At 40.4% G+C, this 278330-nt stretch overlaps 9 protein-coding genes and 3 long non-coding RNA genes across 27 annotated transcripts; 5 read left to right on the plus strand and 7 right to left on the minus strand.

Annotated features, from left to right (window-relative positions):
• Window positions 1-13464: 13464 nt before the first annotated feature.
• LOC128808352 (carbohydrate sulfotransferase 9-like) lies at window positions 13465-41925 on the minus strand. 7 transcript variants are annotated; one of them, XM_053979341.1, is made up of 11 exons: window positions 41753-41925; window positions 40241-40364; window positions 36049-36244; window positions 34524-34626; window positions 31199-31400; window positions 30843-30956; window positions 25076-25120; window positions 17330-17440; window positions 15289-15412; window positions 14984-15127; window positions 13465-14526 (listed from the first exon to the last, which is right to left on the minus strand). In XM_053979341.1, the coding sequence occupies exons 10-11, from the start codon at window positions 15075-15077 to the stop codon at window positions 13676-13678; spliced, it is 945 nt and encodes a 314-aa protein (XP_053835316.1). In that variant the 5' UTR covers window positions 15078-15127; window positions 15289-15412; window positions 17330-17440; window positions 25076-25120; window positions 30843-30956; window positions 31199-31400; window positions 34524-34626; window positions 36049-36244; window positions 40241-40364; window positions 41753-41925; the 3' UTR covers window positions 13465-13675. The 7 variants fall into 7 exon arrangements, with proteins under 7 accessions (XP_053835316.1, XP_053835311.1, XP_053835312.1 ...); XM_053979336.1 differs by lacking the exon at window positions 15289-15412; XM_053979337.1 differs by lacking the exon at window positions 15289-15412 and having other exon boundaries at window positions 34490-34626.
• Window positions 41926-46363: 4438 nt separating this feature from the next.
• Window positions 46364-47381, minus strand: LOC128808358 (uncharacterized). Its single transcript, XR_008437447.1, has 2 exons — window positions 46633-47381; window positions 46364-46476 (listed from the first exon to the last, which is right to left on the minus strand). It is a non-coding gene; the product is annotated as an uncharacterized LOC128808358 (long non-coding RNA).
• A 13272-nt stretch (window positions 47382-60653) lies between these two features.
• On the minus strand, window positions 60654-89988 carry RTF1 (RTF1 homolog, Paf1/RNA polymerase II complex component). The gene is made up of 18 exons (XM_053979334.1): window positions 89833-89988; window positions 87094-87204; window positions 78536-78683; window positions 76833-77037; window positions 74639-74753; window positions 72950-73061; window positions 71979-72114; window positions 71242-71419; window positions 70272-70354; window positions 69843-69930; window positions 69651-69758; window positions 69000-69077; window positions 67643-67764; window positions 67211-67268; window positions 66556-66633; window positions 65427-65522; window positions 65033-65144; window positions 60654-63409 (listed from the first exon to the last, which is right to left on the minus strand). The coding sequence occupies exons 1-18, from the start codon at window positions 89908-89910 to the stop codon at window positions 63303-63305; spliced, it is 2013 nt and encodes a 670-aa protein (XP_053835309.1). The 5' UTR covers window positions 89911-89988; the 3' UTR covers window positions 60654-63302.
• A 120-nt stretch (window positions 89989-90108) lies between these two features.
• On the plus strand, window positions 90109-98201 carry NDUFAF1 (NADH:ubiquinone oxidoreductase complex assembly factor 1). Of its 3 annotated transcripts, none has more exons than XM_053979346.1 (5): window positions 90109-90255; window positions 91600-92215; window positions 94685-94870; window positions 96097-96142; window positions 97774-97862. In XM_053979346.1, the coding sequence occupies exons 2-5, from the start codon at window positions 91712-91714 to the stop codon at window positions 97776-97778; spliced, it is 741 nt and encodes a 246-aa protein (XP_053835321.1). In that variant the 5' UTR covers window positions 90109-90255; window positions 91600-91711; the 3' UTR covers window positions 97779-97862. The 3 variants fall into 3 exon arrangements, with proteins under 3 accessions (XP_053835321.1, XP_053835319.1, XP_053835318.1); XM_053979343.1 differs by having other exon boundaries at window positions 90115-90255; window positions 96068-96142; window positions 97774-98201; XM_053979344.1 differs by lacking the exon at window positions 96097-96142 and having other exon boundaries at window positions 90111-90255; window positions 97774-98201.
• Window positions 98202-99182: 981 nt separating this feature from the next.
• On the minus strand, window positions 99183-111999 carry NUSAP1 (nucleolar and spindle associated protein 1). The gene is made up of 12 exons (XM_053979335.1): window positions 111875-111999; window positions 110641-110706; window positions 109429-109608; window positions 108224-108398; window positions 106533-106622; window positions 105720-105820; window positions 104992-105051; window positions 104661-104848; window positions 102439-102614; window positions 101359-101469; window positions 100691-100796; window positions 99183-100221 (listed from the first exon to the last, which is right to left on the minus strand). Exons 1-12 carry the CDS (start codon window positions 111965-111967, stop codon window positions 100134-100136), a joined length of 1434 nt encoding a protein of 477 aa, XP_053835310.1. The 5' UTR covers window positions 111968-111999; the 3' UTR covers window positions 99183-100133.
• A 323-nt stretch (window positions 112000-112322) lies between these two features.
• OIP5 (Opa interacting protein 5) lies at window positions 112323-117817 on the plus strand. The gene is made up of 5 exons (XM_053979347.1): window positions 112323-112637; window positions 112773-112839; window positions 113841-113963; window positions 114471-114552; window positions 115824-117817. The coding sequence occupies exons 1-5, from the start codon at window positions 112331-112333 to the stop codon at window positions 115896-115898; spliced, it is 654 nt and encodes a 217-aa protein (XP_053835322.1). The 5' UTR covers window positions 112323-112330; the 3' UTR covers window positions 115899-117817.
• A 101-nt stretch (window positions 117818-117918) lies between these two features.
• LOC128808357 (uncharacterized) lies at window positions 117919-132936 on the minus strand. Its single transcript, XR_008437446.1, has 4 exons — window positions 132864-132936; window positions 128819-128854; window positions 128018-128245; window positions 117919-127198 (listed from the first exon to the last, which is right to left on the minus strand). It is a non-coding gene; the product is annotated as an uncharacterized LOC128808357 (long non-coding RNA).
• A 2872-nt stretch (window positions 132937-135808) lies between these two features.
• On the minus strand, window positions 135809-155942 carry CHP1 (calcineurin like EF-hand protein 1). The gene is made up of 7 exons (XM_053979348.1): window positions 155689-155942; window positions 149576-149648; window positions 142488-142568; window positions 140782-140909; window positions 139814-139875; window positions 138736-138858; window positions 135809-137431 (listed from the first exon to the last, which is right to left on the minus strand). The coding sequence occupies exons 1-7, from the start codon at window positions 155753-155755 to the stop codon at window positions 137378-137380; spliced, it is 588 nt and encodes a 195-aa protein (XP_053835323.1). The 5' UTR covers window positions 155756-155942; the 3' UTR covers window positions 135809-137377.
• A 68-nt stretch (window positions 155943-156010) lies between these two features.
• On the plus strand, window positions 156011-171138 carry EXD1 (exonuclease 3'-5' domain containing 1). The gene is given in 10 exon segments (XM_053980689.1): window positions 156011-156913; window positions 156916-156939; window positions 158944-159019; window positions 160593-160605; window positions 162500-162563; window positions 162566-162606; window positions 166100-166169; window positions 166172-166275; window positions 169135-169260; window positions 169262-171138. Coding segments are annotated over 10 exon segments (786 nt in total). The 5' UTR covers window positions 156011-156801; the 3' UTR covers window positions 169418-171138.
• Window positions 171139-172542: 1404 nt separating this feature from the next.
• On the plus strand, window positions 172543-234643 carry INO80 (INO80 complex ATPase subunit). 8 transcript variants are annotated; one of them, XM_053979327.1, is made up of 37 exons: window positions 173466-173725; window positions 175832-176034; window positions 180156-180341; window positions 181608-181774; window positions 181867-181934; window positions 184012-184173; window positions 185936-186056; window positions 187293-187507; window positions 188563-188616; window positions 190087-190290; window positions 191580-191775; window positions 191969-192036; window positions 192357-192566; window positions 193159-193239; window positions 194386-194481; window positions 197055-197114; window positions 197699-197841; window positions 198924-199008; window positions 199517-199634; window positions 200020-200105; window positions 201064-201231; window positions 201686-201819; window positions 202616-202683; window positions 203783-203876; window positions 204977-205154; window positions 207866-208006; window positions 212858-213083; window positions 218313-218440; window positions 222664-222758; window positions 225060-225132; window positions 226552-226710; window positions 227995-228097; window positions 228659-228747; window positions 229534-229689; window positions 230769-230928; window positions 231739-231948; window positions 232677-234643. In XM_053979327.1, exons 3-37 carry the CDS (start codon window positions 180199-180201, stop codon window positions 232892-232894), a joined length of 4677 nt encoding a protein of 1558 aa, XP_053835302.1. In that variant the 5' UTR covers window positions 173466-173725; window positions 175832-176034; window positions 180156-180198; the 3' UTR covers window positions 232895-234643. The 8 variants fall into 8 exon arrangements, with proteins under 8 accessions (XP_053835300.1, XP_053835307.1, XP_053835308.1 ...); XM_053979325.1 differs by lacking the exons at window positions 173466-173725; window positions 175832-176034 and adding an exon at window positions 172543-172890; XM_053979324.1 differs by lacking the exon at window positions 175832-176034 and having other exon boundaries at window positions 173466-173920.
• A 12055-nt stretch (window positions 234644-246698) lies between these two features.
• On the minus strand, window positions 246699-249182 carry CHAC1 (ChaC glutathione specific gamma-glutamylcyclotransferase 1). The gene is made up of 3 exons (XM_053980298.1): window positions 248902-249182; window positions 248782-248817; window positions 246699-248518 (listed from the first exon to the last, which is right to left on the minus strand). The coding sequence occupies exons 1-3, from the start codon at window positions 249154-249156 to the stop codon at window positions 248087-248089; spliced, it is 723 nt and encodes a 240-aa protein (XP_053836273.1). The 5' UTR covers window positions 249157-249182; the 3' UTR covers window positions 246699-248086.
• Window positions 249183-259396: 10214 nt separating this feature from the next.
• On the plus strand, window positions 259397-265879 carry LOC128809304 (uncharacterized). The gene is made up of 3 exons (XR_008437680.1): window positions 259397-259641; window positions 259735-259839; window positions 265381-265879. It is a non-coding gene; the product is annotated as an uncharacterized LOC128809304 (long non-coding RNA).
• The last annotated feature ends 12451 nt before the right edge of the window (window positions 265880-278330 follow it).

Raw genomic sequence — 278330 nt, forward strand, 5'->3', positions numbered from 1 at the left:
TTATTTAGGAAACCTTAACCTTGGCAACGGTTCTGGGACTACCAACTCAGTTCAGTTATAAAATATCATTTAAGAGATTTTACTTTCAACTAATGAAGACGGAAACAAAAACATGCAATACATTATCATTTTAATAAATATATGTATAAAAATTGTCCTTTCATAATACTGATTAGTGAGGATTGCTTGGATAAGGTTAGATGAGTTTAATTGACTTCATTTATAGCATATCTGCTCTAGAGAGCTACTGGTCTCTGAAGTTTGTGTGAGATTTAACTCAAAATGTTTCAAAGCTACTCGGAGAATCAAGAGATTCTTCAGTCAGTATCACCACATTTCTTAAGTGTACAGTTGTTTTAACAAATGGAATGGTCCTGTGTCCTGACAAAGTGCTGGTGACTTGTACTTTTCGCTTGTGAAATCCTGCATTCCTGACAGGACAGGGCTGCCCGCATCCACTGGTGATGCTTGCCAAGAGTTGGCTCTGATGAGATACAGATAAATATGTCCCTGTTGTACAGATGGGTGAACTGATAGACAGTACATGAGTTGACTACAGATATATAGTCAGTCGGGGGCAGGAACAGGGAGCTTCAAATTTGCTCTGTGCTACTGTAACTGCCAGATCACATTCCCACCTCCAGGGGTGAAGCGTTTTGCTTATCACAGTCATTCTGGCTCACATCGGTACTGCTGCACACTGCCAAGGTTTCACATTTCACACACGCCTGCTACAAAAACAGCTTTCTGCCTTTATTTATATTGGCAAAAATAAAAGTCCATTTCATTCCCATGAAATCCCTTTCTAAACATTGTTATCATTAACATATTGCTTATTTCTACTTCCTTTCACTTTGTGTTCCCATAGGGTGTCTAAGCCCTGACGATACAGGGGCAAAGATTCAACGGACATTTCTAAATAGATTAGAAAGATTTTATAAAGACAACAGTTTAAATATGATCTAGAGGGGAGCCTTGGGTTTAACTTGGCATGTGTAGTATGTACATAATTGTTCACTGCCCACATGAGATTTTTCAGAGACCTTAGAGCATGACAGCTGAGAAACACCACCTTCTTCAAATTCGGTGCTGAGCATGACCTCAGAATGCCTGAGAAGCATTTGAGCACTGTGATTCACAAGTCTCTCTTGGATGCAACAAGCACAAGCATTTATTAGTAGTTACTGTATCTCTTTCAAGATATAGCTGGGGAGAAAAGGAGTTGGATGTGTTTTTATACAGAAAGGCCCTTTTTTCCAGAACTGGAAGAAAGGCACATGGCCCAAGTGCTGGCCGTGCCTAAGGGAAAATCCCAAATTGCCCACAGCCATTCATGCCTGAGGCAGAATTTCCTCTCTGTGACTGAGATGAAGAGCACATCTCTTCCTGGGAAGCCAAGGGGGAAAGTGGTGGGTGGGTTGCCTGCCTCTCAGGAGTGGTGTCAGGAGCAGCTGTGCCAGGGGACAATGCTTCTCTGCACAGAGGAGGTGGGAGCAGAGCAGGTGATGGCGTAACCAGCCCGGTGGAGCTGGCAGAGGAGCAGCAGCAGGGACAGCAGGCAGCCTCGGTGGCTCATCACCAGCTCCAAGCTCATCACCAGCTCTAAAACACCTGGCCACGTGTTTTAGTTGTTCTGTCTTTGCTGCTCATTAGAAAAAGAGAGCAAGTTAGTGCACGTTACAGTCACATCCTCTTTTTGTCATACAAACACAACCAGGTCAAATTATGCAAGTACACAGCTGCTGCATGCAAGAAGAGAATGAGACTCCAAATACAGGTCATATGACATGAAAACAATTGCTGCACTAAGTGGGAGCTCTTTATTTTTGGGATTAATTTTTGTAGGTTATTCGCCAAATTTCTCTATGCAAGACATTTATATATTTTTTATATAAATTTTGGACACCTAATAAATGAAAGTCATATTAAAAAGAAAAAAGGGAGAATGTCTTTTTACCAAAGAAGAAGCAAAACTGTAACTGATCTCAGTGTATGGATCAGACGAACCTGCAGGAAAGAGACAATAAACTATGAAGGTCCCCTCGTGGCTGGAATTAAAATTACATGTCCAAGTCACGCCGGCACAAAGTATCCCCCGACTATTCAGCTACCTCACATACTTAAACTGGGAAGAGGGAGACAACACACCTCAGACAAGTCAGATGCCACTGCATCAAACACTTGGATGCAAGTGTTTGAGATCATGAGGTGATGGCTATGGCAGTGAGAAAGGACACAAAGGATAAGGCCCCAGGGGAGGAAGGAGTGTGCACAGCACCCCTGCTAACAAAATCTCTGCTGGTGTATAGAGCATAGGGTTACTCTATAAGAAAGGGGAGGGAAATACTCTGGAAAGAAAAAGCTACACAGGAGATTAAGATCACCACAGAGATGGAAAAACTTGGGAGAAAAAACATTTTTGTCCCACATCTGCACCATCTCATGCTGCAGGCAGTTGCTGTTCTTTGTGATGAAAGAGGAAGAGAAATGCCTTTTCTTGTCACTTCCCTCTCACTACTTTTATCCCTCACATTCTTACTGCTGGCCTGGGAGCCAATATATCCAGGGAATAAAATCAAATGGGGGAGAAGAAAGGGCCCCAGAGGTAGTATTCCATGACAGAAAACGTGTGCTGAAAGGAGCAACCAGGTAGCAGCATCACTGGTTGCAGGGTATTGGTTTGGCATGCGAATTGTGCGCTCCCTTCTTAAAGTTCCCGTAGCTCCACAGAAGAGTATCTGAGATACTCTCATGGTTTCTGCTTATGTTTTCTCTGGTTTTGCCTTAAATAAAGGATTTATCTTCCACAGCTGGCATTTTAGCAGAAAATCCACACAAAAATTTTGTAAGTAAGCATAGTTGTTATTTTTGACTAGCCATTTGTAACCCCTCAGAACACTGGGACGTATTTGTCTGTATTTATGGCGACACTTGCATCAAATTTTGTGGACCTACTCCTGGTTTATGATAGCGTAAGGAAGAGGAGGATATGTCTCATTGTGAATACAGACAGACAGTTTCAAGAAGTTTAATTTCACCTGTTCATCTTGCAATCTGTGGGTGTGCTTAAAGAACAAATTATGGTTCTTCCCTATCGTTAAAAGACATCTTCAGCAAAAATCTATTCAACTTCTGAGACATTTAAAGGAATAAACTATTGTGGTAGTTTGGCCCTGGCTGGATGCCAGGTGCCCACCCAAGCCACTCTATCACCCTCCTCCTCAACTATACAGGGAAGAGAAGATATAATGAAAAGTCATGGTCTGAGGTAAGGCCTGGGAGAGATCACTCCCTGATTACCACCACAAGTAAAACAGACTCAACTTGGAGAAATTAATTGAATTTATTATTAATCAATATTGAACTAAGATAATGAGAAGTAAACCAAAACTTAAAAATCACCTTTCCCCATCCCTTCCTTCTTCCTGGACTTTATTTTGTTCTCAGTTCTCTGCCTCCTCCCCTCAGAGATGCAGGGAGACAGGAATGGGGATTATGGTTAGTTCATCACATGGTTCCTGCTGCTGTTTCCTCCTCAGAGGAAAGACTCCTTCCCCTGCTCCAGTGTGAGGTCTCACCCACAGGAGACAGTCCTCTACAAACTTCTTCAACATGAGTCCTTCCCCCAGACCACAGTTCTTCACACACTGCTCCAGTGTGGGTCCCTTTCCATGAGTTGCACTCCTTCAAGAACAGTGTCCAACCTGGATCTGCCACAGGGTCACAGGTCCAAGCAGCAAACCTGCTCCAGAATGGGCTCCTCACTCCATGGGTCCTCAAGTTCTGCCAGGAGCCTGTCTCAGCCTGGGCTTCCAGCAGGTCACAGCCTCCTTTGGGCATCCACCTGCTCCAGTCTGGGGTCCTCTGGGGCTGCAGAAGGATTTCTGTCCCCCTGTTGACCTCCATGGGCTGCAGGGACACAGCTGCCCCACCTATGGTCTGCACCAGGGGCTGCAGGGGAAGCTCTGCTTCGGTTCCTGGAGCACCTCCTGCCCCTCCTCTGCACTGACCCTGGTGTCTGTGCAGTTGTTTCTCTCACATATTCTCACTTCTCTCTCCTGTGTCTGCAAGTACTTTTGCACAATAACATTTTTTTCCTCCTCAAATGTGTTATCCCAGAAGCACTTCTACCATCACTGCCTGGCTCAGCCTCAGCCAGCAGCAGATCTGTCTTGGAGCTGGGTGGTATTGGCTCTGTCAGACACAGGGAAAGCTTCTGGCAGCTTCTCAAAGAAGCCACCCCTGTAGCCCCCATATATGCAAACCAAATAAAATTATAAAAACCTCAGTAGACTATGGGAAAAAAAAAAAAAACCAACAAAACTGAAAGTCTGAAATAACTAGATTTTAATGAAGATTTAAGCTAAATATGATATTTTCCACAGAAACTATCACTACTAGTATTTTTTACAAAAATCTGGCATGGTAGCTTAATTGAAATAGTCTTTTTAATGGTGTTACTACCCAAATGTGGTCAAACATTTATATCTCAACAGTCACAGGTTTTTATTTCCCTTTGCAAGAGGAAAATCTCTGGAAAACTCGTAAAACTTCTTACTGAACAATTGACTACCTGCATGCTGGAGATAGGAGAGCTTAGTACACACAGTTTGTTTTGCCAGTTCATTTGACAGTGCTGCATTAAGAATCAAACACATCCTGAAAAGTCACAGACACACCCTAGTGAGATTAATGATGCCACATGAGTCTATATTTAAGAAAAAAATCTAAGCAGCAGTAACTACTAAGCAACAAGCAAACAGCTTTGTTTTAATGTAAGGGTCTGGATTGTGCTTGTGCAAAATGACTCCAAATGGTTTGTAGAGGTTTTTTTAGGATATAAATGGTTCTCTTTGGCATGACCTATCTCCAAAATAGTTCCAATATGTCTCTTACAAAGCTCACTTTTTCCTCTGTATTCCCAGCACCTGTTGGCACACACATTTGGCCAGCTTTGTGGACTGGACCACAGTATGACACAGAACTTGGCAGAGACTTTTATTCACAAGACTTGACTGTTTGTCTCTGGAATCAACTCAAATATAGAATAAAAATAGTAATGCAAGAGAGAAGAAAAAGTAAAATAATTTGAAAAAAATACCCAGGAAACTTTTTCTCTGGGGTTTTTGACATTTCTGTTTCAGAAAATCAAATATTGCATGCTTTATGTTTATTTGCCTGGGAGAAGTACTTTCTTCATTTGAAGTCATAGGAACCCATTTTGCACTAATGTAAGTATGTCCATGTTGTCACTGTCTTCAAGGAGTTTTTCACTATAGGCATTGGAAATTTTTCAGGCAGAGAGTGTTGCAAAGGAGTGTATGCCATAATGACTTCCTTCAGTCGATCATAAACGTGTCAGGGAAAAGAGTGGCCTATGAAATCCCACCAAAAGCAGAAGAAATGAAGTATAGGCAGAGAGGCAGGTGCCCGGCCTCGCCGGTAGCGCAGCGGCCGTGCCGGGCCCGTTCAGCACCGCGGACAGCTCAGGGCCCCGGGCCCCGGGCCACCGCCGCGGCCACTCCGGCACCGCCTCCGCCGGGCCTGAGCCCCGGCCCTCGGTGCGGGTTGCCGAGAGCTCGCCTCGCTACTGCCAGACGCTGTAACTGTGACATTGGTACCACAGCAGAGTTTAAAACCAGCACAAAACCTACAAACCTGAGTTTGTACTCTGTTCTGTTTGTAGTTCTGTCTTCAAAACAGAGAACCCATATTTTGTCATCGTGTTGAAATCTCCAACACTACTGTCACGAGTAATGCCTTTACAAAATGTCTGATAAGGTTTTTAAACAGTGTCCTGGTTTGGGCTGGAATAGAGCTCGTTTTCTTCCTAGTAACTAGTACAGTGCTGAGTTTTGGATTCAGTATGAGAATAATGTTGACAGCACGCTGTTGTTTTGGCTGTTGCTGAGTAGTGCTTACCCTAACCAAGGGTTTCTCAGTTTCCCAGGCTCTCCCAGTGAGGAGGAGCACAAACAGCCGGGCAGGGGGAAACAAAGCCAGGACAGCTGAGCTGAAAGGGCCAAAGGGATACTCCATCCCATAGAACATCATACCCCGTATGTAAACTGGGGGGAGCTGGCCAGGAGGTGTCTTTGTCTCTGCTGCTTCCACCATTGCTAAGAGCACACAGAGTTCTCTTCAGTAACTAAACTGGGATTGTAGATCATTAGATTGGGTTTCCATCTGTTTCTCTTTCCATGTGAGCAGATTGCTAGAAAAAAGACGCTGACAACAAGACAAATAAACCAACCATTCTTCCTTGTAAGGAGCTGCATAACCATGAGTCAGGGGTAGCCAATCTTTCACCAAATTATTCTAATTCCTCTGATAGAGTAAGTAGCACAGCAACCAAGCATTCCTCCAGCCTCCTGAACTCTAGGTGTTTTCCACTGTTTTGTCTTTTCCATGGGACTAGTAGCACAATTTGTCAACAGTGATAAACAAAGTAGCCCTGCAAAAGTACCAGGGAAAAATATTCCATGCTTTTACTGGCATAAAATATATTAACATAGCATTTAACATCAAGGAAAAAAATACAGCAAAATGAAGAAAAATTGTCAGACGTGCTTTATTCATGCATCATTGTCTCAGGTAAGTACAATTTGGCAAGGTTGCCTGATGACTAGACAGGAAGCAAAGAGAAACATACATCCTCTTTGAAAACGCAAGCAGAAGACTTCTGCTTCCCTAATGGGGTTGTTATCAAGCTGAGGAAACAATTTTTGGGTTTTGCTTTACGAAGCAGACAAGTGTGGCTATTAGTTACAATATTTACTAACTGGAAGCTAATATTTTTGTAGGGTTTTTTTTTTTCTGAATATCAGTTGGAGTAATAATGACTCCTATTTATCTTATAATGTTACCAAGGTTCTTGCCAAAGAGCTTGAGAAATTGCCTCTGAGAGCATAAGCACCTTTAGAAATGGAAAGACTGGGTTGAGATTATACAGGGGCACTGATTGCTGTTTGTTTGCTGGATTTCATTTTCATTCTAGAAATTGCATTTCTCTCATAGGCAGTTTTCTGTAACTGTCATGAAAACATTTTCACTTTGATACACATGCATATGGATTCCTGGAAAACAATATTATTTCAGCTTTCATCATGTTCAGCAGAACTTTGGCTGAAATTAATAATGGAGGTATTGAGTTGCACTTTATACAGAAAATGCCTAATGACAGGTTACATATTCACATATAACCATATGCCATACCTGTTTTTCAGGTTGTCAAATGAGGCTAAAACTCATAAAAAGATATTCAGAGAGACTGAATGGATAAATATCTTCCTGAAAAAATGACAGTGTTGAATCACAGCACGCAAAAGAAAATGCCTTTCCAAATAGTTTTATATAAAATGGAACCATAAAGTTCAGTTAGAGCTTAATTATAAATCAAATCCATAATGCCATATTTTCCTGCCCAGTTGCAAGCCAGAACATTTTTTTACAAAGGTAGGCTTTCACCATGGAAGGAGCTAAGTGCAGTACAGAAACAAGAAATTCTTTCTGGGACAGCACAGTGTAACTTCCAGTGTCAGCAGCTGGTCAGTCCTCACCACCCAGCAAGTTAGGTAGGAAAGCTTGTGGTGAACCTGTAAAAAAACTACTGGGACAAGAAAGCCACTAGTGGAAAATTGAAACTAAATTTTTGTCCAGGGAAAGAGGAAGATAATCAGAAAGAGAAGGGAAGAGAAGAAGAGGGAGAGAAAGAACAGGCGTGAGAGTCTTGAGATACACGGCTTCAGGGAAAAAAAATGTAGAATTGAAACATAACTCCCATCCAGGACCTCTGCCCGGGCGAGCCTCCCTTGCCGAGCCCTTTTCGCCACCAGATGGCCCCATGTGGACGCGGATGATAACTGAATACTTGCTCCAAAGACTTCGGGTGCTTCAGTGCCTGATTTCCAAGAATCCTAACTGTCAATAGGGAAATAAAACGAAACAGAAACAAACCCAAACGTCCAAAAGTCTGTACTTATGAGGCTAGGGATTTTGAGCAGTCCAGGTTCAAGATCTTAGATTAGAATACACATCTCAAGTCCTGGGATGTTTTTCATGGAGTATCATGGTTCAGTTTTTAAATCACAATAAGTGATTTGTTCCTACAAGAGTTGGCAAGGGTTGTACTGAACTGAGAGTACAAATGGGAACTTAATAATATGTGACATACCTTGGTTCATACTTTCAATCTATGTGGCATTTGTAAAGTCCCAGGTTTGCATCCAGCTTTGGGTGCTCCAGGAGAGCTGGAAAACACGTGGAACTGTAGAGAATTCAAAAGAGGGCAGCACAGATGAACAGAAATGAAACATTGTCAGTGTGCAAAGCCTGAAAAATTGGCTTGCTAAGCTGTTTGACAAAGAGCTTTGTTGGCCAGTTGCAGGCAGCAGCTGGCGTGGGCAGGCTCCTTAGTTAAATTTCCTAGCCAGAAGTTATCATCAGGATAATAATCTGCTTATATTAATTTGTTTGCTTTTTCCCTGTGTTTGTTTCTTACCTGTGCTGTCTTTCTGAGATAGGATGGACCTAAAATCAATTGTTTAATGTCAGGTGGATTCTCTCTTAAATTTGTCTTATTTCAAGTTAATGCTTATTTCAAATTAAAAACCTTAAGGGGCTTTTTTGCCATGCAGGCATCCCTAAGGACCAATCTTAACAGATCTCTGAGGGTAAACAAAACTTAACCCTGCAGAGAATGATGGCCCCTCATGAGAGAGGGTTTCCTGGCACTTTTGGTTTATAATTAACAGAGGCCTCTGAAACCTGATGTAAATCCCCAAAAGAGCTTTCTTCCTTAACCACTAAACCTATCTGAATAGAAGATGAGCTTATTTTTAAGAGGGTGGAATGCCTTCAAAACATCCTTCACTTTATGTTTACATCCCAGCTTGTAGTAGGTAATATCCCACTGGTGGAGCAGGTTCTTGAAGAACTTTCTCAAACAAAAACCCTTGTGAAAATAGTTGCAATACATCCAGCAACGTTCACCTGACAACAACTGTGCCTGAGTAAGTCAGCATCTGTAGCACCTGTTTGGAGACCCCCAGCTGTGGGAACTCAGCAGGAGTCCATACATGCAGCTCAGGTAAATACTGAAGAAGGGATCTGGGGAAAAAATGGAGGACAATGCAATCAAGAGAGGTAAGAGTCAGGATATTAGTCATAGATTTGTACATAAAGATCTTTCCCCCTAGTTCTGCTACAGAATTAGAAATATAAACTGGAGTATGCCTACCTACATTTGGGTACTCATGATAAGTTCTGCTCTGAGCCCCACTTGTGGCTGGATTTTTGCACCTTTGGTGGGACTCCACAAATGCTGCATAATCTTGTTAACAGGGTTATGGGGAATGGGACTTTTTGAGAAAACCTTTTCATCTTGCTAAGCTTTCGTACATCTCCAAAATAAGGCATAATAAGCGTCCTGAATATGTAAAGGAAGTATTTTTGTAGTGGTGAGCAAAGGTGAGGTGTATATGGGGAGTGCTGAAACAGTGTGGAGCCATTTCCTTTTCACAGACTTGATCCTGTTATGCATCATTAATTTTTGCTCTGCTGATTCATTTGGAATTTCAACCTCAGTATACTGACTGAGAGTTATCATCACTTGAGCTTTTTCTATAAAAATAGTTCTTACTAGAAGCAGCATTGTAATTGCCCCCCTATGTACATTTGATACCTGTTCAGAACTTGCAAGAGGAAGTTCCTGAAATTTCAGACTTTTCTATCAGGTAAATTCTCTGCCTGATTTGATTTTATTTGGTTTACATTGATTTATATATGTCACCCAATCCAATAACTTTTAGTTTTATATTAAAGTATGTCCTAAATTATAATTCTGGAAGGAAGGGAGGTAAGAACTGCTGTGACAGAGAGAAATCATATCAGGCCAAAGGCAGGATCGTGGAGTGTTGGTGCCTTTTTTTTTCCTGTTTCATTTTCTTTTTCTACTTCTATGAAAGACAAGCCAAAAAAACTGGCTATCATTGAGCTAAAAGCTTTTCACTTATTAACACTCTAAACACAGAAATGGAATCACCTTGTAGCAGTGATCAGTGAATACTGCAGTTGGTCTGACGTGCGATTACTTGCATGGGTGGTGTTTCCTCTTCTTCCCGTTAGTCAGAGACACTTCTGTGGAACAGCAAACATTTGAAGTTTCATTCTCACACCTTTTATTCTGTTCATAATTGTCCTGCTCTTTGAAGTTCTCTGAGTAAGAAACCACTAATCACAGTTCACCTGTTAAGACTCAAGTACAAAACTGTGTGAAAAATTAGGACTGCTTGCAGGCAGAATAATTGTTTTTAAAGTGGAGGAAGCATCTTCTTCAAGGAACAACTGGTGACATGGTCTCCATTGCTGACAGACAAGGATCATCAGTTAGATCTGTTATACTTCTATGAAGAAAGTGTGATGTCAGGTTTGTGGATACCTATCCTGAAAGCATGTGTGAGGACTTCCATGAGAGTGGGAAAAGTATCTTATTTTCTCACTGCTGATAGATAGATTTGTGGGAAAGAAGCAAATTTGGCTTTGCAAGATTTTTTTTCTTTCTCTTCCTTTTTTACCGCTTATTTGCATTTTTTCTCCGAACTGGAACATGCATTAGTATTTGCTAATTCTTTCAATTCTTTAAAATTTATATAAGTCAGATGTATTAATGTATCAAAGCAGAGGCAAGCAGCTTTGGATTCATTGTTGCCAAATAGCATGCAGCCTTTGTTTTGATTTGATAGAACAACTTTGAGGTAGGTTTGTTTTTCAAACAGATTGAGAAGGATGAACAAATAGATTAATGTGTTAACTCTCTACAGTTTATTAAGGAAATCAGAAATGAACATTGCAATTATTATATTGCAGGCATATAACAATAAATCAGAAGATGAATTATGCCATTCCCTCCCCATTCAAATTCTCCCCAGGGCCTAAGCCTCACCACACTGCCTCCACCCTTGCTCCCAAATGCAAGAATCCATTTTCCTCCCAGGAACACATCACCAAGGGTTAGCATCCAAAGGAAAGAAGCTCCACTGAGGGTTATTCTCTGGGCAAAAGTCAGGAGGGAGCCCAGCTCAGCTTAGAGCTTTGTTCTGGACAGTGCATTTGTAGGAAAGAGAGTACACCTGTTGTTATATGGGGCACGCATGCACACATATGTCCTCTGCAGCTTTTTTTTTTTCAGACCCACACCAGCAAAACAGCATTACAGCAGCCAGTGATCTGAGGCAATGTGTTTCTTACAGTTCCCTATAGGCAAATAGCAAAACTCAAAGTCTGCTGTGATTACAGAGATTTTTCTGCTTTAATAGATACCCTTCTGCTACTCACTAATGCTTGTGATGAATGAATTAGCCATCATTTTTCTGCAACCATTGTAGGAACAATATGTGAACCTGTGAAAGAGGAAATAAGAATAGAAAGCCACTCACATCTAACAGCAAGAAACTGGAGGGGGGTGTTAACACTGACACCAGCAAAGACGTGTATAAAACTCTTTCAGTATCATTTCTTCAGAGCTTTCCTAGGCTGGATGAGGGTGCCAGAGTACCCATGTATTTTTAGATATCCTTACAGCTTCAGACATAGCTCTGGAGGGATCTCTCATGTAGAAGTGAGTTATGAAGCAAAACTTATTCCCCTCTACTTCTGCATGATCTGTCAAAGAATGTAGGAGAAGCATGTAGCTCTGATTCAGGAGAGACTGCATCCTTCTGCATAGCCTTAACTTTGATGGGAGTAATTTCCTGCTTCCTCTGACTAAAGAAAACTAACAAGTAAAGAAAAAGAAAAACCTACATGAACTACAGAAATGCCACGGTGGCGTGAACAACCCAGTATTGGGGGATAGTAGGGTTATGGAGACACCAAATATGGTGGTGGCGAGGGAAAGATCCAGAAATACAAATCATAACCTTTTTTTTTTTTTTTTTCCCAAATTGTTTTGCTGTTCTTGCTTAGTCTTCTCACTTTGAATCTCCCCTTGTGCCAAAGCTGCCCCATTTATGAAATAGTCAGCCAGGGAAGACCTGCCAGATGTACTGAATGCTAGTCCTGGCTTGTGTACAATCTGCTGTCAAGGGGGATAGAAAGCTTTTCTTTCTGGGCCTTCTCCTGTCACTGTGGCCTGATCACTGTCTCCAACTGATGTCATATATCACTGCACCTTTCCACTGGAACAAATAATTCCTGCAAACCACTTTCTGCACTGCAAGGGCTCCACCAAACCCTCATAACTTAAACCCCATTGTGTCAATTTTTCAGAGTCTCCTTTTCCCTCTCCTTTGCCCATGCTGCTGGCAGCAAAGGCTGTACAGATTGGTGACTACTCTGTGATTAACTTATTTTGTATCTGTCCTTTTCTGTGTGATGAGAAGCTGAGAGCCAGCTTTGGGTCCAAGACTAGTCTGACAGCTATTATGCATTTGCAGATTTAGCTGAGAGGAACTAGGTGCATTTGAGAGACCGACATCCCCTAAAGGTGGTGCCAATAGTCACAATTAGTTGCTAAAACTTGTTACAATTAATATGGTCACAAATTAATATTTGAATTTGACTAGACAATAAATTTTATTTCAAAAGGAGATAAATCTCATGCTTAATATAATAGCAATTATAGACCCCTCAGCGATCTAAAACCAATGTCACCTAGGAATATAAGAGGGTAATGGTTTGAGTTGCTTCTCCCACGTGTTTCCTTGTTTCTCTCACCATAACTTCACAATGTATTTGCACTCATTCTCCTGTAATGTGAGAAAACAACAAGTAGAACAAATGTATTATCTAAGGTTACCCAGCTCCTCCCAAGTGCCATGCTCAGGGAAGTCCCAGGGGCTCATGGATTCCCCACTGCACTGACTGGCCTGTCCATTGACTGGGTGTTAAGTGCTTTTGGAGAATAAATAAGAATCACCTTTCCGCTGAGATTTTAGATCATGCACCACCCCAGTTGATCAGTTTAGAAGGTACCTCTAATTACTTCTCTAAAAAACCACAATGCATTTTTCAGACTTTCTGCTAAAATGCTTACAGAACTGGTGAAAAGAGTTTGTAAGGTCACCATGAATGCCAGATCTGCTTATCAGAAGATTTTTAAGAGCTATAATGCTGACAACTGTGCTGCTTGAGGAATGAGGCTGATGGGCTGTGAACAGAGCACTGCTAGACAGGAAGATATCCTGGCATTAAGTTCTCTGTAATGCAGCTTCAAGCATCTGAAATTATTTGCTCCTTTCCTACAGCATTTATGATCAAGGCTTTTGCAGACAGAGTGGTTTAACTCTCAAGGAGATTATTTATTGCTTCTTATGTAATTTTCTAATTAAAAATAGCCGAAAAATGGTGTTCTAAAATATTCATTGTGAAATACAACATTCTTCATCCTTCTCATGTCTCTTACCAATGGAACAAAATCTATCATTTATGAACAGTTTTCATGAAACAAACATATGCTGTTAAAGATCAATAGGAAGACAATAACTTTAATAGGTAAAGGTCTGCATGGTACAAGAGATCATGGCAGGGATTTTTTATAAGAGTCCTTAGAATGATAAACCATATCTACAAACTCCAGGATAACCTCAGCAGCAGTCACCAGCCCAGCTATCAAGCACCTGTGAGGACAAGTTCCACCTATTTTGTACAAAGGAAACTGTTCTTTGTTTAACCTACATTAGTCATTCAGGGAAAAATAATCCTCATATTTCATAGTGTAGTTGAACAAAAAAAAATCCATTTCGTACAATTTTTTAATCTTCTCAATTTGTTCTGAGGTCAGTTGCCTGAGGTACTCTAAGGTGATATCACCATCAGTTCGTTTCTCTGAGCCGTACCGCTTCAAGCTGGGGTATTGCAGGCTCTCTGGTGCACCAATGACCTTCAGAACATGCTCGGAGTCCAACCCAAGACTTTCATACTTACCCACAATATCATAGTGAATGTTGCAAGGATCGCAGAGCAGAAACATTGGTTTCCAGTGAATGTCAAGAGTATGTGGTGGTTTTGCTATAATGAAGTTGACAAACTCCTGGAAACTCACTTTTTCAGGAGAATTTTTATTTTTCCTGAACATTGCCCTAATCTCATTAGCAATAGTGGTACTGTAGAATGGTTCAGAGTGCAGGAGTTTGTCTCTGTAAGCTGAAACCAGCCGTTCCAAGGGATGTCTGGTGAACATCACTTTGGTGTAATTGCTTAGAAATTCCTTTTGTAAAGCAGGAGGGTAAGACACCAACCTTTTGATTAGTGAGGTATGGTGGATGTTGTCATGCTCAATTTCAGAAGCTTCTGCATTCAAGTCTGATTGAAGAAGAAAAATAGTTCTCTTCCAGTTGGAGCAGCCTACCTTAGGCACCTCACAGTAGATAAATTTATGCTTGTGCTCCACAAAGAGCTGGTTTGCAACATGAGAATCCAATTTGCTTCTTGGTTTATTAAGGTTATTCTTCAGGCAGACAGAAGCCAGTGTGTTTTTCCGACCGTTTTGAATTGCCAGCCAATTTTCAGTAGGATTGGGAAAAGCATCTGTAACCAAGGAAGAAATCTAAACCATTTCAGTGAAATAGGCTTGTATAAATCTGTTTATCTGTGACAATCATAGCACTCGATTTATCACCCTGCATACAAAATCTAATGAAGATACTAAAATAATATTTTTTTACTGTAACCAGACTAGACTATGGCAAACATGCAATAAACTACCCTCCCTAGTGAAACATTTATTAAAATGAAAACTTTCAATATGTTAGCAGTATTAGTCTAAGCAAGTTTGGTGTTCCAACATCATGTTTTTGTAGTGCTCTCCTCTCATATATTGCTGAGACACTACCACACACACTACCACAGTGACAAGTGACTAGGCCTTGGATATTTTCACAGTATTGTTTTTATCTTGGACTCCATAGTTACTTTCTAACACATTTTCAAAAGGTGTCTCTCTTTCTATAAAACATTAAATCTTGTTAGTAATTTCTTTACTCACCTGTTAGGTTTTTTTGTCTCCTACAGAAAAACCCAAAAAGAAATATCCCAAATACAAAATTTGGGAGAAGGAAAACTAACACCTTCTGGTTCATGTTATTCACAGAGGAAGGAAAGTGATGTGGTCTCTAAAGTGGAAATCTTTCTGTCAACAAGGAAAGATGATTCAGGTTAGATTTTGTATGACTGATATAACAAAGTTAAAATGTATATCTCCTACAGAATTTAGGACAGCAGAAAGACTTTTCAAGCCCTATAAAATAGGTTTTGCTAATAAGTAAAAATTCTCTTATGGAAAAAACTCACCACAATTATACTGTTAAACCAAACAAATAAATAATATGTCCATTTTGAAGTCTTCCAAAATTCCTCCTTTTTTTCAGAACAATGAACTGCTTATGAGCAAATACTCCTCCCTTGTCTTTTAAAGCTGTTGGGGAACAATAACTTCATTTAGGATTACAAAGTTGTATTTTTAAATAATCTTTAGGATCTCAGAACGCAAAGATCTCTATAACCTGAAACAGGTGTATCCACAAAGACCAGGACAGATTCAGGATGAATTTATTTCCATTTATTGCCCTGAAGCTTTGTACTTTGGACAAATAAATCATTGCAGGAGAAATTCTTCCCTATTCCTGCAGAGAATCCACACCACTGACTTGAATTCTCCCATTGTCCCTCTCCAAAGACCCTGTATGGTATATATGTTTGCTGCCATTGCTGCTGCAGCAGAAGAGCACCAAATTGGTTCAGTATGATAAGAAATGTAGAAAGCAGTAAACAACAGAAAAGAAGTCGTTCCATGTTCCCAGACAGAAGGAAAGAAGGCAGTCCAACAAAACACATTTTCTCTCTTGTGCTCACTCATTGTTTCCTTGCATATCATGGAGAGAGACCTATCTAAATTCTCTGCGCAATCTTACTCTGTTTCCCCTGGTAGAGAGCTCTTCATCAGCATGCTTTTATTGGAATTTGCAAAATAAAATGCAAAACAATAACTACTGGCAAACGTGGCATTCTCTTTCTGTTCCATAAAGTCCACACAATCAAAAAAGTCAAACAGCACTGTCTTCCTTTCCCACGTCTCAAGTTTTCATCCTGAACCTGCTGGCAATAAACACATCATTGCCTGGGTTCCTTTAGGACACCATTTTTTTCTTCAATTTTTCTTATTTTGTTTTGTTTTTGCAAGAAACCACTTCTGGTTTCTGGTGTGTTCTGAGACAGCAGTGGAAGCAGTACCAGTTACATTGCTGAAACTGTACTTGAGCACAAGGGTTCCTCCTTTCAGGGCTGGTATGTGATTTTGATATCACACACTTTTACTGGAATATCTGCAGAATCATAGAGTTAACAGCATTACTGACAATTTAATCTCTCTTAGCATAGGTATGATCTGGGGAATGGAGAGGGACACTGTTCACGATCTCTGTATTAAAAATTTACTTGTATTTACAATAAAATGTTACAATACTCATTCAAATTAATGCAGCCTTCTTAGATACAATGGCATTTAGCCTATACTTTTTTCATTTTCTTGGCTGTATAAAATCATTGTAAAGGCTACAGGAAAGGTTATGGGAAGATCTGCCTTTAACCTTTCCTTCAATGTACATCAATTCTCATTTCATGATGTGATCCTTAAGTCCTAATGCATCAGAGGCCATTTTCAAGGCCAGCTAAAGTCAGTCACGTTGTTCATTGATCTCATGAGGGCCAAGATTTAGTGTTCCCTCTTTATTCTTTGTCAGAAGCAGTTTGAAGACACAATTTTACACTGTGTAGTAATTAAAATCAATATGATTCTAAATAATTCTGTACAAGGACTCCGTGTTAGAGTATGCCTAGAAGAAATATGTTGGGCTTCATTCACTTTAAATGCTGTCACTTCAGAGAAGTAATGTTATCATACCTGTCTCAGGAATCAGAAAATGAACTGGATGAATTTTACCCTATTTAGATACTTGTATCATGCATATTTAATAATTACACTACCACTAGAGAATATAAGGTCTGCTATAAGACATATTTCATATGGAAACATGTCAATGAGTTCAATTTTCACAGAGAAATAGAAGAGACTTGCTTCCTTGGGGGAAAGAAGCTGTTTAGGAGCTAGTTAAACACAGGAGACAACTCCTCTTCTAAGACTTACGCATATTTGTGGAAGCAAAAGAATCTTTAATTAAATTCAGGAGAACAATCAGACCACAAGAAGGGATAGAACAAGCTCCAAGATGACAGGTGAACCCTTTCTGGACTCCTTAGAAAACTTCACAGAACAGACTGGCAGTAAGAGTTAACACTGCCCTCAATGAGTGAGGTCAGCATGACATGAAGCTACCTTAAGGTGAAGTCCAAAGCCTTCTTCAGAAGATATTTTCAGATGCGAGACCCCAGTACAGAGTTCTGTGTAATGCAATGTTTCCACTGATGAAAATCACCTAAGGGAAACCTGAGGAAGAGGAGGAAAGAAAATTCTGAGAGCAATTTTGTCAAAGAGGGACAAGTTAAAAAGAAGGGAAAATATTCAAAATTAAAAGCACCTTTGTCAGAAGGTGTCAGTGTCAGTAAATCAGATTAACCTTTCCTTATATTTATTATGGCTTTTCCATTTACTTGTAATTGTGTTTGCTATTTAAGATGTAATGAGTTAATACTTCTCTTTGCATTTTCCCTCATCCTACCTTGAATTAAGTGTGATTTTAGGTAACTACAAGGAATTCCTCAGTAAAGGAGTGGTGAGTCTATTAATACAACAAGTTCATACTGAATAGACTATTTCAGCTGTAACCAAAGGGCAGCAGTATAGGCTCTCCCAGGCAGGATGGAAAGACAGCATCATAAAACTCATGAAACAAAAAAAGCAGAAACTTTTGCTACTGAAAAGTAACAAAACAGGAAACAGGGAGACAGGGATCTAAGTATCTCTTTGGACCTTACATATTCCCAAAAAGAAGATCCTAAAAATTCAATATAAGGCATTCATCTGCACTGTTCATGTTGTACATGGTGGGGGAAGCAGAGGGGGAGGAGGAGGTGGATTTTTGGTTTTTAATTTTTAATGAAGCATAAAATCTTCCAGGTAACAGCCTATTACACTGCACTGTTGGTTTTTCCTTCAGATCACATCATTATAAATCAACTATACATAGCTATGGCTTGATATTTTAATATCTGCATGTCTTACTGGATTCTGCAAATTACATCCAAAATAATTTTCTGACTCTTTTTTGGTCATTACTAAAAATTAAGCCAGGCAGCAAGAATTATCCTCATAGAATCCTTTCTTGCAAGAGTCTTTCAGAAGGATTGCTATCAGGAGATTTTTTGAGGCCTGTCAGTTAATTAGTGTTTGATTTCTTCAGTGTGTGTCCAGCTGTTCTGATGTCTTTCAAGCTCCTAAGCCAAAACATGCTGTCATGTCAAATGCTTTATACAGTTCTAAATCCACTACATCAATGCTATTGCCTTAATCAACCAGAGCCAAGCAAAAATAGTCAGTCAGTCTGGTGACATGTGTTTCCTATAACATAGTCCAAAGTTTCTATATGAGAACAACCAGAACAATTGTTGAAGCCAAGAGTGGTAACAAATGGGGAATAGATTACTGGAGAAAGCAATGTAAATCATCTCATGTGCATGCAAAATGGCAAAAAGGCCTGAAACCATCATAAAATTAAAAATATTTACTGAATTCAAGCCTTCTTTGCACTGCTTAATTCCACCAAGGCCCTTTACAATTCCATTTTAAAGATTCTTTTCTTCCTGATAAACACACTGCAAGTAACAAAGCAATCATGTTGTTCATATTTTTGTTGCCAAATTTTCTGACCATAAAATGTTCTTCCCATCCTTCTGTTTACTTCAAGAAATTTCTGACAATTGTTTGCTTTTAATTACTTTCAAAATCTCCCTTTTCTACACGGTACACTGGGTATGGATACACTACATGATACACTGGGTATGGTGGCTGGCAACCTACTTGCAGATCCCCTGCATGGCAGATAAGACTGTTTGACCCAGAAGAACTCTCTATCTCTGTATTGTGCTTTTCCAGGGGCATCAAAAAATTGTCATATGCTGGAGTTATTGGATATTTTTTTCTGTTAAATTTCTCTTTCTTGGTTCATTTGTCTTATGCTTGCTTTACGTTTTGGGATACTAGACCCTCTGCAACCTTCTCCTATATCTATTAGTGGTCTGTACTTTAACTGAGCATTTGTAGCTACACCACAACAACTCACATTTACCCAACCACCAGCTTTGGGTTTATAATGAGTTCCTTTCCCCCTGACCAAAACAAGGTCTGATAGAAAGTCTCTAGTACTCTTTCAATTAGGAAATACTCAAAGATGTTTTAATAATAGTCACATGAGTACACGACGTAACACATCCACACTCAGACTGAAGTTCTTCCTCCTGCCATGCAGATTTATTTCCAGAACAGGCACCAAAGGAATGGATTGCATTGCCTTGCATAGGTATCACCTGTACACTGTTCTGTCCTTTAACTGCTGAAACAATGATTCATAACATAGCATTCCCTAATCCTTCTCCTGGAGCTTCTGAACCATTGCAATTGAAAAATCTTCAGTATTTAAAGAAATTTAGCAAAAAAACACTTTAAAATATTTTTATACTTTCATAAACAAGAAGAGGTACTATGGCTGGAAATGTTGAATAATGTTAAGTTTTTTTGTGCAGCACCTATTACCCAAGTACAGAAACACATGTACACACACGTATGTACATATATATACATATACACGAACAGTTCCAAAACACATTAATATCAGTTGCACTGGCATATTATTTGCTCCAAGTAAACTAACTAAGTAGGCTGATAATGATTTAAAGTCTTCTGATAATAAACTTACAAAGGCGTGTCTCAAGCTAGTTTTTCGCAGACAGACCTTGGTCAGACCTGAGCATGTGGAGTGATCCTCTGCACCCACTTGATAAGTGGAACTTTCCAGACTAAAAGAATGAAATTATAACAATATTTATTTGTGTTCCTGATAAATTTGAAGCCAGAAGTAAAACAAAGTACCAGTACAGCAGCTCAGTGGAAAGTAGGGAAAAATCTGTGAAAACAGATAACATTCTCAATTGCTGAACCCCATTCTGTACTTAAGCCCTGTTAATCCCTTCAAAAAGACACCTGCAAATACATACATACTGATATGTGCCCGAGTACATAGAAGGTGAGGAGGGGATGATGGATAGAAAGCCCCCAAGAACAGCCTGGACAAAAAAACCAAGCTCTGGGTGCAGTTCTGCATGTGCTGTTCTATCAGAGTGAATTGCAAGAGCAAGACCCTTGTTCAACCAAATCTGCAGCACCTTTGCTTCTGTAGTTTGTGATGGGTAGACAGGAGGGAGAAAGACCCCAGGAAGTGGAGCCTTAGCAGCCAGGCTGGCCTGTCCATGAAGTGGAAAATCAGTAATGGATTAGGAAACTCATGCAAGTTATAGACAGCCAAGGGCTAAAAAAAGTGTCTGATCTGGGTCATTTTGCCAATAAGAGAGAGCATTTGACATGGTCTCATTTGCAGCAAGGGTTGAATGGTGTTAGGTGAGAATGGGTAGAAGCTCAGTGGGGAGACAACATATGGGCTAGACTGGAAGCTGCTGAGGAAAAGGCTGACAAGGGTGTCCTACAGAACAACACAGCACTGAGATGGCACAAAGCAACAATTTCCATTACAGGCACAATCTAAAATTCTTGTTCTGTGGTCACCCCAGCCCTCCATTACTGCATCAGACTTCTTTCTGGTCTCAGCAACTGTAGTGATACCTTCCTTGCTGCCATCATTAATCTGCTTATTATTCTCATTACACCACTTCTTACGCCTGCCTTTTAGCTTTTCTTTCTCTACTTAATTCCATGTCATCTCCTTGTTTTACCTTCCAAAGTTTTTTGTTATCTATCATGTCTCATGCAGTATTAAAAGCTCAGTTTTACTTTCTGATACATCATATTGGTAGCCCCTGCTATCATTAGCCCTTGATAACAAAGAAACAATTCCTGCTTTCTCCTCTGCTGTCCCTGCTTATGGATTAAGTTTATGAAGCACCTACAGAGCAATTATATTTTTCACCTAAAATCACTCCTAAAAGTTTTCCCTTTCAGGGATGCCAACACCGGTTATGATGCCAGTGTGCTAAAACTGTTACCAGCCAATCCACAAAAGAGCAAGTGAAAGGAAGAGCCAATTTGGGGATGAAAAGGACCAAAGTGAAGAGAAAAAAAAAAAAGAGTTCATGGGGAAAGGCAGCAGCGAGTCTGACAGAAAAGCTCCCAGAGAGAGGCAGGAAGCAGAAACCCAAAGAAAAGTGGTAGAGCTGGGGGCCAAGGGAAATACAAAGGTTCTGTAGCACGCTCTAAGTTTTGGTAAAGGGAGGTTGAGAACTGGACTGAAAAAGACACAAAGTACAATTCAGTGAAGATGAAGAAGAACAAATTCAAAGAAATTAGTATAGAAAGCAGTATGCTAATTATCCAATAAAATACCACAGATGTTTAAAAAGGAATGAGACTATATGCACTGCAGTCACTCTTGCACTGGAACCCAGCCCTTAGTATGTGATCAAAATTGTATTTCTTTTCCTTCCTGGAACTGCAGCCAGAAAGGCCATGGAATTTTGATTTTCTATGAGGCGATAGGTTCAGTGAGAAGACCCGGCTCGTGGCTGGGCCCAGCTTGGCTGGAACCTGGGAAGCTGGATACCAGCTCTGCTGCAGCATCACGGGGGCAGGGACTGGTGGCCTCAGGAGGCTGACATGGGGTCCTGGGCTGTGGGCAGTGGGGGGTAGCCCCAGGGGACTGGGCAGTGCCCTGTTACTGCTTTTGGTGCCTGACATCTGGTAATGGGCTGTGGGGCCTTTTTAGCTAAACACTTAATTCAAAATTCCATGCACTTGTCAACTGCTATTTAAATCCTGCAAAACCAGTCACAGGAGAACAAACTTCACTGCTTTCTTTTATGGAATCTAGATAAGCCAAAAAAACTTGGAAAGAAGGAAAAAGGAAGAAAAAGAAAGCACGGAAGAAAAGTTTAGAACAATGCACCCTGGCCAGGGTGGCAATGAATGATCTCCTCCCAAACTTGTTTCATAGGAGATGGCCCTCACAAAATCCCTCTGCTTTGTCACATGTATAACTAACTCTCTGCCTTTGCATATGTCTTAGTGTGCTCATGTTTCTCTTCTCAGTTAATGTCAGTAATAGCAGCATTTTCCTTGCCATTCAGGTCTACCTGCCTTGTCTCAGACCTAGATCCTTGTTGACCCCTCCTGCTTTTCGCCTCCCTGTGCAAGCTTGATTCATTTATTCCTGCCACTGCACACCAAATAGCACAGTCAAAACTGTTTGTAGAAGTCCTAGTTACTTAGCACACCACTCCCAGGCAAACTCCTGTTTGCTGTTCACCTTGTTATACCCTTGTGTCCCCATCCCTTGTACCCCTTAAGCATAATTGATGACAGCTATGACCTCTCCCTCTTTACACTCCAGTGAATACAAAGCATTTCTGCTTAAATGGTTTCCTTTTTCCTCCTATCTCCTCCAGCTTCTCCTGTCATTCTAGTCTAGATTTTGAACCTTAATTTCAGGATCCAAAACTAATTTTGTCTGAAACCATACCTCTACTCTCATTACCCCCAACTCTTTCTTTTTTATACTCCTTCAAAGACTCCCTTACAAGAATCACGTACAAGTCCTACCACCAGTGATTTGGTGTCTGCCCTTTTACAGAAATAACCTCTTTGCCTGAAACATCCTGACACTTACTGACAAACTGTGTTTATTCTTTCTTTCCCTTCTGCTCTCTTCTGTGTTGCAGGGCAAGCTGTTCAGCAGAAATGTTATGTTTAAAGTCTGTTTCTATGAAACATGTTTTTATAGCATACTATGACACTTACAGTATCAAAAATTAAGAAGTTTGGAGACAGTAGGATTAAAGTGAAGAATTAAATCATAGAGAGCATAAAATGAAGTGTCTGCTGGCTTTTGGCAGAACAGTCTTGAAATGAAAGACTTGACATTTCAGAGCATTTGATATTACAGTACACTCAAAATAGTCTTCTGCATTCAGTTGCAGATACAAATGCATGAAAAATCTGCAATTCTGCTTTCCAGAATTGGTTCAAGTATCCAGAAAATGGAGAATAGTCAGTCAATAAGTGTCTGAAAAGGTGGGTTCCCCACACCATATGGAATTATCATAGAAGACAAAGAACATAAACTCTCCTTAAAAACTCTTGCCTGGTTCACTGCATGCCTTCCTTCATCTGGCATAGATAGTAGGGATCTTACTGGACAGCTCTTGAATGTCTCAAGAACATGTTCATCCTGTGACCCAAACATGTCAAGTTGTGTGGAGTATTTTGTTTCTTTAAAAATCGGGTGTTAAAAAGGTACTCAAAAAAGTATTCATGAAGTATCACAACAACATGCACAAAAATCATTGTCAGGGTTGAATCATCTTCCTTGACCAGTCTTATGATACTCACTCTAATGGAATAACCAACAGTGGCAGCAGATGGCTATCTTCTAAACAAAGCCGGCATCAACAGTGACAAGTCCCAAACTCACCAGCTTTACCTGCTGGCAGCAACAAAACAGTGAGACTTGGCCATGCGGGATGCCATTCCTGGCACTGAAGGAAAATGGTCCATAGCACAGCTTGTCCCTGCTGCCCATGCTCCCAGCATTAGCATGGCCTGCCCAGACTCTTCCTCTCCTGGTACCCCCACTCTTTGCGCTCCACTGTCCAGCAGCACTCCAACACTCCTGCTCAACACATATTTGCATGGGCACCAGAGCTTTTCCCTTACCCCCTATCCCAGGTGTGACTCCATCTTTCCCAGTCCCTTCTTCTACTCCTCAGGCAAAACTTTAACCCAATCTCCAGCAAATTCTCACCTCCAAAAGCCTTCCTCATATCGTCCCCAGGCAGCTCGCCCAGCAAATCCTGTTTTCCAGCTTCCCAAACACCCATCAGATCTCACCCCGATTCTGCTGTTCAGCCTTCCTCATGCACAAGTCAGCTCTTTGCTGGCTCCCTTTGCCAGGCTCCTCCCTTTGTCTCCTCAGTCAGCCTCACAGCCCCCCCTCCAACAACCACACTTCCAAGCCCAGCTCGTCAGAATTGTCTTTCCTTCTACTTCCAAGATTCCCACACAGCCTCACTGCTTCTCACTCTCAGTTCTGTTCTCAGCTAGTTCCAGGCTCAACACTTCAGCTTCTACAGTTATTTTAGTATCTCCCAAGCTAAACTGACACATTTTCCTTTTCTTTCCCTCCCACGTCAATTTTCACACTAGTCATCAAGACACATTTTCCTGCTGATTTTGTTCCTTGAATCTATTTTGCCAGCAATCCCCAACAATTTCTCCCTAGAAATCTTTCTTGTACTTGTTCTTTAAAGCAGATTGTTTACTCTCCTGTGCAGAAGAGGTTCCACTGAGAATGTACAAAAGGAAACTCTTAACCTCATTTTTGAAATGCCTATTTCAAAATCTGCAATGTACTTGAACTTCTTAGAGAAAAGGTTACTGGAATCATTTAAGAGAAGAAAAAAGAGCACAGATTTCCTGTATAAAAACCAATAAATTATTTTTTCTCAAAGGGATTGAAAAAATATCCTGAAGCAGATATCTAGCCTGAAAAAATTCTACTGAAATGCTGGTTATTTGACAAAATCCTATGTAGATGTAAACTGTATTGAAATTAGAAGAGTCAAGATACATACCACCCTTATAAAGTCAGAAAGTGAATGAAAGCCATTGTCATTTCATTTCAGGCACCAGAATCCCTGTAGCATCAACTTCTTAACTGAGGAAAGCCGCAGCAGTGAGTAATAGGCTGCCAAAAAATCCTCTGTAGATTCATCACAGTGTGATTTCAAAAGCTAAACAATGTCTCAGTTTATGCCTTAAAATATTTGATGTCAATTTCTAAATATATAAACAAATAGAAAACCCAACCAACTCTGAAAAAAAAAATCTCTCTTTGCAGAGATTTGCCTACACTTACAAAATCATGGTGACATGAAAAGCTACTAACAATCCAATTTTACTCACCAATCAGACAGCCTCAGTGGAGATTTCCCATGCCTCTGAGTGATGCTAAACAAACAACAAAGATTCAGACAAAGAAATGTCAGTCCAGAGAGACATGTCATTTTAATTTTATGCCTAGGGATGGAAAGGAAATAGGGGAAAGATTTTGTGTTCTCCTTACCTGATCTTTAAGGCTGGGCAAAGTGCTTCTGTATCCACACAGATTCTTTCACAGGAAAGCATTTGAAACACTTTCTGCACATAGTATTTGTCTCTGTTAAATGCCCCACTAAACGTTGCCCGTGTTTCCCTGAGAATGTTTAGGTGAGCATCTCCAGTTGCACATTACAAAGCACTGTGCTGTGTCTGTCTCTAGGTATAACGAGCAGCATTTGACCACTCCCCGTGCAGGGTCTACAGCAGCTGTTAGAGACTGCCAAGTGCCTCAAGAGCAGCCTGCCAAGAGGCTGTCTGCTAAGCAACCCAGAAAGGGGATGGTCAGGAATATGAGGGCAAAGGTAATTCGGTTGAGAGTAATTGTGCCATGATAATATGCATTATTTTTAGATGGAGAACAAGATGCAAGATCAACTCAAACCAAATGAACTCTATACAAGAAGACTCCAATAAACTCTGGGAACTGGAAGGTAAGTTCTCATGGGAAACATGGCTAAAGCAGAAGGAATTCAGTAGAGTTGGCACGTCCTTAAAGAAACTATGTTTAGGGTACAAACACAAGCAATCCTACACAGTGGGAGGATAGGAAGTATAGTCAGAGACGAACTTGGCTACTTGGCTAAGCAGCACAGTCTTCAGTGACCTGAAACACAAGAAGGAAATGTACAGAAAGTGGAAACCAGGTCAAACTCCTAAGGACAAGTATGAAAAAATAGTAGTAGATGCTGAAACCAAGTCATAAAGGATAAAGCACAAATTTAACTGCAAAAAGCAATGGATATAAGAGATAGCAAGAAAACAAATCTGGAAGGAAAAGAAAAACCTAATGATAGTTCACTTGCAGAAGGCTGATGTACATTTTCCATCATTCTTCATAAAAGGGTAAACTGTAATTACATGACTAATAACTAAACTCAGTAAGAAAGAATCTATCTAAAATAGGAAAAGAACAGGACCAAAAATAATTTGAATATACTGCAGTTCACATCATCCTCAAGTATACCACTAATGCATGTCTCCAGGAGAGCTCTCTAATTGTTATTGATACACTAAGTGTCCCTGCACTGATAAAGGGACCTACACCCCTGCACAGATACAGGAGGCTCCTTCATAACCTGCTAAAGAGGTGGAGTGAATGCTATACAGGCACCTGAGCCTGAGGAAGTACATGTTAAGATACCTTGGCAACTGAGAGAAGCATGGTAAGATCTGTTTGCTTTGTCTGAAAACTCTCAGAAGTTGTATAAGAAATGTGTGAAGTGGTGAATCAGTGCTCATCTTTCTAAAGTCAAGAAATGAAGAAGAGATCAATTCTGGAAAAAAATACTAGAAAAAATTAAAATATAGATTATTCATAAAAGGTTGGAGATACTCGAGCTACATTTCTTTGTATTTTTTGGCATATTGGCTATTAATTTCTGTAATATGGCAAGAAATCTTACAAATAGAGAAGCAGTAGGTCACACAATATGTTTTAATTTTAATAATGTTATTGACATTATAGCATTGACTCATAACATTTTCAAAAGTATATTAAAGTGAAACTATTTCTGGAAGAGTGAAAAACTACCTGGGTGTAGGGAACAAACAAGGAAAAAAAAAGCAAACAAAAAACCCAACAGCAAAAATACAGACTAAGATTAGTTTTTCATCATTCACTATCAAACTCAAAAAATATAATCAGTAAGATTCTAGCTGGCTGAGTAATGGTGCAGGTCATTAATGATTTGTCCTTCTACCTCACAGATAACAATAAGCCCATGTGAACAGTAAAGTCATTGCATGATATATTAAACTCAGAATGCTTTTGACAAATAAGATAAATTATCTGTAGGAGAAAACACATGACAATGAGTTGTATTTACAAGTGTCAGGTTCTAACAGGGAATAATAGTTCATAAAAATGTGGCAGCCATCCTGCCAAAAAAGGGATAAGAGGAGTACCAGTCAGTCACAAGTTATTCATGAAAAAGTAGCGTTTCATCGTATCAAGAATGCAAACTTCATATTAGGAAGAGAAACTGATTTGATTGTATATTTGGTTGACACATGAAGGAATACCTCCTATTATATTTCTGTCTAGCACAGCAACCAGTAGCACTGTGTCCTGTTCAAGCAAAACTGTTCCAAGAGAAGGCAGAGCAACTGGAAAGAGTCCAGAGAAAAGCAGAGAAAATGGTCAGTTGTCTTGGGAAAAACAAGCCACAAGAAAGAGAGATTGAAAGAATTGGGGTTACTCAGTTTAAAGAACAGAAGGACAACTAAACACATGAAAACTATCATCTACACAAGTTACCTCTAGGGAGGTAAGGAGGAATTATATTTTTTTTATCTGTAGTGGATAAAGTGACAGGTTCAAACTGTGACACTGAAGGTTATGCTAAATATTAAGGAAATCTTATTAACAGTAAAGACAATTAGATCCTTTTTAATTTCTGAGGTACTATTGATTCCCTTTTGGAGCTTCAGAATGCACAAGATGAAGTCTTAAGGTCTTTTTCAGTCTCCTTTTCTTTAAGTTTGTGGTTCATCCTGTTGTATAATTTAGATGCCCCATCTTACCTCTCTACAAAAACTACATTTATCAAAGTTTTCATACTAAATTATACAAACCCAGAGTGTTATTTCAATATAGTGACTCTGAACTAATGAAGCCACTATGGGGCTTAACACAGCCCAGACTGGCATGATGTCACTTTTTTTTCTACTGTAAATCCCATTATCTCTCCTAAGAAATGTGAAGAGTTTTGGCAAAAGGACTGCTACCTTCCAGAAAGTAGTGTATCTGGTAATTGATATTGATATTTCAACTGCCATAAATCTGTTCTTTCCTCAGGATTCTAATGGAGTCTGCTAGACAAGACTTCTTATCTGCTGAAGCCTCCACCAAATGCTAACAAGACACAGAGCTCATTTGCCTCAGGAGTCACTTATTATGATCAGAGATGAAAGACACAGAACTGAGTGAAATGAGATGTGGGCAGAAAATATGGAGACACACCTTGTTAGAGGGCTGCAGAATTAGGTTGCTTCATGCATCAATTTTTTCATGTGCTCATTCTTCGTATTAATCAAAATTCCAGATCACATAAGTTTAATAAAGTATCCTCACTTGGCAGAAAAGATTAAATTCCTTTCTCCTGTCTTCCACCAAAGATCCAATTCTGTCAAAGTACAGACATTCTTGGCCAAAGAATTCTATCATATAGATGACCAGCTGTTCTGGTTTAGGGCAAATTTGGGAGGAAACTCAAAGAAAATCTCATAGAGGGATGTTGGTTGCACTAAAGCATTACCTAAATTCCAAGGACATGAGACTCCATTGCCAACAAATACCAGTGTTGGTCATTACCTGTATCACCTCTGCAATTTGCTTATAGACACATGTTCAGGTGATTTTGTACAGAAAAAATTCTCTTTGAAGCAGTTTTAATCTTGCAGAAAAAATGCATTTCTCACATTTTATAAACTATTGGAACCAGGAAAAAATCAATTTGATACTCCTTCCTGGCCTTCTGAATTTCTATTGAACTCTGTATTTGTCTAAAACACACAAGGTAGTATGTTTCTGTGAAACATACTTTTCAAATTCAGAGTAATATCCAGCATATCATGAAATTCATGCTTACTCTATAATAACATACCAGAGGAGTCATATAACAAGTATTTTTTCCATAAATTAATTAGCCTACAATTTTTCTCTGGGTAAACCTTTCAGATTTTGCTGAAGTAAATTTTTGGTAAGGGCTAGGTGTTTCACCTCAAATAAGGCTGAGAAGAAAAGAACAAATAAACTAAACCATTAATTTATACTATCAGAGTTTAAAAGCTTTATAAATGAGGGAAAAACTTTACATCAAAAGCAATGTCTGTCCCTCTGATTAAGCAACTATGACCACATCCATCTAAACCCACAAGGCAGCATTAGTGACTGAGTCCCAAAGGATCTGCCAATAGCTGTGCTTCTGAGCCCACTTTCCATTGAAATTAAGATGTAATAAAAAGTTTAATACACTTAAGAAACAGAGTCCCCAGGGCCAAGTTCCAGTACATGAACCAATGGTTGTGCTGAGGGAAAAATCTTGTTTCCTCAAAGATAAAATATGTCAATGACATTTTTGGACATGAGATAAATTTTTTTGACAGCGTGGAATTGTTTTATAATATCAGTGTTCTTATAAGGCTTCAAAGATGAGAGATGTTAAACTATGTTAATTAGTAGCAACACTATTTAAAATTAAGCAATAGGTCAGGTAAACTTCAGTTTTCTCACAAATTCTACTCTTCCAGAAAGAAAAGTAGAACTAGCAGCATCCACATTTCAGATAAATAATGCAGCCTTGGAAAAGCAGTTCTGCATGAAACTTTGCAATGAAACTGTCTGGAAAGATCATCAATTTTAAAATTATTTACTCTTCACTGCATTTTCTTCCCCCTCAGATCCTACTTTAGCCTGAATGTAGTAATACAAATAAAGCGTGGCTTTTAATGGCCCTTTTAACAGTTATTTAAGAAACAGGCCATGGTACCATGTTGTGTAACCATAGCATGGGCTGTACAAATGTGGCTAACCATGCCTTTGTCCACCTGTGAGCCTGGGCTCAGTCATCATGGGAGAGCAGAATGAGGAATGTCAGCAGGAACGAGGAATGAAGATGGCAGAAGCCCTTTGTGCAGTTGTGACTGGTAGCACTTTTTTTGGTAGCACTTTTAGAGCTATCTCTTGCTTTGTCCACACAGGCATGACTAAATGTATAAAGCATGTCTCTGTTACACATTTACATGCTTACTCAGAAAATCTGCCAGTACTGTTCACTAGAATTTTTAACTAGTGAAGCACTCCTAGTATATGTGAAGCCCAAAGGGGAAAAAACCCACAAGGTGATGCTTCATTTCAGTTTTATTTGCTTCCAATTTAGAACTATTTGTACCTTTCAAAAGGTCAAAATTAAAAAAAAAAAAAAAAAGATTAAAAAGATTGAAGCAGAGTGTGGAATAGAAGAAATAGGAGAATCTATTAATTAATTTGTATTGTCAGTTCACAACCCCCATTCAAATGCTACAAGAGCTGAAAAAAAAGCAATTTACTGCTTCCAAAATAATGTAGTAGAACCCATCCTACAGGTAAAAGTGCTCAGAAGTTTAGGATTTTTATTGTGGAAAGATTTATTAAGCAGCTTCAGATTCTGGAATGTAAGAATCTAAAAGGAAAGAGTATTCTAGAAATAATATCAAAAATAAAATGACAGTAAAAGAAACTTGTGAGCACTTTTGTATTTTCTGTTTTCATGAATAAGAGTCCTTGCACTAGTAAAAAAGATAGGTTCATACATCACATTGATAGACAAAAAAAATCAGAAATTTGAAGGGGCAAAAAATTTCTTGCATTAAGAGGCTTTTCTAGGGTTTTGAGGCCAAGAGTTTGAGATATCAGTGAAGAAACTGAAGAAGTTAAATAAGATTGTGTTCTGGATTTGGTCAAAGTAGACAGAACAAAAATACAGAAAATATAGGGTGTAATAACCCATGAAGTTCAAATGAGTCTATAAACAATATCAACATTTCTTGTTTAAATTACTACTTTAAATCTATTATCTAAAAAAATATTTACCTTCTTATGTGATTTGTGTATCTCCTTTACATGGATAGTTACACATAATATTTCCCAGATAATAGGAATTAATCCTGGATATCTGGCTTTAATTCTGAGCTCTTTTTTTAACCCCTGCAATTAAGGCAACATAACAAAAAAACTAGCAAACCACATGGAAATCTTAACAACTGCAAAATTATTTCTGCATCTAAGGAGATCAGTTGAAAAGACAATTGCCCATGACATCAGTAAACCTAAAATCAGAACTCAGTGTCTTTTAAAACACAAACAGAAAACACAAAGGTTTTAATTTACTAATAAAACACCTAGAAGATTAAAAAAAAAAAAAAAGGAATAGATAAAAAAATAAGTACCTCTACAACATTTTCTGTCTCTGGAGCTTCCTTCTGAATACAGCTTTGTGCAGCTCTGGCTGAGTTTACTGCTTTCTGTTTACTTAATGCCTTAGCTCAGATAAAAAGAAGGTGTGTCCTCGAATACTATACATACAGCGCAGCACATTGTGGTCTTTCTTCAGCAAGCAAGTTTGAATTTTTTCATAGCAATATTTGACTTCTGAAAAAAGGGAAGAGAATATTTAGACTGAGTGACCTTTACCTTAATTTTTAAAACTTCCTCAATTTTAAACAATTTCCTTCACCCATTCCCTGTCCCTGCACTATGCAACCTTTCACTTTCTGCTTCAAAAATGTCTGACTCAAAGCTCAGAGAAATTGGACTGAGACATTTCAGTCACTGATGTCAAATACATCGATTTCTACCTCTTCTGGTATGGTAAGCAATCATTTATCTTCTAGCCTGTCTGAGTGTCAAGAGCTGTTTGGCGACATAAGGATGGACAAAAGTGCATATGTGAAGTATTCAAAGAGATGAAAGTGTATGCATTGAATTCACCCTGAGACTGACATTGATTGAAGGATTGAAGAAGATGGAAAAAGGAATTAAATACTTGAATAGAATGCAGTTGGAAATGTTTTTTAAATATCTGTCCTTAACTCTCTCACAGTTCTCTGATGATACTATGAAATAACTCTTGTCAAGGGGATGCCTGAAGCCCCCGCTATCCAAAGGGACATGACAGACTTGAAAAGTGGGCCTCTGAAAATGTCGCGGAGTTCGCAAGACCAAATGCAAGGTCCTGCTCTTGGCTTGGGGCAATCCCAACCACAAATGGACATGGAATGATTGAGAGCAGCTCTGAGGAGGACTTGGGGGTGTTGGTGGATGAGAAGTTGGGCATGAGCTGGCAATGTGTGTTTGCAGCCCAGAAAGCCAATTGTATCCTGGGCTGCCTCAAAAGCAGTGTGGCCAGAGGGGCAAGGGAGGGGATTCAGCCCCTCTGTTCTGCTCTGGTGAGACCCCACCTGCAGTGCTGTATTCAGTGCTGGAGACTCCAACATAGAAAGGACATGAACCTATTGGACTGAGTCCAGAGGAGGGCCACAAAGGTGACCAGAGGGCTGGAGCATGTCTCCTGTGAAGACAAGTTGAGAGGGTTGGTGTTATTCGGTGTGGAGAAGAGAGGGCTCTTGGGAGACCAAATTGGACCTTCCAGTACCTAAAGGGGGCTTATAAGAAAGATGAGGACAAACGTTTCAATAGGGTCGGTAGTGATAGGAGAAGGGGCAAAGTCTTTTAACTGAAAGAGGATATATTTAGACTAGATATAAGAGAGATATTTTTTTATTTTGAGCGTGGTGAGACACTAGAACAGCATGCCCAGAAAAGCTGTGGATGCCCCATCCCTGGATGTGTTCAAGACCAGGTTGGATGAAGCTTTGAGCAACCTGATCTAGTGGAAGGTGTCCCTGCCCATAGCAGGGTGGTCATAACTAGATGATCTTTAAGGTCCCTTCCAACCCAAAGCATTCTATGATTCTATGAAAACAGTTGTTCAACTCTAACAAATACATAAATAGAATATGGGCCTATCCTACACACAGCAACCCTGAATTGTGACTGCGCCTTTGTCATGGGCAGGAAGGGGATTGGAAGAGGTAAGCTGGACTTCGAGCCTAACTTATTATCTACTGAAACTAACAGCAACTTGAGCTCATGAAAGCTTTAAGTCTAATTCAAGTCACAGTAGTGACCTGTAGCTCTGTATCAGCAGCTTTGCCTAGGCTTATCTTTTAGCTCATTTCACACCCTCATTTGTACCTAAAAAGTAAGACTCTGCAGTCTGCAATAGAGTTAGGTGTTTATTTTGGAAGAAGAAAACCAGACCACATCACTAGGCCACAGTGACCGCCTAAAGACCTGTATCACTAGTACTCACCTATCCAAAGAGGAGAGCACCACTCTAACCAAGTCCACAGCATGAACCTGATTTCTTCAATTTCTTTAAAGCCTAAAAGTGGTATGGTTGCAATTAAAAAATCCAAAAGTGCAAGTGACTTTGTTGATAAATTTGCTGATTTTGTGCTTTCTGGAGGTATAACACTATGTTACCTACTGTACATTTAAACAACATGGAAGAAAACCAACAGAAGTTCACTGGAAGTTGCCTCCCAGTATGCTTCTTTGTTGTCAGTGACTTATAAATCCTCTGGTAAATGATGGACTTTATTGACTTTATTCACCAATCACAATTAATAAGATTATAAGATTTAATAATTTGTAGATAATTTTTGTACTGTACTCTAAGGCAGAACAACACCTTATCAAATAAAATCACAAGTGGATCAGTTATACATTATCTTTAGAAGCTAAACTACCAACTAAAGCACCTGTGATAGAAATATGATCTACAGGCAATAATTTTCAGTTATGACTTTTTTTAGGAGAGCAATACCTAGAGAAGAATCAGAATATAATTTTTCTACCCAGAAGACCCAAATTACAAAGGAGTACTGCTGATAGAACAAACTAATCTTGATGGAGTATGCTCATTGTTAGGGAGGCTAAGCAGAAGCTTCCAACATTTCAGCAAAAGTTACTTTGGTAGTAGAGAAATAAGGGGGGCGGTTCTTACTCTCATATTTTTATTAGAAGAATGGGGCAACATGTTTGTGTCACAGGAAAGGAATAAGCAGATCATGTTGCAGTTGTGAAGGAAATAAGCAAATGCTGATATTTTTACAGAATTACATGTTGCAGATGGAAGAGAATCTCAGTCTTTTAAAACAACTCTCTGGTGGAGTTTTTTAAAATTTACTTCTGTTTCTACTTGTGGTGGGAAAAGAAGGTATAGCAAAGGAAAAAAGTGCCTGTTCAATTGTGTTGCCTTGTGTTACACCGTCCCACAGCTTCTGCAAATTTGGAAAATCCAGCTTGTCACTGACTTAAGAGACTTTTTAGAGAGATTTAAAGCACCCCAATACAGATGTAGTATCATGAAGACCTGTGCCCAGAACAATATTTGTACCCTCCTGGTTCATATCACAGATTTATGAGGGCTTCTTAGTGGAATTACTGAAACCTTTAGTTTGGGGAAAGCTTTCGTAGATGTAATGGGCAAGGGATCTGGTTTTCTAGGCTAGTCTTGTGAAGAACTCACATCTGATTTAGTTACCACTTGATACTAGATACATATGTTTGGGCTAAAACACACTTCTCCAAGAAGCACCCAACCCTGTTTTTAATGATATTAAAATGGTTTTAATGATAAGGAATCCATCCTCTGTTCTTCTATCTTAACTCACCATCACTTGAATCTTTCCTAATAAAAATTGTCACCTTTTTCCCAGCTTGAATTTGTGAAAACTCAGTCACCAGCCCCAGAATCTTGTTAAACATTTCTCCAGCCAGACTGAACCAACTTCTGCCATCAGGCTTTGCTCTGCAAAGTAGAACACAGACAGGAATAAAAGGAAACCAAGAGCAGCTGGTAACTTTGAAATGTACTCTACATAAACACATTTCAGTTATTTTGGTTATTCTTATGACCCTTCCCAATCTTCAATATCATCCATAAAGTACAAACAGAAGTACTGGAGCTGGTGCCAGGAAAGAGCATATATCAGTATCACAGAGAAAAGTTTCAGTTTCATTAAGTCAGTATTTGAAATGCAGTATTTTCCCAGAATATAACACACTGGAGCCTAGAGGGCTGGATGTGTGCTGTCTTGTCATATGAGGGTTTGTAGCAGGCATTAATCATTATAGTCTTTTATCCTTTATCTTCTAAAACAATGACCTGCAAAACAGTACATTTGATCTTGCTTTGAAAATACCAAATAAACTTAGTTTTAATTGGAAAAAAGTAACAAGTGAAAATCAAACTAACACTTTAAATCTGAACAACAAAATTTGGGAAAGATTATAAGAATTAAATTCTTAAAACACTAAAAAGGTGTACAAGTTTAAAGTAGGAGTAGCTGTATACCCTTTACCTCCATACATGGATAAACATTAACATACTTACATGGTTGTTCAGAAGCATAATAATATCAGTTACCACTGCAAACCACAGTATTATTTGTCCCAAGTAAACTGATGAAAATGGGTGATACATATTTAAATCTCCTGGAGATAAATTTCTAAGTGCAGGTGTGTCTCAAACAAACATTTGGTGGGGAAAAATCTTGGTCACAGTCAAACGGTGATCTTCAGCACTTGATCTAAGGATAAGATTTTCCATGTAAACAATAAAATTACAATAATACCCATATATGTTACTGATATGTTTCAGTGTTGAGGCAAATAGTTGAAGTGACAGGGTTTTCTAATAAAAGACCAGCAAGACCTCTGGAAGCAGATAGTAGGAATAGTGATTGGGCTGCGTTCTATGCATAAGCTCTCTTAATCACTGGATGGTTGATACGCCAGCTGGCTTTTCCACAATTCAAAACTATTTATATTTGATTATTTAAATAACCAATGCAAAATAAGGTTTGCTCTCATTATTTATAATCAAATTCCTTCAAAAGTCCTGAAAAGAACCCGAACCGACCAAAGAAGCCAAATACATAAACACATACGCACACGTGACCCCCAAAAAAATTGTTGATGCTGTGATCTGAATTTTGAAGAGAAATATTTTCTCTCCTGATGGGAGAAAGGAAGGAAAGTAGTGTACGCTTGCTATGCATAAAAAAGCAATATTCAATAAGGAACATGAAAAGGAAAGGAGAATATGCAGAGAAACCTCCATGGTCCCTCAGTTAATATGGCTCAGAAAAATAAAACTCATAATTAGACTGTTGTCCTTCAGACACCAGTTATTCACAGTGCTCTTCTCTCTTAATAACTGCAGTCTTACCTTGCTGTAATCACTATATTCAGAAGTCTGACATATTACATCCACTGTCTACGTCTCCTTTCAATCCTTCATTTCAATCACACCACACATCAATTGCTTGTCTGGGTTCTGAAGACCGTGTATGTCTTTGTTGTGTTCATCAGATGTGCTCTCTCAGCTGCAAGACTTCCAAACAGGTACTGTATTACTGGTTCTTCTGGAGTTGAAGAAAATTATATCAATAGCATTCCTCTTAATCAGACAATAACTTTTATCAAAGGTATCAGATCAGTACAGGATTATCTACCATTGGAATAATTTATGTTCCATTTTATTTTTCTGCTTTAATTCTTTCCTTTAAAATCTTGAAAAAGAAATGTAAAGGCTGAAGTTGTTAGGCTTGAAGAAGACTGATATGAAACATAACAGTCTTCAAGTAGAAGAAACCTTTGCAAAGAAAAGGAAATAATCTCTTGTGTTTGGAAGAAATGAGAAATAACGTGTGTGTATTACAGTGAGAAACTTCAGTTAGATATTAGAAATAAACATTTTGTGGTAATTTTGTTAAACTCCAGCAAGAGGCTGTCTAAGTAGGCTGCAGTTTCTCTGCCAGCTGGGGCTTTTCTGGCTGATTTGAATGTGTCCCTTCTCTACTTCTCCGTCATTCTCATGATGTAGCTTTTTTGGTTCTCAATGCTTCCCCTCCTGAAAGACCCAGCTCTCTGCATAAGAGGGCCAACTTTGGTTTTCACTTTTGTGAGGGAGAAAGAGGGGTTTTTTGGCTATTCTCAGCCCCAGCCTATGCAGCCACACAGTACAGCAGCCACAGAGGTGCCCCTGGAGCACCATCATTATCTTCTCTCACAAAGAAGATTTGTTCTGCCCTGGTAACCTAAGACAGGGACCAAAATTCTGTTCTGTTGTGGAAAGTCTATGTACACCCCCACTGGGGTTGCTGCCTTTTCATGCTTGACGGTGAGTACCACACAATGAGCACATAAATGGTCATGGACAGACAAGAACAATTACTTTCTTTCTTGATGGAAACAACTGCTAGAAGAGTGCTTCCAAAAGCCCAACACATACACATTAGGGTCCCAGAAAAAGAAAGAAAGAAAAGTTTCATTTTTCCTGGCTTTATGAGCATTTCTCAGTCGAGTCAGGGTCATGATTTTGTCAAAGGTCACCTGTTTGCGTGCTAAGATGATTATCTTGTCACATACCTCTACAGATGCAGATATACCTCCAGGGGTGTATTATGCAACAGGTGAGAAAATGCATTTGTCCACTAGACAGAAAAATTGGGATGTGCAAGTTATGAATGCCAAGGGAAAAAAGGACAGATATTTTGTAATTGCCTTCATGCTCCACAGAAGGCTTAAATCTGAGCCCATTGCAGCGAGGTTATAATATGGAATAATGTGGTTTCTCTTGTTCTAAGAGATCAGACCAGCCTGAAATTTTCTAGCCACCAGAGCAAAGGGTGAGTCGTTATAGAAAGGTATGGATGCAGTTCAATTCTTAAAATTCAGTCATCTGTGACTCAACTGCAATAAGTAAAATAGTGCTGGCACCAATCAGTATAATAATTTTAGAAAGCTTCTGACAGTGCTCCTCTAGCTGTAACAGAAATGTAGTAATCAAGAATGGGGCTGTCAGAAGTTAGTGCAATCTTTTGTTCCTTCATTTTACTTATTGGCTACGGATATAGTATAGGTGAGCAGTCCTTGGATCCTAGCCTTCAGACCACAATTCTTTATCTACCTACAAATTGGTTCAGTCTTTTAAAAACTAGTATCCTCATTGCCTCAACTCCATCCACTTTTTTCCCCTAAACAAAGACCAAACTTTCCTGATAGCCTGTATGCTTCGTTTGGAATATCACATTCTCTGCTCAAATGCTGTCACTGTGCTGATGAGTAAAAGTAAAAGACTACTTAATTTTAAAAATGTCAGAAGAGTCCTCTGAAAGTCACCTGGTCCAACCCCCCACTCAAAGTGGGACAATCACCAATACCAAACAACACCACCCACAGACTTGTCAAGACTTGAAAAACTGAAGTATAAGAAGGTAGAAGGTCCTGTAGGAGGGTACTACTACAGCTTGCACAGCGTTGGTGGTCATTCACGAGGAATGTTTCTCTGAGATGTAGCAATGGTAAGGAGACAAAAGCCTTTGGACACGTTCTGAACACACACACTTCTATGCTGTAGTCTTTGTAATACAACATAAGGGTGTTTGAAGACATCTGAGGTAAATAATCTCCTTGTTTACCTTTTGCAATACAAAATGAATGACAGTTTCCATTACCTGTATGTTCATGATTGCTTTGACAAAATCCCAGAGCAACATGGATCATTTAACACAAATCTGTCATGAACAGCAAGATGTATTAAGTTAAGCAACACTAAAAAATAGCTGTCTTTTTCTCTGTTCCACAGTAAATTTTTCACCCAAACAATTGTTCCAAATAAAGAGCTAAGGCCTCATGAAGAGTCGCAGCTGATGTTTCACTGCTAGTAGAAGTGTTAGCTGTGAAAATAAGATAGTGGGCTTGGGAGTGAAATCAAAAATATTGCTGTCACCTAGAGCGTCTAGAAACTGCTATCAGGAAGTTTTCCCTGACATTCAGAATAAGTTGTCCCACTGAAAAGGGATCAGTGCATACTCACTAAATCCAAGCAAGTTCAGGAAGGAATTGGGCCTAATGAATTGTAAAATGGTTTGGGTTGGAAGGGATCTTTAAAAGTCATCAGGTCCAGCCCTCATGCCATGAACAAGGACATGTTCAACTAGACCAGACTGGTCAGAATCTGATCAAATGAAGTCTTTCTGATAACCCAAATACACAAGGAAAGTAGTGCTCCCATACCATCTCTGATAACAGTTGCATAGGCCTTGGCTCCTGACCACCTCCCTGAGAGGACAGGGATTTTTCTAGAGACACCTCCTCAGAAAGTCCCTGCAATCAGCATGGTCATTGTGTCTATTTCAGAAGCAGGAGAATATCAGCATATGTGACTCTCCTGGGACTCTTTCCATAATCTCTTGCTGTACAGCTGAGAACAAAGTGATGGGTTAAATAAAATTGTATTTACATTGTGCAATGCCAGCACTTACAGCCAGCTATGCTGACTGGCTTTCATAGAGTGTGTCTTGATTCCTTTCTTCTGCTTTGTAGTAAGAGTAGTAATAAGTTTTCTGATGGTATCTCAGTACAATGACATGCAATATAGCCATTGTGCAACCTATTCTCCGATTCCACTATACATTTACAGATTTTTACATTTACTCATATTTTTGATAACCTGGAAAGAAATTTGGATGAAAGTGTTTGTCTTAACTACATCCTGCCAAGAGTGATATGATTTTATAATGTTAAGCAGTGCTTAAACAGCACCGAAAATGTACATTTTCTGGGGAGAAAGTGGAAAGTGGAAGAGCTCCGGAAAGGCCAATCTTAAGGGAAAGACATACTAATATATTTTGGGCTATCATCTCAAAACTGCCCTAGAAGACAGAATATTTTAGGGATAAGGGACTGCAAGAATCCCTTCAAAGAAGTGCAGAGAATGCTTCCTCTTTTCTATAAGCAAAAGTTTCACAAAAGTAGTATTTTTTTTTCTCTGCCACACAAAAGACCCCAGCCTTTGCAGAAGACTGGAAAAGGTGTGCAAGCACTGTGTAGTCTAGTACATAAGCAACAGGTAACTGGGGAAGAATAATTTTTTTTTTTTTATGATTATGTTTAAAGGTTATCTTCCAACACCAATAATTGAGTATCTCATAATAAAACAGAATAGCCTGGGCTTTTGCCAACAACTTGCAAGAAAGCATTAGAGAGACTTGTCTTCAAGAACTGCTGGTTCTTTCTTCCTGTATCCTATTTTTGCTTACATTCTTGTAAAAGTAACAATAAAGGTAAATCAGGCTAGGCATTGCTGAGTTTAATTCCTGCCCTCTCTTTAAGATTATCTCCTTAAGACACCTAAAAATTTTCCAACCAGAAAAAATGACAGGAAGTCTGAATGAGATTTCAGACTCTCTTTGCAGGGATTTGTCTGAATATTGATTTGGGAAGGCAGATGAAAAATACAGAAACAATTAGAGGAGAAACTGCACTAAACATAGGCCTTCCACCCTCCAGGGAAAATCCTAAAGTGGTAAAACACTCTAAGTGCCTAGTGAAAAATATTAGCTGTGGAAAGTTACCTGAGATTCTTCCTGAACTCAGGAATGCAAGTTCTGTCTTCACTCACAGAACTAGGCAATCTTCATATCTAGATCTTCTGCCAGTTTTTCTTCCTCCTACATGACTCTTAACTCTGGTATCTGCCTGGAGATAAAAAGTGAGAATTTCAGGCATCTTGCTCTTCTAAATGTGATACATGTTCAGAAACTGCAGGTTTTTGGTTTCTCCTGGTCTAGCTACTCCATAAAATTCCATATTATGTGTAATAAAGAAAACAGATACATCATTTAAGTGGTTTTGTACTGTAAATAAAACATTTTAATTGGTGGACAAAGATGGATAAGAAATGACTAATGGATGGTGACTATTGTGTGTTCTTCTGATCATGCAGAGTTAGGCACTGTATTTTCAGAAGAGCGAGTCAGAAAAGCAGTTGTTACACTCCAATACAGCAATACACTTGTATTGCTGATCACTATTATCAGACAGTCACTTCACCATGGTTTTCTAGAAATCACCTGAGCTGGATCTTCTGGTATAAGATTGACAAATGATTGAGATTTTTTTGCAGACACTAAAACATTTAAAGCTTCCCTGATTAATCTAGGGGATATTGGCTACTTTTTGAGGGAGAAAACAAGAAATTTCTTGTTAACAGAAGGAATGGAAGAATTTCAGGTAAATCAATATATCTTTAGTCTTAGGAACCACCAGTAACCCATCAGTTAAAAAAGAAGTAGAAAAACAAAATCTACATCTTTTAAATACAATATATGTACTCATTTTACTGATCAAGGCTTTTTACCTAGCCTGGGCCAGAAGAGAGCTAAGGGAAGGGAGGGAGTTCCGAGACAGCCACACTACCAGCACTGGCTTGAGCTCTGCTCTGCACTGGTGCAGCTTTGGCTGCCACAATATAAGAAAGACATTAAGCTATTAGAGAGCGTCCAAAGGAGGGCCATGAGGATGATGAAGGGCCTTGAGGGGAAGCCCTTCATATAAGAAGTGGCTGAGGTCACTTGGTCTGTTCAGCCTGGAGAAGAGAAGACTGAGGGGAGACCTCACTGCAGTCTGCAATGTTCTTGTGAGGGGAAGAGGAGGGGCACACATTGATCTCTTCTCTCTGGTGACCATTGACAGGACCCAAGGGAATGGCCTGAAGCTGTGTCTGGAGAGGTTTAGACTGGATATTAGGAAAAGACTTTTCACTCAGAGGGTGGCTGGGCACTGGAACAGGCTCCCCAGGGAAGTGGTCACAGCATAAGCCTGACAGAGTTCAAGAGTATTGTTTGGACAATACACTTGGGCATATGGTGTGACTCTTGTGGATGACCCTGTTCAGGGCCAGGAGCCGGACTCAATGATCCTTGTGGATCCAACTTGGCATATTCTGTGATTCTGTGATTTTACCTTCCACAGGCAGAACTGAGAGCACGAGGGAGCTGGGGGGTTTAAGTGCCACAAAACAATAATGAGGCAAAGGTGTGACCTGGCTGGCATAGAAACAGAGTCACATTAAATGCACTACTCACCTGCTTGTATGTTGGTCACAGCACAGCTTTGCACTAGTGACTAGAGACTAAAGCCACAACCCTTCCTCAGGGCAGCAGTCCTGGAATGAAGACTGAGTGCATGGAGAAGCTCCTGCATCCAAGATGGAGAGCGGGATGGCCGCTGCTCCTGCAGCACTGGGCCCAAGGAAATCCCCAGGATGGCAGGGTCTGTCCTGCTGATAGACACAACAGCTGGGTCCCACTGACAGGACCAGGCTCATGGTCCTGGGCCAGGACTGGATAAAAAGCCAACCCACAGGGCTGGGCTCAGCTCCATGATGACCATGGGGACAGGCCATGCCAGGGCATCCGTCCAAACACAGGTGGCGGCCCAGAGCCAAGGTGCTCCACAGGCGTGGCTGAGCTGGGCACCAGCACCCGCCAGGGCAGGCAGGGGCTGAGGGCCCTGGGCTGGGCCTACAGCGAGCCCCTGGGCCTGTGGCTGTGGGCAGGCTCGGGCTGAGGCAGGCCCGGCCGGGTGGTGCCCGCGGAGCTGGCACTGCTGCTCTGGGGGCCCTAGAGGCGACATGGGAGCTTACAGCGAGCTGCGGGCCTGGGCCCCCTGACCGCCTGACAAAATAACAGTGCTGAGGTTCTCCTATTTCTGCTTTTTGTACTCCTATATTTCTTCTTTTGCAATCCTTTTTTGCATTATTTTCACTGGTTTGCTGCACTTTGTGAAAAACACTTTTCAGTCAATTTCCTTAAACTCATTCCTTTGATTGAGCTGATTGGTCCTCAGGAGGATTTAGTTCACCTGTGGGAGCTGCAGCTTCCCTAAATCTACATCTGAAAAGAATCCTTGGGCTGTTTTCTCACTAGGTTCCCACACTCGTGTTGGAGACAAACCCGTGGTCCCCTCTTAACCCATCATGAACACCAGCTCCCTGGGGCTGCAGCAGCCTCCACAAAGCTCTCCATGCCAGCTCCCCCTGTCCTTGCAGTGCTGCAGCCACGATTGCATGGATGAGGCTTACAGGGATTTGGTTTCCCATAGAATGCCCATGAGTCCTTGTTCTCTTGTGTGCATGTAGTTAATCATTTTTGAAAAGCAACCTTCCCACAAAATTTCATATCTGCTGTTGGAACTTTAATCTCATTTGCTGGAGAAAGTAAGATAAATAGTGAATGGAAGTAATCAAACTACTGTGCCATAACTGCATATTTTCTTTACATTCAGCTTCTTACAGACCCTCAGCCCTCTGAAACATTCAGTTCGCAATTCAAGTTTAAAATCTTTATTTTTTGTTCCTCATCTTGTTTGCTCAGTGCCTCACTCCCACTGTTCTGCTGAAAAATGGGCGAGTGTGAGTAATTAAGCCAGAAATAACACATGCACCAAGCTGCTACAATTAATCCACCAGTTAGACTAATGTAGTCCAATTTTAAATGCTAGTTTTCCTGATTTTTCTGCAGGAAACACTGCAGTTTTTAATCTATCACACTAAAACTTCTGCTTTGACTCAAAAAACTTATAAAAAGGGTATATTTTTAACAGAGTTAAAAGACTGTAGGGGGTAAACATGAAGCTTAAGACTGAATGAATAAGTGGCAGAAATCTGGTACATCTTGCACTTCCACAGATCAACAGCTGATCTAAGTTGATTGTGCCATTTTCAGAAAGGAACAATTATCTTTACAAGCCTCTCTTCCATAAGAAAAAAAGGCATTTTCAAATGTCATTTGATGATTTCCAAAACAGCTCCTACCATTTGCTCTCTACAGTGACTGGCTTGCTCCTGTTCCTCAAAGATGTCAAAATTTAACAGTCTGTTCAGTATTTTAACTTAAAAACTCCTACTTCTTTTCCCACCCCTTCCCCTTTTTATGCAATAATTTGTATTTTCAGTGTTGATTTTATATACCGGATATTGTTAAATAATAATTTTGCACCTACCTGATGAAAATTTAGAAATACCTCTAGTCTTTCCAACTTGTTTGCCACTGTCTTAAGTCTGCTTTATTCTAGAACATTTTCAGTTTAATTTTTTGCTTGTGCGAGTAGCAGATCACAATATTTACAATTTGAATATTGCCAAATATATTGTAAGGAAGTTCAGTTCTCAAATTTTTATTGAAAACTACCTGAATTCAAATATTTTTAGCTATGCCAATTAAGAGTTCAGGCTTAACTTGTAAGTTTTAAAATATCTGTACTTTTTCTTCCATGGGAATATTGAATGGTGGATACTCTACACTCAGTAGAAAATGGGTACAGCTGTATCATTTTGCAAAACATTTGACCTTATGGTAATCACATTGGGTATTATTTATAAGTAGTTATCACATTTAGCACAACGTCACATACGTACCAGATATTACTTATAGCTTTTTTAAAAATTACATTCAAAATTTAGTACTTGAATTCAACTGTTGCTGCAAATTGAGAAAATAATCCAAACTGAAAGAGAATTTCAAGCACATGTAAGGAAATCAAGACCATTTTTCAACTGCAGATCTGAAGTTTCTGCAGTTATCTTTGCAAATTTTTCTTGGGTATTTCTGGGTTTTTCCACTTTTCCCATTTTTTGACATATTCCTAAATCTTCATTCCTTTAAGCCTAACAGTATTCAATCGTAGCCATTTTTAGTTTGCATTAGTCCCTGGAGCTAAACCTAAACGAATTTTTACACCCTCATTTTCCATAATTACTACAGAATTAAGCAATTTAACAGGCTTCTCTTTGCTGTTCTATTTATCAAATTCATCTCCATATTTCTGCTGGAGCACTAAAGAAACATTTGTAGGTGTGCTGTAGGGTTTTGGCAATATTGCTCCATCTTGTATTACAGCAATTTCCTTCTAATACATTTTAAAACATTTCTACATTCATCATCCTGTCTCTGAATATATATCTACCTAATGTACATCCTCTCCTAACAAGACCTGGCACATTTACAAACATGGAAAAATATTTTCTTTTATAAAACAATTGAAAGCTATGCATTTCCAAGATTTTATCTTTACACCTAAATTATTTATGCCTGGGAAGTTATTTCTGTGCAATATATTCTGAGTCATGTTCAACAAGAATACATTTTTCTCATTTTTTTCTTAATGTACATTAATACCTCACTGCCTGATAAATATGTATTAAGATTTCAGCCTACAGGTATATGTTCCAGTCTCTTGACATAGCTCTTCCTTTAATGTTTTCAAAATAATTATTGTGTTGCACAAAATCCATCTACTAAGTTTCTTGGTTAACATTTCCAGTCCTTGTATTTGGGCTTTGTGAAATAGTTGTGCTATGACAGTTGTACTGTCACTTTAGAAATGCTGGGAGTGACTTTAGCCTTTGTTGCTTCCTTGTGCAGTCCTGCATGCTTCTCCCTGTCAGTGCTCCCTTGGAGCCTTATTGGTTTTATTTTGCTTCCCGGTGCATTTGATTGTTGTTTACTAAGTATAAATTGGGCAACTTTAACTATATTTTCCTCAGTTGTGGATATTGACATCTTATTGCAAGAGTGCCTTTGACCAGATAGCCTTTCCCCAACATCTTTTTACTCATTTTTATTGTAAGGACTTTATTTCTTTCTGGAAATTCTGTGTTCTTTGGTATCCAAATGACTTTTCTTACCTTGCCTTCTATTTTTAATAGATATATAGCCTCTGAATTAGCAACCTTTTTAACAGCTGCTTCCCTTCCCTTCCTCATGGTGCTCAGGGTTAAACACGACTTGCACACTCCAATGCCCCTCCAATTTGCCTGCCACACTTCTGCAGCATTTCAGGCACCCAGGGGGTTTGGTTTCCTCGTCTCATGTACACAAGCTCTTATGCAGTTTCTTGACACGCTCTTCTTCCTGCCCTGCTCCTGGCATAACTCCCTGTGTTTGGCTGCTAGTGAAGATGATGGTCCTGCTTCCAAGGAGCACTCTTCCACAGTAGCTAGAATGAAGTCAGTTGGTGACTTAGACTCCAGAGGAGACCTTAATAAAACACCATCAGCTTCCCCAGCTGGGCTCTCCTGTGTCTCTTCCTCTTTTCCCAAGGTTTCCTCTTGGCAAGACAGACAGGAGGGCCTGGCAGCAGTGCAACGGTGGCAGGGTGATGAAGTAACTGTGTGAACACAGTATATGCTCCCTGAATAGACAAAGCACTTTCCTCTGCAGGGTTTCAAGATGAGCACCTTTCACCAGCACCATGTTTGTCCAGAGTAAACAAAGGCTAAGGTATTGCAGATCAAAACATTAACAAATCAGGTTGTCATACCATTCTGAGATTTCAGCTCCTCTTGAGTGAAATTTAAATCTTTCTGTAGTATCATTTTCCTTCATTTTGCACCAAACACACCGGTTTACTTCTATTATCATGCGCCTCGACAATTGACATTTGTTTGACCATTTGAGAACTGTGTGACCTTTGAGTTTACTGAGAAATATGAATAAACATGTGAACATAGTGAGCAATTTCTCTTCTCTGAAAGCTTATTGTGTGTTCAGGTTTTTGGAAGAGACTTTTATAACATTTGTTTTTGTCAAAGATAAAGGACAATTCCTCCTAGCTACCTTTACTAAGCTCCAGTGCACACATTGTGAAGTTTTTTCTGTAGAGCATGAAAATAAACAGAAACTCCACTAAGCATAAATATTTGAGGACAGATTAGAATTTTCTGTCCCAATCATACATTCTTAAAATAAGCCTGACTTGGTTTTGTTCATGTTTTTCCAGGAGGCACAAGCAATTCTGCAGAACTGATCTAGACAGAACAGAAAGTTATGTGCATTATGATGGGGAAAGAAGAGTTACCAGCAGTCCTGTGAGGACATGACTGACACCATTACAAGCAAAGGCCCCAGGATAATGTGTATGAAGAGGAACACAAAATCAGCAAGATAGGATTCAGCAAGATCACCTTAATTGCTTACAAGCAACTGCTCTTCCATGCAGAAGCAAGGAGTGCCTACAGGGCACTGTGATGGGAAAACCCAGCAGGACACCAGTGTGCCCCTCAGCAGTGCCTGCACACGTGCATGCAGCATTGGGAATAACCATGAGGAGCTAGAGATCTGCCTGACATCACAGGCTGTGATCTTTTTGGGATCACAGAGACATGGTGGAATGGCTGTCATGGCTGGAGTGCTCCAACAGAGGGATGCAAGCTCTTAGGAAGGACAGGCTTAGAAGACGAGGAGAAGAATTTGCCCTTTGTGACAGAACAGCTTGTGTACATGGAGCTGTGCCTGGGGATGGATGATGAGGCAGCTGAGAGCCTAGGATGTACTCCACAGTCCTGGGTAGGGAATCAGGAAAAAAGCATCATGAAAAGTTTTACTGAGCACTGGAAGAGATTGTCAAAGAGAGGTTTTGGAATCTCTGTATCAAAAAATAATATATTAAAAAGCCACCTGAACGTGGTCTTGGGCAACACTGCTTGAGCATGGGGGTTGGACATTTCTCCTAGCCTCAATCATTCTATGATTTTGTGATCATACAAAGACCGAAAACAAGTGTTGTCTAGCTAATCCAAAAGGAGTCTTGGCTTTGGCTTAATAAAACAGTCAAAAATACGTAAATTACAAATTCTGCTGGTATAGTCCTTTCAAACCACTACTCTATGAAGTCTAGAGATACAATCAGCAATGAACCCAGTCTTCATTACAGGAGCAATCTCTGAGCTCTAATCATAACAACTTCATGATGACTTAACTATTTCATAATGAAAAATAGTACCTGGAGGTTGAATGGACTGCACTGTCTTCCAAGGCCACAGAATGCAACAGTTACTGCATTGGACAATGTCCTCTGCCCACACAAAGATGCCTATTCAGGGTGCTGGAAGTGGGCACAAACACCAAAGAATAAATGTTTTGAGACACAAATTTTCATTCAAGTCCTATGATTAATGCAAGGAAGTACTGGAGTTAATACTTTTAGTAAGAGCAAACAACTGATACACTGGAGTCACATAAAATACATCCACACAAGACATTTGCTTTGTTGATGCAGATGATAAATACCTCAGTAAAAATTCTTTAATGTTGAACAGAGTAAAGGGATCAAGTCATTGTGCCCTTCCTCTGATACTGATCTGACACTTTTTACAAGAGTTCCTCTGTGGGTTTGGTGCTGCTGGTAAAATGTTAGCAACACTGGAAATATTTGTTTGCTTCAACCTGGATTGTCACTAATAGACAAGAGATCAGTATCTTTGAAATTAACCTGTGTGTTCATTACCTATTGGAGTGGTATTTTAAAAATGAAGTCACCTGGTTTATCAGTTCTTCATCATAAGACCTAGAGATTATACTTCCTCATGTTCCCTTTAAAAACATCCTGAGATTTGGGGGGGGGGGGGGCAGGGAAGAACATTCTAATCAGTTCATCTCTATACTTATTTACTCCTAAGAGGAAAATAGAATGTGTGCTGCACATAATTTTGAAGTGGAAAAATGTGTGATATGGAGAGAAGACAAGATTATTTAAAAATTATCTCAGAACAAAAAAAAAAGGAAAATATTTATTTATCCCATTTTTCATCAAAAAATTAAATTTTCAAACATCCTTACAAAAATCTCACGTTTGAAGAAAGGAAGGAGAAAAATATGTGGAATGTAATACAATTACTATCTTTATGGTAGATGAGAAAATAAATATTCTGAAAACCCAGTGTATGGATATAAACTTTTCATCTGGAACACTTAAGTAGCATTAAGACTTAACAGTTTAGTTTCCTTTTCAAACACATTAAGAGAATAGTAAAACTAAAAAAATAGCACTTGTGAACTTTTGGGGAGGCCATGACCTGAATGAGGGGATCATGTGCCCTCTCAGTCACTTTGCAGGCAGTACCAAATTGTGTGGGAATGCTGATCTGCTGGAGGGTAGGAAGGCTGTGCAGAGGGATCTGGACAGGCTGGATTGGTGGGCTGAGGCCAGCTGTATGAGCTTCAACAAAGCGAACTATCAGGTCCTGCACTTGCATCACAACAACCCCATGCAGCACTACAGGCTGGGGGAAGAGTGGCTGGAAAGTTGCCCAGCAGAAAAGGACCTGGAGGTGCTGGTCAACAGCAGCTGAATATGATCCAGTGTGTGTCCAGGTGGCCAAGAAGGCCAATGGCATCCTGGCCTGTATCAGCAACATTGTGGCCAGCAGGACCAGGACAGTGATTGACCCCCTGTACTTGGCACTGGTGAGGCCACACCTTGAGTGCTGTATCCAGCTTGGGCCCCTCACTACAAGAAGGACATTGAGGTGTGGGAGTGCATCCAGAGAAGGGCAATGGAGCTGGGGAAGGGTCTAGAGAGTAGGTCCTATGAGGAGTGGCTGAGCAAGCTGGGACTGTTTAGCCTAAAGGGGGATCAGGAGTGGCCTTATCACTCTCTGCAACTTCCTGAAAGGAGGTAAAAATGATAGAACAGTGGAAATTACCTTAAGTTGTGCCAAGGGAGATCAGGCTAGTAGCAGAAGTTTCTTCAGTGAAAGGGTGGTCAGCACTGAAACAGCATACCTAGGGAAGTGGTAAAATCCCCATCCCTGGAAGCATTAAAAAAAAAAAAAAAAAGTGGATGTGGATTTAGGGACATGGTTTAGTGGTGAACACCACATGGTTTAGTGGTGAACATGTCAGTGCTAGGTTAAGAGTTGCACTCTGTCCTAGAAGTCTTTTCCAAACTAAGTGACTCAGTGATTTTCTTACCCTGCCTTCATCATTTGCACAGAATTTAGCTGCTGTAAGTTGTCAGTCATGGGTAACAGTAATTCCATATTCTCTCCTTTGAGATGTACCCCCTAAACTCCACAGAGTATGCCTAAGGCATACTCTGACATCTTGTCCCAAGGCTCTCTGATGTCGTAGTGAACGTTACAGTGATCACAGAAGGGGAACATGAGTTTCTAGCAAACAGTTGAACTCTTGAGATGGCAAAACTGCTTTCTTTCAGCTTTCAGCCCTTTACACAATAGTTGTGATGGTGGCTCCATAGGTTCCAAAGGATCACAAAATATTAATAGGTTTGAAAAAAATTCTTCTCTGCTTTACTAACCATGGTTTGTCATATAGGATTGAATTTTCTGCTCTTCCTTCCATATCTGCTCCTTAAAACAGGTCTGTGCTTTATTTGCTCTGAGCAACATTCACCTAGAAAATTCACAAAATTCACCTAGCAAAATCTCTTCTTCTGACCTTACATTAAAACAGAAAACTAAAGCAAAGGAAAGGAAAGATGCACCAGGTATTAACAAACAGAAGTGGCAGTTTAGCAGCAGTGCTTTGCCATCTGGCAGGATGAAAAACCAAATGGCAATGAGTCTGTAGCCTGGCTTCGGCCTGGAACATGATTTCCCTTTTAACCGCCTGTTGGAAAATTCTGTTAGTGACTTGCAGCCCAAAATAAGACTGCAGGAGCTGCTGCTGCACTGGTACCTGCCACTAAGTATGAGGTTAAAAATTCAGTGGGGGAAAAATGCTGCTTTCTCCTGCTGGATGGCCGTGGTGCACTGCACAGGGAAGAGCTGGGGGAGAAGGCTGAGCCTGACAGGCTGGGAAGCAAACACAAAAGAAAGGTAGTGTGGCTGGAGGTGCCAGGGTGGGGAACTGAGGCTCTGTAGAGGAAACAGAAGGATGAATCTATACCCTTGAGAGTATTTACATAAAGTGCCTCGAAACTGGACAAGCAGCATGATAAGGAAGCATGGAGGAACTTTTCTGAAAGATATTTAAATCAGCCATAGAGATCAGAGACAGGAGTCAGTGCCTCATGAACAATGAAAGAGAATTAGTAGGGTGGGGATAAATACAAGAGAGCCTTAAAAATGACGGCATATAGCCAATGTCTGATGTAACTAGAAAAGTATATCCCAGAAATGGGATATAAAGAGAAAGCGAGAGTGGATTGTCAACCGAATAAGACCTTCAGACAAGTCCCAAGCAGAGTGATCTTGTAATCAAATTAAGAAAGATGGCAAAGTCATGTGGACAGCAAGTGACAGACACTATAGCAATTTGTCCCACTCTTTTCTCAGGGCAGCACAGCTCAGACAGCTGAATCCTCCCAGCAGAGGAGATTGTGAACACACGTACCTGCCAGAAGAATGATGCTTGTTGCCCCACATCAGCAAAACTCTTGCATTGGTTCTGCTTACACGTCAGCAACGAGCACATGCCAGCAAGCCAGCCAGTTGAAAAGCATGATGGCTGAGCAGGAATTCTGCTCCTCACACTGCTCATATTGCAGTTTGTTGTCTTGATCCAATAAAAAGCAGAGGCTTCGAAAAATGTCACTGACACTTGCTCACCACAATGCTGTTTCCTCCAGTACCTCACTTCCTTTTAGCTCCTCTTCACCTATTCATTGCTTGAAATAAGAAAAAACTCAAGATCTTTACCAACAAGGCTGCTGTTAAAGATTGACTTTTAAAGTCTACAATCACACACACAGTACCCAACTCTTCTGCAAATTTTGGATCCATCAAAGACCATAACAGTTTCTCCTTGACCCAGAGATCTCTTGGCCAGTGAATTCCAGAGACTCCTCTTCATGTTTCTTAGCTTCTATTGGCTGTAAAAAATGTTGTGTTTTCTGCCACTTTAGTCTTCTTGTGCTTCCAAAAGAGATTGTGAACAAACAGAAAGAGGCTAGGTCTGCTGATGGTTACCAAGCAAGTGTAACAGTTTCTAAACCACCTCTGGCTCAGGATGCTCCTGAACTGTGGATGTTAAGAAGTTCTCAAAGAACAGTTTCTTCGTGGCCTATTTCTTATGTTCATGTTCTAATCATCCCACACTGGCTGTTGTCTGAGATAGGACAATGGCTCAAAGGGATATTTGATCAGACTCAGCCTGGCAACTCTGATGGAAGCCCTTCCCCACCTAGAAGGGGATTGCTGCTTCTCCCTCTAAAGAAGCAATGGAGGATTCCCTGGCAATACTTCTGACAGTCTATCTGCCTTCTTGTGGGAGCCCTTCCCACCCAGCACAACAGCCTGGTAAGAGAAGTAAGAAAGCTTACTATAGTTGTACATCTGTCCCACGCGGGACATGTATGTCTTTGCTTTACTAAAGACATGATGTCTTTACTTTTTTAAAGTGAGATCCTTGCAAGGGATGGTCCAGTGCAGGGCCATGAGTCAGACTCAATGGCTTTCTTGGGTCCCTTCCAACTCAGCATGGATTCTGTTTCTGCTTTCATTTTTTTTTAAATTAATCCCAAATCAATTTCAAGACCACAAAGAGACCAGCAAAGATTCTGCAAAACCCTTGTCTCTCCAGCCTGATTACCAGCTTCAGGAGTGTTTGTTTAATTCTTGGAAACTGAATGTAGTTTTCACATCTAATGCAAGTTAGCTCTGTGGCCTCATGGTCTGTTATTGTCTGGAACAAGAAATTTCACCTCAAATATTCTATCAGGACAAGCAAGTGCTTCTTCTCTTTTTTCTTTCTAATGCAAATACCACTTTTTGAGCAAGTTGCATTTTCTCTTAGCTTTTTTAATGTCTGAAGATAAAGTCTGGGATAAATGAGACAAAAAAGAGCATGTAAACATTTTGACAGGTGTAAGCTGGAGCACCATCTCAGCCTGTTTGGCCAGTGAGCCACTAGCTCCTTCTACAACCACGCAAGCAAAACAAACAATTTTATTCACATCCAAAGACTACAGTCTTAGTCCTCCCACATCGAGAGAAACCCCTCAGGAAACTCACCTTTTGCTGTGCTTGTTCAATGCTAGAGCTAAAAAGGCACCTAGAGTTGTAACAATAGCCTGGCTCCTAACCAGGGTTTGACCCTAAAAGGGTCAAATGTTGTCACTCACTTGACTTGCAAAAAGTATAATTTCTGAATGTGCTTGCCCAGTGGATTGTTACCACAACTTCCTGCCATGGCTGAACGGTGCTTTGCGTCCCTGAACTTGACAAATCAGTTCTTTTTAATACTTAATGACTTTCTAAAATACCGTGTTGGTTTTTCCATAGGATTAATTTTCAGGCTCAGTAATAAGTTAAGAATAGAAGTATGCATAAATATGTATGTTGTTTTATAAAGAAAACAAAGGCATAGTAAACTTCAGACATGTTTTTTCCAGAACCTAATCAGGTACAGCTGTGTTATTACAAGTTTGTGGCAAAAAGCCAGTGCAGGCATTTGGAGAAGGGTGCTTAGGAGATGCTGCTGAGCCGCGGCAGTTGTTCAGCATGCTTGGGAGCAACCTTACCTCCCTGCTCCTCTGAGCTCAGGGAACTGGAAAGACAAGAGACCACAAATGGAGCCAGGCCCTGCTTTAGAAGCACAGTTCTCAGGTTTGAATGGGCTTGCCTTTGAGGCACTGCCTTTCATTCTCTTTGCTGCCCAGGCACTGCAGCTCTAGCATCACATCTTTGGTGTTTGAGAAAGGCCATGCTGAGAGACCAAGAGTTAGAAATACCTTTCTGCAGCTTGGACCACTTGCTCTGTGACAGCCCACTCTGCCAGTCCCTCCTCTCAAGGCTGGGGTTCAGATCCCATTTGTTGTATTTTTGCCAAACTCCCTCTTCAATTCAGCCCTACTTTAACATCTGAAAAAACATCTGTTGTGCTGTGGCCATCTGCTTCCATCCCCAAGAAGCCAGGCCAAAAATACCCAGGGACTTTGAAGAACAGTGTTAGCTGAGACATATTTATGTCAAGACAGATCAGCAAATGGGTTATTTTAAAACTTATAGGAATTAATGGAACTTAGTTGCTACCTCCAAGGGTAAGTTAGCATCATTATTCCCTTTGAAAAGGGACTGCAGCAAATGGAACTAATATTCCATATAAATATGCAAGGTGTGATAAAATGAAGAATTTACTCAGGGTGGAAGTTCATGAGCAGGAACAGAGAAAAACAGAGGGCCAATAATCCTTCAGAATTTAAATCCTTTCTAATTTTATAGTAATAACTAATTATTACTATTTTTGCTTTTAATACTATTAACAAGGCATCAACAAACTTGTAATGAGTGATGAGTCACTTTATGGTAGATTACAGTGGATCTCTTTATGCATCACTTTTTGACAAGAGCAAGACCTGAGGAACTACCCAGGCTGTCTCTGCCCAGAAGTCAAAACTTTACTGTATGGCAGTCCACAAGGAGCTCTCCGTTCACTTTTAGTAAATAACACAAAATAATCACCACAGGAGCAGTCCTGCCCTGTGACTTTGCAATTCAAGTCACCCATGAGTGAAAATATTCCTCATGAGGACTCTATCCTGCTCCCACTGCCTCCCACAGAGTCTTCCCTTTCATTGTAACACTGGCTAAATAGACCATTATATAATATTTGAGGTTGTATGTCTTCAGGCTTCTGGGCATTCAACCCAAAAGTGTTTGAAGATACAACTTATTTTTCCCCCTCTGTATTCTTATCTGCCTCTGGAAGAGCACTAGCTGCTGTGAACAGATTGTGCTAGCTGAAACAGGCAACCAGTGACAGGAAACCCAAGAGTACACTCTGTAATATTAATGCTCTAAAATTAAAAACTCCTCATTGTTAAGCAGTAAAGGGATGTTAGCCTTAAGCAAAGGTGTTTAATGGTAAAGACCATATACCCCATGCTGTTGCAAAAGTTCATTCTCACTTCCAGACTTTGGTTGCTAAGCTAAATTGCAGAACTCTTCATACCAAATCCTTTACCAGGATTAGAGCTAGAAGAGGATTTAACAAAATGCTAAAATGGTACTCAGCTTATATTTCACCTCACGTTTGGCCATCATACTTTGCTATCTTCAACTTTCTGTCTTTGATAATTTGAGAAAATATTGCAGAAGTTTGCAATGGAAATAAAAATCAATAATCAATTTAATAATTAACTAACCCTGATTCAAAATTCAAAGTAACTGCTTTGTGTTTGGAATTCATCTAGTCTTTCTCAGATAAAAAATAGCATTTATTCAAACATTTAAGTTTACTTCAATAGTGGAAAACCAGTTTGCCTCCATAGTCCATTATAATATTTCCAGGGGGAGAGCTTTATTACAGTAAAAATAGCTACTCTCAGTTTTTGACAACTGGGAAGTCTTCAATAGCAAAGCATGAAACAAAAGTTTGTTTTTTTCCTTTTAAGTATATAAGCTGTATATGATCTGCTTATTCTAGTCACAGATCAGTTTGTTCCCCCAACCAAGACAGACTACATTAAACTGACTGTTGAGCGAGTGCTTGTGCTAACTGCAGCCAGAAAAAACATTGCAGTAGCACCACTCTTGGGAGAAGCTGTAATTTGTCATAGTAACTTTCTAAAGCACACGTGGGATATGAGCAATAATTTTGCTCTCATTTCTGTAGCATTAATCAGTGCAAAAAGTCAGCTGGGCAGCAGTGGCTTCGCTAGAACTGCCCTATCTGAAAAGAGCCACACAACAGGTGCCAAGTCACCAGTGTTCAAATTGCTTCTGCTTCCAACACACGGCCTAAAAATTATATTCAACAGTTGAGCTTTTACACAGCAATTTCACTTTGAAAAGCAATGGAAGCAAGTTACCTGTTGGCAGAAATACCACCAGGAAGAATTATAAAGGGATGAAGTAGACCCCACTCACACTGTCACACTCCAGGCAAATATTCTTGTGTGCCAGGTGGGGTATCTGACAATTGCATGTTTGTCTGTAGTCCTGAAGGAGAACCAAGAAATTATTCAAGAACGGTCTTTCAATAAACCCAAATCATCTCAAGTCTCACTTAAAATTTTATCTGTTTGATTTAAGGGCACATTTTACAACTATTGAAATATCCCCCTTCCTGCCCTAAAGGGAAGACATTTTGAATTTCTTTCCTGAAGCAGGCACATTGAAACAAGATATTATGGTCTTGTTTATGCCATTTACAAAGGCAGATCACTCCCAGCCTCTAATGTTCTACTCTACTGCTCCTTCCTTCAACCCAGTGAATCATAAATTCAATCTCCCCAAAGACTTGATGTCTTTTGGTCATCCTACATATATACTCATGCCAGAAAATAATCTGTGCTTCCATTCAAATGCTCACTTAGCATTAAGCTGTATTTATGAATCTTGTCTAACATGGTCTTTAACAACTTGACAAAGTTACTCATCTGCAGTGTTATTTATTACCCTATCCACCCTTGTATTTTCTGCAGAACAAGCTGACAGAAGTTTAATAACAAAAAAAAAAAAAAACCAAAAAAAAAACCAAAAAAACCCAAAACAAACCAAACAAAAAAAAAAAACAAAAAAAAACAAAAAAAAAAACAAAAAAAAAAAAAAAAAAAAAACAAAAAAAAAACCTGCCTCAGGAAGACTGAGGAAATATAAAACTTTTACTTGAATGTTAATGTGAGATTTAGAACATGAACCTGAGACTTCCAGCAAGTTTTTTTGACAATGGCTTTCTTCCCATTCTCCTTTTTTGTGGTCATGGGTTTCTGTACTGACCTACTTTAATTTCTCCAGAATAGTACTCAAAAACCATAGCTCTCATATAGCAAAATTATATACATTTACTAAAACCAAATAAACTTCTGCAGAATCCACAATATTTTATGCACATTCAATTAAGTCATGGATGTTGCTTTCAAGCATTTGTATGAGTAACCACTAATTACCCAACTGACCAATTTCAAAACTTCATTGTTTCTTAAAAATAATTTTAGAAAATTATTTCCTGCATGATGGTTTTCTGTAACATGGGTGAAAACAATGTGCTCCACTCAAACCTGGTTCCACATTTGGCAGAAGTGGAAGGCTAGCCATCAGAAAGACATATATTGTGTCTTTAAGTTTGCACAGTACTCCTCCTCATGGACCAGAGGTTCCTAGTGTTTTCAGGCTACGACCGCTCTTTTCCCACCCTCCTTATGGCTCAGTGTTTCTTCTGTTGCCAGGAGATTACAAATGTGTTGAAAGACAGAAGCTCAAAATGGCATCAAAAGAGTTTTAGTGGAGCAGAGAGTCTGCAGCTAGCTTCCAGGAATTAGACATCAGCTGTTGTCACAATCAAACACACAAGAAATTAAACCAAATCTTTTTCTAAAGCTTGATATGAAGAAAAGAAAAAAATCCCACAAAGAACACCTCTCCATAACTGTCACTCTTAATACACTTCCTTGCTTCATACTGCTTAAGGGCATTGAGTCTCTTAAATTATCCAGCTCACACTTTGACATTAAGTACCAGCACTTAAGAAAACAATTCTTTTTCATTTTAAATAATTACACTCATATTCCAGTACTGAAGACAGAGTACCAAGTTAATGACACAGAGTACATTCTACCCAAAATATGTTCTATGCAACTTAATCACACTCAGCTAAATTATTTGCTCTACAGAAAATACACTTAACAATCCACGGACTACTGGAATGCAGCACACACAATTTAGGAAGAGAGTTGTTAAATTCCAGGATTTTCCCAATGAGAGAGTTGCTGCCCACACCAGCAGTGGGCTGCAGTAACAGAATTGTGCTTTACATTTTGCACTCAATTAAAAGACAAAACTTAAGAAACATATGTGCACTGTATATTTAGAGAAGGCAGACCTTAAAGAAACCACTCATTGGCAAATAGCCAAGTCCTGTTTGGCAAGCTGGGTAACTCCTATTGGTTTTCTTAAAGCAGTTTCACTATGGAACAGACAAGCTGCAGCAAAGTAAACTCAGGCTTCACTTAGAATCTACTGTAAATAGAGTCATAGTATAAATTAGACTGAAAGGGACCTCGAGAGTTCCCCAAGATTAGCCTCCTACACCCAGCAGGATCAGATCCAAGGCCACATTGCTCCAGCTCTATCCAGTTGAAAACCTCCAAAGATAAGCTCTTTGAGCAGCCTGTTCACTGTCCTCATGAAGGAGTTCCACCACCTTTAATCACAACCTCGAGTTTCAAACTATACCATTGTCTCTAATCCTCCCAAAACCCACAACAGTAAAAAGCAGACCACTTTCCTGACCACCTCTCCACATTCACTAGAAGGCTGCTATTAACTCCTCCTGAAGTTGCATCTTCTGTTACACTGAAGATTGTGTTTATGGGTAAAGAGGAAACATAACATATATACAAGTAAAGCTAAGAATTTATTGTTAGCATATGGAAATCTTAACCCAAGTAGTCTATTAGTCTAGATGTAATTACTATAGGAAAAGAACAATCATGCAGGTTGTGTACTTTTACACAAGAAGTTGCAGTAATAAACTTGTAGGACACATTTCTCCATTTCCCTCCTATTTAGGGGTTATTTTCACCCTTCTACTGTTACTCTGCATCTCAAAATCAACATCTCCAGACTGCTGGAAAAGATAACTTGAAGCTATCAACATCTGAAGTCCTTTGCTGGGAGGAATACGCTGCTGCTTTCTTCCTCCTTCCTCTAGGATCTACTTGGGGTGCTTTTTATATTTGCTAACATGCTTTTACATCTTTATTTTTCCTTATTGGCCTTCAGATCCAAATATATATGAGGCCCTTCACATATGTTAGATGTGATTTCTTTTTTCTGTTACTTCCTAAACAAAATTTTGTCCAGTTCTTGTTCTGCCTTAAACAACCAAACCAAGCCAAACAAAAAACCCACCAACCAACCAACCTCAAATTCAGAAAAACCTACTAAAAAACAAACCACACCAAAAAAACCCACAGCCCAAACAAGGAACCAAATCCCGCCCACCCCATATTTGACTGCTGGTAAGTAACCACTCACCAATACAGGACTATGAGGTTTCCAGTTCCACACATGTACCCCATCATTAATCTGCACTCTTCTATTCTACATTCTTTGTTTCCAATTCAAAAGGCCTGCTATTATATATCATGCCCACATTTCTCTCCACATCATTATTTTGGTCATAAATATCTTATTGCACATAAAATACCTGCTTAATACTCTTACGTATATAAAACTATGGTTGCACCACCTAAAGGTAAACAGAAGTAAAAGAAATTAACCGCAGACACCCAGCCAGTTATAGAAATTGTTATAGCAAAGCTAAGTAAAACAAAGATACAGGCAGGCCAAAGAAAGTTCATCAGGGGAAGCATGATATTCCTCCTCAGGCCCAAGCCTTGCAGACTCAGTACTAAGCTTATGGCCTGTTACTAACAGCCATAATACACTATTGCAGTGCTTGTTATGACCTCTTGGAAGAAGCTGAACAAGCCCTAATCCATGACCATCTCAGTGGCCTTTCACTAAATTTGTTCCAGGCAGCTGAAATCTTCCTTGAACTGGGGAATCCAAAAATTAGACACAGTCTACATGCAGACTCATATAAAATACCAGGTACATCATCTGAAATACTATCAATACTCACCCTGCCTTCTGTTACTGATAGGTAATTGCAATATATTAGCTATTTCTGAGAAGTTCCTACTTTAATTTACCTTCTTTAACTGTTCATTCTCTTAGCTGAATACTACTTCTTCTCAGTAGAAAAAAGTATACTAAATAAAAAGAGTCAAGTCTCCAAATGCTGGAGTTATGTGGGTAATGCCTACCTGTTATGGCCTGACAGTTGGGCCACAGGACCCTTTAACATTTTGATAGATGTCAAGGCATAAAGACCCGCAAGTGAGTACTGAATGGTTGGCTTTCCAAAGAGCTGTAGAAGTTTAAGATATTACCACTACAACTCTCCATGTTTACTAGCCCCACAGTCCAACTAACCAAGCAGAAACCTAAGTTGGTGGTTGGGTTTTGTTTGTTTGGGGTTTTTACCCAGGTAGTTCCACACACAATAGACTTAAGAAATTGCTAATTTGAGATTCCTTCAGCTACTGAGTGTGAGAGGTGATCCAAAATCTGAAGCAATTGATGATGGTGATAAGGTAAAACCAATGAGTTCCAGATTAAAAAAAAAAAAAACCCAACCTATTTGTTTGGCTACTTAAGCATTTCCCTCTAAAAGATGAAGCTACTGTGCTGAAAGTAAGACTGCATATGTATCTGTAGCTTAAGTACCTAATTTACAACTCACAAGTACAGCAAAGGAACACTTTGCTAAGCAAATCTCAGTTACAGCTCTTGACTCAAACTTCCAGGCCAAGGCTTCCAGCCTGCTCAGTGGTTAATCTCTAAGGACAATTTTGTTTCACAGACAGCCCTTGCAGGAATCCTATAGGTGTCCACAACTAGGGAGTCTCAGAAAGGATGTTTGTTGGGAAATCCTGCCCTGCTCATCCTATGCCACCATGCCTGTGAGACAAATTCCGGATGCTGCATTACTCTGCACGTTGAAAGGGGGATGGGGAGGAGGCAGTACTTGCAGGGAAGACAGACAAAACTGGAGAAAGTATAAAATTACTTATAGGCTCATACATCAATTCAGATCAGAAAGGAGCTCAGGGTGATCCCCAATCCATGCTCCTTCTCAAAGCTGGGTAAGCTACAAGATATAACATTCTCTTAGAATGCTAATCTAGCATTCTCTTGAAAACTTCCAAAAGAGACAGAAAAATCTCTCAGGCAACCTAGTGCACTGTTTAACTGTTCTACGGGTATTTTTTTTTAATATTACATCTTGGCAGAACTTACCCTGTTTCAAATTTTGCCTGTTGTGTCTCATCCTCACACTGAGCACCCCTGAGAAACCTTGCTTCACCTTACTCAGTAGCTTCTTTAAGTTCAGCTATATGCTTTAGCAATTTTGATTACAAAAGTAGACTGGATTTCTACAAGACAAGCAAAGTCTGTGTTTTAAGTGATATGCAGTAGAGGTGCAAGTGATCTAACCTTCCAAGAGGTTCCATTTGAGTCTAGTGGTAAGGACCAACTCTAGATATTAGAGAGTGATCCAGGAGTCAACAGCTGCTCTTATAAAGAAAGAGGACTTACTTTTCATTAATTATTTCACAATATTAATATTACATATAATAGTCCAGACTGATATATGAAGTGTCAGTTTCTGAAAAAACAAGATCCAGATAGGAAATCCTTAGCACCTCAGATCAAGGGATAAACAATCAACCTTATTAAACCAACAAACCAAGTTTATTTATATAAGTCTGTACAATTGTGATGAACTATGCTAGGACACCAATGAAACAAAGTAAACAAATCTCTCCCTCTCTAACAAGTGGGAGGTGTAGTCACTCACCTTTACATGCACTTAAAGGAAAAAAGATTACAGCTTTCATACAATCATGTAACTATTCAAGAATACTTTCTTCATGTATGATTCTCAATATAAGAGGTTTGCATAATTTACTGATGGTTGCCTTCTCTGAAAAACAGAATTTTATCAAAACCCAGAGACTTTGAGAAGTGGCAGCTTCATAATTGCAGATAACTAGGACATAGTCCATCATTCAGATCAGCATCCTAAACTCACTGCATCTCCTGTGTTTCAGTTTTCTCTGCTCAAAGTTACGTGCAACACTGTATGGGTCTCATCCACATCCCGGTGTTTACAGATAGTCTTGCATTACCAAATGTAGAAGTTAACTAAAACTAATATATCCAGGCCAAGCATATTAAAAATACTGTATTTGGGTTAAGTTTACCTTTAGAGACCACTTGTCACTGCATCTCAGAGCTCTGAGGCATTTCTGTGGGAAAAAATCAGTTCCTGAACTCTTTGATTTGGCAATTATTTCTGCAAACCATTAGACAGTGATTATTTTTAAAACTGTCTATTGCAAAGTAAATTTCATATTTTTTTATCACAAATCACTTTAGCTGTTGAAAAAATCAAATCATATCAAATGCTTATCTACACAGTGAATCACAATGTTTCCTATGAAGTTATGATGGTACATCCCAAAAATCCAATCTTAAAAAGTTGTATGTATATGTGACAGCCTACTGTAACTCCAGAGAAGCTGCTAAAATAGGCCATCTAATAAAGTAGTCTATGATTTACAGAATAATCCACATGTCCTAGAACTATGGACTATTCAGTAAATAAGTACTGAAATATTTCTATTTATTTGTTTACATGGTAGGCTTCATACGTTGATTTTCTTTTTATACACAGTTCTTAGAATCAATCTGCACACATTACATGATGTTTCTTTAAAGCTACTGTTAAAAAAAGGAAGAGAAAGTTAAATAAGAATTACATTAAAGTTTCATTAAGAATCCAAGAAGAAAGTATCAAACACAGGTTTTAAGATAACCAGTGTATGATTTCAGAAAAACAGCAATGCTCTGACACAAGAAGAGCACTACATTTTCCCTCTTTAGAGTCCCTCAGAAACATTCCTATCCAGTTCAGTGCTTAAGTTGTTATTTACGTACTGGCCTGAGTAGGAACACACACGTGCTTGCACGCTTACCTGAACAAGGGCCTCTAACCTTTTAGACTTCTCTTTTAATTTAGTTCTTAGTTTCATATATTCAGTTGTATCTTGTTTGGAAAAGTTCTTTGTTAAATGTCACTTATATTTACATTTGATTTTTTTTCTTTTTTACACCTGAGTGATAATTTAGCTGTCAATTTGTGCCTAGTCAAATATTCCATAAAGCCATATAATTCTTGTGCTCCTGTTGCACTTCACTTGTACCAGTTTATATATGAAAAATGTCTTTCACCTACCTCTCATATTACCCACTGATCTTTCTATTATGTCCTTCCCCTTCCATAGAATGTGATTTTTTAAAAAAAATATTGTTTATTGATAGAAGCCCCATTTAAATGGTTCAGAAAGTAAGAAACGAAGTAAGCTGGAGTCCAGTGAAGACATGATAACTTAACAAATATGTAATATTGAAGGCTTGGAGAAGAAACTAAAGCCCAACCAAATGAGCTCCCCGGGATCACCCCATAAAAAGCTACTTCACCCAGTTACAGATGTAGAGTCTGGATGTGCTACAGATGACAAGTCCCATATTAAGAGCTGTGTACCTCTTTCTTATCGGTTAAGTGTAATTAAAAAAGAGAACATGAAGTTAAATAGCTATATCAGCCAAGCCGTTTTAGTAAGAAGAATCACATTTAATGAGTTTCTTTCTTGCAATTTCAGATGCTCAAATACAGCTGGTAGAAATTCAAACAGCCGTAAAGAACTGTGACAGACGGATACAAATAGTACTGCAGCTTAAAAATGATAAAAAACACCTGAAAAAAAGTCACACAACCCTCCCAAAAAAATTTACACTTTGAACCTAGGCCAGTTTTTGAAGATTCCCTTCTCCAAAGCTAGGATGAAGGAGGAAGAAGAAGAGGGAGAAAGTGCAGATGACCTTCCAGCCACAAAGGTCTTGCGCCAATGTTTATTCACTGTGCCTGTGGTGGTATGTAAGGGGAAATCACCAAGTGCTGATTCTGCGACTGCCAAGAGATTCCTATGGAAATCCAGACCTCAGGCTAATACTGAACACAGAGTGGACCAACGAGCTGCATCAACAAAATAAAAACAAAATTCAAACTAAAAGAAATGGGAAAACCCCAAATAGCACAGATCCACATTTGTGAGGGGAGCAGAGGAAAGGGCAAGAAGGGAGGTCTATACAGTAAATAGTTGAATGGTTTATGTTACAGATGACTGGCAGTTTTAAAGAGTCTCTTCCCAGCTCCATTGCTGCTCCAACCCAGAAGGGAAAACTGAAAAGGGAGGAAGAAAAAGTAGGACATCATCATGGAGCATGCAGGATCAGAAGCAGCAGAGTGGGCATGCTCAAATAAGCCCCCGTCTCTTTTTGTAGTCCTCCAAGTTCAATGATCGCCGAGGGGCACCATCTTTTGCTGGAGGAGCCTTGGAGGTGATGGCCAGTGCCTTAGATTCTGTTGGGGACAAGAAAAGAGTAAGGACAAAACTACAGGCAAACTATAAATTTTTACTTGTTGTTTTTGCTGACAACTTCACCACAAAATCATGTTTGGCTTCTTTAGTACACATCAGATTAGAACTTCAGTTAATATTGGGGAGCTTATATTCATAGATGCAGCACATGCAATTTTGACTCTGTATGTTAATCCAGAGACAGATAGTAAGCAGAAAAAGTCAAATGTTCTATCTATGTCTACAACTCACATTTTTATCAGTCTCCAGATTCTTCTGTTAAGCAAAGAGACTGCACAAAATAAGATGCCTAAATGGTGGTCTGTCTAAGGAAAACTGCATTCCTCGTGCTTCTCTCTTCAGTGTCCTTCAGTGCCTAATCCTCATCTGCTTGCTAACTCTCAAGTTTGTAACTCACTAGCTGTTTCACGAAGTCTCTTGTTCTTGAACTCCTGCCTCATTTCTAGTCTCACATCCAGAGTTTCCATCTTGACCTAGTTTGGAAAAACTTGTCCTGCTCTTGCTTCTTGACAAGGTTTGACTTTGTGCATTCTTACAGTACTTCCTAAATTATTGTCCTCCAAGAAACTGCAGACCTAATCCTTCAACTAATAAAAGAAATACTAAACCTTGTGTATCAAATTGCACTGGTATACTCTTCCCATGCTTTCTTCCCACTGGAAAACAACTTTATAGGACACAAGAAAATAGCTTCAAGTTGCACTAGGGAGGTTTAGACTGGATATTAGGAGAAATTTAGGATTGTCAAGTATCGGAACAGGCTGCTCAGGGAAGTGCTTAAGTCACCATCCCTGGAGGTATTTAAAAGACCTGTAGCTGTGGCACATGGGGACCTGGTTTAGTGGTGGATTTGTGAATGCTGAGTTAATGGTTGGACTCGTTAATCTTGAGGCTCTTTTTCAATCAAAATGATCCTATGATACACAACTGCTCTTGTCACACATCTCCTGCTGTCAAAGTGAAGATAACATGGAGGAAGAGCCTGCAAGTTTGTGTCTATTATCGTCACTCACTGGTCAGTGTTTTCGTTCCCCTAAAATTTGGCTTCAATACATCTGCAATGTCTAAGTTAGGGAACAGCAACTTGGTAAAGCAGCACATTCAAAATCAAGTAAAAATACCTTATCCCCACAGTATGAGCATAGAGGACAGAACAGAGCACACAGACACACAGGACAGCTTATCTGTTGTTGAAAGTTATTAGACAAATTAATAAAGTAGAGTATCAAGGTAGCTGCCAACACTTACTAAATATAACACCCATCTTTCCCCCAAAGATTATGCAAGTCATAGATAATATAGACTGGAAGAGCATATTAAAACCCACTCATTATCTCCTTCTCTCCCTAGGTTTCAAATCAACGATATGGGGATATACAGGCTTTTAGTCTAACAACAATCCGGTTGTTCTTGTTTTCTAAGTGGATGTCACTATCACACATCCCCTCCTCCTCAGTTCAAGATACATGCCAAGATGGTGAACAGAGTCCTTACTCCCATTTTCAAAAGCCCACCAAAATTTTTGAAAGAATTATTCTGGAAGAAGTAAGTTCTATCAAAATGGGCTTGACAATCACATCCCCAAACTCAGATGGAACACCTACCTGAACTGGGAACCTGAAGATCTATCTTTACATCAAAGTCATGCACTTTGAAAAGATCTTCTGAGAGGTCACTAGCTGATTTAGAGTTCACATCTTTATCTTTTCCTTGACCCTGAAATGAAAACTACAGGTAAGCCTCCAAACCTTATCTGGCCATACAAACAGAGAAAAATGTTTTTTCCCCTCTTCTGTTATAAAAATATATAGTGTAGCTTTCATACTACTAAAGCAACTTAAATTTCCTTTTCCAATAACCAAAAAACTATTGCTTTTTAATGATAAAGCTCTACAGGATACACTGTTCTAGAATTGAAGCATGCACACCTGCTATTACTCACAAGCTTCATAGAGCAAAAGGGTGAGGAACATAACAGAGACCAAAATGGAAACTTACCTTATTTATGTCCTTTGGAGCATCTGGTAACACACCAGATCCATATTTTGCATTTAGCTGGGCAAGGATGGCAGCTTGGACAGCAGGATCTCTGGACTGCAAAGGTGAAATATTAGGCAAACATAAAAAATTACTGCATTTAAATTTGTGAAAGCTTGAACTACATTTTGTTAAAACAATGTTCATATCCATTAATCTAAAATTATATCCGTTCACGCAACTTTCAGAATCTCAGAAGGCTACTGAAATCATCCTGACATTATCTGACAATAACAAACTAAAACTCATCTTCTGAAAGAAAACAAATACATTTCCTGATTATACGGTTCTGTGACAGTTATGTATTTGCTTTCAGCTTACAGTTCTGGCTGAAACACAGACAAGAAATCTATAAAAGACTATTTTCTTTACCTAATAGTTCTCTAGCATAAATAAATAAAGCTATTCAGTTACAATTCTTTTCTAATAAAGAAGTATTTCAGAAATATTTAATTCGAGCCCTGCAATAGCATTTCTCTTTTATTTCCTTGATGGCTTGTGGAGACTGATGAAAGCCAACCTGAGCAGTTATTTCTTTAGATACCTACACCAGAACCACATACTATTCCAGAACAGACCTCAACAAGGCCAGATTACTTAGAAGGAGGAGGTGATCACCTTGTTACTCATTAGTTATATATGGAGGGACTGCAGTAGAAGGTTTTGCCACAGTATCACGTGGGAGGTTTGTGTTGAACTACTTCATCCATCACAGGCCCAAAATGTTTGTTCTCCTCTCACCTTTAACTGATCTTTCAGGAAACTTTCAGCTAATTAAAAGTGAAACTCACACCTAAAGCAAACTGTCTTCCCAGAGCTAAATAATTCTGAATAATTCGACATAGATGAACTCACGACAGAAGTCTCAATCATGCTTGCTTTTGCAGTACATACCCACATCACTTATGTCCTTCACACTTTGCATTAAAAAAGAAGAGGGACCAGGATCTCACTCAGCTGTATCTCACACTGGCATTCAGGGCGTTAATAGCATATGGCACAGTTGGGAATTTTTGTTCCTACATTCTGCATTACATTGGTTTCTGTTTTTCAACAAATTGCCTCAACTGAACTTAAGTCTTACACTCACATTAGACACTATTGTGGGCTTGCACTGCCGCCTAGTAAAGGGGTCCATTTGTTGGTTTTTCATGCTGTGACTTTCAGCCTGGAAAAGAAATAGCACATGGTTTTGCAGAGTTTGCTGCTTGCACTCTTTTAAATCCTCCCACAGCCCCCCCTCCATGCAATTACTCATCCGCTATATACAATACTGAGATCAGAGAAAAACCAGCAACAACATTAGAGAGATTTTAATGCACCCATCGTCCTGTGCATCACAGGACAAAACTGTCCTTATTGCATGCAACAACAGAAAATAGGCACACAACTCTCAGGACAGTTAATGCTTAAGCATTTGTTAACAAGATTAACTCTTCCTTAATAAAAATATAACTACAAAGAACCCAATATCTCCTACACTGTTTTATTATCTGAAGTCTCCTTTATGAGAAGACTTATTTTCTTTCTCAGATAAACAGCATTAAGTCACTTTTACAGTGACTAATCTGCTGATAACTGAATTGAGCAAAAGGATAAAGCAATGTGCTTTCAAATCATGTCATTTGCCTATATGAAAGATTTTACAGATAATTTAAAAATATTAGTGACATTGCCATGCAATTATCCCTCTTTGCATCATTTCATCTCTACTTGTAGAAAAGTATTAATTCAGCACTATTTACCACAAGAGCCTTCTCAGACTCAACGATATTCCACTCTCTATTTCTCTGGTTGATGTAACTGCAGAATGGAAAAAAAGGAAAAAGAAAGTGACTGTCATTTATCAGTCCCTACACAGCAAAACAGCTGAAAGCATTCTTGCAGCTTCATTCTGACCACAAATTACTCTTATTGCAACGCAACTGCCCATGGGGTATATAGAAGAGAGTTTACATTTTTGACAGTTTTAACTGCAGGACAGACAGAAAGTGAAAGATAGACAAAGAAAGTGAAGATAGACAAGCACTAACAGAGTCATTATATTACACATTAACACACTGTACAGGAAAAAAGAAACAAAATCCTGCAGTTAATTTGTTAATGCATTAGTTTCTCTTTTTAAAATATTGTTTGATACTATTTAAGAAAGGAAATTCCCAATAGGTAGTTCTTACCTGATTGCAGAAATATTTTTTGTTCGTTGACGATCCAGAGCCTCTGCTCTCTCTTCAAGTTCATTAAGCTGATCTTGAATCTGCTTGGCCTTATCTTGGTCCCCCAAATCCTCAGCCATAGCCTTCAATCAAAAAGCAACTCATTAGGCACTACTCTCTACCCAGAATTACTCAGGGAGACAATGGATATACCCGTGAATCAGTCAGCCAACCCTACTCCAATCGTGAATGTTCTTCCCTGCATGGTAAGAGTACAACAAAGACCTATGCTTTCCTTACAGCTCAAGGCAAAACTGGATTTCTTATTCTGAAGAACTCTGAAAACCTTTACACTAAGGAGAATGTAGGAACACCAGTCCCAGAATAAGAAGGACAAGTCAGTTAGATGACTTAAGTTACAAGTTTTAATAAAACTTAACATCCCATGTAGCACATCAGGAAAGGAATTATTTCCACAACTGCCAGTTGCCATTTACTTCAGGGAGCAGAGAGTCCCCTGAGGCACGACAACAGCTTATTGTGCCACCTGGTGACAACAAAAAGCAACTGCACTACTCCCTGTGACAGAGTTTACATGTTCGTGAATAGCAAAGTAGTGACCCCAAAAATACAGTTAAACCAAGGAACCAAGAAATGTGTATCAATACAAACTCTTGGGTTTTACTGTATATGAAGCTTTAGCGTCTCGAGAAAGACAAAAAATTATGGTTCTATTTGTGCAGTCCTATCTTCAGAGATACTTAAGACTGCTTGTTTTCTTCACTTCTTGGCTTTGGCTTTTATGCACTGTTAGGTCTACTTGTTCCAGGAAGACTACAGGTAAAAACAGTTTGTAGCAAGTAAGCCTTTCAGTCACTTCTTTTTTTTTTCAATAGAAATTACCAGGCATAAAGTGACAATTCAGTTATCCCTGAGTAAAAAATATAACACAACTTCTTTTTTTCCTAGCTTCAAATAAGAAAAGGAAATCCACTTCCAAACATTATTATGAAGTACTCTAAAAACAAGAACAAACAAAACCAAAACAAAAAAAAAACAACAAAATGGACCCAAAAAAACCCAAAAAATAAAAAAATAAGAAAAAAGGAAAAGTTTCTTAGACCAGTCTAAGACCTTGTTTAACAGACACAAGAAGAGACAGGGGCAATTGCCAACAATTTAAACAAAAGGAGTGCAGTAGCTGACTGGATACTGAGTATTGTGATCCCAGCAATGAACCTTGAGAACCACCTTCCAGCTGCACAGTAGGCTCACAGTTGAGCCTACTGCTGACCTCTGCCAATCCAGATGAGCTCCAGTTCTTTGAAATCAAAGACTGCATTAAGTGATGACTTGCAGACATCATCTCATCTCTCACCTTCTCCTTTAATAGCTGAGTTTTCTTCATGGCATAATTTGGAGGTGCTTTTCTGAACCTTTCCTTCTCTTTCACAATCTGTAAGATGCAGAGGAAACAACATGAATATGCAAATACGAAATCTCTTTTTCAGTACTTGAACATTAGAAGCAACAGATGAGTATCACCTAAGAAATTTATTTATTGCCACTGAATTTGACATATGCTCTGATGGTTCTGTTTTCTAGTTTGTGCCTTTGGTAATGAGTTAAAGCTCCATTCTCCTCACTACCTACAAAAGTCTGAGGCTAATCACCTTCGGTCAGTACCAAGCAAGTACAAGACTGCAAAACCTGTGATAAATGCAACTACCATGATGCTGTCAAGTTTTTCAGAACATGGCAACTAAGTTGCCATACTCGGGAGTTCAGTGATATGCAACACAAGTTCAAGAGGAGATAACAGGGCACAAACGATGAAGAAAAGCAGGAGTGAACACAAAACAACAGTAGGATGACCAAGCTACTTTATCCAGTCATGAAACTTCCTTTTGAGCCTTTTACTTCCTTCTTGGAAAGCAAATACCATGATCATTTTGCTTTGTAACTGCTACTGCATGAATTCCTGTCACTTTTAAGCACTGACACAGCTTCACTATAATGCACCATTTACCTCTTCAATGTCCTGATCATTAAACTTGTAGTTAAGGGCTTCTTTGATGGACACTTCCTTCTTGTTTATCTCATCTAGTGTGGGTAGCTGCATCCCAGCAGAGAACATCTAAACACAAGACAGAATTATTTTTCACTTAAAGTCTGCTTGGCAGAAGGCTGCTAAGAAGAAACTAAAGTCTGGCAAACTTACTGCTTCCTTCCACTTCATAAATTCACTTTCAGTAAATTCCTGATTTGAGACAAACTCCAAGCGAAATACGCGTGAATCATTGCCATGCCTGCAACAATACAATGTAAAACATCCCCTTGTGATGGTGTAAAGTGGTGACGCTGGATCTATATGTGTAATCTGATTAAAGAAGTACAAAAATAAACAACCGCATGTCAACATAATCATAACTCCCTACATGAAATTTTTGGGGTATTTTATAATTTCCATTATGCTCAAGGAGGGAAAAAAAAACCCACAAATAAACCCAATCCAAACATTGTAGCATTAAGTAGCATGACAAGGGTAAGTCTACTTTTCAGTTCTCACCTCCAAATTCCACACAGACCATTATTTGCTAGGAAAAGGACACTGATTTATGAACTAAAGAGGATTCCTTTAGTATCTTACCGCAGCTGTAGTCCTTTGTTTGTCCGTGTGCCACCAAGCTGGTAAACCTTTGCAGTCTCTACCACACCAGTTATTTCAGCAACCTGTATCACAGAGTAAAATATATGAGAAGAAGGATGCAAAAGAGGGTTTTTTTTTTCATGTTCCTGGAATGTATCTGGAATATTCAAGCCTTTTCACTAGAAATAAAAAACCTTAATCTAGCTAACAATTCTAACCAGATCAAGGAAAGCAAGACTCTTCAGTATACATTATCAGGTACTGAATGAGTTGCTTCATACTTATTTTTTGAGTTAATAAATTATACCATCTGAATGCCTGATGCAGTTTATCTTCTCAGCTCTGCCTTCCTGACCAAATAGTGTACACTCTCCTACCTTTCCTATTTCCTTCTCAAATAATGTTGGTTTGGGTAAACATATGTTTCAAATGAAATACACTATTGCTGCTCACATACTAAACACAACCCTTCTGGGGGCCTTTTTAAGGCAATTTTAGAGACTATTATTGTATCCTATGATTACAACAATGAAACAGAAAAACAAAACTGTGTTCTCAATGACAGTCTCTTCTGGAGGCACAGGGGTGTACTAAAAACTTTGTAAAAAAAGTCAACACCACACAATAACTTGAGAACAGTCTAAGAAATAAGGAATGAATCTTACTCATCCTTCCTTGGTCTAAGCAGAGTCTGGAACTCTAGTCTGCAATACAACATGAACCAAAACTGGAAGATCAGGCTTTGTTAGTAGTCACTCTCTCTCACTGAATTTATCTCCTCCTCTAGGTGGTGATGGATTTATTTATTCTTAAACCAGTCTCCTCCACCTCATTGGCAGCAATTACATTTCTGGTTATAAGCAATCTTTTTTTATCAGTCAAACAGTCACTGGTACCTGACACCTGATAAGCTGCAAATATTTTATTACAGCACACAAAAAAGAACTAAATCCCTCCGAGCTAAACTCACCCGATAAACAGGTTTACTGTTGTGATTGCCGATGCCAATACGGACGAAGCAGCCAGTGACTGTCTTGGCAAAGAAGGGCATGTGACACCAGCGTTCCAGCTTGTGCCGCGACAACCGTACTCGGTTCAGTTCTTCAGGCAAGGACACTGGCTGGGACTTGGGAGGAATTTCTTCTTTCCTGATTTGGGAAACGTGAGAGGGAATAAAAAAAAAGTAGAGACATAATCAAAACCCAAAAAGGGGGTCCTGAGTAAGGTGCAGCATGAGCACTATTTAAATTACCAGTAAAAGGAATAATTCATCATGCACTAGTTGACTGTAGATGTGTGAATTTAACACTCAGGAAAAGGCTTAACGTGAAGTCCTAGACTTATTAAATACTGCCCCTGCTACCAGAAAGCAGAAAGACACACACCAAGGCAGTTTTATAGACTAATGTTTTAAGATAAGCTGCTGAATTGCAGGATAAACAGATCAGTAAAGAACAGTGTAATTTGGGCTAAACCTGACAGCTGGGAACTGAAGTTGCAAACCCTCCCAAGGTAAAAAGTCCCCTGAACCATGATATAGTGCCAAGGACTCAAATCTGAGCAATGCAATTGTGCCAAGAGGCAAAAACACTTTAGAGACACTGAACTGCCCCAAACAATCCTCTAGAACAGCATGTGTCTACCCAAAGTAGATCTCTATTTTTGAACATACTTACAAGTAATCATAGCCCAGTGTTTACTACTTACTCTTCCTCTTCATCAGAGGATGATGATCTGGATGAGCGATCACTTTTCTCACTAGACTTATCATCCTCCTCCTCCTCTTCATCATCAGAGTATACTTCACTAGTTTTTAATGGCTGTTTTTTTGCAAGCAATTCAGCTGGGGGAAGGACCAAGAACAAGGAAAAGCAAGCTATGAATATTTTATGAAATGCTTCCCTGTAAGAGCTGAACCTTAATTGCTTTAAAAAAAATCCAAGAGGCAGACAGGTATTAATTTTACACTAGATACAGGTGGCACATGTTCAAATCTACTAGTAAGCTGTGCACTTCATTGACTTCTCTCTTTGCATATACACGAAGTATTTAAAATCATCCTAAACCTCAGTTGTACTTATTTTCAGTCTCCCAACTTGACTGCACACAGTAATTCAAGATAGGTGCAACAACTGGATATACAAGAAAAAAACTATTATGATCAGAAAGCTCATGGTTATTTTACAAGGAAAAAGATAAAAACCTCATGTTTGGAGAGGATTACAATAAAATCCAGTAGAGTAAAAAAAAAATGGTCGCATCAAAAGTCAGTGGCAAGATGGCCAAGATGATGTGTCAGTGAAGAAACAAGCAAATGTAGACAGGTTATCACAAGCACAATAAGTAGGAGTTTGAATGATTCAGAGATTAAAAACCTGAATCTAAGTGACCAATTCAAAACATTAACTAAACCTTACGAAGAGCCATTCAGTGGACTGCAATGAAAGTTCTGGTTTTAGACCACTCTAGGGAGGGGTAGGGGTGAGGAATATTCCATCAGTGGTGAACTGCCAAATATCACCCTAGCAGGTCGTGTTGGGCAAAGACCAATGAAAAGACATGGAATTCATTCACTCCAAGGTGTAGGATTGTTGCATTAATTTGAAACAGGAAGTAGTGCTATCAGAAAGCTGCAATAATGCCTCAAAAACTGTAGCAAGAGCAACATCCTTTCATACCTGTTCTGTTCTTCCTTTTCTCTCTTTCTGCTTTTAGCTCCTCCATTGCCTGAGATTTCTTGTCTAGCTTTTCATCCCGCTTTGATCTCCGCTCTTTGTTATGTGACATGACCTAAAAACATATACAGAAAATCCCTCAACACCATCAATCCATAAGTTGAAAAGCATCAAAACAAAGATTTGTTTGCATACTTTGAAAATTTTTCAAATAGAAATTACTAACATACTCCTTTTTGAAATAATTTTTTTCCAGTTCATTTTTATGGAAGTTAGAGAGGGAAATCAATCTGGAGCATATTTCTTTATTTTGCCTCATATAAAAAATAATGAACATATTTATAGTTCACCATTTTTGCTACCAAGTCTTAGTCTCAAAATTCCTCCTTTAAGTTAAAAAATGACTAGAGAAATAAAACAGAAGTAATCCAGCAACTAACATGTAACGAGGAAAAACTGGATGAATAGTCTTCTCATTTGCTGCTTCTGCAAGGCCAAATCAAAGCACTAGTTTTCATTTAGTACCAAAGAAAAAAGTTATGTTAAAAAATACTTAAAGCAGAAATAAAGTTGCTTGTAAAATCTGCAAGATGGATTCAAATCTTAAATGTTTAAAGTCTTCTTCTGTTTTCCATTTCTAACAGGTCTATCTCTATAGAGAAAGCAGCCTCTATAATAAGCATAAAAGACTCATTTCAGCTAAGTTGAAGTAATTTCTGCAAGACACTGTAAAAGAACTCTAAATAAGATCCTTTTACACATGCATATATGTATTTGCAAGTACACTTTGTGTATTATAAATGGCTATTAAAGTATATACACACATACATCCATGGAGTTGAGGGAGTAGGGAAATGTGATTCATTCCGCTCAACTTGTGCCTAAGGGGGAACTCATTTCACCCAATTTGATTTCAGGTGTTAAACATCTGTTTCACTAGAAAATAACACAGTGAATTGTCAGCTGAAGATGCCCTGTTCCATTGTACAAAACAATAGGCAACAAAAAGTAAACAATCAACTGGTTCTTAGACGGCTGAAGTTAGGCAAGATGAATCCCACCCCACTCTGGGAGCCTACCTGCCCTGACTCTATATTAATGGCAGGATCTTCACTATTTGAAACCACAGTTCAGTTACATAGGCCTGGCCCCAAAAACTAGTGTTGTCCTCTTTTTACTGGAGGTGGAAAACCTATAGAACTACTTCTGCTCCTCCTGGCATTCAAGCTTTTCCTTGGCATCCCTGCAAGAAGAGCATCTTTGCCACTGTATGTATGTGCATGCAAAATAATATGACAGTTGAGCAGTTTTTGGTCTGCTCTCTCAAACTTTTCAAGAAGAGCATGTATGGAATGTTTCAGACTGAAGGACAGAAGTTTGGTTAAAGGAACTGTAAAAGCTTGCTTTCCTTTTCTGATATGGGAGGGCTATCACAGCACCTGCAGACATAGTTCCAACTTTGTATTTTTCATTAAAGTAGTATCAGTGCAACCCTCAATAGGCCAAAGATGTTAACTTCCTTATATGAACTGGAAAAACTGAAGATAGCTTGAGAATACAAATTAATTAAATTCTGATCTGCTTACTACACTGTTTGACATTAAGGGAAAACATTAAGGGTAGAGAGGCCATACCCTGTCTCCTTTCACCAAGGGAAAAGGGTTTATTACCAAGAACAGTTTCATTTCCTACCTGGGATTCCTGGATCTGTGTGAGTTTTTTCTTCTCCTGCTCCTCCTCTTGCTTTTTCTTTTTCTCTTTCTTTTCTTTCTTTTTTGCTGTTTTTAGTTTTTTCTTGATTTCAAATCTAGTAGAAGTTATTGGAACAAAAAGAATGTATGAAAGAATGCTCTTCCTGAGAGAGCAAAGGATTGTTCAAATGCTATCACAATTGCTATTAGGCTGCAAGAAACACTTCAACTGCTTGTCCCTTTTATGCTATCCTGTCCCCTATTCCTATCCCCTCCCTTCCCCAAGAAAATAAAGAAAAGCTGAGCACACCAAGTGCAACCCTACAGAGACCTAACCTAAAGGGTTGATGAGACCATTTAGACATTACTATTCCACAGAAATATGCCCTTACTCCATCTTTCTCTTTGCCAGTGCAGCGATCGTTGCATACTGCCTCCAACTCTAAAATCATGTGGCTATTTCACATAATTTGAACCTAAACAGCTAAAGGTTTTTTTTTTTATTTAGAGCCACTATCATGCTAACTTTTTCGTGCTTAAACTTCATCTTTTTACTGGCACTGGTTTGTATAAGAATGACTGCAACGTTTCGATTCCTGCTTCAGCAGCTGAATTCTTATCAGACTCAGTTTCTGCAGAAGAATTTAGGCACTTCCATGTCTGCCTTCATGAAATATATCACCCTGATGGTCTTATTTTCAGCCACTGAATTCAGAAGAGTAGTAATTTCAATGGAACAGACTCATGACCGAGATTCCACTGCACCCTGGACTGGTCACTGCTTTAGTGAAGTGTGCATATGGACATACACAAGAAAAAAAATAGCTTCCAATAACTGAAATTCAAAATGTGTTATCCACATGCACATTACACAGTCTATTCTTCTTCAGTCCTTTACACCTGGATTTTATAGACAACAAACTGAAGTGTCAGATGAGCTCATTACCCTTTATGCCTTTAACATGAAGCACGACACACAAGACACAGGCATTATATCAGATGCAATGTCTGATGTAATAAAAATGAACTTACAGTATAATGTGCATACAAAGAGCTTTTGAAAGATTCAACTTAACATAAATGACTACCCCACCACCCCCTTAGTTCTAACTGCCAAGACTTTACACAGAACAGCACAAATTCTTTTAAGATTCAATCAGTAACTCAAGCTTTGATTGTTTAGCTTGTTTGTATCAAGTATTCTCCAGCATTCATTCTAAAACAGAGACATTCAGTTACCATGAAATAGAGAGTAAAATTTGAAAGGTATGATGTCCTTCTACATGGTCTAAATCCAAACTTACAATCATTCTGATCCCTTTGAGGAGAGCAGCAGACCACGTAAGATTCTGAATGTGGTGTTAAAATCAAGGCAGGCAGGCAGTGCTCTAGCTATGGCTTGGACAAATAAAGTTTGGCAGTCGCTTGTATTGACATGATTTACTCAAGAGATGTCAGTCCTCTAGGGAAATTTCTCAGCAAGTGAGAAAAGAGAAGGCACTAAAGAAGAAAGAAACTCGAGAAACCTTGTCCCATACGTGCCAAATCCTTTTGATTAAGACACATGGGAAGTAAAATACCTTTACTATAAAGAAGCTGCCTGACTGGACAGTGTAACAGCTACAGACAAACAAGAAAACAGTACATAAGGTAGAAATCCACAAAAGATTCCATGAAAAGGACATATCCAACACCGCTCCTCATTATTTCAGTATCTCTACCTTCTATTAGGACCCAAACCAGTTTCACACCCATATATAGGCAACCCTAACACTGATCTGTGCTTCACCACAGTTTTCTGAAAACTTTCAGAAACTCATGTACACCTTATGCTTTGTTTGCCTTTTTCTAAAGCATCAGCACATGACAGTTAATACAAAAAAGATGAAGAAAAAACAGGCCTTCTGGCATCTAACCCGTGGAGCAGTAACATAACTACAAGGGTAGCTGATAGAACCATGCATAGAACAGCTGAGAAACTTTTAGATACTGTCTTCTACAAGAATATGCAGAACTCCCGCTGTGTGCTTCTTAACTACTACAGGGACAGTAGTAGTTACAAAACAATATACAATCAAGCTTAACTCACTCAACAGTGCTGAATGCTTGGACCTTAAATGAGAGAGCAGAGTCAGCATACTCTCTATGTAGCCTTTAAGAATTTGCTACCAAATATCAACAGATATAAAATTCACCTTCTCTTTAGCACTTCTCTCTTCTCTATCCGGTTAAACAGTTCCTGCTCTCTCTCCTTTTCAGTCATTTGTTCCAGTCGAGCTCGGTCTTCTTCATCTCCCATCAGGTCTTCTCCATATCCATCATGGAATTCCTCATCTTCAGATGAAGAATCTGAATCTGAGCTAGATGAGGAGCTGTTGCTTTCTGAGTCAGAGACTTCTCCTAAATCAGAAATATAAGGTAGTGAGATTCAGCTGGGGCAAAGCCCAACCACTTCGTTATAGCATATTAGCAAGGGATAACATGAATTAATTCTACACTTGTCTTCCACTATACTAAAAACATACATATAATGAAAATTAAGACCAAGTTGAAATTACCATAATATATGTATGCTAAAAAAATTATAAAAGGAGTGGTACTACATTTGAATACAAACTGGGTTATAATTAAAAATTCTTAGTAGAACTAACAAATTTAAAAGGCTTTTTAGTAATGTGTTGCAGTCCTAAAGTTAGACTTCTATGCCTATATGCTTATGTCCCTGACAAGTTGCTTAAACAGCCATGAATTTGTGCACACACTTCAAACACCATGATCAACCACCAGAGAATTGCACATTAACCACCCCATTATAGCAACCTGAAGGACCAAAATTAGTCACGTGAAGACTGCAATACTATGAACTGCTACACCAGGAGATAAAGTTGAAACCAATACCCTCAGGGCTGGCAATGTCCTGACACTGTAACAAGCCCTGTTACTGTAAGAAGCCCTCCCAGCTACACAGGGTTTAGGGAACAGCTGACTCCCCAGTAGTATTGGGCAACACTACCTTTAAACTTGATCCAAGTCCAAGAGCTTTGATTATCTCATCTAATTGACTAAATTACATTGAATTATGAAAGCAGGCCATTAGGATTCCTTCTTTCATTTCCATTCTGGTATTCGTATTTCTGGAAACTTCCAGCTTTGCAAGCTCACACTGTGAAAACCCTTGATTTGTAATCACTAATATATACAGGTGCAGTCACTCCATGCCTTTGCCTGTATCTGCTGTGCTTGGTACACTTAAAACTGTAATCTCCTTCATATACTTTCTTAACTTCCTTTTTAGTATCAATGGAAATTGCAAGTAAGCACCTGCAAACCTTCATGGGCATGATGAAAACAGAAGACAGGAAGTTTGCCCACCACTGAAATGTATTCAATATTAATGTAAAAATTCTGACGAAGTTATAGAATGATTTTTCTTCTTCTGTGTCAGTATAAATGTGCAAGAATTCCAATTCAGAGAAAATGCATGCAAGATAGGCTCCTATTTGCACCACAAACACTATGCACCTTTCCCTTTTTTATCACAAGAAGTTTGGGACAGGAAAATACATCAATGAGAATCAAAACTGCTACCCACATGGGTAGATAGGACATGCTAGAAGGAAGCAAGGCATTTTCCAGGAGAAAGTCAAGCAATGAAATGTCATTCATTCTTCAGCTGAAACAGCATTTAGTTTGCAGTTGCAATGGAGTGCTCACAGCAATGCTACACTGAATTACTTTAAGCCACAGTAAATTTAAAAGTTACCCTGACTGTAACGTTACACAACAAAAAGTCTTTGAAGATGGTCTTCAACATCACCATGCAACATTTCTCTTCAGGGTGCACAAAAGAGAAGTTCACTTGGAATCACACTAAATAAATGCACATGTGTTATCTTACCCTCTTCAGGTGCCGAGCTCTCAGCTGAGCTGTCTTTATCTGAGCTGCCAGAAGAGGCAGCTTTGTTCATCTGTCTCTTCATGGCTCCTTTCTTCTCTGCCTTACCCGCTTTTCCCTTTTTTTTGTTTTTAGAACCTCCAACAGTCCACTGCAGGGAAAGAACCAAGAAAGTGATTGTGAGACACAAACATCACTCTCTTCTCCCTTCTCCAAAACACTGGAGTAAAAGCACCTGAGAAATAGCCCAATACCTGACAGCAAAAAAATCATACAAGTGTAAAGAAGAGAAAAAAAAAAGAGAAGCCAATAGGAAACTTATCAGATAAATGAAAGCCTTTTACAAGGTTTTTGGGAGTAGAGTGTTGTGTGGTTGGTTGAAGTTTTTTCTTTGAAAAAAATAGACCAGTTTTAACAGTTGGTAGGTCACTGCTTTTAAAAGATAATGAAGACTTCAAAGTTGGCAATATCTGCCAAGCGAGGAGGTATTGAAAATATTTCCCTAAGAAAACAATTTTAAAAAATGTGTTAAATGTGTTCAATGTGTTTGTAAAGATTAACTTCAGTTTACTACTAAACAGAAGCAACTGATGTTTTTCCAGAACTAGTTTAACCAGGAGCAGATTTTACATTTCATGAAGGACACCAATTACACGACAGCCTTTTCAAAATCTTGGTTTTACCAAAAGTACACAGTGTCTGTATTTCTATGCAACAAGTCAACAGTGAACTCAAAGATGCAGGTGGTGGCACTACCTCCTATGTACACAAAGTAGAATCACATCAGAATCACAGAAGACAGGAAAAAAAAAAAAGAAAAAAATACAGTATCAGGTCCTAATTTTAATTTTCTTTTAATGTCATATCTTCAGTTAACTTAGACCACAGTTTCCAAGTACAGGACTTACACAACCAGACATACAGATAGCCATTTTAAATTCGAAAGTCCCAGAAGAACTAGTATTTACCTTAGAGTGTGATTTCTTAATAGAATTTTTACACTGTTCCAACTACCTGGGTAAAGCCAGAAGGGAATAGAAGCAATAAAGATTGCCCATATATTACTTAAAATCTTTACAGTATTTTGCAATTCACCACCTCTTCCAGGCATGAGACCCTCAGGAATATAACAGGCTTTATATATATATATATATATATATATAGACACACACAAATCATCTATTCTCATCTTTCATGCACATCACATCTGGTTGAGCATGCAGTCTTAAAAAAAACAGTCATAATGCAAGTGAGCAAATGCAAATGTGCATAACTGAGATCTTGCACTCAAAACTACTCTAAGTGGAAAAAAACACAACACCTTAGATTTAACCTCAAACACATACAAACTTCAGGCTTCTTACCCAATTACTCTATCCTGGGGGATGAATCAAGTCTATCTCTGCAGACAATCATCATTCCATCAAATTTGATAAATTGTTCTGCCTGATAAGACACCATCCTCAGAAAACCCTGGTGTTCAATTACTCTAGGTGAAACTCAAGCAAGTAGTTATAAGCTACTACCTAATCTAACAATACCTGATTAAATACCTTTGGAATTTCCCAGGTTTTGATTACTCTCACACCCAACCTCGTGCTTTCTATATTACCAAATGCTTCGTCATATCCTTTAGGCACCATCAGAATATTCAAAAGTCTCTGTCAAGGCAAAAGCTGGTTTTGTTTTTTTTTCCTGAGGTAAAAGTACAGTGGTGAGCCTTGCAATTCATACCCTATGCAGGTACCCCAGTCTGTTATGATCTGTAGGACGGGTGAGAAACTGCACAGAAAGCTTTTGACTTTATACCAGCCTGAGCTTGTACTGACTGAAGTTTTTACTGGCTTCAGCATTAAAGTTTTACTTGTTCAGTGTTACAATATTGCTATCTAATATTATTTCTGGTTACTATGCTCATATAAATCGGTTAAGAACAAGCTTGCACTCTGTCTAAATCTACTCAAATCTCAGCATTAAGGAATCATCTCCCAGGTGAACAGAAAAGTGCATTTTTGCTATTTGCTCAAACACTCACCTACCACCAGCATAACAAAAAGGACGCAACAGCAAGAAAAGTGAAACTCAGTGTTTAGCAGTGATGCAGAGGTGCCTCCCTCTCAGAGCTCTGCCACTTCTTTTCAGTGTTCTAATTCTGAATTATACCTCGTGTCAGCATGCTGCACAGCAAGGAAGCAGCACACAGAAAGCACAGTAGACAGCACAGTTATATCAAGACCTTGAGAGGTCATGCTGAGATGAAAGAAGCTAAGATCAGATAAAAAACAGCAGGACTTCAGTGAATAAAATGTTTAATAGCTGTACATACATGTGTTACATATCACTGTTTTCAGTTTTTAACTCACTAGTAGAATTGTGGCGAAAACCTGTGACCAGGAAGATAGGACACTGGAACACAAAAAAAAAAAAAAAGAAAAAAAAAAGAAAAAAAAAAAAAAACAACAAAACCACCAAAAAACAAAACAAAACAAAAAAACCCAAAAAACAAACCAAGCCAAACCAAAAGCCCAAACAAACACCAAACAACAAAAATCCCAAACCCACACAAACAACCAACAACAACAACCAAAAAAAAGACCAAAAATCCTCCCACAACCAAAAGAACACACCACTAAAACCAAAAGCCACCCAAACAAACCAACTCAGGACAACGTGATTAAAAACTCTGCTCTCTAATCTAGGAAAGTGTGCTTTGGTTTCTATCCCACCCTGGAAATAACACTTCATCTCACTTTTGTTTATGCAAGTGACCTCTACGTCCATCTCCCCATTTCAGTGCTGTCACAAAGCCAAATTCTTACCCAAGTCAGTTGCTTCTAGGCTTATTCAGTTACCTCAATCTCTCATGAATGCCCGGTTATTCCCAGAACAACTACAGGACAAGACAAGAGTTAGAGCAAATCTTGGACCACTCAAAATCAGGACACAGGACTCACAGGCTCACAAAGTGCTCTGCATTTGGACACTGTTGCAGTTGTCATTTGGTCACCCAATGACCTATCTGCACTGCTCAGAGAGAGTGGCAATATTAATTTCTTCTTGCAACAGAGGAGGACACAACAGATTAGCTGGCCTAGGAGGGAGAGGGAAGGCAATACTGGAAAGCCAAAGTCTTGAGTCCCTTCCTCATGCTCCAACACACCAGCAGAAATCAAAAATGCAACATATTCACAGGCAACATCAAGTAAAAATGCACACAGTTATGTTCAGAAACACTTCCTTGCTCTTTTTCCCTTAACTCCAAACAACAATCACTTACCAAAATCTGTCCTCTATGGAATTTCTCCAGGTCCCCTCTTCCACGCTGCAGTCAGGCAGCCCCAGTCAATGCCTCTCACATGCTTCCCATGACTGCACCGCCTCCTGGGAACAGCCCCTCTATTCACTGTTGCCTCCTGGGCCACCATCTGGAACCCTCCATGGTTCCAGACACAGCAAGTTAATAAACCCGTGCAGAAGGGTACTGCAGTGTGGCTTTCTGCTTATTGTTTAGTACTACCCAACAACAGAGCTTTATGGCTCTCTCACAAGAAGCAGCCAGAAGGTTCACAGTGCTAGTATCCTGCATATTTCCTCCAAGAAACAGTTGGACATGATGATCCCAAAGGTCCTTGTCAACCTAAATGATTCTTTGATTCTAAGAAGTCCAAATTAAGCCACAGTAACCAGAATGGACTTAGTGGGGAAAAAAAAAAAAACCAACCCACCACATCACCACATTAGGAATTACCTAGATGAGATGATTTGCACTTGCACTTTATTTGGAGCAGAGGAAGTAACACCACCTCTGAAAAACACCACCTCTCCATCTTCTGAAAAAACAACTACACAAAGTGATTTAAGAAAATAATTTGTAACTCAGCAAACCTGGAATATATTTCCAGTAGGGAGATGAAATGAGATTATGGAGAAAAAAATAAAAAAGAACAAAAGAAAAAAAACCTTATACCTGAAGTGAGCTTAGAGTGCAGAATTGTTTTACTGCTCAGGTAGTTGCCTTCTATTCACACAGTACCTAACTGCATAACACACTGAGATTTTAATTTGCAAATAGGTGTTCTCTCAGCTTTTTTTTAACCCCCTATTAGCCAGGGATGCACAAGCAAAGTTGCCATCCTGTCTTGCCATATCCTTCCCTCCTGCCACATATAACAGCTTTATAAGCAAAATGCAAACTACAAGCCACAACATCAAAGCAAAATAGGTCCCTTACCAATGTGTTCCTTTCTAAGGCCAGATAAACTTCAGTTGTCCTGCTGTCATTGCATTTAAGTGCACCAAGGTAGGTAACATCAGCTCAGCTTACAAACTTTCATGCATTCATACAGGAAAAAAAATAAGGCAGTCCACCAGGCAAGCCATGAAACTACATTTTCAGCCTGTCTGAACTCAACAGCAGGAAGCACAGATATGAAAATAAGGCTGTATTTACTGTCTTCAGGCTTTCTCAAAGCTTGGAAAACGCTACAGACAGCACTCCCAAGAGCTTCAAGGAGGAAAATGCTCTCTACCACCACTTTTAAAACAAAATGGTAAATAAAAAGCCCCTGTTATTTATTCTGCCTTTCAGGATCTACACCTGTCATTTGAACACCTCAAACACTTTCATGATGACAACAGCCCAGCAATCAGAAAACTTTAAGAACTATTTTAGACACAGAGAGGAAACTCTAGGTATGAACACCAAAACGGAAAGGAAATAAGCAAATAAAGAAAACACCTTCGGAAGCCACAGAAAAGGCTTTGCCAGGAACTGGCTGAAGAAGACTTCATGGGCCAGAGTATTACCAGACACGTGATCTACCCTTTTCATTCAAGTACAGCTCCAAGAAGCTCACAGAAATCAAATCCCAAGAAGTTATCCCCATGCTAGTTTACAATTTAAAGAAGTTAGTTACAGACTAAATTTTAAACCAATTTAGTCCACAGCTTATTCACATTACTCCATTGGACATGCCAGTCTTCATACAATTAGCTTGTGCTACTCAGATTTGCACTTGCACTTTATTTGGAGCAGAGGAAGTAACACCACCTCTCCTCCTTGAGAAAAGCTTTACTATTGCACCCATTAATAGCTGAAGGAAACGGTCTCCAGGAAAAGTCAAAGTTGCAAAGCACTTTGTAACAGTCTATAAGCTGTAAATCCATAAGAAGATTAAAGAATGGCCTGTTTCAAATTTCCTAAGCTTCAAAAAAATGTATGGCAAAAGCCTCACAGGACTGGAGAACTCATTCTTGAAGGTTTAATTAAGTAGTATTATAAAATACAAGTAAACACGAAAAGACAACATTCAGTACTGTAATTTCTACAAACTCACAAAAAGACATCCCCAAAACAGAAAGAACACATGCAGTATTCTGCTCATCTGTGCTTTGCTGGAGTGCTCTAACTTGAAGTGCAGTAAGGAGATACAAAGAGGCATAAAACCCTCTAGGCTGTTACTTGAGACCAATCTCCTCACTAGCTGCATGACTACTGCTCACCTCCTCCTCTGTCCCATAGCTCTTGACAAGATCTTCAGCTATACAGTCCCCTAACAAAATAGCACATCTGTAAAAAAAGGTATAAAAAAGTATGTATGTTTTTTATAAAAGGTATAAAAACCAGATAATCCTCACTAAACGCCAGAATAGTACTAAGCACTTATTATATAAGTTTTCTAGTTCTGGAAGGATATTCTGTCCTTACCCTGTAGGTGTTAAAAGGCAGAACTGAACCCTTCCTGACATTAGAATGAGTGTACTTTTCAAGAGAAACAAACAGGAGCTCTTGTAGCATTGTGGCTTTCTGTCTAATCAACACTAATGTCAGTGAAGTTGCTGCAGAAGTCATCCACTCTTCTCACACAACAGAATGAATTATCTTACTGTAAGCAGAGATACCAGAATAAAAGGAAAAGCAAGAGCCCAGAATTAACCAACTGCAACTGAGGAACATCATCCACCTAATGCCCTCAATCAATAACAAGAACACCTTGTAGATACACAAACCTGGGGCATGGTAGCCCCAGCAGTAACCTGGCCAGCACCAAACTGGTTACGTGCAGAAAGCTACCAGTTTGACATGGTGAGTTCTTGAGCAGACATGGTCACACACCAGATGAAGGAGCCATCTGTGTCCAGATTAGTACATCTCTTTGCAAAGGTAGCTCTCCTCATTGCAAAGCCCTGCAGTCACTGCTATTTATCAGCCCTCTGAACAAAAGACTGTAGTAATTCAGTCAAGAATGTTCCACAGCCCCACCAGAAGACAGTTCAGAGCATCCCTCCTATTTCATTGCCTGCAACTCACTTTCAGTCTGGAGGCTAGGAAATCTGATTCAGACCACAGAAGTCCTTTAATTGTTACAGAACTCAGCATCTGGGCAAGAAGCACATTCTCACTGATACACATAACATTAAAGAGGTAGCGACATCCCTTGGGCACTATTGTATAGATGCAGCATGATTTGTACCTGCTGTTATTCAGTAATTCCAAAATGTTTTTATCTCCCCTATGCCCCACAAACCTTCCTCCCTCTAAAAGAAAGCAGCATGCTGCATTATGCTCTACAATAGATTTAGGCTTCTTTCCTGTACGTGCAACATAGTGCCAATCTTGGAACATTTAGTGCTTTCCAGGAATCACAAAGGACATGCACACTGAAAAACTTCTGTGGAAACACATGGGTATGATTAAGCACATTTGTCCAGGGCAACAATTTCCATGCTTTTGCCTCAAGGTCTTCACCTTGCAGGAAGTCCAATAATACAAATTCAACTTCTAGACCCCCCTATCCCAACCCCCAAGGTTGAACAAACTTCAAACCAACCCCAAGAATACTTATTAAAACCTAAGTTATTCAGCAGGATTAGTGTAGTCAAGCCCAGGGACGCATAGAACGGAATGACTGGCAGAAGCAGAACTATTGTAAGCCAGCCGCTCATCCCTGTGACAAGCAGCAGTTCAGAATGCATATTTCAGGCACAGGAATAGAATCAAGTGTCCTAATTACCTCTTCTCTAAATCTTTTTCTCTTGCTGCATGGAGGTCAGAAAGAACATAGTATCAATTTGAAATAATACACCGATTAGAAAGAGTATCAAACACACTGGGTGCAACAGTAGCACTGCTGATTTGCAAGGTCTGCGCAAATTTGTGAAGAGGTATAGTCACATTCTACACATAATAGAAAGGTAGACCTTACTTATTACACAAGTTAAAATTCTGACAGCTTTCAAAGATAAACACAGAATGGAAGGCTTTATCATCCACATACTCTCCACACCCAAGTCGACTTTCTCCAGACAAGCTGGTCTCCACATAACATAGAATAAATAAACTGTGAGCCAACAGATCTGAACACACACTGTGACAGACTGAGTAGTTCCCCAATAAGAAACCTAATATACCCAGGTTGTTCACAGTTTTCTCTGTCTCCATGCCTTAAATGTATATTAGATATACAAGAAGCAGTTTTTTAAGAAAATGATTGATTTGGAACAGAGTTCCAAGCATATTTATTTTAAAAATGCCTCAGAAAGAAAATTAAACTGCACACTTATTCTTCACACTTCCTGGAAGAACTCTGCTACACTAACAAATGCTTTATAGTTATCACTGGCCTACCCTGTGAGTCTGCAAGTTGCCACAACGGATAATCCATACTGTTACTTCAGAAGAAAAAAAATACAGAAACCTACACCAAACATCTCCCTGTCAAATATTTAAGAATAGGTGGAATAAATGGCATGACTATAATTTGCAGAAAGTGTGCAAAAATATTTGTAAGCTTTCCAGAAATTGCTTTTACTCAAATACCCATATAATATTTGCCAGTGCCTGTTTTAATAGGATTTTTTCAATTTTTTTTTTTTTTCTAGATGCACAGGCTTTTAAACAGCTCTAGACTGCAGTACCAAGAACAAATACTAAAACCAGAACCAGCAGATAAGCACTGTTACAAGAAATTGTGAAACTTTAGAACAAAGCAATGCTGAAGTCTTTCTTGCCTCTTTCATCAAAGATGCTGATCAAAACACATCCTGTTGCATATCCAAATGGCCAGACAGCTAATTCACAGCACAGTTCTTGAAGAATCAAAGTAGCTAAATAGAACAGTTTGGCTACCTGTAAAATAGTACTACCTGCCTTGACCCTTCTCTTAGGAAGGAAGCTCCACTTTAAAGGTGAAAACCTCGCTCCCTGAATTCAGAGTCCAGCTTTAGCAGCTTCACTGCTACTTCAACAGCAAGCACAACACAGGAAAAACAACTAGTTTAAAGCAGGCAGCTCACCACACCATAGGAACGTGGGATTAAACTGGTAGTCATCTTTTCTATAAACAGACTATTTTGTATACAATTAGAATTCAAAACATATTCATTAAAAAAAAAAATTCTCTGGCCTTAATGAGTCTCCATCAGTCTCCATCATTGATAGCCAGTCCCACCTTATGAAGTCAGCAGGCTAAATATACTGTATGATAAATACACTTCCACTGCTTAGGCATGATCAGACAAATAACCCATTAGCAATCTCACTGATAACATGAAAAAGTCACCTCATCATCACTGTCTGATGTCTCAGAGTCTGAAGATGCTGTAGGCTTGCTCACAGGCGGTTCCTTTTCTTCAGAGTCACTGCGTTTCCGTTTGGCCAACGACAGGAGCTCCTGGTGTAAAAACACACACATTTATTTCAAAGTGTTGCAATTAGTTTTAACAATCCAGGTCAGTGCACATGCAGGCTCTCCGCAATATCTGAGCACATCTCAGTAGCACGATTATTGCCACCTACTAAGGAACAAGTCTACTTATGTTTCAAAAATATACGTGTGCACGCACAATTTTAATACTGGATGCTACAAAAGGATTTTAAAGATAACAAGCTATAAAAAATAACTATTAGTACCATTACTTTCTTTGCATAAACAACGTAAGACAAATTACTTTCAGAGTCATGTCCAGATTTGTCTTATTTGGATTGGGTAATAATTCAAAACCACCCTAACTACACCATGAAGCATCAGCCCTAAAACGCCAAATACCAGTAGATAGCAGCTTCTTCTCCTAAACAACAGAGATGGCTGCAATTATACACTTTAAAGGGGAAATGCATTAGGCATCACTTTTACATCATGGTTGGTAATATTTAGTCAGCCTGTTCAATTCCTTTTCACTGCTGGTACACGCCCCAGAAAGCACTTAAAGCTTTCAGACCCAGAGCAGGTATCAAGCTCAAAGTCTGTGAAACTTAGTAGAGTTGTTCTGCTTAAAAGGAAGCACTTTCACAGGCAACATGCACCCACACAAAGAACTACATGGCTCAAATACTCTCATCATCTGCTGTTCATCACTTGTTCAGGTAACACAAGCAGTGTCAAACATTTTTGAAGCTGTCTTTGCAGTCCGGGACACAGAATCTATTCTCAGAAACATTACTCTGGGGCTGATGAGTCTTAGATGTGTGTAGAAATACAGCCACACCAACTTCTGCAGTCTTGGGAAGTTGATGCTGGATTGGTTTCCATTAGTTTCACAACTGGAAGATTATCTCAACAAATTGATTACAATTCACTACCTCAAATGAGAACATAAACACTGCAGAAACCACCTACCTAGTAGGTCCAGATCTAGTTGGTCAAAACCCCAGACCTAGTAGGTCTGCCTACTTACCAACAAAGAAACTTTTCATTAGTAATGGTATTTTACCAACCATTCTCTAAAGAAGCCCTGCAACATCAACATAGCACATTTGTACAATCAAAAGATCTCTGGAAGCTCCTGAAGCTTCAGTAGTGCTTCTCTTTGGGAAGCTCTTGAAGAGGAGCATCACTTTAAAGCCACACTCCATTTTCTTTCTTTCTTTCTATACTTATTCTGTTTTCCAAGATACTATATTTAAGAGGCTGCTAGCCCTTTGATTCACCAAGGCTAGATTGCCACGGGAAGCTGTCAAACATTTAATCTACTCAGTATTTAACATTTAAGTCAGTATTCTCTCATCCCAAAAACACGGCTTCCCTGCTACCGGATCTTCATCTTTGCACACACACCTCCCTGCTGTCACAGTTGCTACCAACAGCCCAGTGGAGGGGGAAGCACCTACTACTCAGGTACAGCTGCAGATGCCTGCTGCCAGTGAGGGATGGAACAGATGCAGAACCACGTGGTTACTCCTACCACCATCACTCGTATTGTCTGACTGATGCTAGAGCTAGTCCAACTCCCATTTTCAAGTTCTAAAACTATCAAACTGATAAACTAGCAGTGAGTCATTGGCAGTGCTAAGGACTCTAAAGGTATGCAAGATCAACCACGTCAGCTCCAGTGTATTTGTTTTAACGGAGTATCAGATCTGATTTTTTCTGAAGCCCCAGTCTGCAACAGTATTTTTGTGTGTTTGAGAAGGTTTTCTATTGCAACATAGCAACAGCTTCTATATTAAAAACTCTGAAGGTCCAACATATAAATTACATCAGACATGTCGGCTTCAGCACATTGGACCCACCAAACTTTTCCCTGAAGCAAGCACTGCCATACAAGCTGCAACACATTTCACCTATAATGTCTTTATTTACCATTGGAATCATACCATCAATACCTGCTACACCAAAAGTTGAATCTTTGAAAGCAGCCCGCTCCAAGGAGGGAGACACCCCCTTTGCAACCCTGACGCGCTTGAACTTACACCAGACATCACACTTACAACCCCGGGAGATGCTCTGATGACAAATAAATAAATACTACCGCTTCTTACATCTACAGGCTGGTTTCCCATCAACAGAGCTCCCCAGCGCAGTCACCAAGATTGAAAGGGTCGCATTAAACACGCATTAACACTCCGGGAGCCTGCCTGCCCCGAGGAGAGGCAGGGACCTGACACACTGTTCTCCCGGCGTACCAAAGTAGCATGGAAAAGTTGCCCAGCCCTTTGGGCCTCTTTCCCCACTACTCGAGGTGAGAAGACTGCTGGCAGCCGGGCCTCGCTAACCCCTCCTCAGGGCCAGACCGTCCGGAGCATCGCCGCGGAGCATCCACCGCCCCTCCGTCCCGCCGGCGCCGAGCACCGGGCCCGCTGCAAAGAGCCCCCGCCAGCGCGGGCCTCCTGCCAGGGGCGGGCCGGGGACCCGCAGGAGGGGCGCGGGCTCTCCCCACGGCGGCCGCGGGGCCCCATCGGGCTGCGGAGGGCGAGAGCGGCGCGGGACCACCGGGCGGGAGCGAGGGAGGGATGGCGGCGCCGAGCCTCGCGCGGGCCGGCGATCCCAGGCCCCGCTTTCGGGCCGGGCCTGCCCGCGCACCTGGTCCAGGTTCTCCTCGCTGCCGCTGTCCTCGGTGTCGGAGTCGATAAGGACACGGCCTTTCCGCTTCTTCACCATGGCGGAGGCGGCGGTGCCCCCTCCCCGCCCCGGCGGCGGCGGCGGCGGCGCTCGCACGGCCCGGCCCGGCCTGACCCGCGCCGCCCGCCCGCCCGCCCGACACAAAGGGCACCGCGCATGCGCGGCGCGCGGGGCGGGGCGAGGGCGGGGCCGCCGCTGCCGCTGTCGCCTCGCGGAGCCGCGCGCTGTCCCCGCGGCCGCTGCTCCGGCGCCCGGAGATCCGCGCGGGTCGCGCCTCGGCCGCGGGCGGCGGAACCGGAGCGGCGGAACCGGAGCGGCGGAACCGGAGCGGCGCGGTGCTCGTTCCTTGGCCGGCCCGGGCGCGGCGGACCCGGCGGCGGGAAGGTGAGGCGGTGTGCGTGCCGGGGTCTGTCGGTCACGGAGCGGGAGCGGCGAGGCGGCCGCTCTGCGGGGAGGTGGTTCGGCCGCCGCCTTCCCGTCCTGGCCTCGCCTCTGCCCGCCGCGCTCAGTCGTGCGGGCGGGATCCGGGCCCGGTGCCCAGGCCGCGGCGCGGTGCGGCGCAAGCGGAGCCGTGGCGGAAGCCGAGGCGTCGCAGCTGCCGGGCCGTGCACCGGGCCGGCCCTACACGGGCGCTACACCGCTAAAGCCTCGCCGAGGGACGGAGACCGGGCTAAAGTCGAATGTATTCAAATGCTCCGTTCTCTTCTTGTACTCGGGTGAAGCAATGAGGAGACAGGGTTTCTTGATCGCGAACTTGCTTCCGATGGCGTGAAGTGTACGACAGAGCATAATGTGAATCCTAAGCTACTAAAATGGGAATTTTAAAAGCTACTTCAGTGTAGCTTTAGACATAACTTAATTAGAGTGTGAGAATAACAGTAGTAAATTTTACAGTGAGTAAAGGAAGGTGAGTGGCATATAGAGGATATAAGTGGGGTGCCTGACTCCATTCTTAAAAGCTCACAGAAATTGAATGCATGTGACATCATTTTTGGTTTTGTTCTGTGGCATGAAAAAACAACAACAACAAAAAAAAAAACCTGTCTAATTTTACAAGTAGGAGAAAATAGCCTCTGTACAGATCCTTGAGCAGAGTTTTCCTGAAGCCTTATTAAAAAAAAAAATATATATTGAATTGTAGTCTTTCATGTTATTTCAGTCTTTACAAATGTCTCTGTAATCCTAACACAGGTATATTGAGGATGACTTGGAAGAAGAATGTGGTATGGCTGCTGCAGGGCTTAGTATTTGAAAAGTCTTGTCATCTGTGTCAGATGAGCTTGTCGTGTTTGTCTGTGCGGCAGCAGCTTCTGCCTGTTGTGAATTCATGATTTTCATGCAAGAATAAAACTTTTTAGTTATATAGGTTTATATATAGTTATATAGATTTAGAAACCTTCATGGGTTGTTTTTATTGGTGTTATCCATAACACCTAAACTTATTGGTAGAAAGGATGAAGAGAAATTTATTTTCTTTTCTATTTTCAGTTTTATTTAAAGCAGTTTACTTGGGTTTTCTTACTTGCATGAGGATTTTACACCATGAGGAGAGGGGAAAGCGTAGGGTGGAAGTCAAGTAAACTCAAGTTCTGAGGAAGTGTCTTTCCTGATGTTTTTTTTCATTCTGTTTTCCAATGACTTGGATTTCTAGCTAGTATTGATTATAAAAGTTAAATAATTTCACAAGAATCCTGTATGTAATTTTTTCTAACCTTTTTTTCATTAAAGGTGAAGATCAACAGTAACTACAGTAAGATAGCTCTGAATACTAATTTTGTTGTTAAATTAACTTTCAATCCATTAATTGCCTTACTGGACGTGAATTCTTCAAGTTACCAGTATGGCTCTGGCTGTGATGCTGCTGAATGGTGCTTCCTTCCACGGTGGATGCTGCAGGCCCAAAATATTGTTTTCCTCACTTGGACCTCTCCTCAACAATTCAAAATTGTACAGCAGCTACAGAAGGCCAGGGGCAGAGCCTGTGAAAAAACTGTCTTGGCAGAATGCTGATTTCAGCTTTAAGAAGGTCATTGAGTACCTGAAGACTCAGCTAAGCTTGCTGAAGAAGGAAACCCAAGATTACTTACAAGGACCTGGAGGCCATCCATTAAGTCAGCACTTGTTGGAACAAACAAGGGTCTTGTGGCAGTTTAGGAGCCAAGAAGATTTAAATAAATGGGTTATTTCCTCTGATGTGGAGATTGGAGGGAAAAGTAAAGTTTACATCAAATTGGGTAGGAATAACCAGGCTGCTCTGCTGTATGGAACCCTCAATACAGAAGTGCCTCGTGATGGGGAGACACAATACAGTGGATATTGCAGTATGAGATCCAGACCGGCAGTGGTAAGTACATGTCCTGGTTCAGGGCAAGTCTGGGGAAAGAATTCCGTCCCCCCCCCCACAAAAGGGTTCCTTTAGGAAAGCAGATTCAATTGGCCCCTCCCCCCAGCCGGTTCGGGAAAAAATACCTCTGGAGGAAAAAAGTGGAAAAAACCTGTTTATTACACAAGAGAACTTAGACAATATTAAACAATAAGACTTCTTGCCACTCCAAGAGAGACAAATTCAGAGCAAATCCCCCCGGGCTGCAGCTCAGCTCACTCAGTCTCTGACCAGTCCTTCCGGCGCTGGCAATGCCGCGGCCCAGGCCCGGCCCGCTGGGCCACAGATGTGAGCTGCTGATGCTCTTCTGGTGTTCAGTCCAGAGCAGGTCCAGAGAAAGGGAAAAAAACCACAGTCCAGGGAACTTCTCTGCCTCAACTAGCTAAAACTAACTAGAAAAAAGCAAAGGAGAGCTCTGTCTCGCTGTCCGTCCATCCGCAGACAACACCGTCCCGGAGCAGGAATGTGGAGGAGGGAGTGAGTTTTTTGAAAACAAACCCTGAGCTTCTTCCCTCCTCCTTTCACTCTTGGAACAAGACTTAAAGGTGTAGAACTTATTATTCAACATAAACAGGGCAGACGATTGGGGATAAAGGCATCATACAGCCACCCTAGGACAGTACAGCTTTGTGTTTGCACAGCTTCTGATACTCAATCTGAGGGTGTTTGTGGAATCCCAGTGACAGCAAGTGGCCTGCTCTTTACTGCTGATCACTTTCAGGAGCACTGCATTTTCTCTCAGACATGTAGTTGCTGCTGTGCCCACTTTGACCTGGAAGGAACTTAAATTTTTTCTTGGATTTCGTTTTCCTTTCTTAGAAAAGGAATAGTACATATTCGATCATTTTCTTATGTACAATAGACCTGTTTGCAGCATCCTTACAAATGAAAGATCTGGAATGAATCTTTATATCCAAAATTGGTATGATTAAAATAGATATCTTTCTAAATTTGAAGTTGATTGAATGTGTCATAAGTAAGAATTTTCTTGGTCTATTCATCAGACTTGGTTAGGGTGAATGAACTAATTTCTTTGAACTCACTTTGAATGACCTCACTCCTTTCTCACAGGAGCAGAAAACAATGCTTTTAAATGTACTTTTTAAAGGTCTGCATCCTACTGTACATCAGAAAAAGCAAGACACAAATCTTTGATAGCTAAAATTGAGCAAAATAGGACCAGAAATGGGTGTGCTTATTATGGATACTGCCTGTTTCATCCCTTATTTCTAAGCACCTTTAAAAGCAAAGGAACATTTTCACGCACTGGATAAAATCCTTAAATACTTAATGTGTTCTGTTTTTTGTGTCTTGGCACAAGTACTTAGGTAAAATCATTTCTGGGCCAGAATCTTGGGCAGCAGAGAATATGAGTAAGTAAAATCAATGGGTAAATGAGAGACATATGAACACTGATTAAAATGGTGACATTAGCTCAGATGACTGGAACAACAAGTGGAGTCTTGTCTGAGTTAAACTCTCAGGACTGCTACTGACTTGTGCAAATGTGACTCAAACTTTCACCTCCTAATTCTGAGGTAGTGGAATGTATTAGTCCATGTTTATTTAAGTAGAACGGCTCAAAACTGTTAAAATCATAAAATCAAGTAGCTACAGGCCTTACATTTATATATTCATAATCTACTTATTCTGTTACCTACAAGATGAGTTGGTAGAACAATAGCTGATAGGTAATTGTAGTAGTGCTGTAAAGTAAAGGGGAGGCATCTGAATTTTTGGCGCTAATTTTGACTTCTTGGCAAGTCTGGCCAAGAATAACCCTGCCCTGTGCCCCTCATTGCTCCAAGTGACTTCAATTTAGCTCTCTGAGGACTCTTGGATATGCCATCATGCAAATGACAACATCAGGATTTTTCAGATCTTTGGAAAAATGCAGTAAAGAATTAGACATGCTTGCAATCTTATTATTTTACACAGTTAATGGAAAAAAAAGTTGGAAAATGTGAAATCTACCAGTGTTCATTAGTCTTCCATTGGCAAGTTATCAAAGGGGATAAACTATTTCACTGCTTCAATTTCATGCCATCACTTCTGAATTATCTAGAACTGACCACAGAATATTAAACTTAGTGGACTATGTAAGTGCTGATCTATCACTGCAGTATTTGTGTAATTGCCTGGTAGGGAATTCAGTCCTAGGAAGGAGGTCTGATTTCTGATAGTTACAAGATTGTGGTTTATAATGAAAGTGTGAGTCCTCAGGCAGCAATATTGCAATTTGTGGTCTCTAATAGAGTGCTGAAGGAAATTCAGTGAGTTCAGCAGCCAGGGTGATAACAGAGTAGCTGTGTTCACTGTGTTATAGTAAATGCTGTCTGACAAAGTGATCAAAGCAACAATGCTCTGTTCCTCATAATGAAAGTGTCCCTCTATTAAGGAGGAATAATTCTATTTATCAATAATTTGTAGGGATCTTTTAACAGGAAGAAGTATTATGACTGGTCAAACTTCAACAGTCTGTATTTACGTGTCCGTGGTGATGGCAGACCTTGGATGGTAAATATTTATACAGACCCCTACTTCTCTCATCAAAAGGATGACCTCTACACCTACTTCATGTTTACCCGAGGAGGCCCATACTGGGAGGAAATAAAGGTGAGCTAATGAATCTTTCAAACTAATGAGACCATCTTGAGGTCCTGGCCAAAACACAGGAAGGGGAATTCTTTCAACATTGACAGTTACTTTCTATTGCTGTCCACTCAACAATTTCATCATACAATAGACATGTGCCTTTGGCTTGGGAGTTGCCAAAACTGGACTAGGGGAGGGCACACTGTTTCACTTGTATTAAAGAATTGATCCACCATATGTTTCTCTGAATGCTTACTGTTGGCTCTTACTGGAGGAATAGGATAGATACAGCAATTGAAACTTAACAGATGTTGCCTGGAATATGCTCTGTGGTAACCATTTTATCTGTAATACAAACAGGTGTCGGCTGTTGTAGGATTTGTTCCATGCAACAGGATTTGCTTAACTTGCAGCCTCTCTGGAGTCAGTCAGACTCAAGAGTTGGGGTTTGTCATTTGTGACCCTTGATTCTGTGACACAAAATAGTATTTTTAAGAAGTGGGAGTTGCGGCTCTTTTCTGGTGCAACTTGGGGACCTTTTGTAATTCTTTGATGACAACTATAGGGAGGTTTGCACATCCTTATGAATTGGTGTTGAGTGCTCCACGATACCATTGTCCAATCATGTGGGAACAGCCTGCTGTTCCACAGGCAAGGAGCCAGGAGGATGAAAGTTGGAGTGTCATTGCTGGCTTGGATGTTTTCCTCTCACCCTCACCAGCCATCAGCCAGCCCTGCTTTCTTGCTTCCATTACTTTCAAAGAAAATTTTACCCTGAAGTGCTTTGCTAGAGATACTGATGTCTGAGTACAAAGTTTGCACTGTGAAATCCACAGCCTGGGTTACAGATGAGCTGTCAGCATGTACCCATGGTAGACTTTGCAGCAATTTCTGGTTTATATTTTCATGTTACTGGAAGGAGATATTCTGATGTAAAGACCACCTTCTGTGCTGCAGCCTTCATTGTGTCCTGACAGGGTAGCTCTCCTGTGTGACGGCTGTGGCCACCACAGGACAGGGTGGGCCTGGAGCTGGCTGTGAGTGGCCAGTTGAAAGGGTTAATGTGGCCCATTTCTTTGTGCCACTTTTATGTACCCAACTAACACTAGTACCAGGTACAACAGAGTGTTACTTTACTAACACGTTATTTTCTTTTTCCTAAATTTCTGTTTTATACACTGGTGACACTAAAGTCTGATTTTGTTTTGTTTATGTCAGATTCCATTCTCCAAATTCTTTCTCTCCAGTCAGGGAAGAGTCCAGGACAACCAGCATCCTGTTTGTTTAGACAAGGCAAGTTTTCCACAGGCTTTATTTGAAATTTCATTTGAAAAGGCATTTTAAGGAACACACAACTGCTCTGTAAAAAATTCAGAATTTCCTTCAAGATGGCCTGATAAAGATAACTTACAAATTCTCTAAGGTTTGTGAATTTGAAATTGAAGGGCCTCTTCATGTTACAAGGTACTTACTCTCACGTTTGGTAAATGAAAATATAAAGTTGTATATGGGCTATTTAAAAATATTTATGAGGAGTTAAAGGAACAAATCAGTACGTGATCTAAGTATCCTCTGCTGAAGTTTTGTTGATGGTTATTTTATGTGTAGCATTTGACAGTAAAAATTATGCACTTGCATTGTAATTTTACAAACATATTTTAAAGAAACCCCAAAATCAGCGTGAAGGTAGTTTAAGAAATCTTAATCAAATGTCTTGTTCACACACAGAATATTTGGAGTTGGAAGGGACCCACAGAGACCATCAAGTCCAACTCGTAAATGAATGGCCCTCATGGTACTAATGTATGTTTTCCTAGGAACCTGGAAAGGCAGAAAATAATTGTTACAAATAGAACAGGAATAAAAAGGGCAGGAAACAGTCAATGTATCTAGGGCTTGCAAAGGAATAGATTATTCAGAGCAGAGAGTTTAGGTGACTCCCATACATTATCTGTAACAATGTGATTTGGAAAAAAGGAGCTTTAAAAACTCTCTGGACTCCAAAAGCCAAGGGGCTGCTTGTAGGCTTGCTGCTGGGGAAGGAATAGCATTGAAAGCTATATCTGTTATTTATTCAGCATATAGCTTAGCAATATTTATTAGCAATATAGATTTAGATTCAGACCACATTTATTCATCTGACACATCCTAGACATTATTTTCCCAAACTTATAGCAGTCCTTAAAATCATGGGCACTGCTTAGACCTGCACTTTCAGCAGGGCTTTGGGGCAGCTGAGTTTGTGAGGTGGCCTGCACTGGTGACTGGACTGAGCTGTTAATGATGGACGTGTTGTGTAACACAAGAGAGCTGAGGGAGCATTCGGGCAAGCCAAAGGCTAATAGAAAGCACACATGAGTCACACAAATTTGTTCTTATATTTAAGAACATTAATTGGAAAACACTGGCTGAGAACCTTGTCTTACTATTAAACTCAGAAATTAAGTTTCATGCCAGCTTAAAATTAAGTTCTGAAATGTCTGGTTTGGTGTTTTCACAGAGTAGATGGTGTATCACTATCTAGAATGAACCCTTCCATCCTTAATTACATCTTTGTTTTTCCTATTAATGAAAGAATAGTGATTTTATGAAAATGTGTTTAGAAACCAGATTGTGATGAAAGTGGCTGTATACAAAGCATGAAGGATAAAAGTAACTGTTGCTTTAGGCTTGGGCTATTTTAAATCAAGGGTTTATTAACACAGTGGTAGAAAGACAAATGTGGAGTCATTTCCCACTGGGGTCTGTATTGAAAATGGAGTAGTGAAATGTTCAAGCCCTAAAAAATGCTGCTGGCATTTTGAACAAATACCAGTTTAAAGAAGATGGCTGTGATCCATCTTTAAAATACAGAATTGGGAGATTCAACTGAGTTTGATTGTAATATTATAAATACTGTTCTACCCTCTGTGTCTTTTAATTAGATTAGAACCCTTGGATTCACCATTGGAGATAAAGTAGATGGTCCATTCCAGCTGGAGATTGATTTTATTGGTTTGCTAAATGACAGAGCTCATAAAGAAAAGTTTGCCTATGAAGCATATGACAAGAATACTCCAGTCTAAGCTGGGCTGATGTCCTTTGAACATTCTTCAGATATATGGTTTATTTTTATAAAATACTTCTTAACATGTGGCTTTTAACAACTTGAAGACCCTATGTAACATTAAAGAGATAAGTGCATGAAGTGTGACACCACTAACATCTTTAAACTCCCAAATACAGAATCCTGGAGACTGTACATAGATGGATGGACTGCAACGTAGCCCGAGAGCAGTTGTGATGTTCTTACAAAGTAGTAACTTTTCTTGGCTTCTGTCCTGACCTATACTGAAATAAAAGTATTTCATGAGTTTGTTTTTCTTTTTTTGTCCAACACTTTCATTTTCTACATTATGTGGTTTTTTGACAGTTGTAAAATACTTGCAGCTGCTAGTTTTAAACTGAAAAAGGTAGAGAATCAATAGTCTGAGCACCGGTGCTTAAGTGTGACTCAGCTACTGAAATTTACAAAGAGCAGCACCAGAAGTGGAAAAGGCAGAAGTATTTCAACCTTTAGCTTTGGCTCCTCTAGATAGCTAAAAAAAGAAAAAGCTGCCCCTGCCAAGATGGAAACAAGAGCTGTGCAGCAGGCTTGACTTTTCCTTCAGAGCTGTTGAAGGTAATCCTACAGTGTTACAGAGCCAAGGTTGTTGGAAAGAAGTAATGCTCCAAAGGAGGGGTGGGAGGAAAGCTGCAGCTCTCTCTGCTCCCTGAGGAGGCAGAGCTTGGCTTACTTAGCACCATTACAGGGCATAGCAGTTTGCACTTCTGGTGTGTGCAGTTAGCTTAATTCAGCTGTGTTGTAAGAATTCACAGCCTCAACTGGTGGCACAGAACCTTAATACCTCCCTTTTTCAGAGAAATCCAGTTTTCAGTAATTCAAGACAACCACTCAGCACTGGCTTTGTAAAGTGTGTGTTTCAGCTGTCAAATTTAAGTAATCAAAGCACTGACGTCCTCCACAGTTACCTTGTTTAAGTATACTTTAGAAATATTAAATGTACCTGTATTTTATATGGAAGAGACCACAATGAAGCAAGCTGAAACAGGATCTTGTACTATCATTTTCCTTTTGCACTGAATTCAGCTGCTTAATTGTAGAAGAAGGATGATACCAGGAAGATACCAGAGCAAACATCTTTCATGGAGTGGGAGGCAGGTGAGTTGGTGAGGAAAACTTGGCACAGGAAAACACAGCAGTAAATACAAGTGTGAACAAAAAGAGTGCCAGAGTAAGGAAGCAGTTGTAGTTAGTACACTAAGTGATAAAGCCAGTGATAAACAGGACATATTCAAAATATTTTCCCCATTAAATTTATTCAAAAATTTGCTTTTTCTTGACATTGCAACATATATTTGATGGGACACTAAATTCAGTGAAATGTTTATTTGCTCAACAGCTGAGATTACAACTGCTAAATTACCTTTCTACTTCTATCCCTAAAAAATCCAGACAACCTTTCTATGTATTTTTTTTAATGTAAAAATAACAGCTTCTTTTAAAACCGAGGTATTGAGTGTACCTCAACACAATTATAACCTCTTTTAAGCATCTTAGAGGTGAAAACCAAGAAAATTTTAACATCTGCTGTTTACCATAGAAAGGAACAAAACCTTAACTCTTCAAAGCATTCAGTTGTTAATTTGTAAATTCAGTTGTGACTTTTTCAAAAAAGTAGTTTGCAGTAGTTTGCCAGAGAGCTTGCATGTTTTTTCTTCTCTTTGAAATTCCCTACTATTTCACAGGCATTCAATTAGAAATGCTGAGTAATTGCTGTAACTTAGAGAATTTAAGGATTGATCTGGAGAACAGGGCAAGAGGTGCTTCCAAATCTTGTCATTTTGAACACTGTGGAATATTTTGAAGCTGCTGCTATCTAAAGCCTGTATTCTAGCACACAAGTGCATTCTGATGCACAAGTCTATCCTAAGCTGCAAGGAGGCTTCTTGAGCATCTTTTTTCCACTTATATTTTCTTCTTTAACATCTTTTAGTCAAGTAAATTAGTTTAATGAAAGCATTATGAAGCAACAAGAGAGTTTTAAGCCCCTGAAAGTTTAGAACTCTCATTGCAGTGGAGAAGTTGATCACAAAAACATTATGCTCAGGGCACATTACAAGGTCTCATTAATTGCTTTTTGGATTCCACTAGCTAAAAGCAACCTGAACCATACATAGAGCACAAGCCTTTACATGAGAGGAACAGTATTTACAGTGATGTCTTAGATACTTCTTGTTAGTCCTAACACCCAGATAGGCCTCTACGTTTTCCAAGAGCATGGGCCTTTTTCTTTTTTCTGTCTTGCTCAAGCGTCTCACGCCTTTCTTCCCTGGAGGGAAAAAAAAAAAAAGAGATCAAGTTTTATTAAAGGTAGAGACACTAGCAACCAAAGGAACCTGAAGCTGACCACAGCCTAACACAAGTTTAATCAGTGTGGTGCCTTTGCCATAGCAGAGATAAGAGTACCATTATGGACTGAACCCAAACATTCAGGCAAATACTTCTGCTGAGACAAGCAGGTCTAACATTTGAGGTCATGCCAAGCATGTCAATATTGACAGCTTCTTCCAAGGTGAAGGTAAATCTCCAAACTCTGGAACTGATACTGTTCATGGAAAAAAAGTCTTAAATTCAGAGCAGCCTTTTGTTGGCCTTCCTGAAATTGAACAGCCATTGGAAGGAAAAATGGCTTTAATACAAAAGTATTCTTTCCTAAACTACATTTAAATCCTAAGAAGAATGAATCATCATATTATTTTAAGTAACACTATCTATAAAAAGACAAGTGGTGTACTAACCTTGTCTGAAGATGTGGCTGTTTGTAATCTTTCCTATGTGAACAGATACCACCAGACCTACTGAGAACAGCATTTTCTTTAAATTCTCCCCACGGTTTTAGTCGTCCTACAATTTAGAAGCAAAAAAGAGAGACTAGTTTAATAGCTTAGTAACTAATTGTATGCTTAAGTTCTTACCATGAATTTATGCTAGCTAGCCTGTTTCTTAGTGGCTGTTTTGAAGATTAAATGCCTCTTTAAGCTGTATTATCAGTTTCACCAGCCCATTCCCTACAAGTAGTTCTTCTGTAAGTCAAAACAGGTGACTGTACTTAGAAGTAACACTCACCATGCAAAGTTCAGCTTCTCACATGAGATTAAAAAACCCACCTCATTGTGTAAGGAATATTTTGTATTTCCTGTACATGCATCTATTCAGTGGAATACAAGGGTATTTATTCTTGTTTTATGGGCTTTCAGTCATAAAATCTTAATCTTCAGTAGGGAGGCTCTTGAAGCATATACTATGAAGAAATTTAACATCAGACTATGTAGGAACCCAGAGAGAAAGGAAAAGGGACAGGAAAAGAGACGGTAAACTTTGCTCTCACTGTGTGTATCAAAGCACCCCGTAGGAGCAGCTGAGCGTAAGGGGTGTGACCAACACAGACGGCACAGGGTCGCAGTACCTTTGTGTGGCTGATACCGAAGTGGCCGGGAGAGACTTGCTTTGAGATCAAATGTCTTCTTTCCACTTGTGGGTTCTGTGGGTTGAGCTCCAAACTTGAAGGGGGTAAGAACTACAAAAGGCACCAAGACACCGTAATTAGAGTAGCAAGAGCATCAATGTGCACAGAAAGACCGCACTACGACTATCAAGACCAAAGAGCCATTAAATGCCCCTGCTGCTACTTCTAAAGATAGAATTGCACAAACAATGCAACTCTCACTTGAAATAGGGAGGGACAAGAGTTGTAGAGTACTGGCCCTTTAGCTATGATTATACTGTGGAAGAGCACATACAGGTCCATGTGTTTTTCTAGTCCTTCAAGGCAAATTGCGTTTCTTCTATGCCTATTTGGAACCAAGTGGTTTTTCATGTTAAAGAAGAATTCTTTTGGAACAGGTCAGCTTCAGATCAGTGTGGAACTTTGGCTGCCCCTTGAAAACATCAGTATTATTATACAGCAAACCAGGAAGCTCTGGGTTCTTGACCTGTGCAAATATCCCTGTGATGCTAAGGGTGTCAATGGCTGGACAGCAGAGCTGTGCTGCTGCAGAGATTGTTAGTAATCAGAACACTTCTGATTTTGCTTAATTTTAGTTCCTGAGTTATCAGGGTGCTGAGGCTGATAACAGGTGACAACCTGCTAAAGCACAGCTAGAAGCCCGATGCATGCTAACCCCACAAAGAGAACGAGACCTCTGAGGTGTCAGGAATTCCTTGCTGTGCAGATGGGGTATCCCTGTATCTGCTATATGAATCTTTTGCTATGTAGTCCCTAAAGGTCTAGAAGACTTTCTATCCTCTTTTCTGTAGGTAGCTAGGTACCATATGTTTAAGTTGTGGCACCTAAACATTTTAGTCAAACCACTGGAAAACAAAGGAAACAAAGAAACCACTGCAGTTTCTGAAGAACCAGTCATAACTTAGCGAATTAAATTAAAATCTGGGTCTACATGGCATTCAGTAGTTAAAAACTTGTATAGTAATTCAGTAAGATAAAAGTCTTGATCTGAAAGAGCCAAATATTCACCATCCACCTTACCCTTTGATGCAGTCAGATCATTATTTCTTGCATTTCCCTTACTGTTCTTCTGACTTATTAGTTTGCAGCTCTTTTGAGTGTCAGGTGTGCAGATCTCCTCCATGTATGGAGACATTCTAGATGGAGTCTTGGTAAGAGAGCGTTTGTGCTCATTATCTTTTGTGGCTTCTGAGAACCTGAAAGGTTTTAGAAATGTGCAGAGAAGTTTAGTCACCTACAAGGAATGTAAGCATTGTGCCAGAATATAAAAGGTTCTGCCTTCTGTATTATTTATTATTAATTTATTTATTACAGGTAGAAAGATTCACTGTGTGAAAGATGTTCACATCTCATACAAAAACTGTACTAAAATACTTTGCTGGTATAACACTATGTTTCCAGCCAGTGTCAATAGCAGTTAAGTACTATTAGAAACTACAAAGAACTGACTTTCTTGTTATTTTGAAAAGCAAATATACTTGGGTGCAATAAGCTAGTAGATGTATTCACCAACAGATACGATTTACTTTAGACCTGGATTCTGCAGTAAAGCATTTTGTATTTCATTAGTTTTAAAATTCAAATTAAGAAAAACTGAAAGACAACTAACAGAATGCTAGACCTCAAAGACCTACAAAGAGGAAGAAGCTGACAATTTTGAAACACACAAGTTACCTGCATACCAAGACACACATTCCGCATGTATTCCAAATGTGTATGTATACATTTTTAATGAACACTTACGATTACTCATGTATGTGTACATGCATACAAAATCTTACAAAAAACATATGAGAATAAGCCATGAGCTTGCAAGATTTAGAAAGACAAGGAGTAAATGTTGAAGAAAGCTGTTTTTGTGGGCAAGCAAGTTTATGATGAAGTACAGCTTGCAAGGTCAGATAAATGGAATTTCAGAAGCAAATTCTGAAAGTAACATTTTTGTTCACACATTGCTAGGAATCAGTTAGGGCTACAGTGAAGACTTCCAAGCTCATCCAAGAGGACACTAGAGGCAGTGTATTTTTTACATTTGTTATCTATTGAAATAAAAAAACCCATTTAAAGTAAAAATAAAGCCATTAAGTTTGTAAGCTTGACTTTGACCTTTGAACAGCAGAAGACCTGCATTCCAAAGTCACATAGTTATATACTATCAGACACCAATATGAGAAGTTGCATTATCTGACTTAAAAACAACAATCCCACATACACTTTAGTCAGGGACAAAAAAAAACCCCAGCAGCCATGATCTTGGCATGCAGAAGTGGAAAAGTGAAGGTCATCACAGAAAGTAACACAACTAAGGCCTGTGAACAACTGTGTACTGTTAGCAAAAGGAGACTATCTAATCAGAACTTCAGTCACTGTGGAAGGTTTAGGAAAGTGATTGAAATCAAAATTAGTATAATAGTTAGAAATCAACAAAGAAATAGTAGAAATAACGGCTTTCGTTAGAAATCCAAGTGAAAAGAACATTTATCACTAGGATACTGTAAGGACTGTCCTTTCAACTCCTTCTTTTAAAACATTTCTTGATCAAGACTTTAGGAAAATTATTAAGAACCAAATAAAACATACTGATAACAGAAGTTCATGAAGTATTAACACTAACAGAGAATTAGATTACTGTGGAGGAGTGATGACATACACATGATGTTCTAAAAGGAAATGAGATGAGGTATAATAGCATTGACTAAGAGTTCATCCATTTAGCAATTCCTCATGACTTCTGGTGTCAGTTCCCACCTGGTAGAAATGGTCTGTTTATAGTAGTCAATCACAAGAGGACCCCTCCTGTGACACTGAAGGGGAGGGGATGTAAAGGACAAAAGGAAGAAAGCACCTAAAAACCATTGCAAGACTCACCTGGAATACTGAAGAGAGTTCTGATTTTTAAAATTTACAGAAAAATTAATTTGGATAAACAGAAACTATTAGGCTGCCTGGCAAAATAGAAAACCTAACACAGTAATAGAAGAAAAGTAATTTGCTTGATTTTGCATCTTTTGGCTTTAGAAAAATGAAAGCCAGGATTTGAGATTCTTCTAAGAGACATAAAGATGAAGAATGAGGACAGTAACAGCACAGTGAGGCTTAAATCACCCACAAAGCCAGGCTGAAAGTCAGTAATCAGAATTAGTCTTGCATAGTTAATGTTTGGACTAATCACAGTCAGTGTTGATTATTTCATGTGTATCACATCAAATGGCTTGCTGGTAGCTTTCGTTTGTTCTTTTTACCTGACATTCATTTTGGATGTTGAAAGTACAGAAGGATGAAATGAAGATTTCTGGGCTAAAATGCTCCGATTAGCAGCGTTCAGAGAATTGCGTGGTGAGCGCCGGAGGTTACTAGGAGTGCTGGAGGTGGAGAATCTGCCTCTTTCTGGATTTGGGCTGAATAAAAATCTTTTGCCACTGGCTTGTTTCTAAGGAAAAGCAAATTCTGAGTTACCAGACTCTGCTGAAAATTTATCTACAAAGCAGCCAAGAGGAAGGGAAAACACAGTCTATCAGAAGCATACTTTAAATGTAAGTATTTTTATTATTAAATTGACCTGACAACACATACCTTAGAATATGGAGTGTCTTTTTCTGATGCTCTTAAGGGATTTGATTTTCTGGTCAGCACCTGCCAATAGTAATTTGTCTGAAGTACACATTGATACAATATATGCCATTAAAAAAATAAATGTAGTGTTCAGGAGTTCCATTCATTGTTACTGTTTGATACGGACCTGGCAGTGCTAGAGTAACCAGCCTGAACAACTCTATGGCCATTGCCATATTCATTCACACATTCATTGATACATTACTGTCACTTTTTTAGGCTCTACTGCACTTTGTGAGAGGCCCTGTTAGTAGCTTTCACCCATGTGAGGGTGAAATACAAGAACTGAGAACAACACATATTGAATGTATTTTTAAGGAGAATCATATGCAACCATGGGATGATAGTTCAGGCACAAAAGAGAAAATATTTAATTCCTGCTCTTTGAAAAATAACATATCCCCTTGGTTAAATTTTGCAGCAATTCAAACAGTTATAAACAAAAGTAATTGTGACTATTTTTACTCAAAAACAAGTTAGTTGTTGGTTTCTACAGCTGTACACTGTTAACATGTAAAACCTTGTACTGTTATATACAAATAACTATATATATTGGTTATAATATCCCACTGCATGTTCACATGACCAACTACCTACTGATCTAAAGAGACCTGGTAGGACTTTTACAGAAAGGCCCTGGAAATAAATGAATATGCCAACAATGGGTATCTTCCTGTGTTATCTCTTACCTTGACTGCGCTGCAACTTTCATTCAGTTTTTTTTTCCTCTCAATGTAGTCAGCAATAGATTCCATTTTCTTGAACTGAGCCTCGTGCAACTTTTTAAAGTCTAAGAAGTTCCAAAAATAAGAACGTTCACAGATATAATATGGTTCTAAGGGGGTTTAGTATATAATAGGAGAATTTTGTGACACCTATTTTCAATACCTCAAATAAGTCAATGCATCCCTCTAATTAAAGGCTGTAGACACAGCTGACCAAACAGGACCAAAAGAATCTATTTCACCAGCTACATGGCCTGTTACCTGGTAATCTAGAGGATTATAGAATCATGGTCTGGGTTGGAAGGGGCCTTTAAAGATCATCTAACCCAACCTCAAATTCTGCAGTTAAAGAAAACAAATACTTCTTAAAATGTGTTAAATCATCTCAAATGTAGAAGTGATGACCATGAGCTAATGTAGAGTACTACAGCACAACCATAGTATTTATAAAGTGAAAACTAAACAAGCAGGAATAATAGCATGTATGTGTTCCTGTTCTTTGAAAATCATTAATACAAGTATTGTATGGAGAAGTCACCAAAATGCTCAATAAACCAGTTTTTTAACATACATGCCAGTCATTTACTACTATGAATTTACGAGCTGGAATATGTACCTTGAAATATAACATTTGGGAATTTTTTTTTGTTTGCTTTTTAAAGAGAGCATATTCTTTTATTTGAGCAGGAACAGAAATCTGAGTTGTAAAAAACTAAGCCAAGTCTCCCTTTACACTGAAAAAACACATCTCTTTCTAAAGATGGCAGGTTATCTTACTTGGTGTGGTTGCTGTCACTGCTGCTCTTGCAGACCTAGATGCACGGCCTACATGTAAAGGGATCTTCCCTCCTGCAGGATGAGCATTACCTGACACAGTGAGATTAGACAAAATCATTACAACTCCTGGATGATTTAAAGTAATCACAGCAGTTTTAAATAATGTTCCAATGTTTGTTTCAAATCACACTTCATCTCTTCAAAGTGGGTTTAGGTTTTGAGAAATAAAACCAGCTGGAACAGGTATGTTCTAAGACTCTCAAAAGTGTTTTAATTGATTTGTCAGTAATAATAGATCTTGACAAACCACAAGCCCAGCATGAATCCAAAAGTCGTATTAGATTAGTACCTTATGATAGCAAAATATTTTTCAGGGAAGGTTTACAAGAGAACTGTGCTTGTGGCAAACAAAACTTTTAAAAAACACAGATCAAGGCCTGTGAATTTAATGTTGACACTAAAGAAGAAATACCTTTTGACCAACTTTTCTGCTACTGCCTTATATGCATACAGAGTCCAAGTTATTTTTGTCATCTCTGTTCTCAGGTATAGTAATAAGCTCATGCTCACACTTTAATGATTACTTTTATTAAGAAAAAAATCAGGTAGCAACTTTAAACTTTACATCAAGTTCAGCATTTGCATATCAACAGCAAACACTTGTATTTCTGGTTATTCACATACCCTCAAAAGTAAACTTAGATGACCTCAGTATATTGAAAGAAATCCTTACTGGAAAAAAATAATGGCATGCAGTTAAAAAAATCAATTTGTTGATATTAAATGCAGACACTTGTTACAGCTATAGCAGGAGATGAGCACTGTACCAAATGTCAGGATGAGTGATGCCCCCAAGCATCCCCCACATAACCTATTGCTTTTGTTTTTAAAAACAACCTTCATAGAAAAACCCACATTTTTGAGTTCAAAATTATTGGTTGTCTCCCATAAGATTGTCCTTGTAAATTCTATGGAACAACTAGAATATCCATAAAAAACTCTATCCAAAATAGACTACATACACTGAGCCTAACAGAGCAAATGCAGAAGTGTATCTTAATTGACAGACCCCTCAATATCAAGAAATTATCAGATTAGGTAGACAAATTCATTTCTTCATGCATACACAAAGGGGGATAAATTAATTCATGTTTTCAGTGGCATTGCGTTTGAAGGTCTAAAAACACCACCAGATGAAAAAGTGATCCAGTAGAATACTTTCAAATACTCTTAAGTAGTTCAAACAAATGATAAAAGATCGTATGTTTTCTGCTAATTTTACTCCTGGAAAGCAAAATATAAAAGTGTTCACCTGTAGAAAAAGATAAATGAACCATGAGGAAGCAATTCCTCCCTTTCTTGCCACCTCTTAGAGGCCAAACAACACCTCAAGGATATTCCAAATGGCACTGATCCTTTTGGAAGCGTAAAACTCAAATACACTCAGATCTCTGCGAACTCCTTCACTAAAAACAAGAATTCTGAAGTCAAAGTCAGCAAAATTCCAACACTGCAGAATTTGTGGATTTGTGTTACAATGTTAAACAAGTTACACAAACTCAAACCAGACCAATTTTCTTCTGGTATCCCCAAAACAAGGTTCTGATCAACAGATGTGCCACAATACAATTATCTTTTGACTATTCTAAGTAGCACAAATTAAAGTTACTTTTATCCAATTTTCTACTTACGTTGTTCTCCCCTGCCTTTAGTAGAAGTCTTCTCTGCTTGTTTCTTCTGTCCAACATCCATTCCTGGATTCTCAATAGCTCTCTCTTCAGTTATTTGGATTTTGTTTTGTAATACCTTTTGTCCCTTTTTGTGCTCACCCTGAGGCACTTCATTTTCTTTCATTTCAGAATGCATCTGCAATTTAAACATACTTTGTTCAACCAGTTTGTTCCAGCTGGATATAAAGAAAGGCTGTTGTTCTGAGAACAGAGAGTCAGTGGAACAGATTGCCCAGAGAGGTGCACAGCCTTCATCCTCAAGGGTTTTCAGCATCAGATTGGACAAAGCCTAAAGCACTGGGCTCTAACCTCATGGCTGAGACTGCTTTGACTGGGAGACTGAGCAAGAGATTTTCTGAAGTCCAAACTGAATTAACCTGTGAAGTACTTACCCTGTTACTTCACAAACTTAGATATATTAGAAAGCTTTGACCTGCATAGCTCTCACATTTTAGTATAGCATTGCCTTTATGGATTAAAGTTAATTATTTGCAAGTAAGAGTAAATTCACTGGATATGTTACTTTTTACTGTTTTATTTTTGCATACTGTACAATTCTCTAACACTAAAAGATAACACTCCTCATTTTGTCATTTCCCTCCTCTACCTCAGTTAAAGTCTTTTAGACAGTTCTTAATTTACCTACTCCTTGTAACTCAAAATTCAACCTCCATCTCGCCTTGTAACTTTCTGTCCCTAAGTCACACAACCCTCACAATAAAAAAGTTATGATGTTTAGGCAATTGTGCAACTTCCAATATTTTTTTCTGTATCAAAAAAGAGAGAACAGCCTTATTTTAGATAAATTCTGAAAGTAGCCTAATATTCAGAATATTACAATGAACTAGTGAAAGCAGTCTTACACTCGGATAAAGTGTTTGGAATTGTATATTTCTTAGAGGAATTTATTTTCTTGAAGCAATGACTACCAAGTAATGTCTGTTTATTATGGGACAGCACATAAATAGACAAAAGTCAGTGCTACAAAATACAAAAGACCAGTACCAGAATGCTTGCGTATCAATTTTTGTAGTGTCTATATACACACAAACACACATATCTAAACACATACCATCTATAAATGGTGATTGAAAAGAAATCAAGTGTGTTTAAATTATGCTCAGAGGAAGGGAGGACAGCACACAAAAGCATGCAATGCAAATCACCTGTTTCTCATCAGAAAGCACCGGGTTTTCTTCACTGCTATTAGTTTCCTCATGAGAGTTCCTCTTTTTTCTGTCCTTACCACATCTTTTTGTGATAAAACACACTGAATCAGACATAATTTCCTCCTGATTGCTCAGTTTGTCCGACTTAATGGAAGCAGATGCACTCTTTACAGGACCCTGTAGCAGAAAAATACTATAACTGGAAGATATCCGATACAAATACGAATTAAATACTCCAGGGACAGTTTCAAATTTATTATTTAAAGAAGTATTTTACACAGAGGATGCCATGTAGCAGGATAGTAATCAAGGGACTATCTATATTCCCCTAAGCATCAAAGCTCATTGTTTGGAGACTTTAAATACAATTCAAATGATTGGTTTATCATATTTCATTTTAATAAGATTATAAAAGCCTAATATTTTTATTTGAAATCTAACTTGCATGATGCCATGACCCTCCCAAATTTGTACATTTGTGGAATACTCTTCACCAGTAAAAACAGCGCTCCTTTCCTGCTCGTGAATTTTTTTAAAAAGCTGACAAGGTTTACACCAGTCCCTCAGACCTTTAAAGAAGATTAAGGGATGCACTTAAAGGCAGATGTATTTTAGAAAAAGCAGATACCAAATTACTTTAATCAGAAAAATAGCCACACTCAACAGAATAATTCAGCTTACAGAAAACTTTAAAAAAAGTTAAGAAACCAATACACTAAGAGACAAATAAAGGAAGTAGCACAACTGTATTACTTTCATTATAAGTGAAAGTAAATTGTAGTAGATGCAAAATGCTTTCCAATTAGTACCTAGTCCCCTTCATTTAGGCATGCAAAATGAATAAAATATTTTTATATTTGGTACTGAATAGTGTCTGGAGCCAAACAAGCAAGAATTAAGGTTTGTTCAGTGGAAATTAAATGTTATTGTTCACAGAGAATAGGTTTGTACTGATGCTGAAAAATATTGTTAATTTTGGCAGCTGAAAGGAAATCTGATTTAAGTCATAGAGGCCGCTTCAAAACTAACATTAGCATATCTATTTCTACCAGTATGTAAGTACTTTAAACTAAGGGCACTAAGAAGAAAAAGGTATTTCTATTACAGTCCCCACTGTGGTCAAAATCACCCTTCAGCATATGCCCTATTCTATGGGCTACAAATTAAGGTTTACATTTCTTAAAAGCGACAGCTGATTTATAATGTTACCATATTTTCACTTTCTTCTTTTGTCCTTTCAAAGTGTTGCTTCAATGACTCCAATAATTTGTCTGCCTGAAGAGAAATCAAAACAACACGTGATCCAAACAGTCCATTGAGTCACTGAAGAGCTGCATAAGCCCAACCTGCATCCTATAAAGTGATCCAACAAACCAGCAGAACATTTCCTGAATCCAACAGAATAAGGCATACCTAGGACTCGTTCCAGTCAGTCAATCAGAGAAAGTGCCTAAGGCCACAGATAAACATGTAGATATTCTCCACGGAGGCACAAAGGCAAGTTTCCTAGACTAGGTTTCTCCTGCTCTATTTTCCAGGAGGTTAATTGCTCAAGGAAGGAGACAAACTATTTTAAGCTCCCCAGCGCAGCTGAAATTGAATTAAAATTGTATCAAATTTCTGCAAATGCTTCTGTCTTGCCCGTGCTACATGCAAAAGCATTCTTTTCATCCCTCGCATACATCCAGCAGTCATAGTAAAAAAATAACATTGAAAACACACCATTGATAAGTCAGGCTATGAAAGACTCTTAAACACCTAAGTGGAAAGGTCCACACAAAAACAATCAAAGTACCCCAAAACTAACATTCCCAGAAAAACCCTTAGTCCTGTGAGGACAGGGAGCTGCCTTGTCCACCCAGGCCGTGGATCCTTCTTTTAAGGCTTTATGAGCCATTGCTGCCAGGACGAGCCCGGCCGTGCTTCACATGCACCTGCAGCTCCAGGCAGGACTCTGGGACATCCTTAAACTTCTCGCCTTTAACCGCGACCGCCAAACGCGCCCTCTCCTCCCTTAAGGTACTCTCTTGTCACTGCTCCTCCCACTCCGAGTCGTAAGGAAAAAGTCCAAAACAAACCAAGCCAAACCAACAAACACAACTATCCGCACTGGGGGCGAACAGCGCGGGGACACCGGCGTGGGGAACAGCCGTGCCCGCAGAGGAGGGGGCGGCCTCCCCTTCTCGATGCTCGGGGGACACCGGCGCCCCCCTCTCCCCCTCCCTGAGAGCTTGCCCGCATCCCGGATGGCAGCACAGCCCCTGGGGCGCTGCGGCGCGGAGCCACCGCCGCACCGCGCGGGCGATGCCGCTGCCAGCGCCGCTCCAGACCCGGGAGGGTGCGCCCTGCGAGGCTGGGGACGCGTTCTCGCTACCGGGCACGTGGGCAGCCCAGAACCCGGAGCTTCGTAGGCAGCGCTCCCTCGCAGCCGCCCCCGCCTCACCCGCAGGTTGGCCCTCAGCCCAGCAGCCTTGGCGAGGCGCTGGAGCTCGGCGTATTTCAGCGCCTCCAGGGGCTGCAGCGAAGCGAGCGCCATGACAGCAGCTCCGACCGACCGGCCCTGCCCGCCGCGCGCCAACTGACACCGCTCGCACCGCCCCCGCCGTTCGAACTGGCCCGCTGCGCCAGCCCATTGGCTGGGCCAGAGAAGGGGCGTGGCCTAAAGGGGCGGAGCGCGGGAGCCGCCAATGGCGGCGCGGCCCGCCGCGCGTGCTTATTTTCAAGCGCGATGAAGCGTTCCCGGCAGAGAAAGGCGCGCGCGGTGCGGCCCGCTGCCCAATAGCCGCGGGCGACGAGGATTGACGCTCCTGCTGACCAATGGCGATGCAGAGGCGCGAACCACGCTCCAATCACGGTGCTCGGGGGGCGGGCCCCGCGCCCGAACGCTTGGCGGCTGGAGATGGCGGTGCGGCGGCGGCTGCGACAGCTGTTCCAGGACCCGCAGCCCGTCGGGACCATTGTGCTGGAGCGGGCGGCTGTCCCCGCCTCTACCGCCTGGGTCTCCCTGTCGGCGCCTCCGCCGCCGTCGCCGCCGCCGTCGTCTTCCGTGCCGCCGGCCGCGGTGCCGGCGTCACCTCCGCGGCGGCAGGGTCCGCTGCCGGAGGAGTGCGCCGTGTTCCACTGCCGTGGCTGCTGGACAGTGCTGGGGGACTCGCTGCAGCTGTGCGGGCAGGAGCCGCCGGGGCTTAGCGTCCTCATTTGCTTCAGTCAGTGCCTCCTCGGGCCGACGGGTGCTGAGGACGCGCCGCTGCTCCGCGCGGACCTCGGGGCGGGCAGCGGCGGCCGGGCGGGGGAGGGTCCGGGGGCTCTCGGTTGCAGCGCGTCTCTCTCTTTCTCCTCAGAAGTCACCAGCGATGTGACCTGGGAAGACTCGCTGTTGGTCGGCCTCGAGGGAGCCCTCCTGGGATGGTGCGTAGCTCCCGTAGTTCCGGCATCGGGCCTGCCGTGAGTGGCCGCCGCGGTAAATCGTGCGGGCAAAGCCGGGCTCTGGCAAGGCCGGGAGCTCCTCCGGCTTGTGCACGGGGGTTCTGAGGCAAACTCCCAAGTGACTTCTGTGCCTGTTTCACACTTCGGATGGAGAAACCTTTTGTAGGGATGCAGTTTTCACTTGAAATCAGGAGTTTTGCTGCTATAGCCTCTGTAGGTGGAGAGGAACATTCGACAATGCAGTAGAAGATGGCTTAACTTGTAGGTCCCTTTCTTCTCTTCCCTAAAAGGTCTCTTTCTTCTCTTCCCTAAAAGGTCTCTTGCTTAAAACGTCTCTGGGTTTTGTTTGGTTTGGTGGGTTTTTGGTTGGTTTGGTTTTGGGGGGAGGGGTGGCTATTGGTTGATTGGTTTTTCTTAATACTGAAAATAAAAAACTTGTGCTGCCCGATTCAGGAGCGTACCGTTTGCAAGGTTTGGTAACTCAATCAAACGGGAAGAATGTAAAATGTCATCTAGGGGCTTACAGAACCAGTAGCTTGTTTAAATGATTTTTAAAAGCTGTTTTACAAACTGTCAGGACTGGGAACTTTTTCAATATAGGACTTGCTCTTTTTTTGACTTTTTTCCTTGCCCCTCTCTCTGCATGGGGTAATGATCTATTTTATTAGAAAGAATTTTCAACTGGTGCATGCATTGTTTTATTATTTAAATTATGTTTGAGTAGAATACTCTAAACCATTCTGTGATAATAAGATGTGCATTTTCTTCCTTAACAGCAGCTTCACTTAGTAGAGAGATTATTTCTTTCACAACAATTTCTTATGGTCATATCACTTTGTACATATTACTTTTCTGAGGAGGAGGTGTTATTATGCCTTGGACTTTGCCCCAGTGGAACTGAAGATTTGATGCTCTCTGACAAATATGCAGCATCTGTGGTTTCAAAACCTTCTGTTTAAGAACACTTCCCTTTCTCCTTTTAGTGCTTATTATTTATTATTCTGTCGGTCTTGTGGCTCGGCCGTGGGCTTCATTCTTTATTCTTCTGGCAGTGACCTGGCACATCTCCGAGACTTGTTCTGTTTCTTCAAGGACAGCATCATGTGGTGAGTACACTGCATTCCGTGGTCAGTGACTTCACAGGTAGTTGTAAGTTACTGTACAACTAGCCTACAGCTAACAAAAGTGGTTTGACTTTTGTCTGAGCACACTGGTGTGGGATTTTAATATTCCTGATGTCTAAATTGTGTTGATGTGAATCCCTTTGATTTCCTTGCACCTCTTGAGTGTCCTTGTGCAATGTAAGACTTCATATTTAGTTGCGTGCAATGCTGAAATCTCTTCAGTTCCAGATTCATTTAGCTAACGTAAGGTATCAACGTGATTCCATGATAGGTTGAGGACTACAGAAGCTGTAAATTACTTATAGCTGGTGATGAGAGGATTTTGATTCCAAAGTAAAACCGTTGTTATGTTTTGAGTATTTTCATAATTATTATTTTTGGCAAAAACTTTGTATCTGATTCAAAATCATCTTAAATCGTCTGTCTAAATAGTGCAACTACAGGTTTTTTAACTGTGGTTTTTTTCCCCTTTCCCTTTTTGTTTTCCAGTTACCTCTTAAAAAATCAAATTATTATAGAAGCTTCTAAGGTGAATTTTCCAGCTGTGACCTTAAACGAAAACATACAGAAAGTAAGATTTCCACAATAATGGAAAATACTTTTTAAATGCTGATAAATTGGGATATTAATTCAAAAACATTGACACAAATGTGGGGATTTTAAGTGCCTAAGATTGAGAAAATGCTGCCTTATATGACAATAACTGACTCAATGCATAAGACGTGGAACATTTTCTAAGACCCCTAAACTGCAGAACATAGCCAGTTATAGCTAAATTTTGGCAAAAGTTTGTTATCCTTTTATCTCTATACCTTGCAAAGAAAAAAACCCAAAAAAATCATTTGTACAGACTTGGCCTAATTATTACGGCTTGTGTTGTCATTGTTGAAGAATTTAAAAATACAAAATTTTTTTATATGAAAGGGATTTTTAAAGAGTTATATTTTTATGTCTGTGCAAGCTCAAAACAGCATGGTTGTATTTGTAGTTTCAGAGAGAACTCTAGGACCTCCCTCCTGTTTTGGTGTTCAGATTGGATGTTCTTATCTGTAACCTGACTAGTTGCTATGTTAGTTAATTGCCTGTGTCTTAGCTCAAATAAAGTTATTGTGTGTAGGAGACAGCCAGCATATCCAGTATTTATGTGATAATTTGTTCATTACTTTTTTTTTGGGTTTGAGTTTGGATTTTAGTTTCTCTTGTAATGGACCTTTTACATTCTTAAGTTTTGTCCTCTTCAGTTTCTATAAGATCAGAGTGTTCTTACAGGTCAAGTGAGGTTAAGATACAAAAATCTTACCCAGGTAAAACTTCTGAAGTCGAGACATGATTTAGTAATAATACATGATTGAAGTAAAAATATGACAGCATTTCATTGCAAACACAAATTATGTGACTGTAGAACTTTGCTTGTTGACTAGAACAAGCTCAAGCATCTGGCCTTTGCTTTTTGAGACATAATGTCCACATGTATTCCTAAGCTAATGATAAAACAGTTTGTCCACACATTGTCAAAGAAGGTTTCTGGCTGTGTGAAAACTTGAGTTAACTAGGAAAGATCAGGTTCATCATAGGAAAACTGCAGCAACTCCATCTTCCATTATGCCCCTGGAATGGCTGATACTGGCACACATTGATCCATCTCTATTTGTAGTGCAGCCTTCTGATCTGGATGCTGGTTTTGTCAGTACTAAACATGTAGTATAGAGATCAAGCCCCTCTGTATTTTCCCATCTTGAAAGTGAGCTGCTCTTTAGCCACTTTAAGTGGGGTGCAGGTCATTCAAAGATCCAGTGGTAGGACTTTTTTTGCTAATTTTAATACTCTTCTCCTTTTTCCTAGATGAAAGAAAAGCTTGTGGACTTCAGTAGTCGCATAGAATTAGTGACAAGGAAGCTGGATAAAATAACAAAATAATTATGTAAAAGAAAGGCAAAATTCTTCAACAGATCCACATGACCTACTATCAGGATATGCAAGAGTTAATGCTAACTAATACCCATTTTCAAGAGCTGCTGGAGCTGTTTCTGCATCTCTGCTGAGTTTGGTCATTCCAAAGGAATAATGCGCCAGATGAGGTTTGAGTAATTGGTCTGTCACTTCATCTGTGTGTGGAAAGAACTGATGATGAAGTGCATCCCTTCAGGAACACCTGAGAATCTGACATATTGAAGTTATGCTTGGAAGACTGTATAGCTCACCCATGCAGCACGTTACTCTCTGATGCTGTGTAAATGTGACTTTGGTTTTTTCTAATGACTTCAGGGTGAAAACCAGCCTTTGAAATACTGAAGTCAGATTTCTGGAGCTATGCAAAACATACTTAACAAGGTGGTGATATTCAAGAGCAACCATTAACAAACTGAACATTCTTAGAGACCTAAAGTTCTTGTCCTACCTTTTAATAGACACATTGTTAATGGCAGCCTTGGTTTTAATGGCAGCTAGTTTTTGGTCAAGTGGCTCATTAGCTACATCTGATATGTGAGCCACTGCTAAATGGACTCCTGAATAGTTGTGAGATTTGCTAATGTGTGTTGCCTGCAAAAGCAGCAGACATGCTGCAGTGTTCTTAGAGCATGAGTCTGGATGGCATCATGGAGGCAGAACAAGGTTTTGAACTTCAGGTAAAGGGCAACCCACGTGCCTGCCAAGTCTTCTGAAGTGCAGCCTCAGGAACAGGACTGAGTCAAATTCTGCCAGCTAAGGTTGTCAGCAACTGCCTTGAACAGATTTAAGCATTTCTTTCTGGAACGTTAACTATGAAACCAAGGAACATTCTTCTGCACAATCGTGGAAGCACTGCTTTCCTGAAGTTACGATTGGCCTGTTGCCTTCAATTGGCCAGTCAGGATGTTTCATAAAAAATACCAACTCATGGCTCATTGGCATCTCTCTCTGTTAAAAATTGGTTCTGCTTATTTCCAAACATTTATAAAATAATTTTACAGAAAAGAAAGCACTTACCCTTTGTTACTGGGACAGAATATTCCTAATTCTTTTTTTGGGAGATTAAGGTCCCTTTTCCTCTCCCTTTTGCTGCCTAAAGGGCTAATGTTTTTTCCCTAAAGGGAAAATGAACTTTATGGAAAGTTTAGTAGTGGTCTGTAGTAGTCTAGAGAGGATTTTGTTTACTTGATCAGCTTAATTCCAGTGATGCAAATTGCTTTCTCCTTCCATATATATGACCAGCAGGTTGCAGACCTCACTGCTGCTGCTGCCAGTTCTGTTTTGTCTTATTTGTAAAATAACTCGTAATGGGCTTGGAGCAGAGGGGACAAAACTCACTCTAAGGCACCTCAGAGGTTTTATGTGAGCAACTTGTACTTAGGCTCTTACTAACGCTCACTGTGCTGCTTTCTGTTGGGGAGTTCTGTATGGTCTCAGTTCATTGTTGTAAGCAAAACCACAGAGTATCAACAGTCGTTCTGCAAGGAGAGGAGGGACTCTCACAAATTTTAATACCACCTTTGTAGTATTTCCTTAGTGCTTGTGTTGTTGCATGAGTTTAAGAAATGTGATTGATAAGAAATGTGATTGATATGTGCTTTTGCCCTTTCATTCCAGTTTCTGCACTGTTTCTTGCTATTTTATGTCTATACTATGAATAATGCTAAACTATTTTGCTTCATTAGTGCTGATCCCTAAAAGAAAAAGAAAGCTGTTAGTTACATATTTGCATTATATTTAATAAAGTTGTGAAGAAGAAACTTCTTAAATAAAAGCTGAAACTCAGAAATTGATATAGTCCAAATCACTGCCAATATTATGTGAGTCCTTGGCCTACTTCTTTACCTGTGATTATTTTCTAGGATAAAACCCATCTTTTATCTTGATCTTGCTTGGGTCCTCATTTGTTATGAAGTATTAAAGTATTGGTTCCACAAATTATATTACATAGCATGGATTTAAATAAATAATGAAGAAGAATAGCTGGTAAATTTTTAAGCTGCATTTCTGTAATCTTTGAAACTGGGAGGACCTCCGCCAACCACAGAAGAAATTTTTCGGAACTGTAGTCACCAAAACAATAAACAACATATCCATAAAACAGTCTTCTGAGGGGCCTTGTTACTTTTAGGCAATCAATACAAGAAGCAAAGGGTTTCTGCTACCCTCTAAAACAACCCTTGAAGGGATTAAGTTATGCATCTTAGAATGAGTTGAATAACAATTTTTGTTTAGCTGCTGTTTAAGTCAGAAGCTCTTGTGCCTGAAGTCTGGGACAGCTGCCCCCAAAGCAGATATCTGGCATATATGAATTCAGCTTGAGTTGATAAGTTTTGACAAAGCTACAGCAAGTACACCTCAGAAGTGGAGTGGAATGTACAGTAATTTGGTTGATTTGTCTTCTGAACAGATGACACATCCAGTTTTAGTGCATTCTCAGCCTGTGCTGCTTTATTGCTAAAAAAGTTTGTATACAGGTGCAGAGTTTCCAGGTTCATTTTTAAACAGTTCCTCTTTACAGTGTCAAAAGAATAAAATCTTATCTTGAAATCCTCAAAGATGCATAGATATAAAAGCAAGCTGCCTTTTGGAAAAAATCAGAATTTGCAGGGAGACATTCTTTCACTGTAACCATGTAAAACATGTGCAATGGGAGTACATAGTTTATAGTCACACCGATAATTTCCTCCACTAATCCATGCAAGAACACTATCAGAAGTTCAGCATAAGTATTCTTTAGCCTATTAAGTACTAAGGTAATTTTTAGGAATTTATACCTAATACTTCTCCTTTGCTGTTATATTTTTTAAAAGGAAAACAACTTCACTGACATCTGTAGTAGCTTATTCCCAGGTTATACTGGAAAGAAATACAAAGGATACAATGGCTTACTCATTACAATATTTAACAGACTTTAAAACCATGCATAGTGCTCTAAAGAATTAAAAATTACCATGGTTAACCACTGGGCTAACTTTGTCTTAGAAATTTTCTTGTTGAAGAAATTGGCTCAAAGACTCATTCAGTCTAACTTGTGATACCACGGAATAGTTATCTTCTCTTATAATATTCCTATCTTCATTTGGCAATCCTTACACATTTAAAAAGAGCATTCATGGGTAAAACCACAATTCCCATTCTAAACCCAAAACACAGTGCTTTATAAATGGTTGGCTATGAAATATGAACAGGAGTTAACTTGACACACCTTTTCTTCCTCCAAGACACTTCCTTCTACTTAAGAGAGGACTGAGCCTCTGTTCATGGAGAAGTGTTCTGCACAAGTTAAGCCCACTTACAAAATTATGCTAAGCTAGAAGTATGGAATTCTGCAATTACAAGCCAGTATTCTACATGTTTAATTACAAATTTAAACTTGGAAAAGTATTAGTGATGTAGGCTATGCCACATATTTTCTTATTTTCAAGCTGCCAGCAGAAATTGACTACATTATCCACTAAGAGACTTGAATTACAGAGAACACACTAAGAGTTTACAGAAAGATGGCATCCAAATTCCCTTTTATCTAGTAAGTGAAATAAAGAAAAAAGACAATTGCAACCTCTGTTGCAGAAGATAAAGATCTTCAGTGATCAAATCTCATTTTCTGTTTTTAAAAATCTCTTTAAAGAACTTAAAAAATATACAAGATTACCAGTATTTTCAGGTTCATTCCTGCAGATACCATTATTGCTGGCTGGTACCAGTATGCTTGAGTAACAGCTGCCTATGTGGCTAGAGTTACCTGAAAATACTGTCTCTTAAAAAGCTATTCAACATCTGAAAAATATGTACTGTGCTTATTAATTTCAGTATTCTCCATAAAATTTCTCTTACCACATTCAAGCTTATTACCTACTGTCTGGCAAATACTATACTCAATTTGAGTCTGTGGTTTCTGTTACTTGTTTGTTGGCTTGGGTTTTGGGGTGATTTTTTTTGTGGGTTTGGTTTTTTACTTTCCCACCAGTCGCTCCCCCTGCACCGTGTAAGAAACTCTGCACCCTTTTCCTTGCTACAGCTGCAGCAGGTGAGAAACCTCATCTCGCCTCTAAACATGCTTAGTTCATGCCCTGCTTTTTACATGCTCAGGACAGTGATATGAACCAGACTAGAGGTTATAAAGGCGAGTTCTGCTGATCCTGGTTCCTGATTTACAGTTTTGGTGCCATGCTTGTCCCTATCTATACATTCTGCCCCCTTCTCTACAGAGGCAGCACATTCTCTTAAAAAAACCCGAAATTTGAGAATCAAAGCAGGAAGTTCAAGCTATTGGTATATTAATTCCTATTGCTTCATTATGTATAAATGCATATCTCAATTTACTGGTAATAACTACATTACACTAGACATTTTGAATCATGCATAATTAGAATACTAGCTCTAAGATTTGGTTTGTGGGCCTGTGCCGCTTTCCTTCAGTTTCTCCATGCAGTTCTTCATGCCTAAGGCACTACAAACTATCTGCCTTTTATTTGACCTGCAAACACACTCATTTGGAGGGGAAGTGGAGAGAAGCAGACAGGATTTAGATAGGACACACTGAACAGAAAGTTACCTTCTATCTTTAACTTTAGATGGGGTAAAAGTCATGGGAATCTGTCTATATTATAACCTGGTACATAGGCTCAGAGACAGAAACACGCTCGCTCTGCTGATGTCATGAACACTGACACTTTTATCTAAAACACAGGAGGAAGTGTAGAGACTGAAAGGGAACAAACATCAGAATCCATGGTTAGGGTTCTGCACTGTTGAACAAGACACCCTGGTTCAACTGCTGGCTTTTGTGTGCCAGTCAAAATGCTACAGGGGCAAAATGCTGGATTGTTCTGTGAAAGAAATCCAGTGGAATCTAACTTGACCTGTCATTCTGCAGCTCTGTACCTGACCAGCAAGCAGGATTATTAGTTTTGGAGGAAGACCAGCCAGTTTTCTAAGGATGCAAGAAGCAGTAATTTCTAAGATTTGTTATACATCAAAAATAGTTATATCTTCAATATTTTTTCCTTTTCTGCCCCAAAAAAACCCCAGACTGCCAGTTCTTGACAATGTAACCCTCATGTAAAGTGTCAGTATCCTCAGGCTCAGTACAATTTCTTCCCACTTACTATCAAGAAGTCTTTGCAAGATTTTATTTTTCTCATAAATTTGACAATTACCCTCAGTTTCAGAAGTTACAATTCCCACCACAAGTACTGGCAAGACCTTCTGCAGCAGCACTACTGGATATACAAACAGAATATATTTGTATCATCTGGGTTTAGTACTGCTAAAGAAGGCATGTCCATACTGGTCATTATACCTTTGATATACCACACCCAAGTGTGGTAGCACCTGACATTTCCACTTAGGTTTAGAAGCTGTTAAATCAAGGAGGTTGAAGCAAGTCATGCCATAGTACAAGAGCTGAAAGGCAAAGGGATTCCTTTTGTTGCTGAGAATAGTAATTCCTAGTCTAACAACCCACAGAATTCAGATAATTATTAAAAGCCTGTACTGGGAAGTATATGTAGACAGCTTGCCTGGCTACATCAGTCTTTATTTCCTCCCCCCCTTTTCTGAGTGGATATACTGTTGAATAATTCTGTTCAGCCACAAAGTTCATACTTCTGAAGCATGAATGTAACTTTGTTTTCATTATAATTTCATTATTATGTAAATGTACTTGCTGATCACAGATCACATAATTTCATAATTTCTCTAATGTAATCAGAGAGCAATCAAATTACGGTCCCCTATGGCCAGCTTCCAATTTTATCAAAAAATCAATAGTTGGAATTTAATCTGATTACAATCTTTCAGATCAATTAGTTTTCATAAGCATATTACATACTAGCCAACACTTAATTTAGACATTGTCATGCTTATCCTGTTACTTTACACTATAAAAATGCTCACAGCCCTCGCAGTTCCATTATCAATTTATGAAGAGCCAAAGTGCTTCACCCCCCCATGCTTTAAAAACACAAGAAGCTTCCATTAAGCTGGAAGCTTACAGTCTAGATTACTTCAGCTTTCCAGAAGAAATGCAGCCAGATTGATACAAACCTCTGATTCTGTTCAGAATACATTACTATATGTTGGGCCACACTGTGTCCATAGATGAGGTATTCACACTAAAAAATGTCAACTAGGAACAGTTTAGAACTCCTGTGGCTCTTCTATACAACCCTTTGATAGCGAATAAATTTTTGGATGCAGATCTACAGGTGAAGATCAATAACCCTTTGTGTTACAAGAGGCTTCACAGTACTTTCCTCTGCAAAACTTCAGGCATCAACTGAAATCAATTATGGTCTGAAACAGTGTTTAGCAAAGCTGAAATTATTTTCTGCTGTAACATCTTTAGAATTCTACAGTTGTGCTTGGCATGTACAAATGTTTTGAGTGTCAAGTGCTCTCTAATGTTTTTAGTTTTTTTTAATTTAAAGACTATCTCAGATTTGTCTTTATAAACAAAGAAAACAAAGTACTTCCCACCACAAAAGCTTCTAACTTTAGAATCAGGTTCTCTTCACAGTCCAGTATTTGGAAAAGTTTTGTTTCTCAGAGAAACAGAGCAAGTGCTAGGCTACATAGAAAGAAAAAATTACAGGGAAACTTCAGCTATCCTTTCAAAGAGAACTGTCTGCCCTTCCCCCAGCACTCACTGACAGTGCTTCCGACATGTGGCAAAGCTAATTTTTCTTTTTTTAATATATATATCATTAACTTCAAGTGCCAAATTCCCTCCAATGAGAGGAACATAAGAAGAATTCACCCTTCTTCTCAGGAAGACTCTTCACACGACTCCCTGCAGCACAGAGCGCCACAAACTTATTTGGTTATTACCCACTTACTCTACTGTACAGTCTTGCTAATGCAAGTTATTTACTATCACATGCAAAACAGTTATTGCTACTAAAGTTCTATTTTCTTATTAAATCATCTTATGGCTTTGTTTGCATCAGGGATTCTTCCCCCTACATACTGTGCTATTTTGCATTCCAGTTTCAGAGGTATTTTTCAATTGATTCTCCCAAGCACTAAACTACTTTATTCAATGGTACAGCTAAGTCCATTCAGAATTGAACCTGACTCTTATTACAGGTCCCCCAGAGCTCTGCTGTAAATGGCCCACCTGCCCAATTTTCTCAGAAATTTATCAGAGGCAGAGGGTTGTTTGGTTGGTTTTGTTGGGGTTTTTTTTCCCTGTTACATACATTAGCTCTGCCTGGATTACTGTCATTGCACAGAAGTATATGCTTCTTGATTAATTACTTTAAAGATATAGCATACCAAACTAACAAAACCAAGCTACCCATTCCCTCCCTCCCCCTAATGGCCATTTACAGGCAGGTCTCAGGAAAAAAAGATGCAGTATCCTCTCTAAGCTGAAAGAGAGAAATGGGTAAAGAGCAGCACTGGCATCAAATAAAATACTTATTCCTAGGAAATCAGAGGATGCCATCCACAGAGCATGCACATCTCAAGAATCATACCAGTCTCCTATTCAACCAGTCCAAGCTGCCCATTGAGTGCTAAATAAATTTTCCTTCCCTGGTCTAAACTTTCCTTCTGAAAAAAGCAGAGGGAGAGACAGAAATCATTAAAATTGAGCTTAGAGCTGGAAAGCAAAACTGGAAGTTACCTAAAATACAAGATATTGAATTCTCAATAATACAGGGGTGGGGAATCTCTGATCCATTGGCTAGAGACAGCCTGCTGCACAGATACAGCCTGCAACATCGTTTTCCAACTTTGACCTTATCTTATTCTCTTATTAAGATGTATGTAAATGCAGGATCCACCAAGATTATTTTAAGATTCAATAGGACTTCAGCCAAAAAAGGTTCCCCATTCCTGCAATAATGGAGAAAAGTCTTCTACGCATAATTAGCACATCACATTTTGCACCTATTAACTTATCACACAATGAGGATAATGTTTTACTAGCTATAATAATCATAGAGTCAGATCTGAAAAAAAGACAAGATTAACAGACTTTGTAAATTATCTGAAGGTAAGAGATGTGTACAGAATGCACACAAACTCCTTAGCATATTTATACTTTTCTGAATATATCACAGGATGGGTAATAAATGGTTCAATAAAATTGAAAATGGAAGAAAACACTAACAAAGATTTAAAAGAAAATAATCACACCGATAGGGATGACAATTACGGATACTTGCATACTCTAGCTTACTACTGCAGTTGGACAGACAGACAAATATCAAAAAGTCCACTATGATTCTATGAAGCCCATTAAGTGAACGAGTTCCCTTTCTAAGGACAGCATTGCCATTGTCAAAGGGAGGATACTGCATGTTTAGACCATGTTTGTGACATTCCTATTGTATCCTTTCTAGTGTTAATTACATTATCATCACTGTTTACTAATAAATTTGTCACTCAGAAATTGTAAAAATACTACTAGGCTCATGCACTGGTCCTAACATGGCACTACAGTTTGCTACAAAGCACTAATGCTTATGGAACTATACATCTCAAAATGGAAGACATTGGTGATTTTGTTGTTTTCAAACAACTTGTAACATCATTTTGTCCACAAGTATTAAAATATATATATGTATATATATATATATATGAGCTATTGCACATGCCCGTTTTTGTAATCTTTCACATGGGAAGATTTCCAACCAACATAAAGAGAAAGCAGAGCAAGAAAAAGTGAGTCAGATGAAGCAGCATTTCCAAACACAGCAGCTCTTTAAAGGTGCTGGCCAGGAAGGTACAGCAATGGGGGTCTTCTGGGCATGCACTATTGGAGCATCACTTCTGTGAAAGCCACAGATCCTTAACCTAGTAAAATCCTCATGTTCTAAAATTAAACTCGAAACTAATGCAGCTACACTGTCATGAATAGGACTTAAGAAAAAAATCAGTAATTCTACTTTTTTGTTACAATGTCAGGTTACAAAATATTGAGTTTAAGGAGCTTAGATTATCAGCTCTCTAGTCAGGCAAATTCGCAATTTTTGTACATGTCCCCAGAAAACAAAAATACCTTCCTGTCCCTCAAGTATTCTGTCATCAAGCTATGCAAGAAACAACTGCTATCTCTAACATCAGAGGGGTAAGCATGGGCAGAAGGAAGAAAATTCCCAGATCTAAAATCAGACATTTCTTATACCACATACTTCCCAACCACTGTAATCCTATGATATTGACAGTATTTTCCATCACTTAAGAGATGGATCCTGCTTCTACAGACATCTCCATTACATCCTATTGACTTCAATGTAAGGAGGTCCTAAAACGAAGTGTGCTTTTCTAGTTGCCTCCAATGCCAGAAAGTTCAGACCATATTCAGCAAAGTCAGGCCAAGCTGGTGGTTGCCTCACCAAGCTCAATGTTAACTCTTATCACACAGCTCACCACAATGTTACACACAATTTTAGAGCACCTCTCTGCTCATTAAAGTTGGCATTACTTTTACATGCAGCATCCTGCCCACCACTCTTAAGCCTACGTGTCTGCTCTTTGCTTCATGGAAACACAAAATGGGTAAAGCTGTCATTAAATCCTATTGTTACAAAACAAGTCTAAACACAGACATTACTTGGAGGATTAGGATCAACATCAATGCTTGTTCTCATTCTGCTATGGAACTTGGTCCCATAAAATGTCACCACATTTTTAATACTAGAATGCTGCCCTGGCAATCAATCACCAAGAATTAAGAAGGATTTCAATTGTTTGCTTTTTCAGCCATTTTCAGGCTGTCTGGCTCTCTCCAGCAGTTTTCTAAAAGGAAAAATATAACAAGAAATCTAGAATGTTTCCCCAACCATTTTAGTATCTCCCGTATTTTAAGCTAGCAAGCCACATTTCAAAATCACAAGCTTGGAATAAGGTGCACTAAAAAGAGTTTCAGATTTGAGGTGGAACATAATACATATCCCAGTTCTGGTAGTTTTTTGCCAAAAATCTTACTTGTTATAGATAATCCCATAGGAAGGAGCATGTAAACAACATATGCTCCCATCTCAAAACGACAGAAAATAGCCTATATAATCACGACTTACATAGACAAAGAATCTTGTGTAAACATGAGAACAACCAGATTGTGCCTTAGTTTGGGAAGGAATAAGAAGAGTCAGAATAAGGACTGTACTAAGTATTTCTGCTCTCAACTCACCCCTCTTACGTGGCTAACATTCCATTTTCTTGGGCCTATTTCTACCTAGATGGAGGAAACACACAGGTCCTCTCAGTTCTCAGTCATGAAAGAATCAAAAAGCAAGATTTCATCAGCAGTAGGAAAAGCTGAAATTGTGTTGAAGAAGCCAGGTGGATACACCGCAACTTTACAGCTCTGGTCTCTTCCATCCCATCAGAAGCTAATTTCTATAATAAAGATGTTCTGCCCATCTCTTCTACTGTAGACTGGTCTTGTTCCTTTTGATGCTAAGGGAATGCCTGAGGAAGGGAATGATTTAATGCAAACCTAGTCATTATCCTGTTACCCCAGAGGCCTTCAAAGCTTCCTTTTTCTTTGCCAAAAATGAAATGATGCAGAGTAATTTCTTCTTCAGATGAAAGCTCTTCATATCCTGCACTTACAGAGGTCCACACTTGCAAATATGTATTTTGATCACAGCCTGGGATACACAGTACAGACAAGGTGATTCTGTATTTGTTCTTGTGCATTAGCTGCTTTATGTGAGTTGACACCTATCTACCAAGTCAAGCCTGGGACCTGGACTAGAAAATACCTGTATGGGATGCCCCTACTTGTTTGGTAAGTTTCTTCCTCATGTCAGAGCAGAAAACATTCTGGTTTTCCTGCTGCAACTTTTCATATATATCAGGTCAGTCTGACACAGCAATGCATGCAGACACTTTATCTGCTAGGAATTCCAATTTGACACAGCAAAGTACTTAATCTTCCTAAAATTAAGAAGGAAATATCAGTGAAAAACACCAGTTTCCACTTGCATCTGATTACAAAGTATTTTTCATTTTAAAACAGAATGCAGAAAGCTGAATGAAGAGCTGGCACAGAAGACATTTTTTCAGGAAAACAAATGCTGATTTCTGTTACTCTGCTTCTGAGTTTTGATAAAACAGTGGGCTACTTCTGTGGAGGAAGTCATCTGGAGAATCAAATGTTTGGTAAGATGATTAAAACAGAAGTGGACAGATCTTTGTTCATTCAGCTCCATGGACATGAAGGACAGGTTTCGCTTGCTAGAAGAGAAATATTCACGTTTTATAGCCTTTGAGGAAGTAAGAGGATCACCTTCTTAGGACAGGATCTGAAATTCCAAATTAAAAAAACAGGGAAGGTAGTTTAGGAATCAGAATAAAATACACTCAATGTTAAAATGCCCACCAGTTCACTACTTTAAAAGCCTGACTCTAATGGATAAAATTATCTGGTTTCACAAACTGCAATAATCCCTTGGTCTGTAAGTTTCTGTATCTAACTTTAGATGTCCATAAACTGGCTAAGGAAATACTTCAGAAATGCTGAACCATACACTTACTGAGAAGCAATGCAGCTAAAAATACACCACTGTTAATTAGCTGTGGGGCTTCAACTGTGTCTCCAATGCAGAGATGACGACTACGAGGTAGCAGTAGAGTGCTCATGGCACAGAGTGTATGCCCTCTGCTCTAGCAGGTCACAGCTCAAAGAGACATCATAAACTACCACCCAACTAATTATGAAATTGTCAGTGCTGGAGAGAAAAAGAGCACTTACAACAGTTTTAAGATCACATACATTAGCTTCTTACTTTTACTCATTTCTCCCCACTTATCCACAGCACAGACAAATTTCAGTAACTCATCTTTTCACAGATCTCCTGGCCTTCCATCAGTGATACTCACCTGGTACTACCTAGTTACAGCAGCTGTTAAGACATGCTATTTTTGCATTAAGTTGGAAGCTAACATGGGTGCACTCCTGCATCACTATTGCCAGAATGTTTATTACCATTCTCTTGTGCTAAAATAAAAGATGCAAAATAGAGGAAAAAAAAGGAAAAAAAAAATCTTTCTCATATACAAGAACATGAGAATAATTAAGCTCTTCCTCTTTTTTCCTCATCTGTATTTCTTATTTTAATTACCTTAACCATTCCGTTGATCAAATCCAGAAATAGTCTTCCAGTGACAATTTTCAGCTCCTATGTTAGAAGCAGTGAGTAGACCATGAAAATGGAAATATAGTACATGTACTATTGATATCTCTCTTGAGTCACTCAAATATTTCAGCTGATCATTGGGTTGACCATCGACACTCAGACTGTTGGGAAAATCTTATTCTTATGAAGATGTGGAAAAACAGACCTGGAGAGCTGCAATAAAACATGCCAGAGGTTTGTGACAGAGCTGAGAACAGAATATAGCACAGAACAGAATACAGAACAGAATCTAATTGTGTTGCACACCTTAACTACCAAAATATCTTTATTTCATTCACTGGGAAAAAATAAATCAAAACTACAGAATTTTATTGTAATCTTAGAAATTTTGAACGTACTTTTTTCCTATTTGATAATTTACATTTGGTTATTTTATCATCCTTCCAATCCCATCATTTAACAAATAACACTTAAGAAAACTATTCCAAGTTAATAGAATTTGTCTTAGCAGAGCAAATGACATCACAGGACAGGGATTTTATAATTTTCAAGGCACTTATTCTTGTTAGAATATATAATAGTCAAATCTATGTTTCTTTAAGGTGAAGTCCAAGCTGAAATCTGACACTGTGGCAACATTCCAGCTCTCTGAAAGCATACTACAAAAAATTAAAATCTCAATGACAGATTTCTTTGGTCAGAGAAAAGGGAACTAAATCAGCTGACAAACTTGATAAGTTTAGTACCTTATATGTAGTACCTAAATAACCTCACAATTGTACTCACCATGATTTTTGATCATTCCACATCCTCTTCAGTGAGCTTAGAAAGAAAGAGAAGAATAAACAAAATTAAATTTGCATTTAGGAAGCAGCTTAGATCATACATGATTATCTGCACAAGACACAAAAGATTAGCTGTACCTTCCATGAACCAGGTAACATTTTTAAGACTTCCTACATAAAACATGCTGATGCTATTTTTCAAATTATCAGCTATACCCCCTCTTTTAGTTTAAATCAAGAGAACTGGACCCAAGTGTGGAAAAGCCAGGACACACAAACTTTAAATAATTGGAGGCACACATTTAAGTTTCATGGGAACTGAGATGGACACATATTCAGTCTCCAGTAAGGCAAGAAACTCTTTCACGTTAATAACAAACTACTGTAGTGAGGATGCTGAGCTGACAACCTAACTGGAAGAATAATGGAAGAATAATTCTCATTCTGTAAGAATGATGGAACTATCTCATCACACAGAACGTAAATGATTCAAAATTCCTCAGCAAAGGATTATTAGCTTCCACACTCCTGTACAACACAGCATTTCTATAAGCACCATGCACCTGGACCTTCAGAAAATCCCCAGCCATCAGACAATCCCTAATTCAGAGTAGTTACTTCCTTCCCATGTTGTCAGTTGTGACCCTTCCTACTCAAATTCTCCCTCAAGAACCTCAAAGCACTATGTACCTTTGAGACATTAAGGAACCAACAGCAAATGCTTCACAAAAGAATGAACTTGAAAAGGAACAGTTACCAGGATTGGTAATTAATTGGCAATAATCCCAAACTGCCTTATCATTATAGAAACCACGTAATAGAAACCAATCCAATCTTTGAAAAGCTGGGTCTTCTTTCAGTAAGACTATGAATTAACTAAACTAAACACTAAAGTAAGTCTTATTAAAAAAGAAAGCAGCTGGTGACATTCAAAGCAAAGGATTGGTTCATCCAACACTGAAATTCAGTTAGCTTTAACCTACTTTTTTTTAATTTTAACAAGTTCACTGACTTTGAATGCCCCAGTTTTTAACTACTCTGCTTGATGCACTCTCTAGCTGACTTTCATCAATTATATGAGCACAGAGTTCACAGCAGTCCAACAGAACTTGCAAATGCAACTGGATATATATCAAGGTTATTGAAAATGAGCTGGCACTGAGACTGATGGTGACACTATCAACTCTTCAGATAAAACCTAGTGGACATTACAAAGAAAGAAAAGCTATTTTTCTTGTTTCATACTCTACTGAACATACAGTCAATTGATGCAGAGCAAGAAATAACTGTGAAAGCTCAACACTGCCTGCATGACTCCTTCTTTGTTAGAAATTCAGAATGTATTATTTTCATTAAGTCTTGACCTATTGCCCATTAATTTTTTTTTGCTCTACCATAACTAAAGATTAGTTTCCATGAACTTTAAATCTCACATTCAGATAGGTGCCTGTATTGAAGACATTCGATAACTTCAGGAATTCCAAAGTCAAAAAGAGATGAAGTAGTATCTCACAAATAAATTTACCAGCAAAACTGCAATATTTGTCTTCTCATATATATTAACATACTGTATTACCAGTATGGCAAAAAAAAATCCCCACACAAGTCGGCATTCTGACATAATCAGCACACTGGAATTGGAGACTACATTAATATAACAGTATATAGCTATGCCACCGACTTTCACTCCACCCCTCATGCTCTGTTTTAAGGTGCAATAAAAACTGAGATCCATCAGATCTGGCTTTCCAAAATACTATCTTTGCCTCTTACACAGACACAAATCCTCCAGGAGATGAGCAGAATTAAAAGGACCCAGAAGATGATTAGATGATTCCCCTTCTCTTGCCTAGAGCTTGAGAAGTATGAGGAAGTAAGGAAGGAAAGATCTAGAAACGGGTTAATATAGAAAGACAAAAAAACAAAAATTGGAAGTATAGTGGAGACCTATGGAAATACAGAAAGCAAAATTAGCCCTACATATCACAAGTCCACTATGATTTTTCCTATGGCTTAAAAACTGCCAAATTTAACCTGGAAAGTGGACAATGACAAATGCTTAAATTATAAACACAAATACAATGGAAAGTAGCTTACAGTCCTGTAAAAAAATTAGCTGACTTCATGATCTTTTTGCTTTCTAGGCAACTTCGAACTAGGCATCTAAATCCAAGCTACAAGGCAAAGGTGAGAACTTGCAAAAGGAAGTCTAAGACTGGTGTGACTGGAGAAAGAGCGGGAGTGCCTGAGTGTGGAGGCACCAAATGTAACACTGAGCAGGATCTGGGCTCTAAGGGGCTTATGTCAGCAGCACCCAGGTTAGCAGGTCACATCCCCCTGCCACTTCAGAAGACACCCAGATCTGGAGACAACACTGATAATCCAGAGAGTCAGGAGAATGTAGAGACGCAGGGCAATGTCCCCTCCAAAAGAGTACACAGGCACATCTGAAGCCTAGAATGGTTGCCAGCCTATGAAGAGGCCAGGAGACAGTAAGGACCTGTCAGCTGATGTCCCCTGTCAACACAGTCTGCCAGACTGTGGCATGCTGCTATGGCATGCTGCTATGGTGCTTGGCTGCTGTAGAGACATCTCGGGCACCACGGACACTCCTCCCTAATTTTTTGTTTCACTCTGTATTTTTAAATAAAACCATTTTCCTCTTTTACCAGGTTTCCAATGCACATCTACGTTATTGTTGGTACAATATTTTAACAATACTTTGAACCACAGCAGAGAAAACAGGGAAAACTGCTTAAAGATGAGCTTTCAGTTCCGTGATACACACGCTGCAGGAATGTGCTCTAGGAATACTGTTCAGGCAAAGAAACAACCCTTCTTCCACATGCTATTTTAGAAAAATCCTCTTCTTTTTTTTTAATCCCCTGAAGACTGTGCAGGTTTTGCATCTCACACTCACGCAACCTCTGGACTGGTTTCAAACACTGCTCCTTTTTTAGTTTTTAAGAATGAACGTGGGAGGTGTTCAAGTGATACTCCAGACTCTTCACAAACTTGGTCAGGACTTTTTAGCCTTGGCTGGCCTATGACTTCTGACACCCCTGAACAAAAGGTGACCACCATGACATGCATAGCCTGCTCATGCAAATTTTCACACTGTAGATTCCCAGCACTGTGGGTAAGATTGTAAACCACTGCATATTGATTTGACATATACCAGAGCAACAGGAAATTATGATACTATTTTTAAGATACTACTTCTCACAGCTTTGTGCACTGAAAGCAATTAAGAATAAATATTAATCCATATGAATTTCTTACTGCTAAAGTAGTGTACAACTTCACACAAAAGAAAGCTAATTGCTTATTATTCTTCTAATGATAATATAAAACAGAATTATTTTTATATATAGTATGCCAAAGACAAATCCCCTGGCATATTTTAAAAGGTCATACAGAGAAATGTATAAGCAGGAATATTCATCAGTAGCAGCATACTGTGTCTTAATGTTATGTTGCTCCTAAGCTGCTATTACTGTTACTACATGAGTAATGTTGCACATGAAAGTCAGTAAAATGTTCCTTAAGAATTTTTTCTCCTAAGCAGCTACTGCTTTCAGAACTAATTATAAAACATGCTTATATTTCTTTTGAGTTATTTCACCAGTTAAAAACAACTACTTCATTATTAGGTCATGTGTGCTAATACACCATGTCTCTACAAAATCTAAAACTATGCTTCTCATTTAACCACTTCAACTTGTTTCTTTTACCTGACATGCAGATTGAAAATGCAGTCACAATTCTAGGATGAACTCGAGATTTTAAGAACTTCTATCAAATACAGAACAGAAGGAATCTCATGCTAGTGACACTAATTCTTTTGCTTTCAGTAAGAACTGATCCACCCATATTTTCTTTTTCTCTTGAAATTTAAACTAAGTACCATTCTCTAGCACAAAATAACACTTTCAGTTTTGAAGAATTAAGGGCATACCTGGCCTGCACGGTACTAACTTGGAAAGAAGAGATAGCGCATTTAGCAATAGGTTCACATGTTTCATGATGTGTTAAATTCCTTTTACCTTATTATCAACATGAATTTATATGGCTAAATCAATTTCCACTGTAATCTCTCCACTTTCCAAAGAAATTGTTTTTGCAGGGTAGATTTCTGTACCTTCTCGTTCTGTCAAAAAACCAGGAAGCCATCCCTTTTGTGCACTCCTGTGTCAGCACTACAGACATCATAAAAGGATATAACCATTCAGATCAGCAGAATTCATCCAGCCCACACATCGCATGAATAAGAACGATAACAGGAGCGTAGCTGTATTCAGCGCTATGCTCGTAGCCAGACATGCGAAGCCCCATTTCAGATTATACATTTCAGTTTCCCTTTCCCAGGTCGCTGCCGGCCGCAGCTGTCCCCAGTCGGCTGCGGGGTATCGCCGTGCAGGGACCATCTGCTGCAGCCCGGCTCCGGAGCTGCAGGACGCCCTCGTCCCCAGCACCGAAGTTGCTCAGACTTTTCACGGCGGCGAGGGGGTAGGACCGGCCCGATTCCGGCTCCGGTCCGTCCCCACACGGACACCGGCCCGCTCCTCGCTCGGGGCCGGCGCGGCGAGGGGGCCCAGTCGCTCCCACTGCTCCGGCCCGGCGCCGCGGGAACGAGCCCGAGCCCGAGCCCGAGCCCGAGCCCGAGCCCGAGCCCGGGCCCAGCCCGATCACGGGGCGGGACGGGGAGGCGGGTGCGCGGGCGCGCGGTCCCAGCCTAGACAGGGATCCGGCACCAGGCTCCGGGCTGGACACGGCCGCTGCTCCCGCCGCACTCACCTGAGCGCGGCCGAGGCCGCGGGGCCGCGGCCGGCCCGGCCCCTCCGCCTCCTCCGCCCCTCACTCCGCCATCTTCCCCTCCTTCCCCGGCCTCCCGGCGGGGGCTCGCTGCGCCCGGGCCCGCCCACTCGGCCGCGAGCCTATTGGGTGCCGTGCCCATGCATCAGCCCCCCGGTTTTGGCGGTGATTGGCCAGCGGCGCCGTCCATCCCGGGACTAGCCTCCCGCCTCCAAGGCGGCCCGCTCTGATTGGCCCCGGGGAGGGCACAGGGAAGGGATTGGCTCGGGCGGCGCGAGCGGGACTGGCCCGGGGCGAGTCCCCCGGTGACCTCCACGGGGATTTAAAGGGGCCGCTCCGCAAGGGCGGCCGGGCTGGAACACCCGCCCCGCACCACCCGGTGGGGAGGAAAAGGGTGCGGGGACGTGGGGTCCCGGTCCGGCGGTCCTACAGCACCTGCTGAGCTCAGCGAGCATCGTGGTTGCTCTGAAAGGCGGCCTTCTCTCGTTCTGCCTGCAGTCATTCTGCCGGCTTTTTGTCATCCGCAATTTTTTAAAATTTTTTTAGCAGCGGTAATTTTGCACTTCAAGCTGTCGGGTGGATGCATTGAAGAGTGTGAAGAGGAGTACGTACCCATTCAGAAAACTCTGGAGAAACACCCCCGTCTCACCGTGATTCATCCCAGATTACTACAAACTATTTCTCTCGAAATCTTAACACGTGTGTTCAAACATTTAATACAATGCTTTTCTACTGTGTCACATTTTAGAGCAGACTGCAATGAAACACTTTTGCTAACTTCAGTATTATACCTACATTCTATTTACAACCAAAGCTACAGTTTCAGAGAATCAAAAGCAGGGGTTTATGTTCCATTGTACAGTTACAGAACATAATTTTTACTCCTGCTCTTCATGAGTCAAATCCTGTATTTGGATTCTTTTCTTTTCCCCGTTGTTGCCAAGCTAAGGGACCTACAGGTTTCAGTACTGACTAGAGATCAAACCTATTTCTGCTTCTACAGTCTTCACAATACTCTGGTAACCAGTTGCAACCATATAATTCTGCAGTCAAGCCTCCAGCCAGTCTCAACATAAACTCTTGGCTGCAGATTTGAGAATGGACTGTCCCTCAGTAGACTGGAGAATGGTTCATCTGTATTTAAAATCCTATCCCTTTTACTACTTTTTAAAAAGACAAAGATGAAATATTAAATAGCTCTGCCTCTGAGCTGCCAACACTTTCACCTTCAGGGTGACCTGTTCTCAAGACAAAATACTTCTATAAACAACCAGTTATGCTAAAAATACTACTTTTGTGGAAATCTGCTTGTATCTGTACAGCTTAGTTAAATTTAACAAATTTAAGATCTCAGGTCTTTAAAACTCCTCTTACTGTCTACCACCTTTTAAACTGTATGTTATATATATATAGTTTTCATAATGTTTAATAAGATATTACTTACATGTGATTTATTCTGCTAATGGCAAACTTAGATTCTGATAGTTGAGAAACTTTTTTTTTTAATTGTAGGAAGGTTGACTGTTCTTTGATTGATTGTGTTATGGGTTGTTGTTTTTTTTTTTTTTTTGCAGTACATCTGTTATACCATTTGCGTTCACCTTCAAGCACATTAGAAAAATCTGTGACATCTGAGGTGGGAGCTTGTAGGAACATATGTCACAAACGAGCCCTGCTTGTCCTCTTCTGGAGCTCATGTTTTGCACTGGTTTCTGCCAGCAGAATAAAGGATTATCAATACTCTGACAACAAGCTCAGTTATAAGAAACTGATCTGTAAGACCTGCTAGCACCATTCTCACTGGTATTTAGCTTTTCCAGTAATTAAAGGATAGTTGGTTGCCCTACAGGAAGAGTTGGGGGATGGTTTAGTTTTGTTTTTTATTTATACAATGGAAGGTTTATTTATGGGTTGATAAATACAATATCCAGTCTCACTGGGACAATAAGGCACAACTGTAGGTTACAACTATAGTGTCAGAAGACAGCAACACCTACTTCTATGCAAATCACAAAGCCTACAAACCATTTTTACTTTTCATTAGCACTGTTACATTCCTATTTTACATGAGGCAGTTATAAAAGTATAATGTTTCTTTCTCATACAGAGTAGAGCTTTTTAATTTACATTTCTTTCTGGAACTGTGCTGCACTCTGCAAAACTATGAAGTGCAACATTTTACTTTTGAATTCCTTTATTTAAAACAAATCAAAAATCCTTCAGAGACTTGCACATTATCTTTCAATGAAAGTGATGATTGAATGAACTGAAAAAAAAAGGAAATGCACATTTAACAGTAGTTTTGAGACTGGAAAGTATTTATAAAAACATTAACCTATGACAGAGAAGCAGTTCTAACACCGATTCTTCTATAAACAAGCTCCCAGGATTTTTTGGTTTTATTGGAAGTATCTTCCAGATTGTGGAATGCTCCAGCTGAACTACATTTGTCAATCCAGCCACGGAAAATTGTTACTATTGAACCTTCAAGGATTCCGATCTCTTGAATTTATCAGCATTACATTAATAGTATTAATCATCTTACACTTGCAAAGAGATTTGTATACAAATACATTCTGAAATATCTGGGATAATATGATCTTTCCCAAACTGTATTCTTATGCCAGAGCTTTCTTAAATACAGCCACCAACCTCAACACAAATATAACAGACTAGGACTTTCATACTGGAAAATATAAATAATTACTCATTATGCAGACCACTATAATTGGAAAAAAACCCTATGGAATCAGTTTCACGATTTTGTGTTTCCTGACACTATTACCAGGGGGGCAGTTACAGAACTACAAATCCAGATTTTAGCATGACTGGTTTTCTTGCATTTTGTACTCTGGTAAACAAATTTAAACTTTCAGAAGCAAAACCACCCTGATGAAAAGAGGGATCTTAGACTTAAACAATCTGGAGAGGACACTTCATGGCCTACCAGCTATCAAGCCTGCAAGCTATGCAAAGGAAAGAAACAAGTTTCTGCCTCTGCTACTAGAACAGTTCAAGTGACATAGTGCAGATTTCCTATTCCTTTTGAGAATACCACAGCCTGTCCCCACTGTAGATTCTACTATTGTCCCTGTGAATTCATTCAACAAAGAACAAAATCTATTCACAGCACTTTAAAGTACTCTTAGCTATCATCATGCATTTATGTTAGTTGTACAGTGAAGCCATAGAAATTGAGAAGTTCTCAAGTAAAAGGCAGATTAAAAGCACTGAAGAAACAAGTTTGCATGTAAAGAGCCAAATGGGAAAGGGGCAAAAATATTTTTTTAAAAAAGGCAGCTGTAATGTGGCAAAAGTGAATAATTATCAATGCACCTAGTATTTGAGTAGATGCTTGTCTCTGAAATGTTTCAGAGGGCACTTCTGTGGCATGTTCCTGTTTTTCCATTCTCAGATTCAGAGCTCAGAAGAATCAGTTTGTACATTAAACAGTAGTGTTTAAGGAGAGACATTTTTACTGAAACAGTAGTGCAGAAGGAGACAAGAGAAAGGGCAAATAACCCAGGATGGACAGCATTTAAAAGCTCCTTTTCGAAGTTGTGTGGCAGCCATTTCCCTTTGTTCCTGTTGCACAGGAATGTTCACATTGGTAGAACAAATCAGGGAGGGGTTGGAGATGTATTGTATATGCACCAGTAGCAATGCTCTGGGGTATGGTGCTAAGGAGAAAATGAAGTTCTATTCATTACATAGTTGGAGTAGAAAGGAATAGGCTCTCCATCCATCAGTGAAGGAATCGAATGCTCATTTTCTGCTCTACATCCACCTTCTCCAAAACCTGCAATAAAATTGAGAAACAGCTACTTAAGTTACTGTACATCTCTCCTACAAGGTTTCTTATTCTAGTAGTAAGGAAATGGGCAGGAACATGGGATGTCTTCAATTCAGCATGCCAGTCCTTCATCTAGATGGAGACTACTGTTTCTCATTGTGGGCTAAGGTCGGTCCAAGGGAAGGAACTTAGCCATCAAAGCCACAAGAAGGCTGTCAATCAAAATGTAACTAATGTGGTTTCAGTCTGCCAACAGCACAGAAAGGCCTGGATTTCCAAAACTAGATTGTGTGGTAATGTCCAGCCAGGAAACACAAGGGAGAATGGAGTAGAGAAAGGGATGTGAGCAATCACTGAAGAGCAAAATCAAGACCAGAGCACCACTAATGTAGATCATTGTAAAGCTGGGGTGGCAAGTTCATTCATGAAATTGCTATTAACACTGAGTCATGAAGACATTACTCTGCTCCAGGCTGTTTCAAGCAGTAGACTTCAGTGCTCCAAGATGAGAGTAATTTATGTTTGAAGAGACCTGTGAAGTCTTTCAGTCCAATCCCTCAATTCCTACCTAAAGCAGGACCTGCTAAATCAGGTTGCTCAGGGCTTTGTCCTGGTTAAGCTTTAAATATCTCCAAGGAAGGAATTTCTACATCTTTCAGAAGCTATGACCATCCTCTTAGTAAGAGTTTTCCTTAGAGCAAACCATGTTTTCCCGTGTTGCAACTTGTTTCTGTTGCCTTTTGTCATCTCCAAGATAAGTCTACTTCCTCTTGTCAATAGTCTCCCATTAAGTAGCTGAAATTGTTCTGCTACAGGATAACTTTCTCCACTGATTATCTAAAATGGCTCCCTACTATTACCTATTTTGGACTATCAAAACATGTAATTCAAAGTACCAGAGCTAGGAACTTGAATACCAATATTAGTTGTGTTGCTGACAGATGAAATCTACACGTGAAAGCTGATCAGTGCTATTACAGCAGAATTAATCTGTTCTAACAGTGCTAGTCAGGTTACTTGTGCAGAAAGAAGCAGTTGCAAAACAAAAAGCGAGAGTTCTTCAGTATATTCAGGGCTGTAGCTTTATTTAAGAGTATAAAGAAACATGTGGACTAACTATTAGCACCCTGACCGTATTAAAAAAAACAAAACGTGACTAATAAAGGGATGAAAAAGCTAACAGAAGGCTTTGCTCAAATGCAAGCACAGCTATTTCAATTACTTCCTCTCTGTTCCCATTTGCATTTGTCTGAATGACTTGTTCATTACTGAGCAGCTTCATTAAGTCATTAAAAACATAGTTTACAAACCTTTACAAATTCTGCAAAAGAGATGGCACTATCTCCATCTTGATCAGCTTCCTGGATAGTCCTGTCAGCAATGCTGCCCAGCTGTTCATCAGAAATATTTACACCAACCATCATCCGTAATACCTGTAGCATAGAAAATAACCATCACTCACATAGGAACAGAAGTATTCTTAGTGCTTTCTTTTTATGTATACTGTCAAAATAACACCACACAAGATTTTCACTGAAGTAATTTCTAGCCAGACTTCTGTTGTCCTTTGTACATTAAGTCTTTCAGGAAATACAGGTATCTTTTGCAGCCACCACTGACAAAGAATCCTGCTTTTTCACTAGGCAGCAGGAAGAGGCAGAAGCAAGAGAAAACTTTTGGAACTAGGAATGAGTAATTTTGTCCAATGGTTCTTCTTTTTCCCCAGAAAACATACCAGCATTTGATTGAATATCTGCTGTTTGAGATATTTGCCTACAGGAATCTTGAAAGTACAGGGTCCAGTGACAACTGCCATTACCCTCCACATTCAGTAAAGCATTTTCTGAGCAGACAGAAGAGGGCAGTTCCAGTCAAAAGCAAACCTTCTTCTTACATCAGGAACCACAAATTGCCATGTGTACTTCCCAGGATTAGTAGCATGTAATTACTCCTAGCACAAGCCTAGTTTCATACATATGCAGAACTGATGAACTTTGATTACCTTTGCTGCAATTTCAAGAAGTTTTATTCTGTACAGAGGATGCACAGAGGATCAGGCAAACAACCTAATCCACCTCAGTGACTGTCCTTTTGAAATCCTTTTAGAAGCACCTTTAGAAAGTTACGGAAGGTAGTTCTTAAGGGGCTTAGTATACTTGTTGAATATTTAGGTGTCACTAGGATTTAGGGCAACAGGATCTGCCTAGCCTACCAAATAAGAATAAAGTCCCATACTATATCTAAAGCTTTAAGGCAGAGGTAAGCAAAGCCAGCACATTACTCCTGCAGTTCTTTTGAGAAAACGGTTCAACTCCCCTCTTCTAAGTGGGTATGAAGTCACAGAGAACATCATGATTGAGTCATTCAAAGCAGCCCTGTGCTATTTACCTGGAGAAGCTCATCCCTGGAAATTTTGTCATCTTTATCTAGATCGTATAATCGAAAAGCAACTACAGGGAAGAAAGAAAGAAAGAAAGAAAGAAGGAGCAGTTACATTCAAGTGCCATTATTTTCTTCATAACAATAGATTTATCTAAAAGAAAAACAACAAAACTAAGTACTTGTAAATTATTTTAAGAGAATTAGCTTAGAATTTTAATTCACCATAAAACTCATGCTCAGTTCCATCAAATCTTGTTACCACACACAGGAATAGCATTATTGCCAATAATGGAAAAATTTTATGTTCACAAGCACTCTGCTTGCAGGGTATTTCCTAAAAACCCCAAGTCATGGAAGAATAATTATCACTAAGATACATTTAGACCTTTAATTTCAGGGCCAACCATTTTTACATTATCATTCATTCTCTTTGACTATATTCTGGATGAGATACAACAGAAATTTTAAGAGCTCTGAGGACTGTTGCCAGCTTTGATTAGCAAGAAAGCATTCTGCTCATATACTGTAGGCAGACATCCAAATACTTAAGAAAGTACTCAGCTGAAGGCAGGGAAAAAAAGCAGAATTATATGGAAGAACTGGAGAAATAAGCATAAAAGCTCATTCATGTATGGGATGTGGCTTCTAAATCTGAAATAATTTTGAATACAAAATTATTTTGAAACATTTCTGTTATAAGACATTTTGCAAAGTGTATATATATTACTCAAGAGTCAACTAATTCCACCGAATTCTAATATAACAATGGCTCAATTGTTGACATCGTGAACAGATAAGGTTGCAAGTAAGCTTTTTAAAAAATCAGGCAGTAGGAGAGATCATTGCACAGGAAATAACTGTGCAGGAGATCCCAAGCCCCCTTCCTCCATTCCTAAGAGGGGAAAAAAAACCCAACCCAGCCAAAAAGAAGATGGAAAAATAATCGATCCTATAGGAAGGTTCATATTACTTACAGTGGAGCTTGTTACTTCTGCTGTTCAGTGGTTCTGGTCCATTCTGGTCTTTGCTCTTTTCATTATCTTCTATGGGTCGGAAATGGGCTAGTGTCCTCATGAATCCACGGAAATTCACCTGGTCCTCTCTGCGTAAGCATTTCAGCAGCTCAGTTTTTGGCATACCTTATACAAGCGCTTCATTTCAGTAAAGAACACTATTAATATCCAAAGCTCCAAGACCATGTGAACTCTTTCATTCCCACTGAATGGGAAGCTGTGAGAAATCTTACTGAGGACTCCCCTTCCCTGACCTGCAAAATCTGTTTAAGCTGAAGCCCTCACCCTTAACCCATGCATGAACTATGCTGCAGCTATGCCTGAATGTAGCAATGTATCTTGCTGATCTGGACCCCTCGATTGACTTGATACTAGTTTCAGCACTGTCAAGCACTGTACTGTTGGTTGACCTGACTGCAGTCACTGGGCCTGCTCTGCTTTTTGTGTTCAGGTGTGTGCCCTTCTTCAGCCAGTACATCACCCCTTCCAGCTTTGCTGTCACCTGTTGTAGAAGTCGGCGAACCCAATGGGAAGAATGATGATGTCTAACTCCAGTTCAGAAGGCTGAATGATTTCTTTGTTATAATTATGCTATAATACATTAATATACTATATAAAAGAGGATACTGAAAACTACATGTTACTTTCTCCAGTTATCATATCTAACTACTCACAACTCGTGACCCTGTTCGCCAGAGTCCAGACACAGGTGGATCCGATTGGCCACCAGACTCAAACAATTCTCACCAGAATCCAATTAAGCAATCACCTCAGGTAAACAATTCTCCAAGCACATTACACATGAGAAAAACAAGGAGCAGAAATAGAAATTGTTTCCTCTTTCTTTCTCTCTGTGTACCTCTATGAAAAATCCTAAGAGAGAGAGAAATGTGCTTGCCACAGTCACCCTTGGCCCCTGTCTGTGGGGCTGTCATTGCTCACTGCTCTCTGACAAAGAGTTCTCTAGTTTCTGTGGGAACCAGCCATGTAAGTAACTTCCCAGGATGCCTGCTTTCTATTCAGTAAACCCTGCCTCATTTTAGCTGACATTATGACTTGATTAGACAATCCAACCTTCATCAATCAGTAATAGCAACTGTGTTCAAGAGATTCCATAGAACAATCCAGAGATGTATAATGAAGAGAGACAATGCTGAAAATTTGATCATCTCTTTGGATTTGTGTTAGAAGTGTCATAAACTATGCCTTAAGTGTAATAAAAACCTAAACTCAAGCAACCAAAAAAGCCAATCTAATAATAATGGTACACTTACTATATAAGATACAATAGGACCAAATTATTAATTGCAATGTTACTTAACACAGAATAGTGTTGATACAAGTTTGCTTTAAGAACCGAAGTCTATACACAGCCTGGAATTTCTTCCAAAGTGTTCAGCAGTTTAGGAAGAAGAGTGGAAAACTGTGGCAGAAGCCTGAGTTTGCCAATAAATAAAGCACAAAAAAGTCTTGTAAAGTCGTAAAGTATTTCTCATAAAGAGAATTAAAATATGCTGAGGAAATTATGTACCCACACACACTGCATGGCAAGTTTGAAGTGTTCAATTATTAGTCAATTCAAATTCTGTGCTTTAATTATCAGCATTTCACTCCTATGAAAACTTCTGACAAACTTCTGTTCATAAATTCATTTTGTTGAAACTCACCCTTCTGGAAAGAAGGCGTTGATAATTCTGTCTCCAAGTGGATTGATGGCAAGCTCTGGAATCCGCTGGAAGTCTTCACGGCTAAGGAAAGCAAGAACACAACCAGTCAGCATAAAGTTGAAGTCAGAGAAGAAGTTGCTTAAAAAGAATTCACAGTAAAACATCAGTGGAATCCTATTTCTGCAGCAAGACATTTGGTGATTTTCAAAATGCAACTTTTAAAATCATGTTTTCTTTATGACTAATGGCACAAAATAAAGCAAAAGACAATGCCAAATCTATATTGCTTTACAAACTAGCAGTGCTCGTTTATCATGTTAACAACACTTCTCAGACACTAACATCATTTGTGCTAGAAACCTTACTGTAATGATGCCAAATAGTTTGCAATGTAAGAAAAGGAAAGCTTCTGAAGTTGTTTTGAAAGAAATTACTGCTCCAAGATGAAAATATTCATTGAGGTTTTTAAATAATTATTTTGGTACTTAATCATATGAATTGTCATGACTTTTCCAGACTGCCTCATTTCAGATTCTGGAAGAATACCATACTTCTCCAAGCATACTATAGGTTATTAGCATGTTCCGATACATTTTGTTTGTTTATGCAACAAATTTGTATCTTATTATAAACAGCAAATTTCAGATTATTTTAGCTTCAGCCAAGCAGTATTCCTATTTTAAACTGACAATTTTACACTTTTATGGGCACCTGTACACCAGATATAATTTCACCAGTACAGGCAAATACTCATTGCTCTCGCCAGCCATCCTCTTTTCTGGTCATGATTATATGTACACAACACAACATAAACACAGCTATGTCTACATTGTTATTCTTCTGATCTGAAAGACATCATGAGCTGTACTACATACACATTTTAGAACAGTATGACATGAACACAGGCTTCATTCTCCTATTAGAATTGCACTAGTATTTTTTCTTTCAACCTAACAGTCTGTCAGTGACAACAAAGTGGGTAATCTTGATGTGACCAAGGCAAACACACCAAATGTGTCTTAGTGAGTTGGTTTGTTTTTCCTTACAACAGAACACAGCAACTTACCAGTCAGTTCAAGATGTACTTCATAATCATCTAGATTTTAAATTGCAAACAACAAAGGAGTTAAGCTGTAAAAAATTCCCACCCTATTCCGTCAGGATGTGTAACTTGACGTTTCCTGCGCAATCTCCAGAAATACTAGCAGTTCCCTTCAAGTTAAATGCAGTCCCACTGGTTTTGAACTTGGGGTCAAAGTCTCAAACTTGATGACTGAATGTTTGCTACTTTTCAAAACTATGCTCACTAACTAAACTGGCAACAAGGTCTGACTCATGACATCATTAAACCAAAAAACTGGCTTACTAAAGTAAACACAACCAAATTTTGAGATTATTTAAATATAAAAGCCTTTTATAATGCTGTGATAATAAAAGGTAAAAAAGAAATTGGCTGACTTTATCACCAGTCTAGCTAGGGAAAGGCAGAGAAGCAAGATGTTCTAGTTTTAAATGTATTCTATAGCACTTTTTGCACCCAGTCACCACCACAGCACTGTTAAGAATCCTAATTACAGTGCATCTGTTAGAACATGGTTAAACTGTCTGACCTTCTAACAGAGTGACCTGACCATATTTTTAAGTTATCCCAACAAACTTCTGCTCTGACCAGGTACCATATTATTTTTAATAGGCAAAGTTAACATCTGTTTAGCATGATCAACTTGTTACCAGACCTGCTGCATTTTAAGCTATTGCTGAAGGGCAAAGTATGCATTAGTGATTTAAGCAGGAGATGCAGTGATGTGGAAAGCCTGTGTCCTAATAACAGTATTTTAACAGCAGAACTTCAATGTCAATGCTAACTTTATAACCTAAAAGCAGCAGCTGCCCTCTCTTCCATGTAGAGCAAAGTCCTAATGCTTCAGAATTTTTTACTTGCATATCATGACTTTTTAGTATTCAGCCCCGGTAGATATTTGGCATTTCAGCCTCCAGTGATTCTGTTTTCTAATAGGAGATTAACAATTAACCACAAATAATTCCCTGGTTTCAAATCTATTTGTCCTGTCATTATCAGGGCTGCAGTAGAGCACTTTTGCTTATTAAGAGCACATTACTGAGTGAGTGTTATAACTGAAATAGCTGCAACAGCCATAAAAGCAAATGAATGTGAGGTAAGTTATTCTCCACTTTATAAAGCTAAGCTTTCCTGCAGTCATTATGGACCAACTTCACCTGGCTGAAGCTGGCACTTAGATGAAATTTAATACCCTCTACTTCTTATGTGTTCACGGGCAACAAGGCTCTTCTAAGGTATCTTTACATGAACCTGGCTCTTGTGAAATCTTTTCTTAAATGCAACAGGCAAAGCAACCTTTAATTGTATGTGAACATTATGCAGGCCAACCATTTAATACATACACCAGTGTATTCACAATTGGATGTAATTTGCAGCAAAGAATTTCTAGATTCTAAGCAAGACAAGTGTTCCTAAACTGAGTATTCCCTCCAAGGCACAGAGCAGATCCCTACTGTAAAGGTGCATATCCCAAAGACTGCAAGAAGCCTACAAGACCCCTTTTTTCCTTCCATTTCTGGTTGTTCATTCTTCTGTTACTTCTAGATGTTAGCAAAACACCAGGGATGAGGAGGGATATCTAGAGCTGAGGGACAGTAAAATAATGGAAAGAAACCCCATATATATGCACATCAGAAGTGGTAGAGGAAAGATGCCCAGAGGATACAAATAGCAAGAAATTACTCGAAGAGGGTGTCATGGTTGGACACTGGCGCAATGCCAGCATCCCCATGAAAATGCACCTTTTCTAAATAATTGAAAGCAATAAGGTGTATCATGCAAGTTGGTCAAAAATACTTAAGAGCTTACTACTGAAGAGGTTCAATTTCTCCAAACCCTTGCTAACATCAGCTTTGTCATTCATTTGACCTTTTGATGATCTAATGAATGTGTTCCCCATAAAAATCTCCCTACCTTCCCCCTCTCCAATTAGATTTCTGTTGAATTCACAACTTGAGGCAGTTCAAAAACTTCAAAAAATCTAAGAGCACCACTGCTGACAAGGAGGTGCTGGAAGCCTAGAGAAGTTACAGGGAAAGAATACCAATATTCCCCCCCCTTCAGGATTGTGTCATCCATCTCATCTAACTCCATCCTTACACATGCTCTGCACAAATGTTAAAAGTTGCTTAACTATCACAGCACTAATTGGTTCATAAACATAAGGCCAAGGAGTATGCAAAAAGGTGATAATTAGATGAGCAATAAGGAAGAAAAAAGACAGCACGCATAAATTGTGGTTGAAGATGCAAGTATAGACTATTCTTGTACCCTGTCTTTTCCAATCCAAACCCATATCCTTCCTGTCTTTCCTATTTTAGCTAAAGCTAAAAATGCTTTGCATTTTCTTGAGCAAAAGTAAAGAATTCCACATTCAGAGAGCTAACTTTCATGTTTTGCAATCTTGCAGTACCCGTTTGAACTAATAAGAACAAGCCTGACATCTTTCCAGACCCAGATGGTTCAGTCAGCTGACAAAGACTGACAGATGGCCTGGCTGGCTCATGTTACCCTTCTCTCAGGATCAGAGGCTTTCTGAAGTTCTTCAGAAGACAGGTGTGAACAGCTTTCATAAACATGACATATGCATAAACAGCTCAATGTGTCTATCCTCCGTAGCTACCAGCTTTCAGAACATTCTTCCATGTTTACCAGGCTATACCAATTACTGTACAGAAAAAAAACACTTCTCAAGTGCTTAACCTGTCTTTGCCCCAGTGCCCAAGAAACTATTGTTAAGTGGGAGGTTCCATATAAAAGTTACATGCAAAGATTGCAGTTTACAAAAGTACCTCCTTTTATAGCTCTATACATGTCTGTCTAGAGCTACTTATTAGTAGATAAACTTTGGATCAAAGGTATTCTTGTGTGGTGTACACTACAGTACCCGCCCAACAGAGAGACTCACTAAGCAATCATATATTCACCCTGTTCATGCTATACTATTTCCTAATATTGGAAATCAGCAGGTAAGTAAGGAAACATGCACCCTTTTCCTCCTGAGCTATAGTTAGTATGTAGACAGAACAAGTATATTCCAGATTTCACAATTTAGATGTAGCTATGGACAACCAAAGGTATCAGACTTTTGTTCTGGCAACTCAGCATGTCACAATATTGAAATCAAAGGTGACAAAAGAATTTTCAAGAAGTTTTGTCCTGTCTTTTCCAACATGGTTTTGTTCAGATGGTAGAAGTCTGAGAGAACTTACTCATTTTGTTTAGAAGAAGTGAAGCTAAGGAAAAATATAAAATTTTTCTACACTTTTAAAGAAACCTGAAGGTAAACTTGACATTTTTACCTTTACATGTAAAAACGGCTATAGTCGCTTAGAGAATAAATATGTGAGAGGGAAAAAAAGGAAGTAAAAACCAAAAACTTTTTGAAGACCAAGCTTTGTCTTTATCAATAACCATCTCTAATATGTCATCTATGTAACTCTTTAAAAACAAAGTGCCTTGAAATTACACATAGGTACACTGGATAGAAACATCTGGCTATGAAAGATTTCTGCTTTTGATTACAGTTCCAGAACTAACAGGATTAATCATCATCTGCCAGATTTTCTGTACAAAGCGCTCCTTACTTTGCCCTTCTTCAGAAGGGTGATACACATTTAAAGATTTATTTCATGCCATAAAGAATTGACTGACATTTCTTTTCCTAATCATGGTCACATGAGTGATTTTGTCATGTTTGATTTGTAAGTCAAAGGTGTAAGTCATCCTTACGGAAACAATAAATCTTGCTCACAGGAAACAAACAGAAGACATACCCTCTAAACTGTTTGGTGGTAGTAAGCAAGTGATAACTACTTCTTACTTGTCTTAAAGCAGCAAGTTCTCTTTGATCTGTATCTCAGAAACCAACATCTATGACCTTCCAAGCTGTAGTTCTTGATCTCTCAATCTATTTTTCAGGAAGTAGTTTTCCATTACTTAAATTTAATAGTGTCTGCATTTCGTGGGTAGCAGAACAAGTTTAAAAAATTGAATGCCACTCTTAAGTCAGACATGTTTGAGAGTGGGCTATGCTTAGGGGCCAAGACTGCAAGTTAAGGGATCATAATATGCACAGTTGTTGGGATTTCCCAAACAACCTCCACTTCCTTTCCTAAGTACCACATGATTATCAACAATGGAAGTCTACCTCTTCCTGATGCATAATACTGTGAAACTAAGCATTGTGCAACAGACATTCATAGCATATTTAATCAATTACTCCTCTTACATAAACTGAGTACAATCACTTTGACATTTATACAAACCTTATGGATTCAGTAAGTGAATTTAGTGTTGAAGGAGAACATGGAAGAGTTGAAGAAGAGCAGCACATCCTAGGTTCAAATTGTGCTAGACTAATCCAGTAGCCATCACCTTTATTCATCTATGAATATTAAACTCACATATAAAGTTTGAAAAGGCTGTAAATGTTCTTTTCCAAAACATAAGGAGTATCAACCTTATCCACAATCTCATCAGTTGATCACTACATCAGAATTGCCAATGCTACAATTAATATAATGCATTGGTTTTAGTGTCATAGTGGGCTTTTGGAAGTTCCTGCATACCCCATCCCAAGATAATTCTTTACATGCACAATCCATTTCGTCATCCCTTCAGCTATGCAAGTCTAGAAATTTACAGTACAGCCATAGTCCAAATCAATGGAGTCAATCAGCTTCAAAACCTACACAAGGCAAATAGGGAGGGAGAGTATTTTTAAGCCAAAATAATCACTCTGTAGTCCTGTTTACCATACAATTCCACATCCAATTACTTAAATGCTGAGAAGTCAGCAATTTGTGGCACTGAAGGAACTGCGCATTTCCTACAGGAAACTGCAGTTAAGTACTGCCAAAGACCATGTATCTTACACTTGCCACTTTGATCTTTTAAGAGGTGATTCCAGCATTACAGTTAGGTTGGTTTATAGGCAGGCCTATAGCTTTTCTGGGTTTATAGTGCATCCTGCAGTCATATTTTACAAGATCACATACAAAACTGCAGGTGGTACATGAATCACTGAATTTGACTGGCATAGAGCTGCTATGAAAGAAGTTAACTCTGTAAGAGCCAGATCATGTTATGCTACAACAATGTCCCTTTCCCCTTCCTGCTCTCGCCTGCATTCTTCTCCAGCTTTCCTGTGCACTGTGGCTATATGGTGAATGGGAAACAAAATCCATGAGAGCAGGGAAGGCTACAGAATGACAGCAGGCAGAGATATATTTTAACAGGCCATCATCTCACCACAATTTACCTTTTGGTTGAGAATACTCTTTTCAGCAGACTTGGTCCATCAAAATGAAAAATATTTTGCAGATAAAGTTAAAGACTCATCTTTATTTAATTGACTAAGCTGTAAGAAACTATTTACTTCCGTAGCTTTTGAATTGAATGTAGATAGGAAACAAACACTAAAGATCTTAGAATGTCCTGCACTACCACTTTAAATAACAGAATGTTTGTTTAGTCACAATGACTTGGTTCCAGCCCTTTTTTTATTTTTGAGCATACTAATAGATATGGGTGTCCAACAAGAGGTGCAAAGTTAAATACAGTAAATGCATTGCAGATCCAAGAAGTGTTTAAAGACACTGGATATCAGAAACAAGTAAGTATAGATTTTTTTTCTTATGAAAGCCAGGATAAAGATGACACAGCAGAACCATTCTCATATTAAACAGTAGAAGCAATATTTAAAGAAAGGTAAGAAATACCAATCTAGAAGTGTTGTTTCACAATTCTGAACATTTTTTAAGACTGTGAATACCAAATCTGAACTTTCTCCTATTAACTACTACAAACCTTCAACACTACAGTAAAGACAGTTGGTACTTAGAGCACCTCAGCTCAACAATTAAACCTTTCATTTAGACAGTAGGTATGAAAGAACTTGTTACAATAGCCTCAGTGATTTACCAATGAGAAAAACACACAGACATCCTGCAACAGCAAGCCACCAATACAGATGTGCCAATGCAAGTACAGCTGAATTACCCACCTAAGAGTGCCATTTTCTCCTTTGTCCAGGCTGGTGAAACGACTGTACAGACGGGTGATTTGACTGTGGGAGACTGAAGAAGAAAAGAAAGAAGATGACAAATTAGCATGTCAATGATTCCTCATAGGAGAAGACCTCATTACACTGAACTGCACTGTTGCCAGAAGCTGTATTCAAAAAAGAGTTCACATAGAACCGGTTACACTGAATGCACACGACAAGGAGCATTTAGGGACTTTGTGAGCTATAAATGACAGCTTAATATTCAAGAATCTATAAATTAGCTCATTCTTCAAAAATTTAACTCTGTTTTCTACCCATTTCTATTTTTCATCTTTAACAATTTTTCATTATCTGATTCAGTACATGTCAATTAAAAAGAAAAAATATTTGATTCACAGTTCCACTTTATTTCCTTTAATTCCTTTACAGCTAGAAATAATGTGGACACAGCCTACACTGATGACCTCTATATCACTCATGACACTAAAGACCCCTGCTATAGTATCTTTCCTTCTCTTTTGCTTATCTCTACTCCCATTGTCTTTTTTCCACCCAAAGACAGAAAGTGAACTCAATTTTTCTGCATCTGGAAAGTGCTCAGAGAGGCTTAAATTTTTAATTTACTTTTCTTCCTTTACAGGACTGCTGAAATCTGAACATTCTGGGGTTCATAGAATAAGAGAATAACCTGACTTGGAAGGGACCCAGAAGGACCATTGGAGTCCAGCTCCTGGCCCTGCACAGCACCATCCCCAAGAATTTCACCATGTGCCTGAGAGCATTGTCCAAACATTTCATGAACTCTGTCAGGCTGGTGCTGTATCCACTTCCCTGGGGAGCCTGTTCAAGTGCCCATTCACTCTCTGGGTGAAGAACCTTGTCCTTATGTCCAACCTAAACCTTCCCTGTCACAGCTTCATGCTTTTCCCTCAGGTCCTATTACTGCTCACCAGAGAGTAGAGATGAGGAAGGCTTTGTTCCAGAACTTGGAACCAAAGATAGATTTATTATTAAATTCAATAGTATTTTTTAGATCCTGCATTAAACTAGCAATACTTTGGTGCCCAACCCTCTGTTAAGATCTCTCTGCCTTCGAGGGAGTCAACAGCTCCTCCCAGTTTAGTGACACTGGCAAACTCACATAGTATGCCTTTGAGTCCTGCATCCAAGTTGTTTACAAAGATGTTAATGAGAACTGTCCCTGAAATGGGGCCCTGCAGAACCCTCTTAGTGACTGGTCACTCGCCTGATGTTACCCCTTTCACTGTAACCCTTTGCGCCCAACCCAGGAGCCAATTGCTCTAGGACATGGAATTACAAATTTAAAAGCCTATTTGTAAAGAAATTTGAGAAGGAGTTGGGATACAAAGCAAGCAGAAAGTTATTGCAGACTTTAAATCTGCAGTTTGAAACATTAATTACAAAGGCAATATTAAGTTCAGCATAACTGTGTCAACATTACCAAGGTACTAGACAACCCAAGATATTAGACAACTAATCTTTAGTCTGTGATGTGAGTGGGATAAAGCTATATAGAATAGCAATTCCTTTAACACTGAAAGAACACTTGTCCTGGTTTCAGCTGGGACAAAGTTAATTTTCTTCTTAGTAACTGGTACAGTGCTGTGGTTTTTAGATTTCATAGGAGAATAACGATGACAACACACTGTTGTTTTGGCTGTTGCTAAGTCATGCTTACCCTAAGCCAAGGGCTTCTCAGTTTCCCAGGCTCTGCCAGTGAGGAGGAGCACAAAAAGCTGAGAGAGAGCACAGCCAGAACAGCTGATCTGAACTGGCCAAAAGGATGTTCTGTACCACAGAACATCATGTCCGGTGTATACAATTCTGGAAGGAATTGGCCAGGAGGGGCCAATCGCAGTTTGGGGACAAGCTGGGCACTGGTCAACAGGAGGTGAGCAGTTGTACTGTGCTTCACTTGTCTTTCTTGGGTTTTATTTCTCTTTCATTACAATTAGTATTATCACTGTTATTACTAACATTTTTTAAATTATTATTATATTTTACTTGATTTCAATTATTAAGCTTCTTAACCCATGGGTTTTACCTCCCCTCTCCCCCAGCTTTTCACCCCACCTTGAAAGGGAGTAAGCAAGCATCTGTGTGGTGATTAGTTGTCAGCTGAGGTTAAACCACAAGGCCCTACAGGATATCTTGGCTTTTCAGTCTCTTCGGATGAAGTTAATAAATACATGAAATAAGACTGAATTGAATGTTAATGTTTACTAAGTAAAGGTGTGATTGTCTACAATGTTCAACTAGGACTTACTGTAATTTTCAGATTTAGTAGTTTAAAAAGCCTTCACCAGGACATGCACAATGCTTCTCTTACTTAAACGTATTTGGGAAGAAGTTGCACAGTAGTGGTTTGATCTGTGACAAGTGAGGCAAATTTCTTTTTTCAGGTTTGTTCTTTCTTTCTCAAGGCTATTTGTTTAGGTTCAACAGTTCCCTCCTTTAGCATGACCTGCCAGCAGCTGGGTTTTCAAACACTCTCCCTCTCCCCAGCCTTTTTGTCTCCTCAACAACTTGCATTCTTTGCATAGGATTGGACAATTTGCTCAGTTTCACCTAAGGCAACTTCTCTACAATCAGACTGGGCAGCTTGCTCACTTTGAAGTTAAACAACACACACAGAGAAAACAAGTACCAATACCCTAAAGACTTCAACCTTCTGCATTTCTGATGTAATGTTTTAGATACCATAACAACAACTGATGGTGAAAAAAAGAAGGATGAAGTTAGATCTCCTATTAGAAGCCCCATACTCCCACTCCTCCCTGTAAACAAAGAAGGTGATGAGAATTCTACTCAGCTACCATTCCCAGATGTCAGCATCTACATTTTTGGAACATCTCTGTAACAGCTAGTATGTGAGAAATAGTACGTAGCTGTTGACAGGAGAAGTGATATTTTCATTAACGTCACACTAGACAAAAAGCATATCATAGCTCTGTAAAAAAGGAGGATGATTCAGGTTCACCACTGTCTTTTGTTGTAATTTCCTTTTGGCTCTCATACCTCACAAAAGCTGTGTCACTGGACATTTTTCAGTGCATTTGTAAGCAAAAATAAAGATTCTCCTGAATACCTAGGAGAATTAAGATCTGCAATATATGACTGCTTCTTGAAAATCTAAGGTTAAGGCTTAAAATTAGCTGAAACACCATTTTATCTATACTGCTACCCCACTAAGATTCTCCTAAAAATTTTGGGTCAAGACCTCTAAATTAAGAGTTGCTCTCTCTATTTTACTTATGTTAAATCACTGTAAAGTTTTTAGCAATTAGACATTCTTTTCTACATCAGTAGCATAAACTCCTATAAATATATTTATATACTTAGAAAAATATATAAATATCCATTAGAAAAATCTATTATCTGCCACTAAACAAACATTTTTTTTCTTCTAAATTAAGGTATAAGCATTAATTTATTCTTAATCCTTAGGTAGAGTGCTTCAAAGCATGGAAACAAAAGGTGTGAACCAAATAGTTTGAATACTGTTACATTCCAACAGCTTTCCAAAAACTTGCAACAGAATGCAGACAAGCAACATCTTGGGCCTCTCATCATTTTTTTATAGTTGTTACTGAAATATCAAAGCAATTAGGATGACTTCAAGGTGTTTTCATGCTCAAATTTCAAAATGTTTATATGCAAAGCAAATGATTTCCAGACAACATCATGTGAGATTTAGGACTGTCAACTTCAGGCTTCGCACCTGCTGCTGAGAACCTCATGCATTACCTTTGCACATGTCTCTGAACTTACGCTACAAAGTGCTGTTCACTAAAAAAAAACCAGAATTTTAATCCAAGCAAATTTCATTCAAGAGATTGTGTTATTGCATAGCTTTTGAAAGACTATGCTTCTAGGGCCCTAAAAGACATGTTCTTTATGCCTGTTCTGCTGAAGAACATTAACATACAGTTTCTCACTCATGTCAGTATCATTAGCTATTCAGTTTTGTGCTATATGAAACTGAGCAGAAGTTATACAATTCCACATTTGAACTCAATCAAATTGGTTAAGTGTTCTACTCAGTGCTTCACACCTACCCCAGATGAACTGTGGAAAACACAAATCACAGTAAAGGCCAAGAAGGAATCCTTGGGAGCACTTATCAGACCACCAGTTCAAGATGGACTTGTAATGCTGACAGATTTTTTTATGTCTACAAAGTCCCTTTCTCAAACTCTTCAGTAGCTAAAGTACCATCAACATCAAGTTTCCAACAGACCACAGAAGTCTATTCAGTAACACTACCTTAGCATTCTGCCTGTGAACTTTGATCTAGATAACCAGTGTTTGTTTGGGATTTTTCACCACCTTGTATAAATATTTTCACCTATATGAAGTGTATAACAGTGCTAACAGCTTGGTGGAATTTTCCATCTACCTAGAGAAGCATAAAAAGCAGAGAAAAATCACTTTCCTAAACTGCAGTTACAGACTGGGGAGAAGAAGAAAATTATTTATAAAGTCAATGAGACACACTGTGATGACTTACAAGCAAGCATGAGTCAGAGATTAGCAATGGTTGGTTAACAAAGCAGTATTAATTATAAAATTTACTATAAAAACACGGGAAAATGAACAAACATCAGGTCACAAAGCTGAAACCCACCAGTCATAACTCTGATGATACAAGAAAAGCATTTAGAGGCTAACTAGAGTCAAGTAGATTTATTACATACAATGCCTATATAGCCATCTTAATGGTATTTATTTAACTATCACATAAGTAAACTTTAAGGAATAAAACACCACAGACAATAAATCAAGTAGCACCATGAGGAAAAATGTAAAACCTTCTGGAAAAATATTCCAGATTTGGGTTTTGGATTTTGAAGCATCTTTACAAATGAGAGGAGGCTACCTTTACTCCATGATCTTTGTGATTAAAAATAAAAAAGCAATAGAAAGTTATTGCTGGATAAACAGACTTTGACATTTCTACTTGTTTAACACCGCATTTCATGACAGATGGAAAAAGGGTCATGGAAACTATGTTAACTCACTCAGCCTGCCACTACACTAGTTCCAGTGCCGTCTTAATCTTCTTCTACTCCTTTGCTGTAGCCACTCATTTTCCTGACACAAATAAAATAACACTTAAGAAGAATATATGATACCATTTATATTGGAAAGAAAACTGAAGAAAGCATTTTCAAATAGAAAGAACAGATCAGAACATATATTCAGAAGAAAAATTGTCAGCTGGGCACAGCATGTTAACCTGAGAAGTTTCCTGGGGAAGCAAACAACAAAGTGGTACCTATGATGTGATGACCTCTGCTCCCCAGATAGTTAGGAAGGCATCCTCCATTTATTATCATTTAGTGGAACTAAATCATTTATTATCATTTGCTGGAACTCTTAGGCAATCATTCTATCAGGCAAATTAACAGCACTGGAGTTTCACCTTCTCTAAGGTACTTTATGCAGAACAACTCGATCAAATACTGTAGGGTAAAGTATCTAAATATTAGAGTCCAGCTTAAATTATGCTCTCCCAGTTGCTGACTAATACAGGAATTTTCACTTCTTTTTAGTTAATAACACTTATCTCTCGTGAGTTACATTACTTCCTTTATGGTTTAAATGCCACACAGCATTCATTCCGAATACCCTTACGGCAACTTTAGCACTAGCCCATGAAACAAATAACACTTGGGGAAAAAAATTACTATCCAACGACAGTTTTTTTGGGTTAAAAACTGAGAGAAACTCCAGCACCAGACATGGAGACAGACAACTCTTCAAAACCCAAGGAGTTCCCTCTGACCGAATACAATACTGCACACAATAAGAGCACTGTTTCCCTTCTATCCCACTGGGATCTCGCTGCTGCTACCGGCAGCGGTGGGGGGGAACCGAGAGGCGCTTCCCAGGTTTCCGCGGGCCTGCCAGACATGCCCGGCCCCGGGGGCTGCGGCTGGCCGGGACCGGGCACTGCCCCGACGCGAACGCCGCGGCCGCGCGGGGCAGGCCCTGCCCGGCCCGAGGGACGGCGAGCGGCCCCGCTCCGGCCGCCGATCCCGCGGTACTTCCCGCCCCGCCCCGCCGCACTCAGGCCCCGCACTCACAGCCCGTCTCCTTCTTGATCTCCTCGATCTCCTCGTCCCGCAGCAGAGTGGACGCCCGGGAACCCATCGCCGCGGCTGGGCCCGAGGGGAAGGGAAAGGAGGGGCCGGGGGAAGAGTTACGCAGCCGAACAGCAGCGACGGCGGTGCCACAGCCGCCCCGGCACAGGCCCGACCGCGGCTGCCCCGCTGCTCTGAGGCGGAAGGCGACCGCGCACCGACTGCCGCGGCCCCGCCCGCCGCCTCCGCCCGGCCCGGCCCGGCCCGGCCCCGCCCGCCTCCGCCCGCCCCTCACACGCCCGGCGGCCGCCCACGGGCCCCGCGCGCACGCGTGTGGGAAGCTCCTGTACACAGCGGGAGAGCGGCCGCTTGAAGTGGCTGCGTTGGTGTTTCTTTCCCAAGTAGATAGCGGCGCCCGGTCCTGCCGTCTCGTTTTGTTTTGCAAATCGCAGAATCACAAAACGGGTGAGGTAGGAAGGGACCGCAGTGGATCAGCTGCTCCAAGCTCCCTGCTCAAGCAGCACTTGGCACAGGATCCCGTTCAGGTAATTCTTGAGTCTCTCCAGTGAGGGAGACTCTGCAACCTCTATGGGCAACCTGTTCCAGTGCATGGTCACCCACACAATAGAGTTTTTCCTCGTGTTCAGGTGGAACTTCTGTGCATCCATTTCTGCCCATTGCCTCTTGTCCTGTTGCTTAGCACCACTGAGAAGAGCCTGGCTCCATCCGCTGACACCTTCCCTTCAGATACTGATAGACATTGAAGAAGTCCACACTCAATCATGTCGTCTCAGGCCAGCTCCTTCAGCCTTTCCTCATAAGAGAGAAGCTCCAGTTGACCATTCATCCTTATTGCAATCCACTGGTTGCTCCAGGAGCTCCACTTCTCTCTTGTACTGAGGAAACAAGAACTGAACACACCACTTCTGATGCAGTCACACCAGGACTGAGTAGAGGAGCAGAATCAACCCCCTCGATCTGCTGGCAGTGCTCTTCCTAGTGCACAGGACACCATTGACCTTCTCGGCCACAAGGGCATTGCTGGCTCATAGCTTGTTGTCCACCAGGACCCCCAGGTCTTTCTCTGCAGAGTTACTTTCCAGCACGTCAGTGGTAATGATAAGCTTTTACCCCAAAGAGTGGAACCTGATGTATGTCTGTATTTTTTCCCCCTCCTTCATATCAGTGAAGAACTTGGAAACTGGCAAAAGCACTCCAGGATTAAGGATAATTTTGGTCATGAAATAGTCAATGGTGAGGCTTTGCTTACTGCATTTTGGGGCAGGGGGGTCATGCCCACCAATAGTTTAGCATTCTAAATCCTTTTTTGGTCACATCTGAATTACTCAGTTTCATTTTTTTCTCCTAAAATCAGTAGGAATTAGAATGGTGTCTAGATCGCACAGCTTTTGTTCCCCAGTTATCTATAAGTGAAATAATAATTATATCAGCTCATTTTGGGAAGGTCTTGGGACTGTATTGCATTAAAGCTTACTGGTTAAATAACAATGGTTAATGTCCAGTGAGACTGCTAATGAAAGTAACTCCTCCAAAGGTATTCAGTTGAGATAAGAGTGCCCCCTGTTTACATCCTGAAGGCGAGTTCATTGCATGTTGTTGTACATGTGCAAGACTTTCCCTTATGGACTGTGCTGGGAAGTTAAAATGCTTAAAGTTCATGTTAACTTGGTCTTACTTTTATTCACACAGGCAAAAGCATCTCTATTAAATGATCTGTTTATCTGAGCCTCCTTCACTAATGACATAAATATGGAAGTATTTAAGAAAAACATTTCTAATGTATAAAGGTCCTGTGCATTTCTATTGGCATCTGCTTTGCTTTGGGGATAGGAGAAAAGTGGTGAGGGACAACTAGCTAGAAGGCATCTACTGGACTTACCAAGTGATTAACTTACTTCATTTGCCTTTTTTTTAATGTACTTGCTTTATTCTATATCTAATAGTCTGTAAATTAATTAGTTATAGTTCAATGCTGACTTTGTTTCTGATGGGATGCTTAAGTCATTAGACTTAACTAGTCTTTAACAAGTGTCCAAACATTGCTTTTCAGCACTAGAATATAAATTGTTTCTGTAATTGAATTAACCAGATTCAGGGAAGGGAACAGCAATGATTTTTGAGTATATTGAAATGCTTACTTCCTTTCACAGAAGGAGAAGGGATGGGAGGTACTTGCTGGGGGAACAGCAACTGACATTGACTATAATTCTGATTTTCAAACTCAGTTGTGCCAAGTTTGTTTTCCTCAGCTCTGAAAAGGTGAACAAGGTGGTGGGTATAAGGTTTCTTCCAAGGGAAAAGGTTCCTCCAAGGTATTGTTTACAATTCTTCTCTCTTATATTTTTCTCTCTCTTTTTTATTTTTGGTTGGTTGGTTGGTTTGGTGTTGGTTGGTTTTGGTTTTTGTTTCTTGTTTCCTGGTAGTGTTCCTAGGTAAAAGAATTTCCTTGGTTTGTTTTCTTGACAGCTTGTGGTTTCAGGAAAAATTTCCTATGAGCATTTCACCTGTGGTGGAACAGTTCCAGAACAATTTCACAGGGAAGTTAGAGTTATATAGATGCTCTCAAAACATTTATAAGTGTGTCTTCAGAAAGCTAGTAAAAATATATTTCAAACTCCTGTGGACCCATGCTCCGAGATGCTTCTTACAAGACCACATTTGAATAGTTTATTCAAATATTGTTGGAATCCTGGATGCTGAGAATTTTAAACTTTCTGTGCTTAAAGGCACAGACCCACAGGAGAACACTACATTTGATCTGAGGTCATGGAACAGGCTTTTAAAATTGATTAATAGCACTGGGATTACGGGTGTGTAGTTATTTAGAAGTCTGTAATATCACAGGGTGGAAATCTTATATTTTGGGATTTTAGAATATAGAAATGTTGCTGATCTTTGCAGTGAACATCTGTTCAGGTTCTGCTTTCACCTTATATTTTGAGAATAAATGTGAAATTTTATCTGAGATAAGGGCTTTTTTGTGGAAAATAAGCTTATTGTTGGCTAGCTTCAGGGTCTTTTGTAAGAACCACGCACACTGAATTAAGGAGTTGCTTCATATGCAGCAGTTCATTTTCTGAACAGAGGCAGAGGGTATTGTATGAAATATTTCACATTGCACCAGCATAGACATTTTAATAATGTTTTGACTTCTGTGTTAGGTTTGGTTGTCTTGCTTGCTCAGGTACACTTTAAGCTGAAGAAGTGAAAAAACAAGCAGACACAGAAACCAAGCAGATTGCGGTCCATGGAGTTCTCCCTGTGTTTCCTTAGAGAGCCATCTCAGGGCCTCAAACAGCTCAAAGGATGCCCTGTGAGGTAATGTGGATATTAGCCAAGCAATGTACTTAGTCTTTGTCAGACAACATTTTCCCCAGAGATTGTTATCTCTTGGTTTGTCTGTATCAGAACAAGATGTATTCTGAGAGAACAATGGTAACAGAAAGGTAGGTACAGAGCTTGTTATCTGCAGACATCGGAAGGAAACTGGCCTGCTTTCCAAAATGTTTATCCTGTAGCTCTTACCAACTGTAAAAGTGGCTGAGCAGCACAACTGATCTTTTGGAGAAATCAAAGTGCTTCAGCCAGTGAATATTCCTCTTGGAATTTTTACCTTATACTTGTTCCTGAAATGTGCATGGCATGACAGATAACTCAAAGCTCAGTAAGTCTATTTGTAGGCACACAGTTTGTGGTCATTGGCAATGGGGCTGCGGCTGAGCCTCATCCCCAATGGCTACAGCTGTGCTGGGCAGGTGAGCAGCATTGACAGCAATGAGCCATGGAGTGCTCAGGTGCACTGACCAATCACCAAAGGGAACAGAGGGCACACAGGTGCACTGCATTAACAATGAGGGATATAAAATGTTATGCTGAAGCACAAGAAGGGCAGATGCTTGTAGCCTTTTGATGTGGTATGGGGTTACTCTGTTTGGGTGAATGCTTCAAGTCTTCTGAAATTGTGTGGTGATACTCTGTGTATTGTGGCCATCTCAATTGTGGCATATGCTGTAACAACCCTTTGGATTTGTGCTGGCTGTCAGGTGCTGATCTGGTTGTGTGGTTCCTGCTCTGACACATGTGCAGGTGTATACGTATACAGGCACAAATCCAAAATCAGTTCCTTCTGTTCTCCGAGAATGCTTACAAGAGTGCAAGGCCTGTGTAGGCTAAAGAACAGGTAGTTGCATTTACCTGGCTATTGGGAGAGAAAAGCGAATCATAGAATGGTTTGGGTTGGAGGGGACTGTAAAGATCATCTAGTTCTAGAGACACCTTGTATTAGACCAGATTGCTTAGAGCTCCACCCAGCAGCTTTGGTTGTGTACCCCCCAGCAGGGCTTGTGTACCTGTTGGGCTCTAGCTTTGAACAATTCCAGGGATAGGACATCCACATCTCCTTTTATATAAAATATATACTTTAGTAATTTCACAATAGTCTGCTGTTTATATATTTTCCACAGCTGAGATGCTTAAGTGTCTCAGCTATTTCACTGTCCATTCACTTTTATATTTAACAATTCAAATACTAAAGTACGGAAGTAAAAAAAGAGCAAGGGTTGATGTGATCTGTCTGTTAGTTTTGTCTTTGCAGTAATCTTTCCCTTCCCTAGCCAAGCCTGGAAATTAGGGTGCACTCTGTTTTTAGTGCACGTGATATTTAAAGCTGAAACCTTTTTGTTTCATTGTGCATCAAAATGAAAAAGAGTAGTCCTGCAGTTCACTTTTAAACAGCCAGATTTTTTTGTCAAATAACAGAGTTGGGGTCATGCTGTAGGCATTTAAATCAGACAGTTCATGTTTAAGTCATGTATGGCTGCTGCTGTGTTTCAAACTGTCACTTTCACCAGTACACTGAAGCGTCCTTCCGTGTCTTGGCTACACAGGTATCCTTCAAAGGTATTCTGGTTGGGAATAAATATTTAACCAAGAGAAACTTCAGGGCATTCTCTCAGAGAAGGTCAACATTACTAGAATGTGACAGTTGTTGAGCCCTGTGAACGTTGTGACTTTGTTCTATCTAGAAACTGCAGGCAAGGCTGACAGCTAGAATCTTGTGTAGACCAATTTTAAAAGGTAGCTACTACCCCAAAATAGCAGCAGGTTTAATGTGCTTTTTTTTTTTAAAGATGTGTTAGCTGTTCTTTATCAAACTTGGAACAACCTGAGGCTACTGTGACTTAAGCAGGGCCTAGGTCAGCTTGTGCATTATGTTCTTTGGTCTTTCTGCCCCTTGCACAAGTGTAGAAACAGATTCAAATACAGGCATCCAGCACTGGGAAGCATCTGCTGGTAAAAGCAGAGGTGAAAATGAGGGAACAGGCCAAGTTATCACAAAAATCGGATTTTGCTGGTGCTGGCCCTGGTGGTATGGTGGTTAATATGTGACTAACAGGAGAATTAAGAGCCTTTTGAAGAGAAGAATGTAACACAATGGCTATAATCCTTCATAATGTGTATGGTTATGTTATACATCGTTATTTATGACTTGTGATTGCATATATACTAACTTTTCATGTCATAGATATAACTGCCTGTAGGAACTCCTCAAATCCCTAACCTGGGCTATGTAGTAAGCTTTTTATGGCACAGGTTTCTCTCAGTTACTTTCTAATCTTAGTTTGGCCTTTTGCCCTTAAAAATTATGTTATTTTATTACAGATCAAATATCAGTCAGTGTTAAGTCTTGACTGTATGAAAAAAACCTGAAAATTTCCCCCAACACTCCCAAAGGTACTGGCTAGAATATGTAACAGGAACAGTGGAAATAATTAACCAGAATTACCCAGACTAGGATCCAAGGTACACAGAATTGCACTCATTGTTCTGTTGTTTTGGTATGAGCTGCTGTGCCTGCTTTCCTTGCACTGATAGTTCTCTAGGCTTGAAGATTCAATTACTCTGATTCCTTGGCCTGAATCCTACTTCTAATGGAAGTAAGCAACTGATGGAGTCTGATTAGCAACTGGGTATTGTCAGTGCTTATATCCCTAACCTTGCTTTCTGATCATCCTCACACTCTGAAACTCCTGTCTTTGTAAAATGTGGGCTGCATATCTGTGTGCTACCAATATAAATACTGCAATTCTTCCTAAAGGTGTGTGCTGAAAAAAATACAGAAAATTTGACAGCTTGAGAGAAACTTCCCATAAGACAGAAGTCCAAGAGTCTTTGAGTTAAGGTTTAACCATAAAATGTACAAGTGAAGAACTCACTGCTGCTACCTGATTCCACAGATCAATGCAAACAGGTAGAAAGGATGAAACCAGGAATAGAAACAAGCAAACACAATGCTATGCTGTTGCCTGCTTTCCTTCTGGCTCTATGTGTTGTCAAAGATGAGTCATAATGGCAAAATCAGTTTATAGGCAAAAGGTTTGACAACTTACCTATTCTTTCACCATGTTTTCCTTATCTTGCATCATTATTTTAGGTTTTGGATAAAAGGTAAAACTGTAAGTATCCTGGGAAAGTATCACTGTATGTTTACTCTCTTCTGATACTAACAGTACTGGGCTAGAAGGAGCCATAGACAAATACAACATAAAGCTTACATAAGTAATTTTTAAAACCTAATGTACCCTTTTACATAACAGCTTTAAGGAATCAGATTGCTAGCTCTGCAACTGCATGCAGTCAGAATGGTGATTAATTTGCTCGTAGCATACTTTACTTCTAATATGTAATCCTGCTGTCAAACCTGCACATTCTTTGCCTTGGATTAATGGACATCGGTCATGGCATATTGATCCCTTCCATCACAGGTTGCTGATGCTCTGCAACTGTTCTGCAGTTTTCAGTGACAACTCATGGCTTCCTGCTGCACCATGTCTGCACATTACAGGTGAAGATACCTTCCAGTGGGATGCCATCATGAAGTGCAGACAGCAGGTGACTTCAGTGAGTGATTCAATGAGGCACCTTCTGAAGACTCAGTTGTGAGCTCTCCTTTGCCCATCTCGAGATGCTTCTGTGAGGTTCTTTTTTAAGAGCAAGGCAGTAAGTAGTGATTAAGTTGCTGTAGTTAAGGACATTTTGTAACACTGCCTTGAGAGACAGGTGCAAGCATTAGTTGGCATCAGTGCTTATGCTGGTATTACCTAATAGCTCATTTGAAATTCAGGTTTTGAAGAACCACAAAGATTGTACAATACAGGCTATATATAACTTGGGTGAGAAAATGTTCTGGATATGTTAATATTTTTGACTAATTCTGAAACCTAGTTTCAACAGAGGAAATTGCTGAAAATGAATCCTGAGTCAAATAGGGGAAAAGGGAACATTTTTTGACAGCACTATTAGAATGAAATAATTCTTGTGCAGTTCAGCAGCCAAATTATCATTCTCTATTTTCCTTGGTTTTGTTCATCTTTCAGATGGGAACAAGCAAGGGAAAACTTGATGGGTTAAGAACTTCTAAGATTTGGGGAATGTAAGCTGATAAAATAAACTATTTCATATGGAAGGGACCTACAGTGAGCATGTAATCCAACTGCCTGACCAGTTCATGGCTGGCCAAGTCAAAGCCTGGTATTAAGGACATTGTCCAAATGCCTCTTAAATACTGTCAGGCTTGGAGCATCGACCACCTTTCTAGGAAGGTTGTTCCAGTGTTTGACCACCTTCTCAGCCAATAAATGCTTCCTAATATCCAGATTAAACCTTCCCTGGTGCAGGTTTGAACCATTCCCATGTGTCCTGTCAGTGGATACCAGGGAGAAGAGCTCAGCACCTTCATCTCTGTGTGATGCTGTGTTTGATGCATCCCCAGATGCCAGGGCACGCTGCTGACTCCCACTGAGCCTGGGATCCCTGTCTGCAGGGCTGCTTTCCCACCACTCTCCCAATATATACTTCTGTCCAATGTTATTCCATCCTAGATGCAGAATCTGGCATTTCAACTTGGAAAATTTCATCCCATAAATTGTAGCCGAATGCTCCTATCTATAGATCCCTCTCCAAGGCCTCTTGTCCCTCAAGAGTCAGCAACACCTCCCAGTACCATCAGCAAACTTCCTAATGGTGCATTCAGCTCCTGCATCCAGATTGTTGATAAATACACTGAACAAAACAGGCTCTGGAATTGAACCACAAGGAATACCAATGGTATCCTTCAACTGGTGCCAGTTGCCAACTAGATAGATGTAGCTCCATCCTTCAGCCATTTTTTTCACCCAGAACACCATGAACCTGCTTATCCCACAGTTGGGTAACTTGTCCAGAAGGATGCTCTGAGGGACAGTATCAAAAGCCTTAGTAAAATCCAGAAAGAATGTGACCAACAGGACCAGGGCATTGATTGTTCCCCTGTACTCAGCACTGGTGATGCCTCAAACCCTGCATTCAGTTTTGGGCCCCTCACTACAAGAACAACATTGAGGTGCTGCAGCATGTCCAGAGAAAGGCAGTGGAGCTGGTGAAGAGACTGGAGCACAAGTCCTGTGAGGGGGAGCAGCTCAGAGGGAGCTGGGGTTGTTTAGTGTGAAGATGATGAAGCTCAGAGGGCACTTTAGTGCTCTCTACAAGTACCTGAAGTGAGGTTGTAGTTAGGTGGGATTGCTCTCTTTCCTCTGGTAGCAAGCAACATGACAAGAGGAAATGGCCTCAGTTGTGCCAGGGGAGGTTTAGATTGGATATGAGGAAAAGCTGCTTCACTGAAAGGGTGGTCAGGCATTGGAACAGACTGTCTGGGAAAGTGGTGTAGTCACAATCCCTGAAGATGTGTGGATGTGGCACTTAGGGACATGGTTTAGTGGTGGATTTGTCAGTGATGGCTTAACAGTTGGACTTGATGATCTTTGAGGTTTTTTCCAAGCTAAATGATTCTATGATTCTATCATTTTTTTTAAGGATGTTTAATCACATGACCTTGCTTTTTTGTGCTGGGGAGGGGTTGAGGTGGAGTGAGACGACTTCCAGAGAAGCTATTAAATAAGGATATTAGATACTTAATGAGACCTCACTATATAGGCAAGATTTTTTACCAAATAGGAATAATCTCTTCCCTACAAGAGCATTTTTTATCCCTTCATTCTAGTCTTTTAACTTCCTCAGTAAATACAAGTGGGTTTGTGCTGTCTGTTCATAGACTTAAAATCTTTTTCAAAAGCCTGGATTAAATGTTATTTGATATTGCTATAAAAGCTACTCAGTGAAACCTCTAACTCAAACACAGCTTTATTTTTATGTAAGTTTTAGAATTCCAATAGTGTCTCTCAAAATTTCTGTTTTGAGAATTCTGTACAGCAAACCTAAGCCAAATGACAACATGCCTTCCTTAGTTCAGACCAAATCATCCTATTGCCCTGAAAAATGGAAAATGACCACTTAAATGTGCATGCAATAAGTATACCAGTGTAAACCACTCCATAATGCAGTTTTGCTCAGGGTATCATGGTCATGCTGGTTAACTGGGGCTTATTTCCATGTTCTTCTGGTTTCAGTTGTGATTGCTGATGATGTTACTATCCCTAGCTGCTTCTCTAGCTCCCTTCATGGGAGGTGGATTTTTTGCCTTTAGGTCTTTTATCTCAGTTCTTAGGAATCCAACCTAGTTTCAGAGACAGATGAGAAAGATTCTAGCATTAAATGCTGGAATAGGTGTGTGTTGGGTTTTGGTTCGTGTTTTGTTGGTTGGTTTTTTTGCTGGTTTGGTTGTTTTGGTTTTTTTTAGGAAGCAATCTCTCCTTCCAAATTTCTGCTTCTGTAACCAACACAGGTTTGTACACAGATGGCCTTAGACACTGAAAGCATTCAGTTGCACTGAAAATAAAGATCAACATCAGCAAATATGTTGTAAACTGTAGAAGTCTATGATGAAAAGCTTTCTTAAATTCTTTTCAACTTAAATAACTGTCTTGGGACAGAGTAGATTTTCTTCCTAGTAACTGGTGTAGTGCTGTTGTTTTTGGATTCAGTATCAGAATAGTGTTGACAACACACTGATGATTTGGTTGTTACACAATAGTGCTTACCCTAAGCTGAGGGCTCTTTGATTTTCCATGCTCTGCCATGAGGAGCTGCACAAAAAGGTGGGAGTATGGCCAGGACAGGTGATCCAAAGTGGCCAAAGGGCTATTCCATACCATAGAACCCCATGCCCAGTATTTAAACCAGGGGAGTTACCTGATTGCTGCTCAATGATGGTACATTGTGCATCACCTTTTCTCTTGGATTTCTCTCTCTCCCTCCACTTATCATTATTATATTAGCTTTTTTAAAAAAATTATTAAATTATTTTTATCTCAACCCACAAGGTCTACCTTTTCTTTCCAGTTCTCCTCCCTACCATGATGGGGGCTGAGGGGAGTGACTTTACAGCTGCATGGTATTTATTTTGTGGCTGGGATTAAACCACAACAATAATTGATTTCATCTGCACTGGGATATGCAGGAGAATCCTGATATATGGTCCTTGAGACCCTTCCTAGCTTCTCTGCTTAAAGCATTTGTTCTGAAAGCTATGTACTGCTGCTCCACTCATCTCTAATGGATAACTTGATGTCAGACCTAACAACTTATTTAAATGCTTATTGGACTGGGTCTGGAGATCACCTTGTGAGCACAAAGGTAGGTATGTCTTTGATTATTTCTCTGGTTAGTGATTGGAGCTAAGGCTCTAATGGATAAACTCTGGAGGACCCAGCTACCAGAAGCTTCCTTTCCTGCAGCTGTACATCTTGCTTTATGCTACATACCTTGTTTCCTGTGTGCAGCAGCAGAAGTTCTGGTGTCTGTATCTACCTAGTTCCATTTCCTGTTAGTTCAGTAGCAGAACCCACCCCGTGTTTGCCTAGTGGATGGTGAGTTGCAGCTCTTAAGGCATGAGCACAGTCACCTGCACCTTCTGTTCACTCTCCTCAGAGACTGAGAACCACTGGGCTCAACAGGGGCTGTTTACATGTGTGAGGATATGAAGAGCAACAGGCAGGCATAAAGTGCTGGCACCTGGAGCTGACAGAGTTGCTTTGTTTTGGTGAGAGTGTTTGGTCTCCACATCTTGTTCTATTTTTCTTCTAACCTATCAACTGTACTGCTGAGCTGGTTTGCATACACTGTCTGTTTCTGAGTAATGTTTGTTCACCAAAGATTTTTATTTCTATAAAACCATGACTGAGTTATCTGGTTATCCTCATTTATTCTCACAATTGTTATCTTAAAAAAAAAAGTGAAAAATCAAAGTAGCATTTTTCATCTTTGATTACACAGAACCAGTAGTAGTGTATGCTCAGGTACCTTGGAGTGGCCAGATGGTGGAGACTTCTGTAATTGCTTGTTAATTTTTAAAGCAGAAAGTGGAGGAAATGAGATTTTTGGTGACTTAGAGAAGAACTTGACTTACTGAACTGTTCTTTCCTGCTGGAAAGAACAGGTCTGTGCAAACCAAACAAGCAGTGGTATTGGTGTGGTCTTTTTCTGTCTGCTCAATGACAATCTTGTGAGAGCTTGCACTAAGATATTGTTGGTATTAAATTTGGGTGAAAAGTGCGTGGTCAAACATCCTCATTCATAAGAAAGAGACTGAACTATCATGATTAAATCCTTTTAGTGCCTCATTTTTGCAGTTTTAAATGTCTTGAAGTATTTATTAGGAAAAGAGAATGCAGCTCTATCTTCATGAAAAAAATCTATTTTTCTTTGCCCTAGTTTAACAAAGCACTGAAGCACAGCCTTGAATCCTTTAGGAATTACTTGAGGGCTCAGAGCTGTAAATCCTATTACAGAGGATTTAGGAGTAGATTAGATAACCACCAGAGGTCATAGTTGCATCACAGATATAAGAGAGGAGGTCATATTTTAAAATCTTTTCTCTTTAGAGGAAAGCTGCCAAAAAAAGGTTGTTCTTAGTTCATGGAAAAAAAAAAGGAACTTGACATGTGAATTTCCAATATGAAATGCATGCAAAAGTAGGCATGACACATGAGAAAAGAACAGTTTGTTAAAGGGAAGAGAGTACAAATTCTGCTTTGTATTGGGCTGTTTGTTTAATTTTTAAAGTGGTTCTCAGCTTGCTGAAGACAATCCTTTTGTAAATCCATCTATTCCATAAGATTAGCCAAGGAATTAATTTGATCCTGGGTATTTCAAATGGTATTTTGAAGATCGATTTTATATCTCATCTGGTTGTCATATCTTCTGCATTCTAAAGCAGTTGGCTTTAGAAATCTAGTATGGGTAGCAAAAGGAGCCATTTTCACTGTCATTTCACTGTTAATAATCTTCTGTTGTTTCTATATCTTGTGGGTAGATCACACAAATAAGTTTCTTCTACTTTATTTGAAATCTGTTTGTAATACATATTTAAAATCCAAATGTGGAGTGGCAAAATATCAGAATCACTTTCTGACTAAATGAGCTCCTACTAGGGTCAGATCATCCTTGTGGTCTTCGATATATTCAGGAGTACTTGATTTCAGACTTCTGCATCATTGCATGTACCTGTGTCTCATTTACTAGCAATAGTAAAGTATTTCCAGTGGTTCACAGCAGCCAAAATAGATAATGCAACATTCTTGTTACTGGCAGGAGAGGAAGAAAATAGAAAAAAAAATAAAATAAAAAGGAAGGAAATAAAAAGAAAGGCATCTATTGATACTGATGTTTTTGGAAAGGTATGTCAACACTTTCTGTGGTTTCCTGTGTCATCATCTGCAAGTGGTAGTTGAGTCTTCTGAATGGTGGATGCTCCCTCCTAAGCAAGGGGAGGACACTCCCTGACATTTTACCCACAAACCAGATGCAAAGCAGTGACCTCTGATCCTCAGGGCTTCATTATCAAAACCTTCAGCTTCCCTCTTCCGTGTCTTTCAGAAACTGATCATCTTCCTCACTGCTGAGAGGGAGGAATGAACACAAACTTCTCACCCTGAAAGGCTTGGCAGTTCCTGCATTTTCACTGTAACTGTCTGACAGCAGTAATTCTTCTTCTTGTGGATGCAGACACACAGGAAAATGTGTTCCTGTTTCTCTGCAGCTCTGTCATACAAAAGAGCTAGTGAAGGAGCTACATGTGCTACATTTTTAACCCTCCTTGTGGATTCATACTGATGGTTGTTATGTACTTGGACATGCAGACGCGTTCTCATGTTTAGGACTTAAATTCAAAGAAACAGATGCCTGGGAACCCATTGGTGTACAGAAGCAATATTTTCCTAGAAGTGCAGAGTCCTCTTGTTTCAGAGGTTCCAGTTCCCGTGCAGAGCTCTGGTACCACAGAACCATTACCACACCCATGTGCAGCACAGTTGATATCCCCAGTGCACTTATAGTAAAGCTGCAGTAGATAAGGTGCTGAGCTGTATGTGATAGCAGGATTGTTGTGTTCCATTGGCTAATTACAGAGACCTCATCCCTGGTTCTAACAAAACTACAGTATGTTATTTCATATGTATTGATTTGATTTCTTTTCTGTTTCTTTTTCCTTATTAGCCCACTTGCATGGAGCTGCCAGAGGAGCTGTGTGAGCTGGCAGACATGCAGGAACTGAGAAGGGAGAAAGCAATAAAAGACTACAGAATGAAAGAGGATGGTCTTTTGATCCAACCAGCCATGGAATTTAATAGAGAGAAACAATCCACAGAAGGATAGAAACTACAGCAGAGATGATGGCGAGTGCTTTCCCACAAAAAAAGCAGGGTCTCAAAACACATCTTTCAACAATCAAGGATGTACTTTGTCAAAGCAGAGCTTGAAAATCAAATTCATGTGGTAAAATCTGTGGGAGGACCTTAAAATGACCTCAAGCAGACTGTATGAATTTAATTTCTGACACAGGTGATTTGATGAGCTTAGATTGGGTGTTTGAAGACATCCAAGTGAAGAAAGAGGCTATTCCCCTTGCAGAGGTGTCAAACAAAAGCTCCTGACTTTACAATGACAGGTAATTCAACATTCCACTGTTGAATGGAAATAATGATGGTCTGTCTTTTGGAGGAAATTCCTGCTGTGTCTGACTGTTCTTCTCTAGGTCTATTTTTGAGATCCATTTTTTCTGAGAGCTATTTTTGATTTTAAGAGTGACTTTTATTTTTCTTGTATTGTTAAAAGACCACTTTCTTAAACTGTATTGGTTGTTACCGGTTGCAGGTATGTAAAATTCTCGTTAGAGCAGCTTCCTGCTGGAAGTTGCAGACCACCATCACCACCGTTGTTTGCCAGCGCTGCCGCATCCAGCTCAAGTGGATAAGGCTGTAACACCACCGTGGTGTGTGTAAAAAGCAGTTTAGGAGGTCTAGACCAGTCCCTCCCCAAGCAAAATAAAGTATTAGGGCAAAACTACTGCTCTACCACAGGACAAAATTAATGTAGGCCGTGCCTCAGTCTCAGAACAAGTTTTCTGACATATTGGTGAACTCTGATTAATGTAGAATAGGGAAGAATGGATGAGGTCAAAGGTCACCATGCCAACCAGATTGCAGTCCAAGAACAATCTGGGCATCAGGCTGCAAAGGTGGTAATAATAATGACACCAGCTTGGAAGGGATGTGACATCCGTGTGTGAGTACATGCCACTACCTGTTTGAGTTGGTTTTCTTGGGATGTAAATTGGTGTGACTGTGTTTATGATGTATCTGCACATTTTAAAAAAATATTTTTAGGGGGAACATAGGTTGGTTTAGGTTGGTTTTCTGGTGTGTGGAGTTTTTTTACCTCTCCCCACAACGTACTATATCGACAGTATTTAAATAGGTCTTCATTTGAAACTGTAAGTCAGACTTGCTCAGTTGGCAGAGTTGACAGAAAAACTGCCAAGGTTTTCTTTGTCATTAAACTGAAGGAAGATTTTTCCAAACAGTCATGGGTTATCAGAGATCAGTGGGGTACAGTGTGGAACATGCAGGCTCTTTCGTCAGAGACAGATCAAGAGCACTTTGGTTGTATCTCCACAACCAAAAATATCTGGGTTCATGCAGTCCTATTACCAGACAGAAAATAGTGATACATCAGGTAAGGGAAAGAGGGAGGGAACAAGAGCTGAGATGAAAGCATTAAGTCTGGGATATAGCATGGAATGTCTCTACAGGATACAAAGTAATTGCTGAGGCTACCCTTCCTGATAAGAGACTGAGCTGCTTTCTCAGCCTCTTCCAAGGACTGGATCTCTGACTGGAACAGCATTATCATGGAATAAGGATTTCCAGAGAGGGATCTCGCAGTCCAGTTGCATCTGTGCCATTATAATGATTCAAGTAGCAAAACCTTCTTGGGTACATATAAGTACCACTTTCCCTTTGGTTCTCTTTTGGGAACAGCATAAGGAAAATAAATATATTGCAGTGGAGTCATCACTCAATGGTGCACAAGATTAAAAATTACCGTTTTCTTCAAAAAGAAAAAAGTTTTTTTTTAACGGTCCATCAGCCACAGTGACACTGCTCAGTGCTAGCTCTGTCTGAGCATGGTACTACCATGTAACCAAATCACACACACCTCCTAAACAACACAACTCCTGGCTATACTCAGGGGTACAATTAACATCACTAGTTAAGGACAACTTATTGGAGCAGTAGCCATGATCTTATTTTTATATCCTAGCAACTGTGTGAGGTGGTTTAAGCCCAGCTGGCAACTAAGTACCATGAAGCTGCTCCCTTCCGCCCTGCCCCAGTGGAATGGGGCAGAGAACCAAAATAAAACTCATAGTTTAAGATAAGAAGAGTTTAATAATTGAAAAAAAAAAAGGCAATAGAGTAAATAATAAGAATGATAAAAAGGTAAAAAAAACAAGTGATGCATGGTACAATTGCTCACCCCACACTGACTAATACCAGGTTCCCTTCCTGAATCCAGATCGGCCTCATTTCCAAGTAGCTGCCCTCAGTTATACTGGGCATGATGTCCAGAGGTATGGAATATCCCTCTGGTCAGTTCAGGTCAGGTGTCGTGGCTGTGCACCCTCCCAAGATTTCTTTTCCTTCTCAGTGGCAGAGGATGGGACACGACAAGTCCTCGTCTTAGGATAAACACGATTTAGTAAAACTCAAAACATCGGTTTTTTATTCTGCATGCAAAACTCAGTACTGTCCCACCTACTGAGAAATTAACTTAATCCAGCCAAAACTACTGAGCGCTGGAGTGACATAGCTGAGTCATGAAATACAGATTTTTATCGCTATGCAGTAGGTGATATGGATTCATGATCCACTTAAGGATTTGCTCTAAGTGTACTGGTTAATGGGTTTTGGGAGTCAGCGGTGCTGAACATCTGATGGTCACACCGTGTTTACGGTGCAAAGCATCTTCGCAATTAACCTTCAGGCTTATTTCGTCCAGAGCTCCTCTAATGCAACTCGTAGCGCATGACAAAGCGAAAGCGGTACAACGCACGCGGCCTCACCAAATGCCCCCACGTGCCAACCCTGGCGGCGCCCCGGTCCCAGCGCCGCCAGCCCCTCACCGCTCTCGTCATCTGCGGGGCTGCCATGCCGGCACGAGCTGCCTGGCAGCCGTGGGCGGCCTCCGCGACACGCACACACGCCCGGCACCGGCTCCCCGCCGGGCCCGGGCCCGGGAGCGAGAGCGAGCGGCTCCCGCGCCCCGACGCCCCCCGCGGCGCCTCAAGGGCGAGGCGCGTCACTTCCGGGACACACCCGCCTCCCCGCGCCAGCATCGCGAGACCCCGCCCCGCCTCGCGCGAGACTCGCTGGCTCACCCGGCCGCCTGGCCGAGTCCCTTCGGCAATTTCCGTCAGAGCCAGACCCTACCAATCGGCCGCAGGAGCGCATCGATGAGCAAGGGCCCCCCGCGGGGTCCCTGCGGGGCCGAGCCCCGCCGCGCGGCCGTGGGGTCCGTGCGGCGGTCACGGCGGCGCGGGCGGGGCGGCGGAGCCCAAGCGCGGGGCCGGGGCGGCGGGGAGGCATGCGGGGTTCGACTGATCAGGCCTGGGCATGGCGCCTCTCCTCCCCCCCGCCATGGCTCCCCGTGTCCCTGCTCCTCTCCTCTCAGTGAGCGAAAGTGGCCGCCGCCGCCGTCCCAGCGCCCGCAGCCGCCGCCTCCTCCTCAGCACCAGCGCGGGCGCCATCTTGGCGAGGCAGGAGCCGGGAGCGCCCCGCGGCAGGAGACAGGCAACGCCAGCCCCGGCAACGCGGGGCGAGAGGCCGGGTGGAGCAAGCGGGGGAGCGAGCCCGGGAGACACCCCCAGCCCCTCGCCGCCGCCGCCGCGTCGCCGCCGGGCCCGCTACCCAGGTGAGCCACCGCGGCCACTCCGCAAGGGCACGCCGGGCCGGGGCTACTGGAGGCGGCAGCGGGGGCGCCGGCCGGGCAGGCCGCGGCTTCACCCCCCGCGCCGACCGGCGGCCGCAGCAGCCGGGCCTCTTCTTAAAGAGACAGGCCCCTTCCCCGCCCTGCCCGCCGGATGCGCCCCGCGGTACCGGCGGCCGTGGAGCCGCCGTTCCCCTCCAGCCCCCGTCTAAAGCGGCGGCCGGGCCCCGCCAGGCGCGGGGGGGGCTCGGCGGGGGGTGTCGGCGGGGGGGGCGGGGGCGCCGCCGCGCACCTGCCGGTGCACGTGCGGGCGGTGGCGCGTGCGCGGGTGCGGGCGGGGGTTGCGTGGGGGGGGGGGGGGGGGGGGGGAGGGGGCGCGCGGCGAGGGCGGCGGCGCGGCCGGGCCGGGAGCGCCGCGTCACCGGCGGGAGCGCGCGCCCGCCGCCTGTGGGGGCGCGCCTGCGGGAACGCGCCCGCCTCCCCCCCCCCCCCCCCCCTTCCCGCGGTGCCGTCAGAGCGCGGCCTCCGCCCCGCGGCCGCCCCGGGAGCCGCGGCCGGGCCGGGCCGCCCATGTACGTGAGGCCGCGTGGCGCGGCTCTGCCCGCAGAGCCCGGTGGGGCGGGGGCCCGGGCCGCCCCAGCGCTCCCGGAATAGCCACCGGCACCTGCAGGAAGGGGCCGCCTGCCAGACTCGTGGCGTTGTTGATAGAACGTGTCTCCCGGGTGCCCGTGGAACGTAGTTCGGTGCTGTGTTCGCGCTGCTGCATGCGCACTTCCCTAAAGCTGCGCTGTAAAGTCCGCTCCTGTTTGACTGCAAACAGGTAGCCTAGTACAGTTTCTCTGTGTGACTCGATACAATTTCTGCCCATGATTTAGCATTACACGTTTTTAACGCTGTTGCCTGTCTTCTGTGGAAGATTTGTCCCACTGCGGTGTTGCAGATAATAATAAACTCCTTTAGTTTATTTTCGACTTTAGTTTCGACTTTTCGACTTTGCATGAAGAAAATGATGCAAGTAATGTAATTTTTTTATAGTGAAGTGTGTATAATTCAGATTTTAGTTTCCTCTCTTAAAAACAAATCTGCGTGGATTTGTAGAGCACATCTGATAAGCCCTGTATGCATGTGACCAACTTGTTTTTTAACTTAAAGGATTCATTTGTGTTGTCACTCCTTTAGTGTGTCGTGACACTGAGAGGTTGGTAAGATAGTGAGGGAAAAGGAGAAGTAATACAACTGTAGTTTGAACCTTTTCCCAGGGCTAAAAGATATTGCGTGTAATTCTTGTTCATTTCTCACGTGTATATTGTTGAAGTTGCTGAAGTTACTGCCTCCCAATTCTTGATGGTTCAAATAAGCAAATTCTGTTCCATTTGGGTATAACGTAATAAGCTGTAAATTCTGTATAAGCATGCTCTTTGACAGGCTAGACTACATGCTAGATAGGGTTTGATGGCAAGTCCTCTTAGAGCTTTTTTTGGACATAGTTCCCTTTTCGTGGTCTGGGGTAGAGGGAGTAAAAACCAAACAAGACTGCAAAATCCATGCAGTTGTTATTTTGTGTGCACAGAATGGCAAAGCGTGAGGGTAACTGTTGATGCTGCTGTATAGAGCAGAGTATAAATGCATTGTCGGAGGCCTCCATGAATACTATTAACTGCTCTTTTGGGATAAAAATTGCTCTAATTGAACTATTAAATAGTTAGGTTTGTTTTTTTGCTAGTTTAAACTTGGAACAGAGCTCTGACACGCCTACTTATGTGTTCAGTATGCTTGAATGTACTGTGCTGTTTGCTACATATATGCTTCTGATCTGTATAGTTTTTCTTTTAAATAATAAATTAGGCCTTATCTGTAACTAGTTTTTTTTTGGGAATTGGAAAATCCAGAGGCAGTGCCCTGCTGGCTCTTCTCTGTATTTAAAAGTGATTAAAAGGTGGAACACAGATCACTGAAATGCTGTCTCATTCCTTGGAAAACAATATGAAACCATACCACAAAAGCAGAACAGCAAAGTAAAGCATCTAGTTTACCTGGATTTCATTACTCAGAAAAGCAATTTAAATGTCTTTTTTTAATTTCAAACTCAAATGGTATGAACTCAGAGTTTAGTTGTATATGCATTAATTTTATTTGTTCAACTTGAGGTTAGTGGAGGCTTTAGGGTCGTAGGAAATTTTGTATTTACTTTTTGAAAAGCCATAGTGTCTTATATATCCCAGTTATATTTAAGATACTGCCATTAAAAAAAAACCCATATGGGAATTACGTTTTGCTCTAAAATGTGGTCTACAGCTCTGGGAAATTGGTGTTAGTGTAACTATGCATTTACCAAAGCAAGCTAAAACGAGCAGGGAAAGGAGAGCATGTAATTATACTTCAAAAAAAAAGTTCAGGTTTTTTTATACCACTACAATTTTTTCTATTGGAGATTATATGCCTTTAAAGAAGTCTGACAAAAACGTGCCTAGCTGCTATTACTGTGCTAGTCTATGTTTTCCACACAAACCTTATCTGACTGAATCTTCTGTTTGGAGATTTTTTTTTTTTTTTTTTTTTTTTTAAATTTTTTTTAATTTTTTTTTATTTGTGTCAGGATTTATTCTGGACATATTACTACTGGAAAAATCTCACAGCATTAACTATTCTGCTGCTCTAGTGAGACCTGTATGTCTTAATTCTAATTTCTTTAAGAAGGCAAAGTATTTTAGGGATTTGCATAAGTTCAGAAAATCTATCTTAATAAGTTGGTGTAGAATTGCAAAGCACAAAAACCCATGTGTGGGAAAAACACAGAAAACTGCTAAAATTGCAAGGCAACTAAGGTGGCATAGAAGATTGTATTTTTGATCAGTTTTAATCCTTATATGGACAAAACCTTCCATGCTATAAATGAATGAGGAATACATACTTTCTGTGATTTCAGGTTTTTGTCCACATGGATGTTTTGTCAGTGTGCTTGCAGTGATGGGATGGAGAAGAGAAAAGAAGCTGATTCTGTGGGCTGAAATACTGGAACAAGTATTGGTGCTCACCTGCCAGCTGGTCACACTTCATATCCATGCACTTAGTGTGTGACTGGTGAGACTGGATTACTTTTACCTCCCTAATTTGCCTTGCTAAGAAGAGGTACTGTGCATTAGCTGCAACCAGTACCTCGTACTTGCATGGCAGCTTGTGTTTGTGTGTGTGCCCTCAGCTAGGAGTGGAGTTGTATTCATTATTTACTATGACGGTTCATGTTAGTCATAAAAAGCAGAAAAACACAAGAAACTCGTCGATGAAAAAGTACTCATGTTTCAAACAGCTCTGCAAAGCACACCCCATCCAGCTTGCAGCTAGGCACAAGAGCCAGATTTTGCATTATTCACTTACAGGGATCCTGTTTGATACCAGTAAGAAAAGCTTGCTGGACTTCCATGCAGAAATATGCAGTGGATATTTGTTTAAATTGGGAGAATCTGCTTTTAAAGCTAAGCTGTTTCAGGAGACCATGGTTTTGCTGTTTGTTTGGTGCAGGTCAGTGGGCATAAAATTTAGAAACCTTGTTATAAAACCTAGCTGCTCTTAGAAGATGTCCTTGGAGGATTCTTCTCCAGTGTGGGGTGTTTGCTTACTGACTGGATGCTATAAATGGGCAGACTTGAAAAAACAGGAGTGAGGGAAGAAACCCCACACCTACATTAACATTGAACTAAGCAAAGGGATTTAAAACAGGATGAGGAAGGCTCTTTCAGAATTGAACTTAGATATTAAAAAGATACAATTACTATTAAATTTATTTGCATGAAGTTATTACATACCTGCTGATCTTTCACCTGTACTTTTAATAATTTAGTGGTCCATTTGATGCAATTAAATGCCTTAAGTGTGAACTTCTGATTAAGAATGCTAAAAGATTCAAAGTGCCAGCCTGGCAATGCAGAAGCTATTTATTTCCAAATGCTGTTTTTCTCAACTGTTAGAACTCTAGGGGAGAGGAAGGGAGAAAGCAAATAATTATTGAATTTGATACTGCAACTTAACATGAAGTTGGTATATATCAGTAAGAAAGTCATGGTGGCACAAGGATTACTCTGCAGCTTCTGCTCATTTTGCCCCTGTAACATATGAGTATTTACCTAAATGTTACCATCAGTAATGAAATCTTTTTGAAAATTTGTATTTTGTCCTTAAACTGAGTAGAAAAAAGGATAGATTTATTTCAAAAATGTCAAGGAAATGTGGAATGAATGTCATCACTGTGTAAATCCACTGAAGCAGTATGCTGGTGATGTTGTAAACAGTTGCATACAGTAGTGGATCAGGCTGTGTGCCTCTCGTTTGTTCCTGTCTTCTCTCACTTCAGTGTTCAATCAGTTTTTGCTATTGGAATTCTTTGTTTGTTAAAACCTATAGTGAAAATGAAAGAATGGAGAATGAATTATCTGTCACTTAGCCTTCTGTATTATTACTTTGATCAGCAGAGAAGCACTCTGTGATTGTCAGCATATATATAAATGAAAGGCTGAATTAAATGTCTGAGTTATTCACTATTCAGTATGCTTGTGTAACACTATATTTCTTTTGGACATTGTAAATGTGTTTTAAGGATATTGTTAAGCTCTCCTGTACTTAATTGTTTATTTGGTAGGCAGGATACAGACTAGTAACTGTTTTGAGGACAAGAGTCATTCATGTTGTATGTACAGGAGCCTTGTGGAGCAATTAAAATGGACAAGCAAAAGCGTGTCTTTTTATATGGGTGAAATGCAGAAGAGTTATACTATGTCAGGTCAAGGAGGACTTTATTAAATGTGGAAATGCAAGGTTGAGTTTTGGGAATGTGGTTTTCTGCAAATAGCAGGTGAAAAATGCCATGTTTTTCTGAGTTAACTGTGTTAATATAATACATGCCTTTGTTCATGGATACATTTTGAAATTGAATGACAAAAGGAATCACCATACTTTTTTGCTAGATACTAGGGAGAGATTTTTGCTCTTGTAATGTATGTCATTTTTATTAGTGATCATAAGGAAAGGAAAACCCCTTTCACCTTTGAGGTGTTCTTTTCTACCACCTCATGAATGATCTCTTCCATTAGAGGCACAAGTTCATGTTTCCTCTCATTTTTTAAGCCTTTTATTTAATTTCTTCACAGAAAGGGTTGTCAAGCATTGGAACAGGCTGCCCAAGTCTGCCCAGACTCAAAAGGTTGAGTCACTGTCCCTGGAGGTATTTAAAAGGTGTGTGGATGTGGCACCTGGGGACATGGTTTAGTGGTGGACTTGGCAGTGTTGGATTAGCAGCTGGACTTGATGATCCTAGAGGTCTTTCCCAACCAAAATGATTTTGTGGTTCATTTTGTGTCTTCCTCTCTCTTGGAAGTCAGTTCTTGATTTTAGTTTTTTTGTTTGTTTGGTTTGGTTTCAAATGCCTGTTAAGCATTACGACATATATAGATGAAAGTTGCTTGGAAAACGTGCATCTTACTACCCTTATCATAGGGAAAGCTTTCAGGTGTTGCTAAGTTCTTCTGGAAATGAGGATTTGGTGACAGAGTTCAGTCATTCAACTGCTGTCAGGTATGCAAAGACCTAATACGTAGAAAGCTTCAGTCTAAAAATTATTTTTATCACAGAGCTGTTACCTTGTCTAATGAATTCTGGTGTGTTATTGGTTATTCTCTGTGGATAAGGATGTTAACTCAAGACCCAGTATTTATTAAGAAGAAATGCAATTTGCTGTTGTTCAAGAACACCCATTAGTCTTAAGATGAGAATCACTTATCATAGTTTATTGTAACTTTGAAGTTCTGAATTTGTTCTGTAATTTTGGAGGATAAGAGAGAAGGTTAGATGATGGGGTTTGGATCTGTATATGTGAAGAGAGAACAACTTGAAGATTGGATACTCAATCTGGATGTTCACTTACATAAGCATAAAACAATTTAGTCGCTGATATAATAATTGAACAAATATATGTCTTTCAGTAAATTAATATGAAGTTTGCTTCAGATTTTGTAGTATTTTTAAGAAGTGATAGAAACCAGGAGAATCCGTCAGAAGAGCAATTAATCTAAGTCTGACTGGTTTTAATTTGAGCAAGCTGTTCTAGTGAGAGGTGTCCCTGCCTATGGTGGGGGTTGGAACTAGATGTTCTCTAAGGGCCTTTCCAACCTAAACCATTCTATGATTTTTGTCCTCCACCAGAAGTAAAACCTTAAGATATTTATTTGTTTGTTTGTAAATATTTAAGATCTTGACAGCACTTTGATTTATACAGTAATAACTCTGGCTTTGGAAATCATGTACCTTTCTCACTATTATTTTAACAGTGATGACATCTTTTGTAGTCAAAAGTAAAATTTGAGTTGACAGAGGTATTACTGTAACAGTTGTTATGATGTTCTTTGTAGTTGAAGGAAGAGAAAAATGCAGTTGACAGAGCAATGAAATGTTTTGATACCTTTGTTTCTAGAGTATGTAGTATGCAAATATTGCAGGGGGGGTGCATTTGGCTTCATTAAGAATCTTAAATCCAGAGAACAAATAAAAAAAATAAAATCAGGTGGACAGTTTCTACTAGTTGAAAAACATAATGCTGGAATACGTTCTACATTTGTAAATATTAAAAAGTATGTTGCAAGTTGCTTTTTATGTATTTTTCTTTAATAAAATAACAGTTGCACTTTAGAAGGAAAAGGTTTTGGTCAAGTATTTGTAGCTTGTTTGCCAGCAGCTAACATTTATATTTTCAGTGCTGAAAGAGCATTGCTGTAAGGTAAAGGAGAAATATTAGAAGTATTCAGTAGACTACAGCTGTGAACTGAATGGTAAAAACAATAGAGGAACAATATTTTTAGTAGTTCTTTCTTATTGGAGTCAGTTATTATATATATGCCTTCTGTTCAGGGTTAAACATGTTATCTTTAATAATGATGAAAGCTTACTTTAGTAGTTGCTTGAGGACTGTCATCATAATACTTTGAATTTCTATGTCACCACTTGGATTATCATACTAGGTTAAAACAGTGCTTGTTCCTATCAAACAGCAACCAACAAAGTCATAAACCAGAAAACTAGGAATCTAGTTTGTGGCTGTGGTTGTACTGGGGTGGAAAGCTGAATGGCAGTTTCTCTTTGTTTACTATACCTGTTAACTACAACCTAAGCTTTTGCCCAGAATTGTCTTGGTAGATCTGTCTGCTCCCCAGCTTTGCTCCTTTCAGAGGAGTTGTGGTGCTGATGGCCATTGTTTCCTTTTACAGCTGTGTGTTCAGAGGCACTTGTGCATGAGGAGAAGTTTGTTCTATGGCCTCAGAGCTGGGTGCCAGGGAGGATGGCAGCTGCTCAGAGCTGGCAAAACCCCTCTATCTGCAATACCTGGAAAAAGCTCTGCAACTGGATCAGTTCTTACGACAGACGTCTGCCATCTTTAACAGGAGTATATCCAGGTACCAAAAGCTTTTCTACTTTCCCTTGGGAGTGCCAAGGAAAGATAGGCATTTTTATAATATTGTTCCCCACCAACACCATATTAAGAATTTATCAGTGACTTGTTGATTAGAAACACTTCTGCTTTAAAGGAGGAAAGGTCACTTGGATTGCTTAGCCTAGAGAAGAGGAAATCTAAAAAATACTATTAAATTTAATAATAAATCTAGCATTAGCTTTGAGTTCTGAAACAAAGCTTTTCTGATTTCTTCTCTCTGGTGGCCACTGACAGGACCTGAGGGAATGGCATGAAGTTTTGTCAGCGGAGATTTAGGTGGGATATTAGGGAAAGGTTCTCTATCCAGAGGGTGGTTGGGCACTGGAACAGGTTCCCCAGGGAAGGGTTCACAACACCAGCCTGACAGAGTTCAAGAAGCATTTGGACAGCACTCTCAGGCACATGGTGTGATTCCTGAGGACTCTCCCGTGCAGGGCCAGGAGTTGGACTTAACGGTTTTTGTGACTCCCTTCCAACTTGGGATATTCTATTATTGTACGAAAGATTATGGACTGTGCTTCTCTCAGTTCATAGTGAACCGTAGTGTGCTACCAGCTCATGTATGAATTAGTACAATGTTTTAAAGCTCTTTTTTTGTAGCTGAGTGGCCAAAACTTTCTTTGCCTGCAAAAAGTAGAAAGAGGAAGGGCTAAGTATATTTTCAGGGACACTTACAGCCTTTAGTCATAAAGAAAATGGAAAGACTTGTCAGATGCAGAATTTGTGTAAGTTGTAGCCATGAGGCGTCATCAGTGTGTGTTTCTGTCCCAAAACAATTGCATATTTAATTCCATCAGTGTTTCAGAATTGCAGAGTTACAGAACTGGTAACAGAATGGGCAACAGATAATAGATACATTTATAAGCACATATTAAGAGCCACAAAAAGATTAGAAAAGGTGTATCTACATTTCTCATGTGTCCCAGTGAATATGACAATATTTTTCTTTGGTTTGACTTGCATAGTTCACGTTTCTAAAACTAGACACCTAGTTAAAGACTGGAGGTGCAGGTTGATAACATAGCCTGGCTGATCTCATGATTAACTATTGCTAAGGGGTTAATTGGGAAATTATTAACAGCAATATTTCTAATGTGTAAAATTACATCTGAATCTGTCTCAATTCCCAAGCCTTTAGACAAATGCCCATATGTAAGAAAGTTGGATGGGCATCTTCTCTTCTGAATATTTTCCTGTCATTGCCACTGTATTATGGATCTTCTTGCAGTGATGAAAGTGAAGATGGATTGGATGACAATCCTTTGCTGCCTCAGTCTGGGGATCCCCTGATGCAAGTTAAGGAAGAGCCTCCAGACTCCTTTCTTGGAGAGTCTTCTGGAGCAGGGAATTCTGGGATGCTGAACACACATTCCCTGAATGGAGTACTCCAGCCAGGTAGGCATGTACTAGGTTGAATCTCTGCTTTCTTTGGGTTAGTCTGGAAAAGCATTGTTTCTTAAGAACTTTTTTTTTTTTCCTGTAAACAGAACCAAAGTCTGAAAAAGGGAGCTTGTATAATTTTTCCAAACTGAAGAAAAGCAGAAAATGGCTGAAGGTAAGAATGTTGGAAAGAAATGCAGCTATTGTTGAATCTGTGAGTAGAGTTACCCACTTAGCCATTCTCAGTCATTTACTGGTAGTCCTGGCTAACCAGGGGGGCCCAAGCTGACTGAAAGTTTGCAAACATGACAACCATTTACAAGAAAAGCTGGCAGGAGGGTGTAGGGAACTACAGAACTGCCAGCCTGTCCTTGGTGCTCTGAAAAGTTATGGAGCAGATGATCTTGAGTGTCATCACGCAGCATGTGCAAGATAACCAGGGGATCAGGCCCAGCCAACATGGGTTTATGAAAGTCGGGTCCTGCTTAACCAACCTGATCATACTCTGTGACAAGGTGGCTTGCCTAATGGATGAAGGAAAGTCTGTGGGTGTCTGTCTAGACTTCAGTAAAGCCTTTGACACCATCTCCCACAGCATTCTCCTTGACAAGGTGGCTGTTCACGTTTGGATGGGTGGCTGGTTTACCAGGTGAAAAACTGCATGGCTGGGCCCAGACAGTGGTGGTGCCTGGAGTTAGATCCAGCTGGTGGCCAGCTCCAGTGGTGATCCCCAGGACTCAGTACTGGGCCTGGTCCTGTTTATTGTCTTTATCAATGATCTGAATGAAGTGATCAAATGCATCCTCTGTTACTTGCAGACAAGTTGGGTGGGAGTGTTGATCTGCTGGAGGGCAGGAAGGCTCTGCAGAGGGATCTGGACAGGCTGGATCATGGGCCAAGGCTGATTGCATGAGGTTCAACAAAGTAGATGTCCTGCCCTTGGGTTACAACCCCATGCAACACTACAGGCTGGGGGAGGCGTGGCTGTAAGGCTGCTCAGCAAAAAAGGATCTGGGGGTGCTGGCTGACAGCAGCTGAACATCGAGCAGTGTCCAGATAGCCAAGAAGGCCAATGGCATCCTGGCCTATATCAGCAGTAGTGTGACCAGCAGGACCAGGGCAGTGGTTGTCTCCCTGTACTTGGTGTCCTGGTGAGGCCACACCTCAAACCCTGTGTCCAGTTTGGGCCTCTCACTATGAGAAAGACATTGAGGTGCTGGAGCGTGTCCAGGGAAGGCCAATGGAGCTGGTGAAGGCTCTGGAGCACAAGCCTTAGGAGGAGCAGCTGAGGGAGCTGGGGATATTAAACCTGGAGAAAAGGAGGTTTGGGGGGAACTCCCTGAAGGGAGATTGTAGTGAGGTGAGGATGAGTCTTCTCTCCCAAATAACAAGCAATAGGGCAATAGAAATGGCCTCAAGTTGTGCCAGGGGAGGTTTAGATTGTATAATAGTAAAATTTTCTTCACTGGGAAGAATGGTCAGACATTAGAACAGGCTGCCCAAGGATGTTTTGGAATCACCATCCCCGGAGGTGTCCAAAAGCCACGTGGATGTGGCACGTGGGAATGCAGTTTAGTGGTGGACTTGGCAGTTAGTTTACATTTGGAATCTGAATTACGTTTAAATTAAACTAATCTATTGTAAAATGTATTAAATGGAGATTTCGGACTCGACTGAAACTTAGATTTTAAATTGAACTCAGTACAAGGTCTCAGTGAGGATGGCAGAAGAGAGCGGAGTGGTGGTTCTATGCTGTCTTTGCCTTTTCACTGTATTGTAGCCATCTGAAGTTAGCAAAAACATGTTGCCAAGAGGTTGAACAAGAGCCAAACTTGCAGAAACCGATGCAGGTAGAAATGGTAGAATAGTGGGACAGATTACAAATGGGGTAGGGAAGCCCCTGCAAACGACACATCATAAAATACCCCTGCTGTTATCCTGGCTTTTCTCACTGCTGCTTTTCTGAGACCACAGACAAAGTGGACTAAAATGATTTAACTATTACAAACTAACAGAAAACTACTTTCCTCCAAATCAGAAAATGTGTATTGAATTCACTGCTATACTGGGTCTGCTCCTCAGAAAACTATTTTCTATGAGTCATTTTAGATGGACACTTCATTAGTGCTAAGTATTGTTTGGTGAGACCCACACCCCTTTTTTAGGTATATGCTGAAGAGTGCTTTGCATAAACAAACAATTGAGCAGAGGGACTTGGGATTGTTAAATTAGTTCCCATTTATTCTTGTTAGAGTATCCTTCTGAGTGATGATTCCAGTGACACAGATTCACCAAGTGATGAGGATGGAGAGGAGGAAGAAGAATTTTCTCTTTCAAGGGAGGAACTTCATGATATGCTGCGATTACACAAGTATAAGAAATTGCATCAAAGTAAATATAGCAAAGACAAAGAGGTAAAAAGTCAGAATTTTTACATTTTCTTGATTTTTATTCTTTCCTTTAACTGCATTATTTTAACTGCTCTTATGTTTTTGTCAAAACTCATAATTTTGTGAACTGGAAAATACACTGTTTGGTAGACAGTAACTGCCTAACAGCACTTTTAGTCAAGGGTTATTTAATCAATTACGTACATAGAATGAAAGATGCTGTGAATCTGTCAGTAATGTGTGTAACTAGTACTGGCACATGTTATATATAGCTTCCACAGTGCTCTGTCCCAGTCACTAGACCAAATACTGGGTGTTAGAGTGCAAGATTTGGATGATATATAAGCAATGTATATGAAAATGGAGATGCTGCAAGTTAAATTCTAATATAGGTAGTAGCTGCTATTCAAGTGTATTTATATCGTAATTGAAGTGATGAATAGTAAGGTGATGTTTACAATCTTTAAAGGGAGTGCCCAGTTTACTACCTTGTAATTTTCTGTCATGATTTGAGGTTTTACTTGACTCCTTTTCTTTCTTTTTACCTTCTTTTTGTTTGTTTTTGATTTTCTTTTGATACTATTTTTCTTTTCCTTAGAAGAAAATTGTCTGCAGCATTCTTGCATTTTTCTTAATAGTAAGCCAAATTCCATGGCTGCTTTGATTCTGATATTTCTTCAAATTTTAAGGGCTTTTGCAGAAATGTTCACTGCTGATTTGAATTGCAGCAGAAAGTATTAGATGAAGGAGGTTATCCTATTCTGTTATGTGAGAATGTGTATGAAGTTAAAATTTGTCTTCCTGTTTCATATTCCTTTCAAATTTCGCCAGAAGAGTGAAGAAATATTTTCCCACACAGGTCTTTGCTTCTCTCTCTGCTTCTTTCCTTTGTTTACTTGTGAAGCTCTGAAACAATATTGTGTTAGCTTCTTGAAATATTGCATAGCACACAAACATTGATACACCACATTTTTACACTGGTCATCATTTTGTTAGATTTTACACAAATACTTATTTCCAGACTTGTAAGAAATAATACTCAGTGAAAGTAACCAGCGAGTGTATTGTTAGATTAGCAGTACACAGTTATGGAGGGAGAGGAACATATATCAGAAAAGTTTGTTTATGCTTGTGATCTCACTTTTCAAAAATCTTCTATTAATTTAGAAGTATGCTTAGGTTTTAAATAGTTAATTTCTGAGCAGTACTGCCTTTAATTTGCCTGTTCATGTGTAACCTGTGTGGAGTTCTTCACTACTTCATTTGAATAATGCTGGGAATATACTGGCATTTTTCATCATTTAAGGGAAAAATGCTGAGGCAGCTATATTTTTACTTGACAGTCTGAGTGTTCAAGTTGTTTGTCCTTGTGGAAATCTTATAAATGCCTTTTCTTTAAACCCATCCTTTTACATCCTTTGGAATGATAAAGTAGAACATGTATGTAATTTGGGAATGCAGGCAAAACAAATATTAGGTCCATAATTGGACCTCTTCGTATAATGTTTTGTCTTGCTGGGCAGCACCTGTATGGAAAAGACAGAGCAGTATGTTTTGAAAGTGCAACCTTCACTGCATGCTCTTCCCTCTTAACCAGGTGGGCTTGGTTCCCAGTGCAGAACTTGGAGGCCACCCATGGGAGCAGTGGTTTCACTTTAGACAGTCTCTGACAGTTGATAACAAATGCAAAATATGGAGAAGTGCTTGCTTCCTGATCTCTTCTTTATGTTCAGGATCTGAGCTTGTTTAGGGGCTGTCTCTGTTATCTGCTCACTCTCCCCTTCAGTTGCAGCAGTACCAGTACTACAGCGCGGGGCTGCTCTCTACCTATGACCCCTACTACGAGCAGCAGCGCCACCTGCTAGGGCCCAAGAAAAAGAAGTTTAAAGAAGAGAAAAAAATAAAAGGTAAAGTCACTAACCTTATGCTTTTAAATGGCTGCTGTGGTTTTATTTCTTTCCTACGTTGTTTCCTTTGATTAAACATAAATGTTCAAAACTTGTGGGTTTTGCAGGGAAATACCAAGTTCTGGCAAAGAAAAATGTCTTCAGAAAATATTATGCTTTATCATCTGGCTTCTAGAAAGCTAGGGTGGAAAATAGGTGTGTGACTGGAGAGTTCATGGCTTAAGATTTTCTTTGTGGAACTTACTCAGTGGTTTGGAATCCATAAACATTGTTTCATATCACAGTCCATGTACTCAAGAGTATTTTGAAAACATGATAGGTCTTTGAAAAGTTTAAGAACTTATCCAGTACTGCTGCAGTTATTCCTGAATACATAGTTTTAGTGATCAGGAAGTTACAGGGGGTGAGTGTTTTCTGGAAAATAGAGGGAACTTGGAGTTGATGTTTGATGTCAGTTAGTATGGAATTATACCTCTGACATAACAGCTGGAGTTTCTGAGACACACATCTGCCAGGAAGTGCAGTTTCCTTTCTTGTTTGGGCTGGCAGTAGTTGTAAATCTGTAAGGAAGCAGAGAAGGCTATGAGCTGTCAGTGTAATGTGAACTCTCTTAGTGTAAGTACTTAAGTTTGAGCTGTGTTTTAAAGGGGTTATTTCAGGCTGGCTTCCATTCTTTTTGTAAGTTCCTTTAACTGTGGTGGTTTTTTTCTCCATTAATCTTGCAGCATCCATAATTTTGCATACTCACAGTGAACATTTTTAATATCTGATACCAGTATCAGTTTCCTCTGAAAGCTGGTATGACATGACAACTTGCCAATCTCTTTCAATGTAATCTTCTCTTTGCTGAGAAGTTTGCTTTGAGACTTATTATACCAAATGATAATGTTGTCACCTTTAAAAGTCTTACCTTTACGTATCTTTAAGTAGAATTTTGCTGCAAAGCAAGAAACATGCACCAAGTCCAAGATATTTTAACTCTAAAGGCATGTTTCCCTGGGTGGAAATAATTGCATTTCACCCCTCTATTAAACAGGAAAAACTTTCCATTATAAATTAATGAGAAAATATCTAATAGTATAAATTAATTGTACCAGAATTGGGAAACATGGATACATTTGGCTTTTTTGTTGGTTCCACATATAAATTGACTAGGATAATTTACTCAGGAAAGGCGCCTGATTAAATGTGCTCCAAAAATAGAAATGTATTTTTATGATTATTGTTGCCATGCAGGCAAGTTGAAAAAAGTAAAGAAAAAGAGGAGACGGGATGAAGAACTCTCTTCAGAGGAGTCACCACGACGCCACCATCACCAGACCAAAGTTTTTGCCAAGTTTTCCCACGATACACCACCACCTGGGTCCAAGAAAAAGCATTTGTCTATTGAGCAACTTAATGCACGTCGGCGCAAAGTGTGGCTTAGCATTGTTAAGAAGGAGTTACCAAAGGTGAGCTTGAGCTTGGCTAATGGCAGTAGATCAGTACTGATGCAAGAAAATGAAATGGCAAATCAACTTAGTGGGGACTTGACACTTGGAGTAAAGAAAGACCTGATTTTTTTCTTGTGGTCATTAATTACATAACTGGAATTCTGTAATCCATAAGCAACGTGTAGTTGAAATATCACCAGTGGTACCTAAAAGGATCATATAGTGCTTTGCCATGGCTATTCAACCCTCAGCAATGAAAAATGCAATAAGCTCTAGCAGGTACTTACAATGATCTACAGGATGGCAGTATAGAGCAAACCAGTATCTAGGTTTACAGTAAAATTCAGAAAAGGGTGTGTGTGACTGTGTTTCAGTCACAGCACCTATGTTTTTCAAACCTTACCTCAGAAACAGATTAGGGAGAAGTGTTTAAATCATTTACAGTAAAAGCTTCAGGCACATTTGAAGCAGAAGGCTGGTTTCACTGTTGGTCATTTTCTGAGATAGAGTGGACCTTAGAACTTGCTTTTTGAAGTGCACAGTTAACAGACTTTGAATTCTAGGAAGTTACAAGAAGTCATGACTGTATCATCCTTTATGAACTTAAAAGCTAAATAAATGATATGTGCAGATACCACATATGATATGTGAGAGAGACCATATTTTTTCAAAAGATTAATTTTGATCATGTGAAGAACATGGGAGCTACATAAATTCTTTACATCTTTGGGAAACAGTGGAAAATATTGTTGGCCTTAGTGATAAAAATGGAATAGGAGAACTCTGCTTTGCAACCGTAGTAATTAAAGAAACAATTGTGAAAAAGGAGGTGTTTTGCATGCTTTCTTCAGGATTTGGAATATATTTATGTATTCCTTCAGTAATTTAGGGATGAAAAGCTGTTTCAGTCAAAATGAAGAATACTTACAGTACCTATTCTCAGTTAAACAGCAGTGTGCATGACCGAATTGAAGTAAATGGTACTTGTACCTACTGAAGACTTGATAGTGAGTTTTTAAAATACTGTGAAGCCATTACCCCTTTACTAATTTACAGGTTGTGCTCTTTTACAGGCATACAAACAGAAAGCTTCAGCCCGTAACCTCTTCCTAACCAACAGCAAAAAGGTGGGTGGTGTTTAATTTCATACTGTTCCTTGTACTGGATGTAATAAGCAAACTTCTAACCTTTCTATGTTTCTTCTGTTTCTTACAATACTGACTATACTAGCAGGGCAGTATAGGAGAAAGCACTGTATACAAGTAATTGTGATTTATTATAAGCCTTTTCATTTTTTAGTTGTGTTGTTTTGTTTTGTTTCATAAGCAACAGATGAAACAAGCAACATGAGTTCCTTTCATGAGATCTTTCTGGCTTTTGAAAGATTTAGTTTGTACATATTAAATTTACTAATCTTTGATACTGTACATTAGTGGCTTTGGTACACTTCGACTTTTGAGTTGCCCATATATCCTGCTGCTTAAAACCTGCTGGTTTTAAGCATTCTGGATGAAATCAAAGGGGCTCTTGCAATATTAAGTGCTTTAATTTAGATAAATATGTAGAGGACCTGAGATTAAAAATAGAGCAGTTTTCAGCTTAAGTGATTGCAAAAGCAATCCATCTTCTTATCAGAGTTTCTCTGAGAATCAACATTGTTTCTACCTAGAGAACTTTGCTTACAAACACTGGGTAACAGCTTTCTGAGCACTTTTCAGGGGGTTATGCTCACGTGTCTGATTCATTTATATGGCTAATGATGAAAAGATAATCAAGTATATGACTGAGAATTGTTAGAAACAAGGTGATGTAAGAATTTTCCTGTTCTGTATATACATTATCGAGAAAGGGAGCATTTTCTATGTAAGGGATGTAGAAAATGGGACTTGCTTGTATGTTTAAGAAACTTGGCCAGTGGAATTTACTTGTTTTAAAGTTCCACTTTTTTTGCCTTCATTTTGTTTTATCATTTGAAATCTGTATATTAGAATTGTTGATGTGCAAATTTTGGTGGAAGGAAAAACTGTCACAAACTAAAAACCCCAGCAATTTTGATCACTATTACGATGACATAAAATTATTTCTACTTGAACAAAAAAAATTGCATTTTCTTATGCTTCATAAAATAGTAGCAAAACTGTAGAATGTTCCATCACTTTTCTGTGTATTAATGTGAACAAGATTGTGTTCCACCAATACTGCTATTCTTATTCTGCAGTATTCTTAAATATATTCTTATTGAAGTGAAAAAATAACCCCAGAAAAGTGTCAAGAAATAGGTAAGAGCTGTAGGTAAGCCTTGAATTTTGTTCTTCTGAGTCCCTTTCAAGGCCTATCCATCAGATCAGTCTTTTAAGTATTATGCCATGCTGAAACTGTCTTCAGATTTTATCTTCTCCACCATCTCAGAATTTTTTTGGAAGATTGCATTCTCTCATGCGATTTCAGAACCATTGCTGCCGAGTAAAGTATCACAATTTTTTTTTGTTCTTTTGAAGTATCAGACTTGATTATAATTAAATCTGATACTGTTTATTGCTGGCTTTCTTTACAATCTGCCCATTTTACCACTGTTCCCAAATCTTATTTCTTTGTAGCTGGCCCACCAGTGCATGCGGGAGGTCCGTAGAGCTGCTATCCAAGCCCAGAAAAACTGTAAGGAAACTCTACCACGAGCGCGTCGTCTCACCAAGGAGATGCTTCTCTATTGGAAAAAGTATGAAAAGGTGGAAAAAGAACATCGGAAACGAGCTGAGAAGGAGGCTCTGGAGCAACGCAAGCTGGATGAGGAGATGAGAGAGGTACAGCAAAGTTACAGAATGCTGATTTATAATATGCTGAGGAGACACAGAAGTGATTGGATAATTTGAGTTTCTAAATCCAAGCCATGGAATTCAGTTATTTGTTCTGTTTTGGTGCTATTCCACATATATCTTCTGCTGTCTTATTTTTCTTTACATAATTATTCTAATGTTAGCAAGAGGTGATTTAAAAAACCTTTCAAATTGCATAAATTCTTTATAATTGAGTGAAATTGAGGAAGGAATCAGAGAAGCTGTGCATGTCTCACAGGCATACACAGCTCAATGTTGGTAAGGGCCAACATTTTGTGATGGTTTGTACATCTTTCTGTGTCCAGAAGGGATGACACCTTTTCATTAACATTGAATTTTTTTGTCCTGTTCTTTTTTATTTTTCCCTGCTGTAAGATGATTCTGTCGGTTATGTATGCAGCACAGAATTTTTCTGTGCTTGCTTTTTTGTTGGCCAACTGACAACTTCTTGAACTCTATTACAGAGTAAAAGGGATTGAATTTAGGAGAGTTTCCTTGTAAAAGCTCCCTAGTGAAACTGTGGTTGTTATTTTAGATATGCATACCTTATATGAGAAAAGGTTGAATCTTAAAACTAAATATAAGTCATTATAATGCTTAAATTATGCTTGTATTTATTGTATTCCTCTCATTCTTGCAAATTCATTAACATTTGGCAAAGTTTTCTCCTGACTTGGATTAACAAATTTTAACTGCAGCATTTTTTGCCAAAGCTAAGGATGAACAGAGCTTCTGCAATGCCTTGCTGAATGCTGAGTAATGATAATATCTCAACTACATTACCTATTGATGTACTCACGTGTACTACCATAATTCCCTCTACTAATAAGTAACAGAATGTGGGAGTGAGGTTGCCATGAGAGCATCTTAACTGCTGAATTCCTTTACTATAGACCACTAAAGTCATGCTATTATTTGTTGATACTTTAATTTTTTCAGTGTAAACAAAACCTTTAAACTTTCTTTTAATAGATTATGGTGGTTTTTGTCATGATTACTGAATTTTAAAAAAAACTTTTCATTTACAACATTTTTATATTTCAGTATAGATATTTATGGTGTTGGTCAGTGTTCTTATGTGCAACTAATGTAGCACTTTACAAAGTGATGTGCTTAACATAATCTAAATAGATTAGTTGTTGATACATTATTAGATGGGGTTTTTTTTTGTTGTTGTTTAATATATTTTTAACATTGAACTATTGTCCTGTCTCTTTTTCCCCTTCTTTTGTTTTTGGTAAATGCTCTTCTCTTAGGCTAAGAGACAGCAGCGAAAACTGAACTTCCTGATCACACAAACTGAATTGTATGCCCATTTTATGAGTCGGAAACGAGATATTGGACATGATGGGATACAGGAAGAAATCCTGCGCAAACTGGAAGACAGCTCTACCCAAAGGCAGATTGATATTGGTGGAGGAGTAGTGGTCAACATCACCCAAGAAGATTATGGTAAGTGATTAATCTACAGTCCTTTCCTTCCACTCTTTTGAAATTTACTGTACTCTCTGTGTTGCTGTGCAAACTTAACAATTTCAAGCACAACATCTTTCTCTGCAAGAAGGACTGCTGGAATTATTGGAATTTATCTGTGTGTTTGGGTGGTTATTGATACAGAGCTCTAATATGGGTATGGTATTTTCAGATAGCAACTATTACAAGGCCCAAGCTCTGAAGAATGCTGAGGATGCTTACCAGATTCATCAAGCCCGGGTATGTATTTTTTGCATCCATTAAGTAGAAGAGCAAGCAAAGTAATTGGCAGTGGCCACGGTACCAGGATCTTTCATAACAGTCAAGTCAAATAGGTTAATCTGGGGGCCAAATTTGAATTTAATTCCATTGGCACCTTTTGTGTTAAACAAGTAGAAAACCAGAGTATAAAGGATTTGGGCCATAGGAACAGGCTCATTTTCTCTTAATTTCTGCCGAGTATCATGTCTTAATGTAAATTGTAAAGCCTTTTACACTACAGTTTCTTGATAAGTTAATATATTCACCATCTTACGCATTACCTTCCTTTTCCTGTTCAGACCAGATCATTTGATGAAGATGCAAAGGAGAGCCGGGCTGCTGCTTTACGGGCTGCTAACAAGTCCGGCACTGGGTTTGGAGAGAGCTACAGTTTAGCAAACCCATCTATCCGAGCAGGAGAAGATATTCCACAGCCTACCATTTTCAATGGAAAACTGAAAGCTTATCAGCTGAAAGGCATGAATTGGCTGGCCAACCTATATGAGCAGGTATATTAGTACATCTTGCATTAATACATCTTGCAAATTTTTATAACTTCTGGGATTATTTAAGCCATTAGAGTAAAGTTGGCCAAAATAATCTACTGTTTTTAAAAACAGACTGTGCATAGTTGATCTTTAATGTATTTGGAAGAAAGAAAAATATTAGGTAGGCCACGTACCAGTGTTCTTGATTATTTAGGACATAACAGCTTTGAATGGGGCTTCGAGTTCAGTATTCTTTGTGTGGTTTATACAGCTGTTTATCACTTAGATCATACATGGAGGAGACTTTTCCTGCTTGGAGTTGCAAACAGTTTCAGGCTTGGGTCAGCAGGCAGTCTTGTCCTTGTGAGTGTGCTCAGGTCACAATGGGATCATGAAGTGCAGAGAGGCTTAGGGGAAGAATTCAACTGAGAGATGAATGAAATACAGTTGAGATAAATTACCTCTCAGGAGCAGATGCAAGAGATGATAAAGTTTCAGAGTTTCAGTGTTACAGTGGGGCTGTTTCCACTCAATTCAGTAGCAACTGTTCTGCAAGTTCTTTGTAGTTTAAAAAGTAGTAAAGCAAAGGTGTTCATTTATGGATCTTTTGCAGGGCATCAACGGAATCCTGGCAGATGAAATGGGTCTGGGTAAAACAGTACAAAGTATTGCTCTCCTTGCACATCTGGCTGAGGTAGGTGGATTATATCTTGTTCCTGGGTAGTATGCTTGATAGAAGATGCATACTTTTCACATGTTGGAAATGAATTTTGGATTATATAGTGTAAATGTCTTAAAGAGTATTTTATACATTGCTTCCACGTGGAGCCATTGAAATAGTTATAAATATGTATGTATGTCAATTTTTATTTATATAATATAGTTTTCATTTATTCACAGAGTAAAATCTTCTCACTTGCACTGAATGTAAAAGTCTCAGGAGAGACCAAGTTGCACACTTGATGGTTCACTGTGCCTTACAGATCAAAGTGCTCAAATTCTGAGCTTCATGGCAGTTAGCATTAATTTCCATATTCCAGTGGGGCTTTCTAGGAAGCATAGCGATTCTTCTGTGCCAGGGCAGACAAACAAAACAGAATTAGCAACAGGAGCGTACTTCTTAATGCAGAAATAGATTTATTTAAAAAAAATAAAGGTCTTGATTGCAATCCAGTCATTTGCCCTAAATAGGAGATATCAATGAAGTGATACTAGAAGCAAAATTAGCTGCACTAGTGACCAAGTGACAATTGTGTGCATTTATTTATGTTTCTGGTACTGTTGGCCAAAATACTGTAAAGGTGTGCAGAGCTGAAGGTTCTTAAGCTCATCTGTATGGAAGAAATAACAAGATAACCTTGTCTTCCTGTGACACTGCGCCTTGAGGTTTTTGGAAGGTTACACAAGGCTTTATTCTTCTGCCTCTCCCTTATGAGGGCCAGCTTGTAACTGCTAATATATTAATTGATCAACTCAGTTATTCATCAGAGAGTACTGTAATTTGTGATGTGGCAGAGCAAAGTTTTTCAATGCCACCTGAAGTTCTTTTCCTTACCAAAATGACAGGGGCTGTTAGTAACATGCAGGTGGCAACTCTCAGAAACAAAGGAGTTTGTTCTGGGAGCAACTTTGCTGTTACGAAATAAGTTGGTTAAACATTAGATCTGCTCTGTTTGATTTTGTATCACCCTGCCATGCTGGGAGAGTTTTGCTATTTTGCATACAGTTCCCTCTCATGTAGCCACTGTCATTTAGTAGATTTAAAGCCATATCAAACCATCTCTTTAACACCTCCCTTCAATTATTTTTTTTAATTTAATTTTTTATGTATGTTTTCCAGAGAGAGAACATCTGGGGACCTTTTTTAATAATTTCACCTGCCTCTACTCTGAACAACTGGCACCAGGAGTTTGCCAGATTTGTACCTAAATTTAAGGTAATAAGCATGTCCAAGGAAGTTCTTTCTGTTTCCTCAAGAGCAAACCATTGTGTTCTCCTCAGTTCTGTATCACATCTGGGTGCTTACTTACCTTGGAATATGAAATTCTGTAATGAGCCTGTTTCTGGTATTTTTTTACATCATCCTAGTTTTTTTTATGGAGCGTTTAGTTATTTAGGGCTTCAAAATATTCTTTCTTTAATCACATGGTTTTTATTTTGCATCAACTTAGACACCTTCTCAGTAAAGAACTGTAGTAGGTCAGCAAGTGGATGTATCATTTTAACATATGGGCCTGGCAGCAGAACCAAGAATTACATATCAAGTTTTATGTAATGTCTTTGGGGTTAGAGCTGTGTTTTCAGTCATTCATATGAATTTGAGTCAGATAAAGACTGATTGTGAACAAACACTGAACAGACAAGAGGGAAGCAAAATGCAGTTATTACAGAAAAATAGAAGAACTATGGACATACAGTTAATAATCAAGAAAAAGCAGAGAAATGAATCACAGATAGATAAGAACAAAAAGATTGAAAGAAAACAAATGGAGTTTTTCAGATATATTGTGAATGTGAAAACATAGTAAATAGAAATAGTAAACAGTAAATTAGAAAGGAAGGAACTATCAGTTACTGAAAAACAAGCTGCTTACCTCTCCCCCAGTGGAAAACATTGGAGGGTTGCGAAGGAAAATATGAAAAGAAATGCGTACTGCTAAAACAGTGCTGTAATTTCAGAATTCAGCATAGACAAAAATGTCAGAAGCTTGCATTTACATCTGCAAAGAGGAACAGATCATAATTTACGTATTTGGGTTATTAATATAATAACTTTTGATATAAAGAAGTCTTGATTGGTTTTTCTTGAAAGATCAGATTTTCCTTTTTACAGAAAACTGTAGAAGACACCTAGTTATGAGTAACCAGTATACCAGTAACATCAGGCTAATTGTTTGAATGCCTTGGCTACTTAAAAAAGTGTGAGGGAAAAAGCCTTGAATATATTAGTATAAGTGATACTTGATTTTTTGATCTGGGGCAGGGCAAAATTAAAGGACTTAGCTTTTACCAAATAGGCTGCTTTGGAGATCCTGATGAGACTGTACATTGCTTGTGGTGTTGTTTAGTTTGAGGTATCTGTATGAGGAGAAGTTGTGCTAGAGCATAGTTCATACTGGATTATTCAAGTGACTTGTATTTTGGAATAAATTGGCATTGCTGAGCCTTTAGAGCAACTAATGAAGAAATACAAACACTTCTGTTATTGAGGAGGTACTCAAAAGAAAAAAAAAAAAGCCATCACAACCTGAAAATAATCCATTCATGTCTTTTCATAGCCCAAAATAATAAGGGCTCTTGAGTAAAAAACTTGAGAGCTGTTGGCCATTCTGTCTGCTTTCTCTCACTTCCTTTGATCCGTTCATTGTATAGAATAGGCAAGCAACTGTTTATGCTTTCTCCTTCTCAGGAATGAAATACAGCAAATGTTTGGAAAATGAAGTCAGGATGCTTGTGTTTTTGACTTAAACACCAAACTGTTTTTATCATTGTATAGCTGTTCTTTGGCATGCTAATCTTACTGCATGCTGATGTTTACCTCATCCATGGAGCAAAACACATTTTAAAAAGAAGTTTTCTAAACTTACTGTCACATGTTTACAACTTCAACTGATCTTTTTTTCAACCAGTTTTGTTTCTTCCTCTAATCATACAGAAGTGTGCAGTCAGTTCTGCTTGTAGTAAATCACAGTGAATTTATATCCATGGCAGAATATGTAAATTAAAAGACAAATCAATTTTCGATCAGTCTGGTTGCTTTACAAACAGAGCAGCAGGAAGAGTATTCAATTATAGGCTTTTGGAACCTGTCAGTTGAAGTTGTAAGACTTTTCCCCACCTCAGAAAGCAGCATTCTTCCTCTCTCCCAAACCTCTCAGTCTTAGCTGACTGTAAGTCAGCCTAGGCAGGAGATGGCAGTGCAGTGTTATTAACCAGTGGCAGGAGTCAGTGCTGTGCAAAGGTTTGAGTAATAGGACCCGTGCAATTTTGAACTGTAGATAGTTTAACAGCTTTCTCTGGCAGTAATGCTTGCTTTTAAAATTGTTATATTAAATGTATCCAGGCCAGATATTTTAACTTCATCTCAGGTTTTTGGGGTCAGTTCTGAAATAGAAAACCAACAGGACCATGGGGGTTGTTAAACAGGCAACAAGCCTTCTAGTCCTCTAGCTTTAACTGTAGCAGTTGAGTGCAGACCTCGTTCTGCCTTAAGCAAAGTATAATTTTTAATTTTTAGAAAAACCTTACTAGAAGGTTTGTGCTAAATGCTAATGGGCATTTTTAGATTCTCAGCATAGCTTGATCAGGCCAATTTGCTTGATACATTTTCTTAGAATGCTCTTTTTCAAAGTATTTTTAAATGCTTTCTGATTTTTCTTGATGGTAAAAAAGATAATTTTCCTTTTTGTTGTTTTGGAGAAAGAAGTACGTAATTTTGTAGACTATAAAATTCCAGAGCTGGTGTTATTATTTGAAAATAATGTCTTTCTATTTTTCTTACTGTTCCAGGTGCTACCTTATTGGGGAAATCCCCATGATAGAAAGGTGATCAGAAAGTTCTGGAGTCAGGTAATACCAGCATGAATGTGTACTTTGATTGTCTTTCTCTGTGCAAAGAGAAACCAGAAACTGTTGCTGCACGTCACCAAACTAAACTAATCTATGGATGCAGAGTTTCTTAATTCCTGTAGTAGCATTTTCATTAAGATAATGAGGTGGAAGACTTGTGCTGAAGAGCAATACCATACAGGGCAATTCAATGTGGTGTGGAGTTCAGATGAAGAACTAGAGATCTGTAAATAAAGCAAGTTTCAGTGTCAAGGACTGTTTATTCTGTTCGAGTAACCTAGCTCAGGATACCCCCAATGCAGAATCCCTGCAGTTCTGTCAAGATTGTTCCTTATTTAACAAGAGCATTTTGTAGGGTTCAGTACCCAGGTCTTGTCTTGCACGTTAAGAAGCGTCTAGAATTGTTCAAGGGCTGAAGTGCAGGTCCACTAGTTGAGTAACTGTGATATAATTAATTTTACAAGTCAGCTGTGGAGAATGCAGGTGTAATGAGAAGATTGTAATACAGAAGTCTGAAATTACAGTGAACTCTTGACAATGTACTTACATTATGTGGACATTTGTTTCTCCTTTTGCGGCTGTAGAAGACACTGTATACTCAGGATGCTCCGTTCCACGTGGTAATTACCAGTTACCAGCTGGTAGTGCAGGATGTGAAGTATTTCCAGAGAGTGAAGTGGCAGTATATGGTGCTGGATGAAGCACAAGCACTCAAGAGTAGCTCCAGGTAATAAACTAACTGGAAACAAAATATTTTCTGTGGATCAGCCTCTTGGAGGAGTATCAATAAAGCATCAATAGAACATAAATTGATAGAAGTTAAAATTAACACACATAAGACCCCTTAAGTATCTAACCTAGTTAAATATCTATATAACTCTCTGACACTGGATTGATCCATTAGGTGTTTTGCATTTAGATTTTTCAAATATGTAAAATGTAATTAAAAGGTAGCTCTGGAGCAGAAACTTGTATGGAGCACAGGACAGTTAAACAAAATGCATGAATGAAATGCAGTTTACTTTCCCTCCTGACTATTCACAGAATTCTGCCTGGTGAATGGTCTGTAGTCTTTAGCTTATATTGTTTATATTGACTCCATTAAATGCATTATTTTGATTCCTTATTCAGTGTCACTTCCAGACATGAATGAAGGTCAGAACCCCATGAACACTGTTGGCTGCAGTAAAGCCCAATCTGTGTCATGAGACTCTATGCCAGAAAATTTTCTGTTTGTTTTCAAGTAATGGATTTGTCTGTGTTTATTTCTGTAATTGCTTTCCCATAACCTTTGTCCAGGTTGCCACTGTACACAGTAAGTTAAGGAGTGCTTTAGATGCAGGCTCATTCTGATCAAAGTTTGTCTCTTCAACATTCTTGGGAAGCCACCCCTCTAAGAGGATTTTAATGTATAGCTCAGCACTCCTGCCACAGTAGCCTATACACTTCCTCTTGTAAAGTTTGAAAAACACACGACATTCTGATTCAAAGTACCTGTTTCTTTTGGAAAGTTAATTATTCCAATCATGAGATTTTATTAGTAAGCATTTGTTTTAAAAATGAGTAAAAAAGATACTTAGAAAAATAAAATAAATTACACTCTTTTAATTTTTTTTTTAATTGGGAAAAGGCTATTTTTTTCTGTAGTTGTCTTTTGAAAGACTGGGGAACAGCTGTAATAGTTTTGTCCAGTGACTTCCAAAGATCATTTGGGAAACTCACTGGAAACAATTTGCCTTAAAATACCTTATGTTTCATATCATTCTGCAGTTTTCTCTAGAAATTATTTTTCTTGCTTTTATTCATCAGTGTTCGTTGGAAGATCCTACTGCAGTTCCAGTGTCGAAACAGATTGCTGTTGACTGGGACCCCAATCCAGAACACAATGGCTGAGGTATTTGGGAGCTCAAAAGAGTGGATTTTTCTTTGTAACAATAATGCATACTAAGGATATGTAAACAGTTGAGAAATCTGTTGCATTTATGTGGTTGTGGGATCATACTTGTAGCAAGTATGGTTGGCAACCACTGGCAAACAAACATGGGATCAGCCCTGGGTGGGAAAAATATGGAAACTTGCTATACATTTAAATAAAACTAAAGATATTTGAAGTAATACTTTGATTACAGGATTAAATCTAGTTCTAGTGACTTTCCCTTTTGTTGGCTGAAGTAATTAGACTGTGTTTGTCACTGCTTTCTAATGGGGTTCTGTTAAGTTGATATCTGTGGCTTTGTGGGGGGAGGCAGGAAGAGAATGCAGCTGGGGTTTTGTTTAATTTTGCCATGTTTCATGATCTAGTGAAGTGATTTTGCTTATAAAGAGCTGGAAGATTTTGGGGTCCATAATTACCTTGTCCACATTAGGATGACTTTTGCTACTCTGGTGTTTTCTCCTTTTAGCTGTGGGCCCTGCTGCATTTTATCATGCCAACACTGTTTGATTCCCATGAAGAGTTCAATGAGTGGTTTTCTAAGGACATAGAGAGCCATGCGGAGAACAAGTCTGCTATTGATGAGAGTGAGTGCAGTGTGTAACTGCTATCATTTTATATTAAGAATCTGTTGCCTTTTTGAAATAATAATGGCTAAATTTTCTATGAGATGTGGCATCTAAAGCAGAGAACGCATTATGAGATTGGAACATTACTGGATTGTTGTTGATAGTTTATGTTGAAGTTTCTGTTTCTGACTGTAATATAGCATGTGTAATGAACAGAAAAACAGTGTAGCACAGCACTCATTTAAGAAAGAAAAATCAACAAAGAAATATCAACTCTCTGCTGTAAGAACTCACATGGGGGGAAATGGCTGAGCAGTTAGGGACTTAATTTGTCAAAAAACACTATATAATTCTCTTTTTTGATGAAGTAATTGTTCTTTCTTTCCCCTTCCCTTTATTTCAGACCAGCTATCCCGCTTGCACATGATCCTGAAGCCTTTCATGTTGAGAAGAATCAAGAAGGATGTGGAAAATGAACTGTCAGATAAGGTCAGAAAAACTATTTCTCTGGAATGGTTATTACAGCTCTATTGTCATAGCTCTGTTCTCTGATCTGGTTTTTGCAAACTTGTTTGTCAGTCTGTGTACCTGAAATTTGACTGTAGACTTCTCTTCGACCTTCACCCTCTTGCACCACATCCCAGCAGTGTCATTAGATGTGAATATAACTGAAGAACTTCTAATTAACAAATATTTTTCTTGGGAAAGCATTTTGTTACCAGTTAAAGATGAAGAACCTTCAGTCCTGCTTAAGTTGACAGATGTATCCCTAATGGCAGTGAAGGAGATTGTTACATCAATTACTGGGTGATAAACATTTCCAGTTGCCTTTTTGAAGGCTTTGGCATGGGTTTAGGATTTTTTTTTTGCTTGCCTATACAGAGAAATACATAGTGGCAGCATCATGCTCTTCTCTCTTGCCAGTCTCTTAATTTCACATGGATGTTAGCAGTGCTAGATGATCTTGTGGTCAGCAGTCCCCAGGTTGAGAGACGCTGGCTGAGAGACATCTGATTTGTTCTGATGTGCTTATTAATTTCAGTGTACTTCCCACTTGTGCGATGCACCTGTCACTGCTGTGGGCTCCTGACACTCCTTAGCATGGCTCTAAGTGGGGAACTGTAGGATGGTAGAAATTGAAGTCAGATTTTAAACTGATCAGCTGCAGGTGTGACGACAGCTTCTTAAGAATCCCTCTGTTTACTTGTGTTCACGCACTTTTAAAGGTCTGTCTCCTACATCATTACACAACCTTTCCAAAACACACCTATCAGTTAAGTCCTTTCCAGGTTAGATCCTGAAATGCAGATCTGAATGCAACTGCCTATAAATGTATTTTTTGAGAAAGTTATGTTTTCCTCAAGGTGTGTTTCAGCTTTATGTACACTGATGTTATCGTCTTCATTTAAGAGAAATAAATGGCTAAATCTTCATTATCATTTTGCAGATTGAAATTCTTATGTACTGCCAGCAGACAAGTCGACAGAAGCTCTTGTACCAAGCTCTGAAAAACAAAATCTCTATTGATGACCTCTTGCAGTCATCAATGGGCACTACTCAGCAAGCACAGACCACCACTAGTAGTCTCATGAATCTAGTTATGCAGTTTAGGAAGGTAAGGCTATTTTAAATAATAATTTTTGAAAAGTATGATCATTGATTAGCACAAAACTAAGATACAGCTTCTAGAAAACACCATATTGAAAAAAATCTGGCATAGGCAAGCAAGTTTGCATGCAATTCAGTTGTGTTTTGGATGCAGTGTAGCATTGATGTTGCGTGAAGAAGAGCTTTAGCCTTATGATGCGTGCATCTGCTAGCTGGTTTAGTTGCAAAGGTTGGTTTGGTTGAAGGAAGCCATTCACTTGGGAAGAAGAGGCAATAGCTGTTATATGAATAGCAAAAGGTATGATGCCATATTGAAATTTGAGCAGATACACCAAAATAACCATGCAATATTAAGCAGTACTAAAGTTTTAGTGATCACTGGTCATGGTGATTTGGGATGTAGATGCTGCATTGGACTAAGTTAATTTCTCCCAGCTTTTGACATCCTCTCTGTCTTACAGGTGTGCAATCACCCAGAGCTGTTTGAGCGACAAGAAACTTGGTCTCCATTTCACATCGCCCTAAAGCCATACCAGATTTCCAAGTTCATCTACCGTCATGGACAGATCAGGGTCTTTAACCACTCACGGGACAGGCAAGCTTATTCCACTTCCTATCCACTTTAGCGTACTTAGTATTATTACTTAGACTTATTTTCATAAATGCTAATTAGCTCCCATACCTGGTGTACTTAAATGATGTTGGCTGAGCAGTCCATTTCCTTTTAGTCATTCAGCTGTTAAACATCTGATATAGGTGCTCTTTCTTGGTGGAATCCTAGTCATAGAATATCCCTTTGACTGAGTAAGAAAGCCGGGAAAAGGAATTTAGAGTTGTTGCTGATGATGTATAGTAGAATTAAGCTTTAAAAGATCCTTGAAACAAAAAAAAAAGCCCCACCTGATTTCCCCTCAGTGAGATTTCTCATGGAAGGAAGCTGTCAGTATCTGTTGCAACATGGTATAACGTGAGCATCTGCTAGTGCCATGACAACTTTTAATGCTCACCTTGGATGAGAATCTGCCCAAGTGCAGTTTGCTATTTTCTCCAACCATGGCAATTCTTGATTAATTTTGTCTGCATTCAGTTATGGTAAGTGCTAAGGGCAGAGATGAGAGAGACATGTATGAAGACAAGATCAGCTTTTCTAGAACATATAATCCAGTTCTAACACAACAATGGTGTGTCTCAGTGTCAAATTAACAGCAGTGCATGTAGACTGATGACACTTTCCTCCTTCTGCTGTGCAATTCCAGATATTCAGAGCGCTAAATTCTTACAATGAAGAAGTGAATGGCTACTCTGTATCTTATGTTGATTGTGTGATTGAATGTGTTATGTGTTAACACCTTCTTGATGATGTTGTTTGGTTTTGTTCCTTTAATTTTCAGGTGGTTACGGGTTTTACTTTCGCCATTTGCACCAGACCACATCCAGCAGTCTCTCTTCCACAGGAAGGGTAGGTTTTCAGTCTTGGGAAACAAGCTGGATTTTAATATGTCTACTTCAGAGGGAAGGACTGAGAGACCGGATTAATTAATAGATTAGAATTTACTAGAATTTTGTTAGTGTTTGTACATACATTTCATTTGCTCAGAGAGGAAAGGATGGAAAGCAGCTGGAAGAATCTGTGGATAACCTGTCATTTAGTTATTGCTTAATCCTAGTGCAGTATCTTAAATTCAGTCTGTCTTGTTTTAACTTGAGATTTTTAACTTTAACAAGAGATTAGTGCTGCCTTTTTAGTCTAATGTGAATTTTTCACAGATTCAGTTCTAAGAAATCTTGGATTCATTTCAGAACATTCTGTGTTGTATCTTAAACTGCCAACTTACTTTCAACTAGAAACTAGATGAGATGCAAATGACCCAGAATCTATCAATGAGCAAAAACCCCAGAAAAGCTGCTGTTATTGACAGATACAATTTATTATAGATGATTTAATATTTTTCCTACAAGAGCTAATTTTGTCACTCAGCTACTGAGATGGGAAAATCTTCAGAAGTATAAAGCAAGAGAAATACTGGCTGCATTACTATGCTGAAATCTATTAGCATGGACCTCTTCAGCTGGTGTTGGGACTATGCAGTGCACATGAGTGGGCCTGCAAAGCTTTTCCCTACCAATACCTGCAACTCCTTCTAACCCATTTGACTTCCTGGGTGAGAGGGAGCATGAGACAGGCATCCTGAGGTATGCATGTTCTCGTCAGCTGTCTGGAAGATATTTGTTCAAATTTGCAAATATGCACATTGCCTATTGATTCTTAATAACTGAAACAAATGTCCTAGACCTAGACTGTATTTCTCTTTTTTGGTAAGAGCCCTTCTCTTGCCCACACTGGAAAATGAACTGGAATGTGGAGTCTGGCAACAGAGATTCAAATTGAATTTTCAGTATTTCTAAATGATCTAGGTTAAATTAGGATCTCCTGTTTACTCACTTAGATTTGTCATGTGTCATAGAATGTGTATCCTGAATTGATGAAGTAAATTTAGTTTTCAGCTAGGAGTGTCTATGACATGTGTTGGCCTAACTCCAGTATTTCTGTGACCTAGGCGTCAATGAAGAAAGCTGTTTTTCTTTCCTCCGGTTTATTGATGTCTCTCCAGCAGAAATGGCAAACCTTATGAATCAGGGACATTTAGCCAGGTGAGGACAACTTTTTTTCTCTCTCTTTTAGTAATTACAGGAAAAGTACAGATGATGTCAGTCATTCTTCTCTAAACCTGCATTTTCTGTGTTTCTTAATATTATTATTTCTCTATCATTTTCTAATACTACAACAACTTCTATAGTGCTCCTCCAGATATCGGGCACCATTATGTAATACAGTTTTTATGCCCCTGTCACAAGAAACCCTGTGTTACAAAGAGTTGACATTGTAAATACACAGGATGGTCAAAGGGCAAAAGGAGAGTTTGCTTAGGGTCACACTGCAGGTTGCTGGTGTTATCAAGCGCAAAATCCAGACTTTGGAAGGCCTGTTCAGTGCAGTTCTTGCCAGTTGCACTTGAGTGTGTTTTAAACACACATGGAATAAGCTTGTGCTGTGGTAGTTGTTCTTCAGCCCTGAGTCATACTTTCCACATGTCTTGTTTTTAATATAGAATGTGATTCTGAGGCATAGGCTTTGAACTGTGGATTTATAGCATCAACTGTATTATCTTGAAAGGAGAGGTGATATTTTAAGTTATAGTGTAGTCTGAAAGGACTCTGAGTCATGTTAATAGGGGCTGTAAGAAATTTTAGACTAAAAGTATTTATTATTAAATAGAGATGTTCTGCTTTAGGGCTTTGTAATATTTTTTTGTTCTGGTTATTTTGAATTACTGTTTCTTGACTGCACTTCAGTAACATAATTCAGATTTCTCTTGATGTGTCTCAATGGTATTTATGATAAATTCTGAATTCATTACACATGTTGTTATGAATAATTTATATGTCATTTACAGAGAAGTCAGTGCAATTTTACATTGTAGAGGCTAGCTGGGGCTTGACCATTTTCGATTAAGTGCTTCAAAGTATATCCTGATTTAATCACTTAGATTCAGTTGAGCCACCTTAGAAAAAATTATATAAGAAAAATTTGAAGATGTCTATCAGAAATTATTTTCCTTAAGGCAGGATGCTGTAACCCTGATATTCTTAAAAAAAATCCCATTTCTGTCAGATACAGTTATGCTGTAAATACATTCAAGCCTTTCTTTCACAAAGCAGTGAATAAATGCATCTCCTGTGGTTTTTTTCAGATGGTTAGCTCTTTTCCTGTCTCTGAAAGCATCCTACAGGCTCCATCACATGCGCTCCTGGATGGAGACTGAAGAAGTCAAAGAGCAGGGGTCATGTTTTCTGAGGAACAGGGATTTCTTGCTTGATGTAAATTTCCCACTGTCTTTCCCTAACTTGCACAGCTGCACTTTGCTGCAGGTAAGCAAAATTTCTGTGATCTGGAGACAGTAGCAAATCCTCCTGAATGAGAAATGATGAAAACCATTTTGTCCTTACAAAACAGGGAAAACAGATTTGATAATGGGATGATGATACTGTCTGCTTTTTTAGATACAGTTAAGAGACTTTAGAGTGCTGAACAGAAAAATAGTTTAATACCTATCTCCTTCACATGCAGCATTACATTTCAAAACTTGATATAATGAATAAATCAGTTGACTTAGAAGACTTCAAAATATTACTGGAGCACCAAAAGTAGATACAGGAGCAATAGAATTAGACTCATGATTTGTCAGGGATAGACTCTGTATGTAAGCTTAAGAGTTTTGTAATGTTTTTTACATGCAAAATGCTAATTTTCTGGCTGAAACAACTCTTTTTCTTGTCCAATTCAATACATTCTTGCAGCAGCTGGGGAAAACAGAGACCAGCCTGACAGTGTTTTATAGCTGGTGAACAAGCATTTTCAGTGCTGTATTTCTACTCTGAAATTTGCTTCTGCTACTGTCTGGTAGATCAGATGTATTCAAATTACTGTGTAATGCAAGATCATTTTTGTTAATCTTTGGCCTAGGATATTTGTGAAGATTTTGCCTTTCTGTTACTAAATTGCAGTTGATTTCCTGAGTTAGATTAAGGCTCCATTGATTCAGTTCACTGGGAAATAAGTTCACAGAAGTGCTAGTGTGGAGTCAGGAAAACATCTAGGGCAATTAGCAGATATGCAGTAAAAAAAAGTCTTTTCTGAAACAGTGAGATTGTGCCAAATTTCTCTAGGGAATATTGCTTCTGCTCTTGAGTCTGGAAGGGGAAAGGAGATAGCCAGAATTCAATTGAATATTGTGTAGAGGAAGTTGAAATTGAAGACGCATAAGCAGTAGGAAACCAACCTTGGACTTGGTGTCATGTTTTGCAGCGTTAACAGCAAAGCCAACAAAATGAGTCCTCCTAGATATCAAACAAAGAGTCAGCCAAGTGAATGTGTGCCTGTTAACTCTGGATGTGCTGGTATTTCAATAGTCTGTGTTTCCATGTCTAGCTTGATAAAATCTCTATGCTACATGAATTTGCTTTCAGTTAGTTTTTTAAGATTACAGTCAGCTCTTTCTATAGTGCTTGCAGTGCTTATCTCTGTGACTAGTGTAGCTCTGTCCTCTTGTTGGTATGGTTAAGGAGAATTTGTGTGGTGTCATAAGTGCAGCAATAAAGAAGATGGTATCAGAAGTTGTGTGCACTTAGAGAAGGTAGCATTCATTTTTACATATGTAGAAAGATGATCTAAGTCCTTACACAGCCCTTGGTTTGGTTAGTACGAATATCACAATGAAAATCATTAGATTTTCTAAAGGACAGAAGATGGATTAAGACAGTAGATTTTAAATGTAAGATCTGGAATATACATGTGTAGGTTTTAATATTAATGCTTAAATGCAAACCATTTGGATAGGCTACAGACACACCTATACCACAGTCTAACAAGATTTAAACATTAATTTGGTTTCTCCAAAAATTTCTATTTTTTGAGGATGTCAGTACTTGTGTCCTAGGGGTTCTTAGAGCTGTTGACTTTGTGTAAATAATGACTCTTGCAACTAATAACGTTCAATACAGGAAAAAGCCAGCTGAGGAGCAGAGTTCATCAGTGTGTGCAATACAGTGCATTTGTGATAACCCCAGTAAATCTAAAGGAAGAATAGCCCTGCAGTTATGACAGATACTTTAAAGCTGTTTTCTAGGCTTCCTGTTAGACAAATTACTACCTGCAGTCACTTTAAAATAAGCTGTATTTACAGAATTTTGTTTGCAGAGGTTATGTTTAGAACACATTAAAAAAAAATAAAGGTGGTTAGGGAGTTCAAAACCTAAAGGAGAGTTGAAAATCAAGCTGCCCTTTACATGCCTGTCATTTAGCACTGAACATTATTGTGCGTGAAATGAACTTTTTCCTTAGCACAAATTGGAGAAGCTTTCAATGTAACATTCGCAAAGCTTCCTCTTGGGCTTCATAAGATAGTAACGTGTAGGGAATGAGGAGGGTGAAAAAAGAGGAAAAAGGAAATGGTAAAAATCTGGAAATGCTTTTCGTAACTGCTCAGATCAGCATTTCCAATGTAAAAGACAAAGCAAATTCCAGGTTTTAAACATGGATTTGTTCATGTGTGCAACCCTACTAGCACTTTTTAAATCTTCAGGATAAAATTTAGAGTGCTCTTGCACAAGAAAGAAGGAAAAGGTTGGAAAAGATGCAAGTCTAAAGATACCAATCCAGCCTTATTTCAATTCTTAATTTTTTATCTCTGCAAAATTTAATTTTAACTCAGAATAGTCAAATGAGTAGGTAGAAAACACCCTGAGTGTCAGACCTACTAGAATATGCCTGTACTTCCTTTATTAGAAAAGCTAAGGTCAGGAGGTTCAAAGGCAGAAAAACTTGTTTCTGGTTCCAACTGAGCATCAAGACAAGTATTGATATGATCTATTCTGATTGCAAATATTTCTGGATTTGAATGTTCTGATAATTACACAAAGATTCTTCACATATTCACTGCAGAAGATGTGTAGAATTTTCCTTATTCAAAGAGAAATGCATACGGAATGTGGCTTGTCTGTCTTCCTCATGGGTGGATACAAGATTTGAGAGGAGTGTTTCTTCATGGACATTAACTTCTTCATTTTCATTTTGTTTTCAGAACTTTGTGTTCAGCAGCCACTGTAAAGCAGTTACTGGCTATTCAGACCATGTCATATATAGAAGGAGATCAGCTACCTCATGTGTACGATGCTGCCAGGTGACTGAGCTGCCGTCCTTCCTGTGCATAGCCAGTCCACGGGTAAGTCCAGGTTAAGTTGTAAATTACCTATTTTCTATTGTGTTTTAAACCTTGGTAAAATTGTTTCTTAGGAACACAATGATATATGACTTTCTTTTGGTTGGGTAAAACTGTTGTGAGGATATCCTTTTGCTATGGTATTCAATAGTGGTTTTTCATAGGGGAAGTGACTGTAATGTGTACTGAGGGGAAAAGTTGTAAGATGCACCCAACAGGAGCTGTTCTAAGAGTTCACTTTCTCTCCTAATATCTAAAGCAATTATGGAAGAGATATTAAAGTAAATTATTAATTGATAACCCAAGGGGGAGATTTAGGTGTCATCACCACAGAATGAGGTGATTGTTTGGTCAGCTCTGATGACAGAAGAGAGCTGGGAAACAATACTTTTTTGAAAAGGGTGTTTGTTTTCTCTCTTATGCTCCAGAGGGGAAACACCAAATTGCAGTATATAAGGATTAGTCAAGCTGGCATTTTCTAGGTCTTTTGGATATTTAGTGCTACTGCATGGGGTTCTCCATCATCTATTAAATGAATTTTGAAATTAATTCGGTTGAAGTTTCCTGGCTGACAGAAGAGACCTTCATTAGGTCTATGGCTATTGCATTCCATGTTGTTGGATCTTGGCAAAATACAGTTTTATTACCAGACCATCCAGATGTTATATTCTTTAGTCACTGTTGAAGTTACTGCTGTAGGCATCATCATATGATGTGCAATTATACTTTTGCATCTGGAGAAGGGTGGATGGCAAGCAAGACCTCACAAATGCAAGCTCATTACCTACCTGCTGCTGCTCAAGCTGAATGTATCTGTGTCAGCAGCTCTAGGGCTGGGAATCCAGCTGAACCGCTCAAAGTCACGTGTCACCTCCCTGTTAAAATTGTACTGCCTTGCTGGAGAACGAGAGGTTATTCTTAGAGTAAACTGTGAAAACCACTTCACTTTCAGATTCCTTTGATTTGTCCCTCTTTGTAGCTAGATTTGCATCTTGGATGAAGAATATGTTGAATTGCTCCCCTATAGCAGAAAGGGTGGAGAGGGGCTTAGAAGGCTACAAATGAGGGGAAGGGTGAAAAGAAATTGTATCTGACATTTATTCTAGTTTTATTTATTCTAGAAAAAAAGTTACTTGCTTTGGTTTGGCTGTTGTATAAAAATGATTAAGTGTAGACATGGCTTTTTGTTTCTAGGAGTACAAAGATTTAATTTTATGCTTCTTAAAAACTTTTGGCAGGAGTGTAGAAGACCTGAAAGAGCACTTATGTTCCCAGAAACTATAGCCTTCTGTTGCTGTTTGACCTGTGATGAATTTTGGGAAGTTAATGGAGCAAATGATAGAAATAGGAGCGTATGTTTATGTAGCAGTTGGGGGAGGGAGTCAGTCTTCTTTCTATGCAGGCAATGTTCATGAGTACAGACAGGTCTCAATCATAAAAAACGTAACTTGGAGGATGGATCTTGCACTGTCATTAAGAAGTTAATTAATTAAATTTTGAATAATACTGTTTGGTTTAATTTCAATAGATTTCTTACACACTGGAATATTGTCTGAAGCCATTTTGGTCATCTCACAATGTCTCAAAGGTTAACTTTGCACGAAGATAAATGCAGGAAGCATTTTACAATTGCCTTAGCTAAACTAAGTTGTTTAATTTAGGGTGGAAATGCATTCATACATCCCTATCACTGTATTTTTGATGTATTTCTGAACCATGACTCTTACAATCAATCAGTTTGACAATAATGTGTTGACAGAGGAGGATTTAGTACTAAGGACTGTGCTCTACCTTTTGTTATGAGTAAAACCACAAAAACAAACCTGTGGGGAGAAAAATTTGAAAAAATGTATCATGACAAAATAAAGAAAAGAGTGAACAAACTTGAATGAAAGATTTTTTGTCCATTTCAGAAAAGCACTGTTTTCACTTGTTAAGGGCATGTAAAAAATCAAGGACTCTACCCTAGAAATATGTGCCTGCGTTCTGAAAAAAAAAAGGAACTGATGGTAAAGATAGTCTAAGGTCCTCTGAGGTCAATCAGTTTTGCACGGGATATGTAAGAAGAGTGGTTCTTGTTAGTGTAGAAATAGCACTGAGGCACACAGAGTTTGTCTCAGATTGTCTCCTACCAGTTCTTCCTTGGGTTGAGGTGTTACTCAAAACATGGCTTGTAGAATCTTCTTTGTTTGTCTTGTAAAAATCCTGGTGTACAAATCTGTGTATTCTTTTCAGAAGATAGGATATGTTTATTTGTCAGAAGTTAGTGTGCTCTGTTTTGAGTGTAGTGGCTGCCTGTTCTAGGGGTGGAAAATCTATGTCCTGGAAATCAATATGGCAAATTGTCTGTGCTTGAAAACAGTATTTGTTCCAGTCTGTCTGGTGTAGAAATATGAACTGAAATGTGATGGTGAATAGTGTCTCTTAAACAATCTAAATCCGTACCATTGTTTGTGGTTTATAGCAGTGTTCAGGTGACAGAACTTGCTTGCATTTTGAATTTTTTGCATTTTGAAAGAGGTTTTGCCCTTTTTCCTAAAGGTCAAACATATGCTTTGACTGCAGGTGGCAGTACAGGATAGCAGCAACTCTAGTACCTTTTAGGTAGTGGAAATGTGTTCAAAGTCTTAACACACCCTGTTTCACTTTGCAGTGTTTTGTGTGGTTGTGTGTAAGACCCATAGACAGATTTTAAAATAGTTCTTGGCATCTTGAAAAACAATGGCTTTACCATTATTGCAAAGATTGTGTATGCTTTTTTGTTGCCTTTTTTTTTTTTTAAGTGCTACAACTGTGCTCATTAATCTGTTTAAACAATTGTTTAGCCCGTGTAAACAGAAGTCTCTATGAGATTAATTTGTTCCTATGAGAAGAACTCCTGTGAAATTGGTCTGGGCCACAATTCCAGCTAGGAAACCTTGCTTAATACCTGTTACTTTTGACTTAGTTGACAAATGTTCAAAGAGGTACAGCCAACATCTAAGATACTAGGCAGTCCTGAGGTATGGGTTGCTCTCTTTACCTTACAGTTCTAAAGTGCAATGTTTAAAACTCGTGATAATGAAACTATCTATTGCTTATCATTTAGACAAGCTGTTAAAATATTTTCATTTGCATGATACCATGTTGTCTATATTATTCTCAATATAGCAGTTTTATCACAACAGAGTAAGCTGGAACAAAAATTTAAACCCCCTTCAAATATAGAAGCTTTTCATCTGCAATACAAATACAATTCTTTTATTGTGTTTAATGTTTCAGATGTCCCATTATCACCCTAATTCCCACCCAATCTCAATTCTGCAGGAAGTCCACTACTTAGTGTTCACCATGAAAACTTGTAGGCCTCCTGTACTGCTTCTTCCTATGCAGCCCCACTTGGCTCATTTAAATGTGAAAACTCTCACAAGCTTGATTTTCTCTGTTGTTCATTTGTTACATTGCTTTTCATAGTCCTGGAGGGAATGTCATTTTGCACACTGTTAGGATTCATGACAATGTTTTTAACTTACATGACTGTACATGGGGGATTTTTTCATTGTACTTCTGAAATAAAAGCAACAATGACTCCTAAATTAATGATACATTTGATTCTTACATTGGTGAAGAAATTGTCAGGCATTTCAAATCTCTCTGTTACTAGCCTGTATTGTAAGGTTGTCTTAATAGTAAAATTTGTTTTCATTTCTATGTGAGTTTGTAACACATTACTAAGTCTTTAGATAGTATGTAAATGCTTCTACTAGCTTTCTTTTGTAAACTTGGTTATAAATAGTTTTTGTAAACACCCCAGAATGCTTTCCCAAAGCAGACTTACATTCAAAAAATGTACAAAGAAGTTGGTAATCTATTGGGGTTTTTTTTTAATCTTTTGCTAGACAGTGAATTGTCTTGCATTTATATTTGCATTAAAGTGTTGTAATTATGTTTACTTTGGATCATGGTATTTAACTCCTGGTGAAGTATCTGAAGTTAAATCCAGCAGAGCAGTCTGTCCTGTTGTGTATCATGGCTCAGTTTCACTTTTGGTTGTTGTCCTGTTGTGGTAAGGAAGAGGTATGAGAAAGCTGCAGATTTTACAAAATCCAGCCTTGTCTGCTGGAACAGAGTTTTTCTTTAGCACCTTGCAACCATTGGCATTCAGCTGTTTGGCTCATGTGCACCTTCCACTCTGTATAGATTTGGGTGGATGGGGCAGAAAAGAGAGAGTTAAACTGATGGAGCTGTTCCAGAACAGCTGACATGGCGTGAAATCACACTTCCCGTATTTGCAACGCTGGTCTGTCCAGCTGGGTTGTATATACTGAAACAGGTAATAGGGCATAAGATTCATAGAATGCCACAAGAAAAAAAGAGTACTATTTCTGTGGCCCACTTCATTCAAAGCAGCTGTAAAGCCCAAGAAATATGCTCTTCCTTTTTTTCCCATTTCTAATTTATGAATCACCCTAATTTTGAATTATCACATGCATTTCTGTTAAGGACAATATGTGTAATTTTTGCTAATGAGATAAATACTTGATTGTGAAGGGTGGAACTAAAAATAAATAAATCTTGGCAAAAGGAGAGGTAGAGCAAGGATATTACTCTTCTAGCTTTGCTATCAGTTGTGTAGCAGTTGGCAGAAGGCATAGTTTATCAAAAGGCAGGTTTGCTGTACCTGGTTGTTCATATGGTGTTTTTTGTGGTGTGGGGAGATGTTGCATCTCTGCTTGGTTTAAGGATTGTTTTCTGTTTCTACATTTCATAATGACTTGACTTTTAAAATTTGATCCTGTGGTAAGGTACTTGAACTGGGGATTTGGGGACAGGGAGAAATATAAACAAAAATATTGCTTATTATTTTACTTGTAGGTAACAGCTGTGCCACTGGAGTTCTACTGCAATGACCGAAGTGCAGAATACGAGCGCAGGGCACTGAGGGAAGGAGGAAGCCTTGAAGCAAAGCAGTGTGTACTCCATGGATCCCCTGAGCTAGCAGCTGACTGGCTGAAGCAGTGCTCCCAGTTCTTCCCAGAGCATCCAGGAGGGCTGTTAGGGATCAGGCCTCAGTATGGCTGGTCTTTTATCAGGATACCAGGTAAGTTTGGAGGTTGTAGTGAAATGGAAATGAGATAAATAAGGACATCTGTTATGTGGTGGTAATTTATGCTCGGCTGTGGGCGTTTTGAAGGGTTGGGGGTGGTTGTGTGTTTGTTTTTCCTTCTGAGTGAAAGTTAACCTGGTATTTTAAAATACACCATGCTTTTGCATCCTTTTTCTGCAGTAAATCTTCAGTGGATACTGAAAACATATATTACAGGTTTTTCTAATGCTTACAAACCTCCCTTTGCATGTCACTGCTCCAAATGACTGTAAAGAGATAAGACTTGCTTAGTAGAGCACAGTCTGCTCTCACAACCAATTACTGTTTTGAGGTTGGAGATAGGAAGATTGCATGAAAAGTTAGAGACATACCTTGCCTCCTAAGGTGTTGGAAGAACTTCATATTGTCCTAAAAGATCTTTTATTGATCTACATGGTGAAAAGGTTAAAATTACTTGTAGCAGTCTGCCATGAGAAGGATAGGTTTGAGGACCAAGTTCAGAGGAAATTAGTCTGGAAAATAAGGAATGAGGGATTTACTGAATTTCGATTGAAATAAAGACTTGTATTTCCTTGTAAAGTGGGGAAAAGGTACCAGTTCACCAGTAAAATAAATGTACTGTTTTTTCTTAGAATTAGACTAAAGTAATCCAAGATCGCACAGGGTTTCATTGCCAGTACTGCAGTGACTTTCATGGGCCAGACATGCTCTAGCTGTCAGAAGATGGTCCTGAGCAGCAAGAATTCTGCAGAAAGTACTAGAGATCTGACAGATAGCCAAGAGGAAAAACAGCTTACACTGCCAGATGCAAAGTTATTCCCAGACCCTTTTGGGTCAAGGATGTTTGGCAGGGGAAGTTAGTACAGTAAAAGGAAAATTTTGCTTGCTACAGTCCAGTTTAAGAAGGTTCCTTCATAAGTGTTTGGAGTGATTTGAAGCACATGCATGTTTGTACCTAAGTAATGGAGAAACGATTTTTCATGAGCTTGCACTGGATTAATACTCAGTCATAGCTGATGATTTTATCATTTCTTCAGCAATTCTCTTAATTGTTTGCTGGTTATTTGGAAAAAGAAAATGAATCTGTGACAGAAAAATGGGAAGTATTGAAGAGATAAATTAAGATAGAGGACATGGATAGAGAAATGCAGAACAGTAGCCAATGCAGAAAAGAGACAGGGCTGCATTCTCTTCCATTTTAAGCTGGGGACTTCGTTATCAGCAAAAAATTTTAGAGGAATAAAGATAGGGTACAAGAAGCTTTCAGAAGTGAAAGAATAGGTGCAAGATTGGGCAAATTGTTGACAAAACACAACAGAATTTGGTTGAGAAGGAGGTTGGGATGACAGTGTTACGTAAAGCTGGCTCGATTTAGAAAGTATTGGACCTAGAAGTGGGGTTAAAAAGTCATTTTGTACAGCTGTGTTTTAATTAAGTGAAAAGTAGCATTCAAACCTAAACTTTTAAGAGGAGAGAGCACAGATCACAACAGAACAGCTGTGTTCATAGGTGCAGAAACAGGCACCATGCCTTTCAGAAAGTGAGTGATGTACTGAAGGAGCCATTTGCAAAGCTAAAGTAGCAAATGTCAAATGGAACGGTTGCTCTGAAGGACTGTGACAAATAGGTGACGAGAAGAAAAGGGGGACACCACCTCTCTCTCTTAAACCCTGATCTATCCTCTCCCAGTCTCGGCATTCCCAGTACCCTGGCAGCAGGCTCAGCTGTGATCACTGTGGGAATCTCTTGAGGTTTTTCCTGTTCTTTGAAAGAAAAATGGTCCTGGATTAAATGGCAGGAAGTGTCTGAGTCCTTTTAGTATCGATAAAAAGCACCGGCCTCACTGGCTGTTTACTGTGAGAGCCAGCTAGCTCCTCACTGACCCCATTGTGCCGTCAGGAGGGGAACCAGGGGTGTCAACTGGAGCCCAGGCTTTATCTCTCTTTCCTCTGCTTTTTGCATGTCCAGAGGCACTTTTTCTCATTCTCCAGAGAGTGCTGAGCCTAGCTACAGTCATCAGCCAGAGCTCCTGACAAAGGTTATTCTGAGTCATAATCATTTGTAACTATTCTTCCCAGGCCCACTGTATCCCCTTGTAGATAATTTATGTCCACATCCTAGCGTGGCTGGAGGCAGTTGGGTTTGGTTTTTTTTCAGACTGACAGCCATTTGGTCTGATTCCTTTTTATTGTTTATTTCATACAGTGCTGAAGAACCCAAAAATTTTGTCCTAGGGAGAGCTCTTTGACAGTGCAGTACAGGACCTCTATCTCCTGACTGATGTAAAGTTTTAAAAGTTCCTTTCAAACAACAACAAAAAAAAAAAAAAAAAAAAAAATCTGAAGAATTTGTCATTTGAAGTTGTTGCTGATCATTAAACGTAAAAATGTGTAGAACTGCAAATTTTGGAAATCCCCTTTAAAACAGTAATAGTTTTTTTCTTCTCCTAGGTAAGAGAAAATTAGAAGTAGAAGTGGAGGTGGAAGACACGGAGGTTTTTTTTCTTTTGAATAATTCTGGTGTTTTCTGAAGATGGCATGAGTTCAGTGCATTTTCTGTTGCCATTTTCCAGAATTTGTTGTTTGAAGCACTAGGTGGCAGGCTTTCAGCATGGAAAAATACTTGATACTGGAAAAGACAATGGCATCAGGATAGCATGCTTAAAGGTGCCAGGTTAAGGACAAATGATTTTCTCTTACAGAGATGATAAATCTCTTTTTTGGTAGTACTGTTTTGCTCTCCTCAAAAAACATCAAAAACTTTCTCACCAGTGCAGTCTGCTCTACTGCTGAGCTATTGGATGACTTATGAACTGTTAACAAGTTGCTAACTTTTCAAATCATCTGCAAATAAATTCTTTACTTGTAATTTGTATTTCATTGCAATTTAAAAATAGTAACTTACACAATGGAGACCTCAGGAGCCAGCAGCAGAGGACATGCATCATTTCCAGTTAGCAAAGCTTTATTCTACCTATTGGTGCCTTTGTGAGAAAGAGTAGCATTTTGCTTTTGGAAACTTGCTAGTATGTTAATCTGATCCTCTCAACACTAACTTTTGAACAGACCCTGTTGGTTGCTGAGTTTTCTCCCAGTTAGATAGCTTTTGGTTAATAATCATGTTAGTTTGTTACTATATCTAGATTATATACCTAGACTTTTCATGTAGCTTCACTCAATATAATTTGTTCTGAAATAGCAAGCTGACCAATTAGAATGAAAGCAGAGTGTCATGGCTGTATTTATAATTAAGGGGAATAATAACATTTTGTATAAAGAGTAAATACTGCTGTTGAAAAAAGGCTTTGGCTTCCGTAAGTGTATTTTAAAACCAAGTAGCTGTAAGTCATTTCCATTTTACTTAATTGCCTAAGTTGAAAATTTGGTTTTCCTTAGAAGAATGCATGAAGCTATTAATGATTTATATGTAATTGAGACTGAATGCTGTTCTAGAGATGAGTGCATCATTATACATTATGTTACACTTAGAACAAATGCTAGCCTGACGTGTGGGCTTGAGTTTTGCTTACAGTATTTCCTGGGCTTAGGCTCTCCAGTTAATGGATTCCCTAAGGTAGCTGCTAACAGTTTAAGCAATGGTGTGGTACTTGGTCCTGGCAGAGCAATACCATCACTGCCAAAAGGAGGGCAAAAGGAGGAAATACAGTCACTATCTAGATAGGCAGACAAGCAAGAAAGAGCAGACCTGTCTTGTCTTGGGTTCTCAACTACTGAATTACAGGTGCATGGCTCTAAAATAATCCAATAGCAGAGAACATTCCCAGCATTGTTTTATGGAGCAAGTGGAATAGCTAATTATTTTAAACCATGGAAACTCACAATTTTTTGAATTTCAGAAAGGAGATGGTTGGTTGCATTTTCTGATGTTCTGATGTGAATTCCAGCATCAAGTCCATTATTTATATTTAAGCTAAAGATACTTTTGAAAGAAAACAACTGCATTACTGCTTTTCCCAGCAAGCCCACAACTGTACTTACGGGAGTCTCTTACTACTCTGCCACATCACTGCACATCTACTACATTACTCTGGTACTCATGGACTGTGTTGCCTGCTGTAAGACCTTTTTAGGAGTGCTGTTATGTGATCTGTGCTCTTCTCTTCTACTACTATAAACCTGCTTTGGTTATATTTAAAATACATGGTGGTCAGATGAAAGAATTAATTTTGTATATAACTTTTTTTTTAATTGGGATATTGGGTAAGACAGTTAACTACCTTACAGAAAGCTGACTTTTCTTCAGCCCATGAGTTAATTCATTCTGTGAAGCAGGAAGTGTGCAAAAGTGTTACCTGCTAGACATTAGAGAACATTACCTGCTAGACATGCTGAAAATACTTGGGTTCTATACTAGCCTGCGCCATCTGCAGTTGCCAGCTTTCCGTTTTGGCTGTAAACCTAAGTTCAGACATCCAGAAGAATAGAGAATCATCAATGGCCTTTCCAACAGATAATTTTTTGGAAGAAAATTTCTCTTCATCCTCTTTCAACAGTAATGTATTGTTTACTGAAGTTTATGTACAGAATGTACAAACAGGAAGATCTCCTTCCTGAAAAATACTTCATGAGCAGTGCTGAAATAGAGAGGACATGAAGTATAAAATCTGAAGTGACTGAAAAGATTGCCATCTGGAAACATTTCTTAAACAAAACAAAAGAAGAAAAAAAGGAGAGGGCAGGGAAGGATTCAAGGCAGTGCTGTGAGGGGATTGCTGTTTTACAGTGACCTAGACAACTGTTCTTCTTTTCTGGGAAGGTGAGGGGTTTGATTTGTGGAGGATAAGTCTAAAGCTCAGCAGCAGGTAGCAGCAAATGTACAAAGGACAGCATTTTCACATCTGTAGTGGAAAATATTTCTTCAAGTGTCAAGGCATATTGTGCTTGTTGATCTGGGCAGAATAAAACCTTAAATGAGGGATATGGCTGTCTAAAAAAGGATTGAGTCCATACTTAAGACCAGTCTGTAATGACATTTTGCTACGTGGAGCATATAGGTGTACTCCCATCCAGCAAACAAAAATTATTGTTACCATTGTGATTTTAAGTATCAGCCAGAAGGGATGTTGCAGTTTCTTCCGTCACACCTCCTTACTTCAGAGACTATAATGCAGCGAAGTGGTAGGAACACTTAGAAAATAACTTGTTGCATGTATCTGAGTTTGTTTTATTATTAATTACCTGCTTTTCTTCTATTTCTTGTTAGATAAAGAGAGTCTGATCACTGACAGTGGAAAACTTCATGCTCTTGATCTTCTATTGACACGGCTGAAATCTCAAGGACACAGAGTTCTCATTTACTCGCAGATGACACGGATGATTGACTTACTGGAGGTAGGAGAGTTATAGCTGACAGAAGACAAATTATGAAGATGGAGATTTAGCAACACTGTTTTGGAGAAAGTACAATAATTTGGATGCAGCAAACCTAAATAAAATTACTATACCAGAGGATACCCAGAGGTTAATGCATTAATATAAGAACTGCCATACAAAGTTAGACCTAAGGTCCAACCTAGTCTTCTGTTGATACCAGTGTATAACAGCAGATGTTATGCAGAAAATAAGTACAAGAATGCTGATACTTGACCATTACTCACTCAATTTCCAGCAGTTTGCGGTTCAAGGGGTTTCTGAACCAAGTTTGCTTCCTATATACTCAGTTGTCCAACATGGATTCTTCTTCCATGAAGTTGTTCATTTGCATCTTGACACCTTGTTAGGTGTTGGCATTTGCCTGCTCTGTGGTAAGGGGTTGCATGGCTTAATTACCCTCTTTTCCTGGTTTGAACTGCTTCCTTTTTTTTTATTTGATGCCTGCATGCCTTTTTATTGGAAGGAAGAGGGAGAACAGTGGTAAATTTTACAGTGTTTATATTGCTTGTAATTTCACAGACTATTACCATTTCCCTCTAATACCTGATTCCTCTGCAGAAGTTTCATAAACATTAGGAGGTTCTCTGGCATATGGGATAGGAAAGAAGTAAAGAATGAAGTCATAACTTAAAATTTTAAAACAGACATTCTGCCTCTGAAGAAAAAAAAACCTTTATTTGATGAGCAGCTGTGCTGTCAAAGAGCTAGGATACTGTCTTCTCCACAGTAAGCTGAAGAGAAAAAGTGAGAAGCCTGAATCAATAGCTGCCTAAGTCATGAGTTCTGTATGAACAGGAGAGTATTTTAAGGTCAGCAGTTAATAGTTCAATAACAAATCACAAGCTGAATTTTGTTTTTGCTGCTGTGAGGAAAAACAGAACTTGCATGGTTGCAATTCTGTATTTTGGCACTTTGCCTAGCATTGCTTTGTATGCCTCTTTTTTTGGCAAACATTGGACATGATGTAGGTTTGTTGATACCCTGCATTACACCATGAAGCTCATAAAGCTGTGTTTAGTGCTCCTGTCTTTTCTCTTAGCATTCAATTTGAAAGGCTTATGAGCATACCATTTTGCTATTCCATCTCTTGAATGTTCAACTTCACTTGTGTTTTATTATCCAAATAAGCCACTTACTAAGTCCTCTGGTTTTCTTTCTCCCCACCCAAGTAACAGAAGCTGAAGTTAAGAAAGCTAAAAATCAAGTAAAGACTAATTAATAAGAAAATCCTTGCAAAAGCTGTGTATCTGTAGATATCTGTTTTTTTTCCTGATCTGTCAAAATATATCTGCCTAGTTGAATATGAAAAAACACAGGATGTCTTTTTAAACAGTATTTGGACTATATTGCACTAACGTAATCTATGCAGGGCAGAGAGCACAAAGCACATTGTTTACAAAGTTATAAAACTATGTTTGTTCTATGTAGCTTCAGCTGAAGAGCTGCTGTGCAGTTCAGTCATTATGAAATGGCAGATATAAATACAAAGAGGAAAATTATTTTCTTTCAACAGAAGAGGATAAATTATAATTTCAGTATTGTTTCTTCATGCAGATATGTGTTTCATACTTTTTAAGATTTTGTTTGTTTTCCTCCATGTGATTGCTTTCTTCTGTAAGTAATTTTCAATGGTTTCAGTGGAAATCAGATTGTATTCATGAGATGAGGGGTGGAATTATGTTCTGTATGAAGTAAAAGGTCTTGGTTATACTCTACCAAAAGTTAATGAGTTGTGTGAAAACAGAAGGGAACTCAATTTAGACGGTGAAATAATATGAAGGGAAAAAAATTTCCTGGGAAAGTACCATTGTGGAAGCCCAGAAGAGCACTGGCTTTAGCAGCACTGCATTCTTACCATACTCAGGTCATCATGTGTTGTTTCTTTCCTGCGCTTTGTTGCAAGGGTTTCATTGTTTGTCTTAGACTGATGCTTCTGGTGGCTTGGTGACCCTTTACACTAAACAAGACTGGCAGGTAGATTTTTCAAGCAGGTCTAATACAAGGATCTCTATATGAGACTGAAGCCTCCCTATGAGGCTTCCCCCACCCCACTCTATCATTCCTTGTGGGGAACTAGAAAAATGAGCAGTCACCAAGTGCCTTCCACAGTTGCAGTAGAGACCAAGTATATTTGCCTCTAAATATCTTCTGTATATTTACTTCTAAATATCTTCTTTGCCATCATGGTTCTCTCTTTAGCTAAAAGCATGCCATTTCTATGACTGATCAGAACAGTGAAGTGCTGAGAAGTGTAGTATGAATTGCAATGTGGATTTTTTGGTAACTTTTTTCTGAATTGAAAGGTTTACTGTTAATATTTGTGAAAGTACTGCACAAAACCAGTTCACAGCAAAAGGATATTTCATATGGGCACTGTTACACTACTGTGAAGTATCCACCTTGATCAGAGGAAGTAGATAGAGGCAGACCAAAACCTGTTAGATGATTAGCTAAGGGCTAATGTACAAAGCTAGTTTGCAGACCTGGGGGAATAAATGCCAGTACTGCAGGTGTAGAAAAACTTGTTCTTTTGCACTTTGTGCCTTTGTGAAAATGTCTGAAATCTGGAATAAGGATAAATTCACCTGATGGAATGAAAGAAGTTGTTTTGTTTAGAAGACAGATAATGAAAAGATGGTTAACAGATGAGGGAAGACTAACTCAAGATCAAAAGGCTGAATCATCATAAAGACAGTAACAAAGAAATGAAAGGAAAAGGTTCTTGTGATAATAGCAAAAGAAAATCTGGAGAAAAGGTGGCATAGTGCCTAACTGACAACTCTTATCTCTCTGGTGACAGAAACCTGTCATAGAAATGGAATAAATTAATAGTTAATTATGATTTGTTTGTCTGTGCAGTGAAGTAGCTGTTCTCTGCTTTGAACTTCTGTTGTTGTACTCCAGAAATCCTACTAGCCATGAGCTCTGCTTCATAGAAGTAGTCCAAGTCTGGATTTGGCCATTTCCACACTGTTTTATTTACCTAATTTTCTTTTTCATCTGCCTCATGTTGAAGCTTGCTTCCTGTGCATCAGTCTTTTTCTCAGTTTCCTTATAATATGGCAGCTCTTTCACTATTTCTGCAGAACACAAAGGGATCAGGAGCCCTGAAGGATAGGTGTAAAAGAGAACTGGACATGGTACTGTCAGAAGGTTCATTAGAGTGCAAGCACTGCCATGTGTTCTCACAGCACATCAGTTCTGTGTCTGCTGAGCACTGTGGCTTGGAGTAAGATGAATCCAATAGTTTTTGCTGCTAAAGCACTATCTGTTCCCTTCTGTCTTCATTTGCACTCATGGCATCTCAAAAAGACTCATGCACCAGTATGGCTAAACCTAACTCATGTAACCAGTAGGTGTTGCATCTTGACAGCCAAGCAAGGATCCTATTGTTTAAGCACCCCAGAGGATGTCTTTCCAGAGAAACTCTGTGGTTATTTGAGCTTTGTATGTAATTCAGATTTTGTTGATAGTTGCACAGGTATCAAGAAATACCGAGAAGCTTAGAGCATGAAAAATGTGTCTCAGTGGAAAAAGCCTTTGCTTACAGCATTCCTAGCTGATGCCATTTGATTTGTGTCTCAGGCAATGGTTTCAGTTCTGCTGCTTGGCAGGAGCTGTGGGCTGACACACCAGTGTAAATGTTCGGTGTTCTCCTGTGCAAGAGATTCACAGGCTCTTCACTGCTGAGATAAAGCCTGGACAGACATTATACAGCACCAGGTTTTTAAAACCACCAATCAAATGGTATACAATTGACAGGGAGCAGGTGCAATTGGTTTGTTTGGAAAGGTTTGCTTGCACAGTAAAAACTTGGGATTTAGTAAAAAATTGGTCTCTGTAAAAACAAACTTCCCATTCTAGTGATTTTTGTTTAGCTATTTATTTATAGGAAAAGGCATGTACCAGGTCTGCAGTGCAACAAATGTATCCCCAACTCTGAACTGACATTGTCATTTATCTCTTACATGAAATGCAGAAGCTGACATATGATTGAGTAGCTTTAATTTCTGGATTGTATTATTATCAAGCATTGCTTACAGAACATTTGTTGATGTTGTTTTTGGAACCTTCTTGTAATTAGCACTCCTGTTTTTATTGTGTGTAGCAGGGGGTTCTGCAAGAATCAAGATTGAACAGTTTCAAGAACAACTGTATTTTTTGGTGTATGTTCTTTGCAGGAATACATGGTTTATAGGAAACATACCTACATGAGATTGGATGGCTCGTCAAAGATTTCTGAGCGAAGGGACATGGTAGCAGATTTTCAGAACAGGTAATGTAGTTTGCAAGGTGTGTTCCTGCTAAAATACACGTACCTAGTAAAATGGTGTAAGATGTAATGGAAACAAATGAAATTTGTACTTATCTTTCTTTACATCAATTTGACCTCATTTATCTGAAACAGTTTCTTGGTGGTTTGCTGACCAGTAGTCAGTGGTGTTGATACGCATCTGTGAAAGAGTACAGAAAGCTGTTTTAGTGTAGCCACCTCTTGTACTTCTTGCCAATCCAAATAGGCTGTTGCTTAGAAAGAAGCTCAATAGAAAAGCAGCAAATGCCCAATAGTTATAAAATGCTTTGGCAATTGACACTGTAAAGATGAGATCAAAAATATTGCATATGCTAGAGTATTGAAACTGACCTGGTTTTCTGCAAAACAAACCATTTAACCATATTTTACTAAGAAACTTTAAACTAGTATACAAAAGATAAAATGGGGATTTTATTAGCTAGAAAGGTAGGGTAACTCTTCTCATTTAGTAAACCAAAATGGATCCTGACAATTTTAATAAGTGAATCAGGGCACATTACTTACAATGATTGAGGTTATGGTTATTAACTTTCCTTTTAATCATGAGATGTGGCTTGATATTATGTCATTTTGGTATGGTAGTTCACAGAAAGGTTATCCTTCCTGTATGTTGACATGACCTTGTAAGAAGGTCACTTTCTTATTTCGGTGGAGTTAGGTTCATAGATAGTTGTTTATTGCAGGGTGAAAGCAACATTCTAGACTTGAGAAAACTCCTTGTTAGTGGTCCCAAAGTACTGTAGCTGAAGATAGGAGTCAAGGCCTTTCAGGTCACTGGTTGATGAGGCTGACAGACCTGAAGGACTGTGTTGCAATGATGAGTCTTCTAGTGAACTTGAACATGTGCAGAAGTGAGAGGACCATATAGTACCTTTCTTTCTGCCTGCTTCCAGGTGTCAGAAACAAGTTCCTTGCAGATTATGATGTCCTGCTGGAATCCTGATGCTTCCTCCTTTAACCAAAATAAGTGAAAAAAATGGTTTTACTAATGAACAGAATTTGGTTTTATTAGCGAATAAAACAACTGCAAAAAAAAATAATTTCAGCAGGAAATCCCTTTGAAATTTATGTCAGCCAGTCTAAACAAGAATTCCTATTAAGATATTAGTTGAGTTCCTCTTATACATGATTTACTTCTGAGAAATATTTCCAGGAAAAAAAGCATGACTGAGACTAAACTATTCTGCAGGATATCCTTGCAAGGTGCTGAAAATACAGAGCTATGGCATGATAATTTGTTCACATAGTCTGTGTCTCTGTCCACTTTGCTTTCCATATGGCATATCCAGAAGCACATCACAGCTGCATGTTCAGGTGACTGTCTATGCACACATCCCAGTATTGTTACAGGAGAACAGAACAGATTACCAGGCCAAAGATTACCTTCAGTGAAAACAGGCACCTGTTGACTCCTTTGGCTTTGTTACCTACAAGATAAAGGCTGAAGATTGACAGCTCGGTTTTAGTTCCTTCCCGTTCATTCTGCAAGAGTTTCTGGTACATCACTGATTTCACATTTGCCACGTTGTTCAGACAGTGTAGTACCAAAAGGATGTGGCATTCCAGACTGTCTTCTCTTAAGCAGAAAAGGACAATGTGTCAGTGTCTTTGGAGTCCCTACTAGTGTGCTGTCTGCTTTGTTTGTGTCAGCCTGTTCACAGATCTATAAGGTGTGGAACACTTTTAAATACTGTTGACTCTGCAGAGACACTAGTGCAGTTCACAACCTTAGCAGAAACTTTGATTTTGCCATTATCACTTGAGTTTTCATGAGTACTTGGTCATGCTACATATAGGCTTGTCTCCTTGTTTGTTCTGTTCAAAGCACCAAATTTAGAACAAAACTTGCATCTACACAGTTTTGACTTTTATTTTTCTTTTTTTATCAGTTGAGCATCATTAAGGCAAGATTTCTTTAACATCGGGTCAGTTCTGTGAAACAATAGACTGATCTTTGTGTGTATGAAATCTTAATTTCCAGTGAGGGCAAGATAAACAAGCCCTGGTTTGTTTTGATACAGATTAATAAACTGCTATTGCAAATTGAATGTTTACATGTTCAGACAGTCCTCTTTTGTAGATTCCTTCTTTCACTCTTTCATGTGTTTCTTTTCCTTGACCGTGAATGAACAGCACAAAGCGTTCTGAACTGTTCAAGTAATAGAAATAGCCCTGATTGCTTCATATGGGTCAAAAACTTGCTTCTGTGGTTATTCCTTGTTCATGCACAAAATAAGGGGATTTAATCTCTTTCCTCTACAGGAATGATATTTTCGTGTTCCTGTTAAGTACAAGAGCTGGAGGCTTGGGCATTAACCTTACAGCTGCAGATACGGTAGGTGATATTTAGTAACAATTTATGTGGAAAAATCAGTCATTTTGTGTGAAAGTTGGCACTCTCTTGCCCATACTGATCAATATTTTTAGTACTGCCATTCACATTGTGAAATTGCATATCCTGTTTACTTTGTTATTAGCAATGTAATATTATCTTGATGATAAAATTGTAGAATACTGGACATTTTGGTACAGTTTTTGGTTACAGTTGGAAATTTCTTCCCACTCCACACATACTTCAGTACCAGCGTCCAGAAAGGAGTTGGATTACTGAAGGAATTTACAGGTGCAAATGGCACTTAGAAGAAACAGCATGCACTGTATGAATGACCCTTTGCTCCTAAGGTTCAGTTACAAAGGAACCAGTGGAATAGTTATCACTTACCCTTTTTTCTGTGCCCAGGAGAATGAACAATTCCTATAAAAGTAGGAAACCATTTGTAGCTGAGGATCAGCTACACGGGAAGGATAAATTTCTTCCCTTGAGGTGTAAAGACAGACTGATTTAGGTGAATTGCGAGGATTTGCACTCTGGAGCAGCTGCCACTAATCACTAGGGAAGGAATACTGATGAACCATTCATCTTTTCATTAACAGCTATTCTTGTGCTTCTAACCTGCACCTGGTGTGCTTGCAGATTTGACCTCAAGTCCGTAGCTGCACAAACCCAAAGATCTCTGAATCAAAAAAATCCAATCCTATCTTGCTGTCAGTCGCAATAAATCAGAAGAAAACAAGTAACTGTAGGATTTTCAGGTTTTAAAAGAAGAAATAAACAGATAGAAGCTCAGGCAGGTTCCTTGCATGAGCACTTTTAGTGGTTTTCTGTGTAGCTTTCTTAATACTTTACTTTGCTGTCTAAAATTTTTTTAAATGCTTTTGGTTTTGATGCTCATTGTGCATAAAGTACTATTAGAGTGATAGTGCAATATGAATTTAATGTGGCATTTCAGTTTTTTATAGTCACAGTACTAGAAACATTAGACTTTATCTAGGTTTTGAATAAAAATTGGAGTATTACTTTCTTCATGAAATTCTGATATGATGATAAGTAACACTAAAATGCGTCCATGATGTGGACTGCAGTCTATAATTAATTGTATGACAGTGTTTTCATGTGATAACAAACTTAGGAATTTTGTGCCTCCCTATCAGGTCTGTTTAAGAAGATATTAAAGACGTTCTTTGGAAGTTGAAACATTCTTAGTGAAAGTTAGTTTGAATTCACCTGAAATGCAATGGAAGAGACTTCACAGGACTGGGCAAGGCTAGTTTAACACAGCCTACAGTGGGGCTGTAATTCTGTGAAACATGATTGAACTTCTATTGTTATCAGTATATTGGATTTCTGTTCGTTTAGTCACCAGCTGCTCTAAACATATGTTTTTATTTAATCCTTTCTGGTGTTGCCTTGCAGGTAATTTTCTATGACAGTGATTGGAACCCAACAGTAGACCAGCAAGCCATGGACCGGGCCCACAGGCTGGGTCAGACCAAACAAGTCACCGTGTACCGCTTGATTTGTAAAGGCACCATCGAGGAGCGCATCCTACAGAGGGCAAAGGAAAAGAGCGAGGTAGGAATAAGGAGCTCACCTGCAACGAGAAGTTACAGGAATGGTATCATAAAGCACCTATCAACATGAGTAAAGAGACAAAGTGTCTGCAGGGAGACAGAAGAGAAGGCAAAAGGAAGTGTCTTTGTTCAAACATGTGTCTCTAACACAGCAGCAGTCCAGTGACATATTGATAGAACTGGAAAGAAGTTAATTATTTACAATATGACTTCATGAAAACTATTTCTTATGTTGCTCAGGCTTCTTGAAGGCTAGGGCTTCTGTCTTTGCTGTGTCAGAGTTACTGATTCTTCTCATGTTACACAACAGCTGTTTGTTTTTTTTTTTTTAAGACATTTGGAAGGTAATCAAGTGGAAATTATTTGAGGTGTTAGGGTTGCCAGAAAAGCTCAGTGTCCTGCAGCGTCAAGCAGTAAGTGTACTAGGAATTTTAAACCTCATGGTATTTTATTGGCAAGAAAATAACTAAGGAGATTCATGTTTTTTGGTAGCAGTAGGTACACAATATACAACATTCGGATGTTTTGTGTACTTGGAGTTTCTTCTAGCTTTTTTCTTACTTGGATGCTGCTCATGATGTTGCAGCAACTGAATGCATTCATATTTCCCTTGTTGAAACCATTTTTTTCTGAGATACTGCACTAGAGTTACCTGAAATCAGCCTTAAAATTAGGTGTAGTCTGCTGGTGATCCAAATCATTGAACTTGCCTTATGTTAAAGCTTATTCTCTTCTGTTAAGTTACAACTCTTCTTAGTTGTTGGTTTTGTTTTTTTTTTTTAATATAGTTTAGTAGCAGAGGCTGACTGAATTGCTTAAACTGCAACACCGACTCAGGATGGAGATACAATTTTCAGTCAAGGAGACTAAAAATGTTGCACTCTTTAAGAATGTGATCTTCATGATCCTCTGTGCAGTTACTTGAAATTTTGAATGGGTAAATAATACTTGAGAGGGCTGTTGCTGTATTGTTGTTTTGTTCTGTTCAGCAGTATATTAATTAATACTATTATAATTTGTAGTTTATTGCATACTGCTTCAGAAAAAAAAATGTAACTTTCCATAAGGGATGGTAATTTTCTGCTGTCTATCTCAGGCTTCTCATATTCTATACCCTGAAATTTTGCTGCTAAATTTGCTACAATAGAGAAATTGGATCAAGTCTGACTTAGAGAGATGTACTGGCATGATTTTTGCAGCTGGCTTTTAGTGATGGGTAATGAGAAATGTTTCATGGTGGCTTTGATTAATCTTTCCTGTTCTTCACTTGGTTTTTTCCTTCTAGATTCAACGAATGGTAATTTCAGGTGGCAATTTCAAACCTGACACCTTGAAGCCAAAAGAGGTGGTCAGCCTTCTGCTGGATGATGAGGAGCTAGAAAAGAAATGTATGTGAAATTAGTGTTTCAGCAATTTCCCCATTTACCATTTCATTACCTTATGAAATCTTGTTTTTATCTCTACAAACACATGTATTGCTGATAACAACTTCTGTTTCCTGTCTCTTTTTGTATTGCCAACTCTTGTTAGTACAAGCTGGTTTGATATCACTGCTGAGCTGAATGAAGTTGTGCAAAATGAGACATGATGACATGATTAAGTTTTTATTGGCACTCATTCAGGATCATTACATTGTTCCTGAATGACAGAGCTTTGACAAGAACTATGTGGGTCATGACAAGAAAAGTATTAGTAAAAGTGCTGTATTTCGTCATATTTTTGAAGTTAGAGGCATACTCCTTCCTGTTGCTTGAAAGAATTTCCCTGTAAGACTTTTTAGTGACTTGGAAACAAATGGTTTTAATAGAGTAATTCTTTCAATGTGTTTTAGTTTCAGTACAACTGACTTTTCTTCCCAGTTCTGTTAGAATAAGAATTTCTTGTAAGATTCATAAAAGAATAGGAAATATCTTTGCAATTGTGACAGCTTTGTGTTTCTTTTCGAACAGTGCGTCAGCGTCAAGAAGAGAAGCGACAGCAGGAAGAAACAAATCGTGTGAAGGAACGTAAACGTAAAAGGGAAAAATATGCTGAGAAGGTACTTTGATACAGAGAGGTTGCCTGTACCTGTGTCAGTGATAGGGCCAGAAGAGCTTCAGGATCACTGTTAGGGAATGTGGAAACATTTTATGCCAAGGCAGTCTTAATGAGTGAACCTTCTTGTCTTTGCTATTGAAAGTCAGTCTGGCAGTTCCTTACACAGAAGAGGGATATTACAAAATAAGTGATGCATTGTTACCTGTATTTTAGCCATTAGCAACTTCAAAAATAGGGAAGCACTGCCCATCCAAACAAACCTGACAATCAACTGATCATTAAATTGGTGACTTTATCAAGATTTTGTTCTGCAAGGACAAAAGGGGAATGTAAAGGAAGCACCAAACAAAGGTAAATCCCATACAGGTATGAGGCTTCCATGGAACTAGGGAAGATTAGTTTGTTTAAAAAGCATCACTAAAACCAGTTTATGAAAATTCTGAGTTTTTAAGACAGGGAGGCTTTGCATTAATTAATTGGAATTTTGTGTAATGGTAAAGAATTTCAAGCTCACTCCAAAAGGTACTAGAAATCAAAGTAATTTTTTAAGAGTAATACTCCATCATCCCAGCTATTTTATGAAGAAAAACAAACAAAATCCTTCTGAAATCAAAAGAAGGAACATTTAAGGGATCTGTTACCATATCATTCAGAAACTTGTTTTGGGAAATTCTTCCTATGGCACTCCTGAGTTAAAATACTGCACTAGATTTTGAGATTTTGGGTTGCTTGTTCCCATTCTTCTGTTGTATTGCCTTTTCATTCCTGGATTACTTCACTTTTTCAGAAGAAGAAGGAAGATGAATTGGATGGGAAGAGAAAGAAAGAGAACATGAACCTTGTGATCCCATTTGTTCCCTCAGCCGATAACTCCAACCTGTCTGCTGATGGGGATGACTCTTTCATTAGTGTAGACTCTGCCATGCCCAGTCCTTTCAGTGAGGTAAGACTCACCACTGCTTTAACCCACATACTGTTTCAGTTGTGGCCCTACATCTTGAGGGATTCTTGCTATCTGGTACTTCAGCTCTTGTAGAGCTTTGAGTGTGTGTGGAAGTGACGCGTCTTAAAGGTGAACTGTGCAAATGAAAATAGCTTATTGAAAATGCATTAGCTGCTAATAGAACCATCTTACAGCTCCTCATGTTGCCATTCCATTATTCCCCTCTTCCCTCACCCTCTGCCTCCCTTTTCTTACAGTGAATTTATCCCCTGACTTTCCTCCCTTCCAGTCCGTGAAATTTTTCCACTCTTATCTGGAGTCCCACTTAACTTTCTTCCTGCTTTCTTGTCCCTTTTTCTTGCCTTTCTCATGCACACATTTATAACCATGTGCCCTCTCCCATACCAATATCTTCCATAGCAAGAACACTCTGCTCCTGAGCCAAACAGTATCCCTCAAATAGCTCCTTGACATTCAGTGTCTTTGTAAGTACCCCTCACTAGTCTCATCTGTGTCTCTGTTTCTGCTTCCTCACTTGCATCAGGTTCTGATTTATTGTGGTTTTTCTCCTCTGGAATTTAAATTAAAAATTCTCAGTGGCATAATCTTATTTTCCTTCATCTGTGTGTAAAGAATTGCAAATTGGTTTTAGCAGCAAATGTACTTTGTTCTGTGCCATGTCGATTAAGATTTCTGTATTGTACTGTTCCTTTATTGATCGAGATTTTTATTAGCAGTAGTAGTAGCTTAAGAATCCTGTTTTGCAGTAGAAAATGCACAGTAGAACAACAGTTTATTTAAATTTCTGCTGATCCCATTAGTCTTTTGCTTCATAACTTAACATGTATTTTCATGAATTGAAATTAAATAGTGGGTGGAGGTCTTTACTGCTGCTCAGCATGTAAATAAAGTGTGGTGTGATCAGGCAGATGATGTATCATGCTCATTCTGCTATTGTAGAGAAAATGGGAAAGAACAAGTACCAGTTACTTGTGATTGTATAGGTTTTGGAGGTCTTATTATTTTTGTACCTTTTCCTAACCTGAGGAGCTAATGGCTTTGTTCTCTGTCACATTTAGATATCCATCAGCAGTGAATTACATATGGGCTCTATCCCTCCCGATGAGAGCAGTAATGACATGCTTGTGATTGTGGATGATCCAGCTTCTTCAGCACCTCAGTCAAGGGCAACAAACTCTCCTGCTTCCATTACTGGCTCAGTTTCAGACACCGTGAATGGTCAGTACTCATCTTGATTTATTACTAACATTTATTAAACCTTTGCATAGCTAAGTGATAGGTTTTCTGCATTCTGCCCTGGATATGTGAGTGGTTGGCAAGATTTGGGGGGGAAAAGAATTGCCTTTTCATTGCAAAGTTACTTCTGATTTGATAGGAAATCTGTTTATAGTCTGTCATTTACCACACTTACCTCTTTTCTGTGTTAGTTACTTCAAAATGTTGTGTCCTTTGTTCCTAGGTTATTGAGGGCTCTCCTTCCCTTAAGTTTGTTACCAATGACAGACAACTACAGAACTATTAATCTCTAAGCTTTTCCTTGAATTTGCTATTGGGTTAATAATTAGTTCTTTATCTCCAGTGGGTGGTTGGAACAATGTTTTTGAAGTGCAATGTAACTTTAAATAATGTGAAGTAGTTTAATTACTGTAGTTTTTCACAGTGAAATAAGTGGAATCATAGTTCTTGACGAGTTTCTTTAGAGATAGCAGATGGAAGACAACTGCATCTCCATCTTCAAACAAGAAAATGCATAATCCTGAAGTAGAACTTGGAATACTCCACCTCTTTGTAGGTTGGATTTATAATAATACAGGCAGTTGCAGTTAAGATACTGTTGTTAAAGAGTGAAGTTTGGTATACATAATTTCTTTTCATGAGACCGCTGCTTGCTAACAGTGTCCCTGTTACTGTAAATGCCACAGAGGAACAGTATCCATGTAACTGCTAGGCAGCTTTGATGCCGCACTCAGTTGTGAGGCACGTGAAACACTGCACGAGTCACTGGTTTAACATTCTTTCCTTCTTCAGGCGTTTCAATGCAAGATACATCTCTGGCTGTGAGAGGCCAGTCAAGTCGAAGCCGGGGTCGTCCCAAATGTGGCTCCAAAGGTGGCACTGGGAAAGGCAGGAGCCGGAAGTCGATAGCGGGGAGCGCAGCGGCAATGGCAGGGGCCAAGGCGGGGGCAGCGGCGGCCTCTGCTGCAGCATACGCGGCCTACGGGTACAACGTCTCCAAAGGTACGTGGGGCAGGGCAGGCACCAGGCTGCCCACAGCCAACGTGAGCTGGCCTGATGGCTGCTTACAGCCTGTCAGGAGATAGGTTAAATGTTGTGTTGTTAGTATTGCTTGTCCATTGTATTCTAAGATCCAGGCAATACAAAGTGTGACATGGTAAGGATGTGAGAGGATAGCCAGTTTTACCTTCAGATGACCTTCAGTTTCATCTGCCCTTTGAATTATCTCACACTAAATATTTTTCCTCTTGGTTTTTTTTTTGTTTTGTTTTTGGGTTTTTTTTTGTTTGTTTGTTTGTTTGTTTTTTGTTTGGTTTTTTTGTTGTTGTTTTTTGGGGGGGGGTTTGGTGGGGTTTTTTTGGTTGTTTTTTTTTTTTTTTCTTGGTTTTGGGGTTTTTTTATGTGGTATTCAGACAGATCAGATAGTGTTGTATATGCCTGGGCTATGGCTGTGGTTTTCCTGCATTGCATCATGTTGAAGTTACAGTATCGCATTCCAAAACCTGCTAAACTGATGGTGATTGACCCTGCAGCTTTACACCAGCTGAAGATAGCCCAGAGTATAACTGTAAGATGTTTTGTATCTTAAGGACAGCCCTCTTCATTAAACTGTTGTAAGTCATGAATACAGAATGGTCTTAGGACTGATTGTTAACCCATTGTCTGCTGTTGAAGAACCACAAGTGGAATAATATGCTCATGTAGAATTTGATTCTCTTTTCCATTGCTAGGCATGTCTGCAAGTAGCCCTCTACAAACAGCAATCATTCGGCCTTCTGGACTTGCAGATTTTGGACCTTCAAACGCCTCTTCTCCCTTGAGCTCCCCTTTGAGCAAAGGAAACAGTATTTGTGGGACTCCCAAAAGTTTAAATCTGACCAGCAGTCTCATATCAGAAACTTCAGTTCGGAAGCAAAGCAAAGGTGCCCACACCTCAGGTGGTCGGTAGTAATTTTGAACCCCCAAAGCTTGTCTGAACTGTGTTGGCTTTCAGAGTAGACCACCCTGCCAGTCGAAGGCATGCTAACAAATGCCTTGTTGCTGTCCAGCACATGTGTGGAAAGAAAATCAAAGCACAATGGGAGTGGGTGGTTGATGTGAGCACTTTGATTATGTGTATTCCAAAAAACTATCTTTGCAGACACTGCAAGAAGGAGGGAAGGGAGTCTGGGGTAAGAAATCATCCAGCTACTCCATGCAATATCCTGCAGCTGTGTGTGCTTGAAATCACACCAGTATACTTCCTGTCTTGTAGCCTGAGGTGGAGCCCAGCATTAATTTTGTCCTATGAAATCAGTATCTGAACCCCAGGAGAATCCTGTAGTCACACGACATTTCTGTCCTGGCAGCTGGTCAGTGAACATGCAGGAGTAATTGGGGGCTATGCTGAAGATGTGTGATCAAAAAAATTCTTCTGGTATGGATCTCTGGGTTCTTTAAAGACTTGAAATTCAAGGAATGTGTCTCAGGTGGTTTCCAGGGAGCAGACTCTCTTCAGCACCATTTGTCAGGAAGATGTTCAGAGCTGCAGAATACAGGGAGTGCTGTCAGGCCTCATGAGAGCAGCAGCACAGCCTCTGCTTCACACAGTGGAAGAAACCGCAGGCCAGTGATTGGTTTGCATTCCAGAGTTCTCATCAGCACGAACACTCACCATGTTCAGAATGATTTCTCTCATTTTTAAGGTGCACAGAACTCTTAAAAGCTTAGAAACAAAATAATGCTCTATTTGTACAAATCTCAAGAAGGAGGAAAACTGAAGTGTTGAGGAGTTTGTGCTGCTTCTCTCACCATGCCGTAGCAGAGCGTGGATCTGCAGCTTGCAGTGCTGTGAGAGGAGCAATGAAAAACCGTCCTGAGAGAGAGAGAGAGAACTGTGCCATTCCCCCTTCCAGCCAAATCCTGGGAAAAAAATTGTCTCATATCCCAGCCATCCCATTGATTGTTCCTGCAGTGTGTTTTCCCTTCATCTTTGTGACCATCACACATACTGGCGTGGTTGAGTTCCCTGCAGTGTGGGCGGTAGCCGTGTCCCATGAGGCTGATAGAAGGCAGTGCTGCCAGCACCCATCCGTGTTCTTGTTCCCTGGTTGTTCCTTCCCCATTCTTGATGCACAAACCCTGCCCGTAGCCCCTTGCTTTGCTGTAAGCGTTGTCTGCATTGCACTGAGATTTAGGTGTGAGACAGTTGTTCTATCTCACACATTGAATTAAGAGGCTGTTCTGCCGGGGCACTTTCATCCCTTGAGAGAAGCAAGTTGAGTTGCAGGTCTGGGCTGTGACAGTAGAAAATTATTTCTTTTTTTTACTATTATAATTTTTTTCTGATCCCAAATCCTTTGCCTGGCGTCCTTCAGTGTAGAGCGAGTGCTTCCTGTTGGTTCTGCCTCTAATTTGCACACCTGAAAATAGCAGAACTGAGCTTAGTTAGATTGATTTTTGAACAGATTTGCAGGGGATAATTGAGGGGGAGGTGATGTTTAATTAACTCATGAAGACTTCCCCCTTCCCCTTCTATTCACATGTATATATGATACTTAGAGGGAATCAGACAAATGCCAAGCCTTTTTTTCTCTTTGAATGTGCTGTCTATTTTTGTAACTGAACTTGTACATATGTATAAAGAGAGACACATCTTTCTTTTACTAACTGGAGGAGAAAATCTTAAATAAAATGGAGTGAGATAATTTTATGTAAACCAGTGTCTTTGTGGTTTTTATGCATGTAGCTGTATGAATGAGAGGATTAGGGAAGGGAGCATGGAGGGGTATGCATCTGGAAGTACTTCTGGAGACAAACACTGCTCCATGTAAACCTCTAGAGTGTCTGTGCTTTGGCAAGTATCATGTTTGTAACCTTCAGTTACAACTGTACCCTTATCCCATGTTTGTATTCACTGATTACCTCATAATCTATTTTGCAGTAAGTGTGCAGCAGTCACAAGAAAACAGAAGCAACTATAATATTAAACAGTACCTGGACTTCAGTGGTTGAATTCAATACAGTTGATTGTTGAGACATCATTCTCTTATAGTTACTTCTTTCTTTTTTCTTATTTTTTTCTTTCCTGTGGGAGTTAAAAGGACTTTTTTATGCAGTCTTGATCTCCAAACTGCTAGACAGTTGCATTAGATTATAATCCAAAGTGGCGAGAAAAAAAAAAATTATAATTTGAAAAGCTTGCAAAAGTATAATATGTACTGTCACATGCTATACTTTTGGAAGATTAAATTATTGATTTTTAAAACACTGATAAATATAAAAATAAAAATATTTATTTAAGAGTATAAATATATTTAGAATATATTTCTAAAATAAATAATTAAATATATTTAACATAACATAAATAAAAATATTTAAAATCATTTAATCTTCAAGAGAAACACCAAATGACATCACACATTATGGCCAAAGCAGTGGTAGCACATCTGCTTGCACAGTTTGTGTCAGTCTGAGAAGTTCAATAAGACCTAACATAGCTGTAAAATAAATGAACTGCTAGATCATATTCAGTTCAATTTCTATAAGACATTACATTTCAACATTCTTGGTATTATCCATCATAGGAGAAAAAATTCTGTGATAGTAATCAAAGAATTGGGAAAAATCATGTGATGGCTGTCCTAGTCTAATTTCTTGGTTCGGGGAAGGAAGTAGTGCTATAAAGACAAAGACTGGGAATTTTTTAAGAAGGTGGAGGTAGTTTTGTAATCAATACCTGGGGAACACTTCTGTTGAAGTGAGCAAATGGGTGTGCACACTGAAGCTTTGTTCTTTATAATTTCATTTGAGCATCTTTTCACTCCCAACTGTGTGTTATGCACTTATATGTATTAATGGCAGAGAAATTCACTTTACTCAAAGAGATCAAGGTATTTGCTAAAGGTGGACACAATGATTGAATGAACTGAGTTTGTGTATTGAACTGGAATGGTGAAATAGCTGTCAGTATGGTTTGGGGAATGTTGGGAGTGCTGTGTATTAATCATGCTAGTTGATTATAGCATTTTACTCACTGATTACTACAAAACTGTTAAATACAGTTCACTGATCAATGCTCCTATTGAAGACATTTAAACATGATAATTTTCTTAGGTCCTGAGAAGTTAGGACTTTTAAGTGCTGTAGTGTCCCAGCCTCACACATTTTGGTAGTTTACCCTACAAAGGTTGTCTAGTTCAGAAGGGTCCCAGAACTCCCTTTGTCCCCTAGCCTGCATTTTCTCTCTTCTATTATGGCTCAAGTCTGCTGTCCTCTCCATTTAGCCAGCCACTAAATTTCCTTTCCTTATTCTGCAAAGAGATGAACAGGTTACTGCAGGATGGTTTGAACCAGGAACTGCTTTAATTCTTCACTTTAGGATACTATTGCTGCACTGTCCAAATGTGGTGTATTTCTGTGCCTTCTCCCCTCTCTGTTGCATGCTTTCCCCACCACAGTGTCCCTGCTCTTTGCTGTCTTGTGTCCCCTTTGTACAAAGCTGCCTGTATGCCTATCTTGCTTTATTTCCATATCCCCAAAGTATTTCCTTCAGCAGCATTTCCCAGTGGGGGAGGCACGCAAAGCTCAGTGGGAAAAGCTCCATGCAGCAGGAATAGGGATCTACACTACTTTGATTGTAGCTCAGGAACAGCCAAGTTGCAGCTGAGAGGAGGAAGAGCACAATTGATAAAATCACTCTGGGGCAGGATGTGGATCAGCGTAATTTGGGAAGTGCTGCCCTGTGACCACTGCACTACATGGTCTTTTCAGTGAGCTAGCCTGCTTCTGCTCCCAGATAGACTTACAGGCTCCTCAGCTTCTCACTTCTGCCTCCATCTTTCTTTTTTGTTGACTCTCCAGTCTGAAACACACATTATAATTCTCAGGGAGCCTTACAGGCATGTCTTGTGCTCCCCTTCCTGCTTGAGGAGGGATGGTGGTGCACACCCTGCTGTCCTGTGGAAATTTCTGTTAGAGTGGCTGGAAAACAATTTGTAGCTCACTACCCAAAGGGATGCTGCTTGCATGTGAAGTATAACTGAGACATACATGCTAAAATAAAGGTAATAATATCTTATACTCCTAGAATTGTGAAGGATTTCTTTTTTATTTGCAGCCTGCACCACTTGCATAGCATTGAATGAGAGGGGAAGGGATGATTCAGCCTTTCTCTCAGGAGCATCTATTGGGACAATACATATGGCCCAGCTCTCAGATTCAACCAGCAATTCTGTAGAGTAAACAAGTTGTTCTTGTAGCACTCACATTAGCATGTGCTCCTCTGAAAAGCATCCAACAAATGCCTCGTGAAATGGAGGAATGTATGATACAATGACTTGGGTTTCCTCCAGCTTCAGCCTCCTCTTTGCTCCTGCCTACCCCTTCAGAAAAGTGAAGTTACTCCAAAGCTAATGGGCCTTCCAGGCATATTGTACTGTACTCTATTTATAGAATGCTCTTCTAGGGGCATATGAGGGAATTCTTTTGCATCCTAAGCATGAGGAAGTGTTTCAGTAGTCAGGTATGAAACAATCGACTCCTTCCTTCCTCAGCTGATGAGCATCCCTGATAGAATGAGGGATGAAAACTGGAACACCACTTTTGTGTCTTCTTGAGTTTCCCATGGACTGTCCCTTCCTTCTTTGTCAGTATTGCTGGTTCTGTTAGGTCTGCTGTACTTAAAAGGCGACCGTGTGAGCTTCTAAACATCCAAGCACTACAGTATCCCTTGTCATCTCCATGAATTTTTTTGCAAGCAGTTGTTTTTCTCCTCCCTGTCCTCAATCTTATCCAACTCTCTTTAAGACCCATGTGTTGTCTTTAGTGCTTTTGCTTGGGAGGGGAAATGTTTCTGTCTAAACTTTTACCTTTCAAATGCATAACCCTTATGCCTTGCACCTCTGTTGTGAGGACTGTGAATTACGATAAACCTAAACAGGAAAAGAAAAACTCTTACTGTTGCTCAGAGATTAGCATTTACTAGGAAATTTACTACTGATTTGAATTGTCTCGCAAAACTGATTTTTGGACTATTTGTTAAATTTATTAAAATATTCTTATTCATTACAAGAAACTAGCTTTCTTCTCAAGATGTGTTTAAGAAATGCTCTCCTATTACGTGAAGCAAATCCTGTTAATCTCACCTCTTATCTATTTCTGTAATTCCTCTACATCTTAACTACCCAACTGGATGTTCCTCTAGGAAGAAATACATCAAAAGTGGGAGCCCTCCCTCCACATCTTGGTAAGATGTCATCTGTCTTTCAGGTGACTGTTGTCCAGGTTTCTTTTCAAGTGTAACGTTACAGTTTCCCTTGATGTTACAGTAGAGTTCAAACACAGAAATTCTCATTTTTATTCAATTTAGTGAGTACATTTTAGAGTTTTGCAGCTGCTGTGCAGACAAATGGTTTTATGATGCTTGTTCTTCAACAGTGTTCCTGAAGAACTCCCCTCCCAGGTAAGCTCTCTGCTGAGGAAGAACATTCACATTTGCTGGGAGCAACTATTCTATAATTCACAGTCTTCTGTAATTCAAGTAACTTTCCTCCAAAGACAAGTCAAAACTTGTGTCAGGATTGGTCTAAACCCGAGTTCCTCACAGAAGTGCTTCTGAAGCAGTCACCTTTGGCAGCCCTTGCGCTCCCCACAGTCAGTCAGAAGCGGCAGCGCAGAGTGCCTGTCTGTATTTCACTCAGCCCAAGGAAGGCTGATGGGGTTTTTTGTAAGAATGGGAGAGTCAGCATATTTCACCTGTAGTTGGCTGAATGCTGCTGTGAGTTTTTTTGAAACTACATTAAGGTTTTGGCGTGTGACTGCAATTAGCTACGTGCTGATCAGCGGAGCGTGCTGCTGCACAGTAAATGCAATGGCACGTGGCCCGACACGCCCTTGAGTGACACTTCATTGCCTGTGACAAAGCTCCCAGGTTTTCCTTTGCAAGCAGGGGAAACAGAAGAGGTGCTCAGGCTATATGAACCTTCAGAGAATTTTGAAAACCAACTAGCCAAAAACCTGTTTTGGGGGATTGCTCCATGCATCTGGTGGGTGCTAATGGGAGGGCTCTTCTGAATCTTCTTGTTCTTGCTGCTCCTGGTCGTTCCTTAGAGTTCATGTGAATGCTTTTTTGAACAATGTCTGCATTCCTGCAGACCTCCCTCTTCTTGCCATTAAATTGAGATTTTTCTCTGATTTATTTACAGTCATAGTATTATGGTATTTCATAGAACTATAGAATGGTCTTAGTTGGAAGGGACCTTGAAGATCATCTACTTCCAAACCCCCTGCCATGGGCAGGGACACCATTTTTGTTGAAGTGGATCTCGAAATAGCTCTAAAGGTGCCAAACAGGGCATTCCAGTCTCTGGATTTTAAAGGTCCCTGACACAGTAATTCAGCTTCATAATGTCTGTTTGTCCAGATGACTGCAGTCTTTCATCATTCTCTGCATGTTCAGAGTTTGGAAGAAATTACTGTAACTAAGTTGCAGTCATAATTTTAGTGAGATATTTATTTAATCTGGTTAGCACAATAAGAAAAGGTTTTTTTAGTATTTTAGTAATTTGACACTCAGATGAATTCCAGTTGACTAATTGGAAGCTTACTGACATTGTGAGTCTGAATCTGTAATGCACAAGGAGGTCTCTAAAACAGTGTTGATGTGGGACTGAAAGTCCTGACAATTCCTTTTATTGGCTGCTTTGAAGTGCTTCACATGATTTTGAAACAACCAATCATGAGCTTTGCAGCTTCCCTGGCTTTGATAACTTGCTGTTAACATATGCAATCAGGGGTATATATTGTATAATTAATGTAATTCAGCTTCACTGCAGTTTGCTGTCATTTGTATCATTGTGTCTGTCAGGAATCAAATAACTAAATACTAGGAGTGAGAACTGGTTTGGTAGAATATTCACAGACAGATTAGAGAAGCCCAGCTCTGCCTTGCAATGATATAATTGATAGCATATGGGAAAAGTAATGTTTAAATTTTTAATTTAGACCAGATCTCATGTTTGAGATGTTACAGGAATTAACACAAGTGAGAAGTTTGGAACTGTCAGCAGGTAAAAGAGCTTGAGATACTGCAAGAAATTTGAGTGATGTCTATAAAGCAAAAACACCCCAAGCTATATAAAAATGTTTCTCTGCTGAGCTTAAATTTTAGTGGCTTTGGTATGTAAAAGCTGAAGAATACTGAGAGCAAATCACTAAACTTGCAAGTACACAGATCCTCACTGAACAACCTCAAACATAAGAGTACCCATGAAAATACGAGATGACTCTTGCATGTTTGCATCAGGATGTAGTGCTGATTACAGGAGCACACACTGTCTCTTTTCCAGTGTGGTATCACTGAACACCCAGTGCACAGTTCTGAGTACTCTGAAAAACGTAATCTCTCAGCATTTCACAATGTGCTTTGAAAGTCATTGTACGCTTTTGAAATCATATTCTTGATGTCTCAGCTCCCCATCTGTACAATAGAAATGACGCCTCTTCACAAAGGTCTCATGAAGAGGAATTTAAGCTTGCCAAGGTGCCACAGTGATGTGCAGGTGTTGCTATAGTGATTTGCCAGAGAAAAGTCAAAGTGAGGAACAGTCCCCCAGCATTTGAGTGCATAAAGGCACAAACAAATACAGGACCATACAGGAGAAAAAGAAATTGAACTGCTGCTCATTTTTAAGGTCTTCCCATCAAATGAAATGAGTCAGCAATCTTCTGGGAAAAAAAATAGTGGATATTTATTCTGCATGAGCCTAGTCCCACAGTTACTTTTTCCCCCTCAGTCCTGAACTCATCTGCCCTCAAATTATAGGATGTATTCCCAGGAACAGATTCAGTATCGATGTAGTTTAGAGACAGAAATGCTTCCAGAATCAACTTGTGCTGTGCAGCAGCAAGAGACTTTCATCTGGCTCCTGCCTAACATGTCCAGAGGCAATTGAGTCTCTTAGCAGCTGCTGTGAAAGGAAAGATGAAAAGCAGCATCTGTCATAGCTATGGGGACCTAGGCACTCCTGCACTTTTCCCTCTCTAAAGATGGGATTGTGTGTTTGTGGGGAGAAACAACTTGAAGTAAAACACACTCCTATAAAGCAGAGCAAAGAATGAATGTATGTATAATCTAAAATGAATTTATGTACAATCAAAGAACCTGCTAGCTGTTTGAAACATACTTCTGGCTCAATTTTACTTCAAGAAATTAGTACTTCACTGGAAAACCAGAATAAGTGAGATATTTCAGCCCATGACGCCAGTAGAAGCGCCCTGAGGACAGAGCTGCTGACCTCAGCTGTCCGTAACAGGATCTCCCACCCCTGTGCACCTCCAGCACATCCAGCAACGTGTCAGCCGCAGTCCTGGGAGGTCACTTGCGGCGCTGGCTGCCACTTGGTGCTGTGACACGTGGAAGCACACGTGCCGCCGCTGCCCGCGCCAGGCGCCCGCGGCGTGGCCAGGGGTGGGCGGCCCCCGGCTTTCCTGGGCGGCCCGGGGGCCGGGGCAGCGCGGCTCCGTGCCTGCGTGCCCGCCTCCCTGCCTGCCTCCCTGCCCCGGCATCACGCGCTTCCTCGGTGCGGACTCGGAGTTTGGAAAGGCTGGTACGGCGTCTAGACAAGGAGGGGATAAAAAGCTGCTTTAAAAAGTTTGTTTTCTAAATGTTTTCAAATGTCACATATGCTTTGTGTAGACAGAGTTTAATATCAGCAAGCTGGCTGGTTGCCCCTCAGGCGGCTGGTTTGTAGACGAGGTTATAATTGCTGTAAGTGGGCTGGATGTGCGTCTGTGAAATGACTTCCATATTTTCTGTGCTGTTGGTGTCTCTTAGTCCTCCGGCTCAGTTCAAGGCAAAGCAGAGAGCTGAGGCCAGAAGGTAGTGAAACCCAGTGCTCATGCCGTCCTGGACCACTCCCTAGCCTCCCTTTGCCCGTGAATGAGGGCACTGGGCGGCTGTGGTGCCGTGCCAATGAGCACATGGCGTGGTGTTGTGGGCAGGTGGCAGGGAAGCCCCCGGTCTGCAGAGGCAGAGACACGGCTGGCAGTGCGGAGCATGGGCAGGTGCCCGGTGTGCCAGAGCTCTCTGCTTGCTGGGCACAGGTGAGCTGCACGTACCCAGCATGTGCCCAGCCAGCTCAGGTGTGGGCTTATCATGTTTCTGAATTTCAGGCTTGCTAACCAACACAGGTACATGAAACCTCTCCTCTCCAAACTCTACAAAAGTCACCCTCTGCCTTGCCTTTCTGTGAGTGAAACTCTTACAGATTTCCAGCTGCTTCAATAGCTGATACCTGCTTGTAGACAAAGCAGCACTCTGGGGCTTGCTCCTGCTATGTGAGCCAGCAGGATTTGGGTAGTGGGATAAAAACTTCCTCCTTCCTTTGGTGACAGGAGTTTTAAGTGCCGGTAGCTATCGAGTGTCTCCTCAGTTGTCAGGCTTAGGCCAAATTGATCCCTGGTGGTTTTAATTGAAGCTTCATGGAAATGAGTCCTTTTAAAACAGTGAGGTGAGGGAGGCAAAAAGCGGAGTAAACAGGAGGACATAAGAGAGAAGTCTTTGTTCTTGTGTTCCCAGAGCAGCCCAGCATGGTCTGGGAACAGTGTGGTGTCCCCAGCTAGGAAAACAGCACCTCTGTCTTTGAACTTCCCTGACCTTTTACGTTATTTCAGTCTCATTCTCTAGAGTTCAAGGTACTGGCTGTGCTTCAAGAATTCACAAGCATAAACACTCATCAGTGTGGCTGGCACTACGATGAGATGAAAAGGGAGTTGAGAAGGGATAAAAAACATCCAAAAGCCAAACAAAAAGTGTACAGGGTTTGCAAACAAATCATGTAGAGCTTCCCCAGTGCTGCCCAGAATGCCCACATCCTTCCGCCCTCCCTCCACTCCAGGGCTCAAGGCTCCTTCAAACCCACAAGGGGCTTCTCTCATAATTTTAATACAGCATATAAATCAGGGAGGTTTTCACCTAAGCCAAGGCAACTAAGTTAGTAGGAAATTCCTAAGTCCTTTGAGCAGCAGCTAGTTTTGCTGCAAGTGTAGTTTTTCCACAGCTTGACTGTAAATCAATTTTGTTAATCCCTTCCTGTTCCTCCCATACACAGGGACTGGTTCTGTACTGAGCTGGGTTGCGTGCTGATGGCACATCACTGCTCAGTCATGCACTGGGACTGTCCTTTTTTATGCTGCATCAGTCCTTGAGTTCTAGAAAACATTTGGATTTGGTGCTACTGAAGTCTGTGCCCTGTTGTGAAAACTGGCAGCATCAAAGTGACAAAGAAGTCTGACTCAGGGAGCATCTCCCATCCAAATTCTGCTCATTTGCTTTCCTTTCTGCCTTTGGGCTGCAATTACTGCACTGAATGTGATAAAACCTGATTTAAAGTTTCAGCCCTAGATTGACTATCAGGTTTTGGGACATGTCAGCTGTGCCCCCATTCTGGTGCTGAACTATCTGGAATGTGTTACATGGAGAAGTGTCAAAGCACACAGGTGACCACGTCGGGATACTTCATGCAAAGGCTGTCTGCCTTGTGCTGGTGCAGCTGTACACCCAGCAGATCCTCTTTCTTTTCCCCTGCTCTCTTTTCCCTCCAAGCTTTGCTGGTAGCAGGAGAACAGGCTGTTACCAAGGCAGACGTGCTTGCTGGACAGATCCACCCTGTGTTCAGTGTGCCCAAAGCGCCTCTGCTGCGAGGGGAGTGTGGCCCGCACAGCCTCCGCAGGCTCCGCCACCTGGAGCAGTGATAAGCATTCTTTGGGGTTTTATCTTTTGCTATTCCTCTGCCTGTGAAACATGTGTAGGCAATTAAATCCATAATTCAGCCTGTCTCTTGAGCAGCAGGCTGACACATATGGAATAACATGTGCTACATAGAACCAGCTGCAGTTCCTGTAACAGATGCTAAGTCCAGCGTGTGCCATTCCCTGTGACTTGCAGGCCACCTGCAAGACTCTCCCTGCCACACATGGCAGAGCCCCAGGGAGCCTCTCAAGCCTGTGGGCATGCATGGAAAGCTCCACCTTCCCCCTTCAGCTCTTCCTGGGACTGAGATCCTGTGCTGGCTCCTCAGTAGCCTTCACAGTTTGTGCTGGCCTGACTCTTGGTATGCTCAAATGTACCTTTTCTTCAGGTAGACTTGACCAAGCCATTGGGTGCTTACACATCCATTTGAGGAAATCTGCTCTGTTCTCTCTCCTCTCCCCTCTCCTTCCACCTCCTTCCCTTGCCAAGTTGCATGCTTTTATTGTCATCAGCCACAAATACAAAATTGGTCTCTCTAATTTTCTGACCTGGAGAAGTACATGAAGCACAGGTAAATTCACACCTTGGAGATGCTATATTTAAACTACATTTTTACTCAAGCTGGAATCACCTTGGTGGATTTACCTGTGTGGTCTCCTCTGTTCTGGATACTCCACCTTGAAACCACAATTATACTGTAGCATCTGAAAACCAGATTTTTTTTTCTTGGTTTGGTCTTCTCTGAGTCCTTTTAACATTGCTGAGTTTGCTTATCCTTTCCCCCATCTTTCAAGGACTGTTTGCCCAAAGGGGTGCTTTAACATATGAAGGCTGGGGCTGGATTAACTGTTATCTACTTTATTTAGTGGGCTTGTGCCACTGCAAAGCAGCTGGGTAGGTCCTGTCTTAATGTACTCAAGGAAATGGTGACTCAGGCCCATGTTCCAAGACTGTGTGGGAACTGCTGGGCAGGAAAATGGAAAAGGCTGAAGAAGGAGCTGAAATCATATGAATTGTGCTGGTTTTAGGCTTGGGAAATATGCAATTGATAGTGCTTGTAAATGTGTTCCCATTGCAATTGGTTTCTAATGTGAGGTGACCTGATAGGCACAAGCTTGTCACAGGGAAGTCAGAGAAAACTGCACATGCAGTAGGAAGCTGCTGGATAGGGAAGCATCTCTAGAAGTGTCTGGCAATACTGGTTGTCCCACCCTCTGACAATGGTGAGTATTTTTTCCCAGGCCAGTTGTCAGCAGCAGAGCTGCCAGAAGCTGGAGCTGCACCCACAGCCAACTGCTTCACATGGGCTGGCAAGGCATGGCACAGGGACAGGAAATCTACAGTGAAATAAACCTGGGCAGGACACTATCTTTGTGTGTCACCATCGACCTGGCACTCCCAAGTGCCATGGTTGTGAGACTGCCTCCAGGCAGCAATTATATTCCTCCCACTTGGTTCATCAGAGGCAAGCAACCCCCACCTTTGTGTAGCAGTACAAACTCTGGGCATGTAGCAAATGTTGCAGGGTGCCATCTCTCCTCACTCACATGGCCAAAGTTCAAATCTGGGATGTTAACCTTTTAAATTCATCAACTGGCCAAAACATGACCAGTTCCCAGACTCACAGGACACAGTAAAAGCCTTGAGAGAAAGAAGTTAATGAAATAGCTCAGTGTCTTACTGACTTCAAGATGCAGTGACAGGGTGACAGCAGCAGGCTGCCATACTCACCGCTTCTGATGAGAAAATGGGGTCCTTTTTTTGGAAGTCCACTACAAAGAATTCCTTGGGAAGAAAATGGTAGTTCAGTGGAGTAGTGTACCTGTGCTTAGAAGGTTTTTCAGGGAAGAAACAGCCACCGAAGGAGCATTGCTAGTGCAGCTGCCTTGTTCACAAGCATTCACTGCTTGTCTTTTACCAGATGTGGAAAATCATGGAGCCAACCCAGGCTAGGCAGGACAAGGCAAGGGGCTCTCCCTGTGCAATGGCAATGGAGGTTGCTCAGTGCACATCTGATATTAATTCCTGTCAGTGGCATCTTTGTGCCTGTGAAGATGGTTTTATCTGGAGTTAAGCTGGAATCTGACCCCCGTCTTGTACTAGTGAGGGAGTGCTTCTCTGCAGGTAAATTCAATCTTTAACTCTTTGATTTTCTAGCAGCCCCCAGGGTGCAGCTGCTCAGTGAGAGCCTCCACAGGAAAGTGTATTTTTCTCTGGTCTGTTATCCCTGCCTTTAACTAGTGGTATATTCAGTTGTTTCAAATAATTTTCACTCCATCACTCAAGTCTTGAGGCAGGTTATTCTGGTGGATTCAGTGAGTGATCTGCTGGTCCTGAGGGAGCTGGTAACTGGAGGAGTGGGAATGTGCACATTACGCCTGTACACACCACATGGGGCACAAGGCAGAAAAAAACAACTGACTCCCTTACTGTAGCCAGCAGATCTGGCTGCAGCTGCAGTTTCTTGTCTGTCCACTATTACTTCTTGGAAACAGCAATGCCAGATTAAACTCGGAATGAAAATCCTTTCACCTGCCAAGGAAGAATTAAATTTCTATGCCTGCCATGCAGAGTTTGGAGGGCTGGCTTTTGTCTGTTGTCAGTACCAGCACTCCACAATCAACAGGAGCTGGAAAGAGAAAGTCACTGAATCCCCTTTTCTCAAAGGGAAAGAGTCAATCGGGTTCTTCCACTAGATTTGGCAGAGGCATGCTGCTCAGCAAGATGATTTAAAAAACCAAAACAAAACCACAAAAAAATCCATAGGAACTTCAACATCATTAGCAGTTAAGGCTTTGTTTAAAAAAAAAAACACCATTAAAAAAACCACAAAAAACCAACCAAACAAAAACCAAAAAAAAAAAAAAGCAACAAAAAGAGCCACACAAAACAAAACAAACAAACAAAAAAAAAACACAAAAAAAAACCCCAAAAACCAAAACAAAAAACCACAAAAAATCCCCAAACCCAAGACTTCTTAGTTTGAACTCTAAGTCCATAATGAAAAAGACTAACACCAAAGTACATGAGACTGACTTTGTCAGTTTGTTTTATTACTGGGCACAGCACCATACCACTTCATATGCATACAAGCCACAGTAATACAAACAGTCCCTAGCCTTTTTTATAATTAAAAAAACACATGTCATTTGGGAGGAGCCAGCAGTCCCAGGAGTCAGCTCTCAAGAGCTATTTTGCTGCATATGCAGTAGCAGCAGTTTTCTCACAAAATACTGTGGGTTTTCATGCTGTTAGTATGTGAAGCTGAAAAGTTGGAGCAGCGCTTCTGCTTAACACGATCAAGGCAGACTTTTCAGCAGCTCACAGGCTTACAAGTATGCTCACTCATGGTGCTCTGCAGTCAAATGGAAGTGTGCCAGACAGACACTCCTGTATGGAACTAGAACCCTCAAATGCTTCTACAGAAACCCACGTCATCCTGAAGCACCTGAAGAGGTTTATCCACCACAGGACTAGTTAAAACTCTCCTGCATCCTGACAGTTTTCCTGCAGGCAGCACAGGCCTCCCACACAGGCAGGACCTTTTCTTACAGAGTCAGTTATGTCTGGAGCAGCACAAGGACAGTGAAGCTTGGAAAAAAGCTTGTCATTAAAGCAGGCTTAGCTCCTCAGAAAACGGATTTAAAACTAGAAGGCACAAATGCAAGGTTGAGTGTGGGCTGCATACCACTGTGGCATGTGAGTAGTTTAGATACCCCTCCTAAGAGGAAATGTATCACATAATAAATACAGTATGACATTTTAAAAAATAAGTGCATTACTGTGATCCCTCACAACATAAGGAAGTAGGATCCACAAGAGCATAAATAAGATTGTTCACTTTATATTGCACAAACGTTCCAAAATTTAGTGTCAGGTCATTGTATTGGAGGTGGGACAAGGCAGGAAAAAAAATAAATGTTTTATTTGGCAGAATCTGCCAAAGTCTCCACCACCACACAAACAGCTTTTTGCCAATCTGAGGTAGAATTACATATATACTGCTTAAACCCAGTCAAGTCCTGCTCAACTAGTCTTCAAAGAAAAAAAAAAGATAAGAAAAAAAGAGAAAGTGCACAGAATGGATGAGCCTCTTTCTCTACAGAAAACGAGTGCCTCAGGTTTGATTCCCAGAAGCAAGTCTTCCAGAGCAGAGTTCCTGTGAAGATCCCAGCTCCTCAGCTGGAAAGCAGTGATGGGTATTGTGATGCTACAGATAAGGAGTGTAACAAGTACTAATTGCAAGTCCTATAGCAAGCGTTTCACTCTCCACTTCCTCCCTCCCCAACTACTTGCTAGTTCTCCCTTTATTCACTCAGTCCAGTATATTTTATCAGAGTTAAGACTGTCCCCACTGCTTTCTTCTCCCTTATGTCCCTTTTACTGAACCCTGCAAAAAAATTTCCTATTTCAACCCTTAGACTTCTGAGGGACACTTGCAGTTTCTTCTAGAGACTCCTCTGTGTAGTATAGACACGGAAGGATGGAAATAAGAGCCTCTTCGATGGAGAAGAGATGTTTATCCTCTGCTTGAGGACAGAAGTAGCGCATAAAATCTGCCAGTCTCAGCAAGTACTCTATGTTATGACCAGCACAACCACTTGAGACAATGATTTGAGCTGCAATGTCCTCTTCAGATGCTGGGCCAAGGTAAGAAGGGTTCTGGGGTGTTGCAATGTAAACAAGAGCAAGGATGGGTTCCTCTGCATCTTTCTCCTGAGGGTGGAACTTCACCAGCTTGGTGTCATAGCCTCCCAGGACAGCTTCTCGCATGTTGAGATACTCGAGCGATGCAGCAATTTGTTCCCCACGGACTTCATAGGCTACACCCCACGTGCATGCCTAAGAGTCAAAGAGCAGGGTGGTTAGGGATGCTGTAACTGCACTGGCCTGTCTAGCCGCCCGCTAATGTTTCAAATCAAGGCTCCCCCAACCCTCCCTTGGGGGTGTCCGCACAAGTGATAAGAGGTCAGAGAAGGGAAACACCCGCACAACCCCCCACGATCCCGGCGGGGCTCAAGAGCGCTCGGCTGCCAGCACACCTTTGCAGGTGGTGATGCGCGCACCCCCCGCCCAGGCCAGCTCCCAGCGCCCCCGGTACTCACCCCGCAGTCCTCCAGCAGCGTCACCACCCGGCCGGGCTGTGGGCACAGAAGAGGCAGCGCCGTTAGAGCCGAGCCGCGACACCGGCGCCCCGCGGCCCCCCCGCCGCCCCCCCCCCTTACCGTCTTCTCGCTGCCGCGGTGGAAGGTGTCCCCCTGCCAGAAGCGGCGGCTGTACCCGCGGATGAAGCCCACCTTGCGCGACGTGAATTCGAAGCCCGGCCTCCACACCAGCGAGCCGTACCCGAAGATCCACACCGGCGCCGCCAGCTCCGCGCCCTCCGCCTGCCCCGAGGGCGAGGAAGAGGAGGAGGAGGAGAGGAGCGGGCGTGGCGGCGGCTCCGGGCGCTCCTCGGGGCGCTGCGGGTCGCGCTTCATGTCGGGGCTGCGGCTGCGGGCGGTGGGGCGGCTCGGCCGCCGCGGCGCTTTAAAGGCGGCCCGGGCCGCCCGCCCCGCCCCGCCCCGCCCGGGTGATGCAACGAGGGCGGGAGGTTTCGCGGCGCCGCGCGTGGGGCAAAGCGGGGCGCGGGTTGCGTCAGGCGGGGTCCCGGCCCGGGTCGGCCTGTCCGGCAGCGCTGGGTGCGAGATTCCCGCCTGGGGATGCCAGGGGATCAGCCGCTGCCAGAACCCAGAGGCCGCCGGAGCAGAGCGCGCCGTGCCCAAAAGGGAGAAGCTGGGCTGGAATGAGCGGGCGGGCTTTCCTCAGGAGCCTGCCCCACACTCCCGGCTTTGGCTTTACCAGAACCTGAGGTGCTGCGTTGAAAACCATGGAAACTGCTGCACAGCCAAGCAGTTAATGTTTAACAGGGTGGCGCGACAGCACCTGACGTCCACAGGGCCAAGGTGTAAGGCACATAGGCAAAACAGAATAATAACATCCACGCTAATGCAAGGACGTGGTGCTGAATCCAGCTACTTGAGTGCATTTTCCCTAGTGCTATATCCAGGCTGGAGTGTCAGCTTGTAATACATAACATTTGTTACGTGGAGGGGTGCAAATGTTGTCTGTGTGTGGGATGGACACCCAGCTGTCAACCAGCTCTAGGCAGGTTGTGACAGCTAAAGAGGTCCACTTTTACATTACAAAGTAACTCCTTTTGGTGAGAGAGGAGGAGAAAGAAGCAAAATCACCAAAGTGTTTCTCATTATTGTTCTTGTCCTTTGCATTTAATCAATCTAAACAGTCTATTTGCAGTCTTTTATTTAGTTTCCTGTTGGTCCCTATCCAACTGGCACCCACCTTTCCATTCCACTTAACAGGGCGTTGCAGCTACAACACCCACGGTCTGTGGTGGGCGCTCCCTGTACTGTGGTGTGCTCACCACGGGTGACAAGAGTCTGCATGGCTCTCACATCTGCCCTGCTGCTCCGTGCCTCACACAGCACGTCCTTTTCTCCTGCCCTGCACGACTCTCTGACTTGTCACTGTGGATGACCCTTCACAAGGTCAGCCTCGTTACGGAGCCCAAAGCTCCTTCATTTTCCTCTCCACTTGCGCTTTTCTCAGTCACCTTCTCTGTCTTACTCAGGCTCAAAGGCATGGGGTTGGCATGGCATGCTCCCAGCCCTTCACGCCACACACCCATGCTGGCACAGGCTTGCAGCCTCTTAATCCTTTTCTGATGGTCCCTTTCCATAGGCAGAAGGTGAATCTGTCACCTGTCTGTACAGCTGCTCTATTCAGAGTCCTTAGACCAGAATACGCTCCAGAAACTGTTCTTATCAGCTGTCTGTATCAAAGCTCCACTAGGCAAAACAAGAAATTAATCTTTAGTTTTATATTTTTTCAGTCTTGTGGTTCCTCTCCCCTAACATACAAGATTTCTGCCTTAGCAGGAGTTTGTCTGTGCTAAAATGATGTGGCCTTTCAATCAAATGAAACCAGTGTCCTCTGGCAATTAAACCAGTCTTCTGTGTCCCATTGTATATGTAGGGTAAGTGTATATCTTTCATATTTAGGTCTTTACTTTTTGTTTCCTGCTAAAATCAAGGATATTTGAGCAAACCCCCAATATGTAGTTAATAAAAGCATTAAAGCACTTGTCTGTAGTTGCATCCTCATTATTAAGAGCATAAAAAGAGACAAATCACTCTAAAAGATAAGATGAAGAAGGTCTTGCTAGGTTCTGGTCTTAATGACACTGGTAAAAAAAAAAAAAAAAAAGTCTGACCTCTTTCTTCAGCTTTTCCCAGGATGTGAATTTTATCCCTTTTCTTGGTTTGTTCAGTCTGGAGAAGAGGAGACTGAGAGGAGACCTCATTGTGATCTTCATCATCCTCCTGAGGGGAAGCAAAGGGGCAAGTGTCAATCTCTTCACTCCTGTGACCAGGGACAGGACTTGAGAAAAAATCATGAAGTTGAGTCAGGGGTATTTTGGTTGGATATCAGGAAAAAGTTTTTCATCCAAAAGTGGCTGACCAATGAGACAGGCTTCTCAAGGAAGTGGTCACAGCACCAGGCCTGTCTGGGTTCAAGAAGTGTTTGAATAACACTCTAAGGCACAGGGTGTGATTCTTGGTGTCAGGGCCAGGGGTTGGACTCAATGATCCTGATGGCTCCCTTCCAATTCAGCATCTTCTGTGATTCTGTGATCTGAGAAATGCACTGAATTATGCATGTGTGACAAACAAAGCTCTAGGTATCTTATCTGCTGGTACTAAGCTAAGGAAAATTGGACCAAGAAATTCAAAATTATATCACTGGGAAGTGACTGCATGCTTGCTGGTGAGGGAGAAAAATTGCTCCTTTCCTTTTCAGAGCTGTCTCATTTGTGTGTCTGCCTTTGCTAAAAGGCTCTGCTGCATGGCTAAGCCAGATTTGCAATGGAGAGCCAATGTGTATAGCAAAAGCCTTAGGGGACCAGCTTCAAATCCCACACCAGTTAAACACTACAGGTCTCTGCTGCCTGCAGCACTGTACAACCAGATCAATGAGGTATGAGGTTCAAAACTCCTTTTGAAGTCCCTGATTTTCTTGTGTAAATTGGGATATTGCTCCATCATTAGGAGAACAGTCTGAGGGAAGACTCTTAACTGAAGTTGTAGCATATACAGCAAAAGGTTAAGAATTTTTTGTTGTCGTTTCAAGATTTCTTTCATTCATTTCTTATCTTGTCTGTACCTTCACTGTACTTTGGTTAAATAAACTAAGGGCACGAGGATCACCAGGGGCAAATGCCTGAAGCAGAAAAGGTGTCTTGCAGGCAGTGTAGGTGCAGCTATGTAAGTGAAGCAGGTGGGTATAAAGGAGATGGTTGGAGCTTGTGTTCAAAAGGCCAGGGGAGCAGCCTGCCAAACTGAGCCACAGGAATGTTCAAACAGGTGTGAGAGAGGATGTGGAGCAGCAGTGGAGTTAACTGTTAAGGAATATGATGTAGATTTTGTAGTACAACAAAAGGAGATGGGAGAAAGCCATAGAATTTCAGCAGTTTAAAAGTGCCTAAGGGAAAAAGAAATTGAATATAATGGTAATACTCTGTTAATATAATGATAATTAAAAAAAAAAAAAAAACACCTTAACAGCAGTAAGAATGTTTACTCTGCCCTGGAACCTTTGGGAAAAAGGCAATCATAGCTTTATGTGTTACTCCTGAAACAAGTTTTTCCATGTTTCAGGAAAAGGAGGAGTTAGTTTCTCTTTAGCAGTGTGTGCTGTGCTTCCCCAGTGCAAGCATCCCCATGTTAGTGTGGGGTGACCAGCAGTGCCAGGGCTGCCTGTTTTTCAGGATACTGATGAATCACCTTAGAGCCAGAGGATTCAGCAACAGGGCTGGCATGACACAGAGCAGTGGCTTGTGTGTCAGGCTCTTATTTACTTCAGTAAACTGAGGGCACGTACTGGGTCTTACCAAAAGTTGATCTGTTCAGAAAATATTAGCTGGGGTTAGGAGGACTGCCAGATCATTTCCAGATACCACACATCTTCCAAAAGCTTGGCACTGCTTTCCTCTCTACAATGAGCAGACAGGAGAATATAAAAACTAATTGTCCTCTTTTCCTGAAGGCTTCAGTAAAGATTAAAGATACTGGAATTGGAGATGAAGTTCAAACAATGCCACAGACTTTATAAAGAAATGTAAAATCAGTGCTATTCACCTGATATTCACAACGCCACATCCACGTGCATCACCAGGGGTCTTACTCACTTCTGTTTGAGGAATCCAATTCTTATGGCATTCACAAATCCCCTCCAGATGTGAACACTTACCATAGAAACATGCAGTCAGCCTTGTTTCAAACATGGAAATGCAGAAGCCACATTGTCAAAGCTTCTGTATTAAAACTCAGGGATCAGGAAAGGCGTACAGAACAGTAGGAAATAGGTGTATTTGAATTTGTTTGCTGCATTCAAAGGGAACACACTTCCATTGTTGAACACATTAACTCATGGGGTTAAATAAAGTCTTGAGCAAAGAGAACTAAAAATGGCAAAGGACATACCAGTGTGTTAGAGAGAACAACTGTAAAATCCAGAGGAAAAAGTACTGTAAGGACATCAGACTGAAAAACAAGTCCAGGACAAGGTGGTAGTTTGGGCAATTCTTCTGCAGGACAGAACTTGAACTGATGCTGACCTACTCCACATTTAGTGTGTTTACCCCATGATTGCTACAGCTCTGACTGCTGTCAGCTGTCTTGGGAGATTTTGCAGTGTACCCAGTTCACAGATGAGAATGACAAACTTGATGGAGACATTACAAACTTGATTTGTATTTGAATTAGTTATATGAGGGGAAAAAATAAATCAATATATCTAATAAGTCTTTTAACATGCCATCAATACCCTACCAGTGGCTTGGTAGTTGGCTGAGAGGTCCCTTAAGAAAACCCAGAACTGTCATTTTGGCTTTTGAGTTGTACACCAGAGTGATCTGCTGCACAATGAGTTTTGCTGAGTTCCCCCACTCTGTTCTCACTTTAAGCTAGTAGGCCTCCCCTGGCAGGAGCTGGACTTGATTGCTCAGGCCATCCTGTCCCTCTCTCATATTCCATGTTGCTGACAAAGTCCCTCCCAGCACTAGTACATAAAAAAATTCTCTATAAAGAATCAGAACTACAATTTCAGATTTGTTTTTTTACTGGGTAAAGGTAGATATAGTGAGCAGAGACTGGAGAAACTGTGTAGAGTTGCAGCAGCTTAGGGAATTTTGTCTTTCCTCCCTTCAGGGTAGGAAAGAAGCTCAAATGTTTCATACTAGCTTAGCTTGTGAGATGAACAAATTGGACATTGAACTTAAAATCAGAGTACAGACTTGTGGAAACTCCTTTTGCTTGAGCCCACAGCATCCCAAACCAAGGCGCTCATCTGAGTGCCATGCTGAGAGTCATGAACTAGATTGGCTCATCTTTTGGTACAGTATAACCCCCTGCTCTTTGCCCCCCATGGCCTCACTCTGCTGCCCAAATACTAGAGGGGCATTTTGAGGAGTCATGTGGATGTCCACATTGGCAGCTTTAATGTGAGACAGGGATGGAGGAGGCATGAGCTCACAAGGCCAGGGTTGGGAACTTCAGCCCTGGCTGTAAAAGTCAGCATCTTATCTGGGCTGATGTAATTTCATTTAGTTTCGCTTCAGGAAGCTCTTTAGTTTCAGTTCCAATATAAAAAGAAGAAAAGTGGGTTTACAGCTAAAATTTTAAACAGCTCTCTGGAAAAACCTGAAGGAACTGGTTGATACAAGCAGGTAGACTGAAGAGTCCAAAGACAGAAATATGGCAGAACAGCAGAAATTTTAATTCAAAGGTAGAAAGCAAATCTATGATTTGCATCCTAAGTAGGGAAGGATAACTGTTTAGGGAAGTAACCAGCTGATTTCAATAACAGTTTAAGAAATAATAGGGAATTCATATAGGATGGGAAAGGAATAATGCAACAGAAAAACTTCTGTTTAGGCACTTCGCAATGTAATGAAGTAAGAACCGCAGAAGTTGGGGCCACTTTACACATTTGCAAAGAGTTTTAAAACCCAGTAAGAAGCTTTCTAGTCAAATAAAGAGAGGATTAAGATAAAAGTGAGATTACTGGCAGGGATATGACTTTAGTCAACACCAAAGATACCTTCAATGCAAACCAATAAAAGACAGGATGGTGATTGCTATGAGTGCTTTAAAAAAAATACCACATCTGAAGGAAAAGCACTATCCTTAGAACTCCTGGTGCTTGTGTCAAGGGAGGTGAAAAAAAAGAGACACAACCCAAAAGTTTATTAGCAAAGAATGTAAATATATAATGGGGCAGGTACCCCGACTGGAAAATAGTAAGTGATTCCTGTATTTGAGACATGGAAATAAATCACAATTGAGGAAACTAAAGCCCTGTTATTGAGACTGAAGTCACACAAAGGGATATGAGCATTAACTGGACATGAGTGGCTTAGCTTGAAGATTAAGAAGAATATCCTAACCTGCAGAGCAGCAAGTTTTTAAATCTGCATGCCTCACTCCTCCATATGAAGGGCCAATAAGAGAAAAATAATTTCTTTATCTAGATTTAACTGCAACCGAGATTATGCGATGTCATTACCTGCTGCCTTTCCATCCAAGGCTCTTGTCTGATGAGCAGAAAGTTTTCATTTCAGGAGTATCAGAGTAAGTAGCTGGAGTATTGCCAAGCACCAGAATTTCCCCAGATTTGTAGTGTCAGAGAGGCTTCATCAGTTTTCAGTGCTGAGGTTTTGTCTTGACACACTTGCAGCTGTTCTTACCCAGATTGTCCCACTGTCTTCGTAACAAACATTGCTTCTCTTCTGCTATGGATTCATTTTCTACAACACAGCTAGCTAGAGCATGACCACAAGCCCTAAAAAAGCACAAACAGAGTTCTGAAATATCTGATTGATATATTAATGACAAAACAAGGGCTGCAGAACAAATGCAAACCCTGAAACACCACCTCATCCCTTGACTACTGAGAAACCCCAGATAAAGCAACATTACAGTATCATCTGTAATTCTGAAGGGTAGAAGGAAGTTGAAATTCATGTTCCACTTAGGAGTAGAGAAGTGAGCTGTAAAGTCAGCCACCAAGCTTTAAGAAAGAACCACAAGTAGCCAGCATGCTTTTCAAAGAGAGGAAGCAGCAAGCTGCCAAGCATGATAAAGGCACAAGAGATTTCTCCTTGGGAAGAAAGCCCATAAAACACACAGCTAAAGAGATGAGAGAGAGAGAGGCCTATAAAGAGTAAGTAAGGGCAAAGTCTGCAACAAGACTAAACTGCAGAAGGAGGAACGAAGTCCTTCTACCAGGCATCTGGTAACACTGACATACCCCACTGTAAGGAGCAAGGCAGCCTCCTAGCAGCCCTGCCCCTCTTTGTAATGGCCAGAGGGATGGATTTGCACCTGGAATAGTCACTAATAGTCTTCATCTGAAAGAGGAAGAAAACTCACCTGCTACCCACTCATACAAGTCCTTATCAAGGCAAAAAGGAGGGTAGGAACAGTGCTTTTGACTCTTGATTGCTCTAGGGCAGAAAGATGCGTGTGTTGACTTTACAATCAAAGCAATAACCCAGCCACTCAATGTGTGGGACTTACGAATCAGTGTGGAGAAAGAGTGATAAGTAGCTATCTCAATAAAAACTTCCTCCTTCACTGCATCCCTTCTCCTTTACAGTTTTTAATGTGTCAATATGATTCACTTATTTTGTATTTCACTCTTTGAATATTTGAGCTGCAAGGAAATAACCTACCTAATGTGATGCTTAATGCAGAGGAAGACAGATGCTTTATGCTGTTGTATCAGTAAATGAGATTTATTTATTTATAGAATTACTAAAAGTCTCATTGCTGTGACCAAAAACCCCAAATAGTCCTGAGATTGTGGCTCATAGGAAGCAGATTATTGTTAGTGACAAGTACTGAAATATTTTGCTTTAAATGTGGCCATGCTGGGCAGAATTTTGTGTTCTGATGCAAAGACTACTCTGTCCGAAGGAAATTTGCAGTCCTGATGAAAATATTTGTCTTTCTATTTGAGTATCTCTGGCACATACATTGAAAACTGTTTGTGGTTTGAAAAATAGGTGCAAATGTGTTGTATGTGATCTAGCATATTTGGTTTTGTGGCATTAACAGGACAGATTCTGTCTCAACAGTTGCTCCATTCCTTTTGTGATTTCCTAAGTCATGTCCATTTAGATTTTGGGCACTTAGCTCTCAGCTGTCTCAAAATAAAAACTTGCTTTCTTTGCACTTTAATTTGGTAACCTAGGTCTGCAGTTTCCTTTTCTGAATCTTCCTGTGATTAGCCCAGCAGAGTCAAAGACCTGTCCTTCCTAATTACAGGTGCTCTTCCCAAAGATGAGGAGCAGAACATGCCAGTGATCACCACCTTCCTTAAAGCCCAATGTTATTTATTTAGAACAAAATGCTATTGAATAAAGCTACTTAATAAGCCAAGACATGACTCACACACCTGCTAAGTGTTGCCTGTCTTCCTTGTGGTGCCCTGGCAAATATGATAAGCAAGATCTGCCAGCTCTTTAATTCAGAGAGAGCATCTGTGTATCAGCTTGTGCTGTCTCTGCTCCAGAAGAAAAAAATGAGTGCCAGGATAACAGGCATGAGAACTTGTGTGAAGACATGCAGGTTCCACAGAAACACTTCTCACTCAGCCTGGAGCACAAATGCATAAGTAACATGTGCTGCCCAGCAGTCAGTCCTGGAGCATCCTGTGGGCCAGCAGTCAGTTCTGGAGCGTCTCTGCAAAGCTGGGCAGACTTGTGCCATGGCTGGTCATGCTGCTCTCTGAAGTCAAGTGCCTGCCACCTTCTTGCATGTGGGAACAGCAAAAACTTGTGTGGCTGGACAGCTGAGAATACTCAAAAGTAATCAGTGGCTGTTGGGTTTTCTGTATGGCCAGTGATGGGCATTGTCCTCCTATGCTCAACCACATGCAAGATCAAAACAGGAAAAGCATCTGCCTGGACAGAGCTGTCCTGCATGTTGGTTGTGGCCAGTCATGAGTTGTCCTGGTGCATTCCATGCTTCATAACCTTTGTGGCAGTTTACTGTAGAAGCATTTGAAAGCTTGGTGTTATCATTTCCATCATGGGGATATCATGACCCTCAAATGCTTTAAAACCTTTGCAGATTATGAAGATAAAAGTATTTCAACATTAAACCTCTTTCAGTTGAGTTTTTAGCAGATATGATGCTTCCAAACCCTCTGGAATGAGAGGTCAGAAAGTGCAGCTGTAGCCCATGTGGAAACAAAAGTTTTCTAGTGAAATAAGATGAATCCTGTCTTGAAGAGAAGTCATGATTTTTGTGGTCTTGTTACCAGACAGGCAGTGGCTCTGGTCACAGCCTCGTTGAAATCTGGTTTGGCTTTACACAAACCCCGGCAATATGTCTGCCTCACTGTGCTCTTTTTGGGGAGGGAAGGTTTCCTTTCTGCCCCATATGGAGCACTGGGGTCATGTAGCAGACAGATTGTGCTGTCCTGCACTAAGATGGAAACAGAGGGCTTCTGAGAACATACCAAGTCAGAGGCTGTGGTGGTAACAGAAGGTAGGTGGGAGGAACACCGGTGTCCAGGCTTCAGGCACTTGACTGCCGGGCCAAGACTGCTGTTGTACTGGCTGCAAAGAGAGAAGCTGATCAACAGGGTGAGTCAGGCATTAGCATAAATTGAGGTGAATTCCCTGTGGCTGCACTGTGTGTAAGGGGGTGTGTCTGGGGGAAGCTGACTCCAGGCACGTATAAGACTGGGCTGATTCACCTGTGCTACCTGTGACACATGGCAGTGTCACTGCAGAGCCCTGGACTGCACGGCTCTAGCAGCCGGGCTTACAGTGACCGCGGGTGTTTCTGCCCCAGCTTTGTGTCACCTAGACATGCCTGTGCCTGCAGGCACTGGCTTCACTTCCCTCCTCCAGGCAGAAACCAGAAGTCCCTACCCAGAAGCTGTGTCTTTGCTTTTGTTCTCTGGGCATAAGTCTTGGGTGTGCTTTGTGTGCAACGGTAGCTCTGTTGCCGTGCTATGTCAGAATGCCTGAGCAAGCAGGGCTCCTGCAGCCCTGAGCAGCCTCTCCATGAGCTAATTATAACTTCCCTGCTCCCAGTGCATGTGTGAGAAGGTTTCTGCCAGCTTTTTGATGGAATGTGTGGCAAGGAAGGGTAACTCAACAGTTTTTCTAGGTGCAGAGATGTTTCTGCTGCACCTTCTCGCCGTGTAAGCAGTGTGTGGGAAGTGTTGACAGTGCAGTTCTGTGGGCCGTGCTCCTAATTGGGCGGCAACAGGAAAGTGACTCAAGAGACATTGCATCCTCTTCTGCGCAGGCAACGTGGTGACTTGAAGAACAGGCACTGGACCGCACAGAAGCTGTGCAATTGACAGCAAAATGATACAGGCTGACAGTGACCAAGCTCTTGGCTGGTTAAGATCCCGACTGAAGTCATCTGAGCTCCTCTTAGGAGTTCCTCAGCTATCAATGACCTGTGGGCACCAGCAAATAGAGTTCTGCTCTGTCCAGAGCTGTCATACTTTGCCAGGGTTTTAATAGCTATGGCCGAAAACAGCATCCAGTGTTGACAGAACAAGGTATTTACTGTTAACCTGTCTGCTTACATAACTTCTCTGTGCATGTAACTGCAGTGTCAGTCTGAACTCTTTCCTGCACTCACCATGTGCTGATGTTGCTGCTCTTTTGGCTAGCCCTGACCTATCAATGTTCCCTGTGAGATTGCTTTTCTCTGTCTAGTCTGATTCTGCTATTGATCCTGTTCTGGCATTAACCTTTTCCAGCTCTGCCATGACATGTCTCCATTGCAGATTTTAATTATTCTCATGTTCCTAAGTTGTCTGAAACCCTGCTACCTGCTGAGTTTTTTGGAACTGATGTGAGAGCAGAAGCTCAGGTGAGCCATGCTGAATTCTGTAACTTCGTCTCTTTATGTCAAGGCCAGAGATTTCCTTGTCATTCTTCCCCTTCTAATGTCATCTCTCAGCAGCTCTCCAGTAGTTTAAGGTGCTGTGGTATCTTCCCAATGCCAAATACCCTGCCTAGTTATATCTGTCTGTATGTGGAGACAGTAAGAATGTCACCAAAGCAGAATGTAAGTACAGTTTATTTGCTTTGTCTGGAGTAAAGGATAGTGTAGGGTGCAGTACTACATGCATCTGGGCCCGTTTGGCTCTTAAAAAACAATGGGACTTTTTTGAGAGGAGGTGGAAAAGAGGGAGAAATGAGACTGATTTGGTTTATGTGCTTTTTTAGATGTAATCTACTTAAATTAATCCAATCTGAATTCTACCTGCATCCCTATAACAACATTTGTAGCACTCATTCCTTCAAAGCCAATTGCAACAGCACAGAGTAAAGGGTGATGTGGTTTGGTTGAATCTGGATCCAAATTTCAGCAAGGCACCCTCCCTGTTTAATGGCCACTGTGAAATCTGGCAGTGAGTGGTACAGTGCTGACCATGGGGAATCTGTTCCTGAGACAGACTAAACCTGCAGACACTAAACCTAGCATGGACACTGGAAGCTGATGACTGGTGTGTCAGTAGAATATCAAAATCATAGCTTGAGTGGATGGTATGTTACGTAATGATTGGACTGGAATGTTGTACACAAGCAGAGGCACCGTCACCACCTGTTTACTAACTCTGATGTTACACATAGCCTAAGGTTACATCAGGCTAAAGAGCACACAGACAGATTCTCGTGAGGTGGGAACTCTAACTGGTGCCAGGACAGCAGCTGACAATGTCAGCTTTTTTGAGAGGTATTTCCCTCCCCTCATTTCAAGGAAAAGCCTCTAAATGTTCCCTTGATGGTATCCTCAGTATAAGATTTCAGGACTCTCAGCTAATACATATATTTCAAATCCTCAGAGATGTGTGAGTCCCACCTTGGTACAGACTGCACTGTTGAAAAAAGACTCTGTCCCGTTATCTGTGTGTTTTGGATAGAAACATTTCCTTTGAGTACATCTTCTCAGTAAAAGAATAAATAAGGTCTTACCCCAGAGCCTCCAGACCATTATAACAAAGTGGCTGTACAGCTGCTTGTGTTCCAGTTTCTGATGAATTTGGCATTGCTATCAGCAGTGCTGGGACATGTACATCCCAATCTTAATTTTGCACATACATGTCATGCTATAGAACAGTGACTGGTTTCCAGTATATTTTAATCTGTTCTAGTTGTGTTCCCATTTTAGGAATTCTGTGCCAGCTAAGATAGGAAGGCTGTTGCCTTGTAGCTTTTAAGATGTTAATGATACTTCAGGATAATAATTTTCTCTTTTTAAAACTGCCCTCTAATCTCAGCCTCTTGAGAGCACTTGGCTACAATCTGCCAAGACCCCAGCCTAGCAGCAGTAGCTTGCAGCATCAGCTGGAGCACCTAGGCACTGTCTGGAGAAGAGAGACTTCATGCAGAGGTGGATGCAGGGTGAAAGGATAGTAGTGTTCTCCTCTCTAGGATCTTGGTTGGCAGAAGCTTATTCCTAAAGTCTGTCACTGTAAGATGATGCCAGAGCCTTTAGCTCTATTCCCTGTCACACTGCCTCAAACTGTGGAATGGGCAGTGACAATGCTGCCCTGTCATAGACTGACCATCTGCATGTATAATGTCATGATCAGACCCTGCTGTGTTTTAAAGAAAAAAAGAAAAAAAGGATCAGAGATTCCTGATTGAAGATTGATAGGAATGTGTTTAAATCACTTGATGCTGAACTTAATAATGTGCTTAAGATTAAGCACTTAGTGATTCCTTTGAGTCTGAGCCTACGCATAAGAGAGGTCTTCAGAATCAGAGGTAGAAAGAATCCCTCCAAATCTGCCAGTGCCTTTTCTCTCTAATCCTGAAGATGGCTGTGGTGATCACACTATTGCCCAAGGACTGTTTCATGCTGCATCTCCAGCTGAGTCATCATCACCTATTCTTCTCCTATCCCCCACTCCATTACCTTCTGTGCTGAAATGGAGCCTCTAACAAAAACTCTAAAGTTTCCTCAAACGAAGGCTGTGGATGGCTGTTCTCTTCTCCACCCCGGTGGTGGGAAAGCCCCAGCTTTTATTGTTGCTTCTCCAGACCTGCTGGCAGAGCTGTGTCTACATGTTTTATCCTAAATGAGCAGGACAAGCAAACTGCTCTTCAGCAGTTTAAGATAACATCTGATGGCACAGTAGCTTAGAGTTGCACTTCCAAGCATCCCTCTTTTCCCTTAACTGCCTCATTAAACTGGCTTTACAAAATTTTCCCTTTTCTGTACTGCAAAGCGTCACAGTAGAGCCTTAAGATTTCTTAGCCCTTGGATTTCCACAATGAACAGACAAAGGGAAGAGGAGCAGACAATTATTTGTGTGTGAAGGGCTTGGCTGTGAAAGAGTAGTTGTGGGTGGATACACGGATAGGCAGGTTAAATGCAGCAGCAGAAGGGATTTAGATTTTGCTGCAAGGTGATGGAATGGCTCCAAGCAGTGATGCTGTAGCTGAGGGAGGCTCCATTCATCTAACAAAGCCCATGTACTGCACTTCTTTGCAGTCAAGCAATACAAATATGGAAGACCAAATCTAAGCCAAGAACCATCTCTTATCTTCCTCTCTTCAAGCCAGGGTGGCTTGGTGTATGTTGAACATAAATATAGCTCTGCCATGTGTCTTCTTTCAAACATCAGCAGGTGTGAGGTCTTCTAGTTCTGTCATAACATTGGGTTATGTACCAAAGAAAAGTCAAAGCTAGACTCCATAGCTTGTCTGTGGAGCCTTGAGCCTGAGAGGTAACCCCTCTGACAAATTTCAGCCACTTTCCTGTAACAGAGCTGGCCTATTTTCTTTGAGCTATTTTTGGCTGTTCTTTAGAGATATATGTGGTGGAGGAAGATAATGAGAACAGTTAAAGAGGAATTTCAAGGTGCTGTGCTGGAGGCGATGGAAAGAAGGTGTCATGATATGATTGTGCAATAGCCTCACGTTTTAGGTATTGCTCATGGTGGAACGTGCTGTGAGAGGACTCAGTACCTGAGTAAAAGGGTCATTGTGGCATGTTAGAGCATCCATGATATATGTGGCAAAGATTGCATCATAAGGCTGAGCATTAGCATTAAACAGCATCTGAAGAGCCTTTAAGTGGGAGAAATCCATGTGGGAAGGCCAGCTGGTTTTCACATGTGGCTTTTCCCAGAAGATATCAGATGAAAATAGTTACAAGCTGAATCCCACAGTTTTTCTATGTGTTTGTTGGGAACATAGTGCACTAGATTTGAAAACAATTGATTTCATGCTTTGTGACCAGGCTAGTCAAAAAACAGCTACAAATGGGAAACTGAGAAACAAAGGCAGGGCAGGAAACAGAGCTGAGCTCTCAATATGACCCTTAAAATTGAAAAAGCTATAAAAGGCTGGCATAGATTTCATAAACAAGGGAGTTAGGGAACAACACTATTTGAATGCATCATTGTCTTTTGTCAGATTTTTATTGACAAATCTTTTTCCTGGTATGTTGCCTCTGTATGAGAAATTAAAACAACTGCTTAGATACTGTTATTTGACAAATATTGTACCAACAGATCCTCTTAAGAAAACTGAGCGGGCAAATTCCTCTTCTCATGCAGGTTTTTTTCCTCTGCTTGTCTCTCATTCTCCTCATTTCCAAGGGCCCTAAGCAGGACCACTCAGAATCACAGAATATTCTGGTTTGGAAGGAATCCACGGGATCATCCAAGTTGAACTCCAGGCCCTGCACAGGACAGCCTCAAGATTCACATCCTGTGCCTCTAGCAAGCTCTAATCTGCATATGGAGAGGCGATGTGAAAGAAAGATGCTGATGACCATGACATCTGAAATTAGTTTATGGCTTTAGTAGACCACAAGTATCATCAGAGTTCGTGTTGACCTTGCTCTATTCAGTGCTCTAGCCTGAGCATACCTCTTGCCTGAGCAGGCTCAGATGTTACATCAGTGTCCTCTAGTAACGAGCAGAACTCTTTTTACACCAGTTAATTGAATCTAACTATCCCTCTTGGCAGATGAGTGAGTACCAGCCCCTTTACACCTAGGAAGAGTGGGAGGGGAAAGTGGCTTGACCCAAGTTTAATTGGCAACCACTGTGAGCAATGTCACATACCGTGTTTGCCTGCACCCGAGCCCTGTGCATGCAGAAATGGTGAAGTTCCTTGCAGAACATGGGAGAGGAGTTGAGTGTTGGGCTAACATTCTGTGTTAGATATTATATTGCATGTTGGGTGCCAGGTAATGTGTTGAGAAATGCACGAGGGGAGTGGGCTCGGGGGCACAAGCTGCATTGCCAAGGAGAATAACAGTGCTAGTGACATGGTAGTCAGGCAACAGGCTTGCACTGGCCTGCTGAGCACTGGCAGCAGGACAGCCTGGGTACTCTGATGGCAAAAGGGATGCTGGCCTCATTTCAACTGCTCAGTCTGGCTGCATCACTGCCCTGGTTGGTATTTCCTTCCTTCCTTCTCCTCTAAAGAAAAGACAAGATAATTTGAAGCAAAAAGCCAAGACTTTGCCCTCTGGAGGGATTCCAGGGCTGCAGATGGACCGGGCTGTTCGCAGGGCTGCTGGAAAGCAATTACATTTGCAGTTCAGGGGAAGGGAAGAGGAGGAGGGAGAGTCACTGAACTGACAGCAGGGATAAGAAGGTAGCTCATTAGCACATCATCTTTTCTGCACCCTTCTGTGTGGGAGCAGATCTCCATATGATGACATTCAGAGTCTGGCAGAAATGTCATCCTGGAACTAGTAGGAATTTTTCTGCAAAAAAGTGTGAGAAAGTAGGTTTAAAGAGATCAAAAGTGAGTTCCTCTGTGGTCCAAAGAGCATAAAGGTTCGTCCGTCAAGGTTGTTCTCAAACTTCACCACCAGCTGCTGACTTGAAATATGAATATAAAGTGTGGAAGTAATGAGGTATTCATTAAAATAAAAAATACAAAAAACCCACAAACAAACCAACACTCTCCCCCGCAACCAAAGACCCCAAAACCCCAAACCAACCAATCAAAACATCCTCTATGGTGGATGAATTTTTAACTGAACATTAGAATTAGAGAGCTGATCATATACTGAGCAAGTACTTGAGCTTGGAGAATTCCAGCAGAAGCCATGCAAAAAACCCTCTCTTCACGGCATTCAAAACAATTTGGAGAGGAAGTCCTGTGTTAGTGACAGTGGCCTGTTGGAAACCCCACAGTACAGTGGTAATAAAGATATAATACACTTAATTATTCACTAAAGGGTGAATTCCTTATGGACTTATTCAAAAGACTCAAGTGACTGCTTAACAACACTCCCATCCCCTGAGTAGTCTGCATAGTCCCACAGCAAAAGATAGAAAAAGCATACCTTAACTGGTCCCTAAAGGAAAGTTGAGACTGGGAAATGTGTGTCTCTCACATCAGGTAAGCAAAAGTCTGTGCTCTGAGACAGTCCTCAGTGGCAGAGCCGCTCTCCTTTTTATGAAGATTTCTGTTTGCATGTGAAACTATCAGTGTAGGGATCTTGAGTCCTTCTATTGAAACGTGGAGGAAGAGGCGAAAAATGAACTCGTGCCGAAGGCTTTTGAAGCCAGTGAAGCACCAGGTAAACACCCACCCTTCTTATTTTCTCTTAATTCTTCTGTCTCCTCAGTATAAAGCTTGTCCAGCTCAGTGGAGGAACAGGAGTGCCCGCAGGCCCCACAGCGCCATGCTGTGGTAACACCTCTGCTTGGAAAGCAGTCAGCTCCAGCAGTGCGGGTTTGCAGCCAAAAGGAACCTCTTCAGCCCTGCCCCTTCAGGATTCACTCCGTGTCAGTGTACGAGCTATGCCATTTGCTTGGGCACATCCCACACGGTGCTAAGTGACAGCAAGGTGGAGGGCAGGACTGCACAGAGGTGTTTGTCCTTAATACTTGCCTCCATGGACAGAGGATCTCCAAGCACTGGACAAACCTGCTGTAACCTACAGGGGATAAACAGTGCCTGATGGAGAACATGGTGGACAGAGAAACGGGGGATTCTGCAGAGGGCAGCTGCAGAGACTGTACCGTAGGAGCTGGGAGAGAAGAGAGGGAATGGATCCCTAACCCTGAATCCCTCCCATCCTGATTTACACAAATGTAACTGTTGGAGTCAGTGCAATTACATTAGTAGGAAAGCTGGCTGAGAAATAAAAAAATTAGCTCCATGTCACTTCACCAGTTGTTCTTTGTACTACTAGCAAAGCTTTCTTCACACTTCAGAACACACTCTATCCAGCTTACAGGAAATTACATGCTGCAGCTGTCTAGCAATGCTTTTTATATAAAACTAAAGCAGAGGGCAAAAGGAGAACACAAGATGTGTGCACAAAATACTGCTCACGTTAATGCAAAGGCGTTTTGAACCTTTCAAATCATTCATCTCTGCAAAATGACAGGTGTGGGAGGGGTTCCTGCTCTCCCTTAGGAGGCAGCAACAGTCTAGAAAAGGTTGCCCATCAACTGCTGCCCTCCACCCCAGTTGAGCTGTCCGTCAATGCTTGGTACTCTCCCCAGTTCCAGAAAGTTCAGTTACTCTGTTATCCCCATTGGCTCCTGTTAGAATACCACTCCTCCTCTGTACCCCGATTAGTTCTCTGTATGTCACCCCACTCTGTCTCCCCCCTTTACCCGTTGCCCGTTGGCTGTTCTGTACCCTAACCACTCCTACTCCTTTGCCCTTAATACCCAGCCCCGCCTTCCCTCGGGGCTCCCGAAGCTTGCTCCCTTCTAGAGCGCTTGTGTCCCTCGTCTCCTCCTCCCGTTCCTGCGCCTCTCCTACAATAAAGCCTCTAGGAATACAGCTACTCCGGAGTCCTCTCGTCCGTACAGTGGAGCTATCCGGGTCCCGCCACCTCCTCCCCGCGGACCGGTCAGCCGAGGGTTTCCCCCCGGACTGGCTGGGCACCCGGGTGAAGCCCGGAGGATTTCTAATTTAATACAGACAGGTGAGGCTGCTCAGTACCCTGAAGGCAGACGTGTGCCTGCATGACGAGGGTTCACTTTCATTTGCCAACTGCAGCCCTGTGGCATTAGCTGCCACAGGACACAGGGGAACAGCTGGACTGACAGTGTTAAATCAGAGGTTGTGTTTATGGAAGTGAACAACTGCACTTAGAAAGATACAGAGCTTGGCATCCACCCTCCTGGGAAATGGCTGATCTCTGCAGGTCTGGTGTGGTGTCTTCTCCTGAGGTATCTATCCTGTGTGGCTGCCTAGCAGTGCCTTGAATGCCTCTGCCTCTCCAGAACGGGACTCAAAAAGGTTGGAGAGCTGCAGTTAGTTACTCAGGAAGGAGGAACTAAAGAAGGAGGGTCTAAAGCAATGAAACAATAGTGAAAGAGAAGCAGAGGTAGACAGTGAGAAATCCTTTTCAAAGTAGATGTACACAGTGCAGCTATTTGCTATGACATTCTGATGCCTTTTCTTAGAATCTCGGAATGTTTGGGTTGGAAGGGACCCTAAAGACCATCTAGTTCCAGCTGTCGTGCTATGGACAGGGACACCTTCCACTAGACCAGGTTGCCCAAAGCCCCATCCAGCCTTGCCCTGAACACTTCCAGAGATGAGGCACCCATTTTTGGTCAGGCTCTGCAACTGCCCACTGCAGAGTTCACCCTCCTTCTCTCTCTCACATTGCCCATCAGGTATTGTTATCTAATTCTGGTGTAGGCTTGCAAATACCCCTTAAACCCCCTTAAACAAAAACCCCTTAAACTAACTTTCACCAGTATAATTCCAGCATGTGTGTGAGCCTGAGAAAAGGAAAACGAAAGCTAACCAGCCACACCCAAAACATCAGTGCTGCAGAAGTGACTAACTGTGCTGGACCCTGGTGACATCTTTAGCCACACCTAAAGAAGCACATGGTCTGCTCTTCCCACGTGCCTCCAAGCTGCATGGGGGTCAGACTTTCTGAGCCTGCAGTCCCTCTGACAGGAGTGTTGCCTCTCCTGCAAATCTTCAGAAGCTCTCTACTCCATGGCCTCTCTCCCTGTTTGCCTTAGAGGCACTGATTAAATAGCTGTATGTTAATGAGCTTCTGACAAGGAACACAGTGCTGCATGTACAGGCTGCTGTTTGGACCTCTGGAGCTGATTCCTGCCCCCTGAGGGCTCCAGTGCTACCAAGAACCCTACTGCTGCTGAAGCAGGTGTACAGGTGTCCCCTGAAGCAAAGGGACAACTGAGAAAAGCAGAAAGCTTTTCTGTGCCTTCAAAGTACCAACTGCAGGATGGCTGCGCTGCAGCCTTCTGGTTCAGCTATTTTTAGTCAGCTTTGTGATAGTGGGCTGGGGAGAGATGCAACTTGCCCTCTCCCACACACAGTCTTTTTTCACTGAGGAACTCCTCCTGCTGCTGCAGCCCACCAATCCAGCTCATGGCCAGGGAGCACTCCAGAGGAGGGTCCTGGAGTGGGAATCTGGTACTGAGGGGGAACGATGCTGTTTGTTTTCTCCCTGTGCCTGCTGCTCTGCAGTAATGCTCCCCATCTGGAGCTGCAAGCTGAGGCTGAAACATGAGCAGTGACTTTCAGAGAGATGCCCTTCCTGGCTCTGCACATTGGCACTGAATTAATGTGTGTTACCTGATGTGCTTGCATCATGAGCCATGCAGAAATTAGTCACTGAAGGCCAGGGTCTAAAACTTCCCTGATCCCTGTGGGCTTTTGAAAGGGTAGAGTTTGATTTGTCTCTTATAGCTCAGAGAGGGTGTTAACATTGAGTCTCATTGAAAATGTCTGAGTTGCCTTCCCTTGGCTGCTGGGGAACGTCCTGGTACCTTGTCTGTACTGTAATTTGTGTTTGGGTGCCACACACCCTCCTCCCCATGACTACAACCTGACCTTTGAAGGCAGTGCTTTGCAGTGCCTCAGTGCACTTTCCATGGTCCCTTGTGACCTTGCAATTGGGGTTCCAGAGCTATGCAAAACCTTTTAACTATGTTAAAACCCCCATTTTGGCCAGACATCTGCAAACTGTGACCACACAATGATGCACCTGTATTCCCAATATTAGTAAGGGATCCCCACAGCCACAAATCTTGCAATATTTACCCCCTGTTAGCCCCACTTTTCTGTTTCCCATAAACCACAGTGCACAGGGACAGAGCTTGGTGCGCCTTCAGTTCCGAGAGACCCACAGTTTTGCTCAGTTAAGGTGCCTTGTGACAGGAAGATTTAGTCTGCCACCTACCCTGAGGCGCTGCAGGCTCAGGCTGTGCCGGCTCTGCAGACCTCTACTGGCTGAACAGGGCTGCTCAGGGATGCTGTACCACGGGCTCCCAGGGACTGCAAGACTTGTGGAACTGCTGCAAACACGTACTCCCTTTTCCTGCTGCTCTCCCCACTCTCTGGTACAGATGAACATACTCAGCTTTCCCAAGAGAAAATCTGAGTGCAACAGCTTGTCCATGGTGAATAGCTCCTTCCACACCAGCACTCTGCTCTCAGAGGCTGCCAGTTTGGATTCACCTGGCAGAATCCATTCCTCTCCAGCCTGTTTTCAGCAGTGTGCCCCACAGTTACTCATTGTGGGAGAGTTTATTCTAAACATAATGTACAGCAAGTGCCCTGCTACCTTTGCCTGCTCAGATTTCTCATGAGAATCCTCAAATTGAATGGTCACAAAGCTTTATACTGCAAGGGGACCAGTTGTAGTGGTACAGTTTTATTGCCAGGTTTTAGTAAGAAAACACTTAGTACAAACATGCACATTGTGTTCATTCAGGGTCAGCTAGGGAAATCAGCTTTTGTTTTTATGTTGCAAATCAGTTATTGCCACTTCTGTGTCTTCACTCTGCAGTTTAGAATGCCCAGGGTCTTTCCTGTGTTGCATCTGTGAAACACCTGAATATTATGAAAGCTGCAGCAAAGGACAGGTCCTTCCTCAAATACTTTACAGTTTAAACAGACTGAACAGGCAAAAGGTGAAGGAACAGGAATGTTGGTTTTTGTTAGTTTTTTATTTTTTGTTGCCTACTGTAGGTGAGATGTATGGAAATAGAAGTACCAGCTTAAAAGTACCATACCTGTGGTGTATGTCTGCAAAGCTATTTATTTTTCTTCATATCTGAAAAGTGGTGACACAACACAGTAACTGGCAATATATATTATCTGGGTCAGGCCCTGAACTAAGTACTGGAGGGGTAGGAACACCTACTAAGGCCCCTTACTGGGGGAAGGGACACCTTCTAGGGGCCATGAGTTCCTTGGGTGCTTAAACAAGGGTGTAAAAAGTAGTAGGAGGAAGGTTTTCTTCCTACCTAAGCCAGGGACCACATCTCAGCTTTAGAGGCTGTGACATTCAAGGAGAGACTGAGAGGGCTCAGCTGCCTCAGGTACCAAAACAAGACTGGGAACATCACTTTATTACAAGTAATAAGAAAATACCACACACTAATAAGCCCTAAATGAAGTGTAGAAAGGCATAACCAGAAGTGTCTGGATGTTGAAAGCAAATTCAGTGATGGAAGTGGAAGCATTTCTGCCATGGGGGTGATGAGGCACTGGGGCTTGCTGCTGGAGACCACATAAATCCCTTGTTCTCTGATGCCTTCATGTGAATTCCCACAGTGTTTGCTTTAGGCAGCTCGGTGCCAGGTGTCTGAGTAAGCAGAAAGTCCAGTGACAGAGGGTGTTTGTAGAGATGGGCCCCATGAGTCCCTCATGTCACCACCTTCTCTGTCCAGCTGACTCATGGTCTGCAGGGTACCTTGCTGCCTTCTGCTGGCTTGCAATAAAACCTTGGGAATTATCAGCACTTCATTTTGTTCTCTCCCACTTTATGGAATGGGTGAGACTCACTTCTTTAGCTTGGGACTGGGCACCCAAGTGGGCAGGGAGAGGGCAGGTGACAGTGGAGAGGGCTGTACTTCACGTGGCAGCCAGGAGCACGCTCTGCCGTCAGGACAGTGTCCATGATGGTGTTTCCATATAAGTCGAAATGGGGGTGCTGGGAAGCTGGTTCAGGCCTGGGAAAAGCAGTTGGCATGGTCATAATCAGGCAGGAAACGGGAAATGGTGTTGTGAGGTAACAAACAGGAAGCGATGATGGCAGAACAGCGCGGCCCAGTGTGGGCTCAAACTCAAGGAAAACGCTGCTCTGCTGTGAGGGACGTGGCGGGAGCAGTGTCTGCTCTGCACCACTGCGTCCTGCACCACTGCGTCCTCTACCACTGTGTCCTGCACCACTGCGTCCTGCACCACTGTGTCCTGCACCACTGCGTCCTGCACCACGCTCGCTGTGCCCAGAGCTGTTTATCCTTAGCACTACTTAAACAATAAGACCAAACCGGTAAAGGCTTGTTTACACTTCCGCAGCCTTGAGGAGACTGAAGGATATGAACGAGCCCTTACAACATCCTTCTAAGCCGCATTAGCGTTAACAATTCCACCTCATATGTCAGGAGAGAGAAACGGCCAGCCATAGAAACAGAGACCTCTTCAAGGACATGAAGGGGTTAAGTGTCTGCATCCTACTCCCTTCAGAGAAGCACTGCCTGCTCCTCAAATTCATACTTTAGGATGCCTCTTGCACAGCTCAAACCATCTTAAAAGCAGTTGTCAGGTTTCATTTAATGACATTGACCCTTCCAAGCATCATCCTTCCCCCCAGTTATTTTAGATGCCTCTCCAGTAGCAAACATTGGAAGGACCTACCTTTCTCCATGAACCCTAGATAAGTCACACGGTTGGCTTAAACGAGACGCTTCACGCTTGGATGGCTGCAGTGAGGTGAGATGAATCTGCATCTGCTGGAGATGACTGAGAGCAGATTGTGCAACAACTGCCAAAAAGACAAGGAAATTCTTCCTCCTCATGTTTGAAAAATGTGTATCTGATGCAAGGGTTCCTTAACATTACTGTCTCCATGAAAAAGGAGATTTTTGGAATTATAAGCACACAGGTATTTCTACCTCCTCCTAGGATGTAAGTGAACTCTACCTCCAAAAACCTGGATAGGCACTGTGAATTGTATCTACAGTTTTGAAGAACTTCAAAAACCTCCTCCTAAGCAACTTATGACAAACATAAATACCATTAAAAGCGTGAAAATCAGTGTAATCTTCATGAAAGGAGAGGGTTGGGAGGAAGAAAAGAGCCTCTGTACTATAAGGAGACATGAGAGGACGGGAAACTATTGATGAAGAAACTAACACCAGGACCTGGTGGGCTGAATTGAAAGAGGGGATTAGAACAGGGCCATTTCTTTTTTAATTACCATGCTTTTATCTCATGTGGGTTTTACCCCCCAGATACATGTTGTTCAAATTGTCTTTTGTTTCTTTGTTGACAATCTTCCAGAGAACAAATGAGTTTATGATCAGGAACAAAATGCTTTGGCAATGCTTCGGCATTTTCTGCCAAAGCAGAAAATGTAAAGCAAATATTAAGTAGTGTTAATAGAGAAGTACTTTCAAACGCACGGTGATTCATATCTGCATCTGGAATTTCAACCCTCCTCACAAACCTCTGTGGGAGCCATGTGCCCCAGTACAGGGATCATCACAGCTCTTGCGTGATGCCAGGAATGGCCAAATCCTGTTCTGACTGGTGAAGGCCTCTCCAGCTATAAACCTAACTCTCAGCAGATCTGTTTGGATGTTAAATACAACTTAGTTCAATTTCATTTATAAAAACACACATGGTGTCTCTGTGACCTTCTAGGCAGTTAGTTAAAAATATAATTACCAAAACCACTGTGAAGCCAGCAACAAATAAGCTATAAATAATTCAACAAATAAGCTATAAAGTACAGCTAAAAGATGTCATCACCAAACAGCCTCTCCTCAAACTGCATGATTTCCTTCATTAAACATCTATTTGCAAAACATGATTATGAGCAAGGTGCTCCTTTTGAACCTTGGGACTCTCCCTGAGGATGACCTGATCTTCATGCTGAGCAGCTGGCAGGATGGGTTGCCTGCAGGGATAGATGGAGTCTGAGCACTGTCTCCAACTTGGTTAGCAAGAGGAAAGTCAGAATGCTTGCAGAGGAAATGAAGAAAGATTAAGCCCTTCCATGGTGGTTATGTACTATGCTGCTATGTCTGTGCGAGGCAAGTCCATCACTGTTCTACAGTCTGTGGAAGAGCTAAAGTAGTCATGGGATCATCTGTGTTACAACACCCAGGGCTATGTTATCCCCAGGTGTAGAGCCCTCTATGTGCCTTAGCAGTAGGTGTCCCCTCTCACATGACCTGTCAGCCAGAAGTGACCCAGTCAGAGGGGAGGATGGTGAGATGGAGACTTGGGCAGCAGGAGTTATTTTCCAGTCCATTCCATGCCCTGCACTTTTAAACTTGATCTACTCTTCCCGTCCAGGGGAGCCCTCCTGCAGTGTGGGGAGCTGTGCAGAGCCTGTCACCACCGAGTTCCTCAGGGACATGTGTGGAGTGCTGCTGGAAGGCAGTGGAGACCTCTGGGTGGCAGTAACTGCTGGGTAAGCAGATCAGTGGTGCGTCTCTGCCTTGGTGTCTCCCGAGGGGTGAAAAGCTCGTTGGAGGGGACAACTGATGTATCTGAGAATGGAGCACCTCTGGGAAGCTGATGGTCTGTCATCAAGATCTAAAAGGGAGGAAACAAGGGTACAAAGGTCCTTGGAATCAAATGCTGAGTGGAACAATTGCATTGGCATCTGAAATTATTGCTGTGTACACAATCAATTACCTGATGGACCAGAGAGTTCCATCCTAACCCTGCAGCATGATAGACCACTGTGCTACAGAAATAAGCCCAGAGCTGTACAGGGGCAGAGGAGCAAGGATGGCAGTGGTAATGCCCAGCAGAGGCAGGGGAAAGAGAAAGGGTAGCTTTATGGTGCTGGGTCACACCATTTCCCAGAGAAGGTCTGAGAGCAGAGTAGGATGGTTTAGAGCAGATGCAAGAGTGATCAAGGAGAAATCTCACTGCTTTGGGTGTCACTGGCCAACCTGCCAGCTCTGGGAGCTGAGCGGGCAAAACTAAAAAAGAGAGAGCAGGACTTAGGGAGGAAGAGGCACAATGAGGGCAGGGAAACTTGATGGAGAGGGTGTAAAATTAAAGTTGTGAAAACAGTGAAGTGTGGCAGAGGGCCACTGACTGATGTCAATGCTCCACAACTGGAGTTTGGACTGAGAGCAAAATGTGCTGGGAGTGTCATATTTGCTGCGTAAAACCAAGGTGTATTTATGGGTCAGGTATGGGAGATAAGGGAATGACAGGCAAACACAGATATGTAACTGTCGCTTGGGCTGCAGTAGTGAAGGTTTGTTAGTGACCATTTTAGCATAAATTAATGAAAGAAAAGACTGAGGAGCAATGAAAATACCGGATATGCATTTTTACAGAGATAGTTTCAGCTGTTGGCTGCAATTGCACAGTAACTAATTTACTCTTCCTCAGCAGCTCTTTCGAGGCTGAAAGCTGTTGCTGGTCAAGTCTTGTGCATGTCCTGTATTGACCCTAAGTTCTACAAGCACCTCTCACCTACACTGACTTAAGTAAACTCCGTGCCCTGTGCCGTGTCCTGCTGCATGTTGTCTCAGCACCAGTGGGTGCTATAGCTACGGGTATATCCCAGCATCTGTCTCCCTTCAGCAGCCGAGTCATCAAAGACGAAAGTGATGTAGGGCTGGAGCCGAACATGAAACAACTCAGGGGAAGCACTACCCGAGGCAGTACCTCTCTCACTCATTCCAGCTCCAAAATTATTTAGACTGGAGGGCTCTGTGTGGCTGTGGAAAAGTTTTTAACAGTTTCTAATACAAGGAAACGTGAAAGAGTTTCTCAGAAGCAGAGTCCGTTCTTAAAATTGTTGCTTTGTCACATGGCTTTCAAGTGAATTTGTGCAGTCTTTTAAAACTGAATGCCAAGTTTAGCTGCAGTCCTTGTGCCAAATCCATAATCTTACCATAGTTACTGCAAATTATACTGAAAGCAATAAATTGTACAGTTTGGTCTGAGACGTCTATAAGCTTGTCAAGAGCTTGTTAAGAGAAAAGGCACTGCTTATCATGATATTTTGGTCCTGACATGGTCTGTGGTCCTCAGGAGGAATCTCTGAAACTGAGGTTGAGGAGTCTTTAGAGCCAGAAGGATCTCAGCTCCTCCTGGTGAATTCACACTCTGTGGCTCAGAGATGTACTCACCTGGGGGGAGCCAGGCTGCTGAGCAGTCAGAGCCCTTGGTGAGGAAGGTTTTGGCCAAAGATGTGGGTTAAATCCAGGTCATATTATGTGTTCAGCTAACTTTCTTGTGGTTTCTTTGGCAAGGACTTGGGGATGTGCACACGTGCAGAGATTCACATATGCTTTCCATGTCCCCCTGTGTGGAAGCAGGCACTGGTCCTGTTTTTCCTGTGTAGGATCTGTGATCTATTCCGGTAGCTGCATCATGCAGTGCTGCCTCCCGTAAATATTCACAGATTTCCTTGTAAGATTATGCTTTTTTTTTTTTTTTTTCCTCTCTCTTGTGTGGATACACAAAGGCATGTGTTGTACCTGCTTTACCCCATGGGATCTACATAATCAGGTCCACAGGTTTTAATGGATTTCAACTCCTTTCTGTCTATGGGTACAGTTTCCTGTCATGTTTTGAGCAGGAAGAGCTGAGTCTTTTTTGGTCTTAGCATTCCTGCTTGCCTAGGCATTGGGAAGAGTTCTCTGTCTATTTTCCTGTTTGATTTTTGTGTGTGTTTTGTTTTAAGCAGGACAGAGTGCATGTGTGTATGTAATCCATGTGCTCAATTAAGAGAGGCATCTGTTGGGTTTATTTCACATTGCCGAGGAAGGACTGCAAGCAGGGAGCATCTGCTCAGCTTTTTGTCAATGGCTTGTTTTTCATAATTTGCTCTACAGGGTGAATGTTTGGGGAGGGGGAGGTGGCTTTTTATTTCTGAGTTTCATCTTAAATTTATTTCTTATGGTAGCTGGGGAAATTGGCTGGGATTTGAAAGTTAATTTTGCTGTGAAAAGGTCTAAAGTGAGAGAAACAAAACCATCCAAAGTAAACAGTATTTATGTAACCCTAATAATACACTCAGAAGGACCCTTATCAGTCGTTATTTGCAGTATTTTAATGACAAAGTAAAAAGAATTTGTTATGGTGCTTTTTTAACGTCACTGGGGTTTTTAATTTTTCATTTTTTTGAAAAAAAAAATTAGCAAATTTTGCTTAGATTTTATTTTGGGGAAAGATAGGAGAGGCATCCAATATTCAGTTGATTTTTGGCACTTTGTCAACAACAACAAAAACCCCCGATTTTAAAATAGAGCAGCAGTAGTTTCCTGTTCTTATAGTTTTGCTTTTGTGCCCTCAGATCTTGGCTGTATTGCACCTAGCTGATTTAGTGAGAGACTTAATTGCCTGTAAATGTACGTGCTTCAAAGGCTACGAAACCTGCTGGGAGTGTTTATACAAGTGTGCTTTTTACACTTTTTTTTGTGGAAATGTCCTCCAAAAGGGCTGTAGAGGATAATGACTTTGTGATGCCCTGGGAGGACACAGCTGCTGATGTAGTGTAGGGAACTTAGGAGGAGAAAGCCTGAAACTCCCCCTAATCCCACAAGTGAAAGACAAATCTTACCCCTTGTGATCAAACAAACAAGGATACAATCTTAGATGTGTAGGTGTAGATGCTGTGCCAGAGTAACCTGTGGACTAGATTTGGATCTTACTAAAAGTGTTTAAAGAAATGGGCTTAAGAGAGTTGGTAATAGTGTTTTGTTCTGTAAGCGAACCCCAAGACAATGCATTTATTAAGCCACTTTGAAATGGTATTAAATCTGCATCTTTTGTGTCATGAGTTGTCAGGGGAAGAGGAAGAGTGAAGCATTAATAAAAATAACTTTCCTGATAGTTCAGTCCCACACCATAGCAAGAGAATGTATATATACATATACACGTGTGTGTATATATGTGATTTAAATATTATCTATCACAATATAAATATGTATAACATTTCAAAATATCAGATGAATGCCACTCAGCTGAACAACTTTGTTGACATTTTTTAATAAAAAGCAGCTGACATCAGACCAACATCAGTTGGTGTGCAAAATGTAAATGTAGGACTGCAGAGACCAGGCAGGAGATGTTACTTCTGGGGGGCTTCGCTAACTTTGGCTGTCACAGAATAACGTGTAAAAGGACAAACCACAACAAACTTTGTAGTAGCAGGAAAGTATTTTCATTGCTTGAAAAAAAAATAAAATTCAAACTTTGTCATCACATTAAAAACATTACATGAGAAGTAATAAACATATTTACACTTCTGTTTTGATTATAAATATACATTATATACAAAATAATGTTATAAAACGTAGAAAGTTCAGTGCTTCTGATTTTTTTTTAAATTACTGAAATACTAGTCTTCAAAATAAACTACAAACAGACAAACTAAAACCCATATTATTGATTTCTGAAGGTCATCTTCAAAATGGTCCTACGTGGTCAGAGCAGAAGGTCAGTAGTGGACAATATGAAGGGGTTTTGTCTGCACAATTCAAGGGAGTAGATGGGCTAGTCCAACAGGCTTTACAAGGGCAGGAATATCGCTGTCAGAGAGATAGCACAGTCCGGGTTTCCTCTAAGAGATCTTGTTTCTCCCTCCTCATTCTGCCCCATGCCCTGGTCTCATTCATGAGTGTCACGGCACTTTCCACTGCGGTGTCCGGTATTATTGCTGTAAATATGTATAGAAGAAAGGAGCTTCTGCCTGCCTCTGGTTTCCAGGGACAGACAGAGCATATTTTCCATGTAGCAGTGGGTGGGTATGAAAGAAACAGGATAAGCCTAGAACCTTCTAACTTCAATCTCCACCTGTCTAGGCAGAGGGCATCTCAGCGGCTGCTTCACTACTGGGCATTTAGAACTGGGATGAAGAACAAGAGTCGGAGTTTTGCAACCAGATGGAGAAATGGGGGAGGAGTAAGTGGGTTGTGTCACACTGCTGCTGCTTCTTCAGAAAGTAACAGCTGCAATTTTGAGACTATTTGCAGTAAAAGGTGGCACCTAATTCAGAAACACTACATAAACCCCGAATTTGTATCAAAATAAGGCAGGGAGAAGAGAATGAGGAAGGAGAAGAAAAGAAGTAATGTCTATTCACAATCACTGGTAGTGCAAAGGGCATGAAAACAGCTGAGACAGCTCAGCACATAAAGGTTCTAGGAGCTGATTGATTTTAAACGCATTTGTAAGGCCTTATATAGAGCTGGGATCGCCTCCTCCCTATCAATGGGGACGAGGCAGTACACATTCCTTATCATAACTTCCACAAAAATCATGTTCCACATCGTGGCTTGAGTCAATCAGTTCTCCAAAGCATCACCAAATGAGTTGACATGTAAATTCAGTTTTCTTCTTTCCTCCTCCTCTCACCCCTTACACAGTCTCCAGTACATGCAGGAGAGAGGGGATGCAAATGGATGATTAGCAGGAAGTATCAACCACCTCTGCCCAGTACTGTTCAGGTAACTGCAAAAAGAGCAGTCAAGTTGGGCTTGTTAGATTCTCTTGACACATTATAGGCACTTTTAAACCCAGAAACAATTGAGACCTCATTTATACTGTATCCATTATCTGCATAGCAATGTGTCT

This window comes from Vidua macroura, chromosome 6 (assembly GCF_024509145.1).
Source record: "Vidua macroura isolate BioBank_ID:100142 chromosome 6, ASM2450914v1, whole genome shotgun sequence".
Lineage (NCBI taxonomy): Eukaryota > Metazoa > Chordata > Aves > Passeriformes > Viduidae > Vidua > Vidua macroura.

Excerpts from the sequence above, each read along its gene's own strand:
- CHP1 (XM_053979348.1), bottom strand. The coding sequence starts at position 155,755 with ATGGGTTCCCGGGCGTCCACTCTGCTGCGGGACGAGGAGATCGAGGAG. Across the intron at positions 142,569-149,575 it reads GGAGAAAATGGCACTCTTAG|CCGTGAAGACTTCCAGCGGA; the intron begins GTGGGTAATTCA and ends TGCTTTCCTTAG. Across the intron at positions 140,910-142,487 it reads AACGCCTTCTTTCCAGAAGG|AGAGGACCAGGTGAATTTCC; the intron begins GTGAGTTTCAAC and ends ATGCTTACGCAG.
- CHAC1 (XM_053980298.1), bottom strand. The coding sequence starts at position 249,156 with ATGAAGCGCGACCCGCAGCGCCCCGAGGAGCGCCCGGAGCCGCCGCCA. Across the intron at positions 248,818-248,901 it reads ACCGCGGCAGCGAGAAGACG|CCCGGCCGGGTGGTGACGCT; the intron begins GTAAGGGGGGGG and ends CTGTGCCCACAG. Across the intron at positions 248,519-248,781 it reads CGCTGCTGGAGGACTGCGGG|GCATGCACGTGGGGTGTAGC; the intron begins GTGAGTACCGGG and ends TTTGACTCTTAG.
- NUSAP1 (XM_053979335.1), bottom strand. The coding sequence starts at position 111,967 with ATGGCGCTCGCTTCGCTGCAGCCCCTGGAGGCGCTGAAATACGCCGAG. Across the intron at positions 105,821-106,532 it reads AGTGACAGCAACCACACCAA|ACTTTAAAAAGTTGCACGAG; the intron begins GTAAGATAACCT and ends GGAACTTCTTAG. Across the intron at positions 102,615-104,660 it reads ACATCCAAAATGAATGTCAG|GTTCTCAGAAGCCACAAAAG; the intron begins GTAAAAAGAACA and ends AAAACCTTTCAG.
- RTF1 (XM_053979334.1), bottom strand. The coding sequence starts at position 89,910 with ATGGTGAAGAAGCGGAAAGGCCGTGTCCTTATCGACTCCGACACCGAG. Across the intron at positions 73,062-74,638 it reads CACAGATCCAGGAATCCCAG|GTCATGTCACATAACAAAGA; the intron begins GTAGGAAATGAA and ends ATATGTTTTTAG. Across the intron at positions 65,145-65,426 it reads CTCCAAAGGACATAAATAAG|GGTCAAGGAAAAGATAAAGA; the intron begins GTAAGTTTCCAT and ends TTTTCATTTCAG.
- NDUFAF1 (XM_053979343.1), top strand. The coding sequence starts at position 91,712 with ATGGCTCTGGCTGTGATGCTGCTGAATGGTGCTTCCTTCCACGGTGGA. Across the intron at positions 94,871-96,067 it reads CATACTGGGAGGAAATAAAG|ATTCCATTCTCCAAATTCTT; the intron begins GTGAGCTAATGA and ends TGTTTATGTCAG. Across the intron at positions 96,143-97,773 it reads ATCCTGTTTGTTTAGACAAG|ATTAGAACCCTTGGATTCAC; the intron begins GCAAGTTTTCCA and ends TCTTTTAATTAG.
- OIP5 (XM_053979347.1), top strand. The coding sequence starts at position 112,331 with ATGGCGGTGCGGCGGCGGCTGCGACAGCTGTTCCAGGACCCGCAGCCC. Across the intron at positions 112,638-112,772 it reads TAGCGTCCTCATTTGCTTCA|AAGTCACCAGCGATGTGACC; the intron begins GTCAGTGCCTCC and ends CTTTCTCCTCAG. Across the intron at positions 112,840-113,840 it reads GAGGGAGCCCTCCTGGGATG|TGCTTATTATTTATTATTCT; the intron begins GTGCGTAGCTCC and ends TTCTCCTTTTAG.
- INO80 (XM_053979325.1), top strand. The coding sequence starts at position 180,199 with ATGGCCTCAGAGCTGGGTGCCAGGGAGGATGGCAGCTGCTCAGAGCTG. Across the intron at positions 188,617-190,086 it reads TCCTAACCAACAGCAAAAAG|CTGGCCCACCAGTGCATGCG; the intron begins GTGGGTGGTGTT and ends ATTTCTTTGTAG. Across the intron at positions 228,748-229,533 it reads GGGAAAAATATGCTGAGAAG|AAGAAGAAGGAAGATGAATT; the intron begins GTACTTTGATAC and ends TCACTTTTTCAG.
- LOC128808352 (XM_053979336.1), bottom strand. The coding sequence starts at position 15,077 with ATGAACCAGAAGGTGTTAGTTTTCCTTCTCCCAAATTTTGTATTTGGG. Across the intron at positions 14,527-14,983 it reads GAGACAAAAAAACCTAACAG|ATGCTTTTCCCAATCCTACT; the intron begins GTGAGTAAAGAA and ends CCTTGGTTACAG.